This window comes from Aptenodytes patagonicus, chromosome 5 (genome assembly GCF_965638725.1).
Source record: "Aptenodytes patagonicus chromosome 5, bAptPat1.pri.cur, whole genome shotgun sequence".
NCBI classification, from domain to species: Eukaryota; Metazoa; Chordata; class Aves; order Sphenisciformes; family Spheniscidae; genus Aptenodytes; species Aptenodytes patagonicus.
In genome coordinates, this window is record NC_134953.1 from 68,943,455 (window position 1) to 69,177,105 (window position 233,651).

The 233,651-nt window shown below is 43.8% G+C and overlaps 2 protein-coding genes across 10 annotated transcripts; both read right to left on the reverse strand.

Annotated features, from left to right (window-relative positions):
- Window positions 1-4,613: 4,613 nt before the first annotated feature.
- Window positions 4,614-198,977, reverse strand: ST3GAL3 (ST3 beta-galactoside alpha-2,3-sialyltransferase 3). Of its 8 annotated transcripts, none has more exons than XM_076340374.1 (13): window positions 198,944-198,977; window positions 192,164-192,308; window positions 153,827-153,874; window positions 151,689-151,823; window positions 143,057-143,099; window positions 122,834-122,926; window positions 81,184-81,278; window positions 66,599-66,662; window positions 58,175-58,270; window positions 53,455-53,641; window positions 33,103-33,249; window positions 22,532-22,678; window positions 4,614-9,028 (listed from the first exon to the last, which is right to left on the reverse strand). In XM_076340374.1, exons 2-13 carry the CDS (start codon window positions 192,276-192,278, stop codon window positions 8,939-8,941), a joined length of 1,260 nt encoding a protein of 419 aa, XP_076196489.1. In that variant the 5' UTR covers window positions 192,279-192,308; window positions 198,944-198,977; the 3' UTR covers window positions 4,614-8,938. The 8 variants fall into 8 exon arrangements, with proteins under 8 accessions (XP_076196489.1, XP_076196488.1, XP_076196490.1 ...); XM_076340373.1 differs by lacking the exon at window positions 198,944-198,977 and adding an exon at window positions 197,387-197,819; XM_076340375.1 differs by lacking the exon at window positions 198,944-198,977 and adding an exon at window positions 194,169-194,183.
- Window positions 198,978-207,366: 8,389 nt separating this feature from the next.
- On the reverse strand, window positions 207,367-233,385 carry KDM4A (lysine demethylase 4A). Of its 2 annotated transcripts, none has more exons than XM_076340369.1 (22): window positions 233,288-233,385; window positions 232,819-232,971; window positions 232,367-232,542; window positions 231,133-231,247; window positions 230,089-230,282; window positions 228,578-228,627; window positions 227,940-228,043; window positions 226,742-226,879; window positions 225,570-225,820; window positions 224,605-224,795; window positions 222,949-223,310; window positions 221,031-221,151; window positions 220,215-220,393; window positions 217,714-217,918; window positions 217,344-217,420; window positions 216,565-216,620; window positions 215,496-215,604; window positions 214,317-214,505; window positions 213,415-213,585; window positions 212,800-212,919; window positions 212,119-212,211; window positions 207,367-211,057 (listed from the first exon to the last, which is right to left on the reverse strand). In XM_076340369.1, exons 2-22 carry the CDS (start codon window positions 232,954-232,956, stop codon window positions 210,917-210,919), a joined length of 3,180 nt encoding a protein of 1,059 aa, XP_076196484.1. In that variant the 5' UTR covers window positions 232,957-232,971; window positions 233,288-233,385; the 3' UTR covers window positions 207,367-210,916. The 2 variants fall into 2 exon arrangements, with proteins under 2 accessions (XP_076196484.1, XP_076196485.1); XM_076340370.1 differs by lacking the exon at window positions 233,288-233,385 and adding an exon at window positions 233,122-233,149.
- Between the last annotated feature and the right edge of the window lie 266 nt (window positions 233,386-233,651).

Consider the following 233,651-nt stretch of genomic DNA (forward strand, 5'->3'; position numbering starts at 1 on the left):
GGGCAGCCGGGGCACAGACCTGCCCGACGTGCCCAAAGGGCCGGGTCGGGAGCCCAGGTAAGAGGCGGGTGAGCCCATCCCCGTGCCCCCCGGCAACCGCAGCGGGGTCCCGCCTCTCCCCGCCCGGGCAGGGAACCCCGTCCCCGCCGCGGCCCCGAGCGCTTCCCGCCGCCGGGCCGGGCTCGGCACCCCGGGAGCCGCCCGGCGGGGACCTGCCCGGGGGCGGCCCGAGACCCCTCGCCGCCCCGCGGGTATTGCCGGGGGGGCGGGCGGCGAAGCGGCCCCCCCCCGTTTCCCCCGCAGCCCCGGTACGAGCCGCCGCCGAGGCCCGGCGCCGCCGGCAGGCTGGGGCGGACGCTGCCGCCCGCCGCCCCGGCCCGCACTCACCGTGCCCGCGGCGGGGACCATCCCCCAGGCCGCCGCCGCCCCGCATCGCCTCCGCTCCCCGCCGCCCCCCGCCTCCCGCCGCCGCCGCGCCGGGGCGGGGCGCGGGCGGGGGCCGGCGCTGCCCCGCCGGGCACCGGCAACGGCTCCCGCCGCTGCTCCCGGTGCCGCTCCCGGTGCCGCTGCCGGTGCAGCTCCCGCTGTGCCTCGGGGTGCGGGTCCCGGTCCCGCTGCGCCTCGGGGTGCGGTGCCGGTGCCGCCGGCGGCGGGCGGGCGCGCAGTGCGGGGCAGCGGCGGCTCCATCCCGCTCCCGCCGCCGCCGGCGGTGTCAAATTCCAGCCGTCGTCACCTGACCGGCGGGGCGGGCACCGGCACCGGGACCCCGACCCGCACCGGCACCAGGATCCCGACCGACACCGGCACCCCGATCCGCACCGGGACCCCGCACCGCAGCGGCACCGGGACTCCGACCCGCACCGGCGCCGGGACCGCCGCGGGACCAGGACGGCACCGGGATCCCGCCAGCAGCAGGAGCCGCAGCCCGACCCGCATCAGCACCGGCTCCGCGCCGGAACCCGCATAGCCGCCGAGCTCCCGCGGAGACTCGCACCCCGCCGGGAACGGCACCGGGCCCCCCGGCGGCACCCGACCCCCGCCACCACCACCTGCCTGCCGGCCGATCCCCGGGCCGGCGGACGGGCAGACAGACACGCTGCCCGGACGGACGGACGCCCCCTGAACGGGGCTCTCTTCCCCGACAGCCCGGTCCCAGCGCTGGCAGGACGGACACACGGACACTCCCGGGGACGAGTTCAGCCCTTCCCGGAGCGCTCCGGGAGCGGAGCCCCATGGGGACCCCACGCCCGGCGTCGGGGGGCAGAGCCCCACGGGGACCCCTTGCACACAAGCGGGCCACCCGGGCCCGTGGGGACCCGGCGGGGATGGGTTGGGGGGGCAGGGCGGGGGGCATCCTGGCAGCGCCTGGGCCGCGGCGGGGCTGGCCGGCGTCCCACGCACCCCGAGCCACCGCGGGCCACCGGTGTGCCTGGCGCTCACGTCCGGCCTCGCCGGAGGAGGAGTCCGGCCTCCCTGCCCTGCCTCCCAGCCCGCCCGCGCCCCGCGGCCACGGCCCACGGGCGCCCCGCGGCCAGGTCCACTCCGGCGGGGCCACCCGGCGCCGGGCTCCTTACCTCTGCCGCCTCCCTGCCTCCCTCCGCCGGGGCCGTCGCAGGCCCCGGGGACATGGGGGCCGGCTGGCGAGCCGAGCCGAGCCCGTGCGAGTCCTTACGTCACCGCCCAGGGCCCTCCACGTCCATCCCGGGGCTCTCGAGTGCTCCTTGCAAACGTGCCAAATCCCAGGGCCGCCTCCGCTCGGCCCCGCTTCACACGTGCTCCCCCGGCCGGAGCCGGCCGCCGGGGCACAGTCCAGACGGGGCAAGCCCCCCGGAGCCAACCGTCATAGCCCACCGGGCCCCCGGGCCCTGCCTGCGGCGGGGTCCGGAGGCGTCCGGGCGGGCTGCGCACCCCGGGATGCTGCCTGCCGTGTCATCTGCCCCGGCAGCACTCAACCGCCTCGGCGCAACCTCCCCGGGCTTATATAACTCCCTGGCTGGAGCGGGGCCAGCGGCTCGATCGCCGGCTGTGCCGCGGCTGCACGTTGGCCCCGGGTCGCCTGTGGGGTCTGCCCCGGCACCTGGGCCCCCGTGTGGCATTAACTGCTTCCCTGCCGCACGGCAGCCCGGACCCCATGGTGCTGTGGCAGGGAGGGCCGGCCAGCATGTGCGAGCCACCGGTGGAGCCAGCCGCCTCGTCTTGTCTCATCTCGTCGGATTATCCAGCATGGGGATGACAACTCCCGCGTCCCTCCTGCGGCATCACCTGCTGGGGAATGTGCTGACACAGGGGGCACCGGCTAAGCTGTCCCCGTCACTGCTAGCAGGGACGGTGGAGGTGGCTCGCAGCCCGCAGCTGCTGCCCCTGCCCTGGCGTGGCATCACGTGGCCCTGGTTCCCCCCTGCTCCCAGCACATGCAGCTTGGCCAAGCCTGTGGCCGTGGGTGGCTTCACGCCTGCTAGTGGGATGGCGTGGGGGGGTGGGCTCTGCCATGGGGCTGCACTGCCCCACGGCTGTGGCCTGAGGCTGCTCCCATCCATGATGCCCTCATGATAGCTGGCAGAGATGATACCCTGGATGCCTTGGCCCAGGAGCATCCCTGGGGTGGGGAATGAGCTGGGGGCAGGGGATGGGGGATGGGGAACAGGATCCTCTGCTTTGCAGGGCTGCAGACTAATGGGGCTGCCTGCTTGGAAAGTTTCTGTGTGAGTGGCATGTCCTGTTCCAGGTTGCCTGTCTGTCCCCATGGGGCTGGGACTGGTCACAGCCCTGCTCATGCAGTGGGAGCTGCCCAGGAGGGGCTGCCAACAGAGGGGCGGGCTGCTTCCTGCACGGACAGCCCTTGGGGCTTGGAGACAGCCCCAGGTGCTGGCTCACCCCAGGGGGTACCCCATCCCCTCCCACTTTCCCTCTGGGTTGGGCTGGTCCTCATGTCCCCAGGGCACAGCTGGGAGCTGCTGTGGGTGTGATGCAGGTGGTGGGCATGGCATGGGGATATCCAGGGGACCCCATACAGGTGGTATGGACACACCACGGTGTCCCCGGTCCTGTGAAAGGGGTGGCTGTGGAAAGCCTGGCCTCTGTCCTCTTCCAGGTGTGGCCGCTACCCCAGACACCTGGGGGCCCTAGCTCCCTCCTCTGCCCCTGGCCCTTGTCCTGGGAGACGTGACCCCACTGCTGCCGTCAGTTCTGCTGATGTCCTGCCAGCGGCACCTCCTCCCTGTCCCACCGAGAGCGTGGTGACAGGAGGCGGCACATCCCAATGCTGTGCCTGAATCTGGGCATTGCTTTCTCCCCTTGGCTTCCCACGAGTATCGGCTCTGCCCTGGGGAGTGCTGAGCGTGGGCCGGGCCCCACAGGGTGCTGGGGTGCAGGGCAGGGTCCCCGGCTCCACGGGTCTCCAAACAGATGGGTGACCTGCTCCCTGGCTGCTGCTGGTAGCGGCTGGCTTGGTGCCTCCCAAGGCACCGTCTGCATCAGCCTGTGCTCTTGCACCCCAGGGCTGGGGTGTCCCTGTGTCCCTTGTCTGGTCTGGAATGAGCCCTGTGGGGCCAGGGCCCGCTGTGACATCTGTCCCTGAAGGTGCCACCCTTGTGAGGTGGGATGGGGGTGATGCGGTCCAGCCAGATGGCAAGACTGAGCACGCCATGGCTGCTGCCGTGCCTATGCGATGCCATGGCTGGGTGTGACAAAATACATGTGGGAGAGAGCTGTGATGCACACAGACTGACCAGTTGCATCGTCCCCATCTCAGCAGTGATGTGGCTCCTTCGGGGACACCTGCTCCAGAACAAGTGTCCTTGTCTCTGTTGACCTGAACCTCCCATGGGCTGTCCCCATGTGCCCGGGTCCCAGGCTCTGCACTCTCCCCCTCCACAGCCCTCCCAAGGCCAGGACGGGGCACGGGCCACCCCTGGGGCTGGCCCAGCCCAATGGCAGCAGTGGCCCTGCTCTTTAAGGGCCGGGAAGAGAGGAGGGCAGGAAGGAGGGATTGAGCAGCTCCAGCATCTCCTTTCTGGGAGGGATCTGGAACTTGCAGCCACACACCAGGGAGGGTTGGGCAGTTGCCTCTGTGGTGTCCCATCGGTGCTGGCAGGAAGCCACTCCTTGCATTTAGGATCTGGCAGGTCTGTCAGACCGGTCACCCACCTGGAAACAGCCACCCCATTTCCCCAGGCGATGGGACTGTCCCTGACTCATCCCGTGGCTCCGGAAGCCCCGTGGCGTTGCTGGGGTTCGCCGCAGGGGTTATGCTCTTCCCGCTGGGACCTGGCAGGTGTCGGAGCTGGCAGGGAGCCCCTGAGAGAGCAGGCAGAGTCGCAGGCAGCCTGTCCTGGGCAGGACAAGCCCCCACCCCTCTGCTCCACGACATGACATGCACCCACCCTGCAAGCCCCTCTCCCACCCTCAGGTCACCAGCAAGGAGGAACGCAGCCCTCTCCTGTCCCCAGCGCCAGGCCAGTGGCATCGGCCAGCTGCAGCTCCTGGCAGCTGCCTCTGGGTTACTGTGCTGGAGGAGTCAGCAGTGAAACCAGGCTGGGGACAGCCTGAGCAGGGGAATCCCTCTGCCTCCCCTAAAAAAGGCCAAAGGCAGCAGAAGAAAGAGGCCAGCCAAGCTTGTTTGATAGCTTTATTGCTTCTGTGATATGACTGAATTGATGTGACATAAGCCGGCTTGGAGGAGTCTGCAAGACTCTTGCCCTCCCTGCCTAGAGGGGAAATTAAAAAAAAATCGCATAAACTAAAACTAATTTTAAAAACTCATTGAGTTCTTGCATCTCAGCTTGGTACAGTACCGGCGAGCGCACTGGCCTTTGGAGGGAGTCCTGTGCAGGCTGTGCAAGGAGCTGGTGCCTGGAGGGGCTGGGTAGTGGCCCGGGTCGCCTGCACCGAAGGACATGTCTCTAATACTGCGTGTGATGCACACTTGGGCCGATGGCACGCGCCGTGCTGGTGCCAGTGGAGCTCAGCATGGCAGCTGCCTCCTTGCCAGGCAGTCTGAAAGCCCTTGACTGTCCCCTGGTGCTGCCCATACGCAGCCTGCCTGCCCCTGTTTGACACAGACAGATAGCCCTGTCCTGACACCTTCCCCCTCTCCCAGCAGTGCCCGCACTGAGGGGTAAAGCAGGATGGCAGGGCAGGGCCTCCTTGCTGCTCCCTCCCAGGAAAAGGAGATGCTGGAAGTCCAGAGATGCTGGGCTGATGGATGCTGGGCCGCAGAGCATCCCGCTGCTGCCTCATGCTCCCTGGCTGCAGTGCCTCTGTTTGGCACGTGTGAGCTTGAGGCCACAGCATGGCCAGCCCTAACGGTGTGAGCTGGTGGAGGGAGCGCGACGCCAGGGTGGCGGGCACTGGGGAGGGCTGTACGCCACAAATGCAGCCTGTGCTTATGGTGTGGTCAGCGCAGCAGCAGCTCTCTGGCAGCCCCTCTCCCCCAGAGCAGCACATGCTGGCTGGCCTGCAGCTCCCCAGACCTGCTCTCTGCACCAGCTGGAGCAAAACCCTGCTGCAGGAGCTGGCTCCCCGACCTCCCTGCACTTCCCCGGCCTCTCTCTAGGCAGGTTCCCTGCCACCCGAGTGGCCTTTCTGCACCGCAGTGCGTCAGAGGTGCCAGGCAACTCCGCTCTATATTTAGGCTGTGGAGAATTCCCCTGGGCTCTCCCTTCCAAGCTGAAAAGGTGAGTCACTGTGAGGGAGAGGCCAAGACTCACATCTGTCCCACTGACCCTGCTCTGACCCGTGTGCACCGCTCCGAGCTGGCAGGACTGCAGCGTTTCAGAGGGCGGGAGGTGGCTGCAGGTGCACGTGGGGAGGCAGCCAAAGGAACAGCATCCAGGAGTGAAACCCAGCGCTGCACACTGCTTCCGGGGCTGGGGTGCACACCCCTATCACCCGGCCGTAGGGCTGCTCCGTGGGTGTGCTTGCCCCACCAATGTCAAATGGGACAGTGAGTTAGAGGGGAGCCTTTGGCCCCCAAACAACCCCCCACCCTCTCTTTCCTTCTACTTGCAGGTGGTCCTGACACACCACAGTCACCCTGGGCCATGCACTCATCTATTCAGCCTGGGCACTTCTGCCTGGAGACCCTCATGAAGGTCAAGGGAAGGGCTTGGAGTCACCTCCCTGGTCTGCAGGGATAGCTTCCCATCAGGACCTGTCCCTGGCCGTGGTGGGGAGCTAGGATGCCGGGGAAAGCAGAGCAGGGGTCATGCTCTCTCCTTGGACCTGGAGCCAGTGAGCTGGAAGATAAAGGTGCCCTGTAGCTTTGTAGTGCTCAATGAAACGGACTAAATCAAATTAATGCCATCACAAGCCTCCATGGGGGTGCTTCCCCCGGGGGGTGGAGAGAAGCCCAGCACGGACATGGAAGACTCTTCACCTCCCTCCTCCTCCTCCTGGGTGCAGCCACCTGCTCTCTGGCATCTCAGCTCACTGTAGCATACGGATGCAGCCCATCACCCTGTCACTGCCCCAGGGCTCCCACAGCAGCTGGTTAAAGACCCAGTTCAAGCTCTAAGGCAGAGGGCAGGTGCCCACTCTTCCCCAGCCACAACCTCGGCCAGGTCCCCCCCAGGCACCCCCACTGCCACCGTGGCAGGGACTCTTGGGACGATGGTCCCAGGTCCAGGCTGACTCAGGAACCGCAAAGGGAGTGTCGTCTGGCAAGAGCCATGGAAATCCAGTCCCTTGGGCTCCTTGAGCCGGAAAAACAAATTGGGAGAGAATATTCAAAGGAGTATCTGCCACAGCTTATGCTCAAAGACCTGCTGGAAACCCCAGCTCTCCATGCTGGAAACCTCACAGAGCATCCTGGTGGGAGGCATGTACCGGGGGGAGCAGGGACTGCCTGGCTGGGAGGCCAGAGGGACAAGGGAAGGGACATGGGAAGGGGAAAGGGAAGGGAGAGCCTCCCAGCATCTGTCTTCTGCAGCCTGGAAAAGGCAGGATCTTTGAGCTGCTCCCAGACTGCAAGGCAAGCAGCAGCCAGGACCAGAAGCTGGACAGGACTTGCCCCTGAGCAAGCTCCTTGGCTACGTGCACACCATGCAGGAGAGGCTCCTGAGGTGCACCTCCCATGCCCGTTTGTGGGCAGCACCCAGCACCATGTCCTGAGAGCTGCCTCTGCCTGCAGCCTGGTCTCAAACCATTCTGTTTGCTCCTCTGCCCCACACCTGGGTCACTGCCTGACCTTCCTGCACGTCCCCTCTGGGGGTCTCAGCCCCAGAGCCACAGCCCCCTGCAAGTCAGCAGGAGCAGAGGTGACCCAGGGGAACCATGCGAGCCCTGCTCTGAGCATCCCTTGTCCATGTCAGGGCCATGTTCTCCCTTCAGCTCAGAGCAAGGCAGTCTGCAATCCTTGGGCTACGTCAGATGTAGTGCCAAGACCATGAGCCCAGCCAGCATCCCTCCGGGATCCCCCCTCCACTGACCCCAGCACTGGCTGGCTGCACGTTGGTGCCTCGACACACAGGGACTCGGCTCGGGACAGTGCCCATGGGCGCAGTCCAGTCTGCTCCAGGCTAGGAGAGCGTGGGAGCTGATTTCCACCTGTAACCATTCCCTGGCAATCCCCCTTCTGCCCACGCTCTCCAGGTGGATGACACCACCCCGCTGTCCTTGCACTCGGCCACGTTGCTCAGTTTATTCCAGCTCCTCTGAAATACGTATACAAATCAAATGTGCAAATACTGCATCTCGGGATCAAGACGGCAAAGGAAGGAACGTGCTCCTGAGAGCGGGAGGAGCAGCAGTGCTAGAGCAGCACGGGAGGAGCTTGGAAATGAAGTGAGCAGGGGCCGAGCAGAGGGTGAGGGTTCCCAGCAGGCCCCCACCCATGCCAGCAGGCTCCATCATCACCGAGGTCACACGTCACTTAAATAGGAAACATGATCGAGTCTGGAACGTAAAACAAACATCTTCGGCAGCCTGCTCTCAAACTGTAAAGCTTCAGATCTCCGCGCAAGATCTGACCTCCTTCCAAAGAATAAATTACTCTCCCACACAAAAATAAAACGAGATGCTGTCCAGAAACGGTGACACCAATCTGCACGGACTCCACAGCGGCCCTGCACAGCAGGCACAAACCAAGAGGCCTGAAAGCCTTGAGCACAATGAGACAAGGTCCTCAGCGCCGTGACAGGCAGGAAGGTGGGGAGGATCTGCTGCAGGCAGAGAAAGCCATCGGCTCCCCGCTCCACCTTGGGGTCAGGGCAGAGGCAGAGCAGGGCAAACGGCTATGGAAAACGCAGCCAAGTAAGTGGCTGCTGCTGCTGCCTCTATGCGGGAAGCAAGGAAAAGTGTAGAAAAACAAACCCATGCTCATCTCCATCCAGAAGCTCCAAGTGGAGAAGGAGGGAAAGCCATTATTCTCCGTTCGAATTATAGCAGCACCAACGACACCGAAGTTTTGGACGGATTTGTTTTCCTGGGGAAAGGTCTGAGGCCGGTGACAACACAGATGGAGCATGGAGAGGCCAGGCTTTTCGCAGGGCTGTGCACAAGCAGACTTTGCCTCGCACCTTGGTATTTCTAGTATGATTCCAGCAGAGTTTCTTTTAAAAAATAATACTTTGTACATTCAGGCATTGCTGCCTCAGGGCAGCGTCACCTCCCATTTGGCACAAATCGTTTTATTCACAAACCTTTCTTCTCTCTCCTGAGTCTTTCCTGTTTAATTCAGGACACAGAAGATCCGTCTGCGATGCAGAGTTCAAAAACGGCCCACTCAGTCCCTTGCCCACCTCCTGCCAGCTCTAGGCCTGGAGGCAGCAGATGCAACCCTCATGCAGACTGGCAATGTGAGAGGGTCTTCCCAGAGCACCTGGGCATCTCTGTGTGTCTTCAGTGAGGTGGGATTCTTGCGGGGGGGCTGCCAGTGCCTGCTCCTGGAGCTGCAGCGTGCTTCTTTGTCTCCTCCCTTGGAGGCAGTGGCTGCAGCCACTCAAATCCCACTGGTTAGGTCAGTGATGACTCGGGCTTTCACCAGCTTCCGCAGGAACTCCTTCTCCCGCTGGATATTGTGCGTCCAGGACTGGAAGGAAATGGGAAAGACAGGAGGTCAGCAGCTACCATGGCCAAGCATGCTCCCATTCCCCACGTTGCGGGAGACTCCAGTTGGGGCAGGGCAGTGGCTTCTGCCAAGGAGACAGACCCTGCTGCAGACCAGAAAAGCCCTTGCAGACCACGGGCCATCTCTTATCCAAAGCCGATACAGCCCCCAGGGTCAGACCCGTGTACCTGAGGTAGGAGGTCTCCCCATGGGCCGGGTGAAGTTTTTTTGGCATGGGGAGATCTGGGCAACCCAGGTACCTTGGGCAGATGTAGCTGGTTGCAGTGCCCTCCCAAGCCACAGCACACAAGAGTGCAACAGCACATCATTAATGGTGATGTGTGCCGGGGAGCAGAGCTGGCAGAGAACATGGTGGCAAAACATGTCGTACCCACATACAGCTCCCTGCCAAGGGAGGTCTCTGGGGAATGCATGGGGGTGCATGCAGCTGAAAAGCCCCAAGACCAGCCCCATCAAGGCCGGCTCTTGCCTCCACTAGCCCTATCAAGAGGAAATCACACGCTAAAGTTTACGCTAATACAATGCGAAGGGTGAAATGGCCACATCTCCCAGCCAGGCCTGTCAGAGCAATCATTGCTATAGCTGGTGTCAGCCCACCCAGATGTGTTCCCTGCAGCAGGCTTTAGCCGCTATCAAGGCATCTGCCATCACCCCCCTGTGCTGGTACTATTAAAGCACTTAATGAAAGCAGTAAGTGGTTTGTCCCCTGGGGAGACCAAGGCAGAGCAGGGAAAAGCAACTTTCCCCAAAATCTCCCAACAGGACAAGAATCCCAGTAAATGAATCCAGGTCTCCAGCACAGTGCTCTGGCCAGCAGGTAATCTCAGCTCTAAAGATGAACTGGACCATGATAAAATCACTCTACCGGAGCCTCCCTGAAATGATCTCAACGAACAAAGCACCAGCCCAACGAGCCCTCTGAGGGTACTTTGTCATAGGTATCTAAACCCAGTTTACCCACTGCAAAACCGTGTGCACCTGCCTGCAAAGCACTGATTGCATCCATCACACACAATGTGCATGTGGCTCTCCTGTCATCTGTGGATGTCCTGTCCTGTCCAGAGCAAGCAGCTCTCAGCCACGACTGCTGACTGTGTGGGACAGACAGCCCCGGTCATGGTGTGGAGCCTTCTGCCAAGAGGTCCAAGGGACTGAAAGTCCCTCTCTAGATCTCCAGCACATTTTGGAAATACCTCTCTTGCTGCTACTGTGAGTTTACAAGCCACTTCCATCCCCTCAGTGCACAGGAATGATGACAGTTCAAGCTGCTAAGGAAAGTTCAGGCAGGTCTTATCTTGTAACCTGTGTTAGAAGTCTTTGACTTCCTCTGCTTCCAGTGACACTTTTACGTGAATGCTGCAAAGGGTGCACCAAGCACCAGGAACAACAGGGCCACACGTGGTAAACCGTGCTGGTGCTCTTTGGGACTCTGAAAACGCAGAAGACCTTGTCTCTAAACTGAAAAGATGCTGCCCAGAAACAACTCAGTGCTTGGCTTCTGCTAGCATAAAAGCAGAAATTGAAAACTGGCACTGGGAAGAAAGCTGGCTCGTAAAAGGAAAAAAGCATGAATTTCAGAAAGCAGCAGTGGGAGCAATGGTGGTGCAGAGCAGAGGGAGCTGGGAGAGCAGGGCTGCGTGTGCCTGTCACTTGGAGCCACAAAGCCAGGATCCCCCAATGTGCTGGAAACAGTCCCACATGTGGCATGTCAGTGGGGGGTCCTGGGCTTGGCCCCTGCCATGCAACAGCGTCTCTTCTGACAACACAGCCCCTTGCTAGGAACGCACAGCACCGGCAGAGGCAGCCAAGTGTGCGTGTGTGCTCCTGCCAACAGGCAGTGAGCAGCTGTCTGCTGGCACAGAGGCCATGCTGGGAACACCAGGTCTCGATGCATTCACTTACATCTGGCTGGGCTTGTTGTTCAAAGCCTATCTGGAGCACCAGGGAGCCTGATGTGCCTGACACATCACAGCACAAGCTGATCCCTCCTTCACATCTTTCAGCCTCATCAAACAGTATGAGAAAACAACTGGTTTCACCCAGTACAACCTGCTTGCATCCCTTGGTATGGACGGTAACTGGGGAAGCAGCCACTTCTAGGCAAACTCAAACCACCTAAAACCTCATCACAGGCCACATCCACGTGCCTTATCTGATGGCAAGGGGAAATCTGCTTCGTGAAAGGTACAAGTCGAGCATGATTTTAAGTACAGAAGGTGGATAATAAAATTTTGGGCGATACAATTGCAGTCTCTCACATTACAGCTAGGTCTGACTCCTGCACTGACTGCAAGGCTTCTGGCAAGACCTATAAACTTCTGGCTGTTCAGCATTCCAGGCTGTTCTATATCCTGGGCACTGCCACAAACTCCTCTTTCCAAGCAGAAAGCCACATGTAAGGGAATTCAGCCTCCCATTCGATCCATGAATCTTAGTGGTGTCCGCGGCAGCACTCTCAAGTGTTTTGTGGTTGAATGTAAGACCACAGAGGAAGAGGATTCCCCAGTGAGGACGGGCTTTCGTCCACCCCAAAGAGCACTAGCAGAGCGCTCGCTCGGTGTGGTGCTGCTCCCCCCGCGCCTGACAGCAACGCGGGCAGGAGGGATGAGGCATGTCTTCAACACCAGCTCCAGTTACTGATTACAGGAGAGGGACTCACCCCACTGACAGACAGAGCTAATCAGGCAAAGGAAGCTGCATTCCAGCCCCAGCGGCTGCAGTGGGGAGAAGAGCTGGAGCAGATTTCTCAAAACTCCCAGACAGAGGCAGGCGGGCTCTGTGAGCCGGCTGCAGGGTCTCACGAAAAGCCAGGCCTTGGCAGGCTCAGTTTGCTTTGGGGCCAGGACCATGTCATGGCTGTTGTAAGGGGAAGTTCTCTTTTGCCACCCCTCACTGGGTAAGCTGAGGTGCTCTGTGTAACCAAGCTCATAGGAAAGTTGTCCTGGAAATCTTTCAGCTGACTCAGCATCCTGAGCTGCAGCAGGATGGTAAGAAAGAGGCAATGCTTCGGCCACCTGCGTTCTCACAGACAGGGCTGTGCTGTCAGAGTGCTCATTTTGACATTTGAAGCAGAGCATTGTGAGCAGAATCCACACCTGGAGAAGGATTACATTAAGCAGCTGCAACACTGGTGGTTTATTCCTGCTACTACTGCAAAGAAGCCTCCTGCCCTCAGATGCTGGATGCACTTTGGCTGTGCTGGCAAGATGCTCACTGTCCCTTCTGACTGCTTTGACCCTCTCTTCCCGTCACACCGAGCCACTACTGCCTCATTTCCTACTCCTGTATGCCGGATTATCCACATTCACAAAGCTCCTGCCCTGAGTCCTGAAGCTACACCTCAGCATCACAAGCAGAAAACTCCAGCTCTTCTCTCATGAATCTGCACCTCCAGACAGCAACAGAGCAGCTCGGAGCATTCACTGCCACCTCCACCTTCTTGTCCCTACACATCACTACCACCACTGCTCCTGCAACCTGGCAGACTGGCTCTGCCCTCTCCCCCCTCTGCCGCTCGCATCAAGCAGGTGGCTGGTACAGCTTAGAATCATAGAATCATTTAGGTTGAGAAAGACCCTTAAGATCATTGAGTCTGACCGTTTGTTTCCACTTGTGCAAACAAATGGGCTGCTTGTCTGAGCCCACAGCTGGAGTAACGAACTCCTGGGAGCTCCACCAGGAACGTCCCAGGAGGCTCCAGAGCCCTTCTTGCTGTTTGGGGAGCAGGCTGGGATTTCCTTTGCTTCGGGTTTCTCTATGATTAGTAAATGTTTGCTCTTTTCAGTGGAGAGAGAAACAGCAGGAGGAGAGTCGCTCTGCAAGCAGATGCACTGTTATGGCTGTCCATCCCAGAGAGGTGGCAGTGGGTCTGATGTGTGATCGTTTGGTCACAGTTATTAGATCAAAATTTATCATCAGTTAAAGCCACCTTTCAGGGTTATGCAAATGCAGCAGCCCCAAACCACCCGTCCTTTTTTTCTTGACGACTCCACAAGGAAGCACAAAACATCCTCTGTCCCTTCAAGAGAAGCCAAGTAGAATATTTTAAGACTAAGAAAATGTTTCAGAGACCAACCCAGGAGGAGGGTAAGCTCCCCATCTGTAATCAATTACAATCGGGGAATGCCTCAGCTTCAGAGCACATTAGTCTTATCAAGTATATTGCAATATCTTAAAATACAGGAAGATTAAATCAGAGAGAGTGAAGCCAATGTGGAATGCATTCAAGAAAAACAGAGAGTTGTAAAGCAGGAGGTTTCTCAGTTCTGTAACATCCTCTGTATTTCTGCAAGTCAGCAGCACGTCTCCCCGAAAACCTGCACAGAAACCCCAGCAGCAGCAAGAAGTGCTACTTCACTGGTAACAGTCGGTTTCCAGTCTCCACTGGTGCTAATTTATCTCTACCTTTAACCTGTACTGCCTTGTCTCGAGAGCTGCTTATTTTTCATGATTCTGCCTTGCCCACGCCCTTGCTCTGGTCCTGGCATGGTGACCACACACAGTAGGTGTTTTATGGCTACCCCCGAGCCGCAGTTTCACCTCCCAATGCACCTCCCATGACACCAGTGCCCTGCCTTGTTCAGAACCCATTGCCCCCTCCTCTCTCAGTCCATTCGCCGGGACATGGCAGCACCGCAGACTGCCCCGTTCCACCTGCACCCCTTGGGAGTCACATGTACTGAAACAAAAGGGAGGGCTGGACACCCTCCTCTTTTCATGTTTGGGAAAGATTTACTCACAGCTCCTTTAAACCCAGTCATTCTTATACCAACTTGAAACTTTAAACAGCTCCTTTAGCTCCTGCTTATTCTTAATACATATAAAGAGGGCAATTGTATCTCTTCTCAGTCTTCATTTTACCAAGCTAAACAAGCCATATTTTCTTTTTCCTTCTACCAAAAGAAGCTGTTCATTTTCTCTATGAAAACTGGGAAATTTCCCATAAGCATCGTAGCTTCCTCTGTCCCTATTTACTCCAAATTTACTTCTCAGGAAGCAGAAAAAGGACTCACCATTGCCTCATGCAGAGGCAATTCTCTGTCTCTACAAGAAGTCCTTTCCTCAAGTCTTTCCAGAGCTGTACTTGCCTTTTTTTTCATAGTAACAGCCTGGCACCCTGAATCATCCTGCAATTTATTCATACCTATCCAAGCATTTTCCTCCTTTGCCATTGCCAAATAATGCTTTCCCAGCTTAGCGTCAAAATTTCTGTTATTGCCCCGAACAGCATGACCTTCCATTCACACTTTTAGGTTTCATGCCACCCAGTTTACTCCTGTTCTCAAGGTGCTCATGGTCTTCCTGGATGGTATTTTGATCCTCCTTTGTATTGACCACACCTGGTTTTCTATCATCAAATTCCACTTGCACACCATTGCCTTCTGTGCCAAAAATCATTAAAGCAAACACTAAACATGACCTCCTGCGGGGGAACTCCCAGCCATCCATTCAGTGCTGCTCTTTGTGTTCTCCTTTAGAGAGACTATTCACATACAGGTGTTGCACCAAACCGTAGCTTCTGAAGCTTAACTAATAATATCTCACATGGCACAGTATCGCACGCTTAACTGAACTTCAGACAGACTGCGCTACTACACTTCCTCTGTTCCCAGAATGATTTATTTTTTTTTTTTTTTACTCAAATGAAGATATTTAATTAGTTTTTGTAACCTGTCTTTGGTAAATCCATGTTGTGTTTTACTTTCAGGATTTAATTATTCTTTCATTTAAACTCTGCTCTGAAGTTCTGAATAGTACCTCTGAGGTCAGATTAAGAGGTCTGAATTTGACAGGATTATTTTCCTTGCCTCGCTCCCATCCCCCCAAAAAAGAAAGGAAAAAAGAGGTATTATGTCCACTACAATCTAATCCTGTGGAACCATGTGTAACCTGATAGATTTATTGAGGACCTTTTCCTCTGGACTTGCAGCTTAATTGGCTCAACAGCACAGCGGTTGGAACAGAGATCTCTCAGGCTCTCACACCTAGTGCATTAGCTTCAACAGCTTTTGCCTTTTGCTGCTGACCCAGTCATTTTCCATTTCTATGAACTTCTCACCGCAAGCCACCCTTTCACTCACGTTCATCATATCACCCTTATGGAGGTAATATATTCATTCACATGGTTCCCACTTCGGCTCTTTAATCCCTACACCTTCTGCTCCTTTCACCTCCCTGGATGCCACAGCCCTGGTAATTCTTTCCTTGTTTCCATATTATTTGTTTGGCAGGAGACTGTCCAGTGTTTGTTTATTTTCCTTCGCAAGATCTAATTCAGCTTGACTTTTACCAGTTTTCACTTTATCCTTGTCCCTTCCAACCGTCAGGGTGAAGTCTCCTCACTGCCTGATGCTCTCTCCCACTCCTGTTATTTCTCACATCACTGTGAAACGTTGTTATGAAGTTATGTCTACAGCCTTTTCCTGCCAGTTCCCCCCTTGCTGCAAACATGAATTGCAGATAATTTTTGCACTTTTGAAAAAAAAAAAAAAAAATCTCAAGCCTACAATGAGTCCACAAGCTCTTCAGTGCATCTGCTTTTGGTAGCTCCATTCTCCTAGGCTAGGCCTAAATTCAGAGAAGTCACAGTCTGCACACCATGTCCCAATTCCACTGAGTGCCCTGCCAGCACAGCTGAGTGCCCCCCCGCAGTCTAGATACAGCCCTGCTTATCAAGCTCCCTCCTTTTGGAAGCAAACTCTGAGTTATAACATCCCTTCCGTTGCCTTTCCATTTAATTTAACCATGAAGGCACTTGATCAAAGGCTATTTCCTAAAATGTCCCACTGCAAGCTCTTCATGCCTGCTAAAAACAGCTCTGAAAGGCCATTAGCTCTTTTTGTGCCCTCATGGTTAAGAGGAGCTGTGCTAGCTAATGCATCTCGCAATACCTGGGCTCTCCCCTTGACAGTAATACTGGCTGCTAACGTACATCCATGACAGCGCAATTTCTGGTAGTACCTAGCACCCCTACAGAGGTCTGTGTTCAATGTTGGGGTCAGCAGCTGGGCTCTAGCACACCCCTGTAGATCTTTTACTGTCTTTTCCTACAGAGATATTGTCCAAACCCTAATTCTGTTTTTGTCCATCCTACAGCCTTACCCTCCTTGCTGTTATTAGCGCACAGTGGTACCCCATGAGTGTTACCATACTTCTGTCCTACTGAACAAGGCAATACCTGTGCTCTGGTCATGACTGCTATTCCATCAATCTTTTCCAGATTTCTATTACATAGACACACAGTCCTTATGCACAGGAACAGCATGTGAGGCCTTCGTTCAGCCAAAACGTTGTCAAACAGGTGGCTTTTAAACAAAGACAAAAATGTATAAACCTCATCAGTCATCACCGCTGGCTCCCAGAAAAAGCACTGCCCTTTCAGAGGTCCCCCTGCCCCAGCCCCTAACCTCCCCCTCCAAAGCTGACCTCCATTTCAGTCTGCACCATTCCTTGTACTCCAATCGCAATTCATCAGCCAGGCTCGAATAGCTGTGTTTTCAGTCTATAAATCACCAGGCTAGACATCTGCCCGGCTTTCAAAGGAGTTTTGTTCTTCGTGTTGGCTACTGCGAACTTTAAGGTACTTGGAGGCCTGAAGCAGCCCAACCACCCCCTCCCAAGCAACTTGCGTTGATTTAAAATGCAAAAGACGGCTTCACAGAGAGAGCCCAGATGATGATAAAGCACTATTGTTTGTGCCTTTATGGGCCGAGACTCCAAACTTGATGTTTGTGGATTATTCTGAGAGGTAGCTGCTGGCGGGGAGAGACAGAGACAAAGCTGTGTGTCACTGCATGCTGCAGGCCACCTCCCCTGGACCTTGTGACAGCCCTTACACAGGCTGAATAAGAAGTGTTACAAGATGGTGTCCTCCAGCATCCCACAAAGACCTGTTGGGGAAGCGGAGCCAATGATCAGAAAGAAGCCATCAAAGGCAGTTGCACCACCTCCCCCTCAGGTCAGGCAGCGAGTCACTGAAGTGCTGGGCACAGCTGTATCAAAGGAGCTGACACCTCCAACAACATCGGCATTGGCGCTTGATCTGCTTCTACAGTGAAAAGGAGACCAGTCAGCAGCTCCACCGTGCGACACAAATGCTGCAGGTGGGCTCTGGATGGATAAGGGTGGCTTTTAACCACGCATTCTCCATTTTTACCAACCACAAAGTGCGTGAGGCAGTCTGCAGCCAGCTGCTGAGAAGACAGCTCGGGGTGCTCCCTGTGTTGCGCCCGAGGTGACTGCTTGTTCACATTCTTGCTCCTGCGAGAAATGACCAGGAGACTGAAGCTCACCTCTGGATCACAAGGCTGGGGAAGGCTGTGTGCTGCCAGGCTCAGGGCAGAGCACATGGAGGAGGGATGTGCTGGGAGCCAGTCTTGTGCTTCGTTCCCATGATTTAGCACAGCCTCCTGCTCTCTCAGTTTCATCAACACCTTATAGATATGTTTTTACTATTCTAAACACTGTCACTTTCCCATCCTGAAATAATTTCTGCCTGGAACACTAGCCTGTTTTGCCATTAGCAATGAAGGTCTATTGTAATCCTTATAGGCATGTTCATTCATTTTTTAATCTGGAAAAGCCTTCACTCTATTTTAAAATATTCCCTTTTTCCTCACCTCCATTTCCATGTTTCCTTCGCTATGTTCCCAGTGGATCTGACACTTCTACATTAATAGAAGACAGTGACAAAATAGAAGACCTGTGATAAAAATACACTTTTATGCAGTGCTTGGGCAGGAAGCATTACAGGACCTGAGCAAGAAATAAAAATACAATATACTATATCAAAATTCAGCTCCGATGGACTCATTGCCACGAAAACAGAAACAAGTGAGCAGACGCCTTGGCAAGGACTCAATCATTTTCTGTACAGCATTCATGGAAGCAGCCAAGGGTCAAAAGCTGTTGCAAAGTTATTTGGAATAGGGAAAACAGTAACTGAATGGAGATGACACACTTGGACATTCTGCATTTTGTAAGTTAAAACAAAGAGAGAGGATCAGAGCTGAAAAATCACCTGTGAGAATTTACACAACAGCACGGGGTCTACTGGGCAGCAGTCTCCCAGTAACAGACCAGGGAACAGCAGAGTGTCTTCATACCACCCAGAAAACCCTTGCTGAAGTGCAGGCCAGGGACTCTGTACCCCTGGCCACGATGGAGAGAAGAGGAGAGACAAGGGGGGAAGGTGCTGGGCAGCGAAGCTGGGATTGAGGGGCGGTTTTGCACTGCAAGCACTCATCTTCCAGCTCACAGCCTGAAACTCAAAGCGCTGCACCAGCGTGCTTCCAGCTCTCCGGAGCACGCTTATGAACAGAAAAGGGTTTTCTCCACCATGTCTGCCTGGATGTACTCTGGCTGGAGCACACCAAGCTACCCAGGAGAGAGGGTAAGGAAGCCATCCAGGACTAAACCAGAGAAATCTGCTCCCATGAGCACTCACAAGCACAGGAGAATCCATACGTGTTTTGCAGCCATACTGCTGACCAGGGTCCCAAAACTGTATACCTCCCCAAGACTGGTAACACCGATGAGGCTCCAAAGCATCTGCCTCCTCACAGAGCCTTTTCCTCCGGAGCAGGAAACGCCTGCCCAGCCCTCGGCAGTCTGAGATGCTGGAAGAGGCAGTGGAGGCAGCTGCCTCCTGCAGTAGCAATTGCAGCACGATCTTGGACCTTGAGGGCTTTAAGACTAAGCAAAACTATACACTTGGGCTGCCTGTTTCGCCTCTTGGAAATTCAGCTGCCAGTCCCACAGAGCAACAGGAAAAATCACATTCATTTCCACAGAGATTTTATCACCTCAGTCTTGGCACGGGAGAGGCATCTCCGCCCAGCTGTGAGCACGCGAGTGCATTTTGCTGGCTTTTTTTTATGTAATCAGAACAAATTCCTCAGAGATGAGTCACAGGGTTTCAAGGGTGTCCAGAGAGGCCTCAAGCAGGCCTCAAGTGTAAATCAGCAACACACCTTGCCAAGAGGATGCACACTCGCCAGCAGGCCCGTTCCCCCTGTGGACACCAGGCAAGGGAAGGGGCTCAATGAATGTTCCCAGGGAGGCTCCCACGAGCCACACACACGTGTGGCACCTCCAGACCCAGGACACTGCTGCTGTTTACATTTCGTCTGTTAAAGACAGTGATGGTTTCAGGGTGGAGCTGGAGTGCTTCCCTGCAGCTGCTCTCCAGGCTTAAACACTGAAGATTTTCGGTCCTCCAGGGCTGGAGGAGCCTGACAGGGAAAAGATTTGAACTTCAGAAATAGAGGTTCTGCCCCACCAAAGCCTGGTCAAACTGCAGGGGCTCCTGCCTGAGATGTTTGTTATGGTGGAACAGCTGCATCCCATGGCAATTGTTTTAGTGCTGTGATGTTGCTACATTAAGCAAACCTTTTCCGCTGCCCTACTCAGGAACGAGTACTCCAACCTGCATGGGTCTGCAGGCCAGACAGAAGACAAAGACGATACTTGCATAATTTCAAGGCAAAGCCTGCTTTAGTGGTTCCTTTAGAGGCTGAAATGTAGTGGAGGATCAGGAAGAACTAGACGTGGACACAATCCTGGAGGTCCAAAGTAACACTGAGGAAAATGCTGTGGATGCTCTTGGGTCTTTGGGCATCAGATCAGAAGAAACAGATAAAAACCTTGGTGGAGCTTGGCTCTAGGTCAATCTTCTTTCACTACTGCCAAGGGCAACGTTTGGCATAAGGTCCTAACGCAGGGCAGCCTCCCGATTTGCAAACCACATGCAGGTCTCTCTTCAAGCAGAGCGTGCAGGGCACTTCCAGTCTAGACTGGGGCAAATCTCTGTTTGTGTGTTCTGTGAGGCAACTGCAGAAGACACAACCCAACTATCACACCCTTCACCTTTCAACTTCACCCTCAGGTGACTAACAATTACCAGCTACCATTAATATTAAATGGGAAAGAAAGAAATGCAATCCTCTCTCTACTCTTCACATTCCACAATATCACAAACAATTTGTCATATTGGTAGGGGCAGAGGCAGGAGGAGCATTAATTATTGATACTTGGGAACAGATGGCTTTTCTTGTACCAGGGCAGCGAAATGTAAGAGGAGCCTGTGGGTGAGGATGCGAGGATTAGATGGGCAGATGCATATCAGATAACCAGCCTTCAAGTGGAACAGGAACCTTCCTCCTAGAACCAGCTCCGCTGGCCTGCAGAGCTCTCATCAACAGCCCCGGCTGCAGAAACAAATCCACTGACATCTGAATTAGTGAGGCTTCACCAGAACCTTTCAATGCTCCCTCACCTCCATACAGAACATCCTGGACATGATGACTGACAGATTCCAGACAGCAGAGGCCTGACAAACCAGGCACCAACTGGTCTCTCTAGGAGACCCTACTGGTTGCATTTCACATGTTCATCCTCATCTACTGCCCTGTGCCATGCAAGGTTTATTCCTGAGACCACATACGGTGTCCAAGAATGACTCCCTCCTGTCTTCCACTGGCTTCTGCATCCCACTCAGGGTGCTGGCCTCCAGAATCAAAGATCCAAGTGATCTGGACTGGCGACTTCAATCAGAGACTCTGTCATCCAACTCTTTTTGCCAACTTTTCCCATTGATCCATGTAAGGATCAAGAGCAAGAAGACTTCATTCTTGTCAGCTCCTGTGTAGGTGTCCTTGAGGTCAGAGACACCTACCAGGCTGCAAAACAGGCCTGGCACAGGACACCTGCTGTGAATGTCCCCATGTCCAAGAGCAGACCGTGGGACTGACATCCTTATGAGACAGGAGGAACAACTGGGCAAGAGTGATTGTCCACCAAAGGCAACCGATTCACCAGAGTGGACACAGTGGCATCACAGAGACAAAGGCTTTTCCTGAAACTTTCATGAACAGTCTCTGTACCCACTGCTGGAGCCAGGCATCTGCATCCATTTTCACTCTGGTGTAGTTGTGTCTTTGCTGGAAGACTAAGGAACCAGCTGTACTGACTCAGACCGGGGCCTGGGTAGCCCACGGTCCTGCCTCAGGCAGTGGTTATAAGCAGACGCCCACGGAAGGGTCAGAACGGGGCAGGCCAATGGTGATACCTCCTCTGCTACTGCAAGAATGATATTCCTCAGCTATTTTCCGCTCGGGGACTTCACAAGCCAGACACTACCTCTGTACGTAGTGACTCAATTCAGTTTTCCTTTCTGGAAGTACCCCTTAAATCCTGTAAATGGGCACTCACTTTCCCAGCCAGGACAGATTAAATCCATGGTTATTCCATTGAGCAAGGCAGACTTTCTTGTTACCTCCACAGGCCCAGAAGGTACCTCAGGACCACAATGTGCAGTCCCTTGATATATTGGGGACCTCCTCACAGTCTTTTCCTAAACTCAGTTTGTTCTCTTGGCCTCTGCTGAGAGGTTGTTCCAAAGCCTCATTACTCTGATAATTAGACACGCTCTTCTCATTTCTCAAGCTGACTAATCACTGATTTCTAATTCTTATCAGTCTGCCTAGGGTCATGCAGCCTGCGAGAGCCCTAAGACACGTACAATCTTGTGATTTGGAAAAACAACTTTCCAGCTTCCCTCCTGGCCTGGATCAATGGCAAAGTGCTCGAGGTGAACAAATGCCAAGTGCCAGGGAACAGCTACTGTTCCTGGAACAATACAACTTTTCACAACGTGGAGTAGGATGGAGAAAGTTTCCTCACCTAGGAGCCAGTGAAGAAAGGGAAGCAATCTCAGAAAGACCTGGGCCACATCTGTGCTGGGAAAGATTGAGCTCTACCAAAAAAGCAGCAAACCTTCCCACTATAGAAGCTTTGACCAGTGTCCAAGTTTGCTCTAGTTTGGTACAAGAAATGGACAGACCTGAAAGAGCGTCTATATACTGCTGCATTATACCAACACAAGAGCTTTTGTTCCTCTAAAAATGCTGTTCATCTCACTGTGATAGTACCAGAAAATGTTTCTAATGTAGATCTGGCTTTAAAGAGCAGTCTCCACAGAGCCATGATGTGTTTACACTAGCTAACTGCCGCTGAACAGTCAGCTGAGAGCTAACATGCACAGGCTAATCTCACCTCCCCCACATTTCACAGGGGCTGAGGAGGGGATCATCTAGCAAAAGAAGCCTATGGATTAGAGAGCAATACAATGGATCAAAAAGCAGGAGGAGGCCACATCTTTTCAACCCCAGAGCAGAATTGCTCCCTTTCACCCTATTCGAGTTAACATTTATGTGAATCTTTCCCCTGCTGCTTGAAGAAGGAATCACATTATATACACATTCCAGAGAACTTTTCCCAGCAAAAATAACAGTTTTTAACACACATTGCGCTTGGGAGAATGTCTAGAATTTTACAGGCAAATGCATGGGTGAAGCTGTGTTTTGACCCATACAGGAAAGCTGTAAGTTGACATCCCAGTCAGGCTCTGGAGTCGGGGCGGTCGGCAGGCTTGGGAGGAAGATGTGCTTGGCAGGAGCTCCCTACCTCTTTGATGGCAGACATCTTGATGTTCTCATAGTAGTGCAGCGGTGCATTGGGTGAACTCATGTCATAGCCAAACCCAGCTACCGCCACCTCATCACAGTTGTGGAGCGCCATGGTTATTGCTACGCTTCCCAAGGTGGGGATGTTCTGAGAGGAGAGAAAGCAGGAATGGAAGTCATTAGCAGGTTGCCATTTCTATAACCAAAGATTTCCTTTTACTGTCTCTGCTCACAGGGGCAGTGATGCTACTAAGCAGAAAATCAGGAAAAGGGTATTTGGCTATATCTGCACATCAGCTGCCCAATGCCAGCTTGTAGGGTCAATAGCCTCCCAACTTGTAAAGAAAATCATATGTCAGCCAGCTTCCTGCAAAGCATCTAGCACAAAAGCAGCGGCTCTTGTTTGAGGCTCTATGACCTGACTCTCCAGGGGAGTATTGCAGAGCAGAGGGATTAATACAAATGGTCAGGCTCCCCTTCCACAACTTTGCTATCCTGAGAACCGGGCAGCAGATGAGCTGGAGGATGAATCACAGTGGATATGTTAGTTTTCTGAAATTAAAACAGGTGCAGATACTGGATTACAATTCTGTGCACATTACTGGCTTCCAGCTAGACTAAGGAGGAATACTTATCCCAAATGGGCCACCACACAGGAGCAGAAGTGAGGAACAGTACAAACTCTTTATTTTACTGATGGCAAAAGCAATTTAAGGAGGCCGTTAAACAGCTCTGGGAGATGGAGAGGAGATCAGGCAGACCCAGTCAGCAGTGTGCACTGAGACCCCTTTCCTTTGCTCAGGGGCACCCCCACAGGCAAAGGGCACGCCGGCCTGTGCCATACCCTTCCTAGCCACAGCATACTGGGAAGACGAGGAGCAGTGGGAAGCCAGTCAAAGATAGGTGCTAGCACTCTGAGCAGGGACACCCTGACTGTCCTCTCCATCTGCTGACCTGCCATTTGCACCAAAGTCCAGCCTTAGCCCTTCCCATTTCATCTGGCTTCTGCTGAGGCCCTGTGACAGCAGGACAGGAGGCTGCAACTCCTCTTGTGCGTTCAGATGAACATGGCTGCTGTGATAGACGAGTGTTTCCAGTGTAAAACCCTAGCTCACAGACTTTTCTAGCTCCCCTTTAGCCAGATGAATCCAGAAGTAGCTTTACCCCACGGGCTAGGGAGAGGCTGAGAAATCCACCCACATATCTTATCTTCATTTGTAGAGCATCCAACACCAGCCGTATCAAAAGTATCATGAATTCGGAGGACATGCTCAGACAGTCACCAAGGGTGACAGCCTCTTAGCTGAGATGTAGAAACCAACTGCACGCTCATATTTTGCATTTAAAATGGTTTATCCTGAACCTGTGAGCAATGCTATTGCATTTCACCTGATGTTCATAACAGGCTGGGAACACAGTGTTTTGAGTTTCTGCCTCTCATTCAAAGGAACCGGCTTTTGGCAGCACACTACCTTGCTCACTTCTGATTGCCTGACCAGTCCCAAGAGCAACATTTTCCAAGCAAAGAATGCCACCCATACCCTAGCTGAGATGTGCAGAGCTGGGAGCGCAACCCATGTGCTATGGAGAACCCCACTACAGTGCACTGGAATTACAGTAATCTGACGACAAATGTGCAAAAACTGCTTATGGCTAAATCAGTAAGACATTAAATTCAAACATTTGCAGTGCAACTGTAACAGTGCACATCTGAAATGAAAAGACCTTACTACGTCCTCCTGTGCCAGCTCTAGATGTTCGGAAAAACAGCAGAGTAATTTTGTTCTCGCTGCTTAATTTCAATTGATACTCACCACAAATAATATTGGTTTTATTCTGGTTACTTTAGTTAATCGTTAATTCACTGGTAGCCATGAAACATCAAGGAGGGGTTTAAAAAAAAAATTGGAAAAAGTTTATTAGGCAAGGATAAGAAAATGCCCCCAAATTTCAAAATACGCAAGAACATCCTGTCTTCCCAGGCATGGCAGTTCAAATTCCGATATTCTCAGCTTTATGTTTTACATAGGAGATGACATTCGGATGTCACTGGAATTGCATCAGCTGGTAAGTGGACTTGCCACAAAACCCTTTCCCTCAGCTGAGCTGTAGTTACAGTGTCCAAAACACAGTGAGTAAATGGTTACGTCCTTGAGAATGTGTTGTCGTTGGGAATAAGATGGCGTTAACACCACCCACACTCGCACTGGGCCCATTCCCACAGTACAGCTCAAGGGAGACACAGGGTCTTTCCCTAGAGGGAATTTCACTGGCCAAGTTAACATTTAAAAGCTAACTTTCTAATGTGAGTCTTAGAAAAACCACAGAGAATTAATCATACTACCCAACCTTATGGGAGGACTGCCAAACTACCATAAATTTCTTTCAAGCATATTCTTATTTCTGTTTGGAGAATAACAGATTACAGAAATCAAAAGTGAACTTTCCTTTGGTCACCAAATATCTGCCTGACTTTTTTCTACGTATAATACCTCCAATGGCCTTTATAGAAAAATAGGAGATAATTCTCTCATCTGCTTCTGTTCTTCAGTAGTTCCTGACATGCCAGTATCTCAGTACTGCCTGCTCCTCTCTCAAAAATGATTAAAATACCAAAGACTACCAAAGACTTCCTAACCTCTCAGACTGTATCTGGTTTGGCCCCTACAACTATCAGAAAATCACATGGTGTCCTTAGCAAAACAGTTTTGTGTTGCCCTAAAATCACATTCAGAAACTGATGATCTGATGGCAGGTTTTAATTAAATTATGCCTTACTTAATTATTATGTTAGCACCCTCCAATACTACGGTAGCTACAGCCTAGTGCTGTAGCTTGACAGACAGAGATCTGCAGCCATGCACACCTTCACTGCTGAGATGCAGCCTCACGTCCCACTGCTGCAGTCAGAACCCTGTGGGCTAGAGAGTACGACCTAGAAAATACTGTAAAAACTATTATCCTTGCTATTCACTGAGGGCAGTAACTGCTAGGGCAGCATGGCGGTGCTTGCAGAGCCCGCCCTTAGTAAACAGTGTGGATAACAGCATCTGCTAAGAGAAGAACATGAGTACAAACTGTGTGTGCACCCACATGTGCGTGGATCAAATACACATAACTGGGCATTTGCTCCAAACTGCTTATGTTAAAGAAGAAGCAACCATCAGACAGATTAAATAGTAACTGGGGAATTAGACTTGAAAAAAAAGGAGCCAGCTTGAACAGAAATATAAAAGAAGCATGATTGCCAGTTAACTACATGTCATTAGTAAGTCAATATGGTGCTTTGGTCCTGATTTGGTTTAAACTACAGAAACTGAGCGGTTTTCTCCTGTGACAGCCTGCTGAGCTTCTGCTACTCCTTCTCTCTGTTGAAAATGAAGCACTGCCTCATGTCCAGCTTGCGGCACGGGAAAGAGAAGGCCCTGTAGGATCTAGGGATGTGTCCCAGGCTGTGCTGCAGAGAAGCCAACTCAGCAGTGTTCTCCAGGTCCAGGGGAAAGGGCTATCCTCTCCCCTCAGCAGAGAAGTGGCAAATGAGAGGGGACATGTATCAGAGAGAGGAAACGGTTATAATTATTCTTTGGCTGCATCTACACAGCTTCCAAGCTCTCCTGATTGTACACAGGCATATAAATTCGTTTGCTGCTAAGCTCTAATATGGACTTAATGAACCACGTACAACCTTCGGGGCAAGTTGGGGGACAGGTCACTCCAAAAGAAGTTAGGCATCACGGACGTGGCTGTGCCAAACCTGGCTCGCTATGCCCTGCACAATGTGTCAGTGCTATCTCACCACACACACCCTTTGTGCCGTGCCCCAAAGACATACCAAAGCAACCACCACACCTCTTGCGTTGAGTTGTGAAAATAAAACTCTCTCAAACAACTGAGCAGGCCTCTTGTTATTCTAGGCCATTGCTAAGCAAAAAACCCAAAATCCCAACATCCCGCCTCAGGAATAATGATCTAAGGTTGGACCAGCTCAGAGCCTGTCTTCCCGCTCATGGCGCTCTATGTGCCTGGGTATTCCTGTACCACCAAGCAATGCTGCTTTCAACCAAATGGTTGAAGAACAGCAGCCCAACAGTGGCCAGTGCCGAGCAGGAGCCTCCTGGAATGCCTCCCAGCTGCACAAAGACTGGCCAGTGCAGGCTAGGCCATGGCACGGGGCTGCCTGGAGTGGCCCAGCAGGACCGCTGCTCCAGATGTGGCCATGATGAGTTTCTGACCTGAACTGGTGCCCACCAATCAGGGAGAGCTGGGAATGGCAAGACCCCAGAAAGCACTGGCAGTCCTCTCCCCCTGCCAGTTCCCTGCCACAAGCCTTGAACCTGGCCTTGCAAGCTCTGTACCCCCTACTGTGTCTCATAGATTTCTGTCCCAGCTGGGGCCCATGGTGGGTACCAGGTTCAGCATCCCCTCTCCAGCACTGGTAAACAACTGCAAGGGCAACCTCCCTGGATAACGTGGCCTGAACTGAGAGTCCACATTTCCAAACCTGGCCTGCTTGTCTAAGCCCAAACATTTGGAGAATGTAATGTCTAACATGCTCCCCAGGGATCAGTCCTTTGCCTGGTCCCATCTGAGAGAACACAGCACACTGACAGACAAGCCAGAGATGACACCAAAAGGCCATCTGACAAACAGAAGCAGCAAACACAGCAGTGGTGAGCAACATGTCACCGCAGCAGTGCTGGGCAAAGGCTGCCTATGCATCCAGAGTGTGGCTCCTTCTAGGGGCCCGCTGGCACATGTCCTCCATGGGTGAGGTGAGCACATGAATCCTGGATGAGAAAAGCATAAAGACAAGAGAGGCAAAGATCTCTGGTCTTGTGCTGCGTCAGGGATCACTGCAAGCTCTGTGCGGAGCAAACACAGCCAGTGTGCACCACCAGGTCAGGGGACCAGAAATGCCTTTAGCAGTACAGACACACATAGGACAGGTTCTCCTAACTGCTCCTACACTGTTCTCTGCTGCAAGGGGAAAGATAAAAGGCTTCCCCTCAAGACATTACTTTTTCATCTTCTATTGGTCCCCCTGAAGAGGCTTTAAAGACTGACTTCTACTCACACAAGAAAAGAAGCCAGTCAGCAGAAATGAACACCAGCCCTCCTTTGGACTTAATGGAGGCTGAGCATCACCTCGTGGGCTTGCGGTGGAGATCCAGTGCTGGCAACTGAACCAGGGGACCGTAACTGCTCTTTGCTTGGTGCATGTGAAAAGCTCTCACTGCTTTTCATTCCATGCCTGGGTCATTCCTGTGTCACTGCCTGCTGGACTGGAAGGAAATGACTGCTGTAAATCTGTTTTTAGAAATATTTGACTCCCTTAATACGTTAAATGAATTCCAGTTATTTATGGGATTTTACTTAGGTCAGGGTAAGACATATTGGATTGTTCAGACTATTCCAATTGTTACCTTTTTCACTAAAAGGGTAAGCATTGCTAAAGAACAAATTCCCTAAAAACAATAAGCAACTAGATATTCAAATTAGTTTGACTACTGCATTAATTTGAGGGAAAACTTGAAAAATTGCTCACCTAGGAAAAATTGCTACCTTAGTTTTATCAGTTACATACCTGATCACCTAACAGCAATAAAGTCAAAACAAAAGAAATACAGAACAAAACTACAATAGCCATCACATGCTATACACAACAGTCACCATATTTTCTTTTTGTTCATTTATGTTTACATAGGAACAACCCCAAACCTACTCTTTGCTTCCCTTAGCTGGCAAGTTTGGAAATATGGCATAAAAAGCAATTTAGCATCACTTATTGTGAGCAGACAAGTACCTGCAGAGTGGTCCCTGTCATAGGAGCTTACATCCCATAGTGCTGCTGCCACAGCCACCTCCACCCATGAACAGAATCAGCTGCAGTACTGGGCTTCAAAAGACAAAGCAGAGCATCTCCAACACTATTCCTTCACCTCCCCTAGTTATCCCTTGCTGTAAGTGTGAGAGAGCCTCCAGAACTGGCACTTTGCAGCAGAGCAAAAGGGAAGGAACAGAGGCCTGTTGCTGGAGCGTGACAAGCTAGCTGCCCAGCAGGTTTCCTTTCTGCCATTTAACTGCTGAGCTCCTATCGACTTAGCCCAAATCAAATATCTTTGTCCACATCTAACCTGATGCACAAGCTCTGATTCACCATTTGCCGTAGAGCAGATTCCTGTGCAATGCAGGGAGTATTTCTTAAGGACCTACCAATTTAACAGAGGGCAAGCAAGGGCGTGACTTTACCACACGCTAGCTGCTCTGTGGTAATCACGTATATGCTTCACCCTATGCTAAATGCGAGTTCATGGCCTACTCTTTCATTGAAAAGTAAACTCCCTTCAGTTACTTTGCATCTATCATGTGCAGAAGCACGTGGTTGGGCATTTACCAAGAAGTGGCTGGTATGCACTTACCTGCTACCCTACAATGACTTGTCTGAGTGTCCATTCCCCAGCAGCTGATAGACTGATCACATTGCAGTGGTAATGGATTGAACAGTTCAGCCCATGAAGCAGATGTGCTGTCTTGCAAAACCAAAGCTTAACAATGACACTAAGTCTCTATATTTAACTGACTGCAGCTGCAGTGGCCCTTTACCTGTCCCTCTACCTGCCTTAGAAGATGCTGTCAGAGTGCAAAAAAAGGAGAAGCATACAACTGGAAAGGATGGAGTGACAGACTGCTCTGCTCCTGTCATCCCCCGCCTCTCTTCTGCTCCATAAAGACCCAACAGGTCCCAAGACATGGCTTTCACACGGTGACAGTCCAGCAAGAACAGCCCAGGAGACAAAGCTTGCTGACAACAGGGCAACCCAGTACTAATGAGAGAAAGGGTCACTATGACCAGCCAGGGGAGCTGAAAAACTGCCTAAGGAGCAAAGGGTCACCACTGGCATCTCCAGAAAGGCTGCCTGCCCACAGGCAAAACCACATAACAGCAAAGAGAAGCCCTGGGGCAGGACGTGATAACGCTCCAGCATCAGAGGTTAATCCCCAAGTGCATGGGGGCTGTCAGCACTCTGCAGAGGTGCTAATCCATGGCCAGGTCCCTGACCCAGCCTGGTAACACCTCCTGCACATAGCTCCTCCTTCACCAAGTTGATGCTGAGGCTGGGTGAAGTCCAGAGGAGGATGCTTTATCTCTTTAGTAAGAGGTCTATAAATTCAGCCATTTCCAGTACACAAACAAACCAAAGGCTTACAGTTTTGGGCAGCAGAGCTTAATCTCATAAGAAGTTAAATCATAAGCAGTTCCATGGACGCACAGCACCAGCAGAGAGAGAGAAACACACACCACAGTCTGCACTGGAGTCCTCAGAGTCCTGATAATTTGTGTGATCTGAAATGTTCTCCTGGCTGCCTCACGCCATGCTCAGGGCTCCCAGAGGAGCGAGAAAGCCACTGCTCCAATGGCTCTGAGCGCTACTGAGTGGATAGGGCTATTCACTACACAGCAAAAAGCACCATGGCAATTATCATCCCTAGTGTTGTACGTGCAACAGGCAACGACGCCTCTGAACTGATGTTCATGCTTGTCCCCCAGTAAGCTGTCTGCAGTGTAAGGTAGGTTACTGCATGCCTGAATTACCTGCTGCGATACCAGTGATGTCTGGTTTCAAGCCCAAAAGATCTGTATACACAGAACTTCCACCTAGACATAAATCACATACATATACCTTTGGCTAGCGAGACAGCCAAGCCTGCACCCCATTCCTTAAGAGGATTCTTTAATCAAAGAGAGGATCTTTACTAGCTTGTTTCTTTCATGCTAAACCATCTTCAGGCATTAACATTTAATTTTGCCCAGACATTGCTAGGATCCTAAACTAAAGTTTTTCTTTATTGTCAGCTTATCCCAAGAAAAGAGAAGTCTACATGTAGTAGGAAACAGCTCTCCCTCTTCTTAAGACTTCAGTAAATGGACTGAGGAAACTCCTAAAAAGCTTTATCGGTCCCAGAGAGAAGTCACTGTTCACTGTGGGTGTTTTGCTCCTTGCTCAGACTTTTGGCTACTAATGCCACAAGTGCAATCAAAATGCACATCTGAGTTGTACCCCCCTACTATCCTCCAGAACCATCTGGCCCAAATTATATTATCAAAGCAGAGGATGTTACTACATTCACCCTTTATTAAATCCTGGGAAAAACACTTTGAGATCAGCCCCAAACTATTTTAACTAGCTCTCCTCAACCTTGCTGAAAAAGCCCCCAAATTACGAAGTTAATTGGCAGCACATTGTTACCATATGTGGTGTGCAAGAGAAGCACTGAAGTTTATTTAGGCATTAGAACCAAAGAAGAGTGGAATATTACTGCTTTTTATGAGGATTTCATGTTGGCCTTGATTACTAAGGCATCCCCAGCCTTGATCCTCCTGTGTGTAGCCTGCCCAACATACCACAGCACACTGCAGCACAGGGGCACCAATCTGCCCCCATCCCGGTTCCCCAGGAGAAACTCAGGACGCATACTGTTCTCTGGGCTTTTGCTTACTAGACCTCAGCATTTTCCTTTTCCATGTTCATATGCTTCTTTCTTGAGTAAAGTTTTCCAGGCTGTCTCGCATCTCTAAAGCATGACCCTGAACCCAACCAGCTATGCTCTGCGGCTGCTGGGTCACACTGTCTCTCATGGAGCAATTCTCCTTGCTCTAGCTGCCTCACTCATCTTGCTGGATCTCTCTCAAATCTTTAATGAGAGTTGAATCCTTGGTCTACAGGCTCTGATTTCCACTCTTCCCATTTAAACTCCCAGTGAAAAAAGGTCTGCAGCAAATTTGTATCGCCAGGATCCTACTCAGACTCTTCTTCCCTCTTCACGCTGGCAGCAGTAGCTTCTGTTGGAGCCTTTGCACTGATGCAGCAGCATTCACTAAAGCGTGAAGTCCCAGCAGCTCCATCACAGCAGTCCATAGTTGATGTCTGAGGTAAAATTTGTACCTACAGGCTAGAAATATTCTCTCGCTGTTTTTAAACTCTGACAGAATCACTATATTAGAGTGTCCTTGCACAGACAGCACAGGACATACTAATGTCCCAGCCCCACAGATGCACCTGCAGAGCTCCTGTTGCCCTACCTGAAGGAATGAACTACAATTTACACAATCTAGCAGGGGTCATGGGCAAAGATTGCTTGCCTTAAAGCTCCATAAACTATTTTTAAGTGCTCAAATGGACTTTCATGAAGTGAAACATCAGGTTTCAATTAAGATGCCTTCATTTCCCAATCTGACGTGTGTTAAACAACCTATCAAAACCTCATAAACTTCAGTTCACAGCATTTTCATTTCCGGATTCTCTCTTCTCCTCTCAGCTTAAGTAATATCTTGTGTATTAAAATAACGTGTTTAAAAATAAAAACAAATCTGGAGAAAATAAAGGCAAAAGTCTGATGATTTCTGTCCTTTACTGGGGCAGAAGTCCTGATTTTCTGGAAGACAAATCAAGACCACATCATTCTAAGGGTAAGTTCTGGAGAATGCAGAGAGGTGAAGTAAGTTACTTCCTAGCTGATGGGAATATTTAGGATAAGATACCTTCAGTGCACGGAGCAAAAATCCAGTGCTTCCAGAACCCCATGACAGCTTCTGTACGCACATATGCAGCAATGCATTTCACAGAAGACCCATTCTATGTGGCTGAACCTGCCTGCACATCTTGCACATCGCATTTTAAGAAGTGAATTTCTTATCTCCAGGCACCCACCCCTCTGACCTGCACAAAACAAACGTCTCTAATATTTCTGAAGACTTCATGATATAATTAGAGCATGGAAAATGAAGCACTATTCTGTCTAGTCCAAATCCATGCTGCAGCATGGCAAATCTCCTGTACTGATAACAATGGAAGGACAATGCCAGGGGCAGAGCAAGCAGACCTTGTCCAGCAGAAGTGCTTCTCTCTGGGTTTGTCAGTTGTGCTAATCTGCCAAAAAATGTCACGTGGTCTCTATTAACAGCTATATCACGTATGTACATGAGTAATTTACCCACCCAAGTATTTCTTTCTCTAATGGTTGATATATTAGGTAGAGCAAATATAAATAGGTTCTGAGGACAGCGTTGCAGTGTGAGATAATCCAGAAAACCCAACTCATCACCTACTCCACACTAACACTCCAAAAAGCTGCACTGGGGGCGAGAGATACGACAATGACCATGAAGGTATTTTGTTAGTAAATATGACTAAAACTGTGGTTTGCATTGTTTTCTTCTGTAAGCTTCTACATCTAAAACTTGTTGCTGCAAGATCAGAATTTCTTACCAAAGGCCTCATAAAACAAACCTTTACCCTCTTTTACTATAAGCCTGGGATGCAACTTTACAGTTGCTTTCAAGGCACTGCTGAAATGTTGATGATCCCCCACAAAATCCTCAGTCTGTTCCAAGGAAGGATCTTGCCTTGGCCTGAAGGAGGCTGAGAGCTGCCACCGTAACAGAGCCAAAGTCCCTTCCCTTCAATGTCCGACAGGGGAGGCCCAAAGGAAAAGTAAGAACAGCGTAAGCCTACTCTGCTGCTTGGTCTCTCGTCCTTCCCTGTGGTTTTGCTTGCTTCACTTTATACCTACCCCTCTGCCCATCAGGCCGTTGTTGAAAGGCAGTCCGATGAAGCTGAAAGCTGCCTCCTGGATGAAGTAGGGATTCAGGATGCGTATCTCATGAGGTTCTCTCGGGACACGGGTTGCCACTGACTTCCAAAAGCCATCAGAGGCACTCTGGTAACAAAAGAAGAAAAAAAAGGAAAAATAAAATAACAAATACAATTATATACAAAAAATAGCAGATTGCTATTATTATTTAAAAAACCCCATGCTACTAGCAGCAGTTCCCACTGTCCTTGCTCACTGCAAGGAGCAAGGCACTAGTATGAGGTTGTAGTGGGAGGGTGCGTCCTGGAGGGGTGACACCAGCACATGCAGGTGCACTTGAGCTAGTCTGGATGACAAGTGTGAGGAAGACAGAGAGGCTTGGGCTTCAGCACGAATGACCCCCACCCTGGTGCCATCTTTACACTCTTATTAACACTTCAGCTAGTTTGATTAATGGCTTAAGCTTTCCAGCACGTACTGTGATCACTCCCACCTGCTTCCAAGGGGATGTACCCTTAGACAGCAAATGCTTTCAAGAACATTCAAAGAGCTAAAAATGACCGTACAGCTCTACTTTCAGTGTGAGCTACATGCTTCCCACTTTATCCTAGATTTATTCCCTTCTGTTAGGTTTTATGTGAATTAAGGCATAAGCTTATAAAGGTGCCATCTTGTTTTGTGAAGGGCCATGCATGTTCATCATACAAGGGAAAAAGCAACTATGTATGTCCTTTATGGTTTTCCAATAAATTGTTTTTTAATTAAAGTCTTCATCCTGCAAACGTGGGAGAACACCAGCCTTGAATACCACTACCCTGCTAGACAACCCTGCCTAGAGAGGGGCTCATGCCTCTCTGCCACATTACTTTATATCACTGCTCCTGCTGGTCCAGATGTTAGCGGGTATAGCATGTACTACCCTCAAAATAACCAGAGGCTCCTTGTTCACAGGACTTACAGAACAATTACGTTCTAACATTACACTTCTGTTCGGGTTAAAAATTCAGAGCAAAGCACAGGGAGGATGGCAGGAATTTTAATCTGCTAACCAACAGCTTTGGCAGGGTAATCTGATTGAATACCTCCTTCTCACAGCAATGAGCCATCTTCCCTGTGATGTCCATGACAAGTAACAGAGGCAGACATTACACTCTACATAAAATGCATGTGCTTTCAAAGTCATTATTTACACCAGTTTTGGGTTGCTTGCAGCTTAACAGTGACTTTACAGTTGCTTTCAAAGCACTGCCGAAAAATATTCGTGATCCCCTGCAAAATCCTCAGGAGCCTCCCCTGCCCAGTAGGGATTACCCCTGTAATTATTGACGGTAATTCTGCCACAGCCTATGCCTGCTGCATTTCACACACTACTCGTACTGCGCATGGCTCCTGTCAACTCTCATGCCCTGTGGTGCTAAACACCTTACAGAGGCTTCTTTATGGAACAATCCCATGGTTATCTTTAGCTGCTGAATTTCAGATCCTGAAGAATGAAACTTTGGTAGATGGCTCTTGCCTTATGAAAGGCATTAACACAGCAGACTCGACGAGGATGCATGTTATTATCCAAATCAACGGTCTAAGACAGCTAAATGCCATTGCTATCCTGTTTTGATCCCACGTCCCCCCTCAAAGCTGCCCAAACATAATACACTTTTGCTGACCAGGGCAAGGATCCTGTGAGTTTAAGTTCTCATTTTGACAATGGCTAAGTGCTCTCAGGACCCTAAATGGAAAAAAATCCTAATTAACACTCATGTTCTTTCATCATAGTTGAATTAGAAAGAATGCCTGGTGTCAAAGCAGTCTAACACTTTCCATTATAATACAACATTTTCAGCCACTGAGTGATCCCACCATTTAAAAAAAAATTAGAAAAAAAAAAATCAACTTTACAAATGTTAATAAAGTCCAACATCCATTTGACCAAGGGATTTGAGGGATTTGGTATGTCAGCTGAGTTTTGCCTCCTTGTGAAAATTCATTAAAAATTGGATAAATATGAAACCTTTGGAATTTCCTAAAGGCACATGCAAAGCAGAGGTCTTTCAGTTCCAGGGAAGGAGGGAATAAATAAATAAATAAACCCCACAGATTCCACTTGCATTAAGCATGCTCCAGGTCTCACAGAAATGAAGATGATAAACAAAAATCTTGAACAGCAACTCATTCAGCGAAACCACCTTATGGGTTTAAGCAGGCACACCCTGGAAAAACAGCATGTGACCCTGAAACTAAAATAAATTTATAAGTTGAATTACGATTTCATGTGCAACTCTAAATATGGCATTGCCTAAATTTTGCAAACAATTCAAACCAAAGCTCTGCAAGCTATTTAAAGTGGACAAAAGCCGCCGTTTGTTTGGACTCATACTCCGTATGAGATTCTACATAAGTTTTGGGATTTAAGTAGGTTTTACATGACTTTTACATTACACACAAAACATTAAAGAGAAAAGAAAAAGAAGAAAGATTACAAACATTTGTGACTTTTATTCTTTGCTGTTGCTTGAGCTGTTCAGAAAGAGATAACTACACATATCACAGCTGCCCATTTTCCCAGTGCTGTGTGAACCACTAGGACCGTACCTGGGCTCCTCTCAGCTAATTCAATGCCAATGCAAAACAAATGCGGACCCTATCCCTAGCTGGGAATACAACCTGTCTGCTTTGGTCCCTTCTGTGTGGCTGTTTCTCCTGTCATTCATCCAGACTATTTCCCTAAGCATTTTCCTCAGCTATCACATGGCTCTGAAATTGCTCTGTTTTCTCCCTTCTGTCTTATTTCTATTTGCTCTGTGTTCTTCCCTGTAACTTTTCTGAGCAGTTCCCCTGAGATTGAGGGACACCTGGGGTAATCTTTCATTTTGGTGTGTTTTCCCTCTGTAGTTTCTAAAACAATTGTAGGGAGAAATGTGGAGTCTCAGCAGACAGCTCTCATACTTCCACCTATACAGTAGGCAAAGCCCCGTATAGGGCTAAGAACTGAAAACTGTTTTCCTGGCTTATAATTACTGAAATTCTCAGCCTTGTGGTTTGGTTCTACAAACCCTGTCGTTCTGAGCTAGATCTCAAGACTCGTGGTTCTGTTCTGCAGCTCGTCACTGGCAAGCTACAAAACGCAGCACCACCACAACTGCAAGCCCGGGGAGGCTGCTCCCCTGACGCAACCCCCTCGGGAACTGTGGTGTCGGGAATGCAGCCCCTTCCAAGGCTCCGCGCTACTGCCGATGCTCGGCCACGGGCCGCCGCTACGCCTGGTGTGGATGTTCAGTCTGATTGGACACAGATGTTCAGCGAGGTTTCCAAAGCAATTACTTCCCATCGGGGAACGCTGTCCCTTTTTAGGCTAGGAGGAGACAGGCAGCCACCCGAGGAACAGCAGGCACTGGGAGGGAAGGCACGCTTTTTCAACCAGATTCGGAAGCTCAGACTCATGTTTGAGGTTGGGGGCACCCCCTGTTCTCTGCTACAGTGACTAAGCCTGCAGTGCTTAAGGGTAGGCCTCTGAAGATGCAATATCTCCCTTCCTGTTCATCATAAGTATCTCATCACCTCCTGGCATCGAGGTGGAAACCATAGGGTCCAGGCTGGAAATCAGGTTTCCCCGTGTTAAGTTCCCACCTTTATTATTCGTGGTATTACTGTGCACCTGGAGCCTCAGTCACAGATCAGCGTTCACAGTGCCAGGGGCTGCCAAAAAGAGCTTACAGTATAAGCATAAAGAAACTAGCAACACAGAGAGGCAGACAGGAAAACATGACTGAAGAGCAAGTCCCTGAGGGCCACAGCATTTTTAAGCAATCTTGGAGTATTTTCAAAATTGTATAATTGTAAAGGACATCACTAAAGGCTTTAGAGGAGACTATTTAAAAAGTAGAAGAATTTAGATGGGCCAAGGCTTTCAGGCCAGTCTCTTGTACAGCTTTCATCCAGGGAGAGAGGCAGAAATATCCCCTCTAGAGACACCACTCCAGGAATAAATGGCTATAGATGTGACAGACCAGAGATGGCAGGTTATGAGGAAGGGATAAAAAATGGCAGGGCTCACCTAATAGCTCCAGGAACAAGGCAATCCAGCTATAATTCCTCATTCTGCCCATTTGCAGAATACTGAAGGGTAATAGGGACAGCCGCTTGTAAGCTATTTTTGTCTCCATTCAGTTTTCCATCTCCTGTTCTCAGATTTACCAAGGCGAATCACAACATATGCTAAAATAAAATGTGGAAACTCAGAGCCTTAGCCAAGAAGCACACCTCAACAGAAGATACAAACAGCTAGAAGCAGGCTGAGTCTCCCAGAATAACAACATTTCTAATATACTAAGCAAAATGAGGGGTGATGCTATTGCATCCTGATGACAGGGATGCTGCCTCTTCTATACTTCTGTGAGACTGCTGGACTTAGAAGTACAAGCAGCGTTGCTCTGGAAGACTTCTAAGTCTGATGGGAAGGGGACAGGGAGATTGCAAAGGTCAGCTAAGCACAACACAAAGTTGAATAAAGTCTAGGTATGCAATACTCTGCTGCAAAGCAACAAGAAAGATGAAAAGACTGGAGAGAGAACCTGTGGTAAATGGAGATTATTGCTCTTTCAAACTCTGATAACACCAGAAATGGAGAGGAAGAAGGGCATGAGGGAAAGAAAAAGCCAGGCGATGACATACCAGTCACAAGACCTCACCGTGCCTGGGAGCACACAGTTCACCGGGATCTCTGCCCCCACCTAGGCTGGAATGTGGTTTATTCTATACCCGTCATCCACAAGCACTCACTGTCACACAAACACGGGGTACAGCAGGACGGCTGCAATCCATCTGCAGAGGCTTTTGAAAGGTTTCTGCTCAGGCATAACTGAATTAGATGTGGAAGGTGTGTTTCCGCTAGAAAATAACCATCTTATCAGCCAATGCTGCATTTCTCAGCGGTCAAGTAGACACGGAGGCCTAGAAAATGCTCTTCTACAAGTGGTAATATAAACGAAGTTGCATCATTTGCACCGATTATCAAAGCAACAAGGAATTTTTACCAACAAGAACAGAGGTGCTGAGAGCCTGCAGTCTGGGTTGATGGTCAACTGCCAGACCCAGTAGCCCACACTTCAAATATATTTACCCAACCTTCTCAAAGTGATGGAGAACCCCTCACCACCCTCTGTACACGGCTCCGATGGCCAGCACTTGTTCTGAATTTCCCTATCTTCGGTTTCTAGAGTCTAGAAATGTTCTAGAGTCTAGAACATTTTGTTCCATTCTTATCTGCCCCACTGAAATGCTCTTACTCTGCCTGAAGCAGGAACATTGCAGATAGTGCTCAAGCCTTTCCTTCATCTTCTCTTTGTCCCACTGCCAAAAGAGATGCAGCTCTTGGACTATCCCCCATCTCCCAACAGCCTCGCAGCACCCAAGAGAACTCCTGACAGGTTGTAAACCCCCCAAATTTAGCTTTTACTAATGTTTCTCAGTGTGAAACCCAAACACATTTTCTACCCAGTGTTTTTAGTGGCAAAGAGCAGCAAAGCATGCTGGAGACAAAAGCACCTCTTAATACATGGTACTACTAGAGCTTTTTTTTTTTAAAGCAAAACTCTAACTATGCTTCTTCATTGGTACAGTTGAGCTAATAATACTTCACTACATTGGCTAGAGATTAGTTTCCTTAGGCTTGATAACCAGGTTGAAAACCACAAGAGAAAGGAAACTTAATTCCAAGTAGTGGTTGCGGACTTTAAACTTTGCGCTAGACATATAAACTACATGGCACCCTGGCTACACAAGAAACTGGAAGCCGCCTTATCCACAGACACCAGCTCAGAAAGTAGCAACCTCAATGGTGACAAAAGCCATCTGGGACGTAAAGGTGGCACTGGTGCGTTACACACCAGGTCAATTTGCTAAAACATAGCAATATGCTCTTTCCCGTGGCCGTCAGTAGGAAGTTTTTGCCCTGTTTACCTGCAAGCATATGTTACGAATAAGCGGAAAAGCATATACCAATAGGCCTACTGAATTTCAAACTTCACTTGACCGAAGTAACTTTCAGTGCTACAGCTAACCTACAGACAGACATGGGCCGCCTGTGTTGCTGGTCTAATACCAACTGTCATCTTCCGATTCAGAGGACTAGGCAGCATGAGGCCACGACCAGCTCTAAAGAGTCAGGACAGCAAATTTATTTTTACACTGCGTTGTAAATGCAAAGGAATTCCTTTTTCTTAATGTACTGCTATGGTTTTATCTGTGTAACTGAGAGAAAAATTGACACGGTTCACAGTTGTAAGATAACAAAACGCCGTTGAAAAAGAGATTGTCCTGTGAAGAAAATGAAGCTTGGAACACGTCAGATGAGCTGCAGAAAAAAACTGAAGATTGTTCTGATGAATACTGTGTTTCACAAGTCAAAGCATAAATGATAGCTCACATACGGTGTGTCAGAAGATGTGTTTGTAGTATGCACAAACAGGGTGATGGATAGACTCTACTACAGACTCTTTTGTTCAAAATGTAAGCTGGATTTTGAGCCAAAATTTGAAGAAATATTCCTGTTTTGAAATATTTTAGGAAAGACGGAAGTTTTTAGTAAAAGGAATGGATTTAGACAATTTATGTTTCTGTTGTGGTTTTTTGTCTGTGAATAATAATAATCCTTCAATGAAAAAATACCTAAAGTAGTACAGTTTCAGAAAAATCCCAAAGAAGAACAGGCCCTATATCATCACCATTATTTACAGGGTATTTTATTCCCATAAGAGACCAGCCCCTTTATTTTGCTATTATTTTTATGACATAGTTTATGAAATGTCGTACTCGCATAACATCTATTAAAAGAATACCATGGCTGAAAGGCCAAATCCATGTGTTACTAAGTGCTGAAGTAGGACAACAGCCCTGCAACTTCAGAGCTTCAGCTCAGGATTTCTGTTGTGAACAGTGACTTTCTAATTTTCCCACAAGATTTTTCTTATATTGCCATATATCTAAGTGTTTTACAAACAATACTTTCATATTTAGAGCATCTCTGCAATATTTGGTATGTATTACACCATTTTACAGGGGAAAAAAACAGACAAAGATGAATGCCCACAGTTTCCATTGCCTCCTGATGCTCTACTTCAGACATCTTAAGCTGAATTTTCAGAACATTTGTTAAGCTCACAGTACAACTCCATTGACTTTGCTGCTGCTGAATACCCAGCTCTCCTGCATATCCGCCCCATGAGACTTAAATGTGTTTGGGGGAAATTCTGATCTAACTTGCCCAGCATCACATCAGTTAAAGGCCAAACCACCTCCTCAAGAGGAATCCTCAGTGTCTGTAATCAGGAGACCATTCTTTCTCCTCTCTTCTCTCTTATCCACAATATGTTCTACAGCTTCTGCAACTACTCATACCAAGGCTGAATGTCTTGCATTACAGAAATTAGCCTAAATCTCAGTCTTCCCTCTCCATTTGATAGACAGCTGCGTTCTGAAAGAGTGAGGATATAATTATGTAATTAAGGATAACATCTGCACAGGAGAACTGAATTAATGTTGAAAATGCAATGGTTTTTTCTTGCTTTTCCTAACTTCTGGCAGCTTGATTTTTATAACCATAAAGCTCTTTAAAAAGTCTTAAAGGGTAACTTAATATGTCAAAAAAAAAATCAACTCAAGAAAAAATCCACCAAAAAAAATCAACTCAAGAAAAACTCTACCAAATGGAGCAATTAAACTGAGGGCACAGTCCTCTAAGTGCAACTACAAGCTCCAGTAAGCTATTGTATTGAGATCAGCCGTTAGAGGAGAAAAAATGCACCCTCTTACAGGGTTCCTGAACTATTTACACCTAACAAACCTGCAAATGTTTGAGGAGTTCCCTGCTGGTTGCTCCCTTCCTTTCTCTGCTGTCCCCAGTACCCATCACCCTTCAATCTCCAATACTCCTGCTCTTGCCATGCACCAGACCAGGCTGCTGCTCCTTCACGTTGCCCAGGTGGCTGGCAGGAGGAGAGGGGGTTCCTGAGAGTCCAGGAGAGATTCCCTGCTCCCAGGTCTGTTGTCCATGCCCCAATCTCTTTGTGGAGAAGCAGCCGAAGGGAAAATCCTATTTGGTTCTTGCATCCCTGGCGATGCTGCACCCCGACTAACCGTACGGGGAGGGCACCTGACCAGCGCAGGCAGGGCAGGAGAGCGCTGGTAGGACAGACCGTGCCCAGCACACACAGCGCTGCGCCGCCAGCGTACAACAGCCCCCATGGAACATCAGACCGAGCCATGGGATTTCACAGAACAGCAGGAGCCACAGCAGGCTGCCATGGTAACACAGCCTCACTGATTCCCAACCACTGCCCTGAAGAACAAGAGAATCTCAGCAAAATAGGGTGGGAGACTATGGGGTTTTTTTTTAATTTTTTTAAAACGGGGATAAAACTGTGCATTTTCAGTAGCCTTATCCTGAGAGACAGCAAAGTTATTTTAGCTAAACTTTCCAGCTGTGCCAAACACGTGGCATGGAAAACATCAGCTCAAAGATGACTGTAATAAGATGATAGAGCATTTTCCCCATTGCTTATAACAGAAAACACAAGGTGATCCCAACTATAAGCACAGATACCTGCTCCACTTACAACAGTATGCCTGCACAAAAGAAAAAAAAATTAAAAAAAATTTTAAAAAAACGCTGTCTTTGCAGGCTTTGGTGACAAAGCATGAGGGCATCCCAGGGCATCTGAGGACACCCATCAGCAAAGTCTTTTTTAGGGAGCTGAACTGGTTCAAGAGTTTGAATACAAACAACAACTCATTAAACAACACATATTTAGACTAAACTCCTGGCACATTACAATAAAAAAAGCTAAAGGATCACCACAGGAAGAATTATGGCCTAGAAACCCTCATCGCTTTCCGAAGTTATCTTAAAGTGAGTCTCTAGGGAAATTTTTATACTGTTTTTACAGCAAGAGTACACAGAAAATCTGTCTTCTCCTATTTTGGCATCTTTGCTGAAACGAGAAGCCAAATAATTTGTATGTTCACTGAGTGTTCATATAGAACATATACAAATTATTCAGCATCCTTTAGGAGGAGAAAGCAGAAAGGTCAAAATAACAAGAGGCTGGGAAGATGCCAGGAAGCTCCTGCCCTACTTTATTTTCTAGACTTGCATTAATAATAGGTGTTTTATAAAAGAAGAGTTTTTTAAGTAACATTATTTAATATTCTTAAAAGATGAGAATTTAAATAAACTGTAATCCAAACAGAACATTTACATTTACGAGTTTTTTTCCAAATAGTCAAAGTGCTGATTGCCTGGGCCAGGCTCGGTATTTTCTGTACTTGTCAGTTGTGGGCAAAGTTCATTTCACGGAAAATGGCCAGAACACAACTGACCAGCTGAGAAAAACTTCCAAGTAGACCTATCAAAAGCCTTGTGCACCCAACAGCTTGGCCATTTTCCTTCAATTTTATGTCTCTGATTAAAAAAATAAATAATAAATAAGATACAAACACTTCTACAAACCTGGTCTTAACTAAGAAGAGAAGAAACACCCTTAGACACATCCCATAAATTTGCAACCGTAAGAATACAAATACCACAAAAAAAATGTGAGGTCTTCCCAGAATCTCTCTTGCTTACTACCTTCACATGGCTTGGTTTATTTTCACTTCTGTTGTCAGGACAAGTGTTCGCATTAAATAACTGCGAGCGTTGAGGTAGGAGAGAAGCTGAATTAGAGGGGGAGGAGGTCAGGGATTCGCACCCCGCGCACACAGGGACATCCTCCTCTCTTGCAGAAAGAAGCTGTCATTCTTGGGAAGAACCAGAAGCACCACACGCAGCTGAAGCACAGGGGGAGAGATAAATTTAGGAAGATAAAAGCACACGGGGAGTTTAGTTACCTCAGTGTTTATTATAGCAAACTGGAGATATAGGTCAACCCCCTGTCCTGGAGCCCTCGGTGCTTCGAGGCAGAGAAAATGTTACAAATTGCTCAGACAGCACTAACTATGCAAGTAATCCATGGAGCCCGCCAAGGAACACATGTGTTTCAGGCATAAATCGTCCAATCTATTCCTTTCTGAGTTAACATCTGTCATCATGACACCATTCAAAATCACTGAAGACTGGATCATATTAACAACCACACATCTTGGATAAATATTTACTGTTCAGACTTTTTTTTTTTCCCAGTTTCAAGAAAAAAAAGCAGACAGCAAAATTCCTGGAGCTGTGAAAGGGGAGTCTCTTTTCAGCCACTGATAGAAAGCATGTGATTTTATTTACAAAATCAAATCAGTGTTTTTCCCCTCCTCTGTGAGTCTTCACACGGCACATGGGTGAACTCACAGCATCCCGTGGTGTTGCAATGCTTTCTGAAGGGCTCTTCTGGGAAATTTTGTTATGCTGGAGATTGCTCACCTCAGAGACTCCACGAAGCCTTCTCCCTCGGGATGCAGAAACAGATCTGGCTAATTGTGCCCCAGGAAGAGGAAATTTTGCTGTGACCCTTGCAGACAACTGGATGAAGCAAATAACTTACTTTCATGAAAAGCTGTCAAGGGTATTACTGGCTTGCTATCCTGCTCCTCACAGTCAACAAACGGGTCATAGAGAGCGAGGACAGGGCTTCCCAGAGTCACAGAACAGGATGGCGAGAAGGCAACGCAAGAGTGCAGCCCTGTCCTGGGTACTCCCAGGAAACAGGATTCTCCCAGATGCTGGATTAAGTCTGTGTTTCAGAAAAACGTGTCAGCAGTCAGTGCTCACCTCTGCAAGTATGTCATTTGAGTATTATAAGCACAGATTTCTAGGAAATCACATCTGTCCAGGCTGATTTTATCTAGCTTCAGCTCCTAGCCACCACATTCTGCTATTTCTTATCAGCACTGCTCGAAAGGCCAAGAGAGATCCTGCCGACATCCTCCTGAGTGTCCTGCATAGCAGGGAGCCATGCTCCTTCCATCACCAACTTCTCCTTCCAGTCCTTTACTTTCACACTGCTTGAGCGGAACTTTACCAAGATATCCAGTCTTGATTTTAAGACTTCAAGAGCAAATTCATCAAGCCTGTAGGGCAGATGTAGCAAAAATAATTATACCGATATAAATGTGCTGCCTTTTTTGGTCGTTTGCCTAGCTTCAGATATACTTCTTCCTACTAAATTAAAAAGTCTTCTGAGAAAAAATGTTCCCTCTAGGTAGATAGAGAGAGACTACAAGTAAATCTCCCCAAAATCTCATGCATAGGCTAAATAAATTGAACCCAAATCTCTTAGACTAAAGGAGGCTTTGCAGACTTCAAATGGTTCTTGTAGTTCTTTACTGAAGTGTTAACACAGAACATCTTTAGTCTACTAACACTTGCATGAATAGCTGTTACCCTCTGGGCGACGTCTCAGTTTCACTGTTAATGATCTTCTCTGACTTTTTCCACGTGCTGGATTCACAAAGCACTGCTCCAGTATGGAGGAACATCTGCTGCACACGTGGGCAATGCAATATCCTCAGCAGGCATGGGCTGCACTGGTGGTAAAGCCTTGTACGTCTGGGTAGAAGACACCCCCACATGTCTGCATGTGAGGCCAGGTGGAGATGATGTCGTGCGAGCTCAGCACTTATCTGTTCATTTGGTCTGCCAGGTGCCCAATCACGTACATATGGGCCAGTGAACATGCATGTCTTGGCCAGCATACAAACACCAGGCAGTAGTGAGGGATAAAAAGGAGCACAGAGCATACTGGGTATTTATGAGGTGAGGGAAATCTGAGAGTATTGCGGTGCAAGAGGGAGGCATGAGGGAGCAGGACATAAATCCACAGGCAATCAGGCAATTTTGTTAGCTCTGCTGTTTAGGGAATTGAGTGTTTCATTAAGATCAGCATCAGATTTAGAATGAATTTCTTTACATTGCCTCAGATATTCCAAGCCTACCTTTGATCAATGCAGCTAACCAGTATAACCTGAGTTTACATGCAGTATGACCTTGTAATGCACCTACCAGGATTTGCATAACATTGATGTCTGAATATTGCCAGAGCCTGCCAAAGAGGGCGAGTGCAACATGAGCATCCTCCCGATGCTTTTTCAAGACAGCTGCACTAGGTCTTCAGTTGGCCCTTGCTCATGTTGGCTTTTGAAAAGAAGAGATGTGGAAAAACTGCAACTCTTTATCCATCTTTTTTGACTTTGGTTGAGTCATGGATGAAGAATAAAGGAGTGATCAAGTATCTAGGAAAGGACAGCAACTGTCACTTGGATGGCAGCAGACATCAGAAGAGATTAGAAGATGACAATTTTAGGAAGAAATTGTCTCAGGATAAAGCAGGATGGTGAGGCAATCCCAGAAAGGATGTCCTACTAGGGCAATGATTCAGTCTCTTCAGGGGGTAAATTCTGCTTGGGTCTCTTCATTGAAGAATGATGTGAAGGAAAAGGAACTAAAGAATAAAAATCTGACTGGAGCTCTCCGATTTTCATGTCACAGCTAGGATTACTGAGCCAGAAATGGAGATGATGTTGTCTTGGCAGATGTGGGATAAAGGTTCTTTAAGGAATACCGAAGCCTAGCATGAATAAATGCTTCTCATCTTTTAATAGGAAGTATAGTGCAAGGAAGACTGGAGTTAAGTAATAGCAAGCACAGCAAGGGACAAAAAAAAGGACAAAAATCATGCATGGTGTGGGAATGACTGGAAGGGCAGGCACACCAACAACTCTTATCTGAATTTTAAGGAGAAACTGTCTAAAATTGGGGTAATCAATGATGTTATTCCTACAAAAATAGATACTTCGCAAACTTTTGATACCTGGAATTTTTTCATCCAGAAAATAGTGTACTTGTGGCTATTTTTTATTTTCTTCATCTGCCCCAGAAGCTTAGGTGAATGTGGCTACATACTTGTGGATACTGATGACTATCCAATCCAGGTGGACAAGTTTTATTGTCCAGCGTGCATCCATCTGATAATATTAAATGCTATGAAGGCACACTGCAACGCCATCAGAGCAGCCCCTATCACCAGCTGATGCTTGACAGTGTACTTACAGACACACTAAGTATGCCTGGGTGGGAACAGCTCTCAGCTATGTAGTGACCTGCCTAATCTTATTACGCTGTTGCATGCAGGTATGTATGAAGGGCAAGCTCCAGCCTGCACTTTCCATACCAACAACCTTCCTTTGGGAATCTGGCCAGGAAGTCTTCCCCAAGGCCTGTGTTGCAAACTGGGTCATTTGTCTACTGAGGTTCCTGTATGGTTCTCACCACAGTGCTACCTGAAAGCTTGTTAAAAGCTATACAATACAGAACTAAGGTCTTCTCCCTCTTCTGGTCAGCAGGGACAAGATTTTATATAACATACCTGTATATTTTCCAGCCTCTCTTCTAACCATGACTGGAAAAAACCTGGCTCACCTTCTCTCATAGGGCACCAGTGTTCATACTTCTCCTTACGGCTTCTGGAAATGGCTCTGATCTCCTAGGCCAGTCACAGAGAAGGATATATTTTTTCATATGCAAGTCTTCCTTTGTTCCCTTGAGTCATTCCCACTAATGCACTGCAATGGGGGAGCAGGTCCTGACCATGGGAGCACAACCCCTCAGGGCAGTATGGACTAGTCTTCTGCACAGCCAGAGACAGATCAAAACCTAAAAATGAGTCAACGTTGTCCCAAGAATCATCCCAGAAAGACAAACTAACTCCCAGCTACTCTCTGTCAAAGGAATACGGAATATTCTCCACAGAATACATCACGCAGACTCTCCCACCTCTTCTTCTCAGTCAGAGACTTGGTAGGAGCCAGAAGAGTCTGCCTCATGTTTTCACTTTATTACAAAGCATTTTCTTTGCTTCAACATTTAGTAACGGTTCAGTTGCCTTGAGCATGGCACTGAACCATCCTGATGATGTGATAAGGTATTCTCTGCTATCAAGTCCTCCTAAAATCCATCCATGCTCTGTGAGTACAAATGGCCTTTTGCACTGTGTGCTAGGACCACAGGACAATCACCACTGAAAAGGCTTTCTTGCCTCTTCCCCAGTGCAAGCCTCATCATGTCGTTTATGCTCGTTGGCTGCCTTACTCACCAGCCATACCTTCCTATATTATACTTTGAAGGGATTAGTTATAAATGGCTATTTAGGCGAAAACTCAAATTTGTGAAAGAAATGGGACAACCCTTAAGCTGACTTCCCAATTCAAAAGCTTCTTCTCATTTATGATGGAGCAGCAAGTCCAGCTTCTGTCCCCTTCTACCCAAGTCCAAGGAGAGCAGGACACAAGGCAATGCCTAACCAGGCACATCTCTAAGCAGATGGGCTAGAGCGCTCTCTCAGCACAGGATCAGGCATCACAAATCTGTAACCAAGCTTTACATTCATAATGCAGTAAGACAACTAGTGGTGGATTTACAGCTCCACCAAAGCCAGATGAAGAGTCTTTCTCACAGTCCTTTAAAAACTGAAAAGACCAACTGTATACAAAATATTTTAAAGCAACAAGCCCCTGGAAGGAGGAAAGGGAAAGAAAAAATTTGCAATCCAGGAGCAGACTCTGGAGTGAAACTGGCAGTGGCCACTCCATTTGTCACCAAAGGCAAGTGACAGCATTGGAAAAAGCAAGTTCTCCCTCCCTAGCCGAGACCCAGAGAAACTGCCTGCTCAAGTGCTCAAGTTCCAAACAAGCTGGAAATACACGCATGTGGATGAAGCTTTACTTGAGGATGGACAGCAAGAACAGATTCGCAGCCTCACTATTTTCCTCAAGCCGATAGGAGGAGCATGGTGGTTCCTCAGTTTTTTTTCAGGGATGCAAAACAGCTCACAGGCAAGGCTGTTTCAGAATCCAAGGAATCCACAGTGTACTATGAGGCTGTGATGTTCACAGTCTGCCTTAGCAAACACATAGCATGACAAGGCCGTTAACTAATGGGAGAAGCTCTAAACAAAAGCTCAGCAGACAGTGAGGGATCTGGCAGCTGTCCGGCCTTGGCTCTAGCACAGTAACACAGGCTGATCAAGGCAGGAAGGTATCGTAACATACATTTTAGCAGGACTGGAAGTAACCTGTTGACTTAAAGCAGAAATGCAGTTCCCAAATAAAAGGTTAAAAAAAATCTCCACTGCTGCCACATCTACAAGATCTCCACAAGCAGCAGTGACATGCTGTGACAAAGGAGGAGGGGTTATGTTGTGCCCACTGCCGGAGTCTCAACATCCACTGAAGGATGACTGCTTTTCAGACGCCATCACTGCCGTGTGCAAGTTGTCAGAGGCATGCCCCTGCAAGGGACAGACAATCGAACTTGGCCTCGCTCGCAGGCAGGTGCTCACTCGCTCCTATAACTTTCACTATCAAAGAGAGCTTCAAGGTGCCGCAGGCATTTACTGCACAAGTGACTCCTCCTGGCAAAGGCTGCAGAGATTCCTGCTGGAAGCATCTGCAGGCTCATTACTACATGAGAATGAAGCTTGTGAGCTGCCAATTTCTAGTGAAACCTTTGCCCTCACTTGGCTGCTTTACCACCGTGTGCCAGATGTTCAGGGAAGTAAGCCCTAGCAAGCAAGAGAGCTCCTTCTGATTCACTAATGACGGGCAAAAAACCACCCTGGAATCAGCCTCAGCGCCAGGCTGTGATGGCTGGTTTGCATAACTGGCTCTTGTAAATTCCTCTGTTTGTTTCAGGAAGCATCTACTCTCCACGCAATAGAGCAACCTTCAGCTTTTGACCATTATTTTAATAGAGAAGAGCAGTATATGGCCAAACCTCCCTCCCCCTATAATTCCACTGGTACTTTGGGTATTCAGGAAGAGCTTCTGTCACTGAGAGACCCGGTGTGATGCAGGACAGTACAACAGTGGGAAGCAGGCAGGGTGGATCACAATATGTATAAGTAATGTCTCTTGGCAAAAAGAACAGTCCAGGAGAGAGCATAACTGTTCTGAGTGACTGTCCGTGAGTAATCCACCTCTGGGGATGCACTAGCAGCAGCCGTTTCATCAGAGGGGGGGTGCCTGGAAATGCCAGCAGGCTCTTGCAGCGACAACTGCAAGTCAGCACTGCCAGACCAGTCACCACAGACGCATGAACAACTCACATCTGTGACCCTTCTGCAATAATCACGGGTTCATGCGACTGCAGGCTGTGGGACTCCAACCCACTTCCTTTCCACTTGTACATTGACATATTAGGTCAGCATGGTCCAACACTCCTCTCTGCTTATCATGTCACCTTTCTCCATCCCACACTCCTTTTCCCCCCATTTACTTGCAACAAGTGCAATTATTTTCTCCTTCAGTTTATTCTAATGCTTGTCAAATGACTGAAATCAGATTACCAGGGTTTTAGTCGCTCAGATTCACCCACCTTTCCCCTTCTTAAAGACAGGGCTATACTCTCCAGTGATACACTACTGCCCTGACTTGCTCCAAGACTTGCAATTTTGAGTGTCAGCTCACCCAGAACTCTATGATGGAGACTACCTTTGTTTTGATGCTGATGTTGAATATTTAGCCAAACCTGTCCTTTTTCTAGATTAATCTTTTCTTTCAAGTTTTTATTTGCTTCCAGTTATTTCTGGTTTAGTGTGAAACAAAAAGCAGGTGAGCTTTTACTTTTTCTTTAGTCCATATTCCACTGCTCCTCTTTCTGGATATAGTGCCTCCCAGGGCACCGAGGCATCACGCAGATCTCCAGAAGGCTGTTGCACCAGACTGTATGTAACACATCAAATCCTCTGCCTCACCATTCTGCTGCTGCTTCTGCATCGCACCGATTCTTTTTCCTTATAACATCTCCTGAAAATCCTCCTCTCTACAAAGCACTTATCCCTTCCTCAGAATGCAAGTGCTGCCAAAAGACTAACATAACACAGAGCAAATCCCTCTCAGCTGCAGGGGGAATAAGCTTATCTGACCACTGACCCCAGCAATAAATAGCCATTCGCCTTTCATTTACTCTTTCTCAGATAAACTCCCTTTGATTTCACTTACTCGAGAGAGGACTAACCAAGGATCCTAGTACCTGGCCCAGAATCCCTGGTCAAGCAGGTCCAAGCAGCTCCAGGTCTGGTGTCTGAAGGAATTCAGAAAGTCTCATACCCCACCTGTGACTGTACCATGGACACATGCAGTTGCCATCAACATTCAGGGGCAAAGGAAACATCAGAGGGCAGAGTTCGGCCTATTTTTTTGAGGAATGTGTCCACTTCCCCAGCAGTCACATTCTTTAGTAGGACGCTTCCATTTCCCTTATCTCTGTCCCGAGGTCAGACTCCTGACTGTAACCACTGGTTTGCAGCAGGGATGAAGTCTTCCAGAGGGACAGGCCTAATGTCAGATAAGGAATAAGCAACAGTGGCATACAGAGCTCCTAGGTCAAGCAAGTGCCTCTAGATGAATCCAGGAAAGGAAGAAACTCCCTTTTCTCTGGAAAATCAGCTGAGAGAGAAACAGAAACTCTCCACAGAGAGCACTGGGCAGGCATTTGTCATTTTGAACTTACCACACACTGATAAAAATACTAACACTCACTACTAGAACAAACAGACGCCTACGACTTATTCCCATAGCACTGTTAGTTCTCCATCGGGTCATTTCTTCTAGCTAACAGACAGCATTTTTTGCATTGGTTTCCACTAGAAAAAGCAGCTGTGCTAGCCATCTGCTTGCAGCTAAAGCCAGTGACAGCAAGATCTCGGCCCCAAATAGAGAGAGATCAGACTAGAAAGGACAAGACAGATGTTTTCCAGTCACCTGGACTAAAGTATTCTATGAACTGGCTCAGCAGCCTCAAAACTCAGCAATGATTCCCTTTGGGAACTTGTGTAGAACAGGTAGGGTGTCAAAGGATTAAAAAATGGACAAAAGTAGTGCCTAGCCTTAAGAAGGCAAAAAAAGGGAAGAGAGTTGATTTATGATTTTGATTCTCAGAATAGCAAGATTAATTATTTGTAAGCACCTGAAAAAAATAACAAAGACTGAGTAGCAACCCTGGTGGATTTGTCAAGGGCGAATAATTATTGGGAAAAAACCCCAACAGTATTTCTTTATACAGGGGAAAAAAGTATCATAGGGGAGAAGCAAGACGTGAACTGGCATTCAGTAAGGTTTCTGACATATCACTTTCAAAAACATGCCAAAAAATATTATTAATGATACTACTATGATACAAGTTCAGAAGTGGCCAAAAAAACTATCCAGGAGGAGTTCTCAGTGGGGTCACTGTAGAAAGGGAAGGATGTTATTACTTTGGGGTCTGCCTAGGAACCAACTTTGTTTAGTGTTTTTTTCATTATCAACCTAGATGATGGAGGAAAAACTATGTTTATTAAATTGCAGAGGACATGAATCTGGAAAGAATGGCAGGTATGCTGGAGAGCTCTGCCAAAGGAACCTGGCAAGTTGGAGAAGTGTTCTGGAAGAAAGAATCGGCAGGGACAAATGCACGGTGCTGCTCTTTGGCAGGAAGAGCCAACGGCACAAGCACAGGGGAGGCAGTTCTGCTCTGTAGTTCTTCCTGAGACCTGGAGTCTCAGGGAACTGGACACTCACCTTCAGTGCCATGCCACTGTGGAAAAGGCAGTCAAAACAGTGGATGTATAAAGAATGAGAACTGCGAGGCTAGTGAAGTAGCTGTTTGCTCCTATTTGCTGTATTCTGTACATTTTTGGGCACTGCTCTTCAAGAAAAATATGAATCAACTGCAGGCGTTCGAAAGAGCAACAGGAATTAAGAGATCTGGAAAACATCACCTTCAAGAACTGAAAAAAATGGAGTGTTTATTCCAAAGAAATGAAGGATAAGGAGCCAACCACAAGAGCACTGAAGTAACATGCAATGTAAGAAACTCAAGTTCTTTCTGCTCTCTGCCAAGCTGGGCACTGAAGCACTCGGTTAAGATTACATTAGTTGCTCTCCCCAGTCTTCTAGCAAGTTTCAACAAACTATTCACTGCATCTTTCCAAGAGCAGGGGATACCACATTAGAACCTGGTGATGACCACATGACTGCAAGCATCAGGTGGAAATTCAATTTGTTTTGAAGTAAACCGATCCATCCTTTGAACTTCAAGCTAAACCCTAGGAGTCCCTACAACTGCATTCAGGTTGTAGGGCACTGACACTGCCAAGGCTTTCCCTTTCCCAGAATGAAGAACAAGAGCGTGACATGAACCAAAGAAAATTACTTTTGACTCAATTATTCATGTTACGAAAGCGCACTTGTGCTTGCCCAGAGGCTGACAGGTAACTTCATGCATCTGGTACCAGGAAAATAATTGCAAGTTGGTCCCAGTGTGAGACAAGAGCAAGGTATGAGCCCTTAAGGCCATCTATGTAACAACTGTATACAATTATATTCCCAGACTGTTTCATTCTGTGTATCATAAGCTGCCAACCTCCTCTCTTCGTCTCCAAACACACAATATAACATCCCATCCTCTGAACGTTAATCCATTTGTCTGGTTATTTGTTGAAAAATCATTAAAGAACACTTGAAAACAGAGATATAAGATTTGTAAAACAAGAACTATACCCAAATAGAGGCCATTTATTCTGGACTTCATGACAGCAGATAAAGATGAGCCATTTACTGAATGAGAAGTCAGTGATCACAACCTGATTCCGTTTAGGATGGGTGAATTACAGAGAACAACCCTGACTAGTAACAGGGCCATGGTACTTCAGAAGGGCACTAATGCAACTGACTGGGACAAAATATTTACATGGGGAAAGCGGTGGCTTCACCATTTCAATGGTTTTAAATTAGACTTGATACTGCTGTTCTGGATGATACTTTAGCCAAACACAGATCATGAATCTCAGTACAGCAATAACAGAGCAAAATATAATGGCTTGTGCCATTCAAGAGGTCATATTAAGTCTGTGGATTGTAGCCTTTTCAACAAGTTGTGCTGTTGCTGTGTCCTCCTCCCCTCCTGTGCCATCACATCCTTATCCCCAAACTCCCATTTCCTCTCCTTGCCATTTCTCTTTTCCTTCCTCTGCTCTTAAATCCTAAGAGTCCATAAAATCCATGCAAAGGTTGGTCCTTTTATATACGCTTTAAAATAAATAAAAATTAAATTCATTGTTCATAGCACACACTAACATAATCTTGAATAGAAAGCCTCATCTGTGATGCAAGGTCAGGTTACAGAGAGATGTCTTTGTAAAGCATATTTAATTAAAGCTGAAGTCCACGGAAGTAAAAAAGCCTTCACTTAAATGCAGCAGGACACACAGAGGAACTCTCTTCAGACCAAAGCGTGGCAAATATGACTGTGATATCATGTCTGCCCACTGTTTCTAATTAGGTGACCTTCACAATGCCAGCTGACAGCGTTCTTACCACTTTCTCCTTGTAAACAATGTATTTCAGCCACTTGAAATCCTGCCATTTGAATCCCGCCAGAACAAACAGGGAATCCTTCTCATACTGCTCCATTTTCTGGATTGCACCTTCAGGATATGTGATCCGGAGAGTTGTCTTGCCACCCACATCTTTTTCAAAGCCCTTCACTGGAGCCGAGTTCAGCCTGCAGGGCAACCAGAGAAGACACTGTCATGGATTCACACTTACACTTATGCATGTTGATGATACAGCAATCACTGTCGGGCAAGAGCTCCCTGTACGCAGCTGTTAGAGCAGCAAACGTTAACTCTTGCAGTTCTTCATCACAAACAATTATGAAGCTTTATACCAAGTGACAACAGTTTAATTAGAAGCTATTTAAATTATTTCTTTGAATGTAATGCAAACCACTTCTGCACATCCACTCCTGTGATTTAAATTGGGCTGGAAGCTTTGGAAAAGGAAACTGAAAAATATTGTCCTTGCAAATTTAGAGTTACAAACTAAGCATTAATATTTTAACACCCCATCGCTCCTGGGATATCTTACTTGGATTCTGCAGGACTGTGCTGAAACAGAGGATGCAGCTCCACGGCAGTTTAAGTGCACTGAAACTGGTCTCACGCTCCAACCCCAGTTCAGAGCTTACGCTGCTCATCTTACCGGCAGCGAGATTGTTTAGGGAACTAAGCCAGCTCATAATTTTGGGGAAAAAAAAAAAACAAAAACAACCAACAAAGGAACAATCTCCACCTGGTTTAATTCCCCAAACTGGCCCATCCAGAAGGCGAGCTGCCCTGCACTGCCAACGCAAAAGAAGAGGTTGGGCTGCGCAGCTGGGGTAAGGCTCAGCAGCACTGCGGTCTCACTGACTCGGAGGAGTTTCTGCTGTGGAAGTGCATCCCACTCTGAAAACACACAAGCAGACACACAGCTTTGCTCTTGGGCACACTGATTTCTAAGGGCATGCTATGTGTTTAGCTGTGCTTTTTTTAAAACACCCCTCAGGGACAAAGTTTTTTCCCTTCAAAAAACAAACTGCTCTGGCGTCAACAGCAACGATGACTTTCATGACACTGAAGTTATTCAGAACTTCTATTCAAAACTAGAAACCCAAAGCTGAGGAAATTTCAAGTAACTTGGAATACAAATCTTGCTGACATCAGACAGCAGCCCCTGATGAAACAGATTGCCTGCTTGAATTATTGCAGCTTTCTTGACTTGGGATAGTTCAATATAACGGAAAGTGCTTATGGACTGCAAATTTTGCCATGTAGGAATGTTAAGGAGGATCTGGATTTGTCTTTTTCAGCCTGGGTAAGCATTTTAGATGGGAAACCTTTTAGCAGAAGAAAATCCCTGTATGCAATCTGAAATTCTATTCAGAATTAAGGAGAATAAATTACTATGTATTTTTAGTAAAAATACTTTATCATTAGGAATAGGATATTAAAGGGAAAACAACTTAGGAATCGACACCACCGCAATTTATACAGGATGTGAAGCCTTTTTTTGTGGTTTATAGGCCCTTGCTTTGTACCCTGACCTTGAGGTATCTAGACCCGACTGCCTGCAAAAACAGTGCTCCCAGCCAGCCTGATCCCTTGCATTTTCCTCTGTTGCTGACGGTGCGTTCACACATAACTCACTTTTGCTATTGACATTATTTAAAATTCAAGGCGTTGTATCTCTTTGGGGTAGATGAGCCTACATAATGTAAAAGCACATGGCCCTAAAGGTAACAGAGATAAATACAATGAAGTACTATGTAAAGAGAGCTAGTTATACATATTTTCATCTGCCTTCTTGAAGTTGAGGGGAAAGTTAGCGTCTGCAGTTGTTTCAAATGTCAATGTGTAGCTCTTTGGCAGGGTTTTCCCCACTCCCAGCTGCTGGGTTTGCTCTTTTGCTGCTTACCTTGTTAAAGCTCCCAAAACTTGGGATCCCTACTTTGCATCTCGACAAGAAACAAAACAAACCATTTCCCCAAGTAAAATGATCTCAGGTCTCCAGCAAAAGGACAGAATGTGAGCTGCTGACGGAGTCATAGTGATGGAGTCCTGCTAGTGAGCCAGCACTGTCAGCCCCACGGTCAGTGCCCCAGGGGCAGCGCAGGCAATGGAGCAGGAAAAGTTCTGGCAGCCACAACCTGTGTTCATGAAGGTGCATACTACACAGTTTGAACCCTTTCTCAGGCAGGACACGCTGGTGGTTATAAACACAGCTAAATCTTAGAAAACCTCAGTTAGGATGCCAGGCCTCCTCGCACTGCCCACAGACATGCAGTTTTCTCCATAAGAAGTTTCAGAGTGTTTTTCTGTCTCTGTATCCACTGATGGCACAGGGAACTTAGAGACACTAACTCCTAACCTGGGCACCATGAAGACTGTCCCAAATATCACTAAAGTATCATCATCAGGTGAATCCCTATCTCATTCTAACCAGGAATTTCTGACACATACTTGTTTTTCCTGTCTGCAATCTATTCTAAGGAGGCATTTCAGACCACTGATGACTGACTGCTGCAAGAAGTTCCTGCCAGGTAAACAGTGTAACAGCTGGGAATAACATCTGCACTGAAATCTGATAATATCCATTAAAAAAAATCCAAAGAGTAACTAACTCACTCCAAGCTGTTTTAGAACTGTCAAAGCTGATCTGACTCTCTTCACCACAAGATCAAAATTTCTTGCTGCAATTAGCGATCCTCACACGGTAACACACGATGCATCAAAAAACTCCACATACTGCTGGATCACTCCTTTGTTCACAAATGTACCACATTTCTCCCCCTTAAAATTCATCTCCTAGGTCCCAAATCTGATCCTTCAAAGGAGTTTTGCAACCCATGAAAAAGGATGCTATACACAGGGACTTCCCCAGGAGTAAAGGAAGCAGTTGGATACATTTAAGAAGTCTGCTCTCACCTCCTCAGTCCCACATCCAAGCACCTGGCTTCATTTAACCTTCACAGTTGACTTTTCTCTCCTTTATCCATCCCACAAACAGCACAGGTACTTAGCTGCCCTCTTATCCTCTCAGCTTGCAAACTGACTTAGATTTACTGATGTGGAGAGAAAAGGATGAACTTCTCATTTGGAAATTAAATAGTGGACTTTCTGATGTAAATCTTAGTGGGTGGCTTAGTCCAGATGGATTGAAACTGTTCTCTTGCTACTTTTTGAACAGTCTGAGCCCAAGAAGAGGCTATAACTGAATTTTAATTCATCTCAAATAACTGCAGGTCACCAGACTATAACTAGCAGTAAGAGCTCTTTGCTAGCAACTGACAGTGGGACGAACTAGGAAAAGGGCTGTAAAAGTTTCGTCCTGTTCTGAACAGTCATCCCTGTGTCCAGAGCATTGTCGGGGAAGGAGGGAACCATTCACAGGAACAAAGGACTGAAAGGGATCTTCTTGGTCTTTTGTCCAGAGTTAGAGGGTATTTATTACTCTATGTATATTCTATTCTTTCCTCACGTACCCATTACTAGCGCATGGGAGAGAAAGGAGACCATGCTAAATGGTACCTTCTCTATGCCTTAAATTCTTTTCCTAATCCTTTTCTTTCTTCCACCTTAGCTAAGAATTTGCTATTTGCCACCATGTCTCATGGTTGACTAAAGTTCAGAGAGATAGTATCAGTTACATTCCCTTTAATATGAAATCAGCTATCTTACTAAGGAAAAAAATACCAGCTTAGACTACGTTAAACCAGTTTTTATAAACTTACACTGCAGTTTATCCCACTTTTCGTATTTACCATTGTAATATTTTGTTACTCATGATTCAGAACCTGCTATAAAGCTCTCCATTTTTTTCAAGTCAGACTAATGGGTCTGTAGCTCCCTAGAGCACATCCCCCCTCCCTCCTACACACACACTCTCTCTCACTCTCCATTAGTACAGGTATTATGTTTGTTAATCTCCAGTCACCCAGAACACCTCCCTGACTTGACAGATTTATTACTAAGAGTTATGACTAGACCTGTGATTTCACATATCGGCACGTTTTTCAAGCATTCTGAGATGGCGATGATCCAGGTCCTCAGTGAAAGCAAGAAGTCCTAACTTTGACTGTGGTTGTTTCCACTCCTATGCCACTCTGCTTCTACTCCCTTATTCAACATCATCATCTGCAGTGAAGCAGAGGCAAAATATTCACAGTTTCTAGGGCGCACCTACAGGTGTTTAATCATTACTGGGTCCTCACTCATGGAGGCTTACTGCTTCCTAAGACCCTTATGCTTCCTAAGACTCTATGCTGCACCATTCTCAGTTCTTCCCTTCCCAACTGTGAAGTGTAGGTCCCGGGGAATGCTACACATGTATGACCAATACTACTTCCCTGAGCTACCGAGGGGATATATCTGGGAGCAGATCTAACAGTAAGTTTTACTGCTTCACCTCCTAAGGGCATCACAAAAGCAGCAGCTTTTAGAAAGGAGCTATGAAGAGAAGGTTCAAGTGGGAGAGACCACATTCCCAAACAGCTGTGGAAAATTGAATGCTTGAGGAGTGCCTTTACCCTTTGATGTGATCACCATTTATAACAAACATTTATATGCTCTTGGGTTTTTTTTCCCCTCCCTATTAGTTAATGCTTCCATACAAATGGATATTATCACTAGTGTAGGTTTAACGTTTGCCAGCATAGCACGTGAACTGGTACAGAAACTGAATACATGACAAGAAAACTGTGATGTCAAAGACTCACCTGACAACAACATCATAGTCATCAATTTTTAACCCCAATGACTTATTTGCAAGTACTCCACCATTTCCCACAATAATACATCGCCGGCAGCTGAGACTGTGGAATAAACAGAGGAAAGAGGTGATTTTTGTAACATAACTTCAAACACATCAAGCTCCACATATTTAGTTTGAACCTATCTGAGAACTATAGGAAACCTTTTGGAATATTAAGAATTAAGGGGAGGACAGAGATACACTTGATCCCCAGCTCACCCCGTCATTACCAGGCATTACACATGATAAACTGCTTTCAACACCTCACACCACGTGTGGCCTAATGAGATGAGCTGTCAGGACAATCAGCTCCTCTCCCCCCACACCCCTGGTATGATGGGCTTGAATCAAACTCATCTGTTTACTTAAACCTTCTCATTAGTCATTTAGCACTGAAATAACAATAAACCAAAGGCTTAGTGAGGAAGTCCTCTCTCCAAGCAATTTTCTGAGTGCAGGCAGATCTTGCCAGGTTATCTGGGGTGTGCTCACCTTGCTGAGTGCAAAATTGCTGCAGTTATCATGAGACTTCAAGAGACAGAAAACCACTAAATGGATAGAAAAAGGATCCCCCCCCCCCCCCCCCCCCATCCAGTAGGAAACATATATGAAGACATAATGGGTGAGGAAGGGGAAGGAAAATAACCTTAATTAACAAAGAAACAGGAAAGAGAAGGAAGAGAATGGTTTCTCGTGGAACCGCGAGTCACAAGAACTCTCTGCAGCAGATGTTAAAAAGTGATTTCGTTTTGAAGACAGAGAGAGGACTTCTTTCCAGCCATCTAATCCCAAATGCAGCTGGCTCTTCTGGCAATGTGCCTACATCTCTGGTAGTTCACTGAAGGAATACGTGTCTGCAGAGCCTTTTTCGGAAAGGGTCCAAGGCAATCAGTTGTTTGGAGCAGACCTCTGGGCTAGGCGGCCTTCCTAGTCCCAGGCACAGTCGACTGGTCTCTTCTAGGCTGTCCTCGCTGTAATCAGTCTAAGGAGCCAGCGTGAGAAAAGCTCTACCTCTGTGGGGTCTGCCTTTGCAGAGCGGGGCTGGAGCACACTTAAAGACTCAGCTAAACCACTGAGGGTTACCCTGCTGACAGAGCCATTAGCTGGAGATATGCGCAGAATTAACAGAGCACCAAGAAATGCTCAGGAACAGCTTCCCCAGGCCAGATAAAGTTTCACTGCAGATCCCAGCCTTTCCAAAAGAAAAAAACTCCTCAAGAAGATGGACATATTAGCCCACTACTCATGTCCCTAAGGGCCGAAGAAATGTGGATGTTTGTGATAATCAAATCACAATAGAGAAAGAACTTCTTTTTTTTTTAATAGACAATGGCACAGAAAAAAAATACAGTTCTGGCGACAAGGAGAAAGCAGAGGCAAGATCTGGTTCAGGCAGTATATTGTGTCAGGGAGGGAAGGGAAAGAGTCAGCCCCAAGTACACCCAACCAAGTGACAAAGATGGTAACAGCTTTGTCAAAACCTTTAAGGAAAAGGTGCTGCAGGAGGGAAAAAAGACGTAGTTCAGTTCCGGCCAAGTGAAATTTCAGATGAAAATACGCTCTTTTGATGATTACGATAAGAAAGTTTGACCTCCTAAACAACAGACTGCTGGGTGAAATACTGTAATTTCTCTACCCAGTTGTCTCTAAGCCATGACTTTTCTTAATTTTACGTTTTGAAGAATACCACCATGCCGAAATCCAAAGGCTGCAAGCTATAGACACTCCCCCTCTATCCCTTTCCCACTTAGGGAAAGGATGCTTAGCTGTTAGGATGCTAGCTCTTACCAATTTTGAATACAGATGTGTTTGTTTCAGCCTCAAGCCACTTAATCGCATTCTTCCCTTTTCAGCTAAATTAAAGCACCATCTACTGTCAGCAGTCCCTTCCACATCTGCATGTGATCCACTTACTGACAAACCACTGTGTGTAAACATCTGCCTCGAGGTGGATAATCAGTCACGGGTCAGACTGGTGAGCGTGAGCCGCTACACATGAGAGAAAAGAACCAGTTCCACCAGCCAAAGCTGTTCCAGCAGCCTCTCTTCATGGCCCTGTTCCCACACAGTACTTGTAGACTGATCAAAGCCCATTCTTAATTTTCTCTTGACCATACAAACTGGAGCAAGCTCATCACATCTCTTACAGTATGGCAGATCTCCTAGATCTTGAGTCACATTTGCAGTACCTCTCTGAACTGTTTTCAACTTCTCCCCAGATCTCCGAAGCACTGACTCTGGAAGACCAGCATGCGGAGCTAATGCTGCTCAAAGCAGGGTCCCTTTTACACAGAGATTTTATGTACATCATTGCAATGTTCTTTTTATAGTCATTGGTTTGCAGAATATAATCCTCATCTTGTAAGCACGATCTGTGTTGTCACCTCTGAGACGCCTGACTTTTGATTTGGCTCCAGTAAAGGACTGTTCAGAGAAAGACCCTACGAAAAGGTCTAGACTGACCTGGCCCTCCTACTCCTTACTTCCCCAGTCTTTGGCTCTGGCAAATTTTCCTAGTGTAATTTTACATTTCCTCCAGATTGGTTTTAACCACTGCGAACACCTGCCACAGGGTTACACTAGAAGTGTCACTAAAGGATTAATTCTCAACCCTGACAGTAACTTTTTAAAGCTGTGTGACATATCCCATTCCTAAAAAGGATATGTCTACAACGGTGTTGTGTAGAATCAGAATATAATGGACTGAGACAAATAACTAATGCCTATCTTTAAAAGGTTACCCTTTATCAATCAAACTTCAAGTTCATCTAAAAAATATATCCTCTACATGACAAGATTTCACTTCCACAAAACCCAAGATAACTCATATCAATTATGCTGCTATCCTAGCTCTGTCCCAGATCTAACTTTCTAGGATTCTTCCTGCAAAACCGAGCTAATCAACTTACAGCCACCTCTTTGTCATCTCCCATATTTCTCCCAGAACGGCACAACATTTGCTGTTCTATCCAACATTCCAAGAAGGGTTAAAAAGCAAACAGTAATAACAAAAATAATTCTTTATTTAACTCTAATTTAAATACTTCAGTGCTTACTGATTTAAAAAGACATATAATTGTCATTTAACATCCTCACAGTTACTAATAAAAATACACAAAGTATTTCATTATTGCTGTAAAATGGGACAACATCATTCCATCTTTACCCCCAAAAATGAAATGAATACTTAACTGAATGGTTCTGCCTTTACTCATCATAACTGATAGGTTTATCACCTTTGCCCAGCTTCATGTCTGAACCACTCTTATACCCTTGTGGTCTTGACAAATTTAAATGCGTCCTCCTTTTTCATGAAGTCTGCAGATAAGATTTTTCATTAGTATCTTTTTGACGCTAAGGTCTAATCTTTGATCTTCTAGCAGCTTTTTCTTAAATTTCTTTCAAAAGTACTCTGCCCACTCTCATCGCAAAGCTGGAAGTCTCTGTTGCACGCTCAGAAGGCAGTACTCAGGTGCAGATTGCTTTCTTCAGGTGCACATGATGAAGATATGGTAAGTCTTGGACTTTGCCTGGGTTCTGCACATCAGGTGTGTACATCAAGTCTGGGGAGCCAGGACTGTTTTGATCAAGACAGGCAGAAAGGTGAGCTGGCTTGGTCTCACCAGATTTGGCAATCACACTGTGGGACATTGAGAAGATTGCAGGGCCACCCTGATGGCACTGTGAAAGGGAAGCATTCAGCAGGGACATCAGGCACCTGACCTCACATCCTGACCAGAAGTTTGGACACTTGGCACTAGTGTGGCTGAGCTCCTTCACAGCCAGCACTGACTGATGGTGCTTGAGTATGGGAAACCTGCAAAGTCAATGCTGGCTCCAGGCAAGTTTCTGCCTGAAGAAACACACCGTGCAAGCAGCATCAGTTACAGCTCAATTGTTTCTCCACAAAGAAGTGTGCAAACACCTTTTTGTTTGTTTACATAGTATGTCAAAGCTGTATTTCTGTTCCAGAAGAGCTCAAGAACTGAACACATCGAACACAGCCCAGGTTCCAGTTTGCTACCAGGGTGGTATGAAGGAGGGTCACGGACTTTCCACACCAGACAGACTTTCCCTAAAGCCCTAAGCTGGGAGCTGCAGCCAGATGTACAGCCTCTTGACACAGATGTTCAGAGGTTGAGTTCATCTACACCAAAACTGGGATTCACACAGATCATCTTGAACAATATAGCACTGTAAACACACATGTATGCGTTGTAGCAAGTGCTACTTCCTCTTCCTCTCTTATCAAAGCGCTTTAGGGATTTGTCAGGGGAGAAAAACCACAACGCCTTCCTTTACGCAACTTTGGAACTAAAGGCTTTGAGGAAAGATATAACAGAATAATTAAAAAATACATCTTTAGGGTAACTGGTGTTTAGGGAGGCTTAGCATATTCTGGTTTGATCTGGCTGCTGCTACTTAAACTGGTGCTATCAACCTGAGGCAGAGGGACACACACATCTCTCCTGCTCTATCAAATTCCTTCCTCACTTGTTAGTTTATATACTGCATTAGTAAAGACTGTGTTAGTTATAAGCTCAAAATCCCAGTTTTCCTTCATTACCACCTGGAGGCAATACAAAAGGGTCAGTCAGGTTTTTATATTTATGTCTTTTCATAGGAAATTTACAGGTCATCACCGCAGAGATTTAACCCAAAAATTCACTGAAGTCCAGCCAGCAGAAGAGCCATGGAACTAGAAACCAAGCCGTGACTGATTTCCAGAATGAGGGGCAGGCCACTGGAGGAGCCACTAAAGCAAGCAGTGAAAATGTCAGTGATATAAATGGGCCTGGAAAAGCCAACAGAGGGCAAGAGAACTCTGAAGTGCCAAAGACGAGGCCCGCCGACATCTGTGTTAGGGAGAAAGACATGCAAGCTCTGAAAGAGGAGGACACTGATTCTAGAGAAAGTCCCCTGGATCTCCAGTCTTTTCCAGAAAAGCTCAGAGCTGAGTTGCAACTACCCTCACAAACACAACTGCAGTTTTATCTACCTCCTGCCCTGGGGCTGAAGCAGGTTACTGTAAGCAGGTCAACACAAAGGTGCCACAATAAGGAGTCATGAAGAAAACTAAGAAAGCACGGCATCACTTACACTATGTTACAGGCGTGAACTACAGCATTTGTTCACATGCCCTCCAGCTGCTGCTAGTTATTAACACAACTCTACTCACAATGGAGGGATTAGTTGGAGTGTGTTGGCAAAGCCACTGTGGGATGATTAAAGGTGTACGCATACCCGGAAGGATCGAGTTTGCCTCATTTCAGCACCATGTCGGTACATTGTGTCAGGAAAGGTGCATCAGGATGCGCTTTTGGCACAGCGATAATCAAACAAGTTCATTTCCAGGGCTTATGGGAGGCAAGTGAAGGCACCATCTCAAGGGACAGCTTTGTGAAGGAGGACAGAAATGGAGAAGCTTGGGTGAGGACAAGACTAAAGGCTTGGTGTAGATCCCCCACCATACAACTCTAATTCCCTCTTTCCTTCCTATGCTCTCACGCGCTGCTCTGACCTCACCTCTCCTGCCTCTCCCACCCTTCCCCCGGGAAAGCTGCATTCAGCATGTGGTTACATGAACACTTGCTTCAATAGGCTCGGCAGCGCTCACCCTCCTCACCCATCCCCATCCCTCTGCCTCTCGTGCTGCTGTTGCAGCGCCGTGCCAGCGCAACTCTTCAGTGGGAGGGGAGCTCTGTAAATGAGGTCACTAGAATGACCCAGGTTAGGAGAAAAACTTTTAAACTGGAATCGTTTCAGTGACCCACTTTAAAGTCCCTCTTCAAACAGCAGCAGCAGCACAAGGAGAAGGTAGGGAGCTGAAGTCTGAGAGCAGGCAGCAGCAGCAAACATAGCTTCTTAGACTGGCTTTGCCAACAGAGAAAACGTTGGTGTAACTCCATCCTGAAGAGAAGGCAAACCTGAAACTTTTTCCCTACTGCTAGAATCAGCCCACTAGACTTCTGAGAGCCTACAAGTGGAAGGGTTCACAAGATCTCCTAAGTCTGACCTCTTGTACCTCACAGACTTTAGCCGTGTCTCTTATCTAACTCTTTCACAATAAGGCATTTTTTCAGCCCTTAATCATAGAATAGTTTGGCTTGGAAGGGACCTTTAAAAGGTCCCTTAAATCAGGCCCTCTCCAGTTGCTCCAAGGTGGTAAGCAAAGGGGAGAGGTCTGGGCTTTCTCCTTGACCAGTGAGCAGTAAGGGAGTGAGCCAAACCTTAAGGCCCCCCTCCCAGCACACTGGAGCTACCACGGAGAGGAACTGTTGGGCTCTGCTTTGAGCTTGAGACAAGATGAGAAAGTAGCTAACCTTCCCTCATCAGTCTGCTCCACCAGCTCTTCTGGAATCCAAAATGGCAGATACCCATTGCTGCCAGCACTGTAATTCATTGACGATCATGGCTGAAGAACATTTCTGGAAAGATACCCAAGTCTTCACCTATGCCCTACTCACCAAGCAGGTTTCCAAGAGGAGCACTGTGGTAGCCTTAACACCTCCTACAGTATCCAAGCTCTCTCTTGTAATAACCCCTCTGCTGCAACTCCATCCACCTACTGCTTTAGGCTCTCACTTTGCGGCTTGCTATCCCAAGCCTTTCTTGCCCCTTTCTCCCACATCAGCTTCAATTTTTGTCTTTCCTAAGACCTGCTCACTTGGAAGGGCTCTGGGAGGTATTTGACTGTGAGTCATATGTACTACACAACCTAACATCCACTGCTTTGCATTTATCACAAAAATTCCCAAGAAAACAGTACTTCCCCAAGATATCTGTGTGTTTACAAGCATACACACCACCAAACCTTGTTACTGCAATACTACAGAAATACATTTCTAGCCTGTTCCTTAGGTCTCGTTCATACTTGATATCTCAGGGACTTTGCATATGTTTCATGAAGGCTTGAGTGTTAGGTCTTTCCTATCTCTGCACCAAATCCTTTATAAAGAATGTAAAACCAAAGTGAGCAGCTCATGCTACAGTGGCTATGTTTCACAACCTCCTGAGAAATTACTTTTAAAAAAACCGAAACATTCCACTCCTCAAAAAACAGGTAAGCAGCAAGGGTCACAATTATATTAATCTTCACTGCAAGAATCTTCCACCTGACCTCTTTCATTAACACTAATTTCCCATGAGCAACCTTCTGAAAGAGTCTATATGTGGATTTTTCAAAGATTAAAATCTTAACTCTCCAACCAGAGCTGAGATAAACCCCAGATGGGTGAGATTCAGTTGTGTGCAAAATCTGTAAGAAGGTCATTTGTAAAATGATTTTGCCTTCTGCACATCATTTCTCAAATTAATCCAAACTCTGAAGGCTAACCCTATCCGGCACTGCTGTGAGGCAAGGCAAACTTCAAAGCAACCTAAATTAGCACACAGAATGCAAAAAACTAAGAATAAACTTTCACATAGAGAGTAAGTCCCAACTCTAACTGCAGTGGGCAAGCTCTACTCAACATGAGAGACGTGGAGACCTACGGAAAGGCTGGAAAAGGTTATGAACTTTGTCATGGAAAAGTGGGCAGAAGCGGAGCTGGGCCAGGAAATAAAACCAATGTGTTTAGAAAGCAGGAACTGTGTTGTTAGCCCGGGTTCAAGGAAGTACCACTGCTTGGAAAGAAGTAGCACCAGGACTTTGAAAAGAGATCATGTCCCAGCAAAAACCTCTGACAGCTTCTGAAAGAAATTACCTCAAATCTGGGAGGTGGCACTAAACCAAAACTGCAGGGCAAAGGGAAGGAATGACAGAAAAACAAGGATAGGAAAGACTAAAGGACTATCATTGGGAAGCTGATCGTAAACATGCCAGTGAGTTTCAGAAGCAACCTCTACAATAGGACTGAAGAATCAAAGGAGCTTCTTCTAAAGGCATCAATTCAAACACCACAGGACCCAGGAGACTGCTATCACATCCTGGCACAGGCTTGGCCAACACAATCACACATTCCTGCTTTAAGAGTGAGGTATTAGCGAAACATTGTTAAAACAAGCCAGTCCCTTCTTTCCCTCTAAGGGTTTCTTGTGATCCTGTTGCTTTGTCAGAAAGGCTGAAAAAGAATAACGTGTTTATTGAAAACCTGCTATTTACTTATTTGAAAAAGGGGCAAGAGGGTGTATTGTAACACCATATGAAACAAAAGATTAGGAAATAGTCAAAAGGTAAATGCTTTTTTCTACTCATGTTTGACTTAGAGGTCTCCAGAGTTTACAGATTTACTGGAAAGAGGACTCAGTTTCCAGCTCCTGATCTACCTCCAAAGCACAGCCAAATTTACTGGCAATAATTTCTGGCAAAAAAATCCAGCAAAATTTATTTAGGACATGTGGAAAATAATCACTTCTACTCCTTCTATTTTAAAAGGTCTCATCTTACCTGTCAAGAGCTGGAGTTAGACGGTAATCTTTGGTTGCTGACAGGATGGCTTTGATCAGATTATCTGGGGAGAAAGGAAGACGACATTAGGAACAAGCTCTCACTTCTAATGGAAATGAAAAACAAAGTGATGTAAAGCATCTGAAGCAGTTACTTGGAGGAACTGAAATAAGGTTCACATTAGGAATAAACACTAACTTGCATATTCCTATGTCCTCTGGACAATGACCTTTACACACTGGCTGCAAAGACATGTTGTGTGTCCAATTCTGATGCAGTGTGCAAATGCCTTGCACAGAGGGAGTGACAGGGAACATACACAGTACAGTTTAAGGCCGTGGTTTCATACCCACTTCCCTGAGACTGCAGATTCACAAACACTTCAGACATGCAAAAGCCCGTATCACTGTCAACTTGCTTTCAGTGTCACTTGCTTTCAGACAAGCTTTTATGCAGCTGAGCAGTGAACTGAATGCAGGAACAGAACCAGGTTAAAACTGATGCTTTTTATTTTCCCGGGTTACTTTTAGCTTAGGTTCAGTTCCTCAGTCTGGCTTTCTTCATGGCAGAATCCAATTAAACCATCATAGTTGCTTACATAAATGCCCACGGAACCACAACCTACACTGACACCCAGTGAACGCTGCAGCAGATGGTATAAGTTATGCAAGCGTAGACACACACACAAATGAAATGTATTAAATTGTAGAAGCACAATGATTACACAAATAAAAATTTCCATAGTTGATAGAATTGAGTCTGCTTCCTTCTAGATTTTGTCCTTTGTCCTTAATTTTTCCACCTCTCTCCCCCACAAAGGTCCAAACTCCTTTACCGTGACCTGTCCAGGGCCAAGAAGCAGCAATGCTTTAGCTAGCCTGGATTTACAAATGCACCAGTAACTTCAGAATGGCTGTACTGGGTCCGACAAAAAGTTCATCTCTCTCCAAATCCTGACTGACTGTGGCCTGAAGTTCTCTTCTACTGTTTAATTATTTTCAAATCAAGGATTTAACGTGTCAGGTATAGCTTCTATGTATCTGGCAACCCTCAGTGATTTCTCTTCCATGAGCTCAGAATCCTCCTGGATCCATATGGACTTTCAATCGCTTCCTTTTCCTGATTTTGAATATGGCTTCTCTGAGCTTCATTTATACTGGAAAAGATCGTGAACAATTGGTCCCCTTCCACTTTCCTTGGGAGACTCTAAATATCTATCATATCCTTCCCTTAAATATATCGGTCAACTAGTTCAAAAGTTCTTAGGAAACAACCAGTCAAAAGGAATAAATAAGTCTAATTTCTTTACAAAAGATTAAAAATGACACAGGAACATTAAGAAGACTGACATCAAGTGATTGTTTACAGTGAACTTAAATAGCTTTCCTGATAGACACTACTTTCTGCAATCAGCACAGAAAGGGGAGTCCCTTTCAAATAAAGAGCTCTGTTCTTACTCCCTCCCTCCGCAGAAACTACAGGATGAGGGTGTGGGATGAACACACAAGCTCGAGGCAGCCCATGTGCCAAACAGCTTTGAACCTGACAACAAGCTGGTAAGACACAGAAGGCAGACAAACAAAAGTGATAAACAGAAAACTCTGATTACTTTTAGATTTGGGGAAGTTTTTGACATGGCATTACTGACAGGCCCTGCCAACCATTACAAGCTGGGAACTGTGATTACTTTCAGATCATATTTTGGAGTGGAGTAAGGAAAGAGGCAATTTGTAGGGTAAAAGCAACTTACTTTGCTAACAAAACAGTGTTCTTGTTTAATTTTCCTTCATCTGAAGAATTTCTTTTGATGCATTGGCAGTGGGCTCCCTCTCCAACAGGAATGCTATTTCCCCAAGTCTGCTGCAACAGCAGTAGGTTGTTGTGACCTCTAATGGCACCATGCCACAGTCCTCTCCTTGGCCTGTCTCATACGTTGACTTTTACTGGACAGTATACGTAACTGTGGTTGTTTTCCCACACTCTCAGAAAAGAGATCAAAGGATTGCATGTCAAGGGCTGCAACCTCCCATCTACCAAGCTTTCCTTATGCCAGGTTTGCTCTGCCACCCACAAGTTAACACCCCGCACTACCTGGAGGCCGTCCGTTATACTATATTAAAAAGCCCATTAAAGGAATACAGTTGACTAATGCACTCAACTAATTCCATTTTTCTCATCTTGCCAGCTAATTTGTAATGCCTCCATAGCGAATGCTCAGGAATGAAATACGATTACTTTAGGAGTGGATACGGCAGCATTTGGGATGGCGATGGTCCCCATTCCCATCATCCAGAGAGAAAACACAAACAAACCAAACAACAATATAGGACATTCAGTATAGATTATGAATAGCCAAATGGGAGGTATCTCTTCAGCAGCCCCAACAGTCCAACAACACATGGCATCCAAGAGGTTTGGAAGTTGCACAAATCACAGTGGTGTTACTCAAAACTGCTGAATGAAGCTCAATAAAAGACAAAGTACTTCACTGTCAAGTGTTGACTCGCAGCAGGAATGAAGGTGGCAGGCACAGATGCCCTCAGTGCCAGTTTGTCTAGTCTAGCACCCTCATTGGAAGCCAGAAGCAGGAGCCACAAGCACCAACAGGAAAAGCTAATGACCTGGGCAGGGGAGAGGCACTAGATCTGTTTGATCAAGCTGGAACTCTACCAGAAGATGGACACCACGCTGCTGCTGAGGTGGGCACTTGCATTTGGCACCTTGCTCACTGGCACCAGGATGGAAGGACAAGACCTCCTTCAGAAGGAGCTTCTGTATCCTCTTGGGGCAAGGTTTGAAGGATCAGCAGATGCTGCTGTGGCTGATCTGCAACCTTCCACATGACAATGAAGATACCTACAATAGGGAACCACTGGCAGGATCTTTTACCGCAGCTGGGTCAAGGTGGAAGGTCACTTGAAATCACCACTGCAAAGACTACTATCACAGATAGCGACCTGCAGGACACAAAGCAGTGTTCATCTCCAGACTACAACTAAAGAAAATCAGGCACCAGGAAAGCAGCTGCATTATGTAAAGTTAATTGATGGAGCATGCTTTCTTCAGGGTAAGTGAGAAACTGAAAGGGTGATGAACATAGTTTGCCTTATATATCTATGTACTGAGTGATAATAATGGTACGTTACAAATGCTACAAAGAAAAATTCCTTCCTGTTTCAAGTAACAGGATTTGTGCACAGCCACTGGCTGAATACTGATCTGTCAAGGACTGAAAGCGAGTTTTGCAAGGATAAAAGAAAGGCCAAGTCTTCAAGACCCAATCCACCGAGACTGCGCCTCTGTATGCACAACGTGATCGGTATCCCCATGATCTAGGCAATAACTGACATGCTCTATCTTCATGCAGTAGCTTCTGGGCAGATTCAAAAAAACTGTTCTACAGAACAGTGCCAGAAAGGCTACCAAGCCAGTTTTGATGTTGTACACATTGATGCTAAACTTCTAAACAACTTGTACTAAACCATTACCTGATTTAGTAGCAAATCTGATCAGCAGCAGACCTGGTATGCTGCACCTCGGCCACAGAACCCCTCCATTGGGGTGGGACAGCAGTGGGAACAGCTGGCACCCAGGGCAGCGAGTTTCTCTGGGGTAGGCATATTCTTAAGGAAGAGGGATAGAGCTCGTGATTGGGACCTACTTGCATTGAACACAGCAAAAAACAAAGAACAGAGCAACCCAAGATCAGCATTTCAGGGGAGCTCGTGTTGTTCCTGATAACTGTCAGCTTTTCTCCATTCATCCATTGATTTTATTTTCTGTTTTTTTAAAAGGCACCAGCTGCCTACAGCCCTCGCTTTAACATGAACCCATGCTTAAAAGAAAGATTGTTTCATTAGGGCAACAGCTATGCAAACAATTTGTTTTGACACCCCCCCCCCCCGATGGTTTCTCAGGTTGTAAAGAAATCATGGCATGGATGCAGACACAATGCTAGCCCAGGCACAATTTCTCTCTTGCTCAGCAAGTGAGAACAACAGACATAGCGGGGGGTGTGCTCTGCCTTGTTATACCTCTGCACCAAGAGGGGCCAGGAGGGGCCTGAGTATACATGTTCTGAGTACTACAAAGGAAAAAATCCTTCCTGTTACAAGCAACAGGTATGTGTGCACTCACCTCTTGCTTCCAGGGCCCAGGCACACAGCCAGCTCAGGTGTAACGGAATTCATTAGCTCAGACACATCCCCATTCAAACAGGTCTCTCATTCTTTGAGGGCCATTTCCAGTCTGGAAAAGTTTCAGCTACTTTTGTTCAATGCAGAACCCTAGCAAATCACCCCAGTAGACATGTCTCAGCACCATATGCCCAGAAACATGAACCACGGAGAGCACGGTGCAGAGACCTGCAGGGTTCCACGGAAGGTCAGCTCAGACCAAGCAGAACTTACTACCTGCCATTCATTGCTGGGACAGAGGCGGCTCCCACAGATCCAGCAGCTCTATGTCACATTTACCCCAGACAAGGAGAGCTGGCAGTACTGTACCATGGCTACCTTGTACTCTCCATGGAATCCTTCAGACATACTAAGCAGGCAGGAACAGAACAGCTCCGGCAAAACCATGCACTTCTTCCCTGTACTCTGCTCCCCTAACCAGTATGGATAAAAGGTGAATTCATCTTTGAAAAGCATTTAGTCTTTGGCCTCTTCCCAGCTGCCAAACAGGCAGCCCAGCAGGTGCTAATTAGCTGCATGTTTTGTGAAATACAAACTTCCCACTGGAAACTGAACTCAAAGACCAAACTCATCTCGTGCAGATCATCCAACAGCCATCCAGTGGCCATAGTTTTGGTAACTGCTTGAAGGCTGAGGAAACCCAACAGCGATATCGCTTCCTGTGAACTGTTCCTCCTACTCATCCTCACAAGATTCAAGGCAGACGTTATCAATACTAAACCCAGTCTGTAGTCAAACACTGATGTTTAAATGGCAATGGCAGTGCCATCATCCTTAGGGCTACAGATGTTGCTGTCCTGGGAGTGGCACACATCTCAGCAGCAGCTCACCGACAGCCCATTTTTAATTTGTGTTAGCTCCAACAGTTCACATCAGAAAGAGCAAATTGTAATGCAGTGGTTCTGCTTACCCGAAACCATCTGTATGGTAGGCATAAGAACATAGTGTACATACATATGTTATATATAGGGAGGAACGTCCATGCTGTTTAATTCTAGTTGAAGTATTAGGCAAGTGAACTTATTCCAACAGTAAAAATATGTGGCTTTTACAGAGCTCCTTCAAGTCAAAGGCTGTAAGGTGATACATATACACGCATATGTAAACATACATGCATATTCCTGAATTCACCCTCTCAGGTCCTCCACCTGTTCTCCTCGTTTCTGAAAGCAGCAAATGTCTTTATACTCTGAGAGAATCAAACTTACTGAAGGTCACAAGGCAAGTGAGTAACGTAACTAGGAACAGAATGAGGCCTTTGACTCCTAGATAAGGAACCCTCTGCAAAGGCTTTCATCTTCAGATAGCCCTCTGGCTTACATGTTCTGCTACCATACTTTAATGATAAATTAATGGAAATGAAAACCAATATCCTGCATTTTCACCCTCACTTTCTCCCATTATTAAATAATGAACACATCACCAGGGCAAGCAAAGTTTTCTGAAGCCATAGTTTATTATATTTTTTTCTTGTCACGGAGAATTTAGATTATTGGGGAGAGCAGGAGATTATTTAACCCATTCATCTATCAACCACTATGCACACACTATTACTCTACAAACAAAGGAAGAAGCCTCTGTACATTTTCCTCCCATCTAAAGGAGGAGTTGACTTCATTTATCTAAGAATCCTGAGTTATCATGACATATTCTATCAGCTTTGCCTTATAACATCAGAAGATTCAAAAGCAGCTCAGGACTGCATGACTTCTCTGAACACAAGTATGTCTTGACTTCAGGTTGACCCTGAAATTTTCAGACATTTGGAAAAACTAAAAGTAAATAGTTAGAAATTAGGCGGGCAGTGACCACACAGTGAGAACCAGCCTAAGTCTCAACTCTAGCCTTTTTCTCTGTTATTTATGTGGAGGAGCAGAGACCTTCACTGTAAATGTCAACAACACTTAACATTGTTGTTTCTAATGCATAAGCTTCTCGCTTGTATCATTAAAAAAAGATGGGAGACCTTACCACTCCACAGGGATTACTGCAGGCATCTGACAGGGTCTACCTTCTGCCTGCCTTGAAAGTAGGCAAATTGGGCTGTTTGTGCACTCTCAAGTGGCCAAAAGAAGAGGCTGTAATTTTTCAAATTGTCCATACCAGCCATCGTCCTCAAAAATCATCAAGTCTACGTGCCCTTATTGCCAGCAGTAAGTATTTGAATACCATGCGTTAGGATCAGGGAACAGTGTACTGCTGCAGTTCTTCGTGTTTGCCCTGCGAGCCGTGGTCAGTGCCCACCTCCACAGCTGGTCACCCAGCTGCCACACCTCCAGCCAGCACTTCTGCAGGGCACTGGGCATCACCTTCAGCTTTTTGGAATACACTGACTAGAGTGAGGTTGATAGACATCCCTGAAGCATGCCAGTCTCCTCCACATATGGGTCCCTGTCCCACGATAACAGAATGCCACGTGTGTGTCAGCTTCATGGGGAGAGTAAGCTAAACACTATCAATGCTATGGATTAAACAAATCACAATATTTACAAACAAGCTGTAAGCACAAACCCAGTGCATACATTTCTTTTTTTACACTACCCGAAAGTTCAGCTCTGTATAAAGTTCCTTCTTCAGCATTTTTTTTCCTTAAGATCTCGCTCCATACAAGAGCTGAGGAGTGATCTTTTACAGAAGGATTTGCCACCCTGGTGCCCAGCACAAGGCCATGGACCCAAGTCCCACCACATATTCTGTCCTCCAGCTCTCTCCCAGAAACACCATGTCCGGCTGCAGACACACAATATTATCTGTATCTTAGTGAAGCTGGGAATCCAGTGAGCACAACAGGTATCAAGATGAGTCTGAAATTCCCTGCACAAACTTCTTTTTATTGTTGATCAGCTAACTTTATGAGGTCTACGCAGGAGAAAGCAGCTACAAAGACTTCCAGAACTTAGAAGCAAATTGCAAACACGTGAACTGGGTCTCAAAGACAGCTAACTACAAACTGCAGGAATCTGTCCCCAAATCACATCTTGTGCGTAAATACAAGAGAATGGTTTCTTGAGGTCATTAGCTGTACTAGATTTAGGTGGTTTACTTGAGATACACCTTACTAACAACAGGACTTAAAACCGCCACTACTTACAATATCCCAATACTTCCACCGACGATTTTTAATGGTATTAAGACAAGAGGTATATAGTGTTGCATAGGTACAAAACACAAAACAAAAGAAAAAAAAAAGGAAAGACTGAAGATGCATGGTACCTCCTAACAATTTTAGGAAAACCTGGCATGCGTTAAACGTAAGCTCCAAAAAGTCCTTAAGGCCTTTTTTTATAACAAGATATAAATAAAATACATAACATTTGGACTCTTCATTTACATCGTCGTTTTGGAGCCTTCAGGGATTTTTTTTTCAAGCTTTTCTTCACAACCAAGAGTTTGTTTTTTCAGAATACAAGCTTAGTTCCCAACATAATCCCAGGGCTTGGAAAGTTGGAACATTAATTTAAAAAACAGTTATGCCAAAAAATGGGCAACATTTTGCAATAACCATGCATTAACCATTTTGATCCAAACTCAAGTTTGATGCACAGGAAGCAATAAAGCCTGTAGAAACAGGTTAATTCACACCAAATGAAAACGGTCCTTGAAAGATTCACAATGTGCTGTCCAAAGACAAGTGGGAAAATAAATACAGTTGTTATAGAGGGCTATTCTTCCCTTTGTTGCTGCGTTTTTGATGCCCCTTCACAGGTGGCCAGGCAATGTCTTCAAGGCCAAAAAACTCTAACTACTACAGTGATTTCTAATTCTCCTGACGCTTGCAGAAGCATTAAGATGTGGCACTTCAAAACACAGCAGCCAGAGGAGACCTGCTCTCCCCTCCAGGAGGTAAAAGATAGGAATAATATCCATGTCTCAATTACACATCAACACTTCTGGGAAGAACTCCAGTATGGAGTCACCCAGTTAACTGCAAACTTGGGGTTTGAGATCTCCCTGGGGCACCTTTCCCTTCTCAGTGGGTTGGGAGAAAGACTATTCTTTAAGCACATTCAACTGCAAAGCATCAATTTTGATTGAAATAAGGGACTGCACTGGAGGGTTGTACTTTTCATCAAGAGAGCTCAAGAGTGAGAGTTGATTTAACTTCAAAATTCACAATATAACTTCCCTTTAGAGGCTTTATTCAGTAATGAAAAGCTGATCCTCTACCTCTTCTGAAACTTTTAATTTTTTTCCCTTCAAACCTCTCATTTAATTTCTTGAGGCTATAAAATCAGCTAGATTCCCTGGGGAAACAGCAGCATTTTTATAGCTATATTCCCATGCAATAATGGCAACTATTACCAATTTTGGTCAAATGTAAAATTCTAGTGGAAACTAGTTCAGAAATCTGCCTCAAACTCAAGGAGAAACAACAGTCTTGTGTCAATACGTACTCTGAACAGAACTAACGGCCATACATGCTAGTGCTCCTTGCTTATTTGTTAAAGGAAGAACACACAAAGAACAGAAAAAATGCTCACAGCAGAAAAATCATCTGTACAATAGAGTACAGCTAACAAAATAAGGACAAGGTTGGAGAATTAAAGCAGAAAAGAGACACCTCATTATCAAGCAGACCCAGTCAAATGTAGGGAAGGTGTCTGCATGTGGTACTCCAGCCTCTGCAAAGAACTGGAAAAGTACGTTGGAAAAGACCTACTTTTCTGACAGTTTTTCTTTGGGTCAGCTGTAAATTTCAATTGTGATATCCAAGTGAATATATTTTCTCGAAGATAAAGTATTGCTCACGCCACGAAAGTTGATGTGGAAGAAAAAGCTATGCAAGAAAAGAACATGCATGAAAAGAGAAGAGATTTTCTCCCGATAACATTTTGATATGCCAACTTTTGCATGCCTGAAAACTCAACATTTTCACTGAAGAGGAATGACCTCTCCCCATGAGACTAACAAAACCACTGCTAAGCAGCACTGAACCATGGTTCTTCCCAGAAGCACTAACACAAAAGAAAACATCCAAATAAAACCCAGTACAAGAACAATTAACCACTGCACAATACATCTATTAGCATTGGTGCTCTGGGCAAAGACTTGATTCCTTTGTCACTGAATGTGTCACCAATTCCAGATGCCCCTCTTCTGTCGGATGAAAATACTAAGTCTCCTGGCCAGTAGTACATACTCCATTTGATAAAATTGTAGCACTCCAAACATGTTCTTAATATTCTCTTATCACCCTGGGGGAGAAATTGCTTCCTAGATTCCTGGTTGGAAGCAAATTCTGAGATGGTGACAAGACAGTCACTCCCTAAGAAATAAATATCACCTTCAAAGACAAACTGATTTAGGACCAACAAAGCAGTGTCTCTGCCTAAAACAATCTAGCAGGAACAAAGGTAGAAGTGAAGAGCTATAATTACTGCTAAGCAATGACACAATTACTGACTAAATGCATGGAAATTACATGGATCATGTCTGTTTAGTCTTTTAGTGTATGCTGTGGCATATGTTTTCACTTAAGTTCAAAAAATACTGCAGGAACTCTCCCGTCCCTCATTACACAGAGAGGATGCCAGATACTAGCTACTCTTTCTTATGAAAGCCTTTTATATTCTTTAAGCCACATGTATTGAGAAATTCTATTAATAGTCAGGTATTTCTCCAGTCTTGTTTGTTGCCCTTCTCCAAATAACTCTTTCTTTTTCCTTTAGCTACAGAGGTAAATTTGGGGAGGAGGCCCTCTGGGATTAATAATTTCACTAACACTATAAACAATTTTTCCATTGCTTATTCATTGACGAATTTAACCCTGAAAGCAGTGCACATGCTAGAGGATCTCTGCAACAATATGGACAGCATGTGCATATTCATACCTCCATGAGTTACACTGATAGAGCACTGCTAGAAAAGGGTGCAAATACAAAAGACGACATTTCAATTTCCAATAAAAAAATCTCCATGTAACTTGTTTAAGAGCCTGAGATTGCTACAGTCTCCTTGGTCTTCACTGAAAAAGCTGCAAGAGCAGGCTTGGTGGGTGCTGGGAAAGAAGAATTCCTACAAGCAAATTAGACCCTCGCAAATGGTGAAACGTGGGAGGCACTCCAGCATCCCAGTTAATGCTGAAACAATAGCCAGGGACACAGGAGGGTGCTTGGCAGCCTGAGCTGTCCCCCACAGGCCATCTTGACATTTGTAGCTTTTAGAGTTCCAACTTCTTGTTACAGTTTGATCTTCCTGACAACTCTTGAAGTTGACTAATTTAATCATGTTCCGGAATGACATCCCTCGCTTTGGCTGTATACACACTAATAAACAAATCGGCAGCAGGGCACAGGCCCACAAGAGTCCATACTATTAAAGTGTTAGCGCAGTCCCTGATGGTTTTCACCAGGGCCAACAAATCTCCTCTATAATTCTCACGCATTCATAGGGTCACAGGCTAATACAGGACAGTGACCTTTCTTGATAGGAAGCCTGGATATGGCCACCCTCGGGGGGGGTGGGTGGGTGGGCAGGGAGTTAACCTGTTTGAACAATGAGCTCAACTGCCTTCAGGACCAGAAGACAACCATTTTATTTATTAATAGAGATGGAGTCATCATTTCCAAGTGCTCACAGTGGCACATCCCGTTTCTAGATTCTGTCAAGTCACATAGTAGGAGACAACAAGCTCAACGTGGCACTAATGGTCTCATTTTTTAAAATAAAATATGACACTGGCCTGTTTGACAACATGGTCATGCTTCATCATTTCGAAAATCTTGGTTCAGATTCTGAAAGATAACCTCATACATTCATAGCCAGCTGCAGAATGGGTGAAACCTAGAGCCACTGTTACACAAAAGGCCAAACTAGATACTTGTAGCGACCCTTTGTGGTGTCAAAACCTAATATACTCGCGCCTCTTCAGAAATATGACATATCCATTACTTTCCCTGTTCTCTGCACAGAGAGAAAGCAAGAGTTCCCACAAAGGGCTACAGACATCTGTGATGAATGCAATGACGCCTTCAATCTACTGTATCAGCTCCAACACTCCTGACAGTTCTCAGCTCCGCTTTTGTCCCAGGTCGCTGGGGACTGGGATCAAGTAATTAGGATCAATCCTTGGTCCCGATCTTTGGTGAACAGAGGCAGGATCAACACGTACAACATGTACTAAAACTCTCTGCCCATTTAAGACAGTTTAAGAAAAAGGTACAACCGCTCCTCAAACTCCTCTTCATCTATTTCTAATACCTTGTAGAGGATACTCAGAGGCCACTGTTCAAAAAGTTTGCATAAGACTTCCTACCACGTGCCTCATCTCAGAAAGTCCTGTTCATAAAGCAGTAGGGTCACCACCTGCTTATTCCTGTGCTGCTTTCATTTAGCAGACAAGTAATCACTAAGGTGGTTAACTAACGATAGCAGCGGTTGCCAATCTGACATGAGATGTGCATTATTCTTACTGCAATAGTCCGTTTCAGAACCAGCATCATTCGGGTGGAAAGTCTAAAAACTTTCATATTCAGAACCATATTCACCTTGAGGGCTTCTACACGCAAATGCTCTTGGAGAGAGCGGAGTACTCTGGTCATAAAAACCCCCTTGCATGGGCTAATGGCCAAATCAGAAAATGACCAATGGAGAAAAGGAGTAAGCATTCTTTCATGAAGAAACACTGTTAAGCTTTCTATGTTATACTGAGTACTTTTTAGCATCTGGAGATGGAAGAACTGTCTTTACAATCAGATTCTTTTTGAAGAAAATGAAGATCCCTGATGAACTGTGTCAAAATGATCAGCATACTGCCTTTGCCTTGATATGATCGCCTTTAAAGAGTGGTAGTCCTGCTCTGAAAATTTCTGAGCCATTTCTACTCTTTTACATGTAATTTATATAGACGTGTTACTCCAAATTAGTGCAGCTCAGTAGACAATGCTCCTCAAAAGCTGCTTTCCCCTAAAGATTGCAAGACTTGTTCTTGCAATCTTGGAATTGTTCTTTCTTGGACCAGTAAACACCAAGTGACGGATGAAAAAGGACTTCAGTTTTTTTTTTTTTCCAGAGACAAAGCAAAGAAAAACGTAACTAAAAGTCTGAAGAATAGAGAGAAACTTTAACAAGAGAAAGCAGAAATGGTGGATTAGCCTCCAAGCTGCTAAGAAGCTCTTGATTTCATAACTTTAGTACTTTCAAGCTGCCACAGATTAGTTTCTAGAAGTTTCTTGGAACATGCAGCATTACTGAAAGTAAGCTCATCCTGTAGCTATATTTCACACCAAAAAAAAGCCATTTTGCACTTGGACGAGATCACAGTGACCTGAAAACGCCAGGTGATATTCACCAAAGTTCTCAACAAAATCTTCCCTTTACCAACCCAGCTACAGTCAGCGTCTATAAACACCGACCGCCTTTCCCAGTGTGATGTACGTCGGAAATCCCAGCTGATGGTGTCACAGAGCTTCCTAACGCACAGAGCAAAACTCCTGCCCCATCTGTTTCAACACAGGCACATCTCTCTACACTTTCTCAGCCATGCCGACTACTCTTTTTCCCATGCACATCCCAGCTCTGATAGTCTTCACCTTGCACTAGCACGTGACTGAGCTCCACGCTGCCTGCCTGGGTCGGTTGTTTGGATATCATTAGATTGCCCTGACTGAAAGCCCTAATGAGGTGCTGATCCCATCATCCAATCACTCAGCTGAGCCAGAATGCATCCCGTGGGACGGCCAGAAAAGACTGATGCAAGAATTCCAAGTGATGTGTAACATGAAAGGGCGCCATTCGCATCGCTAGGACTCACAGCCTGTCAGCACGGCCATTAGAAATCCTGGGCTACAGAGATTTATAATTCAACCCTCCCACACACAGAACTTGCTCCAGACTGAAACTTGGCACAAAATTCAGTCCCAGGAGGGCATTAAAAAAATAACCCATTCAACGGTTTCCGTCCCATGGCTTCAGCTCACAGCCATTTAAATAATGGCAATTTCTCATTTCTCTTTTTAACTGAGGAAATCCAATATAAAACACCAGATTTACATAACATTGCAGTGGTGATACAAGCTGGCAACAAACCTAGGGAGAAGGCTGCCAGAGCCGTTCCGTCATCCCCTTTTGGTGAATTTCTCCATTTGGATTCAGTTTAACGGAATGATTTTTATTAGGTCTAGCCGACATCGTGTAATCTGCAAATCCCACCTCCATGTTGGTCAGGCAGCTTGCCCTAGCTTTGTACACCTTGTGTGCCTGTTAGAAGGGGACAAGCCCTTCCGTGATCAACGCAGCCTTCCACTTGTGCTGCCACTATTATTTCTTTGCTGCAAACTCTGCTGGTTGATTTAGAGGACAGTAATTAGTTGCCTACTGAGCTGCAAAAGACCGACTGGACAAGGAATGGACATATACAAAACAAAGAAGGGAACTGATGCAAGCCAAAAGAAATTTGTCAGTAGAGCCTTTGATTTGATCAGAGATTGTTCTAGCAACTACAACACCTGCTTCCACGGAGAGAGACAGACCCAAGCCTATTGTAGCTGTGGTCCTTTCTGCACCAGGTATTTCAATTTCTACGGGGGCCATCTGCAATCTTGAGTTTGTCAGGGTAAAAAAAAAAATCTTGGAAGTTGATGCAATGCCACAAACACTTCTTAATAAATACATCAGACTTCAGGAAGTCTGCACCAAATGACTGCTGTGAGCATAAGCCTTCTGCTCCACCACCACTCACCCAGAGAGGCCTTTGGTGGCACATGCGGGATAGCAAGGAGCTTGTGTCACCTGCAAAATATATCATCTGCTGGGTGGGCTACTGGCTCCCATCTTATCACCACCAGCACCGCTCTCGCTCTCCCACAGCATACCTGAGACACAGCCCCTGCTGCCACGCTCCAGCTGCAGGACAAGGCATATTACAAATCATCACTAAAGCATCTGACAGATTTTTCCTATTCGTTATCAAAGTCGACAAGTAGCACAACCATAAAATAATTATACAACCAAATGCTATGAAAAGAGAATGAAGATTTGTATCAGTGGTCAACCCCTAGGCTCCAAAACTCAGAAAGAGGAGTCTTTCCTGTTCTTTAGAGAATTACTGACTTAAAGGTACTTTAAATCAGTTTGGAGTCTCTCTGCTGCTGTCAGCAAAGATGCTACAAGCTATGGCAGTCAATGCTAAAATGTTTCTTCCAGAATGTGGTGATAGGTCTAAATTGCCATTGTGGCACTGACTCTCCCCATACTAAACCATCCTCCACGTTCCAGCTGTGAAAACCCTTTTGGGTTTCTGAGACCTACATGTACAATGCTTCTCTGGAACAGGAGAAGAAAGCTGAGCCCAAGGGACCACCTGAGCTTTCAAAACAGAAAAACAAGATGGGGCAAGCATATGCAGAACCACCTTCTTTTTCAATAGCTGTTGAAAAAGTTTTCTCCTACCTTGTCCTTTAATTCCAAAGGGGGGTACAAAGTCCCTGATACGCGCCCATTTCCTGAAGGAATCATCCAAGAACATTGGTGCCGGCTTCGAGAACCTGAGAAAACCAAAATGAGAGAGAAATTAACTCCTGAGCTAGGAAGGATAAATTTCTGTAGGGAGGTTGAGAGAATCCATACCTAAGTGCTGATTCTACATTCTCACCGGCAATACAGTAATGTGGAAGATTTTACTTTTACCCAAAGGCGCCTGCAGTGGAACAAATCTGTCAGACTCTGTGCCATGAGGACACCCAAAACACTGAAGTTGTAAGCCTGGCAATCACTTCCACTCAACAATTTAGAACTTCCACACTATTGTTTGGCTATTAATTTACCTACAATGAGTTGTAAATTGCAACCAGAGTTTAGGCAGTTTTACTTCCAGCTTTGTAAGCGCAAGCCAATTTATGTACTGTCTACGTGAGCGTGTGAGGAAGGTGTGCGGAGTTACCTTTATATTGTTCATTACATATACGTGTGCTGCTCTGTGCAGGTGTGGATGCACTGGGCAAATGCATGCGGAGAGCAAGGCTGGGGTTATCTGCTCTCATGGCTGCTTCTGCCTCACTCATAGGCACATACACAGCAGCTATCATAACACAGGCAAGAAAGGAAACGGTTCAGGAGATCATGAAGCAGCACTTAGTTACAGAGAATGGAAATTCAGTACAGATGTAGGTGTTTCCTTCTGCATTCATTAACATATAAATGATTCAAGAGAGGTCCTTGCCAAACCAAACAGTTGTGATCTATCCAAAATCACTTACAAAAGAGAGAACTAGTCCTTCTTAACCGTGTCATTATGTGAATACATTATCCTAATTACACCCTCAACAGACACAAACAGCAGCTACTAAAAATTTGTCTCTTCTAGAAACAATTAGTACAGTGGCCAGATAGAAGGAAACAATTAGCAAAAGAAACTACAGAAATATTAACGTGCATATGGGACCATTTCTGAGTGTATCAAGATCACTGCTAGAAAATACGCTAATACTATTTGAAATCTGTTCATTCAATCATATCAAAACAGTAGCAGGGATGTTCTGGATCAAAATCAATCACACTATGCTATAGAAATGAAGAAAGGAATGTACTGCATGTTCAGAGTCAGAGAGCACATCTCCACTGCAGCCATACTGCAAGTGCAACGTACACGTAGCTGAAATAGATACAGCCTGGCTAACCTAGGTAGCGGGACAGATGTAACACACCAGTTTAACCCTCCCTTCAGGCTGTTTTTGCACTCAGCATGCAACTCCATGCTACTGCAATCAGATAACTTTTGGACTTGAACTACCTGATTTAAGATAAACTCATCTACACTACACCACAGCCAGGTACAGAGCAACAATTTCAGACAGCAGCACAGTGAGAAAAGGATGGAATGAATTCTGAGTTATAAACTGCTCATCACAGATGCCCAGTAAATCAGAGGTTGCAGAAATCTCTGGGAAGGGGGAAGAGAGAGACCAAGAGCATTTAACAAAACAAGAACAGAAGACTCCAACTCACCCATGCATACCGCTTCACATCCACTCATGCAATCTTTAATAAGACCATCTATAACCATAAAAGCAGGATGCACAGATTACATGGCTGATCTAGAAGGAAAGGAATGTTTTTCCAGAGCTGAGGATATGAAAGGATCTATATAACTTTATATGGGAAAAGGTGGGGAAGATGTGTTAGATATATTAGAGCTTCTCAAGATCTTAAGTAAAAACCAAAAAAACCACGGGCCTATTAAAAAAAAAAAAAAGAAAAAGAACAGGATACAATAATACTCTGAAAATATCCTAAAAGCTTTAACCTGACAAATTAGTTCAATGTTTTTTCAAGCATCTTGGTGCACTGAAATGTAAGTATTATGTTACACTGGTGGGTCTCCAAGGAGTTATCTCCACCTCCTTCCAACATCAACATGAGGAATCTTTGCAGGATTCTCATACAATGTAAGAGCTTTTATAACCTGAATGGCTACAGCACAGATGTTCGCAGCTCCTCCTTTAGAGCGACCACTTGAACTAATAGCAGAAGTCAGGTCCCACAGAATGGTCCCCATTCTCCCCAAGCAGCAGCCGCAGCGAAGGATCACCAGCACCTTTGTTAGGTCACCGAGCTGCTCTGGTTGCCACTGTGACATGCAATCATCAGGAAAAACTTGGATGCTTCAGAAAACACATACATGAGCGGGTTTTATTCTCCTCTCAAGAATCAAGAGGATTCCCTACAATAATGCTACAAAGTAGTGCAGCGTAAATAAAAAACTTAGCCAGTTCAGTTCTCCTGTTCAAGAGCACTGCACGAAAAAGAAGGTACAGGCCTAACTCAGAAGTTGGTATTATTTATAGATGCCATTAACTGGTCTATTTGCAAGTCATACACCAGGAAAAGACAGTTTACAGTAGTCTGACGTGGAGTATTGAGTATCTCTCTCTAATGCAGATTGCCCCTAACAAGGTGCCTGGTAAAACCAGGAAGAAGGTCAGATCCTCCTGGGACTCGCTGGGCTCCGAGGGGAGTCCCCGAAAGCAGCTGAAGCACTAGCAGGACTGATCTGATGCTCTGTGGTGTCCCTTCTGCATGTGACCAAAGTGATGCCCAAAAAGAAGTGACCATTGGCCTTGTTATTGTATTTGCTACAAGTAAACTTCAGGATTTTTCTAGCAAAGAACACAATAGCCTTAGACCACCTACTATTATTTGGTAATATTTAACAATGTTGTGCACAGAGCCAGGGAAACTGACTTTTAATTCATACTTTTGCTTCATTTAAAGAGGAGGGAGGAACAGTTTTGGGGGAAATATTACATCCATATGGGGAAAAAAAGAACAAATTAGAGGATTTTTAGCTCCTATAAATCTTGAAGGTAATTCCGTTTTGGAAATATTAAGAAATCATGAATGCTGTAAGCTCATGATCTATGAAGAGTGCTTTGCCACCTCAATAAATTAGAGCAGGCCAGAACCGATGTCCAGCAGTGACAGGGAAATGCTGTCTGCCAGACCTCTCCAGGAGCATGGCTGTTCCGTCTCGGCTCTGAAGCACGTCTGGTGTATTCTAAGACCCTTCAGGAAATATCAGGATATGCCTCAAACAGGCCATGGGAATGCTCTCTGCAGAGCACCTAAAATACATTCCAAGGAATGCGTGGGAGTTTGTCAAACAGAAAAAGTAAATGTTTCTGATGATGGTAAATGTTGTATCTACTGAGCAGCTTACATAAGGGATGCAGCATTTTACCCACGTTGTCTGCTGCTGCTACCTAAAGGCAGGTGAGCTTCACCGACAACCACGGCTCCAGAACTGAAATAGGCTTGTGCTCTGTGGGCAAACAGCACGTAAAGCAAGAGTTCTGATTTTTCAAATTTGATTTTTAACCACTTCCTATCTACCCCACCCCAAATTCCAGAACAGACATAATGCAACCTTGTAGCACGTGACAGCCATGAAAAGGTGAGAAATTTGGGTGCCTGTGGCACACATTTACGACCTGCATGATTTGGAAGAGAATGCCAAGCATCTAAAATCACTAGTTTGAATGACATACCCCGATAAAGCAGCAAATGACATCTAAACAGATGAAATCTGGACTCAATGATCTTAAAGGTCTTTTCCAACCTAAATGATTCTATGAAACGCTGGATATGATAATTACGAGGTACAGTCCAAATCTCTCCCAGCTCTCAAGTATGCATTCCTTCTACAAAGACATCAGTAAAATCTCTAACGCAATTTGTCACTGCACACAGCGAAAGGAAGTGTACTGCCAGAAGACTATTTTTAAACAGGAATCTATATACATAAGAAAGTGTGATATATATATATTTGTGCCTAGGGGATTACAGCTTACGCGACAAAAAATTACATTTCCAGTTATTTTCTCCCTCACAAGTAAGAAGAGTTGTGACCCCAAAACATTTCTACCTGGAAGGCTGAACCAGCCTGCCAGAAGCTCCTCCAGCCAAGTTTTCCGACCATTTCCATTCTCTCCTCGACACACAGATCCATTCACAACCACTCCTCTTTGATGTGTGCTGAGGTATTCAACATCAGCAGAGCTAACTTCCCAAAGTATCGCCCAAATCCTAGACCAGCACCGCCTCTATCAAAGTAACTATTGAACAATTTCAGACATTTAATCTTGACTAGAATCTGCTCCCTACTCCTACCTGCTGCTTTTAAGGCAATTAATAAATAAATGTGTAGAAGGGAATAAGCTAGACCAGAGAGAAAGTAAAATAAATAAACCAATTGATAGTCTTTGGCTATAACAAGGAGGGAGGAAGACAAGGCCAAGTCCCTGAAAGAGTAGAGGAGAAGATGCCACCATGTTTCTAGAAGTCATGACACTAAGGAAAGGCAGACTGGCAGCCATTAAGCTCCACTGGGTGCTTATTTCTCAAATATTGCCTTCCTTTTTTTTTTCCCCCTCCTCCTTTAAGCCGTTCTGCCCTTTTGTTTCTTCTTTAGTTAGGGAGAATTAGCAGCAAAGAAAAACTGGAAGCTGAAGGAAAAAAAACAAACGGTGCTAGAACCTCATGTTGTACATAACCTGCACATTGCATTTGTAAAAGGGATTAATCAACCTTTGTTTTTTTGTCTTCCCCCAACACACAAAAGAATGACTTATTTGTTCCGGCATGACTTTTACCCTCTCTTTTGTTTGCTTATGCTCAAAAGCATCCATGGTTAGACAGAAGGCACAAAATCTACCAATTTTATTAATAAAATGGCTGAAATACAAACCAAAGCACTCTAGTACTGAATAATTAGCTCTGATAGAGGCATTTATAAAAGTATGGAGAGAAAATCTAAACTAACCTTTTCCTTTTTCCCTAGTGAGACCTAGATGTACGTTCTCTCCCTTGCCTCACTTCTCTGGGGAGCAGCATGGTGTGACAGCATAGGGAATGAGGCGGCTTGTGATGTCCTGATTTCACATTTCTTATTGACATTAATCCTCTGTCAAAAATCCAAGCAGCAAGATTCCTCAAGCAGCTGAAAAATTTAAGAAACCGCATTAATAAGGATTAACCCCATCCTACAACCGACATACTTATTTTCCTAAATCAGCAAATAAAAGCCAAAAAAATGGATGGCTGCAAGAAGAAAATCTTTAACAGTAGAGATCAGACCAAAAATTAAGTTGATCTTAACAAACTGCAGAAATGGTCTAGAAGAAAATCAGACAATACGGTAAAGACAACTTTGTACTGAAGAATGGCCACACTGGGTCAGCGCGCCCTACCACTGCCATTTGAGACCCCTCTTTTGGAAGAGACAGTGAGCCACTGATCCCTATCCATCTTCTCCCATGCTATTCGTGTCTACAGACCCTGAGTGTACCTACAGTTGTCCCTTTCAGGCTGAAAAGTCCTTAACTACTTGGCCATTCTCTATACAGATGCCACTGAATTATTCAGTGGTACAACACTGCTTTGCTTTGTTCTCTGCCCTTTCCTAACAGCTCTGCCATTTGGGTTTTGTCCATTACTGAACTGATGTAATCACTTGTTCTTTTGCAGCTCTGCAAGAAGGACCATGAGGTGTAAACCGCGGTCCTTCCTTCTGACAGGAAGGGGCAGTAAATGCCACAGCCACTCCAAAAAATGCCTTTGAACAGGCTTTATTCCATAAGCAAAGAGAAGGAAGGGGCAGGTAAAGCCCACTGAACAAAAACCCCTCCACTCACCCGCAGGCCATGTAGCAGGACTTTCTGTTATACCAGCCTCCCCCCCGGGAATGGTTGCTCTGTACCTTTGAGGCACTCTGGAGCATCATCAGCCTTCTTGCCCTCTTTGCTTTCCATCACCTAGTAGGTCGTTTAAACTCATTGGTGCAGGCATTTTCCCATTGCCTGCTCACTGCTCTATTTAGAGCCAGACCAGCTGCTCCAACGTAAGATCCCTTTAAGATAAAGGGCCTCCATACTCTCCGCTGTGGTTCATACACAGAACATTGTCATACTATTGCAGAAAAGATAAACATCCTATCATGACTGAAAAATGCAAGTATCACAGCTGTAAAACCTGTTAAGTACTCCACTTTATTCAGGATCAGAAAGCATCAGCTCAAGGACCATACCCAGTTCTGGGCCTCACACAAAAAACATGAACAAACTGGAAACAGGCCGTAGGAGAGCTGTGAAAAAGATCTAAGATCTAGAAAACATGATCTCTGAGGAAAGCTAGAAAGAAATGAATTTGTTTAGTCTAGAGAAGAGAAAATTGAAAGAGGACATGATAAGCCGTTAAATATTACGAGGCTGCTGCAAAAGGGAAAGGTATTATCTCCATATCCCTGATAAATAGAAGTAGTAGCCCTGGGCTTAAAATGCAGCAAAGGAAACTTAAAATAAACATTAGAAAAAGGTTTCTTATGCTTCGGATTATTACACATTGAAATCTATTGCCTGGACATGGGTTACAGAACCTGCATCAACTACATTAGTTTCTGATTTTATTGTATTATTTATAAGAACAACTTTGCATCTATTAAGCATGGGTTAGTCATAGCTGTGCTTACTTCTAAGAAGGAAAATTCAACAGATGATCTTCTGAAGCTTTGCACAGGTCTATTTCTTTTAAAACCATTTTCACACTGGGCTAATGTTGCTAGGAGGTGACCAAGTACTCAAGGTACAGTCTGCTGCAGTTGAGAATCAAGAGCTACCCCTCAGACTCCTCGGGATTCTGAAGTACTTACCTTCATATATGGTAATCAAATTTCAGTACAAACACAACTGTAGATAAGCAGCACATGGATTTTGCAAGCCTGTTGCCTGCCAAGACTGCTTTCTGTTTGTACCCTGTACCTTTGTGATAAACAGGAAGACACGTAAAGGTTAACCTTTCTGCAGTCATTAATATCTTGTGCTTACGCACCACCAAGGCACAAAACCAAAGACTGATTTAACACCAGCTCAGTCCCTCCTGCTAACTGTGTTCTGACATGCATGAGGTCTAACAAAGTGCCCTGAACAGCTTACCTAGAGTGTCTCTATATAATGCAAATAATCATTATGGGGACTGAAAAATTTTGAGAGAAACTGTAAATATTAAAGGCAAAAAGAAATCAGTTTGCCTGCTCTAACCAAATCCTCAGAGTTTCCAACTGATTCCCCAAACGATTCAGACAAAAAACATACATGCACACACAAAAATAACAAGAAGCTTGGTTTAAAGGTTGGCTTCCTTTTGGGGAAAAAAAGGCAAAAAAAAAAAAGCAGCTATAAAATTCAGACAAGGCAGAAACTTTGTCCTGACCTGCCTCATGGTGCAGCATATAAGACAACATGCTAAATTTGTCATTATTCACCGAACCCTCTAATACCAAAACACAATCGTGCAAGGGTGAAAAGCTGACTTCTAGACAGCATAGAATGTTAGTTTAAAAACCAGTCTCCTAACATCATTTCAATGTCATAGTTTGTTTTTCATGTGTTATTGTCAAAGATGCAAGATTAAATTACAGCTAGTTTTTCCTACCAAAAGCCAGGTGGGGTGTTCAAGGCCTCTGAGGGAGCACTGAGCCAAATAGATGAGATTACATGGTATTGGAAACATGATGAAGGTGAGCAAAAGCAGACTGTAATTACTGCCTGAGTTTTCAAAGCCTTCTGTGCAAATAAAAAAATGAGATGAGGAGGGAAGGAGAAAGGGTCCAATCCTCCCCCCTAGCAGAAAGAGTCAACCCACACGGAAGATGCCAGCCAGCAGCTCTGCCAGTTGGCCAGTTTAGCACAATTATGTTCCTCCTCACGTTCCACGGGGACAGGAAGGAGACTGCTGTTTCTCATGAAAAAGAATAGGACAGCAGTCACCTAGGCTAATTGCTGCTGTGCAACATTGCACTCCCAAAAGGCGGGGAATCTGATTTTTCTGGTGAAGATCTAACATACATTCCAGAAGACTGCAGATGATGGGCACAGTTTCCATCACTGACCTGTTGTCTTTCGTCATAGATACTAATTGAGCAGTCTGTTAAAACGCAGTGACTGAACTTTGCTTTTATGAAGTCATCTTACTGTTCTCTTTATTCTACTTGCAGAGAAAAGTTAATCCACAGCCATGCCATTGCCAGCAATCCTCCGCACCCACTGCTCATTCCTGCCACCATCAGCATGTTTGACTGTCCTGAGCTGCCGGCAATCTTATGGTAGAGCACATCAAATTGCACTTCACTGTTTCAAAAGCCTCTGATCTTGTTTCCTCCTACCACATTATTTAATGTATTTATCTATCTTGAGGTTATCCTACTGTATCAGAGCAATTTTCATAGTTGAAAGCATTGAAGGGAATAGTAAAATCTTTAGTGGCCTTCATAACAAGTAATAATGCCACTGCAGAAGGAGCCTGGAGTACTTAATTCTTCCATCAAGAACAAACAGCACATATAGTTTTTGTGCATGTACATCAAGAAAGCTGAAAAGAAACTGGTCCTAGAGAATAGGACAACGATGAAAAAGAGCCTTCAACCATCAGCTAAACTAAAAATGCACATATTGTTCAGCACAGCCAAGCACAAGCACAGAACAGATGCGACTGCTCTGCCTACGTACAGCACAGGGGATGCAGCATGGAAGGAAGAGAGCTATTGAAGCTGACGAACAAATAGGCACAAAAGACAAATGAGTATGACCTGATCATGATACAGCCAGCTGAAGATGAAAATAAGGTCACTAACGTTTACAATGGGTAAGCTCCAAAACAGCCTTGGGATGGAAACTGAGGAAGACAGGAAAGTGCAAAACAAATTACTTGAAGTGAAGCTTGGTCAGTTTATGAAAGGGGTTCTATAATTTGGTGTCTGCATAGGCAGGGGACTGGACTTCATAATTCATTTGGTTCCTGAATGCCTGATGTTCATTCACCTCTGGCACATTGCTCTTATCCAGGTCAAAAATCTGCTTGGAGCAAAAATTTCCTGCATAAGTCTTACTAGAGTGAGGATGCCGGCAGAAGAAATGTCAATGCTTCAAGCATCGTTACTTAAACAGGTGGGTTGTTCTGCGAGCGAATAGTCTTAATTTTTTCAAGGCTCATATTCTTCCAGAATGATCAATGCCATTTCAGAACCTAGACAAAAAATTCCTTTTAAGATGATATGGAAATTATTAAACTGTTGCGAAGTACACACCATGGCATTAAAAGAGGTATTGTCAGCTCTTCTGATTTTCTTACATGGAGTCCAATATTCCGAAAAGTTCTATGGGACCCAGTTCCTCATATCACACCCCTGGGAGAATCTCAGCTTTCACGTTAAAAAAAAACCAAAACAAATAAAAAATATTTTCCTAGCCTTATCGTTGGAAATGAGACCTCAATAACTAATAAAGGCTCAGAAACCTGAGGAAAAATAAAAAGAAACCATTATTTTCAAACCACGCATTTTCTGTCCTGACTCATTGTTACTGAATATTTGTAGGTTGCAATTCTCATCAGCGCAACTCCCAACAGTGACTTTAAGGTGTTCCAGAGAAAGCCTCCCCAATGAAAATGCAGGCAAAGGACAAGCCTGCTTTCAGACACAAACAGGAAATGAAAGCAAAACAGTAAAAGTGAGGGGGGAAAAAAGTCTGTAGAAGCTATTGCACCAATACTTGCCTACAGCACACAAGACAGGCAAATAATTAAATGCAAAGAAACACAGACAAGAAATAAATTGTTCAACTTCTTTGTACACTATATAAATTGATGCTCAAAGACAATCACATGGATAGTCCATTGTGATGTTTTTTAGAATTTTTCTGTCAGTTATTTTCAGAAGATTTCTTTTTAAGTCATCACAGTCTGGGTTTGACAAAAAACTGGCATAGCAATGACAATATGAAATCAAGTCTACAGTTTCGTTGAGAAAACAGGAAGATATGAACTAGAAACAAGAACGAACTCTGCAGTGCAAACAAGAAGGGACTGAAAGTATGGGAGATGCTGGGCAAGCAGAGTTCTCTCTTAACGTTTTGAAATTGGACAAGGCTTTTTGGTTGGAAGCCACGTCATAGTCTGCACCATTCAGAAGGTGGACATCCTAACTAAAAAACCAGTGAGGGTAGAAATGTTCTCCATTGCACAAATTCCTAATGCCTAAACAATTGACCTTGGCATGCTCCTTCTTGTAGGAAGTTGTTTCAGAAACAGTTGTGTGATTTTCAAGCTTGCCTAGTAGTCAAAGCAGTGTAATTCATCTGACCAGAGAATAAGCTTTTTTCCTTCTATTAAGTGAAACAGGATAATATAACTTTAGGTGCCATCTCCCAGGTACAGCCACCTGATATGCATTCGTACAATGTATTAAAAAAAACCCCCACTAATATTAGAATAATATCACTTACTGAGAAACAGTTACAAATAGATTACAAAGCTGCTATTAATGAGATTCATATCAATCCCAACAGGAAAAATTCCAGATGTGTTTCTGTTACTCTGCTGCACAACAGACTTCACATTGTAGTGCAGCCAGTTGTTACTATTGAAGGTTCAGACAGAGGCTTTTTCTTCCTTTAACCAGATGCAAAAACTTCCAAGGATTTTTGCATCTCACAGGCTCCGACTGGGAACCTAGGCAAAAAAAGGCCAAAACATGCATCCCAGGTGGAAAGAGTGTTTTCAGAGGGGGCTTTTCCCCCCAGGTGCCTGTGCCAGCAGGTCCCTCTGTAACGAGAGAATGATTGATATGGGAGACATGGACCCTGTGCCCAGTTTCATGTAATTCTCTGTCTCCTCTGTCACCTTATTAATTCCAGCCCTTAGCCTAAGAGTTATCTGTGAAGCAACATGCATTAAAATCGTCCAGATAGTATCAGCACTGTTTAATATAACTTTCTCTCCTTTGGTCCCATGGTTTTAAAAATAAACAAGTATTTTATCAAAACCAGGGTAAGACACTGAGCTTGTAAAACCTCTTTCTGGGTACTCTTTCCAGAGATAAGGCATCAGACCAGACCAGTGTAGGACCAGACACTGAATAAAGTTTCCATGTAAGAGGCCACCTGGCAAAACCAAAAGGATTTACTGACTCAAGGAACAAGAGGGTGCAGTGGAGAAAACTGCAAACAGTAGACAGCACAGACAGCTATATCGTTTCTTCATCATCCCACACAGAAAGCGTCTGGCTTGAGTTAGAGATTAGACAGGGAAGAAGCGACTGGAGGTGCCACTTGACTACTCTGACAAAGAAAAGAACCGTGAACCATGCTGACCTCTCCTGTCCTGCTTGCAACACAGATGCAAAAAATAAGAGCTATCCTTCCAGCCAGCACTGCCAGAAGGATACTGGCATCCTCCGACCTGGGTCCTGTGCTCGGTTGTGTCCCCAAGTCAAAGTTCAACATGCATCTGGCAACAGACTGTGCAGCAACAACGGCACCCACGGCAGTAACTTCAAAGGACTGATACCTGAAGCACAAAGGAAGTTCTTAAAAGCATCTTCTCCAAAACGCTATAAAACTTTTGGAGGAACTGATATCCCCCCTGATTCACTACTCAAAGCAGAGAGACCCTCCTAATTATTCTTATTGCACCACCTGAAGAATGGTACAACAGTCCTCCACATTCCAGGAATGGAGCTTTTCAATGAGATAGTTCATTTCAACAAGTTCCTGCAAGAAAAGCCAGTAGAAAAAAGGATGCTGCTGGTTTATGCATTTGAGATTTATGTAAGTCACTGAAATAAATACTAAATATTATTAGCTACGAAAGGAAATGGTTATGGTGAAAATGACGGGATAAAAAACCCACACAAACATGCCTTCTCTTTCAGTACCCTTGATAAAGCAAGCATTTTTCCTACAGCTGTGGGAAAGAAAACAAGACGTAACGGTGAAAGTTAAAGTTACACGTCTTTTGGCTGTTATCAAAGGGAGCTATAGCACACGGGCAAAATACAGCCTGAGTGATCCCAAATTCCAAACCAAAGAAATGCTGCAGGCATATTCATCATTGGCATTTGTATTCGCTCCTGAATATTACAAAGAGCAGTGAACATTGCTGATCCACTACTTTTGTCCCAGTAGCAACGTTTAATCACGCGAACTGCGTTCAGCCTTCATAGAAAGCATCAGTAAGTTAGCTCCTATCATTGATATTCTCCCGCTGACCCCCTCAGGCGGCCCAATATTAAGCAGTTTCAGTGTGCCGCACTGCTAGTTGACACAGAAATCCTGCCACACCCAGGACTTTTCCATACCCTTCGTGAGTGGGTGGAACACAGTACAGAGAGTGACCTTGTAACCCAGCATCTCCACGGATCCATCAGGGAGCTACAAAAGAACTTACTCTCCGCCTCAGCCTGGAATTCAGTCTGTTCACTGTATTTTCTTAGCATCATCCGGTTTTGGTTTATTTTCTCATCCTTTTGTTTGCCCACCTATATTTGCCTAACTACTTAGATGGCCTACACAACCATTACAGTATTCAAGCGCTCCACAAAAAATTACTTACAATTTACATCTGTCATAAAGAAGGTGTTCATGTTTTCATTCCACTTCTTGAAAGTTTTAAAACTAATTCCATGAAGGTATTAAACTTTTCACTCCAGACATTTTGGAAGCAGACATGCTTGGTGTGACGGTGCAAGAAATCTCTCCGCTACAATGACAAATTGCAGTCATTTTGTTCTCGTTTAATCTTACTTTTAACAAAACAATCACCTTGGTAAGAAAAACTGGAAAAAGTCATGAAAGCTCACAGCCTAAAAAGTGAAAGCTTTGGAATGTACTGGCAAAAGAAAACGAAGACCATAATACAAATAATGAGTAATCTTAATCACCAGCTATTTCTAATATCTTATCGTCTTAAGTACTTCTACCCTCCAATAAATCAACAAATACTTAGTCACTTCTTTGAACTTACTGAAGCACAACAGAAGAAATAACAAGAAAGCTATGGTTCAAGCTACCAAATAAAGTTCCTTAATAATAAGTATTATTATTATTATTATTTATTATTATTGAAAGCTGTAATAAAATCCCAGAAAACATTTTGATTGCCCTTCCAAATTTCCCCCCAATAGTTATTTTTCTAAAAACAGCTTCCCCATATTAGCTTAGAGTAGTTTACAGAAAGTTAAAGCCCACAACCCCATCTAATTCAGGATACTCTTAAATTTCCCTGTCTAAATAGAAAAGTTGAAGGACTACTTTAGCCGAGTATCCCTTGATCTCAATGACAAGAGAAGCAGCAGATTTTCATTAGCCAGCAAAACAGCAATGCTGTTGGCCGAAAGAAGAACTTCCCACAAGTATTTATGGGTGTTCTTTGGGCAAGCGTTCAAACAGACTCCAGACAGACAACCATGGAGCGAGAAAACAGTACAATATCATCCCACATTACTCTCTCTGCCTCTGTAACGCTCATGCTCAGCCCTCCTGAATTGTACCTTTCCTTTCCGTTGGACATTTTGTTTTTCCTGAGTTGCAGACTAAGTGTACTTGGCAGTGAAGTTCACAAGCAACACAATTGTAAAACCTGCAGATTCTCACGTCAATGCTGTGTAAACATCACTGTCTAAACTTAAGCCTACAAATTACTGAAGCTTCAGAGACTATCAGCACTTTGTTGGATTCAACAGAAACTGCATAGTAACCTGTCTTCTGAACAAATCAGGTCACTCGTTACCATACTTATCTTCTAGTAATTACTTCTGAATATTCCCAGTGCACATTTTTTCCACCGCAACAGCCTGATACATGCTCTGCAGCAATGGTTTTCACTTTAATATCTTGGCCAGTCACGAAGTGAATCAAATTGACAGCCCCTCTGGTGATACCAAGCTTCAGAGGCAACAAAACAGGTCCGCTCCTGTCAACTTTTAGCAGCTAACCTTTGAAAAATGGCATCCCTAGTTATAGGGATTAGTATCTCCCATACTGAGAATAGGAATTAGGAGTAAAAATACAAGAGCAGCTCTAGTAGAAATAAGAATAGGCTAATGTGCAGCAGTATCAACAAATTGCTTCCAAACCTGCCCGTGGCCAGCACAGCTTTGGAGAATCTGTAACAGTTAGTGTGAGCTTTCATTCCATGGCTACTTACTTCTTCTTTTGATATCAAGAGTGTGCTTAATGCTGCAAAGCACAAATCTGAACAAACTTTGCCTGCTTTGCTTACTGTTATCACCCACTGAAAGCTATCATGGGCATTTCTTGAAATGCATGTGAAGAGCCTGGACTCTGAGGGCAGCGATCTCGAGGCACTGAGCTGTGCAAGCATTAACCATCAACACTAACCCCAGAACAGAGATGTGTGTTTTCTTGGTAATTTCAGTTACTGCATCAGAATTGGTTGTCTCTGAGGGAGGAAAAAAAAGTGTTGCTTGATTTTTAGCTTGGGATTATTTTTTTAAGAATTCATCAGCTTGCTTGCCCAGCAGTAAGGAAAATCCTACCTAAGGATGTGAGTGAGACTGTGCTGGGTCAGATCAGAGTTCAAAATCTCTTTTCCAAAAATGGCAATAAACGGATGTCCAAGGTAAAGCAAGAACAAGGCAAAGAGATAAAATATTTCCTCCCTAACATTCACACAGCTTTCAAACATTTTCAGCTGAGTGGATTTCCTGAGCTTGATGTGGTGTGTCTAATCAGCAACCCCCCTTTCCCTCCCAGCAATGGATCTCTCCTCCAAATGTTTGTCCAGACTCCCCTAGAATTCATACAGACATTTTGCAGCCGTCACATACTTTGGCAAGGAGTTGCCCAGGTACATGACCTGATGCACGAAGAACTGAATCTTTTTTGTTCTGATGCATGGAAGTAGAAACACATTATGCAGAAAGACTGTATCAGTGTTTTTTCCCTTCTACCTCTCTTCCCTGTAGTAAAAGCCAAGGGAGAGTTCAGCGCAGCTCAGCCAGAAGACCCACCACAGAAGATCAGATCTCCCTTTGCTCTCTTGCTTCCTTCCCCTCAGACGCTAACAGGGACATATGTTTTTATCCCATTTGTTACACATCCAGCTGCCTCAGCAATCACATCACCTCCTACCTCTCAATTCCCCTCTGCCCTCAAGGTCTTCCCTTATTCTGCCTTTGGGATTTGATGTTACCAAGCTTCAAGAAGTTTTGTTTCATGCAGCTCTCATCTGGGAAGCACACTCTATCTCTGTGCAGTAGAAGCCTTTAAATCCATTTCTTATGTTCCTTACAAGTTCCTCAGACTGTATCTCCCAAAGCTCTCAACTGGCTTCCCTAGTGTCTACCTCAAGCCACTTGTTCTCACCTTCTAGGTGAGCAACTACCCCTCTTTGGCCTGGCAGACCACTTAACAACTTTTAAGATCGGAGAGTACTGCGGGCAGTAGTCCCTCTCCCACCACTTAAGGAGTCCAGCCTCCCCCTGGGTTCACACAGGACAGCTTTCCCTAAGATGTTTGGAAGCTGTAGATGGCTGGGAAGTTTCAGATTTATCGCATATGACTGAAAATCTCTCTCTGCACAATGTAGTTCCCAACAGGAGCACCAGAAATGAAGTACCTGTAAAGGACCTAAGGGCCATCCACATACAATGAGCCCCAGCTGCCTTCTGGGAAACAGTGCACAGGCACAGAAACGACGGCACGCTCAGGAAGTGGTCTGGGCTTCCAGCCGGCGAAGAACATGAAGTCACTATGTTCACAGACTGCACTGAACAAGAAGCAGCAGTTATGGCAGCTATCAACCGCTTCAAGGAGATCCTCTCTTGCTCTTTTGAGCTGGCCAATGTTCTTCAGCAGCTGCACACAAGGAATAAAACACTAGCTTTCAAAAAGACGTATTTCATAAGGAGATGAAGTCTGTCCAGACACAAATGACAAACAGCCATGTTACTCCTCTTTACCCACTAGCTAGCGTGGGAATAAAGCTCAGACACAAGAAAACTGCCTCTGTAGCAATGTTCTGCAGCTGTCAAAGAGTTGGCACGTAAACAAGTCAGGCACAGGAAGAAGAGAAGTGCTACTGCAACCCTGGCCAACTGCGCAATTTCAGAGTCTCAACATGACAGCACAAAAGTAGGTGACCATAGAGACACTCTCCCATTCCATTTTCTGCACAGCTATGCCTTGCACATTCCCATGTTGTCTCTACTAACCTGCGGGAAGTGCAGTAATATGCATGCTTTGATCCAACAATAATGACTTAAGACCCAGTCTTGTGTGGGAAGTGTTGACGAATTACCTCTGGTAGACACTGAAATCACTCAACCAATTAACTGAGATTAGATTAGCTGGTAAATTTGGAAAAATGCTATGAATAAGATGCGTGCAGCTGCACATGTTTTTACTCAATTACATGACAGTAGCACATGTATTACTTCAAGCATCAAGGCTACACCAAATCAGATAAGCAATCCCACCTAAAACAAAAAACAGCAACATACTTCCCACAAAAGTAAAATAACTTTGTACTAAGCCACAGTGGAATAAACTGACCAGAGATACAGTCTCTTCCCAACCCCCATCAGCTTCAAAATCAATGCATTAAACAGCAAGAATTCACATTCTTACATTTAAAAAAAATCTGCTGTTACTATAGCCATTTTATTACTTGTATTAGTATACGATGATGCATCTCTTATTCAGATCCTGTCTCAGTAAAGTCTATAAGGTTAGACCAGTTTGAAACGTGGTCTATTTCCATTTAATTGAGAGCCAAGAAGAGTTAATATTAATGCAATTTACTACTTTTCTGCCATTCACTAAGTTGCACACACCCATGGTATTTTCTCTGCAAACTAAACACATCACATTTTCGCTCATACAGAACCCATCCTTCCTAAAGAGACAAGCTACAATTTTTGTTTTGGAGTAGATTGGAAAGCAGGTCTGAAGTAGGCGTGCAGACACGCAGGTCTGCTCTACCACTACCTCTTCTTAGCAAGGAGTAAAAGAGGAAGAGCAGAGGACCAAGGCCTGAGCTCTGTGGGTCTCCTCCTAGAGGAAGCTTGATAGAGCTGGGCGTGAAAGAGCTTCTGAAGGACCTGTGAAGGAGTGTTGCAGTGAGAGAACAAGAGAGGAGACAAATAAGTAAGGGGAAAACAACATTTTGAGAAGAGCCAGCTTGACAGTGGTAAAGGCTGTTGGCTGGAACAACCTAAAAGACTATCAGTTTTAAGCAATCACTTGTCATAGTGCTTCTTCCACCCTCTCCTGTAAAGTTACATCACATCAGCTCATCTCCAGGAACGGCCTGAAACACTGCCTACACACCGCAATTCCTGCGGATCTGATGATATTCACTAAACTACTACTGCATTAGGGCAGTTCCTGCTGTACCACACCTCAGCAGCACTGAATGCCATGCCAGAATTTGCTCTTCCAGGTAAGGAAAAGGCAAGAGAAGGTTAAGAGACAGGGAACGAGGGCCACAGCTGGGAAAAGTGGAAGGTAGTGGAAAAGTGCAGTGGGGAAAACATGCTCATGGTGTTAAGGGGTGTGGGATCAGGATGCTGGTCTGTGCAGGTCACGGTATACAACAGGCGAGAATGGAGAGTTGCCAGAGTATGGTATAGTGACAAGGCAGGCTGGACACCGGTTTGTGATTTGAAGAACTAAGAAGATATAACAAGGGAAGCGGTAAACACAAGATTACATAGACCACGGGACAGGCGCTCTGGTGACTGGGACTAGAGAATTTACTTTTTAAAACCGTATTTCAGAGTTGCACCTCTAAATTCTGCTTGGAACCCATCTGAGACAGGCCTTGCAGCTTAGCAGTGAAGAAGTCAAAGACTGCCTACAAAGAAGCCACCAGAACCTCTGTCAAGAAGTTTCCAGGGGCCTTCAAAAGCTGAGGGCCTTCAAAGTGTAAGCTGTACTGGAAGCAATGTAGGATGGAACTGGAAGAGAGAAGCTCGAGGACATGAATGGAGTGTTATCCTTCAGCATAGAGATGAAGGGAGGAGGGCAATCACTAGTGCAACAGGATAAAAGACAAGTATTCTCTACGGTGGAGAGGTAAACTCTTCAGATGCCAAAGATCCCCTACAGATCCCCTGTAAGGGAGCAGGCAAGCAAGCAGAAGTGCAGAAACTTCAGGAAAAGACCTGACGAGGAATGAGAAAAAGTTTGTAGAAGAGGAAAAGAAAGCAAGTTAGGGGACGAGAAGGCAAAAACGTTGTGCTGAATATTGTCATTCTCTCTCTCATTTGGAGGGGAGAGCAGTGAGACTATGGGCAACAAATACTGAAGAGGGCTTGAGGGCAAGTCACACACAATAAAGCATTTATCTCTGTGGCCACGGTGGGTGGTTAGAGCAGTTTTGCTAGGAAGAGTACAAAAGTGAAGGAAGAGAGAATCCATTTATAACACAGGAGAGGTCAGACTGGTCCCAGATTTCTGGCAGGGTAAGAACAGCAGTACACTGTGGGGTGAGCCAGGGTAGACCTGGTGGAAGACAAGAGAGGCAAAGGAATAAGTGGCAAATAAAAAGAGGACAGGGAGAACACATCACCTGTCAATGGAGGAAAAGAAGCAGATATAAGGTAATATAAGGAAAGCAAATGAGTTGTCATAAGCAATACAACAGGTCACAGAAAAAAAAAAGGGCAATGAATTGTGAGATTTGAGCCACTACGTACATAGTAAAACTTCAAATAGGTTCACACTGCATGATTTTCAATTATAGGAGTTGCGCTGGTCTGTGTCATACCATGCTCATCTAAATGTTTAGAAGTCTATTTTTAATATTCCTTTTAAAGAGTTTTCCTGGTAAGCAAGTTTATTGTGTTGTGGTTTCTCAAGTCCCCTTGCAAGTTGAGGTAATATATTTGCTCCTTCTGTTCCTGCAGCTTGAAGTCTGATTTTAATGAGAGGCTGCACATTTTGGTTAGCAGCTCAATCATTACATTCTTAAGCCTCTTTAAAATTCCTAGATGTATACAGTGCAGGACGGGTGATTTAGCGCTCATTAGTTTAGCAGTGAGAGAGACCAGAGACACTGCTTCAGAGAGATTTTACTGTTCTGAAGTTGGCTCCTAAGTGTACGGGACTTGAAAGCAAAAAGATAGGAGGGCAGATTTACAAACCCACAACACGGAGGAGAGCTAAGGCTTGAATGGGATACAGTCTATCCCCCACCTCCTTCCTGTCTGTACAAATGAAAACAAAATGCCTCTATTTAAACTAACTTTCAAAAAATACTTGCTGATACTATGGGCAGAAGCATGAAGAAGAATAAGCCCTCCAACTAGTTTTAGTGATAGCTTCCATGGTACTCTACCTCTTAATCAGTGGGGTTCTTTTTAAATGATTAGCAAGGGTGTAATTAAGGAAACCGAAGGAAGAAAGATAACTCGAAGATGAATGAGGCCTTTATTCAAGGTATCGCTGAGAAGGAGCAGAGACTGTAAGACAAGCAAAGATGAGGGTCCTGGTGGACAAGTTGAACACGAGCCAGCATTGCGCCCTTGCAGCAAAGGCAGCCAACAGCATCCTGGGCTGCATTAGGCAGAGGGCTCGCAGCAGGGCGAAGGAGGGGATCCTTCCCCTCGACTCAGCACTGGTGAGGCACTGCTGGAGGGCTGGGTCCAGTGCTGGGCTCCCCACTACAAGAGAGACATGGACATGTTGGAGCAAGTCCAATGAGCTAAGATGATTAAGGAACTGGAGCATCTGCCATATGAGGGGAGGCTGGGAGAGCTGGGATTGTTTAGCCTTGAGCAGAGATGGCTCAGGGGGCTCTTATCAATGTGCATATACCTGATAGGGGCGGTCAAGAAGGCAGAGAAACTCTTCTCAGCGGTGCCCAATGTACTGGGCCATAGGAAAAAACTGAAATACAAGAAATTCCATTCAAAATAAGAAAAACAACTTACTGCAAGGGTGGTCAAACACAGGAACAGGTTGCCCAGAGAGGTTGTGGAGCCTCCATCTGTGGAGATATTCAAACCCAACTGAACATAGCCCTGAGCAACCTGTCCCAGGTGACCCTGCTTTGAGCAGTGGGGTTGGACTAGACCATCTCCAGAGGTCCCTGGCCACCCCACCTAGTCAGTGATTCTGCGATCCTTCTCCCCATGGGGCAAGGAACATTAAAGTTGCAAGAGCTCAATTCCTATCCAGGTCAAATCTCAGAAACAAGGGTCTGCTAAAACTCCATTTTATACAAATGCTGTAATCCTTTCTGACCTCAATCAGCCTAATCAAGTGATAAGATTACAAAATAGAAAAAAGGCATTTAATTTGGCCAATACCAATAGCTATTCCACTGACCTAATGCTTGGCCAGAAAGAGCTTGTGAAAACTGGATTAATGCATATGACTACAGGATTTCATCCTCCGTAAATCACAGCTTAAATTTGCCATTCAACAGAACCGTAAATCTGTAGCTTTCATGTTATCCCATTGCTAATGGGCATATTTACCTGGCATAAAACACCCAAGGATAATTTGACCCATCGAGGCATGTATTTAAGTGTAAATCCCTAGACTCTTACTCTGAACTGAGGCTGCCTGTACAAATTTGATGCCTCCTGCAGAACAGATATAAGGAAAGCATTCAGTTGATGCTGAAGAAGAGAAATTAATTAAGCAAAATGGGGAAGTGCGAGTCTCAATATTTGCAGTTTAATCAAAGGTCTCCTAAGTATGCAAATGCCCAATATCTACTCACACTATCTAACACCTTCGCAGTTTAAGTGAAGCGGTAGGACTGATAAATAAGTTAACATCAGAGCTCTGCGACACAATGGGGAACTGTATCGGGAGACTCAGGACTATCATACAGCCAGCAGTACTGCTGCAGGCAAGGACGAAAGGACAGTGACAGAGGAGAGATTAAAAGAACAAGAAAGCCCAGCATGTCCAGCAAGCGTGCACATTATGGCATTGCTGCAAAATGTTGTGTTGTAAAGGAAATGGATAGTAAAAGTGACAACTACTCCTCCCTAATGTTTTGATTTTTTTTTTTAGAGCAACTTTTCAGCACAGTCCTCTGACAAACTACGGAAACCGTGCAACTTATAAACTAATATAAACTTATAAACGTATAAAACTAATAAGTATAAATAGGAAAGCTGCTTCACGTTTGTTCTCAAGTCAAATTAACAATTCAACAATCTGTCAATTCCCCTATTAGTCATAGCTCTCAATAACCTTATGAAACATGTAGCGATTAGCAGAGAGGCCAGAAATTTGTAAATGATGCAGCTCAGACACATGATCTGGTTTCATAATTTGTAGCCATGAACCATCTTGGCCAGCACAAAGCAGGACGTTTCCTGAATCCAAACACACCATGGGAGCAATAGGGACTTTCATTTATGTGATCTGAGGTTTCATTTCTACATTATTTCAGCATCGAGCCCAGCTGATCTGGCAAAAGGTATTAAGCAAGAGACTGAAGAAAAGAAATAGCAGTCAGCACTTGGGTTACACTGGCAGCTAGATGGTAGGTTTTATTCTCCAGAAGTACTATCAAAGCCTGAGTCCAAAAAGGTCTTAGAGGCCAGAGCCTCCCAGGCATAAAAGAGCCTGTGAACATCCAAAAAGTGGGTAGCTCACTTAGGACTGTAACAATCCTGGGCAGAATCCTTCTGATGAAGCCAAGGTTCCTGACAACACAAACACCACGTTTCAGTGATTTAGCAAAGGCTGTCAAACCCACGAACCGCTGCTGCTTCTTTAATTCACAGGGCATGGAACTGCCCTTCATCCAGAGATTTGCCCCTCCTGCTTCCCAGCAGCCATCCTAGAGCAGGCCCTGTTATCTTCTTCTGGAAGTACCTTCATCTGCTCAGCCCTTACTTCATTATCCTTCCCTATCCGAATGAAGGAGGAAGAAAAGCTGAAGTTAATCCTTTGCCTGCTTGTGAAGTAGGCACCAAGTCTGTTACATTTATTCCTAAACCATCTGTAACTTTCTCGGACTATTTTCTCTTGAATAGTCCTACGACAAGACTGACTCAGAAACTGTTTTGAGATAAGTTTTATCAGAACAGTTCAGCCATTACCCCGCTACATCATTTGAAGGGACGGGCAGCATGAAGGATGCCTTTCCATCTCAGCGTGAAATTTTGTACGTTAGTAACTTTCAGTGATTGAGGTCAACATTTTCAAAATAGGATACCCAGAGTTCAGTTTTCTAAGTCGATTTAAGTAAAATAAGTCTAAAAAACTTTGGCCTAGATTTCAGAGGTATTGAATGCGTTCAGCTCTTACAGCTCTGTAGCATATATAGCTAAAAAATCAGACTTTAAGGTACATAAAACATGGATATAGACTAAACTTTGGAAATGTTGGTTTAAAGTCAAAGATTTGAAACTGATCACAAAAGAATCCAGAGTCAGCTTGTGAAAATATTTTCTATGCGTTTTTTCTTAGCACATTTATGCCACAGCACTATAAAGCTTCATGCACACAGCAAAGAATTATTGAGTTATGGCTTCATTGGGCACATTCTTCTCTCTCTTTTTAAATAATTTTTAAAAACTAACATTAATATTACATTGCAGTGGGGGATCCATGCCCACAAATGTCCCCTTTTTGAAGCATAATCCATAATGGATGCACTTATAAGCGCCTTAGATATTGCAGAAATGTCACCAGAAGTACTAATAGACTATTAGTCCGCTATGAAATATACTGACTGCTTCCACATAGCTGTGCTAATGCTTATTTTCGTACATAATTCCTAGTGCTTGCAAGAGTGACACACGCACTTTGAATATTGCTCTGGTACTTCAGCTAGCTTCCTTCCTTCTATAACTACTTTTTACAGCACTTGCAGGAGATGTACTCCTTTAGAAAGAAATGAAAAGAAATCTATACTTTTCTGTGGCACGGGTCCCAGCAGGCAGAGCTCTTATACTTGTAACTGAATTATTCTAGCTTCCCCTTCAGTCTTCCAGATACAGACATAACTACTGGGCTTTTTTTTTTTTTATTACCCCCTGGCAAACCAAGACAGTAAATTCAGAGATGCATCAATTAAATTCAGATGATACAAACAAGCACTGCAGAAAACACTGACAAACCACATTAAATTAGCACCTTACAAGAATTCCCATTATTAGTCTTTTCATTTTCCGCCTAGTTCCAAACTAGAGGACTAAAACACTATGCTTAACTGACACAGGCGAGAAGAAAACCTCTTCTCTTCCCCCGTGGTCAAAAGGCTTTGCCAGTTGTCTGCAAATTGAAAGACAACAAAGTAAGAGCTTCTCTTCCCTCCTCACCAGCATAATTCAGAGCATCTGTAAATGAAAACTGTGAGAAGAAATAGCAAAGACAGCAAAGGATTCGACATTTAGAAATTTCCCATGAGGCTGATCCTTAGCACTTATAGCCTCTGTTATATTAGTACCATGGTCACTTTACAAGGATTTCCATCATTGTTGTGCATTTCTGTTATTCGTTAATAAAATGTGGTTTTACTCTTCTGCAATGCACAGGGTTGTCCTTCAGGACGGTCACAATGCGTTAGATAGACTCCACCTCCCTCTGATTAATGAATGCAACTGATAAATACAACATGAAAACCAACGGATGCTCTAACCTACCTTGAGGTCAGAGACCTTACAGCACATCCACATTATGTAAGGCAACGTTGTGCAAGGACCTCAAGCTGCTGCCGAGACAACCTGGCACACACGCACAGCAGTGTGCCACGCTGAGGTAAGAGCTTGGTCCCAAAAGGAGTAGAGCCATGTCAGAGAGAATAAAGCTACCCACAAGGCCTACGAGCTCTGGCACAAGAGCCACAGAGGAGCTCCTCCTCCTTCCAAAGACAGGTTCATCTCCACCATTTCATGCCTAGTGTATGCACTACATAACATGCTGCTCAAACTTACCACATTCAAACTCGCATGGTAGTTTGCGGCAACATCTGGAAGACAAAGCGTATGCAATTCAAATAGAGTTTCTTTTCCTTCTGCCAGAAGAATGAGCTCTCTTCTGCCTCATCTTGTTTTCCTCCCTAGTCTCAGATACCCAGATACAAGGATTAAATAATTCTGGATATTTTACAGGAAAGTATAATCTAATAATTTATCTTTGCAATTAAATCTACTATAGGCTTGCAAACAGCTTGTATGAGCTGTCAGAATGTTCCCAGATTTGCTTGGAAAGACAAAAAGATTTTACGTTTAACTCAGCTAACAGTTAAGTGGTTGGCAGTAACTGTCCGCAGAGTCCTGCGGAGGCCAATAAGCCTGAATTTAATAGAGTGGAAAAGAGAGTTAGTGAAAGGAGGCAGATCTTGCCGCTGAAAGTATGACAAATGAGGAGGATGAACTTAACAGCAGTTTTACAAGAGACTAAAAGGGCAACACAAGTGTAAACATAAGGAGAAAGAAGCACATTACTGTAATAATACTAAAAAGAAAAAGTCCCAGCTCAGGGCTCAGCTATGTGAAGAGGAGGCAGCTTGATGTTTTTTGTAGATCAGTTTTGGAGCAGAATCCCATGGGTTATGCCTCTACATGGGTATACTATTTGGGTTACGTTTAGCAATCGGGTCTTGTTATTTAGCAACACAGATGCAGGACTTGCTGATTCATACAAGCCAACCCAGAACACAAAGTGTTTGGGTTCTCTTTTCCTGTTAAAGTCTTTGTTATTTACTGCCTGCAAGATTGCACTGACGTTCCAGCCAAAACTCATTTCTGCTCTTTCCAGTGTACATTCCAAACACAAAAAACATGGCACTACATCAAATGTTAAAGATCATTATCATCCGGCTGCCAAACAGCTCCTACAGGTTCAGAGGCAGAGAGTAACAGAAATCATGAACAGTGGTTCACCAGAATGAGCTGACAAGTGTTTTCACACTTGTAGTATCACACTATAGTATCACAGTATAGCGGGAGACATGGTGGTCTACAGGACAAATAGAAGATTTTACCATGGAAGGAAAAGGATACGGCAGTGGCTCATAACCCTGGGGCTACCCAGAGAGGACAGCATGCAGAACTGCAGAACAGGCAGAAAGACTCAGCACAGAAAGGGCAGAATTATCTTTTGCCAGCAGAATAATCCAGTAGCCTCCAGGAATGTTACGACGTTAATCACGGCAGAGCCTGAGGACCAAAGCTGAGGTCCTATTGTGCTATGCAGCATAAAACCACTGACCAGCCACTGCAAAAATGTCTGTCATTCATTTAGACAGACAAGGGAAAGGCAACATGAATCTCACAAGCAGAGGGAACTACACAATGGCAGTAGTTATTTTAGCTCCAGAATTTGAGAAACAGGTTTAGGTCAGAATGACATGACACAGTAAGAAGAAACTAAGGCAATAGTACAAGGATAATTTTAATGAAATGCTGTAATTTAAGAAAACCTGGAAAGTTCTAAGGCAGCTGTAGGCAATAAAGCCAGGCAGGCCTTAGAATACAGATGTAAATGAGTCAGTTCAGTAATTTGGCAAATTTAAGGAAGTTCAGACTGAAAAGCTGAAAAGAATTCCACAGTCCAACCACCTTCAGGATTTGTTTGAATTTCTTGTATCTATTTAGCTGTTGCAGCTCTTTAAACTTTCCTCAACCCAAGGTGACCTCTAAAAAAAAAACCCCCAAAAACAACCAAAAAAAAAAACCAACCACAACCTGAAAAATTTGCCAGCATATACAAACATATTCTAAAACATGCTGTCCGGAACAAACAGTCTTCAGAACAGGGCACCAAATAGTCTCTATAATAAACCACGTGCAATTAGTCTGATGGGAAACAAATTAGCTCATTTCATTTCAGCAGAGTAAAGGTAGCTGCCATGCTCCAGGGGCAATATGAACTGTGGGGTCTTTTCCTGAGCGACCCTTACTGGAAGCCCACCAGTTTGTATCTGCCAGAGGGAACTGAGAGAGTTTCCAGATCCTGGGAGGCAAAGCTTTGCACTGGCCCACTGCAAACCACAGAAGTACTCCCTCCCTAGCCCTCGTGCTCCCTTAAAATACCCCCGAAAGCCAGAACCATCTGGACCACCAGCACATGCTCTCTTAGCCTTATTTGCTGCCTCCAAGTCTGCTCGTTCCATCCCGTCCCTCCTTGCTTCCTAAAACTAGAGAATTTGTAAAGTGAAAATTGATCAAGCTTGATATAAAGTCAGGTTTTTAGATACAAAGGTAGAAATATAGAAATGCACACGTGAATAAACAAACATAAAATGTAACTCTAATCTATGCCTCACAACATAATCCTCTCCTGGCTCTTTTCACCACCACTCCTCTAAAATGCCTGTACTCAAATTTAAACGTGAAAGCCACATACCCACGATTCAGTTACTTCACCTTCTAATACACTTAGTCCTGCCATCTTCAACTTCCAGGGAGTTCAAGACTGGAAGTGACATTCAGCTTTTTTATGCCCTCTTACATTGTTTTCAATCTAAAGTTTGGGTGGGCATGTGCTATCTAGAACGAGCTGTTTCGAAATGGGATAGCTGGAGATCCAAAACTCCCCAAAAAAGCTGAGAAGAGAGACTTGTCTCAGGTTCTCATCTGTACCATTACTCTGCTTTGGGGAGCCTACAAACAGCTAGGAAGCAGTACGACTGGGACATATGCATACTAAACACGCTTCCTGATACAGGATTTATGAAGTGCTGTAGAAGACTTAAAAATGCTGTGAACAACTAAGGTTACTATTTCATTTATAAAAAATGTAAACAGAGATGTAGCCCAAGATGGGTAAAGGAGGGCCACATCCTACACAATCTGTGTGCTCCATCCACACAGAAAGGCAGATGGAGCCAGGAGGAGAGCTCTGAGGACAAACAGGGGAGAGGGAGGGAAGTGGTTGTCTTGCATAAGAGAGAAACCAGCCCAGTGCTGTGGACAGATCAAACCCTGGAAGGTGGAGACAGGGAACAAGTGTCTGCCTCCCTAGGACTGCTGTGGAAAGCAGCATTATGGAGTCAGAGTATCGCAGAGTTGACGCTTGGCTTCCACGGTCCAGACAAGCCTCCAAAATCTTCTAGCAGCTGATGAAATGAAGAGATCGATGCCAGGTATATTCAGAAGTTTGCATTTGGTTAATTTTATGCTTTTGTTCTATAGCTATTTCAAAGCTACTGATCAAGAATTTAAACTGTGATCTGCTAATTTTTTTTAAATTTTGTTTAGTGGTCTGACAAGCAGAAGGTGCACTGTAATCTAGAAAAAAACCCCTAAACCTAAATAAAATGTAGCAGACAAACCCTCTCAACCCCTGCAAACTGGGACAAGTTTGGAAACCTCCACTCCTGTATGTCTAACTTTTCAGATGGGCTGACATGCCAGGCCTTAGGTATTAGGAAGAAAACTCAGTAGCAGCTGAAAGCCAGTGCCATGCTAAAAAAATAACTTACAGAAGCAAGAGATTCCCCCAACTCTAGAAAAACCTTAAGTGCCCCAGTACTTAAGACTGATTTTCCAACTTTATTTTTTACCTCTTAACAGCTGCAGAGTGGTCATTGCGAACAAGCTGTTGAGGGCTCTTCCTAGGCCAGATGTCTTGGATACTTACAGGTCATCTCTCCTACCAAGGCAGAAGGTCTCATCAGTGATGGCTGCTTCACACTCTCCAGATACGGGCAACTCTGATCATTACTCAGTTTATCAACTGCAGGCAACAATGCCTTGTGCACTTCCAGAGAGGCCAGACAACTTTATTTAACAAAGTTAGATCTAGTAATCAATAATTCTGTCTCCAGGAACGTCTTCCTCTTCCATTTCCTCTCATGCTTCTCACCTCTCCTCTGCCTTTTATTGGGGTTCTTGCATCTTCAGAGAGCACAATTTCTTTAGATTAGCTAAAGACAGGATTATCTCAGAATAAACTGCCCTCCTGGTATCACTTTATTTGAATTACTGGATCTTCTAACTTTATCATAAAACAACATTCAAATATTTTGAGATCTTATCTGAATAAAGACAGTTCTGTCAGTGAAAATATTTACAGTAGCCTCACTAATTGAGACTGATTTCAGCTTCCTGAATCTCATTATGGTAAGCTGGGCACTGCTGTGAAAGGGAAACAAATAGGAGATGAATGAAAACAAACATGTAGAAACACAATCAACCGCTTAGAGTGACATTAATCATTACAAAAAATCTGTCAAAAACATCCCTCTGACTGGCAGCTATCAAAACATCTCAGCAGTTCATCATCGCACAGCCACTGTTCAGATGGAGACAGAATGTGCAACAGCCAGCTCCACAAATCTCACACAGCTCTGAATTTCTAAGTGAATTATTCTGTATCTTAGAGCACTCTAGACATGGCTTGTTTCACAGCATTTCTCTCCTCTTCCTCCCGGGCAGCCTGGGACCATCACTGTTCCCTCCTCCTCAGAGGGTGCAATGTCTGGCAGCTAATTATGCAGAATGAAGTGCTGCTTACCCTCTATGTTTTCTGTCCAACAACCCACAAGAGATGGTAACACACTGGAAATCAAGTCCTATTAATAAGAGGAGGAAAAAAAACCTCCACCCAAACTATTATCCCTATTTCCTCTCATTTCCTGTCTGGACATGGTTTAGGAGTCCCCCACTTATAGCAAATCCTAATAATACAGTACCGAAGAATGAAGAACCTGCTTCTCAGAGAGGAGACAGAGGAGATCGGCACTTCAAACCTTCCCCCCACAACTCCATGAGGAGCAGGTGCCAGCCCTGGGAGGAGTGAAGCAGAACAGTTCTTCCTTTCCTCTTAGAAAATGTGACACTACTTATTTCCTGCTAAAATACCTTCCTGACTGAGCACAGGTGGAAAATTTTGCTGGCTGAGCAGGACAGATCTTCTGCCAGGGCACCATGGCAGAGCAAGGCCAACTACTTCTTTACAGATGTGTCTACTCAGCCAAGTTTCTTTACCCTTGACAGATGAGGAAACCCCTATGTGAAAAGCACAGTCACAGAGCAGAAGTAAACAAGCCTAGCGTTTATAAACAGTGTGGTATCCTGTTGTTCCATAAATAGTTATTATTACCCAGGAAATCAGATCTGTCCAGAGGAAAAGAAATGCCTGATACATGTGCTGACTAAAATCCCCAACAAGGGAAAAAACCAGAGAAAGTTTGTGGGTTTCTTATTTTAGTTTTCTTTGCTTAAGCCAGGACCTGTAAGCATACTTTGCCTCCTTCAAATTCTGGACATCCCTTCTCAACTGTTCCAAGAGCTGTAGGAACAAGTCCAGCGAGGATGGACTGAGTGCTGGCCTGTTAAACAGAGCCTTGGGACCGCATCTTCCTCTGCAGATGCTTACATCGGGTGTTTAAGCTTGGAAGAATAACAAATTAGCATGGCAGATGCAATGATTTTCAGGCAAATCACAATGAAACACTTTGAAAACTGGACACAGTTTTTCTGGTTTACAAGCTGGACACTGGAGTAAGCTACAGCCCTGACTCGCACACAGAAAGTTCCTGTGCAAGTAAATCAATGACTCAAAGTGCTTCAGGAGAGAAAAAGACGTGATCATTCTTAAAGGTATGGCAGATTACGCAAAAAGGAAACAACACTTTTCAGAAATTTAGCAAAATAGAAGCAGAATTAAAAAGCATAGTGAGTAATACTAGTGAAATACGCCATCCCATTGCAGTCAGCTTCACTGCAGCATGTGGTAATGCTCTTGCCTTGGTTTCCAGCATTAAAAGTGATTTGGGTTGGGTTGAACCAGTGAGCAAGAGTCCTTGGGAAACTACAAGAGCTTCACCAAGCTACTGTGATCCCTGACACTATTACAACAGTTACAGCATTGCTTCTATAGTATTTAGCAATTAATTTATGGATTTTATTTTGCTGCATAGTTAGCTCAGAATTATAGTAAAAGGTACCAAGAAAATAATTGCCAAAGGAGCTTACACTGTTCATGCTGCATCAGAGTCAGAGCTTCTACAATATTACCTGAACAACATTCTCAAGTGACTTTTCACATTGCTACAAAGAGAATTTTTAATCTTTCCAGTTTTTACCTTCATTTGCCTAATGTAGAGTTGGAGGGTTCCCCAGACTGTTTCTAATTTGGCCTAATAATCTTGCATAAATTACCAGACTTGCTTCTCATCCATATTCTTAGCCAATGTACATTGGCTCGCTGACAGCATTTGCATGCACTGACACTCCTGAAATGTTTCAATAATAGAACAAAGTGTGACAGTAAGAGAGGAGGAGGGAAAGGTAGAAGAGGAAAATAAATTGCCTTGAAATCTAGGCAAAGATAGGAAACGATCAAAACCACCAGTAGGGAGTTCAGAAGGAACAATTATCCACTCCTGAACACAATTCAGAAAACTGAGGGAGGCTGCACACTCTTCTATGGCAAGAGGAAATCACTGGTGACAGACAGAGCCTCAGAGATACCAGGGAACTTCTTGGGGCTCTGGGGAGATGATGGGCTGGACCAATAAAGATGAACCTTCAGAGAGTCAAAGTCAGAGTTTTAATAAAAAGAGAGATACCCCAAAGCACTTTCTTAGGGGAATGTGAGGAAAAGAAAAGAAGGTAAGACATGCATATCAAAACCACAGTGATATTACATACACAGCTTAATTTTCATGCTTACTGATATTTTTCATTTGTTTCATTTCATGCTCACTGATATTTTCATTCACTCAAATGCATTTAGATCCTCAAGCAATCTTTGCTGCAAGATTTTTCCTGAAAGTTAAACATTCTTATTGGTATAGCTTTAAGAGCAGATGGGCTGCAGCAACAGAGCCCAAACACACATGCACAATAAAGTATGCTTACTTGGTGGCACGGATTAAGTTTATTGTTTCTATTACAATCATACATGCTCACGCAAATATGGTTAATTATTTGTACATTTGCAAAGCTGTCTTTTTTTTGGTTAAATTTCACAATTTAGAAATAACTGTAGTATTCTGGAAAACAATCAAATGCAAAACAAAACAAAAAACCCCGTCCTGTTCCCACCCTGGCATAAGATGCAGCGTACTCATACTGAAGCGAGAGCACATATGCTCTGCACCTTTTTCAAAGCCAGAAAGGCACATGCTCAGTAAGGTCCATGTGCCCGTATTCCAGCTTTCATCTAACAGTCTCACTTAATTCAGAAGTCATGAAAAGGAGTCTGAAGACAAACTTTTCAGGCACAAAGCCTGCACGTCACATGGATTAACTTTTTTTTTTTTTTAAACTGTTGAGAGAGGTTAAGCATGAAAGATTTCAGCTCCAAAAATGCATCTGACGTAGAATCTGCTGTCATGATCAGCACATGGGAATTGCATGTACTACTTTGCACATTTTCTAAGATGGAAAAAGTCAGCATGGGATAGAGAGAAGAACCTGCACGAACTGAAGGTGAAACCAGATACCTAATTCCTGACCAACAGCTCCCCATACCTCTGTCCTGGTGCCCGGGCTGGCTTACGGAGTTTTTGCAGTCCTATCACCTTAGCTCTTCATTCCCAAGCTGCACCCTTGGCGGGGTTGGTACAATGATTTGGTAATTCCATAAGCTGGATCAGTGAACTGATCTGGATTAAAAGTAATCTTGCACAAAACGAGTAGATGGATGGGGGAGAGAAAACTCATGTTTGGACATAAGGATTATTTTACTTATCCAGTTTATTGCACTGTCCGCAGGCAGTTGTGCTAGCTCAGGTAATGGAGCAGCACAAGGGGCAGCATGAACTCCCTTAAGCTAAGTGCCATGTAGAAAAGGGGATGCAGACACAGAACCCGAGCCTTTTTTTTTTTTTTTTTTAATCTATTCTAGCATTATGTCACATCTACTTCAACCTGACTGCAGCAGCATGCACATCTTCAGAGGCTGCCAGAAGTGAAGAAATGAGCTGTTGCCATTGAAGTTTGTTTTTAAGTACGAGCTCCAGCTGGTTAATCGGTGCTATGAATTTAAGAGCTAGCAGTGAAGTTCTGCGTACACCATTTCATCTGCTCATCTCTGGAATTATGTTCCCGATCACTGCTCTCTAAAAAAAAAAAAAAAATAAATAAACGCAGGGAATCTGTCACAGAGAAATTAGTTATTCGACCACACTTTACACGGAGCTTTGGTTACCACCATTTCGGTACCAGCGGTTTGCAACACTGAACGTGAGTTATCAAGTGTTGCCTCTTAATGCCAGCTTCCTCCTGCAGACAAGGCAGGTGGAAGGGACTGAAGCAGTCAGGGTGTTGTGAAGGGCAATCCAATTGCCCCAGTTATAAATAGCAACAACAGCTCAGACCACAATCCTAGTTTGAACATTAAAAGCAAATGTCTCCTAACAGACTGTGCTGTATGTTCACTAAAGCACAGGCAGCTGTGACAAAGTATTTTGTGAGATAAAATACTTTTCGCATTTAGGCAGAAGCATGAGAGCTTTAAGTCTCCCAAATGAGCACATGGCAATAAAAACAAACGTAGGAATTATCAAAGGAACATACAATGGGACCTGTTGCATACTCTGACCCAATTCTGTCATTCAAAATTGACATTAATACATACTTTCAAAAATCATCCTCTTTGTAAGTGCCTTCAAATTGTATAGAATACCCAACACACTAACTGCAGAGGTGAAAAAGTGAGAAAATCTTCACTGCAGAACCAAAATAAGGGAGAAAAAAGGCACTACTTCATAAAAATCACAAGGAAGGAAAGGTAGAGCAGTGCAAAATGCTCCCTTTGCCAGCAATGACAGTGGGTCAGCAGCTGCCCACATCGGCTGACATATTACTGGAAAAGCTGCAGAGCTCTGGGTGGGGAGGTGCTGCCCAGACATCAGAAGTGATTTGAGGAGCGTGCATGTTTTGGCTCGCATGTTTCTTTAGCCTGGGTTTTACAAAACACAGAGTAAGGAGATGACAGGAGGTAAACACGAGCAGTGGCATGCTCCGATGCCCCAGGCACGAGCCAGGCACTGAACAGCTCGGAGAAATGGGAAACATCAACCACTGAACTGATCGGGGCACCGTCAATTCCTCTTTCATCCCTCCTTTCCCCTCCTGCAAGTCCTGAACTCCTTTAGCCAGAGTTAACCAAGGAACTGAGGGAAGCTAGTGATGTTCAGCACTGCCCAGGAGAAAATACACCTGCATCAACCTGTCCCTGCAAATTCAAACCTCAATAATGCAACAACAAATATTTCCTTCCTCTTTGCAAGGTACAGGATCTGAGAGGAGTTGTGATAGACTCCAGGTCAGTGCTCCGGCACCTCCAAATACCCTTTTGGGCACTGGCACATACAAATTTCCTTACAGAGCTGTGTTACTGTGTTACATGCCAGCAGTTACTGGGATGCCAAATGTAACTTTGAGCTGTAAAACAATCTCCACCACCATGGCACACTGTTCCTGAATGCACAAGAACAGAGCAAGAGACTTAAAGAAGGGACAGGGGTTTGAGTACTCCCCGTTCCTAGAACAGGAGTAATCTCATTTTGAAGGAAAGCAGAAAGTCTTTCTCACAGCAGCGTCTGGGACACAGGGACCCCAACTTCAGTGGGAGCCTCTAGAAACGTCCACTCTTTCCTTGGACGCGAGCTGCTTTGACAGTTCAAATTAACAAAATGAACCACTACAGTGTATTTCAAAATGAGATGTACTTTATACATATAGTTAGAAGACCAAAAAAACCCCTACTATCAATAACTAATTCAGCACATATATACAATTTTATATATCTTAAAAAATTAAGAGAGACTACCCACTGCACCTGAAGAGACCGCAGAATATGCAGCAGATGGATCATGCTACAGTCAGGGAATAGTTTCAAATTCCCATAGCAATCCTCAGTGGCAAACTAATTATCCAGCCTATTTCTTCAGTAAGCTCTCACGAACCACGAGAAGCTGCCATCCTTTGGCTTCCTCTGGTCTCCTTAAATAGTTAATCACAAAGGAAGCAGCCCTCACCTGCACTGACAGTCTCTAAGCACTGAGCTCAGGCCCCGTCACTTCAATACAAGCCCATGCTGTGTATAGCAGTAATTCATGAGGCACCGAGACAGCCAGACATGAATAAATTCAGTTCTAAGCAGAGGGTTAAGAATTCTCTTTTTAAAATATTTTTTTCTGAATATCTAAGTAAGAAAGCAGGGAAGTGCAGAATGGAAAGATGCTCTTGTGTGCTTAGCATAAGAGGCACAGCTTCCTAGAAGGGGATGGAAACGAATGGGGAAGTATTTGGGATGCGGGGACCACATATTGAAATTATCTCGATCCCAGTTCCACCTGAAACCCCCATCTCCCATTTCCATGTAAGAATGCATGTAAGAATTTTTTTTGGCATGTAAGAATGCTTTTTTCCTAAAGTATAAAAGCTGCATAAACTAAACCTGCAAGACAGCAATGGCAAAGAAAATTTTGCCAAGCTCTGGTATCAAGGAGACAGGAGTCTACCCTGTACACTCTAGAGAAAGGCCTTCTGGAGCTGTCCTGTCCTAGCTACACATGACTGGCCTGTGGAAGGGGAGGAACGCACAGGAGTCTATGACCTACAATATCAAGGGGAAACTAAACATCAGAAAAACGCAGAAGGATGACTCTAGAGAAAGCCACTGAAATTCCTGTGCCCGGCATAAATCCGTGCCATGTATTCTCCACTGATAGGAAAGCTTTAAAAATGTTGAACTTTACGTACAAAGAAACAATTCAGCATGAAAATATAAATGCAGGGGAGTTTACAGGAGAGCTGGTTTTCCTCAGAATAGAGAGTGGGCTGCTATATTGAAAAATAACAAAAAAAAAAAATAGTGAAGAAAATGGCAATTGCTAATTGATAGAAAGTTTGCACCAGAATGATCAAACAAACCAAACTGATTTTGTTTCTGAACTGACCTAACAGAGAAGCTTGTGATTCATGTATATAAGACTATTTCTTAGCACCAATTCACTAGAAAGAGATGTTTATGATCATATCCCTGTGCTAAAAAATAGTCTTACATATCTGAACCACAAATGTTAAATTCACTGTTTTGGTCACAACACCTATAGATTTTGTTGTATGTTGAACTTCCCCTTTCCCCCTTATTCTGAAATCTTTTCAGATACTCTTTATCTTTCTTTAAATACTTCTTTCCCATGTTCTCTTACCAAACACAGATTCACAAGTCTGCAGGCTGCAGACGTTCCCTCTCTGTTTACCGCCTCCTCTAATTTCTAGTATTAGCTGCCAGCTTACTAGAGCTTGTGGTTGGAAAATTGTCAGTAGCTGAACTGTCCCGGGCTGGCATGTCAGCCGCAAACCGTGGGCAGAGGTCTCCTTTCTCATTTGATAAAGAATAGGGCATAGAAAAAGAAAGAGAACTGTACACAGGCAGCATCGTTTGCACAGTAAGGCCAGACATGCAGGAGACTGCAGCATTACCACTGCAAACACAAGTTAGTGCCTTCTACAAAAAGGTCAAGGCTCCAGACTTGTAGGTGACCTCAGACCTACTACAAATAGTCTAATTCACTGAACAAAGACCTACTGATGACATTTTACCAAAGACGCTTGTCATTTTCCTCGTATCATTCCGAAACCAGTAACCTTACTTCAGGCACTTTGAGTCATTATCTACTGCTGGGAGATTTGCAAGAGGCAGAATCGTATTGCCCTGGAAAGTGAAAAATTAGGTAACTCCTTCGGTTACAATGAGCAGCAGATGCAGCCCAGCTAGCCAGCTCCTACACTGAAGTGCAATACTGAGATCATGCATCCATTTCTCTTGGTGGGGAGCCACTGTCATGATTCAGATTACAGCATGTTTTTCTCAAGCTTTGCCAGTCTGCCTGTAAGGCATAATAATTAAAAAAAACAGAACCAAACAAAACAAAAAAAACAGGCATAGGCACAATGGATTAGACCAAATGTCCATTTAGCCTCATACTCAATGTCTGTGTCCATTGGCCAATATTTCAGTAAAAAGTCTACAAAACAGGGTATATGTAAAGCTACAATCTTCCCTCAACATCCAGGCTCTGTATCTTAGAGATTTCCTTGCCTGTTTCTGAATCCTTACAGTCAATAGAACCTGACTGTCAATCTTTTTTGGTTGGTTGGTTGGTGTCCTGGTTTCGGCAGGGATAGAGTTAATTTCCTTCCTAGTAGCTGGTACAGCACTGTGTTTTGGATTTAGTACCAGAATAATGTTGATAACACACCGATGTTTTAATTGTTGCTAGGTAGTGCTTACACTAGTCAAGGACTTTTCAGCTTCCCATGCTCTACCAACTGAGCAGGCTGGAGGTGCACAAGAAGCTGGGAGGGGGCACAGCTGGGACAGCTGACCCAAACTGGCCAAAGGGACATTCCATACCGTGTGACGACATGCTCAGCACAGAAACTGGGGAAAGCTGGCCGGGGGGGGCCACTGCTCGGGGACTGGCTGGGCATCGGTCGGCAGGTGGTGAGCAATTGCATCGTGCATCACTTGCTTTGTTTAGTAGTAGTAGTAGTATTTTATTTTATTTCAATTACTAAACTGTTTTTATCTCAACCCACGAGTTTTCTCACCTTTACTCTTCCGATTCTCTCCCCCATCCCACCGGGGGGGGCGGGGGGGGGGAGTGAGCGAGTGGCTGTGTGGTGCTCAGTTGCCGACTGAGGTTAAACTACGACAGTTGGTTGGGTTTTGTTTGGGTTTGGGTTTTTTTTTTTAAATCTTTTGCCCACTATGGAACTCATTCTCAGAATAACATAACTGGAAATAGCATGAAATAGCATTTCCCTTTATTTTAAACCTGGTGCACAATATTCCCATTTAATACCTCTGAATCTTGTTCTGAGAAGCAATCACCTAAACATCTTCTCTATGCCATTCACTATTTTACACATACTTGTGAATACCATTTGACCTCTGCTTGCTCTACCTCAAACTGGAAAGTCTAAGTCTATTCAATCTTTCTGAGCATGGAAATGGCTCAATGTTTTTGTTTACTCTTTATTACCACTATATATACCTAAGTCTTCTAGACCTGTTTCAAAATTAGTTAAAGAGAATTATGTGTTATTGAAGACAGAGGAGCAAGGGGTATTTATACAGTGGCATAACATATTCTTGGGTTTCCTGCATTTGTCTCCTAATATGTCCACGGTCTTTTAACCATTGCTGGTCAGTAAGTTGCAGAACCATGCAGAATAATTCCAAGATCTCTTTCCGGACTTCCAAGGCATAGCTAAGTCCATCATTAGGTGTGCGCTGCCAGATCAATCTTCTCAACAAACACTACCTTACATCTACCAGAACTGAATTTGGCCTGCTACTTTGTTGCCCCATCACTTAGTGCTGTGAGATCCCTCCCACATTCCTCACAGTCAGCTTTTGGTCTTGCTACCTGGAAAAATGTGTCAGCGCTTTATTATTCATCCTCTGTTCCAGATAGTTTATGAGCACTTGGAACAGCAGAGATCCCAGCACACGTTCTCCAGAGGGCTCCAAGGGTAACGTCCCTGTACTGTCCAATCTTCTTATTTTTTTCCATACAGTTTCCAATCTTTCCCTAGTCACTACCTAGCCACTACAGGATTACACCAGTTTAATTTCCCAAAAGTCTTTGAAATGCCAAGTGTTTGGTTGAGTTTTTTGATGGGTTTTGTGTTTGTTTGGGTTTTTTTTTTCCCAAGAAATCCAGACATATTGTATTAGTTAAATCACCTCTACCAAATGCTCATCCAGCCATTCAAACAACATGAGCAGATTTACAGGGTGGGACTTCCTGCTGCAAAAGACAACTTGACTCCTCTCTACCATCACCTTTATTCCTGTGAATGAACGCTAATTCTATTCCTTTTTTATAGTCTCTGCCGAGGTGCCTAATACAAAAACCAGGCTCGCTGTTAGTTTCCAGTTTCCCAAACGCTCCACGGACCCCTCTTGAAAAGCCTGACACGTTTACTGCTTTTCATTCTTCCATTCTAAGGCCAATTTAAGCAATGATTGTACACAACCGTGTGTAACTCGGCAACTTCACCACCGAGTTCTTCACAAAGTGAGAACTTTTCCTAGCAATTCATTGTGCCAATTTGCTCCAAAACGTCAACCTTCTGTCAGCTTCCCCCAGCCTGTCCCCCAGAAAGGAAGGCTCCACATGGGAACTGTTTTGCAGTGAATAGCAATGCAAATAACTTCTCTGCTATGGCTTTACCTTCCCTTAGCTCACATGTAATATTATGATCACCTATCAGCCCATCGGGATCTCTGGCAGGCTTTCTGCTTTTGACAGTTAGACAAAAAGCTTTTTTTTTTTTCTTAATGCCTTTATAAAGTTGTTCCTCAACATTTTTTTTGGCCTACCTCATTATGGTTTATATTTAACTTGCCAAAGTTAATGCTCTTTCCTATTCTCCTCATTTGGATACAACTTCTGCTTCAGAAAGATGACTTATTTCTAGGAGCCTTGTTTACTTTACTATTTAAGCCAGTCCTTGTTCATTTTTGTGGCTTTCCTTCAATCTCTTATTTCCCTTCCCTTCTCGGACTTTCACTATCAAAACTGGACACAGTATTCTAGAAGTCTTGGGTTGTAGGGTTTTTTTGGGGTTGGGTTTTTAATTTGAAATCAGTGCTACACACAAAATTTCTCAACTTACATGTGTACATATGAAACTGAAATAGCATTTCAGCTATGATATTTTGTTGAGATTACATGAAGCTTTCTCTGTGTCTGTTTCCAAGACAGAGTGTTTCTGTCTTGAAGGTATAATCTGCATTTGTTCCTCCCAGATGTCTTATTTCATATTGGATGTATTAACATATATTTTGTCAGGCTGTGGCCATTTACATCAGGCAATCCAGATTGTTCTCTAAAAGTAACCAATCCTTTATTTAGTACTCTCCAATAAGCGTATCATCTGCACACTTAACCTAGGATTTTTTCCAGCTAGGATTATTGATGAAGACATCAAGCATTGCTAGAATGAGAACTGATCGACTGAGGACCTCAAAATAAATAAAAAAAATAATAAAAATTAGTCTTTCCTTACTGGCAACCACATTTTGAGATTTCTCAGGGCATTGCTCTTTAATTGGTCTAGCGCTTGCTTATGCCTGGTAACATCTGAACTCACATTTTTACCATTAAAGAAGCACTTACCAAGAAGAGTTACATCCTCTAAAAATATTTATTCTATCTCAACTATTTCCATCGTATTTTGCCTATTTACACTTAAAATTGCACTAAAAAGTCAGGAACCTTTAGAATGGGAAAACATTTATTCATTTTATTCATGCTTGAAAACAGCCAAACCAACTTTATCCAAATAATAAAAAAACCCAACAAACCCACACATTTTATGACAAACACCAAGCCTGAAAAATGTCAGCCGCAGAGATGATGTTTTCCTAACGATACGAGAAACTGAAAACAAAAGCTAGAATAAAAGAAATCATGTAGCTCAAATTCTTAAATCAACAGGCAAGCTAATTTGGCTTTAAGAGTTCTAAATATATTACATTATGATACCTGGCTTGGTAATATTAACTTTGCATAGTTCTTTGAGTACAAGAGAAGTTTCAGAAGAGAAAGAAACTTAAGTGTAGCATGGAATTCTTTGCAGAACTGCTGGTCAGCCATCCTTACACCAATCCTACGTAAAATAATAAAATGTCCGACACGGAATTCAATTAATAAAGAATTAAAGGACATCCTGGAAAAAAAAGTCAACCTTAGTAAGGTTTAGGGTTCCTGTTAGAGAAGCAACTGAACATAAATCCCCAGCGAGATGCTGTCTTTAGAACTATGAATATGATTTTTCAACGTATGAACAAGACAACCACCACCTAGTTATACTAGAGACAAGTTACTACCTCTTTGCATGGTATTAGTTCAATGCAGTTAGCTACTGGGAGAAGGTGACTGAACAGCAATCTGTAAGTAGCTACTGAGGGAGAGAATAAATAACACTTCGGATTCTAGCAGGCAAAAAACCTCCTTCTTAGAATCATAGAATCATTTAGGTTGGAAAAGACCTTTAAGAACATCAAGTCTAAGCAGTAACCTAGCACTGCCAAGTCCACCAAAGCCAAAGTCTTAAATAAATTTAAAATTAAAATAAGATTAATATTTTTGCAATGATGAGTTTATCGATAGGAATAATGTAGCACATTATTACCAGATTCTCCATCCACTGAAATCTTTAAATCAAGCCAACTAGCCTATGATCCATGATGAATTTACTGGAAGAAAACATCATGTCCTGTGTCACGAAACAAATCAGAATAAGGGACCATTAACGGTATTTTTCTGGCCTTAATAACTATACTAAACAGTCTTCCTTCTTCAGTGTATATCATTTATCTCTGCAGAATCAATATGTAACAACAGCCATGCCTTGGAAAGGGCAGTTAGGTGCCAGCCGTATAAAGAAAGGAAGGCTTTAACTTCAGACATCTTATCACAGTTAAATTACCTTATATTCCTCTGCTATACTATTTGCATTTAATATGTACACAAACAGATTTAAAAGCACTCAAAGTTCTTAAAAGAAGAGGATGATAATGTATCTACCTTCAGTTCTAGTATTTATTTATATTCTAGCCAGAGTTCCAAAATTCACACAGAAGATAATACTGATAATTATTTGTTTTCACTGGTGATGGAGAACATAGTCTCAACACTTAGTGTTTTGTTTTGTTTTTAAGGCCTGGCTGTAGTATCTGCTGGTTACAAGGCAATGTCAGATTCTTATTTTTGATTTTTAAAGTTTGCAGATACCATGTTTGCCAATAAAAACAAAGAAAGAAGATACCACCAGTTTCAGGCTTGGCATATAACCTCTATATGTGCAAGTCATGGAAATTCCCTCCTCAAAAGAAATAAAATGTATCTTCTAGAAAACTGCCAGTTGTGTTAAAGAGTCCACAACCTCTTTTGCCAAAGAGGTCGCTGCACTAGAGGATCTTTTCCACATGCATTAGAAGCTTGTACAAAGGTCAAATAACGATTCGGTCAAATAACGATTCAGTCAAATTTTCCATTTGACAAACCAAACTGAGATCCTTGAGCCTCAACAGTATAATGTTCTTGCCAATCTATGTTCTGAACTGTATTCCAGCAATTCTACAAACTCCTTGAAATGCAGAAGCCACATGGTGCATTAGAGAAAGCCATAAGCCAAATTTAAAGCTAAGTTTTGGTGGATCTGTTATGATTACATTCCTCATTTGAGAGCTATCAAACGGTACTGCAACTTTCCACCCTTTCAGAAGGAAACAAATTCTGAAGAAACTAGTAACACTTCAGCTAACAATAACTTCTCAACACAGTAAGATGCACAACTTGTTAATAACAAGTCTTAGACTCTTTGGAAAACACTATTGCAAAGCCTCCAGGCACCTGAGGGAGGCTTTACCCTGTTCTCCCAAGTACAAAAAAAAAAAAAAAAAAAAAAAAAAAAGGACCACAAATTACTACTCCAGATACCTTAATCTGTCACTTCATGACTGACACTTCCTAAGGACTGCATCATCTGGTACCAGCAGTGAGCTTGACCACACAGCTGTATCATGCAATGACAATATAATTTGTTTTATTATTCAACACACAGAACTCTCTACTCTTTGAGCAAGCTCCTAGTCAGACTGAAATCAATTAAGCCATTGCCACTGACCACTCAAATAGCCCAGAATTTCAACACTAGTCTCCCCTTGAACCCATCAAGTGACAGATAATTATACTTTTCAAGACAATCTCTGCAGATCATCTACCTTGAAGGATGAGAAGTCATCGGGGAAGAAGGGAAAAAAACCCCAGTAAAGTAATTACTTACTTTGGGAAGATGACAGTCATGAGCGCTGATGCATAACCAGGCTTGCACGTTCCCTCAGAGAAATTTGCATACTTTGATGCCAATTCTGGAGGCCTGTGAAAAAAATAAGTAGAGAGTCAGGACTCTCCTGGCTATGAACTGGCTTTTGCAGTCATCCAAGTTATTTTTTTCCTTACAACTTTTCTGAAAAACAGCTGTGAGGAATAATAGTAGACACAGACAAATATTTATTTGTTGCAATATAGCATCACAGGAGAACAACAAACAAAGGATAGGATTAAAGATACCTGAAATACCACTAAGCCACTAGTTTTGCTGAAAGATTTTCATACCTAGGAAGGTAAAGCTCATGGAAGAAAAATATCAAGATATCATTTTAGACTTCAACCTTTCAAAAGGAAGACAACATAAACAGCACTTTGCTTTGGCTTTTTCTAAAGTATGATCAAAGTTAAAATTATAAAAAGTATTATTTAGAATATTATTTAGAAGATATCTTTCAAGCATTTGAAACAAACTGCCGAGCAGTTCTGACAGGCTATCATCAAGAGATGCATGTTTTCAGTATTTGGAACAGATGACATTGCTGCTGTTCTGTTGAGATGTGTCTTGATTCAGCTTGCCTAGTGATTTCGGGGTCAAATTCAGACTATTGGGGGTTTTTTCATTTAGTTTTTGTACAGAAACAAGATTATCAAGAAAAGATATTTAAGTCCAGTACATACTTCTACCATAGATCTACTGAGCGACCTGGAAAAAACATTTAATTTTATTTGTGTCCCTATTCACCACCTGCAAAATTTTTACATTCATCCATTTCATGAAAACATTACAAGGGTTAACTCACTTGTGCTTTCAAAGTAACATTAGATACCTTAATGTCAGTCACAGTATGAGAATTATTAATATACCTTCAGGAAAAAAAAAATGCATTTACAGTTACATGCTCAACATTCAGTGGAAGTTGCAAGTGTTAACTACCGCAAAAAGTCAATCGATAATACTGTATTTGCTACACCATTTTGTTAGCAGTAGGCAAGTAATGAAAGGTTCTTTCCTACAGGTCAACAGTAGGAGTCAAACGAAAATGACAGTACGGATCCGCAGAGTAGATCCACAAAAATAGTTTTGAAGAGCCCATTATTATCACAACCATGCTTTCTTTTCCAGGCATCACCAACATGTACGTCACCAATATCATTTAACTAGCAAACTACTGCTAAATGTAATGAGCATGGATTCAGAGAGTTTCAAGTGAGTGGACCCCTGAGCTGAAGACAAGGTCCCGGAGGGACTGTGAACAGTGGTGCAAACAGAACCCTGGCTGGCGAAATTACATACCTGAATGACAGTAACTCCATGCTGAACTGGTAGTAACTATCCTTGTACTGGTCCTGGGGTCACTTCCCAAGAGATCACTAGCCAGTTCCAACTGGGTGATCAATAGATGGACAGTTAATTTTACCATTAGCTGCATACAGTACAAAGCCTCCTAAATCTATAGTTCTTAAAGAATAAAATCTATTTCTGCTGAATAAAAATCTAAGCCTTCAACAGCTGGAAGAGGAAATAAACTGGAGAAAAAAAAAAATCACTGTAAGTATTTAATTTCTTAAGACCTTTGCAGATGAAAAGCACTGGAAGAAGCTTAAGAACATGGACCCAATTCTAATTCTGCCACAGATTTCCTGCATGGTTTTGGTCAAAACATGTAATATTTTACTATCACAATTCCTTATCTACAAGATGGCAGAACAACACATTTGACTATTTACACTGTCAATTATTTACAGCAAAGTTTAGATTTCTCTAAATATATTATATAGATATGGAGATAGATACAGGTGTAACGTTGTCTAGCACAACCCAAATCCACGAGTTTGGTTTCCATAGGTGATATTATAATACATATCTCTAAATGAGAGAGAGAAGAAAGCATCTAAGATGCGAGCATCTAGAAGTTTGAATCCTGAAGACTTGCACTGAATGATTTGTGTTCGGACTCCGGTCAGGATCTCTTTAGAAATAGGCACAGGAAGGAAAGGCCTGTTGCTGACAAAACAGAAGGTTTTAATGGTGCTAAAATATATCCCCTTCTGACACAGTCAAAAGGGACAGCAGGGTGTACAGATCACAGCTTGTTGCAGCATTTCACATATGAAGAAGTGTGGGAAATCTTAATCTTTTATCAAGCAAACTTAAGTGTTGCTGGATTTTTACTGTTTAAGCAACATACTGAAACCCCTAATACCAAAATCTTCAAAAACAAGTAGAAAGCAACTGGAATTTATCTGCAGCCACCACGGTAGTGAGTCATTGCTGGCAAACTTGTATAACTATTTCAACAGCAGGCCTTTCTCAAGTGACCTCAGTGATCACACGAAATATCTTGCGCCACAAACACAGGCATTTTTCTCTTTTCTGATTTAATGGCGCTTTCATTATCAAATTAAAATGTCACTCAGATGCCCATCATGGTGTTTCTGCAAAAGAATAGTAGGCTGAAACCCTCATGCATTTGAGTCGCACAGAATGCCAATCAGAGCCGCATACTGATGGTGGAGCTGTCAATTACAAAACCCACAAAGATACTCAGAGCTGCTAAAGCCTGAGGGGCCGAGCTGTTAACATTTCTTGGATGTGATGAAGTTCATGATCCAGAGTGCCAGAGGCAGAACAATTCTCGTAAGCCAATTGTAGCTGCCATCTCGTATCATTCAACATTTGCTCATCTCCTTTCTTCTAGCCACATATTGAGCCAGCAAGCTACAGAAAACTAGAAACGGGCACTCTACATTTTAAGTCCATCTAGGGACACATTTTATTTGTTCAATTTCTTCAGATTACACATTACACACTGTCATTGCCAGAATGCTCATAATGGTAAGCCTACATCAGGTGTAACTCAAAGGAAAACATTTAGAGTAAGGCTGGATACAGCCTTGCCGTCTACCATTCTGCTACCACATGAAGCTATCCAAGCTAACATAATTTTAGACAGATAAATTTGCTTTGCATTTTTTTTCTGCAAGATTCACAGGTCTCGCAGATTGCTCTTCCATAAATCGGACTGCAAAACATCCTGCATGAAGCATCCCATAGAGAACTATACATTTTTCAAACAAATCCAGCTTTGTAAAAATCACACTGCTGTTAGTAGGTACACAGTTCTGTAACAAAAACATATACAGAACTGAAGTGTATGAATAAGCATCTCCTTCATATCTGATGACAGTGTACTTATTACATTGCTGCATATATTGCTACTTCTTTGATTATGTTTCTTGTTTCCAAATGGAAGGAGCCCTATTACTGAAAGTACACTCTGCAAAGGCCACCCCGCAAATTACCAAAACATGGTGCACGGCATTCAAGAGCTTATGTTTGATTTTCGTTTTATAATCCTGAATGCTGCTTACAACAGATGGGTCAAGTAGTATGCACCAAACCAAACAATATTATTTTCTTAGTGCTTTACTAGTAAATAGGTTCATCTCACTAGCTCCATTACTGTGCCTGGAATCCAAGGCTATCCCGTTCACACAGAAAACTCTTGCGCTAAGCCAGCCAGGGCCATCATGACTGTTATGGCACAAAGGTGCAAATCTCCTCTACATCTTCCAGGTCCAAGCACATTATTCCAGCTCCTGATTCTCATGCTCTTAGTTCAAGTGAAAGCATCAGTTGGGTTGAGGTAGTTAAAGAGCTAGCGGAGACAGCAGAAAGGATATAATTAAATGACACTGCAAACCCTTAAATTTTGCTCAGATTTTGTGCAGGAAAAACCCAGTAAGATAATAAATTTACCCAGAATAAATGAGGGAAACAATTCATAGTCAGTAACTGTAAACATCTGCATTTTTTAATCAAGTGCCTGCATGAGGGTGAAGTCAAATAGAAGTAATTGGCTTATTCCACTAAAAAGAAAATGCACTCTTGCTTTTTTTCCTGACTTTTCTCCTATGAGACTAGCACACATCCTGAATTCTTTAGACTTTATGTGCTTCTCTACACTGTTATGTGGATATCAATCTTAACAAAATTTCACAATTTGGGTAAGTTAAAAATCCAGCTGCTTTCAGACGATTTAGAAAAAGTAACAAGATTTTTCCTTCTGCTTGCATTTGGCAGATGTGTGTCTTCTTTTAATCTCAGATATGAAAACGTCACCATGGTTAATTCCTTCATCATGTCTGATCAGGGACAGCATGTCATCCCATAGGATGGGATGGAATCTAAATCCATTTAAAAAAGAGAAATTACTAATACAAACTCAGTGTTTGGACTACTAAAAAAAAAAGTCCGCAACTGAGCTTATGTAATTGAATTTTACAAAATCTACTTTAAGAGACAGATTTTGCCTCTTTGCCTTCCACATGGAATTACATTGTGGATTGTAAAAATTGAAAAACCTTCATCTGCTTGAGATCATCTTGTTTGAGGACTGATTTCTCTTGCTGTTACTCTTGCACACAAAATATATGTACTGATACATTTCTGAAACAAAGAAAAGGAGTTCTTTGGCCTTGGGGTTTCTTTCTCTTCGGTCCAAAATAACCTGAGTCTTATACTTATACAGCAGCTCTACAAAACGTATGTCATGATACCTGAAGAATGAATAGGAGACGTGATGAGAACATGAAATGAAAGGCACGTAAAACACAGTGGTTATTATGAAGTAATAATGAAATAATATTAGCAAGTAATTTGGCAGATCAAAAAAGGGCAGATCGCTAAATCACAGCAGTTAATGCTGAGACCCCATATCTACACCACATGAGATTCCTCATCCCTGGAAACGTTCAAGGTCAGGGTGGACAGGGCTCAGAGCAACCTGGTCTAGTTGAAGATGTCCCTGCCCACAGCAGGGGGGGTTGGACTAGGTGATCTTTAAAGGTCCCTTCCAACCCAAACTATTCTATGATTCTGTGATTCAGGGCATTTTATTTTAGATAGGACTCCAGTCAGATTCCCTGGGCCAGATGTATCCATCACATACATACATGGCTCAATGTTGGCCAAAAGGCCAAGTTTTAGTTTGGACTCTTACATCCCCAATTAAATATTGTTGCATTTCGTAGACTCCTGGAATAAAGCTTTCAGTCTAGTTACTCCCAAATAAGCCCAGGGCTACATTTCAAAATGAGTTTGTGAACTCAGTCAGCATACAGTAAGAAACAATTATGGAATTTGCTTCAAAATTGCAGGACTGCTCCAAAAAGACACTAACGAAGACACAATCAGAGTGGCTAGGGTGTACATTTGTTTATATTTTAATTAATATCAGAGTCACAGATCTTTGAATTGTATTTGTTTTATACATCAGTTATAGTCTAATAAATAGACAGCTTCCAGTCCTCAGTATGCTTTTTCATAATATCTCATAAGCTTGTAAAGCAACAGATCTCATTTGAGGGGGAAAAACCCTGAAACAAAACCATAAACCAGCCCTCCCTTCCCAGCTGTCAAGGACTTGTATTAAAGGGACAGATGAGAAAGTAAGCGCCCCATCAACTCTCCCCTTTATTACAGACTGTCAGCCTCACTGCAAATACTACCAGTTCACTTAAAGGCATGGGAGGACACCTTTAGCAGGTCTGGTGATGCAGCTCTTTTACTTTCCTTCAGTTACTGCTATTCAGTCAGAGGAAGAGAAGCCATTAACTACAGAGGTCATTAACAACAACAGCAGCCTTCACCTATATAGTAGTCAATTCCCATACACCAGTAACAGCAAGGGACTGAAAAAAAATGTATTTGCACGTCTGCCTTTATAAGTACAGTCATGATCATCACGTCATTTTGACATGTGGAATCTCCTTGAGTGCAAGACACTATAGAAACAAGATGAGCTGATGAACCCTCCTCTTGGTATGTAGCTGGAGCTCCACGTTCAACAGAAGTGCAGTGTGGGTTAGGAAACACAACGAGAAGATTAAGGAACTCTGATTACAGCTCTGTTAGAAGTTTCCAAACTTTGGTTCAAAGAATTACATGGCCTGATCATGTGATATTTGCTATTTTTCTAGTTCCAGCTGAGGAAAAACTAAACAAACAAAAGAAAGGAATGAGGAGATAGAAAGAAGAGGAAAAACAGAATGCTTACACTGAAAGAGACAGGAAATGCATCTATCACACTATAGCCAGCTAAATAGATGTAAATATTTTCAAATGTTACTTCAGTATGTAAGCAAATTCCTCAAGGAGGTTGTATGACCGAATACGAGGAGATGGCCCAAATCCCTCGTTCTAAAAAGATATGATGCACACTAAAAAAAATGTCCTGTTCTGCTTCTCCACCAAGAATTGTGGCTTCTCATGAAATTAATTTAACAGTGAAGATAGTCAACACATACTTCTATTTATTTATTTGGACTACTTAAGAACACCAGCTGAAGAAGATTAGGTTACATTAAACTGGCCCAGAAAACAAAGTTTTAAAGACATTCCAGCAAAAACCATGACCCACCTCCATAGCCCTGAATGAAGACACGATGCGAAGTCAGTGCTACCCTTTGGGAAACGCACGCTAGGCAGAGGGGCACCAACAGCTGAAGACCACTAACACTGGCAATGCCATTCACCCTTTGTGAAATGTCGTCTTTGCACAGACACACGGAAGAGGTTTCCATCCACAAAAAAGGCACGAGGATCCTACTTCCTTACTAAATTCCATTCTTGGTCTTCGACATACTAGGAATTAGATCACTAGGCAGAAGAAGGAATTTCAGATTAGTCTCAGCAGTGCTAAATACATAAACATCTTAAGAAATACAGCTACAAGTGATTTCTCTGTCAGAAAGGACTATATCATTGGATTCTGTGAACTATAAGAGAAGGTTCAACAACCCTGCCTGGAGCTTCTCAATTAATAACCTTTTATCAACTCCTAAAAAAGTGTTGGGATCCTTGTGGACAAAAGAATCAGAAGTTTTCAAGCTGGAAAGTGTTTGTTTGTTTGTTTTAAATAAGTAAATAAAGAAACTAAATGCTGAGTTTATAAAACCAGATTCAAAGGATGCAGCTAGAAAATCCAAGAAAAGTCCATGGCACATTTTGTATGTGACCTCATGCTGCATACTCCTCCAAGAATTGAGTAATATCCCTGCTCTCCTGATCTCCTTGGGTTTTTATAAACTTCCCCCTTTTTTTTAAATTTCTATTTCTGTTGCATCTTACCTTTAAGACTAGTAGCACAGAGAAAAAGCAGAATTGTGTTCAAACAGACACAGATAAGGAGTATCTTATCTTTGTGTTAGATACTCAAATGAACTGAAAACAGTCCATTTGAGAGTTTGTTTGTGTTTTTAAAGAAACGTGGAAAGGAGAAAACAACTGGCTGAAATACCAACTGTTAGACTAAACAAAAAGCATGAAATACAGAAATTTTATTTTCACAGAAGGCAGCTGTTTACCAAAGGAAAAAAAAAAATTGAAGATGACTGCTCCCTGAGTTTGATTATTTATTAATCTTTGGACAAAGAAACTTGTAACTTAATGATGAAGTAACTTGCTGATAATCAGCATAATTCCTGAATGTATATTATTGGACTTTTAGCTATTCTAGTTTCCATAGACCCAAAATGACTGGTTTCCATCCTCAGTAATAATTATTAACATTCTGGTTTTACAGATAAGAGACAAGGATGACCTAATGGAGGATAGTAACTTTTTTGGAGCTGGGATGTGTTAGGACTCACTTAGTAGTCAATAAAAACTCTCTCAGCAGTCAACTGGGATTCCTACCTGAACTGCTTTCTGAAAGAACTGTCTGAAGAACATCTAAATAAACTCTATTTCCCCAAAGTCAGAAATGATAGTGCTCCCTAATATTAGAACATGTAATTCTCAAAACTTGCAAAAATTAAATGCTGCAATTCTCTATTTAAATACCTCTCAAAACTCACTGTTAGCACAATGGCCATAAAAAGTGAGCCAATTAAAAGTCTGATGGGAAATAAAATGCTCACCTATCACATCCATTTTTGGCCAAACGAAGGAATGCAAGACGATAAATTGAAATGTCATAATTTTGTTGCTGTAACCCTTAAGTCTTCATCACCAACCCTCATCTGTTACATCTACAAACGGGCAATGCTTTCTTTGGATCGGGAGCAGTGTTTTTCTATTTGTAGTGTAATGAATCCAGCAGTGTAGGTCCAGGAGAGACAAACAAGTGCTAAAGAGATGAGAATAAATAATTCAACCCAATTAGAATCCAGGAATCCCCTGCTCAGACTAGTAGGAATCAGTACATCTGAAAACAAAGATACTCCCTCAAAGCCTATAGATGTGGGGGAAAAAAGATCAACTAAGAATTCCTGAAGCATCATAGCCGAAACTACAGTTTTACCTCTGTGGATACTACAGTTCAGTAGATTTGAATGTCAAAATCCAGTACTTAGCAGTTTTAAATAGCAAATGAGAAAATCAGTTACACTAAGGTTCTAATCACCAAACCTTCCTTCTGAAAAATGTAGTTCGTTTCATTGCAGAACACAGCATTGTGTGGATATGGAACACTTCATTTCAGAGAAACTCACAGTGTTTAGCTAGGCATGAGAGCACACTGGCACAGTGGAATGCTATGGAAAAGATCAGTGATTTATTATTCGCTATTTCCCATATCATTGGAATACGAACTAAAATTATCGTAAAGACAGTAAAACACTGACAGAAGGAAGCAGTTCTTTCACATAATATGCAGTTAATCGGTAGATTTCTTTACATCAGTATGTTATAGAAGCCAGATGTATAGATAGGATCAAAAGCTATTAAGAGATTTAACAGCAATCCCCAACTTGGGAATACCAAAGCTTCCTCTCCTCAGAAGCTGGAGAGTGACACTGGAGCAAGGCTCGCTTCACACTGGTGTATTTTTCTCCTTCCCTAAACAATTCTAGGGAGCACTTTGAGACAAGACATTGGGGCAGGTGAATCTTTGGTCTGGCCATCTTCCCACAAAGGAAGTTCAACCCTTTCTACTGCAGTAGCAGATCTATTGCACAGGCAATTGGCAGAGACCAAACCTTAGGGGAATAAATCCCGCTTGGAAAAATCTCTCCCAGCCACCTGATAGCAAATCTTTAACAAGAACAGCTCACAACACCCTCCCTTTTCAGTTTCTTCAATAACTTTTCAGGGGTAAGGGTGATAAAGATTGCCCTTTAAACTTTTCTTTGGAAGATCTGGACAGCCTGGGAAGGAATAACAACTTAACTCCTCTTAATCAAAGAAAAAGTTGACTCTGGATATGGCAAGGGCTTTAATTTTTTTTTTTCTGGGCTGGACTGAAATTGAGAAGAAAAAAACCACTGGTCAGTGAATGAATTGCTTTAGATAGTACATAGAGGTGACCTCACAGTTGGGGAATGTGGTTTAACAGTAGTTTTACAAAATGCTGTATATGGTCATGAGGCTGTGAATTTTTCTCACTCTTCTTTCTGAAGTAGTAGTCCAAAAAAAGCTGTCTTCACTGACCTATATTAGAGACAGATGTCATGAATTCAAACAGACATCAATTAATCTAATAAGTACCACACTGAAGTCTTAAGAGGAAGGCTACATATTGGGAGGCAAATGTTTCCTCCAGAAACCTTGCTGTATATAAATACAGAACATAACCCTGACCTGGAGGAACCCTTGCAGATACTGTGACTAAATGTGCCCTCATGAAACTAACAAAAATCCAAACTGCTTTAGGGTAAATAATTAAGAATAGCCAGAACTCTTAACAGTAAGAACAGCTGCAGAGCCACCCAGATCAAAAAACTCTCCTGTTTACTCCATGCATTGTTCTAGTGAATGCTCTTCTGCTAAGATAACTTTTTTTTTTTCACTTCAAAGAGCAGCTGCTTGACTGAAAAGGCCATCCAACCAACATCCAAACTGCCATATGTAACCACGATGAGTCAGAGAACAGAATAAAGTTTGTCTCAAAGAACTGTGAACAGCCCAATTAATCAGACCTTCCTTCATCTTACATCACCCCTAACTTCACTGAACATCAGTCCTACATCAGAAGGAGGTTATTCGTGGCTCTCCAAAAGAGAGAAGTGGTTTTCTAAGATGGTTGGTGTACAGGCTAAAGGAGAACTCCAAGGCTGAGCATTGAAATAGGTTTCACTTTTCAACAGGACAGATCCTATCCTCTCCTCCTTGTTAGTTCATCAAAATAGCAACGCTTCACAAAATCACCTGAGCCTGAGTTCCATGATGATAAAACACAGCTTTGAATCCTGTACAGATCAGAGTCCCCGACTCAAACAGTCAAATGACACAACCACCTTTGGGGATTTCTGCCTTCAATGATGTAAAAAAGGGTCACTGAAAGAGGATGAAAAGGAGCAGGAGGAAGGCACTCAACATTTTGCAGCTGTATAGGACACTGCTCATATTTTTCAGGTCTTCAAGATTAACCCTTTTAAAGTGCCAGGGGGAAGATATTTTTAAGTAGGAATTAAAAGGTCTGAAATCAAACAGAAGCATCCAAACACATTCAATATGCAAATCAAAAACAGTTTGTTTGTTGGCTTTTCAGTTTATTCTTCTTTAACAACCTGGAACAGATTGCATAGCAGACAAGGAAGAAACAGCACATTATGTTCTGTCAGTTTTCTGTCCCTCCCTTTGTGGTCCTGATTCTCATTGCTGAGAGCAGGACTGGGACTGCAGCTAGTGTCAGGAGTAGCATTTCTGCCTGTTTTCATTTCTGCTGTGAGCTGAGAAAGAATCACATGGGCTTCTGTATAATGTAAGAGCACAAAGTATTACATAAGAATTAATTTAGTTGTTTGGTTTTCTCAAGAGCAAGTGGAGAAAACCTTATCTGAGCATCACAATTCAATTCAATTCAAACATTCATAACCTCAAAAACATCTTACAGCAACAACTGCTACACGACCCCCTCCCCGACATGGCACATCAGACGCAGCTCTAAGTAATCTTCCTGCGGCAAAGTAGCCTTCATCATGTTTTGTTCATTGCAATGCGCATCACACAACACCAGCCCTTGTCAGGTCTGGGGTCCTTTAGAGTACTTCTCCAGTGTAGATCTGTCAAGGGTGCTAGCAGCAACGTCATGCTTCCTCAAGGAAAAAGCATATTCTAAGTTTATCAACCTAATCAAAACTTACCTTGTCCTTCAGTCCTAGAACAACTTTAAACAGTAGAACGAAGAGATTTTTACTAAACAAGACTTACTGTCAGATTTCCAGTCATAAGACTGGGAACAGAACAAGTGAAATAAAATACACCTCTGGATTATATTTAACAGAGTTCCTTCAGTTTCTCACACCTAGAGTTCCTCTAGCCTATCATCTCTGTAGAAAGCTAAGAATCATGGTTTCACAGCATGTCACTGCCTGGCAGTGTCACCATCCTCTCTTCTGCTAGGCAATTCTTCTCAAGCACAGCAATAAGGCTTCCTGCTTTCTTTCAGCATAAATGAAATATTGTTTTCTTACCTAATAGATTATAATGACAGCTGTTAAAAGTATGTCTTGGTTTTACTGTCCTTCCCCAGCATGCAGGAAGGCTGCATGTGTTTGTTCCACCAAACTCTTCCCTGCCTTGATGACCTACTACATATTCTCAAAATTTATGTATAGCATTCTTAGCACATACCGATAGCAAAGCTTTGACATCTCTGGTCACGTTACAGCAATGCAGGAGATTAATTTAAAGGCAGACTAAGTAAGCTATCTCTTCCCATACACCCCATTTACAAAACCTCCTCACAGCCAGCTACAGAAAAATATAAATTAGGAGCTGACAACTAAGCTGTGTCTAGATACCATAGCAAGAGTGTTCTGCAGAGGAAGTGACATGCTTTAGAGGCAGGCTTGATAAACAGTATTTGCTGGAATACACTTGATTTTCATTCACCTGTCAGATGAGGATTCCCTAAAACATTTCCAAGGGGAAACAAAAGGGAAGTAGATTTCTCTTTGGAGATGGAACAGTGCTGGCCTGCAAGAAGGGATCTATGTCAAGCCAGGCAGGTGCAGAAGAGTTGATGCCTGGTGATCACATAGATGCCTTTGGGATTTCCAACAGAGGCAACACTTGCATCAGTTTAATGATAAGCTCACAACTGCTTTGATTCAGGACAGGCAGCAACAAATCATCTGTTTCCACAATGTGTGCTGGTACTTTGTTCATTATGACCAATATCAAGAACACAACTATGAACACCCGTGTTTTAACATAAATCTGTCTCAAGACCCATGATGTCACAGAACGTCTAGTCCTTGCAGTAAAGTGTATAGCCAATTAGAATTAGAATGAGACTAATTCCTTTAATGGTCTTAATGCAGTGTTTCTAACTTCTTTAACTGAAGTTTTGGGAATGATCAATGCTTAGATAGCCCAAGAAGGTCTTTGTAGGAGGATATTCAGTAACTAGAAACTTAACAAGCTTACCAGCGCAGAAGCTGGCCAAAACTAAAGTAATTTATCTCTGAATTTTAGAACAGTTTTCTGAAGGAAGAACATGAAGTGTGGCTTTTCATATGCTCTTCTCCCAAGAGGATAAAGTAACAGGAGGGACCCATGTAATTTATAAATTCATAGATAATCCCTGAATTGGGTTTTGCTACTAAAGTAAATTTAGCCTTCTGTGAATGCAACAACTGTAAAAATTTTTGCTCAAACAACAGTTAATAGAAACTTGTAAAGTTAACTAATTGTAACCATATCCACTCCAGAAAAACAAACAAGCAAACATACATACATTTAATTAGGTTAATGCTACTATGGTGAAGAACTACAAGCAAAGTAAGTGTTCCACCTTACAGATATGGAGGGGAAAAAAAGGAACTGAGCGTTTTCTTCATAGACTTCCCAGTTTTTATACAACTAGTCTGGCTGATTAAAAGAACAAAAAATGTGCAAACCCAGTCTAAGAGGAACATATCAAAAAAGAAATCAACTCATGCATACCAGGCACCTTCATGGACATTCACTTGAAGAACAAGCCCATCTAACAAAAAGTATTTCCTATTTAATATGCACACTAATTGGAACTGTATGTATTACAATTTTTTTTTTTTTTTGTGGAAACTCATATTGGCCATTATGTTATTGTGCTCAGAATCAAAAATGGCTTGAAAAGCTTATGAGTCATTCCTTTTAAAATATTTGTACATCAACTTTCTGCCAAGAATATGGAGAACGCCTAGTGTTTGAAGATTTATTAATAATCTCTAGCAGTCCAAAAAGTCCTCAGCTACTTCTTCAGAAATTCTTGCAAGAATGCTGTCCAGACATAACAATTATAAAGCACATAAACTTAGGTATCTGCTGCTTGAATTTTTGTTGTTGATATTAAGGAAAGCATTTTCTTTCCTCATCCAAACAGAACAAAACTCCATGTCTTTACTGCACACTTCTACCTTTCTATAAAAATATTATCACTGTTTTCCCTTATACTCTCAGTAAAACTGTTTTTCCATGAACATTTCTTTCTTATGAAACTGAACTTGTTGGGGCAAACAGTATAAAACTGCTCTAAACAATGCCCAGCCATTCATATTTTTTGCTTTACGTTCTTTTCCCACATGGTTTGGTTCATAATTACTTCCAGCTTCAGGAAACTGGCCCTTTTAAAAGCACCAAACGTAAGCTTTTGACTTTGTTTGCACTTAACAAATCAAGTAATGAATCAGTTCTAAGTAGCCAGTAATTCTGAGTTCTACAGTCTTCATCATCTTCATCGACCAAGGTTGTGTCTAACACAGGAATCCCAAAGTTAGATAACGGAGACTCACGTGAGAAATCCTTATAAGAATTCCAAAGGATCAAAATTGAAAAAAAACTGAAATGAGCGAAGAAGAGCAAAACAAAAAAACGGGGATGGCAGTTACATCCCACCCAAATGCGGGAGGTTTGATGGATGAACAACAAACAGCCCAGTAATTGAATCGCTGTGAATAGCTAGGGTTCATTTTCTTCAATAGTTGAAGTGCTCAAACAATTAGTACAGATTGGAAGGGATTAGGTAGAAGGACATGAATTAAAAGTCAAAGAAAAATCTGAAATGAAAGAGAAATAAATAACCAACCGCCACGAAAATACCAATGTCGTAAAGCATGCTAAGCCTTGAAATAATCTTTCAGAAAAAGCATCAGGACACTCTTGCTTGTGATGGTCAGAATCCCTCCATTTGGCCCGTGAGACACGCTCTTATCCCTGCCTAGGCAGGACGGGAGATCATTGGGACTTCTCACTTCTTTTCTTTTTCCCTGCTCAGGATCGCAGGAATACAAAAAGACAAATGGGAATGGAAACAGGGCACAAAGAAATCCCACAGCAGCAGGCAAGGGGAAAGTCCAGCATTCCAACACGTTTATTGCTTATTTTTACAGTGCTTAATGGTGAAGTACCACACATAGACACAAACAGTTTCAAAGCAACCTCCCACCCTAGAAACAAAATGAGGGGAAGGGGTTCTATTTCAGTTCTTCATTATTAAAGCTCTGAAGTAAAGGAATTTCAACAAACAGAAGTAACCCAGTCTGTGTGATTCCCTAGCTCAAACTCCCCCCATTTTTACGGTCTTTTCAAAGTCTAGATCAAGCTTCATTTGAGTTTGCAGGGTGAAGGTTGTTATTTCTGGCTTCCCCCCACCCCCCCCCACTCAATTTCTTTGTCTTTTCTTTTTAAAGCTAAGTTTGAAATTATCATGAATATTCAAAAAAAAAAAAAACCAACCAAACTTTGTTGCACCTCCCAAATCTTATCTAAAATACTGGAAAAACATGTAAATACACCGTATCACAAAATGTCTAGCAAAGCACGGAGCCCACTGGAAAAAATATTCTTCCTTTTAATTAAGTACTGCCTAAAAACTCCCAAAGTACACAGCATAAAATATATACCATATATCGTATAAATACAGTATATTAACTATATTAGTATTATGTTATTGTTTTGTATTATATCACACTGATCTCACAGTAATTTTTCTAATTTAGAAAGGTAGCAATTTTTTTTACCTGTTTCTACCTTTAAAAAAAAATTACTTTCTCTCTCAAGTTAACACATTGTAATACCCACTACCTTTTTGTTTAAGTGAAGAATGATTCCAGTAAGCTCAAATGCATCTTCTAATATCTGCAAAAGTTTATGAGGGAGTGGTTCTTCCCCAGTCAAAGTCAAACCCTGGGACACTTCCTCCATCATTCATCAGCCAAGATTTTAACATCCAAGGTTTCAAGCTGACTGTGGCAGCAGGTGAAAAGATCCACTGTCACCCAAGGGGGCTATTTTCTGGCTGCTGTTTAGAAGCATCAAATCGCCAATCTAATTGCTAAAGTACCTTTGAAAATAGCTTTTCAAGGATGAGTTTGAAATGAGGACAGAAGTAGCAGTCCCTAGCTTCCATCTCACCAAGCAAACGGCATGCTGGCAGAGTAAGGAAAGCTTGTATAGAAGCATGAGGGTGACCAACGCAAGGGAAGAGCCCCCTAATCACACGGATTATTACAAAAAAGGAGCTTTTCACATGTGCAAGATAAGTGAAACTACACTTGTAACATGCCAAGGCATACTCAAAGTAATCGTTAAGGTGACTAAACCAAGCATTCATAGAGTAGTAAGTGACAGAATAAAGAACAACCATGCAACCTTCAGCTAGGCCCACTAAATATGCATTAAGATACCACCTGTAATTAACTACATGATCATATGCTGATCCTCCTGCAGAATTCTCATTTAATTCAATGCAAACATAGGTTCTGCTCAGAGAATGATTCAGAATTTGTATTGAATGAGACTCTTGTTTCTAGGACCTGGCCAGCCTCAAAGAACTACTACAATATAAATATTCAATAATAATAATAGCATGCAACCCTTTGCCAAGCACAGATGTTAGAAAGCGACTGCAAATCTTGGCATTTGGTGGCACCTAGTAATCTACTGGCTGAGTCACTAATGTGATTGATGGCCTTAAGTTGTTCAGGAACTATTGGCCCCCCCAAGAATTAAGACCTGTGAATTGTATTGTATTTTTTGTATAAGTACTTTTCTCTACACAACCAGTAAATGCTGGATTTTATTCTTAAAGGTTTTAAAACGGTGTGTGGCTCTGCTGCTTGGGAATCCTCTTTACCTGGGAGAAACCGATGCAACTGGCCTGTTTCTGTACTTTGGGTATATTTTGGTTTAATATTCTAATTTTGGTAATGATGTTATGGTTAGTACAAGCATAACTAAAAGATAAACTCCTCTTGCAACAGATCTTTTTCACTTAATCTGGTCCTGAGGTGTCTTAGGTCTTGTTTTAACTAAGGAAACCACGAATTCATAAACTATGTTGCTTACAGATTTCCTCAGCTTCCCATTCATCTTGTATTTTCTTAATAATCCCTACCTAGATATCGTTCTGCTTTTTAAAAGCTAAAAGACTTTCCAAAGAAGAGTTAGCCTAAGCACAGACTGCAGAAAGGAAGCATTTTCTTTCTTGATAGTCTCCTTTCTGACAAGCTCAGAGCAACAAGATGTCTGGTCAGAACCAGTCATTTCCATGAAGCATCTGTACAGTATCTTTAAAACTGGCCATCCGCTTCCAGGTGAGATTCCTGGCCATACCAGCCTCCCTAATGCTATAGCATGGCATGCATCAGACATACAGTTCCCACAGAAGACACTTCTCAAATACTTCTGACAGATTTTCTTTCCAAAGTGAACAAATCTAGTTTCATTACCATTTTCATGAACTCAAAGAGAACCAGTGAACAGAATCATTACATTGCTGTAACCACAACAGAATGTATTATACCTGAATAACATGCCCTGGACATCTACAGGGTAGAGGACACTGAAGTAGTAATACATGAAAAAATGAAAGATGCAAAGGCAAATGGACACATTACTATTTATTCATGTCAAACACTTTCCTCTGTATAGTGTCATTTAAAATGCAAGTCAGAGCACTTAAGTTTTAATGCAGATCTACCTTTGTAGAATCACAGAATCATTAAGGTTGGAAAAGACCTCTAAGATCATCGAGTCCAACCATCGACCCAACACCACCATGCCCACTAAACCATGTCCCTAAGCGCCTCATCTACACGTCTTTTAAATAATTCCAGGGATGGGGACTCCACCACTTCCCTGGGCAGCCTGTTCCAATGTTTCACCACTCTTTCAGTAAAGAAATTTTTCCTTACATCCAATCTAAACCTCCCCTGCCGCAACTTGAGGCCATTTCCTCTTGTCCTATCGCTTGTTACTTCGGAGAAGAGACTGACACCCACCTCGCTACAACCTCCTTTCAGGTAGTTGTAGAGAGCGATGAGGTCTCCCCTCAGCCTCCTTTTCTCCAGGCTAAACAGTCCCAGTTCCCTCAGCCGCTCCTCATAAGACTTGTTCTCCAGACCCCTCACCAGCCTCGTTGCCCTTCTCTGGACACGCTCCAGCACCTCGACGTCCTTCTTGTAGTGAGGGGCCCAAAACTGAACACAGTATTCGAGGTGCAGCCTCACCTCAGTGTACTCAGTGCCGAGTACAGGGGCACGAAAAACGAAGTGTTAGAAAGTGTTAGTCCTCCAGCTCATTAGTTTAAATGACATCAACTAACACAGCCAGGAACAGATTTTGAACAAATGGAAGATTAAGGGAAAAAAGAGAGAAAACTAATTGTCGCACTAGACTCTCACACGCTGTCAATTAAGTGAACCCTATAAAGTTATGATCTATGGCAAAATTCCACCAGAATGATTATATCACAACAACAGACATAATTAAATTATTTCTGCCAATAAAGTCATCAGTGCAGAACATATCATCCCTTTCATCTCTAAACAATTTTTTTTTTTAACCAGAAAGCGCTTCTATGATGGTACCATCTTGATTGAGTTGCAGAAAGCATTGAATTCAGCGTGTACTTAGAAAACTTATTTGGTACCCTGACCACACATAGTGAACTTGTGGAACAGCAGCAAATTCCTCTAGGCTGTCACCCATTTTTCTTTCAAAATTTATTTAGTATATTTTTTGGTATTTTCAACTTTTTTCTGGCTCTCTTGCTATTGAGAAAAAAAAAATCACAGAATAATTCAGGCTGGAAGGGAACTCTGCAGGTCATCAGGTCCATTCTCAAAGCAGAGCCAGCTTCACTCCCACAGAAGAAACAAACAAACAAAAACAACAAAACAAAAAAAGGAAAAAAAAACACCACCTAAAACCAACAAAGGACAATTACAGTTTAAAAAAAAAGTTATTTCACCTATGTATAGTACTTGATTTCTTTGCTCCTTAACTTAACCTCATAGTATTTATTTTAATCATGCCAATTTTATTACAAGCCTTTCCAGAAGCTAACTTTATGGCTTTGAAAAGCAAACATGCACATTTAGGGTGCTATATAAATATCTTTTTTTTTAAGTAGTCAACAAAATTTTTCTTTAATCAAAAATAATGGAGAGTTTTTATCATGGGGAGGTTTTAATAAAAAAATTTAGAGTTTTGGAAGCCCTCCAGCAGGTAAAATCTTCACTTGGCCTCATGCTAAAGTTTAAGAAGTAGCAGGCCGTGTCTCAGAGAGCTGTAGATAAATCAGCAAAGAAGAGAAGAAAAAGGAGAAAAAAAAAAAAAAAAAAGGACGTAACAGAGGCTTGAGGGGAAGGAAGACTCAATAGGACTTGCTAAAAGCAACAAAGAAAAGGACAGTGAACACAGAAGGAGGAACAGGAAGAGCAAGACTGAAGCAGTGGTTTGGACACAGCACAGGCTGGTATCCAAAGCTGGTATGTCAAAAGTGTGTGGGCAGTCAATGGGCATGTTCAATAAATCAGACATTATAAAATGTGCAAAGTAGTCTGGAAAAAAACAAAAATCAGACTACTCAAAATCTTAAAAACCATTTTCCCCTCACCAACACCAAGATGTTCATTTAAAGGTTACCTACCCACTTCACAATTTTGGACTAATCTCTTTGCTTTGACTTCTACATATATAAACTGAAGATAATGTATCATCTCATCGCACAGTGTTGTAAGGGTACATACACTATTGTCTTTAAATCACAGGATGTCCCAATAAAGAAAATTGGTAACTGTGCAACGAGCATGGGTTCCAGACAGCATGCAACAAAAACCACACAGAACACGACATTAAATGAGACCAGAAAGAAACCTTGACCAGCTATTCATGCAGTAAACGCCATCCTTCCTGCACACTGAATGAGATACAGAGCCTTTGGGGGGGGGGGGGGGGGCGGAAATCAATATTCCTTCTTTCTCATACGTGTTCTTCTACAGCACCTTTTTGCCAGATAAATTACTATAGTTGAGTTTATGTACCAAGCTTCTTCTGTAAAAGAAGCTCTTACCTAGAGACCTAATTTCCTGCAAACAGCAGTTCCCAACACAGCTGCGAGGTTTTTATTTCATTATGGAAGCTCCCAAGCTGCTCAGCAAGACTAAACTCAAAACTTTAGTGTTACACCCTGAATGAATGAAACTTTCTAAACATTAAGAACAGTTTTTATATTAACCTGACACATTGTACAGGGGATGCATCCTCAAGTCATTCAAAGCCACTGGATTGCTTCAGTGCCTTTTACAGTAGCAGAGGCAGAAGGTTATTAGTAGTCTTTGTGCTCCCGATACCAAAATTTCTGCGAGGCTGTTGACCTCAGAAACAGAGTCGCTAGTGACCCCTAGTGTTAAGAAGTTCAGTCTCAATTTGACTGATTTATGGCAAAAAGCATGACGAGTATCATCCTTCAGCACTTTGTTGCTCTTCTGACATAGCAAATGGTCACTGCCTTGTGTTGAGGTTCTTTCCACTCCAGTTTACAAACAAAAATAGTAGTATCCCTTTTTAAAGAAACAAGTGGAAAGGAAATATAAACTTTGAAGCATCCCAGTAAACTGCAGATTGACATTCCTCCTGCTTTCAAATGTTTAATACATTTTTTCCTCATTTGGAAGATTACCAGTAGGATATCTAGAGCAGACTGACAGTCATGGCTTCAGGTGGACATTTATAGCCTCTTGATCAGTCATTAAGGAATTAATGACAGTGAACCACAATCCAAGCCGGCCAGCAAAGCCTAGTGTAAGGAAAGAAGAAGTAATTGCCAGGTTGCTGCAGGACTTGGCTGTCCCAGATAGAAGTATATAGTCCAGTGAGCCAACTGCCCAGGTGACATAAAAGTTGCTTACAACAGAAATCTGTAACTACAGAAACAAAGAAGAGTCCTACTGTTCTACTTACAATTTTGAGTCCAGGTTCAGGAGAAAGCCCAGTTTGTCATATTCTGGAAAAGAAAAGCAAGGGACACAATATCATAAAAACTGCAAGGATCTCTGCAAAAGGCACTAAAACCAAAAAGCAGCAAGTCCTTATAGAAAGGCAATAATTATTTCTAACTGAAATTACTATATCGTAATTTCCAGTTGCTAGCAGCTGTTATCACAGATTATTTTTACTTCAAGGCATTCCCAAATTAACATTTCTGAGTCTCCAGGAAATACTAAAGCAAGAGAATATGTGGATAACCATTAATTTAGAAATCACTAGAATCAACCAAGGTATCTGGTAGTCATAAAAACAAAGCGCTACTGAAACCACGCATGCAGTGATATACAAAACTTTCCTGCTTGCAGTAGAAATCATTTTGCCAGTAATTTATATGACAAACACTCCTCCTAGATCCTGACGTGGTAGAGCTTTGAAATTTTTCTTGATGCCTTGTCTATTCCAACCCACAACTTTGTAATCAAGCAGCCCTTCTTCAAGAGAGTCACTCACACTGGCAAAAATGTTTCAAGTTCAGGTGACGTTGTTCAATAGGAAACTGCAAAGTCATAGTTTATGCCACAAACAGGGAACAGCTACAAAACCAAAGTTATCACTCAACATCTGTAACCCCTGTATAAAGTAAGCTTTGCATTCAGCATCTTTGAATACATTGTGATCTTGTAAATCAAATACTTGATAGAAAAAATAAAACTATTAGAATTCGCATGTGACACGCAAGAAAAACTAAGAGGTGTAGTGTCCTTCTTGCGTTGGGTTAAGCTCAGGGGCCTCCTCACACTGAGGACCACTGGGTCTCACTACAATACAATTAAAAAAAAAAAAAAACAAACATACAAACAGAGAAGTAAAAGATAATCGCTCCAGAGCTTAAAGATCAGGATGTATTAAAAGAAACAAGAAGAAAAAAAAATTCTCATAGCCTTTCAGAAAGAGCTCAGTGGAAATACAGAAGTTTGCTTTCCTTATGAAACACCACCAGAATTTCTGCTGCAGTAGTTTACCCAAGAAGATCACAAGCTTTTTATGCTATCACTTACCGGCAGAACAGGAAAGCCTAAACATGTACCCAAGACAAAACGATTGCACCAGATAGGTCAGTGTAAACTGTGCCATTGATTTCAATCCCATTAAGATTTAATTCCTGAGCCAAGGGAAGAATTATGTTTGACATAACTTAGGTAACAGACGTTGCAGAACATTTGTGCACTTGATATTGGCACATCCTATCCGTTCTCTGCCAGTACCCACGTGCCACCCACCATCCCCGTTGTAGTTGATGTTAGAAATGCACCTGTGCATCTCTCCTCCACCTTCCACACACTGACAGTTGCGTTTCCCCCATGTGCCGCTTTCCTCATAACATTCTCCCAGTTTATTCCTCCTACAAGACATTATTTCCTGTCCAACCTTACCTCCTCCGCATGTAGGATCGTGCATAGGAAGGTATCCATTCTGGGAAAAAAAATATGCCTTCAATTTTTATTAACCCTTCCTCCTTCTAAAAACAACATCCATACTGAGCAAACAGCAATGGAGGTTTTGTTTGGTTTTTTTTTTTTTTTTTAAACATCTACAGCCACTGACCAACCTGTCATCAGTCTTAACCCACTCGAGCTAACATTCCCTTCTTCCCAACAGGAAATACAAGAAGAGGAAATGCAGTAAGAGATACATCACCTCATAACTACAACAACATCCTGGGCTTTCTACTAACTCAGCACTTTCTGGTGCTTTGGTTGCAAAGCTCATAAAACACACACATACTAAATGCTAAGTGCCACAGATGACATACCTCCATTGCAACGTTTCCATAAGATTGACCTTCTGTTTGTCACATGCATTTCACCTTCCCTAGGTTTAAAGTGGTTACTTTTGATGTTCACTGATGATTACTAACAGAGCTATAAAGTAATCTTGTAAAATTATATATGTCAGCTATCTCGCAACAGGCACTTTCCAAAAAATGTATGAAGTATAACAAAACAAAATAACATTTCTGGTTTCGAACTAGAAGCACAGGTGTGTTCTTGATTTTCAGTAGGGTGTAAATTATCCTTTCAGGCTGTAACATCAAACCAGAAGCATCTATGCTCCTTCCTCTCGCTGGCTGGTGAAACGTGCAGACTACTGCAGGCAGAGAAACACTGCCCTCACCACGGGCCATCTCATACTCACTGGGACTTCTGGAAGTCACAGCGTTACTATTGGCTTGGAAATGAATCTCTATCACATGTTGCTCCCCCAGGAAAGACACTAGGAGCCTCTAAATTACAGATTCAAAAGTTAGCTTCCTTTTTAGCAAGAATCAGTCTTGCTACAGACTTCCAATGTCATTTAGCTGTATCACTACGAATACAGGGGCCAAAAGTCACTGCGACACACAACAATGCAGCCCACAAGCTGGCTGGAAGCAGTCTGGATTCACAAAAGACAGATAAAACCTCAAATACCTGGAGAAAGCCAAACACACATAGCCCAGCTGCAGGAAAAGGCAATCCTTGTCTGGAGTTACGTATTTAATTTAAAACAGAATAAAACACAGACCCACTAAATCAAAGACAAGTACAACTGAATCTAAAATACAGTACGGTCAGGGTCTGATGATTACTGGAGATGGACTGAGCTGATCACACAGCTCACTGCTAGAGAAAGGGGCAATTGCTCTCCTACCCTCTCCTCCCTTGAAAATACTGGCTGCAAGAGCCTGCCTTGGCACTCATGTAACCTCTCCGTGCCCTAACCAGTACAAGTTGCTTTCATCTCCCATCACCTTAGTTTAAAGCCTTACTCACCAAGTTAACCAGCTGATACACAAAAACATTTCTCCTCTTTTTCATGCAGTGGGATAAAGAAGTGCTAGAATATTAGAGAAAACAGAACAAAACAGCTAGAGAGAACAAGGTAGAAATACTCCAGCATCTCCACCAAGGACCAGCTTGGACCAGCTGGCCGTGTTAACTGTGGTTTGATGTTGGCCTCTGCCAACATCATCATGATGACTCCCCATTAGGTGGTCTCTGCACTGAAGCACAATGCAGAGCTACCAATGGGTGTGGTTCTGGAGAACTCCCTTCAGAGCTAACCAGGTTGGTAGGTCTGATCCAGCTCAGGCCATGTCTGACCCACCGGTCTCCAGACAAGGCATTTATATGGCTGTGTGGAAAAGGATTTATTTTTTTTTAAGCCAAAAATTAGTAAAGGTAATAAAGAACTTACTTTGCATCCACCAGAAGAACATCATGGAAGAATCTGAACAGGGCTTTACGTTCTCAGCCCATAAGAGACTGAAAGGCCCATGAGGGATAAAAGCAACAGTATTAAAAGAGAGCAAGGCAATCTAAGGGCCACACTCACTTGTGCTAGGAAGCTACAGATCTCAGCTGACAAAGTGGTACAGTAGTGCACAGAAGCACAGAAATGAACGAACATGGGAAATGAAGTGTTGCCATGCCCCATAAGAACAAGAGGTCTTCTTAGGTCAGAAATAAAATGCATTTCTACATTTCCAGGAAGATCGGAATTGAATAAGAATGTAATAACTGACAACGATTTCATAATAAAGCATGTAATTAGGATTATATGAACAGAAATACAGCCAACCACAGCAATTTCTATAAATGATGCAAATCCTGTGCCAAATTCAATGCTGGCATTAGCATGGAAATTTCTCCCAAGTATCCAACAAATCCAGCTACCAGGCAGCAAGTGAAAAATGCATTGTCTAATGTCTGTAAACTCCATACAGACCACCCAAAAAGCCATAAAGCACAGCATATAATATGTATCAAGTTTTCAGATTGCATTTTGCATCTGTAGCCAATATAGCTATATACAAGCAAAATGGGCAAAATTTCCCCCTTATGCTACTAATCTGAAATCAACAATCCAGGAATTAACTTGGCTTACTGGTTTTATCCTTCTAAACTACCCATAACTGATTTCACCAATGACTTTGAGTACTAATCATTTAGCAGCTAGCTACTTAGAAGCACAGTACAAATAACTTTGCCCACAGAAATATAAAATTAATTTAAATTTTTTTTAAAAGATGGGCTATACGCGGTTCTAGTTCTCTCTGTGTTCAACTGGTAATTGCAAGTACAGGAGGGAAGGCAGACAGTTCAGTTTTAGCTATTTTATTCAAAATGTTTGTGTTTGTCAAAGAAATCAGTATGACACTCAAGAGACGGCAGTCCTATCAAGAACAGCTCAGACCACCCTGATATATTTCATCCTGTCCAGTGCAGTTTAGTCTCTGCGGAACTGAGGGTCCAACTGAGCTAAGCCTTGGTCACTGTCCACATGCAACTTCTACATCTGTGGCAAAGGCCAGGTAAAATGACTTACTCTGCAATGAAAAAGGTCAAACATCTCACATTCACCTTGGACTAAGAAAACACATATGGACAGTTATAAAAGTTCAGCTGATGCAAAGTAATTCTGCTAGAACTCGAGAGACAAGAAAGAATTAATGAAAAAAGTCATATGCAATGGATCAACTGAAAAGGACAAAAGAAAGGTTTTCTTCCAGGGTTAAAAAAAAAAATACTGCTCAGGATTACTGAGCAACAATTAAAGTACTGGACAAACAAGGACTTAATGTTGCATCCTTTCCTTAGGATTTTCACTTTAACCTCTTCAGTGATGGAACTTACTGATGAAAGCATTATTTTCTGCTATTTAAATAACTGAGGAAAAAAAAAGATTGCAAAGCCAAGTTCAGAAGGGGTAGAGCTGAGGCTACCTGGGCTCCTCAGCACTGTCCTGCACAGACTGCATGCATGTCTATGTTCCTCACCCCCATTTACTCTTTTGCATACAAGTTTAACAGCCTTTTTCTCCAGGTTGTCCAAGTGACATCAGGGAGAACCCCATGTATACCGGTAAGACAGCCCAGTCCTTGGTACCTTTCCCTGCTCTGTAAAAATACACAGAAGAAGCAGAACTGACATCTGTAAAGATAACTGCTTAGCCCTTGCAGCCCAGTATTAGAAGCATGCCTCACCAATCTATGTCTGCATAGAACTATCTGCCCATTTGACGTTTCCACAACGTGTATAAAAAAAAAAAATTCAACAACTTTTAATGTAGCCTCACTTAGGCTTCCTTTTTTTTCCGGGGAGCGAAAGAACTTCCTTAACAATACTAGTCCTTCAGCAAAACTTGGAATTTCACATCTATTAAAAATGTTCATAGACTGTGCAAACTGATCTAAAGACACCAATCCTGCTGCACCCAGGTCAATATTCATTTTCCAGATACTGCACCCGATGAAGACAGCCATATTTGATGGAAATGGATACACTGAGCCCTATCAGCACAATTGAAATACAAACCTGTGAGTTCAAGCGGGGAAGGGAGAAATCTGTCTCCAGTCACAAAACCCTGCATGCCCTGGTGACACCTAAAATCAGGAGGATACTACTTATTGTTTCAGATTTAGCAGCAAAAGGAAGTAATTTCCAGCTCTATACTGTCAAGGTGTTTTTTTAATCCCTGTAATTCCTGATTGGGGCCCCCAAAGACATCTGGCCCAGCTTTACAGCCTGAGGAAAGCAATACACCAGAGGGGTCTCCTTCATTAGACACTGCAACTACATTATTCATCCCCCAGACACAGAAAGAGCAAATAAGCAATCGCTTGCTGATAGTGCTGTATGGGTCATCCATCAGGAAGGTCTTTTGCCTGCTTGTCTTACCTCCAAAATAGGCATAGTAAAACAAAAAAGAGGTCATTCGAGCATATTACATTTTAAAAGGCTCTGGTTACCTTAACATGGACTATATAACTCCTTACAATTTTTTTTCCTAATAAAACTATAGCAACCTCCAACGGTAGAAAAGCAACTGACTGCTTTAAGCTGAGTTTATGAAAGACTCCAGTAGGAAGATGAAAAATTTCCTCCTATGAACTGCACATGTCCTTTTTCTTTTCCCAGGGAGTCATCTGTTTAAAGCCACACTGCAACTTTTGCTAAATAAACAGTTGTTTCATTTACTACCACGTATCTACTTGGCTCATGGAGTTAATGCTGGCCTAGTGAATCTTCCAACATATTCTTTATTTTAGTAATTGTATCGTATTTCCTAATAAAAGTCAAGAACAATATTAACAAAACAGTAATCAATATTGGCTTTTAGTGACTTACAAGATGTACTGACTTGATGCAGAGAGATGCCACATGATAGAGAAAAATCCCATTAAAATACTTTTATTCTGAGGTATTCTTTGAGCATTGGCATTTGCACCTCAACTCATTCATAGCTGTATTTTCAATTGGAGGAACAGAGCATTAATAAGAAGACAGATGATGATACTGAACATGCTGGCAAAGTCACCTAAGGACTACGCAACCGATACATAACAGCCATTGGCAAAGATTCAAGCAGCTCCCACAGTCTACAGCTCAAAGAAATAAAGAATGAAGTAGAACTTCATTAATCAAAAATGAAAGGGAAAAGCATTTTTGCAGAATAAAGCCACTAAAGCCAGCAGAAAAAAAAAATATAATCTTTCCCATTTATTTTCTACTTTACAGGAACGCAGAAAAATGCAGCATAATAAGTTCACCTCTCCTTTCCCATCACTTCCACGCAGCGTTAAGACAGTCAGAAATGCAATTTGGGGGGGAAAAACAACACAAAAAACCCAACACACTAGAACCACATCAGCATAAACGTAAATTAAAATTGTTTTCCTCAAACCAAGAACATCTACCAGAGCCTCACAAATTCTATTAATTAACATACTATTGAAATTCATTACCGCTAACCTAAAAATCTGGAAAAGATCAGAGTTTGTAATTGTAGCCACCTATACTACCAGATTCTCATCGAGAAAGCCGAAGAACAGCAAGTAATCTTCTGCAAGTCACCAATGTTTTTCTCTCATGCTAGGAATCTGTCACTATTCTACCATTTTGATACCCGATGATTTCAGTTGTATGCCTATTCCTGGCCTCCATCCATACCACTCTCCATCCAAAACGTAGGAAAGTAGTCACCAAATTCACTCTGGAGTTTTATTTAGGAGGACAGACACAGGGTGGTTCTCATCCTTCACAAAATGGTTATCTGAGCATCTTCAGCAGCTGAAGGAAACAGAGGAAGTTTCCTTCATAGTTCTCACAGCTTCTCCCAAGACAGTTAAGGACTTTAGCATCAGGAATTACTAACAGCAAACTCCTAAATAAGCACAGATTTAACCTCTCTGATGATTACTCCACTATCATTGTGAACTCAGCATCTGGAAACATTGTCTTGCATGTGGGCTTTCACAAGCACATGAGCCGCAGCAGATATGCTACTCTAAACCAAATTTTAAAAGCTCCATTTTCTTTGCATAAGTCAGCCAAACATTTGATAAGGGTTAAAAGTTAATTTGAAAAGAAAAAAGCAACAACAACAAAGTTAAAATATTCAGTTTGAGCAAGACCTAGATAACACTTGGTTGCTTGAGATGTTAGAACTATTGCATTTTAAGCCTGCAATGAGAACAACTGCTACACAACTGGTGGCCAGTACTACAAACAAAACATGTCTAACAGCAGTGTAAGCCTACAGCCATAAGGTATTTAGAACCTCAACGTTTCCAACAAGCACATTAGCAGATGGGGAAGTTGCACGTTCAATGCACTCCTATCCTAAGGAGGCCTAGAGAAAAAAAAATTAACTTGCTTGCTCTCAGACACAGGAGGTAGAAAAAGTCTTGAACAAAAATAGCGGGTGTATAAATCAGACTTTCAAGGTCCAATGTTTGATTTGCTAGCAACAAAGTAAAACACAGCAACTAAAGAGGGAAGGAAAAAAAAAATTAGGAGTACTAGCCGTCTATGGCAAGCAAACGAAATCTAGGTCTCCTCAAACACCCTGCGGCCTGCTTAATGTTTCCCAAGTTCAGGGCATGACACTCCCCTTTCTGAAATGGTTTCAGCTGAAACACTGGCCTAGACATCATCAAACATTTATCTTTGCTGCTCAAACTTTATCTTTCAAGGGAAGGGGCAGTCATGAAGAGAATCACAAAAACATCTGGACTTGTGAAGGCTAGACCACAGCATGAACCTCAGACAGTTCAGTCTCGCTCCAAGCATATTTGATTCTCATGTCCTCTAAGCTAATAATCTCCTATGAAGCAGTACTTTAAGGCTCCATAGCCAGATGATCTTCTGAACAATCAGTTCAGAAAGTTTATCCAGAATAACCTAGAGAGTGTTACTAATCTGAGATGCATAAGGACAGATTTCCAGTCTCCCTGAAAACAGATTTGCATGTGGGACAAAGAGTTAAGGGGAAAACCAAGATAAGGACAAACAGTCAATTCAAATAAAATACAGAAGCTGCAAACAAGACATTGCCCTTCACATGGCACAATTAACAATTACAAAAGAGCAATTCTAAGCAGCTGTGTAATATGCAAATGTAAGTCAATGAGTACTAGTTTTATGCAGCATGAAATCTTAACAGGGAGACTATTATTCACAGCTATTTAATTCTGACTAATACAGAAAAAGGTCTATGTATTTTTATGTTTCAGAGTATGTAACTTTAGTCCCTTCTTACCCCAACCTGAAACATCACCTACTAGGAATGGCTGGGCCTGGAGCTGCCATTGTTTCTTTGGGTTCTTTCTGGGCTCTGTCTTTTCCTGGGTCTGCAGCAAGGTGAGATGGGATGGACAGCGGAAGCACAATAGCCACAGTTTTTCTCTCTCTCCTTCCTGTTCAACAAGGAAAGCTATCCCTCAGTTGGATAGACATCACACATCTTGACATCTTATTACACATATCAGTTCAGAGCAAGTTGAAGTTTGCAGCACAGCAAATGCAAAGTACTAAATATGAAAGCAATAAACATACGGTTCTCTTGGACATTTCTGAGCCTCCCTTCTCAAATATATGAGTTTTCTTCATATTTCTTTAATGAAGAAATTCAATCTTGTTGCAGTGGAAGCATTTACAAAAGATCGAATTTTACTGTCTTACTCCTAACCAATCCAAGCTTGAGTTGCAATATATAAGCAGAACAAAGACCAGTGCTTTTAAAACAGACCCAGACAGTCCGTTGGCTGACATTAGCTTGTCTCCCACCCTCCATATGAAGAGAACTCCAAAAGACACAGAGCAGTTGGAACTATTTTTCATAACTGAGTTTACCACCCTATTGGTAGTATCATAACTCAACATTTATGACTAACTCCACAGATACCCTGCACTGGAAGCTATCCACAGGGTTAACTGTTTTCACATCAGTTAGAAGCCAAAATAGTATTAGGGAAAAAAAAGTCTGTAGTAGGTAATATTTAAAAGTTTTACTCCAGGACAAATACTGGTCTTAGCTGTACCAACATCAATCCAGCATAACTCCAGTGTAGGTATGCTGATTCAGACATACTCAGCTGTAATCAAAATATTTCCCTGAATTTTACTCACAGATTTCATATCTCAAACCTATGCAACTTCTTCCCTGCTTCTGCAACTAAAGAAACCATCACCCAATATAGAAGGAAGCAGGCAACAACAGGCTTCAGTTATGACTGATATTAATTAGTAGAAGGGAGTTAATAGAGGGTCTCTTCCTCCTTAAACACAACAACATATCCACTCTGCACTCAGCACTCTAGAGATACTCCCGTATCAGGCCATGCACCACAGTAGATCCATTTAAAGTTTTAGAGAAGATGCAAAGAGAGCAGAAAGCATTTGGGGTGTTGTAAACAAAGCAAGTTACTAATGCTAGCTTGGTGGTTAGTAAATCGGAAATCTGTGTTCAAGCTTTGCTGTTAGTGTCAGGCAGCAGGCTCTCTTTCAAACTGTGCAGGCAGAAGACAGGTGCTATGTTGGAAGGCAGCACATCACCCCTGTCAACCTAAGAGGAAAGGCTAGTAAGCAAGATAAAATACAAAACCTTCACTTGGATTATTTTTTCTTTTCTGCAAGACAGTAAATACACCTATCTTTTAAGTGTTAAGGGGTTTTAAGTTAAGAGTAATTCTTAGCCTTTCCCTTGCATATATCATTATACATACACTGTAAACTGAATTTCATCAAGTATCGTGCTCACTATGGTGTGCCTTGGCTACAGCTTGCTTATTACACACAGCCAAATGGACAGTTACTGGTTTCATGAAGTGCCCCCAACAAAAGAATTTTTGACTTCTGGTTCAGTTTAATTGAAGGCTGTGCTCAGGTTCCAAAGGAAATTAGATTGGGCAGGATTTGCCCTGGGATTTGATAATGCTGGTCAATCTCCACCAAAAAAAAAGTTTCCAGGCCTATTTGTTTAGCTATGACTCTTTCACCTTCTCCTTCCTGGAAGCATTCCTGATGTCTTTCCCCAAATAACTCAACTGTTTGTTTAGCTAAGAAACTCTCCTAGTAGCATGGAACAGTTTTCCTTCAGCTGGTGGGTGACATCATCTTAATGCCTTTCACATGAGAAAAGAAGCACAAACCGCACCACTAACGCATAACGCATGTAACGTGTCCAGGTCATCTGCCTTGCTGGGTAATGGAAGGGGTCCCACATGTTAATCCTCATGTCGCACTAAGACCCTTAATACTTCCACTACACTTAGGAAAGGAGCTATTTACCCACTTTGGCTAGATGGTTGATTCCCACAAAAGTCTGACTCAGTGACCTGCCTCCCAACATGGCTACCATGTCCAATTAAGTAGAAGCCTTGTCATGAGGTAGGAGATAGAGAAGAAGGCAATGTTGTACCTGAGCCTATTGTATGTCCAACGGAGTCAAAGGAAAGAACCACTGAATCTGTAACACAAGAGTACAAGTTCATTTTCCCCTTTTTCTTAGCACCATTTCTTGCCATAACATTATCTTGTTATTTTGCTTAAATAGCTCCTTACCCTCCCTTCCACCAGGAAGCAGAAGAACTTCTTCACCAGCCAGACAAAACAACAGACATCTAGCAAAGGCAGAATGCTGGAGTATGCAACAAATCATGATGTCATTACCCAATGAAGTAGCTACAATTTATTGAAAACAATTTCATTTTATGCCCAATAAGCTTGGTTGACCTTACCAACACTGAATCATAATGTGCTTGTGACTGCTAGACTGCAGAGCTTTTTCTTCTCAAATGTATTATCAATATTTTGTGCCCACTTAGGGGAGTCGCCTGTTATGATCAGCTCTTCCCTGACACTGTTTGCTAAGCCAAGTATTTTGTGCTCCTTGCAGTTCTCACCATGTTTTCCACATCTTTACTCACACTAGTGGCTCCCCAGCTGGATGCATTTCAATTTATCAATATCCTTCACCTTTGTACTGTATGCAGCACACGTGCCAAGTAACAAAGCAAATATAAGCTCTCTACTTGATATCCTTTTATTTTGACATCTGGGGATCACAATAGCGCTTTTACCCATGATCGCAATGACAACTCTTGCTCACCAGTTAATGCCAGATACTTTTAGTCACTGTTTCATATGATGGGGCACACTTTTCTTCAATTGTGGTTTACAGTTCCTAGTTTTTATACATGCAACTTGATATTTGGGAACATAGAAACCCTTATTGCCTGCTTGCACTTAGCTCACCCCATGATCCAGACCCCTTTACTAGTCATTCGTTTTCCTCATACACCACTCTCCCAGCCTAGAAGCTGTTTGCAAAAATTTATCAGTAATAATTTGACATTCTGTTCCAAGTGGAATTGCAATATGGTACCATGCTCAATGGCGGGGGGAGGGTCCAGCTTTATTCTTACTTGAGACAAATCAACACTTATTTTGGTAGTAAGCCTCCTGGTTTGCCATCCATTTTGATGCCAATCCCAACTGAAGGATAAAATCTACTGAATTCTACTCCACCACCAGTGGAGCAGAACTGGGCCCAGAACTTAAAGACAACTTGTCAATGGGTAAAACACAGCAAAGAACAAACCACCAATGATAGGATTAATAATTTTATTAATGCCTCAGTGCAAGGCAAAAAGCCCAAGCACAATCAGATTTAGTGTGCTGAAAAGAAGTTAAGCTCCCACTGCATCACCTTACATTTGGGCAGGCTACAATTGCAGACATTGACAGTTACCATGCTTCAGCTAACAATAACTTGACATAGGACCGAGCCCTTGGCTTTTCTATACTGTACATCATCCTCGTGCTTATTTTCCAATTCTTACAAATTCAAAAAGAAAGTGCTAATTTTCAAAATAAACATAGTAAAACTGTTCATTTAACTGGATTTAGAACAAATTAAAAAAAGCAGGTCTGTGCTGTCCCAGATCCAACACTATGGTAGTAACATTAAAAATATATATATTACTAGTCTCAAAACTTATGCCAATAAAAATAAAAATCCATCTGGACTTAACAACTGTATTTCCTCTTTTGGGAATAAAATTCAGACATCTTTATATTATTCTAAATAGCAAGGGGTTTAATTCATTTTAACTGCGTTAAATTCATCTGCCATCAATTAATTCTGAAGTATCTCTGTGGGGTTCTACTTTTAAAAAACTGTTGAGATTTTTATCAACATAAAGTATTGCTTTGTAGTTAATGCCAAATTTAAATGTTGTTCATTTTCCTGCAATATATTTTGCATTCAAACACTGCGCATGAAATATTAGGACTTATCTAAGAATGGCTGAAAAGCATTGCAAGCACCAAATTAATACCATTATAGCAGCCCACAAAAACAGTATAATGTTTCATTCCCTTAACTGAGAACATTATCTTCCTCATATAAACAAAAAAAATTACAAGAAGAGTAAGCATGGGAACTCCCTTTTCCAGTCCAGTCCTCCATGTGACTATTAGTTTCACAGTTTCAACATCATATTCACTGTGAATAACCTGTATGACAGTCAATTCCCCCTCCACCCCCTCAAATAATTTCACAAACCATGGATCTTTATTAAAACACTGTGTTTATTTCTGGCATTAACACTTCAAAAGGGAAGAAGCTATAAACTTGAAAAAGGCTGAGAAGATAATCACGTGTCACCTTTCTTCCACCCAGACAGCTATTCTCATTCAGCCAAATTCAGAGCTACAGGTTATTTTTGTCAGAAGCTGATGGAGATAAGCATTTCTTTGAGACAAGCCAGATATATTTGCAAATACACCGAGTCCTGCTTCCACTAACATAAGAAAAGTTTCTTTGCTTCCAGCTTCAAATCTCTTCCAGTCATCGCTCAGTTCAAAATCCTCCCAGCTTTCTAGACTTTTTTTTTGCAGAGACAAAGTGGCTGCTCAGTCTGTGCCCAGTGCCTTCCCGTAAGCCCCTGAGTCTGCTCTACCTTTCAAAGGCAATCTTCAAAGGCTCTATCTTTCAAAACTTAATAAGACACAATGTGAAACACACCCACTTATATGCGCCCTTGCTTTAGGTGCCAAGAAGCATTTCTGTCCGAACAAGCAGTCCCTAACCTTTCAGCTACCGACTTCCATATAGCAGTTTAAATCTTTTTTCTCCTGCCTTCTTAACGGACGAGCAGCCTTTATGCCCAAATCATGAAATCTGACACCCAATAACTTGCCAATACGCACAGCCTAAGGCTGCACACACCACAATGCCAGCCTTTTACATCTGTTTTCATGTTAGCTACAGTAATTTTTTCAGTGGCTACAGCAGTTTAAAAAAGACAAGGAAAAAAAAAAAACAAACACAAAAACAAGATACAGCAAAATCCAAATGCAATTCTGGATCTGATCCAACCCATCAGAAGCAAAGACAGCAGAAACACTCACTTATTTAGAAGGCACTCAGTACCAGGAATAACAATGGTTAAGACCTCACCAGCCAGACTGCAAAGTTGCTTTGGGTCACTTTGTGTCAACTTTGGGTCAAAGTTGCATTGGGACCTGTGCTCTGGGTCACTTTCCCCTCCCACCCACCATCCAGCTAGAGCATCAAAAATTGGATCAACACATGAATCTGCTCCATCATCCCCCCAAAAACAGTGCTGTGCAGGGCTACCTGAATATGCTCCATCACAGCCCTTTTGAAGTGTGGAGGAGTGCCATATGAGATCCCTCTTCCAGAAGAGCTCACTGCTATGGAACAAACACAAGGATCCCGTTTGGTTCAGGAACCAGGAGCTCCAAGACAGACTGTGCAGAGAGGCTCAATGCTGCTCTGGGAAGAAGTTTAAACTCTGTTCCAACAATGCTCTATACTGGACGTAGAGCTGAACCTGCCTTTGAAGGAACGCAACTGGATTTGCAGTTCTGTCCTGAAGTAAAAAAATCCTGCAAATCTGAGGTGGCTACATTTGTTGCTGCACTTACATCACAGTCCAGATAAGCCACCCAGGTACGAGGATTGATTGTATTTCAAGGCAAGGGATGCACTTCAAGTGTCGCTGACCCCTTATCTCTTCACACGCACACACCCCCTTCCATTCCAGTGTCCCTCATCTTAGGACTCCTGCAAATCCTTCCTCCTGTTTGTTTTGTTAACCACGAGCTTTCTCAGGGCCTCGATAACTCTGCACCACACTCCACTGTCCCCACCACAGGCAAATTAAATTACTCATCTTGCTGCATATATTGTGCACCTTACATCTAGGCATTTCTGGACACTAGATAACTATTTAGCTGCTATTCCTTACAGATTGCCATATCTTTTCCACTACTCTAGTCTCTGAACTGAAAAATAAATGAAGATTTGGGTCTTCATAAAGGATCGATGATCCTGACCAAAATGCAGATTTGTAGGAGGCAGAGAGAAACAAGGCCATGTTGGAAAACACCTTGAGTTTCATACTCCAAGAAAGAGATATGGACACCATAGGATAAACATTTAATATCATGCATGGGTACTGCACTTGAGAGATGTGTGGAAATAGCTCTTAAAGCCCAGTTGTGTCAAGTTCCTGAAATCCCGTAAGAGCAAATACATGGACCAACTTCCAATGTAAATACTGTCCTTGCTTTGATTTCATCATTGATGAAAATGCAATATACAAACTGAAAACAAGCAGTGGCAACACAGAATGAGAACAGCAAATATAATCCACATTTAATCAACAACTGTAAATAACCTGTATGTTTACCTAAGTGCTGTTTCAGAATTTCAGTTAAGACTTTTACAGTAAGTCCCTCTGAGAAGCCACTAACTTTTTTGGCTTTTTACAGATTCTCCCTGCAAGGATTTGTCGGCATTTGTCTCATCCTATTGGAAACCAAAGAAGCTGAACCAATAACTTGTCTTACCCTTTTTCTCATCTTTTTTTTTTTTTTTTTTTTTAAAAAAACCAAAGCAAAACCAGACTTTAGCAATAAACCAACTTCCCCGGGGGGCGGTGGGGGGGGGGGGGGGGGGGGGGGGGGAATCAGTAAAAAAAAAAAATGATTGCATGCTGCTTTGGAAGTCGTCCTGAGAAACCACAAACCATCAGTCCCACAGGAGTTATAAGAGTTTAATAATAAAAGCTTAACACAGCCTCGATACCACATACCATTACAGTAATACGCTCCACAGACCAAGCCAAACAGGAAATACAATAATACATCGCAACAGAAAGCTGTGATTTGGCACATCCTCATACAGACTCAAGCTCTGAGGTCTGCATTGCTTTCTTGTATGCATGATCGCTGTTAAGTTTCTCATTTCATACCCCTGCTCTCCAGATACTCCAATGGACTCCTACAGAACTGCAACCTATATTTAACAACATTTAATGTAATTTCTACCTCCGGAGCTTGATCAGAGACCAGATATCCTGCAGAGCTCCATCACCTGGACTGGGGATGGCAACTGCAGTAACAACATTAAAGAATAAAATTTTGATTCAGAGTCAGAATGAAAAGAAAGATTTTAGGTGCTGCTTTTTTACCGCAGAATTAGAAGACCATCCATAAAGAAATGGGTCTGTCATTCAGCTGTCTCCCTTTTTCAGCTGAGTACTGAAAAGGATAGGATCAAACATCCCAATAGCCATCAAAATTTATTTTCTATTTGAGATCAATATTCTATAACATGACATATACCAGAGAAGGAACACTTAATGCACAAAACTCTTCATAACTTAGTGACAAAAAGGCCAGTAATAACAAAAAACTATCCTTATGTTTCATCTAGTCAGAAAATGAAGCTTACAAAAGCAGTGCCACTCTCAGAAAATATGCTACTGTCGGGATTCATTTGGCAAGATCGGTCTCAGAACATCCCCTGCCCCAAAGGAAAAATATTTAGGAAAAAAACCCACTCTTATCATGACTACGCAACATTCTGGATAATTCTTATATCCAAGGAATTGAAGGGTACTAAATCATTTCAGTTCTATTCCACAGAGATCTCACTTAGATACCTAAAGCATGAACATCCTTCCTCAGATTTGGTAAAAGACAAGAACAACTGCCTGCACTTATAAATTACTTGACAGGGCATCCTTCACTTCCTAATACTTTGTTTTACTTGCTGAAGACAGATTTAGGGAAGAGCTAAGTAATTTATTCAGTCTAATGATAAAAGCCATCCTACTAATTTATTAAGTATCCTACTTTTGCATTAATGTTGCATTCCCCCCCAGGGCTTGGTGTATTCCATTTTACTAAGCTCTTTCTTCTATAGTGCAACTGATTTTCCTACTTCTCCACCTTTTTCTTAACACAGTAAGATGGCTCTGTGTTAAGAGCACTGGTCACTACAAGAACATCTTCTGTACCATGGCCTCAAGGATGCTCTGAGTTACTCATATTCTTTATTCAAAACTCAAGGCACTAATTATGACATCCCCTATGCACCACTTCACAAAGCACCAGTGAAGGTCAAAGGAAACATATAAAAGACCACTCTTACTAGTAATCTCAGCTCCTACATACGTACTCCGTGAAGAACAATCAGTAGTGTTCCCATGCTTAGACACCACAAGAAGTTACCATCTCAAATGTATTGTTTGAGCAGCGTTATTCTAACATTTTCAGTATCTAAGATGAGGAATATATAAAGACGACACACACACAGCACAGGGACACTTCCTAATCACAGATGTGCAAGCTAAGAGCAGTAAATACAGGGACTGCAAGTTTTGGCAAGCAAACCATATGAAGAGTTTCAGTCCAGTGCTGTCTGCAACTGATAGGAGACCCAGGTTCAAAGTTCAAACTTATTTCCTTTATGGGAAGGGAGAAGTCACTTAGCAACAGGACACATCTGAATGTAAAGAACGCTTCCAATAAACTCTGGATTTTCTACTTTAATAAATTGTCTTAAAACAAGGCTGCACTACAGCATTTCTGTTGCACTAAATTTGAATGCCTGTCCTGTGTGCCACCTGGCTATATTTCTATTGGTACAGAGATGAGGGAACTGGCTGGTGCTTGTTTCAATATAACGTACTGTGGGGAAGATGCACCCTCATTTGAGAATGCGTATCATTGTGAAATATCGTAAGAATGGAAAAATTTCATTCTGATCTAAATATTAATTCACTCATGCACTGTACAAAGTTGAAAAGTTTCTGCATTGTTGCTCTAGCCAGCACCTCTTTAAATAGTACCCTCATTTATATAGTACTAACTTTTTAAGCGTACAGTACTAAAGTAGGCCATGCAAGTTTTCTCTCCATTTCTGTGGTTGACCCAACAACACGCCCTTTTTATTGACAGATGACTTCACAGCCAAGCTTAGAGTTGAACCCAAATTCCTTGGCCATCCACTCTGCCCAGACATCAGATCCCTTTTTTGTTTCAGCCTGGAGCCAGCCAGTTTCCACACTGAGAAACCGGACACAGAGCGATGAGGCTCATGTACAAGCTCTGCCCCAGGGAGCACAGACAGCTGGTTCAGAGCTCATCTCTGCAAACTCATGGCCAAACTAAAGCACAGCCAACATGCGTAATCTTGCTATAACCTGTGCAACCCTGAACAAGTCCTTTGATGAAATTAAGTGTTTCTCATTTGTAAAAATAAACAGTCTACTTTTTTCCAAAGACCCTTGGAAAAAAAGGCTTGAGAGCTAAGAATGGATATAGCGAAGTATTGTCACTTGTCTCAGTAAGTTTATGTGGCATCAAGATCTACTGGTTACATTGTAAACCACAAAGTAATTCTCTATCAGCTCTCAATTTCCTGTCATTAAATTGAAACTACAACTCTCTTAGTGATACAGAACTTGAAAGATATAGTAATATTTCTTTAACGAATTTTTATGAATTTCATGGAACCTAACCAACTTTTACACTTGCTGTTGTGCGCACTGCTCCTTTTCCATCAGGATGTCCGTAATGAAGTGGCAAATTAACTAAGCAAGAAACAACAATCATGTTCCGAACAGATGTATTTTTAAAATGTTCTGAGCATGCCAGTTTTCTTTATTCTGCAGTGAGTGAACTGAATAAAAAGATGTGGTATCCTGCACCAGCTGGCAAATGCTTCAAAAGGATATTACATTGCTATTGTCTTCAGCAGTGCCCAAATAACCATTTGGTAGCAGGAAGGGCTGGTATGTTTTGCTTGTAAGATCAGTATTTATTTGGATCTGCTACATAACTTCGCAGTGCCAACAAAACTCGGCACAAGGACAACACGGTGCTTCACTCCGAGCATCTGGTATGTGTAGCTCCTCGGTTTCCATCACAGCTCCCCATTCCAGGGGAAGGCCAACAGCACCGACCTCGTAGATTGCTCTTTCCAGAAGAGACGGACAAACAATCCCCAAATGCAAAGGAGAAGGAGAGATCCAGGTCCTGCAGAAGTTCAATGAAAAAATACTTGGCTTTGAGGAACACGACTGTAGAGAAGGTACAGATTTACCATAAAGTCACAAAAACAAACAGGGCAAACTGTACCAATAAAGCTGGTATCTGAGAGGTTTTTCTCTTGACAGAGAGAAATCCTTTAATTAATCCCAAGCAGATTCTCAGTATTTTAAGGAGCTCATGTCCTCCTAAGCCAAGTCTCATATTTTGGTTTCAATTATTATTGTAGCACTAAGTCAGTCACACACCCAAATTCCATAGCGGAACATGCAATAAATTACAAAACAGTAAAACTTCTCTCTTCTAAGCTTACAATCCATGTGGCAAGACAGAAAATGGATATTGGCAGCTGGGGAATTACACAGGAACAAATGTGAAAACGTGGGTCAGTAAGATAGTACCAGCTCAGTTCAAGAACATTTTCTTGAGCATCAGTGGTAGTACCAGTCTTAAAGCAATATGAAGTGAAACTGTATTTTGTTTCTGAATAAAAGATTCATCTTTTCATCAAGAAATACAGTATTTGTGCACTCAAATGTAAAGCACTTGCTTTAGGTTCAGAATATGTATCTTCTTCTGAATGTGTATCTCCAGCTAATACTTCAAAATTATGAATCTTTAACACATTTATTTTAAAAGGGTCACTACTAGTGTTTCCTAGATAATCTCAGTAACAAAACAACACTGCAGCTGTCTGTAATTAAAATTAACAGCAAACTTGTACATTGGATATATCAGGGGGCACACTGGATATATCAGGGGGCACAAGGGAAATTGTGTTTAGATTTACCTGTGTATGACTGTTGGATCTATTAGGAATATTTAGAGGATAGACCAATTTAACCACTGACATGACTTAAGACAGAAAACTACTGAATCAACGGTAAATCTTGTTATTCTGTGTGGAATGTGTCTAATAATCATTAGTATAGCTATTATTTAGTTCAAACAAGAATACTGGACAGGAGGGTTACAGATCACAACTAATTTTTTTTTAAATTTTTTTTTTTTTTAATTAAATCATCTAACAACACTCATTTGGACATAAGCCTTTGAAAATACTCCAATACGTCATTTGCAAACTAAGGGCCAGACTCAACAGAATATTTTGGTGATGCAAAACAGATGTAAACAAAAATTAATTGGCCAATGCTCTCTGGTTGCTTTCAATCAGACTTCAAAAGGTGCAAATTGTTCTTAAAGTATTTTGTAAAGTAATTTTAACCTAATAATACTTATTTATTTCAATCATTAGAAAAATGTAAATAGCATGCTCCCTTCAGTTTTCTTGGTTAGTGCTCACACATGTAATTTCCACATACCTTTTGGAATAGCAAGCAATTTCCATATCAAAACCCCCTCAAAACTTCCAAACATTATTACTTTTTACTACATACTAGCAGCTTGAAACTACGAAGAAAGCAAAATGAATGCAAAATACCCTTAAATTTTCCTTAAAAAAAGTTCAGTTTCAAACTAAAGACAAATATGTTAAAATTTCTTGATTGGGTTATTGCACAGCACTGGCACAAGGAAAATGAATTCTGTATTTTCATAGTACAAACAAAATATATATTGTTACCTTAGAAATTATAAAATACAAAGCATTAATAATTAGAAATAAATTGCTTTACTCTTGTAGTATTTTTATTGAATATGGACATGGGCTTTTGACCTTAACAAAGCACAGGCTAAGAACTGTATTAGTGACAGTGTCTTAAACTTACATACACTCACACAACTGTCAGAGAGCTCTGGACGGCTGCTGCACATTATCTTTGTTTTACATAAAGATACCTACATGCAATTAATGGCAATTAGGACAACTATCTTAATAGCCTGGTCTTGTTTTTATGCCTACTGGAGCCATTCAATCTTTTTTTTCTCCCTCTCCCTGGTATGGAAAAAACTTTTTCCGTGTGTTGGTTTTTCCAAGCTAGCTCTCCGAAACCTCTCCTTCCTCAAAAGCAGAAATAAAAATACTTCCATCAGGAAACTCACATTCTTGAGTTTGTTTGAAAATTATCTACTACTTATGATATTAAGCCAGTGTTCAAAAGCCTCCCAAAACCTTAAAGCACACAATGTCTGGCCCAGCTGCCAGACTAACTGCCAACAAGTTCGTACGTACAGCTTTATAGTGACACTTCTCATCTCTCCTGTGTCTGTGCAGGACACAAACAAAGAACAGGAAGGAGTAAGGTACAAGAAAAGTGTATGAGCGTAAACCATCTCCTGAATACAAGTGCTTTATAGGCATCTTCTCTAGAAAATGGCAATGTTCTACTTTCTTTTGCATTACAAGGACCCAGACCATTTATTAACATGAAAGGTGATACTGAACAGAAAGTCTGTTGGATCCATTTTTCACTCATGTTTTTTGCAGTTTGGGGCCAAGGGGAAGTTTGGGGATTTTTGTTTGGTTTTTAACAGCATTGCCACAACTGATTCCAAAATCCGAAGAGGTTTCTGGCCCATCAAATCCTAAAACTCATTAAGTTTCCAAAACATGCACTAAAATTTGGATTTGAGAGGCCCTACACAGTACATGATTTTATAGGTAGTAGATATATACAGAGAGACCAAGCGTATGTTCTTTCAAAGCCAAATATCTTGAAGAGCAGCTTGTGTGCCTTCAGCTAGTCTTCACCTTCCAGCCACACTAACTGGTCTACAAAGGGCATTACGTCTACACAAAAGCCTTGCATTGTCCTAAACCAAACAAACATTGACACATGCAAATCTGAAATAAAGATGTTCCAGAAGTCATCTGTGCATCCTAGAAGGATGCCAAAACCAAATGCTATTCTGTTCCCAGAGGATCTGCTTGACTATGAAAGCTCCCATATTCAGAGGAAAAAAAAACAAAAAACCAAACAAAATCCCCCAAAACAAAAAACCAAAACCACAGTAACTTTGAACAGTGAATATATAGAGTCTCGTTTCCTATTATTTTCTTTTACAGAAGTGTTTGATTTGAAGAAAAATAATTGGTTCATCAAAACATCCAGGGATGGACTACATACTGTCAGTAGCACCTCATTTCCATGTGCAGAAATTGCAGGACAATGAAAAATTTATTCAAAGAGCAGCTGAAGCGGAAGTTGATCATCATACCACCCAGCCCCTGGACAAATACAGCTGGAGATGATCTAAACAAAAAGTGTTCCTCCTATCACACCACATACAAAAATACAATGAATCCCTTTAAATTAGCACTTGGCAGAGAAACAAGCCAGTGAGAAAACAAGCTTCAAGGCACCCAGAAGGTTAAATACTAAGAAACATTGGTTCCAGTCTAGGATCAATGGAATTAAACTGCTGAGCGCCTAACTAAATTGCTTCACCAAGCAAGCCTTCTTTAAAAAAATAACTCATACTGTAGTTTCCAAGTCAGCAGTGGCTAAAAGCACAACCAAGCTGCCACTCCCCCAAGGAGAGAAAGGACTAAAAAAAGAGGCCAGTCTCACCTCCAGCTACAACATTTACTGTTGAAGGATAAATTGTGTTGAAAAGATCTGTCAGAAATGAAGCTTACAGTGATACAAAGCTCGTGTGCAAAACTTAAATAGGCAGTAAATTACCAGAGAACTGCATGCAGATGAGGGGTGTGACCAGGCTCATCTGCTATACTGCATCCGAAAATCTTGGGTGACCCTAGTTGGGAAAGCCACAAAGTCTCTTGCATGTTTGCAACAAGCAAACATAATAGATAACATTATTATTTATATTATATGGTGGAACAATATTGAAGGAAAGAAACTAAAATTTTACAAGTTCAGTAGAAAGGTAATTACAGATGCCATTCCTTTTGTTTGGTCACATATATTCACACACATTTTTCTCAGATCTGCCACAATGCAATGTGCGATGATCTTATGTTGTTCAGTTATGCCTCTGAAACACCCATATTAACTTTGCTCTTTCAAGTGGCCACGTAGATTTTCAGGACTTGCAGGGCCCCTGGAAAAAAAAACAAACCAAAACAACCCACCCCAAAAACTGAAAGCAAAAAACAACCGAGATCAATGGACTACTGTAATCAAACTATCAAGACAAGGGAACAGCTTGCTTATAAACAGTAATCCAGCATCCAGCAGTACCAGCATCACTGAAACATCAAGTGGGTTTGAAGAAGATCATGTGAAACTGCCAACTCTACTTCACCAAAAGCTGGAACTTCAGAAATTGAGAGCTGCCAAGAGCAACTCCCATTCTTAAATTAATTCAATTTCCACAAAGAAATCCCACTGTAATCTCAGAATGACCAGCATTCCACGACAAACCCCATTCCTTATTAGCATTTCCAGCCACGTGCTGAAGTATGCTCCCAGCCAGGATTTCACAGGCTCACTGGGATTCACAAATTTTAGAGTTTTGCCATTTCTGGATTACTCCACTAGCAGAACTCCTTATAAAAGGCAACAGTCATTTTATTAACCTTATTCTAAAACAGCTGCCTCATCTAACACAACTTCATTTGACTGGCAAAAAAACCCAACAGCTTGATGTTGGCAGGTCTGGGATCAATTCAGAAATGGAAAATGGCCTCCTCTTGGTTTGTGACAAGCCATCAATGTAGGCAACTTTTTGGCCGTAAGTTTGACTGTGAAATTGCCTGCACAACTCAACAGATGATAGGGAAAGAGAGGAGAGGATTATGTGAAGGGAGACAGCGATGAGTAGGGCATTCTACGAATAAAGAACATTGCAGAAGCCTAAGACAACAGTTCACAAAACACAAAAGACTGCTAGTCATTCAGAGAAAGCAAACTGTATGTTTCTAAATGGCTTAAGCTGTTGGTTTTTAAAGTCAGGGTTTGGTTGTGGGGGAAGGGGTTCTTTTGGTTTTGTGAAGTTTTTAAACTTTAATAAGAGAGCATCTTTCTCAGGCTGGATAACCTTGACATTCTTTCTAAACCATACTAAAACAAACATGCCCACTAATTTTCCCAAACCAAATCAAGTAATGGCAACACTAACCATAATAGATGCTATTCAACGCAATACACAAACCTGAGCATCTCAAGGCCAAGGACTCCATATGGAGAAATGCAAGCCAAAAGCAGGATTTAGGGCCAACTTCAAAATTGCACATATGGAAGAGAACTACAACCACCTTAAGATCCTTACTGCATTCAAGCAGGCAGTTATCACCAGCTCCAGGCCCACAGACACTTGAGAGAAGGAAATGAGATTTATCAGTTGCAGCAGACCACTTTCCCACAGCTGGTTTTAATTAAGCTAATTTAGTGGTATGACTAACAGCAAGCAGAGCCTTCTCAAATCATTCGGCAAGTATTTTTGCCAGCACTTCACCATCTGTGCTGACCAGGAATACTGGATACTAACTAAGATGTTATTCTGCAGTTCTGTCTGAGGTACCGCATTTAAGAGTGGTATATCCACTCCCCTTAAATATCAGCTGGTACAGCCACTGCTCACAGGTAACCGGAGCCACCACTTACAGGTAACCAGGTATGGGGAGAAGATGCAGAACTTGAAGAAAGGTACCGGACAAACTCCACTGAGAAAACCACTCCTGAAAAGGCAGCTGGATCACTTGCCAGAATCCCATTATACCTTGGCCATACCCATGCTACGTGAAACTTATTAATGACCATGTGGATATTGAACAGATTTTGGAGCTGTAAGAAACATAACAGCCTATATAATTCCTAGGCTAGTTGTGCAGTCAGCTCCTCTAGGCCAGTTTTTCTTTTGTGGATACATACAGGATAGGATAGCTTTACCATGAAGAAATGCTTTGGATTACACCATGATCTCAGAACAATCCAGGGCACGGCTAGACTGTGCAAATTTAAGCCCCATTTCCAGGCACATGCAAGGGGATGGAAATGGGTCTAGCAAGAGGAGTCATTTTAGTGACATCTAACTAGATGGAAGTGTTTCGAAGGTAAATCTGTGTCCAGCAATTGGAATCAGAGAGACTAATGGCATCAGTACATCAGACGACACGCATAAGGAACTGATGTATCAGTAAATATAAGTTAAGAACATGCCAAAAGAAAGTATAGCCTTCTGCAGGAACATTTAGCACTTATGCAGACCTGGCCTGTCTGGTTCACTCAAGGTATGAATTTCAGATACAAAAATCTCTCGTTCAGATTAAAACATGTGACCTAGCCTGCTCACCACAAATGCAGGCTGAGGTATTAGTGCTACTGATGCTCGAGCCAGGGAAATCACAGAACCAAGCCTTAAGTCACAACCAAGGCAAAGGAAACAAGGCAAATTGCAGGATCATAAGTCTGGGCTTCAGGAGACCAGAATTCCGCCTATTCAGGGACCTGCTTCAGAGAAACCCATAGGATATGGGACTGGAGAGAAGACAGGTGCAGCAGAGTTGGTTGACTTTGAAGGATGACCTCCTCCAAGCTCAAGAATCATCCAGCCCAATGTGCAGGAAATCAAGCAAAGGCACCAGGAGACCTGCATGGATGAGCAAGGAGCTTCTGACAAAACTTACACATAAAAAGAATGCATACAAGAGGTGGGAGCGGGGTCAGGTGAGCTAGGATGAATATAGAGACGCTGGCCTAGTATGCAAAGACAGGCTTAGGTTAAAGCCTGCCTGGACTTGAAAATGGCGAGGGACATGAAGGGCAAGAAGAAGCGCTTCTACAGGTAATTTAGCAGCAAAAGTAAGACTAGGGAAAATGTGGGCCTCCTGCTGACAGAAAATATGGAAAAGGCCTGGAGAAATGGGCACAGAGATCCCATGAAGTTCAGCAAAGGGAAATACAAAGTCCTGCTCCTGGGAAGGAATAACTCTATACCATACAGGCTGGGTGCCAACCTATTGGAAAACAGCTTTGCAGAGGTGGACCTGGGAGTCCTGGTGGAGCAGCTGAACTGAGCCAGCAACGTGCCCTGGTGCCAAAGGTGGCCAACAGCATCCCAGGCTGCATTAGGCAGAGGGCTCCCAGCAGGGCGAGGGAGGGGATCCTTCACCTCTGCCGAGCATTGGGGGGACACAGCTGGAGGGCTGGGTCCGGTGCTGGGCTCCCCACTACAAGAGAGACTTGTTGGAGCAAGTCCAGTGAACTAAGATGATTAAAGGATTGGAGCATCTGCCATATGAGAGGCTGAGAGAGCTGGGATTGTTTAGCCTTGAGCAGAGAAGGCTCAGGAGGATCTTAGTAATGTAACCTGATGGGAAGGAATAAAGAAGGCAGAGACGGACTCTTCTCAGAGGTGCCCAATGAAAGGACAAGAGGCAATGGGAACAAACTGAAAAGCAGGGAATTCTATTTAAACATAAGAAGAAAAAAAAAACAATTGTACTATGAGGGTGAAGATCTCCAGAGGTGCCTTCTAGTCTCAACTATTTTGTGATTCTGTGAAACACCCTTGTTCTAAATCAGCATTGCTCTGAGGGTTTTAGTGCAAGTACTTCCCCTCATGTTAGACTGATTCAGAATAAATGAAACACAGGGGAGTCAACTGCAAAAAAGACAAACCTTCCAGTCTGCCAGTAATGCTATGCCAGGCAAGAAGTCTTAAAAACGCATTTCAAAGTGAGAAATTAATTTATCCCGAGTTGAGCACAGGATAAATCTAATAACTATAAGGTTAGGGTTCACTTACAAAGAATTTCCTTCCCAGGATAATAAAATGTATTGTTACGGCTACTATTTGAGTCCAGGAGTGAAAATCCAAGAATGATCCTGTTGAGGTCATGACTATTACCCATAATAAACTGTTCTTTACTACTGGCTCTCACAAGAGGAGCAGCCACTTAATTACAACAGTGAGCAAACTGGAGTGTTCTGGCCAGGAATTACCCAAATTAGCTCGCAGGATCCAGGCAGTTTCTCTGCAGTTGTTCAATATACTCAGCGTGACTGAAGTGTCCTGCACTGACAATTTCCCCCATCAAATTTTACCCATCAGAAGATTTCAAGCAGATGGATTATTAATGTCCCACATTCTGCTAGTGAAAATTTAAACAGTGATGCCACAGAAGGCACAGCTTCACAATGCAGCCCCAAACAGCCCCTGAACCCATTCCCCCATGTCCCTTCCTTTGAGCCATCACAAAGACTCCCCTGGTTGAAAGGTCAAACTGACAAAACACCTTTCCCTTTTGGTTTTCTGCTGTTTTAGAGTAGGCTGGCATTGCTTGCCAAGCAATCAGTTGAACAGAAAAAACTGGCTCAAGGTAAGCAGTAGAAACAAGGGGTAGGGTTGAAGCAAAGAACAAGTGATGTTTCAAAACACGTTTATAACCAGTGCTAGCAGTGTTTCCTGTAGCCAAAGCCCAAAAGCACACCAATACCTTTCTATCTACTCCTTCTCCATCTTGGCTCAACCCCTACCAGACATCTCTCTTCTGTTTCCTGCTCCTAACTGACTCCATCACTAAAAGCTACCCTACCATCCCAGAAACATGCAGAAGAATGAAGACAGATTGGGAAAACAGTTATCAGGGACCTACGAATAAATTTCTTTCAAGCTTGTCTACATAAGGTCTTCTCCCAGTGAAATCACACTGTAGTACCAGTAAAATTATCCATGTGGACAAGCCATAATGAAAGGTAGACCCAGCTGCTGAAGAACTTGGGGCTTCAATGAGTTTGCTACTGTATCTACTATATCTTGTACTTACAAGGGGTCTTTTCTGACATATGGCTTAAATCAGTTTGCCAAGTGGAAAACTTTACTCACAAAGTAGTACTTTTTGCCAGCATAATATCAAATAAGCCCATATTAAGATTTCCAACAGCGTAAGTATGTTACAGTACAGTTAGAATACGGCAGCGACCAAACTGAAGGTATCTCACTCCCATCGGGATTACCAATTCCAACCCCAAATTAACACCAACCTCAAGGTGTACTTACACAGTACTTTGGCAGCAAAGCAAAATTAAGGAAATTTTCACACGCTGTGCGGCCCAGGACATCACTGCACTCCCCCCAGCATAGCTGTGCCAAGACAACTGCTCACAGGGTGTGTGGAGGTTGTAAACCAGATCACTGAAAAAGTATGGGACAAAAACCGCCAAAAATACTCCTTAAAAATGCTACTATGCAGTTACTTACAGCAGATTTGCCACCAAAATCAACATACCATGTAACTATACCCTCAGAAACTTAGATTTGGAAAGCTCAGGTCCTTTCCACAGAACTGAAATGATCCCTGGCAAAGCGGTAACATTCCTTAAAAGCAGGTCTTAAATAACTGCACACCTGTTGACATTCAAATAAAACACAACTTTGTGGTGAACAGCGGCCAGAGACTATGTAAGAATGTGGTAAATAAAACAGAGGAGAAGAGATTGTTGTAAGGCTGTCCAACAAAAGAGATGGAATAATTGCAACTTTGTCCCCAAACCATTACTGTTCTTTTTTATACTTTATCTCCAGAAGAAAAACTCTCTGCAAAGCTGTCCAGCATAATCAACGCCTCAATCTAGAACAAAGAAGGAACAGTCTTTCCACAACACTGAAGGAAAAACAAGCTATATCAGAAGACACATCTTTGAAGCACTTTTTGTGACAGCAAAAATAATGAGAAAACATTCATACTTAATTAGGGGATTGTCCACAAAACTACTTAGTAAATCCATAAATGGATGGGATGAAAATGAGGCGGTGACCCAAAGATGACTATGTAATAACATGTCAACAGTTCCAATGACCAATATATTAGGAGGGGGGAAAAAAAAAAAAAAAAACAAGCTCCATGTGAAAAAAATCGTTTTTTATCTTACACCAACAGTACCCTCTACTGTTACAAAGCAGCATAGCATAAGATGAAGCCCAGCCCTGACCATTAAGAACACCAGATGCATCAAGAACACCTACCTTGCTTTATTCATTAACTACCTAGTATCCTGTAAAGATGTTCGAAGTTTGTCGTTTCTTCCCACTACAGAGCCAGGTTTTGGGTTGGGAAAAGAAATAGATTAACATTGTAACCAAGACCTTTTTCTGTGTTTGGAAAATGACAGATAGTTTTAGCCTTAAAAATAATTTTAAAATTTAAAAAAAAATTAAAAAAATTTTGAAGACTATTCTCTAAGGAAGACCAGAGCCAGTCAACAGCACAGTAATATTTTCTGGATCATTTCTGTAAAGCCAAAAGTGGCTTTTAGATTTTAAAATCAGTGCATCATCCAAGAGCCACACATCATAGAGAAATCCAAATATTCTATCAGAAGGTTCTTCAAAAAGCAACTTGAAGGCTACATCCCATCTGCAAATAGCCCCAGGGGTAACAACACAGGCAGACTCCTCTACTTCTGATATCCTATGACCACCCACCATCCCCACGCTGGAAGAAGGACCATGACATTGCAGATTCAGCACAGCAAGACCAGAAATGGTGAGGTCAGGCAGAGAGTCCCTTAGCTTCTCCTTGGGATGAAGTTTCCAGACCCATTCATAGAGGGTCACTGTGAAGCTTCAGCACAAGCCATGAACTTCAGGAAACACCACCCTCACAGTGTCTAGCTGATGATCTTTATCAGCAGAGAAATTCAGAAACTGGGTGTACATACTGTTCTTCTCACATCGTGTGGAAAGCAAGGGGAGGAAGGATAAACACAGACTATATGAGCACTATAGGGCAAAAAATGCTCCTAAGCTTGATTTGAAGCACAAGCATATTCATCACAGAATGCCTGTATGAACAAGCAGCAAGGAGGAAAAGACATACAAGAGCAAGGAATGCTCTAACTAGATCATGTGGTTAAGATTACTATCCCAAAATTGAACTGTGAACGAATACACTGAAGTATAATCCAAAACTACACACCACCTGTCTTCAGAAAAAAATAAAAATAGAAAATAAAAATCCTTCAGTACAGAGAAGAGAAGAAACAAATTTGTACAACTTGCAGTAGAAAAGAACCCTATACTGCCTGATCTAGAAAGCATATCAGGGCAGGGATACACATGACAGAAAACGTCTACAGAGCTTGAAACTGAAAGAAACCCAACAAAACATGTTGTCCATAATGATATTGCTAACAAGACACTTCCACCTAGTTCAGTGTCTTTTTCTGAAGAGATGGGAGACAGCAGTCAATTGCCTTTGACCAAAGGACACAACTTTTAAGCTTCAAAGATGGTTTCATGTCTTTCCATCAGAGCAAACTCAGAACCACATTTTTATACATTCCATAGCAACAGCAACAAGACATCCAAGTATACAGCAAGTATACAAATATTTGAATCTTGGCAAGGGAACACAGTACTTCCAAGCAGACAAATGGTGTTATAATGAGTTATAGTGAGCGGCAAGCTGATCTAAATCAGCACCACGATACTGAAACCCCAAGGTCTTTGCGCCGAAAAGCATGAACTAGAGCAAAACTGCAAGCCACATTTTTCTACTCCACTCATACAGATAGAGCCTCCAAAGAAATATATTCTGGAGTACCACACTCCAAGAAACATATGCACAAGTTGTAGAGTTTTTAGAAGTAAGAATTACTAGATTCCAAAAAATTTTCTCCACTAGAAAGATTAAAAATCCCAAATGTGAAGAAAATAAGACTGAAAGAAGCCTGTCAACTAACCTAAAATACATAAACACCTATTGGGGGGGGGGGCAGGGGGGAAGAAAGTGAGGATCAGAAAAGCTTGCAATTGACTTGATTGTAGCCAAAGTGGTTTAGAGTAGACATCAGCAAAAATCTGTCTACAGGGAAAAATAATTAAGTACTGGGATAGATTGTCCAAGTTTCCATCATTAGATTTTATAGACTACTTCTGACAGATGTTGGCATAAAATGATGTTAAAAATATTGTTTCTAAAGGCCCGGAGAAAGACCTCCTGCAGTTCCTTCCAAGGTTATTTTCTACAATTTCCTATGAAGGAAAACATTTTGAGTGGCCATTGTTAAAAAATACAGCTTCTAAAATGAGTAGCAATATTTAAGATCAGATAATCAAGAAAATAAACAGTATATCAATCTACACTAAAAAAAAAATAGGACAATCAGTTTACAAATTAAATATTTACTCAAGTATCTTAGAAAGTAACTAAAGAGTTATACAACAGGAAACGAAACTGCCTTGCAGTTCCAGCTCATTCCCAGTTGTTTTTTAATGCCAGTGCGGTAGCTGGGCTAAAAGACAGAGTGCCAGGAGTACAAAAATGCTAGATAATGGCACTGAGATACATAATATAAATATGAAAATAAGTGAAATTTTAGGGGTTAAAAATAAAAACTAATTATTTTTTTAAAACTTAAATACATTTTTGGAACACCATCTCTTCCTTACCTACAGATTGACTGTTCAGGACTGCTATTCTCACATCTTTCTGCTGTTAGTGCTTTTTTAAAAAAAAAAAAGTTTCACCCATTTTTAATATCAGGACAGCAATAAGGAGGCTTCTGCCTTATGGCAGAAGACATGTTATTTTCCAATACAGCCCAAGTCCCAAGATGGTTACAATCACAGCAACATAACTTCTTTCTCAGGACAATTGCCCAGCATTCATCTAGAAATTTGAGACAATTTCAAGCCTGTCCTTTAAGAGAAGCCAAAAGCATTTGCCTTGGAGAAACAACATGGGGGAAATGAGAAATTAAAAGCATTAACTTGGATTTGCTCCTATCTTCAAGATGAAACTTCTAATATACAAGCGACTCCACGAGTTTATAATCCTGTCTGGGAGTACAGCATCCAATGTGCAATTGCAGGGGATTTATACCCCACGTGATAGCACATAACCACATTTCCCCAAACATTTTATGGGACCAGACAGACATTCCAGAGATGAGGCTTCACACTGTACAGGATGTAGGAAGGGAACCACCCAGCAATCAATGCAAAATGAAGCCTTCTGGAAATATTCATCCCAATAGTTCCCACTGGACATGGACAAATACCACAAATAATGTTTTTTAATTAATTTTTTTTATAAACTGCACACTGGCACATGCTAGGAGGAACTGATAAAAGTTATTTTAAGAGAAAATAGCTTAGAAGAGGAATATACTCACTTCTCAACCCTTACTGAAAGAAAAGAGATTATGGTATTTGTCATTGATTATTAGCTTGCACGCTTTGGAAATCTCACCTTTGAAGGACAAGTGGAGCTGCTATGAAAAAGAGACAACCATACTGTTGGTGTAGTCACTGCAGACAGAAAGACAGACAATCGCGTGCAGTGGCTAAAAGGACTCAAAAGGTAGATGAATCGGCAACATACTAGACTGTGGTCACCACCAGCCCACATCTTATTGCACAACTAAGGGAATACCTCAAGTGTTCCTATACCACAGAGTTTTGAATCAATGAAGCAATCCATGGGAGAAATTTAAACAGCTTAGTGTGGATGCCTGACTAAAAAAATAAACTACCTCAAACATAGTTTGGAAAATAACGTCTGCGCTATACCAGAAACTGCAGAACTAGCAGGAGTTGAAGAAAGAAGTCCAGAAAGTTGAAACATGACAGAATAAGCAATACAAATGCTCAAAAGGATTAGAAAAAAACCAAACACAAGTACACGAGGGAGACATTAAGGGCACTGGTCCTTTTGGATGCAACACGCTGCAGTTGCCCAACTCCCCTTGAAACTGGTTGCAAACCCAAATTTGTAGTCACTTCAGTGAAGATCAAACCTGTGTTCAACACTCCAAACATCTCCACATTTTTAGTCACAACACAGACATGCCTATCATGAATAGCTGGCAGCAGCAGCAGCAGTTCAAACGCAGCAGTGTTCACACCCAATCCAGCTATTTTCAGCAGCACTGTCTTCTCCAGAGGGAACCAATTACCACATGCATGGCCTCCCGTGCAACCACCATCTTCACAGCAGTCCTTGATGTCTGATTACACAGCAGTCTGTAATAGCCATCCTCTTCCAAATAGTTCTTTGTTATGCTGAGCTTACTGAATAGCTGAGTGCCAAGTACTCAGAGCCTAAATTAGTAGTATTGCACAAACAGCCACTGCCTTTCCTCACTGACTTTCTCATCTGTTGAGCTCTGGAATTTCAAGAGAGAGCTCTAAGTATCTTGGAATACTCCACTTCTCACACTGCCTTCAGGACTTTACTTTCTACCTACAATTACATTTATAGAAAAAAAAGTAGACATATGGAAAACATACTCAATGCCCATATCATTCTGCGAGTCCTTCAGGGGAAGGAAGTGACAATGGCCACAAGTTACAAATTAGGAGGTTCAGACTGGACGTTAGGAAAAATTTCTCTACTAGAACACCATGGAACAGGTTGCCTAGAGAGGGTGTCTGTTGCCTGAAGTCTGTTTTTCTACTCATCCCTCTGATCTATACTCCCTTAACAGTGACTACTTTTGGACTGAGCCTCTTGAGAAGCAAAAGGCCTTTGTGGTAGCAACAGCATTACCTATATCGTTATTGTATATTCAATAACATTGAATGTATGATATTGAATGTAAGTGCCCCTTCATTGATCTGGCATTTCTTCAGCAAGCTCCAATACAGGCACCATGCACCTCCAGTGCAACAAATGCACAATAAAGAGATGTTTGAAACAGAAGGTGAAATACCAGAAAGTATATGGAACAATTTAACTGACATGAAACAGTAAGAAGTTCGGGGCGGGGAGGAACCAACAAAAACACAAACCCCTCCAAATGACAATGAGCCCTCTGTCTTAATGCATCATGCCTGGTCTCTACGGAGGGCTACAGACAAACAAGGGATTGTGCAGATGATCAAATACCAGGGCACTAACACAAGACCTATGAGGAGAGACTGAGGGAACGAGGCTTGTTTAGCCGGCAGAAGACAAAGCTTTGGGGAGACAAAAGGGCAGCAGCTCTCCAGCACCTGCAGGAAGATTACCAAGAAAACAGTGCCTGGTTCCTGAAGTGTCACATGGTGGGACGATGAGGGGCAGCAGGCATAAATTGAAACAAGAGAGAGAAAAGTCTGTTCACCATGAAGACAGTGAAGCATTGGAAAAGGTTGTACAGAGAGGTTGTGCAGTCTCCATTCTTGGAGGTTTTCAAAACCTGACTGATAAAGAGCTGGTCTCACCTAATAACTGATGTTATTTTGACCAGGAGGTTGGACTAGAGACCTCCTTACGTTCCTTCCAACTGTGTTATCCTATAATTTTGCAAAGTCTTGCTCTGTTCTTAAAAACACTGAATTTTTTTGAAAGGTATTTTAAACTAGAAAGAATTGGACAGTAAGGGGCACATTAAGACTAATAAATGTAGGTGTATTTTCTCTAGATTTCTGTATTTGGACACATAATACAAGATGAAAACTGTTTTTTCCCACTTTTCACATGGTACACGTGTGTGCATACAAATGTGAGAGTATACTGCAGCTACATTTAGTAAAAGCTCTTTTTACTACTAAGCCTGCAACGATAATGGCTAAATGGGCCCAGAAAAAAATATATGAATATAAACTCAGGTGAGAGAGAAGAGAAAAGGATTCTGTTTTAAATGACAGAATAAAGAGACAGAGATTCTGCTCCAGAAAAACACTGCTTTCTTAATTTGCTACAAAAGCAAATCAGGAAGGGATTGATTGATTGATTGGTCACTCCAAATAAGCCTTAATTTACTTCTCAGAAACAACCTGAGCCAGAAGACAGTATTATTAAGCTTTTCTGAGTTTCAAAACAATGATATAAGAAAGTAACAAAGAGACCAGCATCAACCACAGACTAATTCTGAATATTTCCCAAGCCTAATTCCAAATTTAACCCTGCTTTGCTAGAATAAATCTACTTTCATCTTCAAGTTGATCTCGTATCAATAGTTACCACATGTGAACCTAACAAGTACAAAGATTAGTTGTTTTCAAAGAAATAATGTAATACATGCACTTAATCTTTCAGGTGCTTACAACATAGAAAACATTTGGAAAAGCGCAGCAATTTGGAATAGGTTTCCTAAAAGGGTAGATCTGGAACCCAAAATCATCAGATGTCAATACACAGGAATCCCTCTGTCGAGAGCATCCGCTACAAGATTAGGGCAAAAATTCACAGGAAAGGAATACGCCTCTATTTAATCATGTCTGAGGCATCCTTAAAAGAAACCTTCAATCAGAATATTTTTTTTTTCTTAGTAAGTTCACATAAAGAAGTTTAATACCTTGAAGTAAGATTCATTTTCCTTCCAAATCTGGCTTTCTAAAATCTTGGTTAGTCAGACATTCTTATTTTTTCCAACCTCTATACAGATACTAAATTCTTTTCTGAACCCAGATAAATTCTTAGACTCTCATCGTAATTTCTCCTCAGAGTTAAACATTCACAACACTATCTTCTTAATCACTTTTTAAAAAAACCAAACAAACAGAAAACTTTGCCATTCATTTAGGGCAATTTTACCAAATGTTTCTAGAAAAACTGAATTATTTCCCCATCTTCTTAACTCATTTATGTTTTAACTATGCTTTAGGGGTGCTTTTTCACACAACACCATTAGTTTGGGAAGCTCAATACCATGGGAAGATGGTACGAGAAGCTTATATATAGGTTTGAAAAGTAGTCAGACAAGTTTATGTCAGAAAATCTTAGCAGGCACTATTACATGAAAAGACAACACATCTATCTCAGGAAATCAAAGATCACACATTGCAGGAAGATAGGAAAGTGGGATGGGAGAAACAACAGTAAATGCTAATCCCACTGACAGTTTTCTAAGACACCACGCTATGTGGACCTCTGGTCTGACCAGACACAGCTGTTCTTACATGAGACTGTTACCCGTGACAGAGGGGCAGAACTTACCCATACAGATTTTGCCATGAAACATTAAAGAGAGATACAACAGATGTGCTTCTTAACACAAACTTGTCTCCCCAAAATTTTATTTTGCTTCTCTCTTTAAAGTACGTGAAATTAACAGCAGTAGTTGTTTTAAAAATTATAAACATGTCATCATCACTTGGCAGAGGACTTCAGCATTTTTTGGTCTTCAGTTCTCATATAAATTCTACCTGATGAAAAGCAGTTCAAATTATCAAATGTGTCTTTCATCCTTTATTCTCCTTCTCTGCTTCAACGTCTGCAAGAAGGATCTCAGAATTAGAAGCATCCAGATTTTCACCACAGCACCAACCCATGAGATAAGATTACATAGTTAAAACTTTTCTTCTTTCTCCTCAACTAGCAAAAGTCCTTTAAATAAAATGAGCTGTTCTGTAAATAATTGAAGTAATGAAGCCTGGTTTCCTAAGAATTTTAGATTTGTCTAGATGTTCTTCCCTCTGCAATAACACAAGCATGGTACTCAAAACCTTACATCCCTGTGTAATGTCTCCCACTCTCCTCAGATTCTTTGGGCATACGCATAATTTCAACCGAATTTAAAAAAAAAAAAAATTCCCGCTATTAGGATAAGGCACTAAAAGACCTCCTGAATAGGAGTGTCAGGAGGCAAAACCAGAAACTTGTCACAAGATAGGACTTGATCAGATTATGAAAATAGCTATTGGCAACAGTAGTGGACTGGATATGAATAGCAAGGTTCCTCCAAATTAAGTTACTCTAAAACCAAATGACTTGGTTTTTTTAATGTAGTATTTACTGAAGTTCACCCAGGGAATGGCAGCTGCCACTTTGTAACTGCAAAGGAAAGAAGAATACTGTGCTTTCTGGTTTGTTTGGGGGTTTCGTTTGTGGGTTGTTTTTTTAAAAATAATATTTATTCAACTTGCAATAGGTTTTGACGTGGCACGGGAGTGCTGGTGGGGGGGTGAAGCAGAAGACATCTGCTGCCCTCACGTGGTACCTGCAATAACCACACGCTTCAACAAGCCACAGCCTTTCAAGCTTGACCCTTCACCTGCGTGGCTGCAAGAATATTTTAACAAAAATACTGGTTTAAGCATGTCAGCCTGCCTGGTATGGATTAAAAATAACACTTCCTAAAAAGCTGGAGGGAGAGGGACGAGAAGGCCTCTATTTTCATACTATATCAGTTTCCTGGTCCAATTCGCTATACAAACAAGTTTTCCAGCATATCTGAATGCAAGCCAGAGGAGCAGAAGCTGCTTAGCCATGGGCTCAGCAGAAATTTTTCCAGTACAGCAAGTCCAGAATTCATTTCACATTACCTACCCTATCATGTTATTTAGTCTTTACAAAGCTTAAAGCATTTAACCAAAAAAAATTAGATCAGAGAACCAAGCAAAAAACTTAATTCCTCAGGAAAAAAAAAAAAAAAAAAAAAAAAAATCACAATATCCCATGCAACTTTCACTTCAAGCATGAGACACAGTGTGCCTTCTAAAAAAAAAAAAATCGTTGCTTATAGAAACAGGCAAGCACAAAACAAGAAAGAAAAAAAAAAACTGCTCACGCAGGAAGAGGTAATAGGGATACCGTAGCAGACAGTTCCAGGTACATTATATAGACCTCTCAGGGAGAAGAGATTTGACAGTAAATATCACACGTCTACTAAACACTTTCACACAAGCGTGAACAACTCTTCAAATCCAGCTGGTCTACAACACAAGCAGCAAAGCGGGCTGCGGAGTAAATTGTCCTACAGGTTTTGTCGAGCTCTTCCAGGCAAACAATGGAAAAATTCAAAATTAATCATACAGCTATCTCAAAGATTTTTATAAACAGGTCCTTGAAGAAAGAAACCATCACAAGATTAGTTAACACCGTGAACAGGGACAAGGATAAGGAAAGCTACTTATGGGGTAATTCCATCCCTGCAAAAGCACAAACACATGACTGCTGAGCAAAGTATACTTATACTAGCATAGCATTATGTCAAAACCAGCAATTAATACACAACAACCAAGAGGGATTTTTTAAACCTTCTGGCTACACTGTTAAGTCTTAAATAAAATCAAAGCAGCCCTCACTTCCTGAAATTACATTGAAGTCTGCAGAAAAATTTCTTATCTTAGTTCTTTTTTATGCTACAAAGTTTGCTAGAAATGAGTGAACTTCCCAATACCAAGTTTTTTGTTCTTCACCTGATCATTCCTCTCGCTTCTCAATTGCCATTTTCTGAAGCCATACTTACAGTTAATCACAAGAAGAAATTCTGCATCTGCATCAAGGCTGTATCAGAAAAGCAGCAAATCACTAGACAACAGCAGATTTCTCTAGTCCTTCATCCATCTATCCTTTGAAGCAGGAAGTGTAATTTGCATAGGAGAGTACATGATAAAGAGTACTTAGCCCTAGTTTATGAGCTGTTTTTAATTCTTCTTAAAAAAAGAAAAGTTTTAGTAACTACATCAAGAAACTTAAAGCATTCAAAGGTCAGGAAACACCAACCTAAAGGCAGTCCCTTCATAAAACGGCACGGTCTCTATTCACAGAAGCACAAATTATTTCTCAAATAATACAATATGCTGTAATTCTAAAACTAACTTTGTGGGAAACAAAATATGCAGCAAGCAGAAGTAATACATTATTATACAGTACTGAAGCTTTCGTATTTTTGTAATGCAACTAAGGCCTATTTTTCAATGTGCAAACTTGTATTTCAGAAGTTTAGAAATATTCAAACTACATCTGAAGCATCCTTAAATATGAAGCCAATTTAGAAAGTTCAATCAGAATTAACACATTTTTTCACTAGAATTCAGTTTGCAGTCTTTACATTGTATTAACTCGGGCGTCTGCTTCTAATGAAGTACTGGACCCAAACACAAAAGCTCTGAACTCAAATATATAGAAATAAATGTTATAATGAATCATATTTAAAAATAATAAAAGCCTTTCCAATGTTCAGATAAAGCACTTCTAAACAGAGGTTACAGCAACAGTGCTATACAGAAAAAAGCAGCATTACTAATTTCCTAGCAGTATGATGGAGAACCACCTATGCTCTATTTGGAAACTGATAGAATTGTGCGGGGCAAGTCTCAAAAGGCAGAAAAGTCTTAGCAACTAAATTCACAGTAATTAGATTTCTAATTATACCTAGAGCATTAGTGATTGCTACGGTTAAAACTGCCTGAACTGTTCCATTATTCCCCTCTTTTCAAAAGCTGAGTTTTTCATCCTTTGAGCAGAAATTCTAGAAGCTTAGTCTGCACCTGAGCATAATTTTTTTTTTTAAAGTTTAAATAGCAGAAAAGAGAGTTCTGTGTTTGAGTATGGAGAGCAAAATTAAACTTTTCCATTATAAAAAAATATACTACCTTCAAAAAGAAAAAGGCAGTTGCAGTATTAATGCAGCTGGCAAGCATGCAGTACGGTGCCTTTGATGTGGTGAATCTGAACGTTGAAAAACCCCAAACCAGCATCCACAACTGTTCAGGTTGTACGCTTAATTCTTAAGGCACTTCCACAGTTGCATCTTAGGCAGCTTCTAGCAGCAACTTACACTAGCCACATCATACCCTAATTACAGTACCTACATCAAGCCACCAGCACTGCCCATGCACACCATCACCAGTTTTGTTATTATCAATACAGTACTTTGAAAGACTGTTGTGTTTTTACAAATATCAGCAGACGATCTCTGCCCCAAGCAAGCAACTTCAGCATATTACTGCTCTCCTGAACTACACAGATGTAGAATGCTTAACTACAGGAGAGCAAGCCTCATTTGGCCAGCTGGACGCTAGATCGAGAACCTTGAGACCTTTATTCTATTCACAGCTCTGCCCTTGAGCTGCTGTGTGACACAGAATAATTTCACTTTCCTGTGCCTCAGCTTCCTCTGCCTTCCTGAGTCAAGTCTATTTAAGTTATGACCCTTCATCCCAAGAAATGTGTCTCAGCACATTTTTTTTTATTAGGGTCTCTAGACACAATCACAGCTGAAAAGCAATACTTACATATTATTAAAGCCATTCTGAGATTGACTAATTTCTGACAAAGATAAAAAGATGCAATTGCACTTATAAAGTATTAACTTTGTCAACATTTCTTTAGAGTAAGCCTTCATATGTAGGAAGCCATCAGCTACTTACCTGTTGGGAAAACTCAACTTCTATTGATTTCTGTGCCATCCCATTTTCACTACTTCTTTTAAAGCATACATGCATCTGTGCATAATGTTTTGAACAAACAGAACATGCACACTCACTGTAGCTAGAAAAGACACGGGTTAAACTTTTCTGTAGTTACACTGTGTTAACTTTTTTTGTTCCAGGAGCTATTAAGAGGCATACTTACTGCACTGTTGCAGCTCAGATGAACCTCACATTTAATCAGTGTCCCTAACACTGAAATCCACAGCTGCGAAAAAAATGACATGCTGTAACAGGGACTGAGTTAAAGTAGGGGAGATCCTAGCATCATCTGAAAAAAGTTAAAAGACAAGCAACATATACGTTTATAAGCTCTTAAAAATGGAATTAGCTAATTTTAACAGATTCTGATTTTTCTTTTTTGGAACAGAGCAAGAAATGCTAAATTCTGACCCTCGGAGATATATATATCTTGGATTGTCTAGGCATTTGGTTATTCAAAATACCAAGAACTGGTTAAGAAACATTCTGTAGTTTCTGTACCTGACTAGAATTTTGGCACTATCCTCACACGCTATTACTTCCTCAAGAAAGAGCAATATAATCATGTGGTGCCATGAAGGAGTAACCACTTGAAATCAGCTATCTCGGGTTCAAACATCAATTCAGCATATGCATACACAGTACAAATTACTTTTTGCTTGATGCCTGGGTGCACAATTACATTTCTCCTGAAGTGCAGAAGAGATACATAATTCATACGGAGCTACACCTCGTGACCCAATTGTACTTGTCCTTGCAAGTCATACCCAGGCTTGGCTGTTTTCTTGCCTCAGCCTGACACTGTGATGTAAAGCCAGACTGTAATGAGAAAAAATGAGATGTTATAGTGACAAGAGCACCAAAAAGGTTGGCAGAAGATAACAAACTAGGAAAAATTTCCTCTGCAAAACATCCCTAAGTGTGATAGACATGGTCAGAATCAGTACTAAGGCCACGGTCAGAAGATCACAGCAGCAACAGCTGTCCAACTCGAGACAAATCACCTATTAACTCCTTTGTGCCAGAAGTTATTGCCCCAACAACGTCAGCAGAACTGACGTGAAGCAGAACTGAAATGGGCACAAAAGGTGCCCAAAGCCAGCCTGCCTGTATTAAAGCCGATGGAGAAAGTCTGCGTGATCTATTCTATCAAATGAGTGATAGGGTGGAGCTGCCATTAAGGCTGGTAGTATCTTAAGGCACAATAGCCATTGCTGCAATGGCTACTGGTCAGAGGTGCACACTTTGTGCACCACGGGGATGTACAGTGACAAGATGGAGGGAAGGCAAAGAACCACTCACTAACGCAGATGAGACAGTCCTCACAGGGAGGTATTGTTTCCAGCTGAACTCATTGCTAAGGGGTTCACAGTCAGCTGAGATGAGTAAGTCCTTTCACCCCTGAAAGCACTCAGCTGCAGAGCAATTGCTAAGAGAGGTAAAGTGCTTTCACTGCATTGTACCTTCCAGAATACGGAAAGCTGCTGACTTTGACCTCTGAAAAACTGTATCGGAGGACGCAGCATCGGCTGCATGTAAGACACTGAATGCTGCCCCTTACGAACACTATCCCAGTCCGCCTATCAAAAGTCGCAGGAACATACCCTTCCCAAACTTGGTGGGGCCAGGGAGAAAATGCACAAGAGTCAAGCAAGTGAAGCAAGTGAAACACTAAGTCAGGTTAAGGTCAACTGAGCGAAACAAATAAAACCATGCTCTGTTTTAAACCGGGCAAGTTCCTCAACTGCACCTATCAGCTAGCCACACAAATGGAGAGAGGGGGAATATAAAGGCTTGAACAGGGACTCAAACAGCAACAAGACTGCTGTTGTCAAGAGAAGCAAGAGCACCTTACTATTTTAGGATGCAAAACTAAGGCCCAGCTGTGTGTAGGGGGATGGAGAAATATTCTTGCACTTTGCTTTTCTATCTTGCTAAAAAGTCAATATTAGCTCAGAACTAAAACAGTAACCCAGGGCTGAAAAAGCTAAAATGAAGACAGAATAAAGATGAGTACAAATACAGCATTACAGCCACTCCTCGATCCACAAAGTGCTTAGGGTGCTATGCTCTTAATGCCCTTCACCAAACCTGCCTCTATAGGTTCCTAAAGCCTGAAGAGTGTTCGGGGAGTTTTCTTCCTCTGGAGAAATCCCAAGGACGAAGCAACATTATGCTTGCTCCCTCCCCTCAACAGCTCTGTCACGCATCATTTCTCATTGCTCCAGCAGAGTTTTGTCCTGCACTGTTAACATTACAGCAGCACTAGAAATTCCTGGAGAGACAGCAGGGTCCCTAGAACAGCAAGGTTGTAAAGTAATGTTGGGTATTTCACTAAATACGCAGTAACAGGTCAGAAAAAGATGAAGCATTTCATTCCCCTATTTCTTTGGCCTACCTTGTGAAGCACTGCCTTCTAAAAGACAGAGAGGCACTCGTGATTTTTTTTTTTTTAATTTCGTTTTTAACTCTTTTATAGACCTTAAAAGTTCTGATTCATATTCGCTGACTAGACTGTCTCTTCTGTCCTGGTGGCAGGCAGGCAGCTGCCTCTGGTGGAAAGGGCAGGTAGTTCTGTGTGGTTGCATCAAAAAGCCAGAGCAAGAGGAATCAGGAACGTACACATCTGTCTCCAGCCAAGGGAAAAGTGGCTGGCACAGTTACAGCTGTGGAAGATACTACCACAACTGAATGTCCTGAGTTGCAGGAGTTTAAATTTAGCCATGCTCCTTATTCTGGCAGGTTAACCCAGAGCACAAAGTAACTTGAACAGCAGTAACAATTTCTGTGCACTAAATCCATTTTTCTGTGCTCTGCACAGATAAGAGAATCATCCACCATAGTTAGTACACTAAAGTTTTCAGTTTCAAGCTGAACACAAGTGGAACAGTTCAGCCCAAAAGGAGAATTCTTAGAAAAGTTAAGCTACTTTAACAGACAACTGTTGTTTTAACTCCTATTTTTGCATCTTTGTTTCTAATATTCATTGCTGCCTCAATAACATTACTTCCTATTTGGAAGTTATTTCAAAAAGTATCATTGTGATCCTCAAATCCCTGAAGCATCTGAAAAGTAGCAAAGAGAGTCCTTGAATCTGTAGCTGGATCCACGTTATGAGAACTTTCTAAACATTTGTTCTCAATTTTGGTGCAATAAGTACAGCACTAACACAGACTACAGAACAGCTGAGTAGATGAAACAAACCTTGAAGTTATTAGTAACTCAAATATTAGTGAATTCACAATAATCAATCTCAATGCCATTCCCAGTCTCTTCCTGCAAAGCAAAAAAGCAACGGTTTCAGGAAACTTATACTGCTGCGTAATACTGTCCAAAACAGTTTTTTAAAGAAGCTAACGCACACAAGGTTAAAGTCTCTCAGGCTTTTCAGCCCAGAGAGCAGCAGCAACAGCAATAAAGTCTACCGTAAAGAACACCTCCCCCCCCCCCCCCCCCCCAAGGCTAAGGCCATAGACAGACACAGAGCAACTTAAATGGTTACCATCACCATTTGCTTGCCACCCCTCACAACAGGGGTATGAGTGCCTTGTAATTCTACAGTAAAAAAGGATACACTCCCTCACCCACCTAACCATAAATTCAGCCAGCTTAGCTCAAACCACTTTCATCAGAGATTTATGCTCCCAATGCCAAGTTGAGCTGGCCCAGAGATGTTATGTTTTATAGGAGCACTCCTGCATTTCCTTCTTCTGGCAAAGGCAAGTAGGACAGTAACTCCCAGAGATGAGGGTCTGAACACGAAACTATTACATGCCTCTCTCCACAAAGGGGACAAGTTTGTCTCCGTTGCCTAGGTGCTCACACACCGACTGAATGTTTTTTTCATTTGTTTTTCATTAAACAACAGAATGGAAAGTAGTCAGATGTCAGTGTATGCAAGATCCACTCCCTTAACGTAGAACAAACGACACTCCCAGTAACTCAAGATACAACAGTTGTACCCACACTACATACCATCACACATACCATGAGGCTTTAGCCACATGACAAAGAGCATGCACGTTCCAAACCCTTGTTAAAAGATCCATTTCTTCAGTTCATTTTTAGTCCCTAATACAAGAATTGACAAAAATACCATTTAACTTTGAAAGAGAGAAATCAGTATTTATATTAAAGATAAAGGTTTGATTGCTTTTGATTAATTTAGCCTTTTTTGCTGCAAGACTGGTTTCCATGGAAATGCAGGCAGGCTAAAAACCTGCAACCAGAAGTGAGTCAGTTTTGCCTGTTTATGTCTCCTCAGTTTCCATGGAAACAGACATTAAAAAAAATAAAAAGAATAAAAAGGATAAGGATCCTGAAATACCTTCAGAAAATCTCTTCCCAGAGCTTTATCTCTTTGGCTGCCTTTCCAGAATTAGAGTTGAAAATAACACGGAGCAACAGATGAGAGAGTAGTGACTTGATTTCTTTATGAAGACATTAACAGAAGATACCTGGAGATGTTTCAAAAGCCACATTCAAACTGACAAGCGCAAAATCTATAGCTACAAATTGTATTAACTTAGGTCTTGGCAAAAGTACCTAGAGTAGAGTCTATATTTCTTTAAATTAATTCAATGCTAATGTAGATAGAAATACAATAGAGAACAGGAAAATGGCATCACACTGTCCTTGTCCCAAGTATATTTCAATACTTTGAGGGGGGGGGGGGGGGGGAAGCACTGCCTTGGGGAATGAGTCCGATATTTCCATAGCCAGGACATTTTTTAATGGAATCATTCCTTCCTTACAACACATTCATTTTTAAGTTGCAAAATCAGCTATACACATACCAGGTTAAGTAACAAACATCAGTATTAAATTGTAACATGACTATATTCTGTCCTTCAGTTATGGGTAAAAATGCATGCCTCCGAGCCGATAAAGCAAATCTAAGAGGCACCGTCAGCAAGACTCCTTCTCCCATCATACTTTTCAAAGATAATGGGGCACGTTTCCCTGTGCCGTCTTCTTCACACTCGTACAGATAACATCTTCCTTCCTCCTCTGAGCCAAATGCATCAGGGAAGGTGGAAGGGATAGGACAGGGAGTTGTTAGGAAAGAGGCTGCAGTGCACGTCTCAGACCTTCAAAACCTGCTCCTATCACTACCATTACTATGTAAGAATTCCCTGACAACTCAGCGTCCAGAAACACAATGAACAGAGTTATGATTATCTGCTGCTGCAAGGTCCTTCTAGAATGTACAGGACAGCTAAACTTGATACCAAACTTATTTCCTTTTTTGTCTCCCACATCACATTATCAGTTCTACGTGCTTAGCACACCTCCATGCAACTCAACACTCTTAATCAGAGGGCTGCGGCATCTGTCATTATTGCCCGTCTGCGAAGAATGTGCAAGGACGGCGTACATCTCTTGCCACTATTGTCAGAGACTGAAGCTGCATTACAGAAATCAGGAAAGAAAGCAGAAAAAGGAAAGGTTACCTCTGTCCTAAACACTGCTCATATACTCCCAACGATCACCAGAACTCAAAGGCCCTCCTGCATTCACACAGTTTCACACCCCACTTTTTTTGCACTTTGCTACTGCTCTGAGCACTAACAATATATTGCCACCGACATGAAACAAGGCTAGGGGAAGAGTAGCCAGCCATGATATTCACTAAAAGGATGAGAGGAGGGTAGCAGTCACTGGAGGTTTGTCTTGAATGGAAGAAGCAGTTGAACGTAATTCAACCTTAATTAGTTCACATTAGCCAAATTCAATCTATTCTTGTCACAGGAAAGATAAGCCTTAGAAAATTAATTCTTTCCTATTCTCCTTTGTATTTTGGCAAGCTGTAGAGTCACACGGTAAGGAGAACAATCTCTCAGAACTCACTAAGGCATCACTCAAGGAGGACAGATTTAAAGTTAAATGGAGATGGTAAGAGAAACATTGACGTGCATCTTTCAGTCTATTCAGAAGTTTAGCCTCCTTTCTTGGAGATGTCAGAAGTACAAATAAACACATTACTTTGACTATTCATTTACTTTAGCAGCTAAATACACAAACATTGAAGTCTCAGCATGACTAGATTCCTTACAGAGTTAGCATTCAAATTCATCCGTAACAACGACGTACACAGGCATTTTCTAAAACATGAAGTGAACAAACCACACAAGCAGGAAGTAAGCAGATCAAACACTTTTCACCATACTCTATGGCAAATTTGTTTGTGTCTGATATTAAATACAGGTGTCAAGTTTACTAAAACCAGTCTCTGAAGAGATTGCAAGGGTGTCGGATGTCAGGATCAGCTTAGTTTCATGCCTCCTCTACCACAAAGAACAGAACAGAGAAAAGATGAATGTGACTACTGAAGCTAGGGAGTCACTATTATAGAATCATTGAATCATAGAATCATTGAGGTTGGAAAAGACCTCTAAGATCATCGAGTCCAACCGTCAACCCAACACCACCATGCCCACTAAACCATGTCCCTAAGTGCCTCATCTACACGTCTTTTAAATACCTCCAGGGATGGGGACTCCACCACTTCCCTGGGCAGCCTGTTCCAATGTTTAACCACTCTTTCAGTAAAGAAATTTTTCCTTACATCCAATCTAAACCTCCCCTGCCGCAACTTGAGGCCATTTCCTCTCGTCCTATTGCTTGTTACTTGGGAGAAGAGACCGACACCCACCTCGCTACAACCTCCTTTCAGGTAGTTGTAGAGAGCGATGAGGTCTCCCCTCAGCCTCCTTTTCTCCAGGCTAAACAACCCCAGTTCCCTCAGCCGCTCCTCATAAGACTTGTTACACAGAATTACTTATTACACAGAATTACTTATTACACAGAATAAAGACACTGGTCACAAGAAAAGAGAAAATAATTTAATAAGAAGATTAACTTACACATAAAATCAATAATCTTAGATTATCAGGCACCCCAAAACTAACACATCTAACTTAGTTTTGCCTTTGGGGACATCAGCATTATCGTATCAATCTTAAGGAAATTTACAAGGTCACACACTGAATTGTAATTCAGGAAATAAAACCACAAACAGCTATCAAGCACCACCTGTCTTGTGCAATGAACTAAGCAAGGCTCCCCTTCAGAAAATAGAAAGTATAATTGCACCATTATACACTGTATCATATTACACATGCTCAAGGAAGCCTAATCATGGTTAAATGAGCAACTTTAATTCTGTCATTTGTTAACTTCCACAAGCTTATTTATAGAAGCTTAACATTAACTCTTCATATCAAGTTTCCCAATGTGGGCTTTTAAATTTGCATTTTAAATCTGCATAAGTTCCTCCTGTGTAAAATTACATGATAAATAAAACATTTTTTGATACATACAAAACTCTGAAGATCAACTGAAAACTGGTACCACCTTAACTGTTTTCAAAAGTAATCACATAAAATTTTGCCCTTTTACACTAGACTGCTGTTTACACTAATATTTCAAGGAGCTTCATCTGGTGTTTAAGACACAATCCATAAAAGTGTCTAGAAGAAAAGGAACAATGGTACAGCCTACATCAATTGTGACAACTGATTAAGATCAGTAAGCTAAATCTTCAAACTAGCATCATTGCTTTGTACATGTTGAAGAAGCTTAACGCAAGCACTGCAACTTCCAAGAATAAACGAAGAACACATTTTACACACGATTAGAAAAAAGGAGACACAGACCTAACAAAAAGTCTGTGACATCACCTCACAGTGCTCCTAATCAGAACGTCCTGGGTACCCAAAAGCAGCCAGTACTCTCAACAGAAATTACTCTAACTAGGTTGCAACTTAAAGTCATCTTTCCAGGTGAAAGTGTTCCATTTATAGAAATCCACAATGTTTGCATACAGATTTGTAACACTGCATCGCAAGGCACAGTTACCACAAAACTCCCCAGGGACTGACATGGCATAAGATAACAAGTAGCACACAAAACTAAGGCACAAAATCCAAAGAGGTAAAACCTGAAGAAATTTAGAACCCACCCAGCACCTTCGTATATGGCACATAAACACAAAGCTTCTCTTCCACATTTAACAAAGTTCACATACAAGTTGTGGCCTGAAGGGTTTCTTTGCAGGCCTTGGAAAGTCCCAACACAATTGCTGGTGGTATGGAGGAAGTAAAGGATGGCAGGTGGTATAGTTTCGTAACAGATCATCATGTAGTAGCAGATACGGCAAAACTATTCTTTTAACTACATTCTGTACTTATTTTCATGCAGGAAGGATTTTCTATACCTCATTGACAAAAGTGCTAGTTTTCAGGTCACAATCAAGATTTTTGACTCCCTCTCTGAGGCACAAACCTGAAGAAACAATCCCTGCTCAGAAAGACACTGTGCATCTCCTTTTACAAATTCAGTCTTCCAATACCTGTTCTAGTACAAGATACCTTAGCAGTCTTCCTGTCAAAATCACTGCATCAGTGCAAATATTATATCCAAGTCATCATTTGTCATCACGCAAAACTTCTTAGAGTGTGTAACAACAGATACGGAGCATGTAGAGATAGAAAAATATTAAGTTTAATAAGCATTGCAGTAGAAACCTCCAGTGGCATGCACAGAAACGCAGTACAGCAAAGATGGAATTTGACCGATGGCTTTGGTCAGACAGAAAAAGAATCCTTCTGGATCAGTGTTTCTCAGCTGCTGATCCAGGGAGCAACGGTCGGCTGTAAGACATCTGAAACAGCCCGTGGAACAGCTGCAAAGAAGGCTGGCTTGTGTTTTGGGCGGGAGGGGGAGAAGAGGGAATTGTTTTCTTGTTTTTATATTTTCAATAAACAATTCTCACATGCAAGCAAGAAAGCAATCAACAGAAGCAAAAATAAGAGCAGTAACTGGGCAAACAAACCTCAGCCTAATTTGTATCTCACTGCAACTAAAACCTCCTATGGCATTACCACACAGTACAATCCTCAGATTGTATTCAATGAGGTCAGATGTCTCTTTCAACTTAAAAAGGTTGAGAGACATCATTTTAGATGACAGATAGTTGGCAGATAATAACATGGAAGATAAATGGAAGATGAGGATTTCTGAAGGACAAAGTAAGATGATGAGATAACCAGCATATATGATTATAGAAAGAAATCAAAATCAACCAGAGAGGAAAAAAACCCCTTGTCTTACATATTTTAAAATATACGGAAAGATCCAGGGAACAAAAGCCTCAGCATACAAACTCTGTATTTTGACAATTAGGCATCATAAACACAGAATATTCTAAGACCTGAAGTCTCTCATACTAGTGTGAACCTGCTTTTGTACCCAGTAATAAAAGTAAAGCCATAAAGAGCATTAGGTAATCACAAATTCAACCCCTTAAGTATACTAAAAGCTCCAGCATTTGATTGGGCTTAATCACATCCCCCTAATACTACTAAATCAGAACCACCTCAGTACTATTGCAACTATTTAACAGACATTTTAGGGAGCCCAGAAACAGTTACACGGTGGTCATACTTACTTGAATCCTCCCATCTGAGAAGGTGCAACTTCCAAGCAGAATAGTACAGAAATCCCAGTACCAGAAAGAGGCAAAGAGCTAGCAGCAGGTTACGCATAAACACCAACAGTCCCATCTTCACATTAAATCTGCTCTTCTACATGACCTGAGAAAGAAAAACAGGTTGAGGTTGGAGCCACCTTCTCCAACAGTCATCCTTCCAAAACACGCAATGCCATACCCACAATAACACACAGACCCCAAACCGTGCTCTCCACAAGGTAAAACACACCAGTTACCCAAACCACATGAGTGAAATAAGAACTACCACCCTAAGTAGCTGCCTTTGCTTTGTCACAAGGGTAAATGCCGTTCCGGAGAGGCAGGAGGGCACCGCAACGCTACGAAAGGTCAGCAGCCCAACTCCTTGCTTGCACTTATGCCCCAGCCCACTTCAGATAATCACTCCCAGAACCGCCACAGCCGAGGAGGCCTGGCGAGCACCGCGGTCCTCCCGAACACGGGAAAGCCCAGACGCGCCAGAAAGCAAACCCACAGCGCCCAGGGGCTCCCTGGGGGCGTCCCACGGACAGCGGGGCCCGCGGGAGCCCGCCAGCCGGCCGGGAGCAGCGCAGGTCCCCGCTGGAGCCCGGCGGGAGCCCCGGGCACGCCGCGGTGAGGAGGCGCGCTGCCCTGAAGCAGCGTCCCCGGACGGCGCCGGGGGAGCGGGGCCCACCCGGCCCGAGGAGGACTGCAGCTCGCCGCCGGCTGACAGCTGCCAACGGCCGGCTGGAATCTGAATTTGAACGGGCGGCGGCACCGCCGGGCTGACGGCAGGGCGCGGGCCAGGCACCCCGCCGCCTGCCCCCGCCTTGCCGGGTTCCGCTCCCCGCTCCCCTCTCCGCGCCCCGCCGGGCCCCGCTCGCCGAAACGGCAGCAGCCGCTGGGGCGGGGTCGGTCCTGCCCGATTCCCCCTCCCCCTCCGCCCCTCCTCACCCGGCCGCCGCCGGCTCTGGGCGCTCGGCCACCGGCTGCGGCCCCCGGGCACGGGGCTGCGGGCGCCGCCATGCCGGGCGCGGCGCAGCGGGACCGGCCACCGCCGCCGCGGCGCTGAGGGGCACAGCGGCCGCCAATGGGGCGCCGGGGCGGGTCGCCGCGCCGCCAACCCGCCCGCATAGCGGCCGCCGCCGGCCAATGGGGCGGCGCGGGGGGCCGCGCCCGCAGCCTATCGCGGGCGGCAGGCCAATGGCGGGCGGGCGGCAGGGGGTCGCCGCCGGAGGGGCGCTGCGGCAGGGCGGCGGCGCGCATGCGCGGACCCCCCTCGCCCGCCCGCGTCCCCCCCCCCCCCCATCCCAATCACTGCACGGCGCTGCTCCCGCCGCTGCACCCCCTCACCTGTCACTGCACCACTCTGATCCCCCCTTCCATCACTGCACCACACTGCCCTCTTCCATCACTGCCCTGCGCCCCCACTTCCAGGGGCTGCACAGCACGGCTCCACGCTTCCCCAGTCACCGCCCGGCATTGCTCCTCCTTCAGATCGCCACACCGCTTCCCAGTCGCTCAGCGGCACCTCCAAAGCACTCCGCTACGCCATTCCTGCCTCCAGGCACGGCACTGCAGGACCCCTTCAGGCACTGCGCCGCCCGTCAAGCTCCGTGTCATCTCATTGCTCCAGGCACTGCTCTGCACTGCGCGACACTGGACTTTCCTCCGGCTGAGACACCTCCAAATCTTGCGGTCACTCCCTCCGATCCAGCTGCTGCATCCCAACTCCGCATTGCCTAGCCTCTAGTCACTGCATCTCCCTTCAATTGCTGCACTGCCCAACCTTCAAACGCTGCTCAGAACAGCCTCTAACCACTGCACTGCTCTGCCCAGCCTAACCTACAGCCACTGCGCAGAGCAGCCCAACCCTGTCTTGCTTCCAGTCACTGCACCTAGCCGTGCTGCAGTCCTGTTTAGCACCCGGTCACTGCCTTCACACTATCCTCCAACTTCTCCAGATCCTCACACCACTGCATACCCGATAAGGTCCAGCCCAGCCACTGCACGGCACTGAGCCACCTCCCTGGGCTTCCCAGTGTTGCACAGCCTCCACCACTGGACAACGCCAGGCTGCAGGGACCGCGCTGGGCTGCACGGACCGCATCAGCTGCCCTCCCACAGCACAGCGCGGCTCACACCACACAGCCGGTGCCGCACAGCCAGTGCCACACAGCCGGCACCGCTCCCACGCAGTTCCCGTTACGGTCTCCACCTTCTCACTGCATGGCTGCCTCGTGAGCACTGCAGCGACAGGGCCAGCCTGCACCTCACCCTTCCCACGGCATCACCCTCCTTGCCACTGGCGCCACAACCTCGCTGGGTATCCCTAATGCTCGTTACGCACAGGGCAAGCAAGAAACACAAGTATAAGGCAGCACAGGGAGAGAAAGATAAATAGTTAGGGAAATTATTAGGCGGGGGGGGGGGGGGGGGAAGTCATCTGAAAGGAAAGAGACCGTAAGGAATAAACCTGCATCTTCAGAACAGTAAAGAAGCCCGGTGATTTCCTGTTTCCACCCTCCATGAATCACTGATAATATAAGGAAAACAAAAAGCCACGTGAGCTTAAGTGAAACTAAGTAGGAGCGTGTCCAGCGTGGTGGCGGCTCTCACCACAGGAAAGCTCAGGTGCCGCGGCAGACACTATCTCGGATGGCGCAGGGCTGGCTGAGCGCCCAAGCCCGCTCCCCGGTGTTCGGTGAGAGGCAGAGCCCACACAGGTCGCAGGGAGAGCTGGCAGGGGCTCATGCAGCCCCACTTTCACAGTCAGAAACTCCACTTTGTGTTCAGCATGAGTGAAGTCAGTGCAAGCTGGCTGCAAGTGTGGCACCCACACAGCCAGGCTCACAGATCCACCATGCTCCTCCACAGAGACACGAGGGAGATGTGCTGAGCTGCATCCAGTTGGGATTTTTTGATTCCAATTACAACTTCTAGACACAGTGCAGGAGCTGAACAGACTCATGCCAACACCCAGGTATCACTGGCACCGATACCCCACCGAGGAGGTGCATGGAGAGGGGCCACAACTGCATCCATGCAGCCCCATCCATCTGCAGGTCTCCCCCCCCCGCTGCCCACACCGACCCCCAGTTCCCCAGGGCTGACCCACTCAGGACACTGGTTGCTCTCACCCAGCCAAGGCAGCTCCCTTCCCTCTGGCTTCACGGTGAGCCAGCAGCTGGGGCTGGACTCGGCAGCCTCCTCTGCCAGCCCCGGCTCAGCTGCTGGGCTCATTTCCTCCAATAACCTCACCAACTCCTGCGCTGCGTTGCATCTGGCCGGAGCCTGGCTTTGCTTTACAAACACTTGCTTTATGCCTGGTCCTCTCTTCTCCTCTTCATCCCTCTGGCTGCATAAGCTGGGTCTCTTCTCCCTGCCTCAACCCCTCATGCCCCAGCAACACAGAGCTGCCTGCAACGCCTGCTGCCACCGTGCCACATCTGCTCTGACCGTCCTCAAACCTGACCTAAACCGCCCCGACTCTACCGCTTGCATGCTCAGAGTTTAAACCCTGCGGTCTACAGGCACAGCGGGTGATCTGATTTTGATGATGAGATAAGCAGGGACCTACAGCACGAAGCCAGATAGCGACAAGGCTGGGGCTTGCTCCTGAGCCCGCGTTTGTCACTCGGGAAACTCTATCCCCCGTTATCAGGTGTCAGCACACTGGAAAGGGCCCAGGATGAAGTCACACTTCTTGCCAGCCCGGAAAAAAAATCGGGAGGCAAGTGCCATGCATCTATGGAAATCAGGTACCAGCTCCCCACAGCTGTCTAAAACGGCCACGAGATGAATTAAGGTAATGATTAGTGGAGTGATTTGGTTCGAGTAGCAGGGCTTTAGTCTGAACATGTTCCTACTTAGCTTACACGTTTCATTTGCAGGCAGATGTCAAGCTGGATGTTGCTAGGAGATCGACAGCAGGGGAATAATTAAGTCTGATTAAATCCTATCATATTGCTGTGCCGCTTTCCAGAATGCTCTGGAGCTTTTCAAAGCCAAACTGACCAAATGAAAGGGCAAGAGCTGCAGCCCATCCTGCTCAGCAAAACCCACTTGCGGTTGACCCGCTGCGCACGTGTCTGCAGAGCATTTCCTGCAGCAACGCTGGCCACAAGCTGGGGAAAAAAAAAGGCTCTGGCAGAGGGCATGGCTAGTGGCGGCGTTAGCAGGTAACACAGGACAGTCGGGACCGGCCACTGCCTGAAGCAGGCAGTGAGGGGTCCTATACCCCATGTCCCTGCATCAACCCTGCACGCTGCTTGGGGCGCTCACGTTGGACTAGACATAAACCAGTGCCCTCGGCACATATAGCATGCCTGGGTCAAAGCTGTACAAGGGGCGAGGCGCTGGTTCAGCCGCTCACATGCCTGGCAGGGCTTGGGCACGTCAGGGTGATCATCAGCAAAGCTTCCTCCTTCCCTTCCTCTGGAAGGAGCCCGCCTGGGGCATGCCAAAATTGCTCTGCAAACACACGTCATGCGTGGTGCTGAGCGCCACAGGGCGTTCCCACTGAAGTGACGCCTGCTTCCTTTTTTCTTTCATGGTGGCTGAGCCGCACATTATACGGGGTGACACATAAAGGTAAATAACAGCTACAGGTTCTTTTCCCATCAGTAAATAAAGTTATGCTGTAACTATTTGCATCAGTTGCCAAACACACACACGTCAGCCTCCGGGCTCGCTCCATAGCGGGACTGCTAATCTCATTTTGACTCTCTGCCCTATAAAAATTCTCATTCTAATACTCACACTGTAATCCTTTTCCCCAAATTACATGTCATCAAATCAGACATGATACTAATTAATGCGATATATTATTATTAATTAAATACCACTAAATACCACAGCAAAGATCTCTTTCCAGTAATGGCTAGATAGAGATTACCTCTGCTGATGAACAGGCTCAGGGAATGCAATCTGGGCTGTAACACACTCGTATTTTGTCTTTATCTCTCTGGTCAAACTTGTTTCATCTCACACACTCATTACACATTATTCTTAGACACAGGCTCTGAGTGCAATCAGTCTGTGGAGAGCATTTTACATTTCTGGTGCTGTGGCTACTCTAAGAACAGAAATATCAAACAGCATCAGCAGCAGGCCCACACAAAACAAGCTAAAACAAGCTGAACTTGGCTGAAAAATTCTGCCACCCTCCAGATGTTTTCAACAGCAAAGAGCCACACTTACCACTATGGGCACAGGTAAACACCCAGAGCCTGCCTGAACGGCTCCCCGAGCGCTCTGCCTGACGGGACCAGGTTTCCCAGGGTCTTCCTCAGATGAAATGATCCAATGGTCCTGCCTGACACGCGGCTGTGCCAGTGTGAGCAGCCGGCCAGCACGCCACTCAGCAGTTCATCTCCTTGCATTAATTCCAATACACTGTTTGGTTCACACATATTTTCCAAGAAAGGAGGTAGGCTTGATTTGAAGACAAGCATTGGAGACCCCCACCTCTCTGGGTCTGTTTCAGGAGTCCCTCACCCTCACGTTCAGAAGAGCATCCCACATCCCTGCGTCTGGCTTCAGCTTGCAGACATACCATTTTCTTCTGCCTTCCGCTTGATTAAAGAGCCTTTCAGAGCCTGGCATTTTCTCTTTGTGACACTACACATATGCTGCAAGCAAACCCCCTCTCATCCATCTTTCTGATAAGCTAAATATACTGAGTCGCTTAATTCTCTTACTGCCAGGCTTTTCCTCCCACCCTCAAACCATTCTACACAGCCTCTCTGATTTTCCCGAGTCCTTTTCAAGATGCAGAATCCCATGAGCCTCCCTAATGCTTTGGCACAGGGATTAAACCTGCCTTTTCCTATTCTCTGTCTCAAGGGTCTGCGTTGGTCCTTTCTGCCATAGCATCAGACTAAGCATTCAGGCAGGATTGTCCCAAATCTTTTCCAGACCTGCCACTGGCAGGTTAGAGCCACCTGGGCTGGCCAGCGCATGTCTCATCTGCACATCCAGGACCCTGATGCATGGAGTTGGGTGGCGGAGGACACCTCCACTCCCACACACCTCCCTCGCCCGCCTCCTGTCCTGGGGTCATGGATGTCGTGGCTGCCTTTCCAGCAGCGTCCCAGAGCAGTCTGCAAAGGTGGGTTTGCACGCACAGCGAGCACAACGCAGGGCGCCATGCCTGCAGGTCCTCGGGGGGCCGAGAGGCCGTCTGCAGGCAGAGTCCAGGGGGATTTCCCTCCGGCCAGCGGTTGTTTTACCCGGGCAGCCAGCACCTCCTCTTCCCAGCATGCTGCTGCAGGTGCACATCACCTGTCCAGGGCCAGACACAGACCCCACCACAGGGGAAAGGGGTACCACATCTGCGGGGGCTTAGGGAGCTGACCCTGGCAGGCAGGAGCAAGGTTTGCTGAGCCCCAGCGAGCTCTCCAGGAGCAGACGTCCCGGCTCTCAGTAGGTTACTGTGCCGTGAAATAGAGGAGAGCACAGAACCAAGTGGTGCCTGCTGGCATCCAGGCTGGTTTGAGTGTGATGTCAGGGAAGTATTTCACAATGCCTCTTAACATTTTACCCAACCTGCTCTCAGTGACAGCAGTCACTGAGGAATCTGATGCACTGCCTAGTTACTGAGCTGCACACTGTGAAAACTTCCTCTCAAAAATAATAAACTGGGTGGAGTTTCCATCTTTAATTCTGCCCCTTAAAGAAACCAGCTCAAATAGTCTTTGTATATTTGCCATTTGAAGGGTTTTCTTTCTCCCCAGCAGCCCCCTCAGTGAAGCCTACCTGAGACCTGGGAGTGAAATGGGGAATCTTTCCCAGCCCACGTGCCACCATCGGATATCACAGTGTGTGCTTCCTCACGCCGGTGCTGCGGGAACCTGGAAGGAGCCCAGCTCTGGCTGTGCCCGCGCTGCCTCTCTGGAGCCAGGAGCACACAACCGGATTGCTGCCCTTGAGTTTCTGAGACGATTGCTGAATAAACCTGGATTTCAGAGATGGTTAGAGCTGTGATGGCCATGAACGCCGATGGGCTCATCCCGAGCCCTCCAGCCAGGCATTGCCCCGTCCCCTTTCATGCTGTAAAAATAGCTGAAAGAGGCAGGCAGGTACTGTCCAGCCACTGCCTCCTCTCAAATGGGAATGGCAGGAGTGACCCCATCTCACGTGCTGTGGCAGAGGGGAGGGAATTTGGCACAGCAGCGGCACAAGGAGAGGCTGCATTCCCCAAACCAGCCACGTTCATGCCACAGGCCCAGGTATTTCACAAACAACATTTTGATGACATAATCATGGGCTCTCCTAAACACACACGTTAATTTTTAGCAAATACTCGGCTGGCGGAAGGCCAGCGTAATTCAAAGAGCCAAAGCAATGGGCAGAGAAATGGCAGAGAGACACAGACTGCCGCTGGGGAGGTGAAAGCACAGCTAAGGACATCCTGAGCGCTGTGTTACACAGCACGGACCTTGCAGGGAAACTCCTCCCTGGGCAAAAGGAAAGGTTTGGCTGGTGAGAGCAGGAGCATCTGTAGAGCACACTTTGCCTTCTCTACTGCCATCAACAATGACGTAGGATTTTAATTAAAAGTATGTATTACAAAGAATTAATAAGGCTCACAATAGATTAACAACTATGTGCATTAACAGCTACGTTTTGAGTTCTGTCAGTGAGCCAAGTCTTAATGGGGAGACATCAACAACGGGGAACATACCTAGACCCCCAGTGACCATTTCCTGGTCCAGTGCCATTTAATAGTTTTTAAAATCAAATTGTCTAGATGACAAGATGAAGGCTTACATTTGTGGCTGATAAAATACCGAACAGGCTGCTTGCTGCTACAGCACGAGCTGAATGGCCTGATAAAATGATCACAAACCCATGGCACAGTAATAGGCTGCAAAGGAAGGTTCTTGGGAATGGAGAAGACAGGCTGTACCGTAGGGTGAAGGATCTCCCAGAAAGCTAAGGGGGCCAGAATTAAGGGAAAAAAAAAAAAGCCAAAAAAGAGAGCTGTCCCCACACACGACTGCTGCTATGAGCCTGCATCGCGGCACCTTGGCTCCGAGAGCAGTGAGCCAGAGGCGAGCGGAGGGGATTTCCGAGCAGACGCATGGCATTGCTCATGCCTCTACAGCTTTGGCAAAGCCAACTTGATGTCTGGTCCAGCTCTCCAAACTTCAAAACGGATACAGAAATCCTGAGGAGCAGCAACACCACCGTAAAAAAGGAGCTAAGGCTCAGAAATGTGGCAAATAAGGCTGTGCAAGATGTGAGGAATGTGGGCTACTCCACTGCCCCATGAGGTCTCCTTGCTGACGGGGTGGGGGGGAGCAAAAGCTACAGGCAGCGTGTCAGCCTGGCAGAGGGAAGTGCGGGGTCCAAAGGTGAGGAGTTGAAGATGGAAAAACTCAAGCTTGAAATTAAGTACATTTCTTTGCAGCATGGTCACTGAAGGCTGCAGGGGTGGCCATCCCCACTGCGCAGCAGCTTGCAAATAAGATTAGATGGTCTCGACTGTTAATTTAATTTTTTGATATCTGTGGCTCAGGCATGAAGAAGGGCTGCTGCATAGTCGTGCTTGCTGTTTCGCCCTGATCTGTATGCATCCTCGGGTTCACCCCTCCTGATCTCTTGTCCAAACAGCTCCAGCAGCAAAGAGGAAGCCAGGACTGATTCCCGCGTGCCGGAGAAGGCAGTGGGGAGGGTGCAGAGGGGCTCAGCCTCAGGACAGCCTTCTTCACCTGCTCTTCCAGCTCATGCACATCCACTGCTGGGAGCGTTGGGCTCTTCCCCCCTCTGCCAGCAGCCAGGACACAGCCATGGCTTGGCATGTCACCGCCCAGCGGTGATGTGTCACTGCGTGTGCCCAGAGCATCAGGCACCCGCTTCATGCCAGGCGTCCCCAGCAGTGCTGGGGGACCAGCTGCAGACAAGCCTGGCCAAGGGGGACAGCCTCCTGCCACGGACCTCCCGTCCTCCAGCATCTCGCCCCAGATTCACCTCTGACCACTCTTTCCTCTCTGCCAGCTGCGTCCCCACCCAGGGCTCTGCCCAAAAGGGGAGTTTTTATCCCTTCCTCCATAATGCTTTCCTGAGCCGCGGGCCCCGCAGAAAAGAAAAACTCCTCAGCTGAAGGGGCTCCCCATTTCTGCAGCAGCAAGTGACCACGTGCAAGCATGTCGCTGCCCACGCTTCAGTCCCACAGCATCGTCTGCTCAGATACCCCCCTCCTTTTCCTTCACAAGCCAGGGCACACTCTCGAGCTCAAGAGCCAGTGAGATCTGGGGGATTCATTAACCTGCTCTCTCAAGAGCAGTGAAGCTGTGTGAGTCCAGAAAAAGGATGGAGGTATCCACCACCAGTAGCTGCTCCCAGCAAGCCCACAGCCACAGCACACAGGCAGTGCTGCCTTTCCTGGGGAAGGGTTGTGGCTCCAGCCCCTGGCACACTGCGGCCCTGAGCAGCCTTGCTGGACGCCCACGCTCCTCCCATCACACCAGGCGGCTGCAGCTGGGAGAGGCATCTCGTGGTCTGGATGCGGAGCGAGCCTGTCATCTCTCCCTCATCAGCACAGCCAGGCCTAAAAATAACCCGGGAGTGGGCCGATGGCAGTTGTGCTACAGTCTCCGTTACGCAGATGGAAACGGCTGGTCCTTGCCAGAGTGCCCAGGGCAGCACCAGCTCCTCCGCCCTGCACCAGCACAGAGTGTTGGGGTTCTGTGCTGTGCCTTGGTGATCCCTGTAGTGGAGGCATGCCAGGGACAGTGCTTGGCGCAGAGCATCCTGGCCAGGCACAGCATTATGGCTAGGGCTGTACTGGCCAGGCGAGACAGGCAGCTCCACAGGGATCGTCCCTCCTGGGTGCACAGGACCAAGCCGGGGGGGGAAGAGGGGAACAGGGGGTTTCACAACCCTCTGCCATGAACTCCTAACAGTGATGAAACAGGGTGCTGCCCAGACACCCCGTGACAAGTCGAAAGTGCACCCAGGCAGCCAAACTGACAGCACTGTGGGTGCAAGCGCAGCAGGACAGGGAGCTGGAGGGCAAGTTGGCAAAGCAACAGCAGCAGGAAGGCAGGCTCAGCCCTCGGGAAAAGCCAGAGAAGCAGAAGAGCATGGCTGAGTTTGCAGCCTGTCCGGGAAGAGGGCTGGCCTTGTGCCCTGCAACACGCAGACAAGGGGCAAAGCTGTCAGCTCCTCCCCTCTCATCCTTGCATGTCCTAAATCCACAGTGCCTGACAGCAAGCAGGGCTGCTGATGCTGAGCCTCGGGCAATCGTCCGCCCGATAAACCCAACTGAGTGGGAAAAGGAGCAGAGACACTGCTGGAGGAGCCGGGAGGGATGCGCCAGCTCTTGTAGGAATGGCTTACAGGATAAGAGCACAAATCCAGCCCCAAGCAGAGACTCTGGCTCTGACACAGACTCATGGCCAGCAGGCAGAGCCTGTGCCTTGCCCTGGAGATGCTAGTGGGTCAGGGCAGGAGGGAGGGCTGCTTTGGAAAGGCAAGCACAGCCCTCTGAGAGCTGCCCGACACGTGGGGGCAGGTTCACCAACCCATCCCCAGGCTGGCCCCCTACCACCCCAGCATTCCCAGGAGAGCTGCCGCCCAGAAGGAGCCCATGCTCTGGGCAGAGCACACCGTGGCAGGGTAAACGCCAGCCCTGCAGCACTGCCTTTGCAACAGGCAAACAGGCTTCTTCAGGGTTCAGCCCTACGTGTGGACTAGGAGCCCAGGATCACACAGGGGCTGACAAACTCCCGCCTGAGCTGTCCTTGCACCCCAATCTCACCAGCAGCTGTGCCATCCCTCTGTAGCCATCTCCTCTCTCTCGCTCCAGACCTGGTCAGCAGAATACCCGTCCACCCTCTTCCCAAACCAACAGCACATGGGACACAAGATCTTAACTGCCCAGCTCACAGCCCTCTCAAGTGCATGAGCCGCTACTCACTTGCCTTCAGGATGCATTTCACATGCTTTCAGCCACTAGACCTGAAGGACCCTCTGCGTTCGCCGCTGCTGTGCATGACTCTGCTGGGGTGCATGGAGCACATCAGCACCCACGTGGGCCCTCCGCCAGCTCACAAGTGGCTGCAGGGACTGTGGAAGCAGAGGGCTCAGGGCAGCCCTACCCTCTGCTGCAGCATCCCTCCTGCCAGCATGCAAACACATCTCCAGCAAGCTCCTCTGGCCTCCAGGATACCAGCCCAAGGGCCCATTGCAGCCACCACCACCATCACCACTGCTGGCCAGGCACTGGGAGACTCACACCTGCATCCAGCCCAGCCCATGGGCAGAGTGACTGCTCCCTGCCCTAAGCCACAAGCCCCGTTCCCTCCATCAGATGTTCCCTGGTGCTGTGCTGTCCGAGAGGAACCACCTGCTGCTCCAGTCCACAGCCAACCCACACTGACTTCATCCCAGCCCAGCTGGTGTCCCCAGGATGTCACAAGCATCTTGACCCTAAACCTAAAGTGCCACCCACTCATCCCTACCCTGTGCTGCGCTTTCGTCACAGCCCAGGCCAGCAGGACAACCCTCCCAGCACAGCCAAACCTCTCCTGGGCTGGTGACCCAGGGCCAAGGCTATGCTGCCTGGGAGGCATCTCCCAGAGGGACACACTCCAGGCACAGACCTGTCTCTCCACTCCCCGCACCAGAACCCTTGGTAGCTCCCAGAGCCCCGCACAGAGCCATCCCCAGGGAGCAGAGCCCTGAGCAATCTCACCTGCTTCTTCTAGGGCTGCGGTACAGGTTGTGCTGGGAGAGGGGCGAGACCAAAGACACCTCTGAGGCACTGGGCAGGGCCCAGCTGTAGCCAGGCATCTGTTTGCTGGGAAGGGGAAAGTCTCCCCCAGCAGGTACCAGGCACCTCCCCAAAAAGACTGCACAAGGGCTCTTCTGTCCAGCAGCTCCTGGAGGAAGGATTGAGGTGCCCCAGCTTGCCTGGAGAAGGGGTGGGGATCTGCTGTGGGAGGCGAGGACAGCCCAGCCCCCAGGGATTGCCCCTACAGCCTGGCCCTGCACCTCTTGCTGGGAACCATCCGTGCAGCCTCAGCTCGGCCAGTCCAGGACTGGAGGCTGCTTGTTTGCAGAGTCTGCGCAGCTGGGCAAGGGACTGATCCAGGTCCCCCAGGGCTGCCCGCACAAATTGACGGAGGGCGGGGGACACAGGCAGGTAGGAGGGACCCCGGACAGCTGCCTCAGGCAGCATGGTCCAGGGCAGCAGTGCAGGAGCCAGGCTCCTGGGGAAAGACCCCCCCAGCACACTGGTGCCAAAGCAATGCCCCACACAGCGAGAGCCCAGCCCAGAAAAGGCAGGGCAGTGGGGCAGGAAAGACCTCACTACACTGGGACCCCTTAAGTACAGCTTGTCTGGAGAAGCCCTGGGCTCAGCTGGAGAAGGCGAGGAGCGAGAAGCCCTTCCTTGAGCTGGCCCATCAGGTGCTGACGTGCCTGGCTCCCAGCCCAGCAGCTCAGAGCTGCGCAGCTCCCATGAACGCTGTCTTTCTTCTCCCTGCCGCACAGCCCTTGGCAGCCCCTCAGCTGCTCCGGCTGGGGAGGGAGAAGAGCCAAGGTCTGTTTTTCTGTCCCTTTCCCCTCGCCAGGCTCTGCACAGCGCTGAGGGCCCAAGCTGGGGCCTCCCCGCTGGGGACAGTGCTGCAGACCCCTGGTCCCACAGGGATCCAAGAGGAGCCTTCACCTCCAACCAGTGAGAAAGAGCAGGGCTGGCACCAGCCCCACTGCAAGGATGGCCGAGGGTCCAAGTAGGACACCCCGTGTTACCTCCCCGCATGCAAGGGAGAAAGGCAGAATAAGAGTCTTAACTCCCCTGCCAGTCCCTGTGGACACCAGCTGTTAAATGGTGTTTGGAAACATCTATCCAGCTGGCAATGGGAAAGCCAGAGAGGACTTGGGACAGACCCTTCTCTGGCTGCCAACACAATTGCTCCCTTCATCCTGCCCTGGCTCTGCTAGGCCTGGACAAGCAAAAGCTGCGTCCCTGCTACGGAGCGAAGCAGCCTGGGCAGCTATCCACTGCAGGCAACGGCAGCTCCAACCAGACAGGCTGCTAAGCCCTTCAGTGTACTTGCTCCTCATTGCCAATTTCCTTGCTCTCAGCAGAACGGTCCTGTACCTCCAGCAGCAACAGCACACCAGCACCACGCTCCACAGAACTGGCTGCAAGTTAATAGCTCTTCTGCACGTGCAATCTGCAGCTGGTCAGCACCCACCACCCACAGTAAAGGCACCCATGTCCTGCACCCAGGATACTGAGTCTTTTTTGTTTTAACTGCTTGTGGCTATCAGTAATGAAGTTTGAGTTAATCCCTGTTGTGAGGATAGGCATGAAAATTAACCCAAAAGATGCAGAGATAGTGCATTCAAGACAAGCAGCAGCACTTGAGGAAATGAAAGTCCAAGCATATTAACTAACATCAACTCACATTCACGACCATCTGGTCCCCATGTCTGAAGCTTCTCTGGAGGTCTGTGGGTACAACACACCCCCTGCCTCCCTAAATTCAGCAAGACTGTGGACTTGATTCATTATAGTCCTTGAAGTAGTTTGCTTTGGTCTATAGCATACTTGGTATGTAATGTATCACAGTGCAGGCACAGGTACTGCTTGGACATGAGACTGGCTGGTACAAATTCTTGAGCTGCAAAGACAGGTTTCTCCTAATTCTATGTGGAGGACTTCAGCCTGGGTATGTAAACATCCCAGCACACCAGCCAGCCACCTTGCCTACAGCCTGTGAGGAGGCAGCTCTTCCTTCAGCCAGCAGTGTGGATAAAGATGAGAGCATCCCAATTCCTGGGGTGTTGGGTCCTCTCGCAGCATGAGGGGCCCACACTGGATACGCCAGGCAGCAACTCATGCAGGACTAACTCCCCCAGCTAAGGTGGAAGAGCCCAGACAGGAGGCCTGTTTCATTGCTCTCTTGCATTGTGTACTGAAGGTGTTCACAGCCCACTAGAACCATTCATAAAAGTGAGAACTTTTCTTAAATGCAGAATTACAGGCCAAGGACACCTCTTTTCAGGCTCTCCTACCTTCACTCAGTTTTGTCTAGAAATTACACACATACTCTACCATTTTCATCTTTTTCCAGTACCATCCCACACATTTCCCTCATTCGCTAGGTGCCGTCAGAACAGTTTTGACTTCAGCATTGTCACATTACTCATGCTGCAGCAAGGAGGCTGTGGCAATGTTTCTGCGTAGAGCTGCCACAGGTTCCTCAAAAGATAGGAATCAGGTGAATGTTTCCCATTCCTCTGTAGACCACTCCGGTGAGGTCAAAGGAAACTACTGACACACACCCTCAGCTGTGCTCGTTGCTTGGTTCCAGTAATAACACACTCACCCCACCTGAAGTGTTGCACTCTTCACTCATCCGAGGGAGAAATCTAAAGCTGCCGAACAGGTCTAACAGCAATGCAAAGAAATGAAGAATGATTATGGGAAAAGAGGAAAAAGGCTTATTTTGACTTCTAGCAATACCCCATGTTGTTCATGTTGAACCTAAAATACTACACACTTTACACTAACCTAAGTGCACACACTTAAAGGTTCCGTGCAATGTCTACAAATTTGTCAGGGAAAAGGAGATGTTAACATTTTCCCAAACTACAAAAGCTGGCTCCAGGAATACCTGGCACTTTAGGCTCCAAAAATATGGGCTGAAATAATACTACAACGAATAAGCAATTTACTCAAGGTCACTCGGTGTATCGGTAACAAAAATCCCTGAGCTAAGGTAAAAGAATCTCCTTTCCCCGACTGCCAGTTCAGCAAGTCTTAACCAGCACTGTGAAATTCAAGAGTCAACACCGAAGTAAAGAGCAGAGCTGTTGGACTCTGCACCCAGGTAAGATTTTCTTATGAAGCCTCTTCTGGCACTGCCACTCTCAGCTACAGAGGGAACTTAAGGCAACTCAGCTCTTACTGCAGATGTCTCAGGTCTGTACTTCAATGGGGAGAGATGACTCTGTGGCTCTGTCCCTGTTCTAGCTGAACAGCCACGCTGGACTGAGTCCTTAAATAGCAGAACTCCACTTAGCATCTCTGAAAGACATCCGAGAACTCACTGCATAAGCATTAAGGAGGTATTAGAAAGGAATAATGCTAATAGAAAAAAGTAGAAGCATGATGAGAATTTCCAAATTACATTGCTTTAGTTCTTAAATTAGTCTACAGATTGTCCATTTTGAAATTAGATTTATTACTTGATCAAATTGAAAACAACATACAGGCTACCAGAGTCTTGATTTCATCCCATGTTTGCATTAAAAAAAACAAGCACAACTGCAGACATGTCAGACAACAGGAGCCCAGTTAGAGAATGGAAGAACAGAGATGCATTGGAAGCCTTGGGATATGTGGCTACGCTCCTCAAACAGTGCAGAATCAACTCAACCCAGCTCAAAACACCGGGAAGAGAGAGAAGGAGCAAGGAGAATGGGTCCTACTACTGGCGGTACTGTCTCTGGTCATCTGAGGGGTCTGCTGATGGAGAAAGAGGTCTCCTAGAAGTCCAGCCACAGGCAGAAACGTTACTGCAATCAGGCGCTTTACAAAGAATGCAGTCACCTTTTTAAACCTTATAAAAAGTAATCACTGGCTTGCCAAGCTCATCCTGAATTAAGGGCAAGCCACTATTTGTTTATAATAAAAATGCTTTTTATGGGTCCAACCTGAACCAGTCACAGATGGAAGCTTCATGAAAAGTGAAGTGAGGTCTACTGCCTGCAGCATCACGTGCAATGGACCTAAGGAAGGGCCATCAAAGCTCCTGTGGGGCATACGGAGTGTGATTTCCTACTGAACACATTCAAGAAGCACCTGCCTAGCCGATACTCTGGCAGCACCTTGCCCTCACTGGAATGATGCTGTAACAGGGATAAATACACTTCCAAAAACAAACCACTGGAGAAAATTATCAGTCAAGATCAAAGTACAGGTAACGGAAAGCATATGTACCTTTGAGACAGCCGCTCTGTAAAGAGCTTTTATTGCTACCTGTTATACTTCAAGCCAGAAAACCAATTGTTTTTGCCAAGTCAAATAATATAGACCCCTCAAACATCAGGGTCACCAATTTTAAGTTCACGGAGAGAAGCCAAAATGCAGTTCAATCACTGCAGTAGGTAAAGTATGCTCACATTTTAACGATGCAGCACAAGAACTGACAGCAAAGTTGGGAAGGCCCTTTGTCTCAGCGTGCAGGATGGCAGCGGTTTCCAACACAGTGCAGCCAACTGACAAGAGCAAATCTGGAGCCCGCAGAAAACGCAGCATAACAAAGCTCCTCTTCCAGAACAAATACTAGGCATAGGAGCTCTTGAAAGTCACTCAATACTGTTACAGGTGGGTGGCAAAACCTGCTGCAGTTGAACAACAGCACTCCAAACAAATCCAGCTGTTTCGTACTAGGACATCATTTTAGGATGAAGCTGTTGAGCCAGGTGTTTGCAGCACAGGTAGCACGTGGCACCTAAAAGGTGCATTTAAGTTATATGGCAGTTTGGGAAGAAAGCCTGAACACAGGCACCTTTTCTCTGGAGGGAGAATGGCAGATGATACAAAGAGTATGTTTTTCAGTAATATACAGGTAGTGTTCAGCCTACAAGAAGTTAAGACCAAATCCTAAGATACGCTGACAGAACAGAGGCAAGTTTGTTAAGGCCCTGCCAGCTCTTCTCCACGTTTGCTCACAGCACATCACTTCAGAGAGGCTTACATACAAGCTAAGACGTCAAAGTGCAATTTCGTTCCTATTGCCTAGACCAGAGTAACTGCAGCTACTGGACTCCGGTCTTAACACATCCTAGTTTTATCAAGCCAACTATCCCATTCATCAGAAAGCGATTTAATACCCTGAGACCAGGAGTTTTGGACATGGGAAAAAGAAAAAACCCACAAAAGGAAAACCACATCTCCTTTCAGAATCTGTTTAAGCCCTCCAATACTGATGAACGAGGTATTCCACCACAAAAATGGGACAGAATACCTCTATGCAAAACAGTGGTTGTGCAAATCTTTGCTACTCCTATCAGCCTCCTGACCCTATAAAAATGTAGGGATAAGTAAGATTTTTCTTTATAAAAGTTGTAGTTTATTTCTTTTCTGATCGAGAGTTGTATCACTACACAATACTACATTTTATTGCTAATCACAAATCGATGCACCGGGGTTTCAGAAGAGTTTGGTTTATAGCGTTCCTATGTAACAAAAGGAAAAAAGTTACAAATCCAGACTTTGCAGACACATTGCCATGTCCCTATAGAAGCAGGGATGCATTAGGTCTGTTTCACTAGAAAATTCTCCTCTTGAACTGTTTCCGGAGAACATGTAACCATAATTTTCTCCAGCAGGAAAAGTCACCCCATCATTCCATGCAAAAAGAAGGTGGCCAATCTGCTCCACAGCCTAAAATCCCTTTCCTACAGAATGGGAAAGGAACATGTATTTACACGGCTCCTACTATGGTGTGTTAATGCTTAAATTAGTAGGAGCAAGTTGGCACATCTTCTACACCTACTACCCAGCTTAACTCAGCTTCCTATTGCTGGGGTAGCCAGTTCTCTCCAACATAACTGAGATGTGCCCTACTAATAATCTATAAAAATGCTGCGGTAACCTTTGCCAGACAGCAACACAGCAGCACTCCTGCTTCAGAAGAGCATTGCACAGCCTTTCAGTAATACATACAGTTCAGTGCATGCTTTATCTGTCTCAGACCCAGTACTAGCTGTTGTAAGCAAAAGCCTGCGGCCACACGACAGACAGCGCTGCCACAGAAGAGGCACTGCACTGCTTCAGATACCGCTGCCCTGTCATCCCCAAATACTGCGATGCTTGGATTTCAAGAAGGGAGAGTTAGGACTCTGTCCCTTTGGTCATTATTGCCTTAGAGAGGGTGGGGAGAAACTCAGAAGAAACTCTTTGGGAGCTGAATGTCTATTGGGAGCTGAATGCCTATTCTTGTTAGAAGGCTGCACTGCGCAGGGCTCCAGACAGATTTCATTGATTCTGAGGCACATACTATTACAGTTAAACTTATGATTAAGTAAGTCAAAACAAGTATCAGAACAAAAATATTAAATGGAGGGTTAAATAATTTGTCCTATAGGATTCAATTTCACATTTCACCTGTTCACACAAGCACCTCCTGTCTGCTTGGATCTGAACAGCCTACAGCTCAACCCTCAGAAAGGAGGTGCTGAGAAACAAGAGACTGAAGCTGCTTGTGACAAAAAGATGGATATAAATATAAAAAGAGGTTCAATTTCAAGCACCAGTAATACTGCCTGCTCAAGCCCAGGTGTGGTCACCAGGGAGACTCCCAAAATCAGGAACATTATTCAATTAAAACAATAGACCGTACTATTCTGCAGCTGCCAAGATTCCTGGCTACAACTCCCAAAAGAGTTTGCCACCTGTCAAAATTGTCTCTAATAAAAAAAGCAAGACTGCTCGACGAGATGAAGACAACACCCCCAAGCTGGCTTATTCAGTAAGGACCCAACTTCAGACCAAGAGTCTGCAGGCATCAGCTTCAGCAAATGGGATCTGTTTCACTATCCAACAGCTGCCTTTCAGCTACTGCAGAGCATCAGCTTTTTAGCTTCCTTAAAAAACAAAACAAAAAAACCCTGGATTCGAAGCATCCAAATATGGCCTGTTGTACTGGAGCGTTTAAATCCTTGGGGGAGCTGGGCATCTTCTTCCTCTGCCACAGGCAGCGCTTACTCCATGATGGCCCGGTACAACGCAGGTTCAATGTAATCTTCACGGTAGCGTGAATTGATCACTCTCTGTCTCTTCCTCTCTTGTCTGACCTCCTTCTCTGCAAAGATCTCCGTGAAGCGCATATCTGAAGCTATTGACTAAGGGAAAAACCAGAATTAGTCACTAGAACACAGATCAAATCCCTGCCTCCACATCCTCCTACTGCATGTAAGAAAGAAACAAGTCAGGACGCTTGGGAACATTCACAGCCTTCTTCAAAAACTGACCAAACACAAGAATAAAAATATTTAAGAAACTGGATTTAAAAGTCTGGGTACAAGTTTAAGTGAACTGTAATCAGAGATCTAAAGAACCACTGGTTTCAAATTTAACCGAGTAGCTAATTTAAGTTCACAATCACTTTCTTAAAGGAATAAACACACTCATCTGTTCCAACTTTCAAGCAGTCTAGTACATTTTGTGCCTTATGGAGCAGGCATCTTTAAACACCTGGTCACAGGATTCAGCTATGATACGTTCTTTCTTAAACCTCTAACGTCCTCTGTGCCTGCCAACAGGTTCTGCATCAGGGTGTGCACGATCATGCTGTAAAGCCAGATACCCTAGCATGCTGTCCCTAGTTACGTTTTTTATAACGGGAAGCATACAGCAACAGAACAGGGACCCAAAGGGCCTATGGGATCTCCGTCCTTGGAGATAATCAAAACTTGACTGGAGAGAGCCCTGAGCAACCCTGTCTGACTTCAAAGTTACCCCTGCTTGGAACAGGTGTCTGGAGCAGAGACCTGCAGAGGTCCCTTCCCACCTGAATTATTTTACGATTTTAAAAAATGGCCAGCTCTCTTGACGCCACCCTACTAAGAGCTTTTCAGAACAAAGGGTAAATGAAGGAACTTGGCCATTCTTTGCAATGGGAATAGACAATGAAACTTATGAATACAGGCACAAAAGGGTATTAATGTGCTGCCCCAAACAGTGACTCTATGCTATAAACTTCTGTCTCTGCAGAAGGAGAATTAAAGTCTCTCCAGAGCAAGACAGAACTTCGCTTTTGTAGCCTGATCTACTACCAAGCTTCGCAACAACTGAGGAGAGCATCAGATTGTGATCTTTGGCTGCCATGCACTCAGCTTGCTTTTCAAGGACAAATTAAGTTAAACAAGCTTCTTCAGTAGACGTTTGCACCCCGTTTACCTACCAGCCTTGACTTCACTCTCTTAGGAAGCTCCTCTTCAAGAGTATACACATCATCCCTTTTCACCATCAGCTGTGACCCATCTTCAAATTCCACCTAGAAGAAAACCAGAAGTTGTTCTGCCAGAAGTCTCAGAAGTTAGAACCCTCCCACAGCTACCCAGAACTTGCCTTCTCCTCCACACAGAGGCCTCTCTTGAAATAATCTTCTACCACTTGGATTTTATAAGATACATATGCAGGTATGCACACTGCAACAGACTTTAACCAAAACCTCACCAATCCCATGACAGTAAGGCTGGTCACTTTAATACGGCCTGACCATTCATCCTTTTGGAAGTGTGTAAGGCATGATGCCCTCCTACTAAACAGAGAAAAGCAAAACCAAACTTATTTGAAGTAGTTTAAGCTACAGGAACAGAGTCTGCTGAAGAACTGCAGACCAGCAATTTTTCAGAAGCTGACACTTTCAAGTAGGTAGCCAGATATAAGTAGAGCTGCAAGCAACCACTTTGCTCTTAACTCCAGCAACCGTTACCAGCATCTGGCATTGCTGACAACACTGAGTAACTTTCCCTGAAGCGTTTAAGCATGACTCCCCTATAGCTCTGCTGGCTCTAAGAACAGCTCTGTTAACATGATCAGGTTGTTACGAATGATGAATTTTCAGACAACAATTCTGTACCTGGTACATCTGGATGGCATGTGATGCGACAAACTTGGCTCCATAAACTTGTCCATCTGTCCATCTCACCTGCACAACTTCCCCTTCAGCAGGGGGACCTAACTGAAGACAGTCTCGACTCTACAGCATAAAGGAAGAAGGTGGGAGAGACAAGGAGAAGGGTAAGCAGATTCTTTATGTGAAGATTCAGCAAGCCACCAGGGAGTCCATCCCAGTCACACTGCACACCACGCCAACAATTACTCCATTTTAGGGATGGAGAACTAGGCTGAGAGACATCTATCTATCATCTGTATTTAAATCCCAACAGTGGGCCCAACTTCAAAGTACTTCATGCAGGAATGGTATGCAAGTATCAGCAAGTTTTCCTTCAGACCTACCACTGCTAAGCAGACAAAGATTAGCTGCACTCCCTGTTACACCTGTTCCTATGTGCCCTCAGTTAAGTCAGTCTCATGTAACACCCTTAAGGCCCCCTTGCAGCACATCTCAGCCACAACACGACCTAGGGTGGGAACAATTACCAAATCCCCTGGTGTGTCTGCTCTGCAACAGCAGGAATTGATGCGCATCATGTGCCCTCTACCGGAGCCAGGCTCCCACTGCATAACATACCACAATGTCCTCTGGATACAGGTTATCACTGAAGGAACCATCATCGAAATTGACCTCGTAGAAAGTCTCCTTTGCAAGGCTGACCACTTCACATTGATAGAAGCGACCATTCTTGTGCTTGCTGATGACTATCTGTCCAGGTGACAGATCCTGGAGTGCAGCCTTAGCTCGCTGAGAAGAGAAAAATCACTTCTTATACAATGACTCAATAAAGAATGTGTTGAGGACCATACCTCCAATGCTGGCAGACAAGGAAGCAAAATGAGGTGAGTAACTCTACTCAAGACACCATCAGGAGCATCTTTAGAAAAGTTCTGCCTCTGGTATTTCAAATGCTTAAGCCTAATCTGTTAGTTGCAGCTTTTGTTAATTTACTTAGTAAATTAAGTTCTCATTCTTCACAGCAATGCAAGGCCTTTTCAGTAAATATTGTCTAATAAACTGTTGTAGTTTTGATGGCTAAAAGGGCTACATGGGAACTTTATAAACTAATCAATCCTGGAGTTTAAGTAAATACAGTTCTGTTGAAGTTTGCCATATAAACCACAATAAATAGCCTCTGAGAACTAGCAGTAATCTTCCTTCCTACTGCTAGTAACAGGAGTCATGCAGCCTGCTGGAGTCCCAGCACTAACTCCTGCATATTAAATATCACAGCATAAACCCCACTATTATTCCTCATTACAACAGCCACAGGAGGGATGTAACGCTTTCAGTCCTTCTGGGCTGCAAACCAAAATACAATGAAGGACCTGACTAAGATCACTCAGAGCAGCAGCAAGGTTGAGATCAGAATCCAAGACCAACACGGTTAGATTATACTGAACATTCTGAAAGGGCCAAACTTTTCAGTCCCTCCAAGATACTGCAGTTCAAATCCTGGGAGTCACACACCTACTCACCTCTGCCTGAGATGGAATCTTATGCCTGAAGCAGGTAATGAAGACAACAAATGGCCAGTCATCAGGCTGCATCATGACTCCTGCTGCTTGGGCACAGCTGACATGAAAGGATGTGGGACACCGACCATGTGAGCACTGTACACAGCAACCTGCAATTCTCTTTCTTCTTTTCTTGCAGAAGATGCATTTCTGTGGACAGGAAACTAGAGGTTATTGGTTGGCACTAGCTTTTACCCCACACAAAGGGCTAGTTGGTCTAAGTGTCTGATACTGTGCCATTTACTCTCTGTGAGAGCATTGCTACTTTCCCATTAAAAAGAAGCAGAAGGCTACCAGTTCTAGTTTATGACAAGGCAATAATTCATAAATTTAAAGTAACCCCATAGATGAAAAACATACATTAAGTATCTACCAGCTCAACAAGCACAAAGCATGCGACCCAAGGATGCTAGCAACAGCATTTGCTGGATTAAATCAGTCTACAATGCTCCAAAGCCAACGGGGCCTTTCTGCACTTGGTTATTAAGTCACACAGAGAAGAGCCACAAGATTAGAATAATGAGCAAAGACCAGACACAACCCTCCCCTGACCCCCAAACCCCAGAAGTAACAGTTAAAATTCTATCACTACTACCAGTGACCGAATTACACTTGGGTGAGGCCTGATGGCCTGTTGTAGAAGAATATTATCTGTAATGCATCAGCATTTGCAAAGCAGTTAAAATCATTTTCCCCTCAACACTGAGCTGTTAGAAGAGTTAAGTACAGTTGCTTTCTTCCTGAAGACATTCACTCATTATACAAATGCCTCACATATCCTGAAGCATCTCAGTGCTCAACAGCAGTTAATAAAGCAAGTCAAATACTAGGGATTAGAAAATAACAAACAAAACAAATATCACCATTACACCACTGTATAAATGTCATTTGCTACATATGGAAAACTGTGCCCCCTTGCTCGGTCCTCATCTGAATAAGCATATACTAGAACACGGGAAAGGTTCAAAAAATAGCAACAGGGACAATTGCCATTTCCCATACAAAGAACAGAGCAGATTAAATTCTTCAGTCTGGAGAGGAGATGACTTGGGGTTGGAGGGATAAGCAAAGTCTCACAGATTCTGAACAGACTGGAGAGACACTTTAAAGCCTCAGCAGTGATGCACAGGTGATCCTTACCAGTCTGAAACGTTGCAGGGGGATTTTGCCAACATCTACAGGACTCCGCTCTGCAATATTCACAAATTTTGCCTCCAGTACAGCTACAGCACACATCACATGAACCCACCTGTCAGGACAGAAGAGGGGAAAAAGAAATGAACATGCATTAGGCTGACAGAGGACACTTTGGAGTTTAAGTAAATACAGTTCTGTTGAAGTTTGCCATATAAACCACAATAAATAGCCTCTGAGAACTAGCAGTAATCTTCCTTCCTACTGCTAGTAACAGGGCACACGTGGGGCAAAACCAAGACTTCTTCATGCTTCCCATCTACTACTAACAGGCTTAACAGGACAGCAATTTAGTGTGGCTTGTGCTGGTTGCATACCTGCATTACAAAAGCCTGCCTGATACATTTATTCCTTCACAGACCTGTCTCATAGCAACTGCTCAGTCACTACTGAATTACTTTTGAGACCGTGATCAAGAGGCTGAGGCTCCATATGACATCCACAAAATCTTTGGAGGCCAAGTTTCAGTCACTCCACGGTGCTACAAGTCTGTCCCCCTGCTATTTTGCACCAAATAACTTCAGACGATCCACCACACCAAAGGACACAGGACGGGCAGTTCTATGCAGTATACTTGCTGCAGAGGTACTCTGAATTTCAATATGTTGTACTACTTAAAGCTATGGTTATCCTTTGTCTCCATCGCCACCACACATTACATGGAGAAATCAAAAATCCTCTGTGAGAAGGTATTGAGAGATGTTACCTCATCAGGAATCTTATTTTTATGTGGTACATTATAACCTCTGCACACTACACCTCTGCACTATAAAATGCAAAGCAATTAACAGCTGCTGTCAACAGAGTGAGAGTGAGGCATTACCTGAAGAGGTGATGATTGCTGCATATGAACACAATGAACACACTTTACCATAGCCCCCCCAGTAACACAAAGTGTGAAAGGTGTTGTTGGTCACTCCGTTACACTAAATGCAGACATTGGCTTTACTAGCTTACCCTCAGGTACTTAGGAATTGAGCTTCTCCCTTAAGATCAAAAAAGCTGGAACACTCACTTGTCATCATTGGCTCTCTGCAGTGCTCCTCCTCGTAATGAACACAAACAGCAGTCCTGGCACAAGGAAGAAAGCAGTAGCTGAAAAAGTGAGGTCCAGAGCGGTACATTTGCTTCAGAACTTCCTCCTCAAAATGCACATCCAGAGGAAGAACATGGTTTCACTGTCAGAAGCGAGCTAACTAGCTTGTACAGATCAGCGCTTTAGCTCTCAAAAGCTGCTACCCTTAGGGCAACAAATATAGACTCCAAGTTTGTCAAAGGCAAGCAGACCTACCACTTGTTTGTTATGGGTTCCTTTTACAACTGCAATACCCTATATTCTTTGAGGATGTGTAAGAGGATCTGGAACAAACATGAGCAAATACAATTCAAAAGGTTGACCCCTTCTGCTGATCTAGAGCCTATATAGCTTTTTGAGGGAATCCCATTCTTCTTGCCTTCTTCACATGTGCACACCTCCCTAGTTATTACCTGAAGTTAATTTATGGTAGCTACTATTTCTAAAACAGAAAGTAAGACAGACAATGGAGCTGTTCCCACATTCATGCAGAACATCTTCTCTATGACTCAAGTGAACTCAGCAGCTTTGCACTAGTTAAAAGGATTATATTGCTATGCCTTAAAAAGCGCCAAAATACAACAGACTGGCTCCTAAACATTCTCTAAATTGCCTTCTTTTCACAGGAGGGAATAAAAAAATAACACTATGGAAATGAACTTTGTAGCAAGTGCCCAGATGTACCAGACTCCATCTGAAAATCTTACGAGAAACTTTACCTCCTCTAAGGCATTTTCTGTACACCTAGAGCACATCCAGTCTTCAGTGGCCTTGTCAGGGGATACACCGTAACAACCTAGAACAGACACATCTCACTTAAGAGCTTACCTAAACTCAGACCCACTCCCCTAGGGCCCACAAGTAAAGCAGGAATTAAAATCAATGAGCCTAAGGATGATGCTGTATATTTCAAGTTATCCATGCAGCCAACTCCATATTTCAATATATATTTCACTCAAATATATACCATCCAGATAAGGGCTGAACTTGGTCTATTTGTACATTAAACAGACTGGTAGAGGCTTTCTATGATGTACAGACTTACTACAGAGAACACCAGAGTTTAGGGTTAAGTCTAGATGCACTCACTTGCATGAACACAGACATGGCAGTTCTTGCAGGTGATGAGTACGCTGGTTCCATCTTCCTCTAAGTAGGGGGTTGAAAGATTGAGGTCAGTGCTGCAGCCAGTTGTAGTAAAGCACATTTCAGGAATCAGGGGTTTGGTTCGGATCTTCCCATCCACAGCAGCTGGAGTTACTCCAGAGTTTTGACTGTTGCCTCCACACTCTGCCTGTAAGGGATGGACAGGATATTTAAGTTTTACAAGTAAAACTGTCTCACATAATCTTTGCTCACCCATTATTCCATACATAAATCCAGTTTAAAGAAAGAATGAAGGTGCTGAAAGATTTTTAAAGAGTTAGTAGGTTAGGTGAAAATATAGTTTGTTTATAAAATCCTCAGTTACTGCAGCTTCAGAATGGAATTATTTTCTACCCAAATGGCTAAATGTAAGGTCTGAACCGCATCCCTCTAATAAGCAACAAGATACACATCAAACTGCATCTCTTCCGACAGAAGAGATGGAATCACCAAGCCCACCTCATGCTCTGTGGGCAACACCTCTGTTGCATCCCCTTACCCTCTAATACAGAGGATCATAACACTGCTATCCAACGCTGTACATTTATCTTACCTCAATATGGGAGGATTATGATCACACAAATAGATACCTACTGCAATCCCCATTATTTTTTCTTAGTGTAGTTCTGAACAAGTCTAATGGGCTTTGAAATTAATTTGTTCCTGGGAAATAAGCAGACTAACAATACAGTTTCCCAGTTAAAGTTGAGGAGACTTTCAGGCTAATCTTTTATTATTTATTCATCTAAACCAATGTCAAATCAAACAGCAATTACATGTAAAGTTTACAGAGATATGCTTTCATTCAAGTTACCCTTCTTAACAGCTAAATAGAAATGAATCTTTCTCTTTGAGGAAATGTTTCAAACCATCTTTTGTACCTCATAGGCCACCACCAAAGTAGCTTGCCTAATCTTTTAAAAATATTATTAGCAGAAATTGCAGTAGCAGAATGAAGCTGCACTGTCCCTCCTACAGTCCATCAAAAGGTAGGGAAAAAAAAAGTCCAGGTAAGGATCACAGTTGGAAGGGAACTGATGTGTTTTCAACAAGCCTTGTTTATTCAGATTCTGTAAAACTTACTGATTTACACTGCACATTGCATGTCAAGCAAAAGACTAAATGACTGAGGGAAATCTGTAACAAAGTTGAAGAAAATTCAACTTCTTTTTCCAAGCAGCTAGATACTTTTCCTCTTCACAAAGGAAAAGTGACTATTTGTCTGGCATTTTGTGCCAATTTTTTATTTGAATGGATAACTGAAGTGAGTTCCCAGACTTGCTATAGACCTTCTGAAGTTGGAACAAAGACCCTAACCACAGCTCAAATCCTCGAAGAGTTTCTGCTTCACTGCCTGGTGTAGACAGACGTTTGAAAACCTGCAGCTAGAGTTTTCTGCTTAATAGCATTTAGAACTCAAAAAAAAGAAGCTAACAGAACTTAAACTGTCCTCAAATTGTTAACTTTATACACTGTCAGCACCAGTGAAATCCATGTACTATGCAGCTTCTATGTAGAATTTCCAGTCCTAACAAGAACCTACTCTCAGACAGAAATAGCAAGATCGAATAGAAACTATGGTCTATGGTTTTCATGGAAATTAGGAACTACACGCAATATAAACCCTCAACAAAAATTTGAGGTCTTTATTTCCAAAACTGTGGTGAACATGTTTCTAGTGCCACGATAATCATACAGTGATCTCAAATTAATCAACTACGCTTAGCATATGGGAAGGGACAAACTATCTCTAAGTTGCAGGTGGAACATGCAATCAGACAACTCTTCAAGCTACCTTAAAATTACTTAGCTTAGGCACAGAAAAAAATTCAGTGTGGGATTCCTACCTAAGCATTTAGTCAACATGACAAAGGGGTTCTGCAACCCATCCCAAACTATGCATTGCTACAACCGCACTTTGTTAAAGCACATTTTCACATGCCATAGCTACTGTCAATATGGATATACCCCAAGAAAAGACAGCTTTCTATCTATGCCATCCACAAACACAACCCTAAGTCCTTTTAAGTAAAAAGTCTTCTTCCTTGCCAGCTCCCCAAAGACCATGTGCTATGAGTAGACTTGAAGTGTTTTTTAAAAAAGAGTAGGAGTGAAGGTGTCAGTCTGGAAAAGAGAAATGGGATCTTATAGTCAGCTCCAGCAACATTCAAGCTCCATTCTGTGGTTCGAGCAAAAGCCACAGAACACAAAAGCATCTGCTCAACAGCAGAGCGAGCCCCTGGGAACCCACAGGCAATCCATCACAGGTGTGGTGAGGTTCACCCAATTGTGCTCTCCTGGAACAATTCCTTGGGAAGACTGCAACACTGATACAGCTGTTGTTAACTGGCAATATGTAAAACGACATCTTTAAAACTATGCATCACAGCAGCAACCTATTCAGTTATATCTATGATTAACATTAACAGACATGGTCTACATACCTGATACGTCTGGAAGAGCATACAAACAGCACAGTAAGGAGACTGCTGAGCCATGGTCCGATTGTATTCTTTTTCAGCCTCAAAATTTGGTGGCCGATTCTGCCACAGCTGGCTAAGTGGCTTGGCCCATGCTTCTGTCTCCTCAGCCTCTTCTTCAGGAGTTAGTTGCTCTGATGCCTCTGTGATAAGAGATCATTAACTCAGTGATTATGTGTCCTTTTACAGATACCCTTATTGTAAATGAAACTAAATACGGCAAGAAGTTACGAATAGAGATGACACAAAGACTGCCAGAAATCAAATTGACAGAAGAGTGATGGGAGCCAGTAGCTCGGTCTCCTCTTTATGAGGCTTCTACTAATCAAGCAACCATGCAGACACAAGATAGGCTTATTGGGTGAGAACAGCACCAGCTCCAAATTACATCAAGACTGTCAGCCAAAAAATCTGGTGTTGGTTGGTTGTTTTTTTTAAATCATGAATATTTACATCAATTACTGGAACACTCTGAGGCAGAAGCAATTATGCAACAGTCTCTTGGTACTCATTTAATTTTCCTTTCAGAGTTGTGACTTTCCAGAGAATGCAACAGGAAAGAAAGAAGACACCATTTGAGAGAAGAGTTTAATGACGCAAGCACCAAGAAAAAAAAAAAAAAAGCCAAAAACCAGAAAACAGAGAGACAAGCACCTTGTCTAGGATGCAGAGGCGTCCCTTGCTGACTCCTGTTTATCGCCAGTTAATGGAATACCCCACACCGTCCACAGAAGCTGAGACCCTCTCTACAGTTTCCCAAAGAGCACAAGGCTTACTTACCATCATCACTAATGCAGTCTTTAACCAAGAGTGGGTGATGGCGTGGGAGCTTGCTCAACGGCTGGCGACGACCCTTGGACTTCTTACTCTCCTTCATTGATCTTATGTACTCCTTTGCTACCTGGACAAGGAAAAGCAATTCAGCAGTCAGTTAGCACGTGTCCTTCTGACATTATTTTTAAAGGAATTCATTATGAACTTAAAGAAACCACCACAAAATGCACACATGCTTCCATGATTTTATTTCTAACAAACTAATTTAGCTCTAAACTAGCTAAGTTTTTGAAAGAACTGCTTGCAGCACTTTTGCTAGGGAAAACCAGATAGAGCTGTATTAGCTCTGTTGAGCCATTACAATAGAGACTTTTCACAGGTCCCAGCATAGCTTTTCAAAAACGCAAGTCTGTTTATATAAGAATCGTGTAAAAGACAGAAAAAAAGACAGACTAGTTGAATGGTTCAACTTAGAAAAGCCATGATAAGAAGTCTCACGCATTCTGGAGAAATCCTCAGTTCGTATGTCAACATAAAAATTCCAAATTTAAAATTAAAAAATAATAAAATTTTTAAAAATTACAGAGTTCATTAGTATCTCAAGCTAACAGGCTTATTTTAAATGAAATTTCACCCTCTGCTTATTACTTGCATTGATGTCTTTCCAGACAGACTGGAAGAAGGAGACTACAACAATAGTTATTTCCTCTTCCCTTAGCCTCATGTAAAAACAAGTGACACACTGACAAAGTTACCACTAACCTGACAAGCAAGGCAGTAAAAGCAATGATTTTAACAGCCCAGGAAGTCTCTCAGTAGATAAAAAAAAAAGGGGGGGAGGGCGTTTCTTAATCTGTTATTCCTCTGAGAGCTGAAGCAAGTCTTCGATTAAATGCATCTTACATTTTTTAAATCTCTTCATAAAGAAGCCAGAAGAGAGCATAACAATCATTATCTCTGACCTGCTACATAGAGTTAGATACAAAACTTCTAAGAAACAGAAATGCTTTTATTGAAATGGAAATTAGCATTCCCAGTTACTATCTGATGGAAAATTTGTTTCAAAATACACCATACTGGGGAAAACGATCTACACCTATTCAAAATTTCACCTTTTCCCTGTATGGACTATGCAATGGAGATATCAGTACCAGCAAGAGAATTTCTTTAGTTTAAAATATCCATGAGAACTCTTTCTCAGTTTCAGCTTAATTATCAACAGATTTGCCCATTTGCTGCTCTGTTTCTGTAATTCCTGAATTTTGAAGACATAATCATTATTGGCCTCCCACTCTCTAAACACAGATTTAAAGAGGGAAACAAAATAATTTGAAAAGACACCACCAGGTAAGATTTTAACTATTACAGCCTTCTCTTGGGTTTTCTACTAAAACATTCATTGGCAGTTCTTAAGCACTCAGATTTACATTCTCCCAACCAATAATTTTTGTTCCATCATTTCTTTTTTTTAAAGGGACACACTGATGTACACATGTATGCGATTTTGTATTAAAAAACCCCTCAAACATTAACGCGCTCATAATAAAGGCTGGATTGAACTAGTTTCATTTTAGGTACAAATAGGTGTCTATTACTATAAAAGGACCTGAATCAGCCTGTAACACTACCATATCAAAACCACCAAGCTACCCTTTCCCTTAGAGCACTTAAATAATTTAGAGACGTTCTCAAAACAAGGGATCTATTTGTTTTCTAGAAGAGGTAAGAGTATAAGACTTTCATCTTAATTCTTGTTTGTCTAGCAAACCCATAGGTATTAAAAAACACATTAACAGCTAAGCAACCTGCTATGCAAACACCAATGGAACAAAAACGTAATCTGCACAGATAGGAGGTTTTGTCACAGCAAATCTGTGAGCATGTAATACAGCCCTTAAGCTTTCAGTACTCCTGCCATTCATACCTCTGCCAGTTCTTGCTCATTCACACTGGTGGTGGCACTGGCTTTCTTTCCTGAAGTCTGTTCATTGTCAGATCCGCTGGCATCCCCTCTAGCATAGCTATGGACTGTAAGCACCCCAGCTGGCCCAGGGAGAGTTTGTTTTGCCAACAGATCAGTCGATTCAGAATCAGAAGAACCAGAATACGCAGGCGAGCTGGGCTGAACACTGGAAGTTGTGCTCTGCTTTGAAGTCATCAATACTGAAGTGGAATTTGAAGCATGTGAAATGGAGAGATCCAATGCAGCTGCTTCTTGCTCTTCCTCTTCTTCCTCCTCAAGCTTCACTGTTTCCAGTTCTTCAAATTTCGTGGAGTCCACATGATCTAGAAGAAAAAGATATACTGACGTTTTCTAATGTCTGGGTTGCACAAATGTTCTCTCTGCTGCCATTTGCACAAAGCCAAACAGGAAAGCAAACTACTACACACAAAAAAAAGTGACATTAAAGTCATGTAAAGAGCAGATCATTAATTCAAATACCTATAAAATCATGGTTGGCTTAGAGAGAGACAGAATAAAAGCGTCTGCTCGTTGCCTCTTCCAGTACAAGAACTAGGGTATATCAAACAAAATGAGCAGAGCGCGAGTTAAACAACAAACGGAGATGATCCTTTATACAGCGTAGCTAAACAGCCCAACTCCTGGCCACATAATGCTGTGGGTAAGAGGTTACAAGGGTTCATGGGAGACTTAATAGAAGAAAAATAAAAACACACAAACCAATAGAAGATTATTAAATACAAGCTGCAAAAGGCTGGAAAACAGAATACTAGAGGGAGGCATTACATATGTTTGCCATGTTCTTATATTGTTCCATAGGCCCCTTGCTCCTTCCTTAAGAGCAAGGATAACTGACCCATTACAAGCCACGTTAATTTTCCTCCAGCCTACTGATTACAAAATTACAAATAAAACATCTATACAGCATACCAGACCCACGCTACCAGGAAGTGTGCGTATGTTTTACTAAGCAATTTCTATAAACAGGTCACATTACACAAGAGGGATATAGAGGACCTTAGACTACTGAGGCATCCAATACATTTCTGTATGCAGGCAGGCAGAAAAAAAAAAAAAGAGCAAAAATCGAAAGCTAGAAACACCGATTTCTTAAGCAAGTCTCATGCAATACTTCCTGTTCCTTTTAATTCAGCTGAAATGCAACATCCCCGTGACCTACCTGGTCAGTCATTGAAGCAGCTACAGGATGGCTGCCTACACCTTTGCTCTCCCCCAACATTTTTTTAAATAATTCTCACTGGGGAGTTATCCACAGAAAGGCCACAAAAGCTAACAATTTAAGCTGTCGTTATTTCATTTACTCAAACCAGTGGCAGAAGTGTCAGACATTTAACTAAAGGGCACAACCTAAAATTTTTCTAGATGCACTCTCTGGTCTTGAAAAATCAAATGGTAATATCTCAAGTCTCATGACAGTAAGTTTCTGAAGTGCTTGCCATGGCTCTGACTAACTAGTGTCTGCTTTTTTGGACATGACAACATCCTACTGACTAGCATCATATGAAAGAGTGCCCTAGATTCAGCTCTAGCAGCTTCTCTCCCTGAAGAATAATATCCTGGCCCCCCGTACCAGGATAAAGCTTGAAACACAGTTACCTGGAAGCTTGAGCCCTTGTTCACCTTGCTGCACAAGTTCACTTGTAGGTCTCTCACGAGGCTCTGCCACGTCCGCTTCATACTGTGTGGAGCTCAGCTCCTCCTTGGGGAAGGCCTCGCTCTCACTCACCTCCTGAGGCACTTCCAGGCAGACCCTGTGCCTTTTTGTTCCTATGCGATGCTTGGGGATGCTACAGAAGACAAATCCATGTGTCAGGTTACCAAACACGTAAGCTTGTCGAATTTGTGCCTGGATGCACAACATACAGCCTAGTTTGGATCAGTGTTTTATGAGACAGCATCTGGCAAGTCACATAGTTTCCAAATTATTCTGAAGTGTTTTCTTTGCCTTTACAGAAGCAGAGTCAGTAATCCTTAGGGATGACTCCTCAGCATCTGTTAATCATGTATTAGGCAGCTACGTTCTAGCCAGGCATTCTTTACCTTTAACAAACAAAAAAATCCCAAACAAAAAACAAAGCAAACCAAAACAACAACAAAAAACCCCCACCAAAGACAGCTTTAGGAATAGTAGCTGACACTGGCTGAAAGAGATTTAACTGCAAAATGTAAGATGATTAGCCTGTCTACCTTCAGCAACGAGGAACTGCACACTGATGTTGCAGCGCTGGTAGTACTGGAATTTGCTAGCAAGTACTGTCCCATGATCCCAATACACCTCCTTTTTCGTCTGGCCTCCCAGTGTACGGTGCACACTTCCAATCCAGGCTTTGGATGTCTGCCCAAAGTTGAAGAACTACCTTCCAAGCTGATGCGTTTCCTGTCTACCACAGACCATCATCAATGTGGACTCAAACAGTAGAAACAATTAAGAGTAAACACTATTCCCAAGAAAACAGACTACTGCTAACTCTGACTGCTATCAGAATGGCAAACGTTCAATTGCAGCTGGGTCCAATTTCTAATAATCCAATAGAAAAGCAGAGGACTACATAAAGCACTACCTTTTTGTCTCATCCCCGTCCACCTCCTCTTTACATGTCTCTCCTGTTTGCATTTCCTCAGCACACTGTTTCCCATTCTTGACTTTTTGCATGAGATCCCCTTTAAGGAACTCTGCCGCCTCTGGGGTTGGAAGAGCGTGGTCAATGACAGTCACATCCTTCCCGGCTTTCCAAAGCTTGTAACGATCTGGCTGGTACTTCCTCACAAACACATCCATGGAGATCTTCACCATGTCCTTCCGACATGAGCACTGAAGTCACAAAAAATATTCAAGTAAGGCCACATACTCAGCAATTCTACTCTGCCTTCCTGTATCACTTTGCTTTCAGGAGCTTAACTGAAGAAAAAATTCCCACAGTTACACGTAATTGAGCCTTAGAACTCTCAAGACTCTTTCCCAGGAAGTCAAAAGGGCATATATTAAGTTACTAAAAACTGGGCAGAAAAGCCAGCAAAAACGACGAAACAGAAAACCAGATGTTATCACAATAACTAAGAAAGCAAGCTCACCAGCTTATTTACAGAGTTGCTGGTAGAAGCTGACTGTTTTAAAATGAGCTCATACAAAAACAGCCAGCAAAACCAGAGACTATAATGAGGAAGTCGGAGCCATACAATCTCTGGGCCTACCCAGAGCAGCAGAGGTTCCCCTCGTCTGGGCATGGTTACAACTAGTGCTTCAAAGCGTTCACTTCAACGTAACTTTTGAAAACGTAATCCATGTTTGTAAGGCACCTCTACAGGGATGTTACACTATCCAGTCTAAAGGTTCCGCCAAGATACTTATTTTGATAAGTGACTTAAGTTACCAAAGTCATACTTCCAGGCTAAACAGTCAATAAATAATGGTTAAAGTATCAGACAAAATACTGACGAGTCCTGACCACCAAGCACACCCTTTCATCTTTGGACAGACCACCAGTTCCCTGCTTTTCTTTGAAGCCTCACTTGATCTACACAAAGCTAAAAAACATGTTATATGCTATCCATAGTTGAAACAAGGACATGAAACAGGAGGCTGACTGGACATTGTTACCGTATCGGAAAGCAAACATCACATCTTAAATGGACAAAGCACTGAATTCACTCCCTTAGAACAAACATTGGGGGCTTAATGAGCAGCAGAGCACTAGGTTATCTGTACGCAATAGGATGGCAACAGACCACTTACCAGTACAGACTGCTTCCCGTACTCGATCCACCGAAGAGTAGCGAAGTTGGTAGATTCAGCACAGTTAAAGCCATGATTAAAGCCAGCATGATAGCTATAAGGAAAGGTTATCATGAACTCTCCAGCCTCCTGCGTCACCTAGAAGACAATTGAGACACTGGATTGTTATTCACAACTTAAGAGTCTACTTGGCGGGTCTGAATAAAAGGAGCTCCCGTACCCTTCATGCAGTGTATCTGAACCCCCCACCCGCAGATGGTGGCTGGAGTTACTTGCTTCAATGGATAGACTTGATACCTTCACTATTCTCCTACTTAAGTATCTGTTTACTGGAAAGCAACACTCAAGAGGTTTTTACTAAAACACAACACAACTGGTCAAAATAGCACAGAAGTGGTTATACATATGAAATACTCTGTGACAAGCTATCTGAAGGTCATAAAGGTACTTATCTGCATCAGCTACAGGTTTGGCTGAACAGTATCTAAGGCCAAGTAGAATTTCTGTCAACACACAACTTGGAAATTTACTACCGTTTTCTTTTGCTGCTCATATTCAAGTACAACTCTCAGACAGCCTTCCACTGCTGCTCTTCAACATTTCCCCACTGTCTAACAAAGGTTCATGACAACAAAACCCTTCAGCTGCCCACGCAGATGTGACAGTACTTCTGAATAAAGACTCAAAGACTAGATCTTCAATGTGTGTGTGTGTGGGGGGGGGGGGTGGCAGGTTATCACCTGAGAAAGTAAGGACGCCTATAAAGTTATTAATGTAATGAAAAAAAATTAACAGGGAACAAGCTGTATTTTCTATTGAGGAAGCAGATCACAACAAACGAAATTAGCAGGGGACAAGTCTGAAACAAAAAAAGAACAATCTCTCTTCACTGAACACACAGCTAAGCAGTGAAGTTAATCTAACACAGGATGTTGTATATAGTTTTAAGTTAAAAAAAAAAAAACCCTCACAGAAGACAGAGCCTTTGTTTTTAATAGTCCTTGACAGATTTTTCTGTCTCAAACTCTTTCAGGCCCCAACTGCCGGATAAATGGAGGTACAGTGGGAAAGGATTGCCTTAAACCCTCCCTGTTCCTATTTTCCTCTCTAAGCATCTGCTATTGGCTACTGTTAGAGATGAGACAGAGCTGCATGAACTCTTGACTGAGCTAGTATAACCGCGATTGCTTTTCTACACCTTATCAAATGGGATGCCGTATTTCTTCAGAATTGATGGAGAGATGAGGGTCATCTTGTGACGGAGAAACGCTTCACAGCTTTGGGCACTTCCTGGAAAGAAACCTGTTTAAAATAAAGGCAAGGAGAGATGTTACCGTTCTGCTGTGAACTAAATAAATTTTTCAGTAATTTTTAGGAAAAGTTACTGTCTAAACAGCGTTTCTCCCTAGGCCTACAAGTACAGACCGCCTTATTTGAAGTGTGCTAGCTTGCCTTCTGAAGAAAAAGGACAACTCCTGGAGATTTATCTTTAACAAATGCTAGCCTGAAAGAGCATAAGAAAGACTGCACATAGAAGGATCTTCCCTTGGCTGCAACCTTCCAGTTCTAATAATAAACAGCTAAGGATTTTCTCATTAAAGGTTAGACAGACCACAATTGCATTATTTGTAACGTGACATTTCTCTTGTGTGTATACTATAAACAAACACTCAGAAGTAATATAATCTATATTCTAAAAGGCAAATTATCATTTCAGTCATGCCAGCCTGTGCTCTTATAAATGTTACAGGCATGTTGTACTCCAAAAGAGCTGAAACCTGTTGCAGCTGTCCATCCCACCTTCCACAAAAGGCAGGACATGAATTGCCTGATTACCTTTTGCAAGTCTCTCCAGTCGCTTCCCATGCTCTGGAGGGATAGAGTACCTGCAGTCATAAGAACAAGTCTGTTAAGTTCAAGTGACATGACAAAATCTCAAAGTCTGACTAGAAATCATAAACAGGCATCAAGGCATGAATTACTTAAAAAAAAAAAAAAAAAATATCCCCCATCTCTACACTATCTCTCTCAAAGTTTGATGATACAAAGCTAAAAATCTTTATCAAGGACTTTTATCTCTCTATCCCAAGAAAAATCAAAAGCCAAAAGCTGACCAGCTCATCCACTGACGTTTGCTTAAGCAGTCAAGGAACTAAAAAGTCTGATGCATTTAATTAGCAGATCTGTGCAGCAAAACATGAATTGTGAGAAGAAAGGGAAGAGCGCTTCCCAACCAGTTTCAGTTCACAGCTGTGCAATCGCTAGTATACTCAGTGCAAGGAGGAACACAGACCAAGAGAGAAAATGGAATCAACTCTTTCAGTGGCTCAGACCAAGATGGGACTCAGTCAGACGCAATGCCACATCCTTAACACGTGCACAACTTGCCGCATGCTCTTTAGGGCTATGTCTCTCTCTCTCTCTGTATGCACCTTTTTATGGGCACCACAAAACTCCTAGTTGGTTTGACTACAGTAAATAAAATGACCTACTTAGCTTGCTTTCACTCTGGAATAGAGTGCTATATTCTTGATGGAGTTTCGTGTTAAATAAATCAGACTAAGGTATCAGCAAAGTTAACTTCTTCCACATACTACTGTAAAAGAAGCAATGGCCAAAAGGTTTATCTGACTGAACTATTCTGTTTCGTGTTCCCATGCTATTGCCGCTGCATGGGGTTGTTCACTGGTCACATGGCGCTGGCTATTATTTTTTACTTCAAAGTTGTATTAAAAGGCAGCCAAAAATACTAGTTTCCAACAAAACTGCCATGGAAACAATTGTTGAAGTTTCTTGAGAAATTTATTTGTGAACAGAAGGGAATGATTCACTCTTAAAATGCAACCCATGCTACAGAAAAATTCGGGAGCCTCCCCTAAAAACAATCATGAAAGCTCAGACACTGGACAAACCACTCAGCAAGATCACTAGCCTGCTTTTAGATCTATGATAAATAGCCACATTTCAAAGTCTGTTAAAAATTGCCTGTTCCCGTAGTGCCTGCACGACAACAGACATATTACCTTTGTATGGTCATTTTAGAGCCTCGGGAAATCATAAGCAAGTTTCCAAGGTCTGGCCCTATCGCAGCAGAGAGTGTCCACCTTACATTATAATTCTGAAGAACTCTTTACATCAGGACAACAAATGGACTTTCTAGAAGGTAACCAAACAAATGCTACTGAGTTCCTTACAGGGTTCTAGTGTTCCTGTCATCAGATACTACTGCAGTGCAAGATTGGAGGGGTGGTAATTCCTTTAGTCAACTCTCATAACTTCACAACTTTGACTCCAATATTTTATGGTATTGTTTTGCTACATCTAGAAGCTTCCCTAGAAAATCTTACCATGACTTGGGTTCCCCAAAATGCAAATAATTAATACTGTAGAGATCCATGTCCTCGGTATGCCAAGCAAAGGAAGTTTTCCACATGCCAAAATATAGGTAAGGAGTATTCACTCCTTCAATGGTTATGCCACTTTCATTCTCCACAATATCCAGGATTGTGTTCAGTCTGCCAATATTCCACGCATCTACATGCTGCAAAACACAAGCCTCATGTTAAACAAGCATTAGGAAGAACAGAACCACACAACTAAGACAACAGTTGCAAAAGCTATCAGACACTTGTGAAACAGCACACCAAGACAAATCATCTACTGGCACAGCTCAAACCATTAGCTAGTTCACCTAAAACAGAAGTTTCTCATGGTGTTAGCTTACATACTGATTGTTTACTAGCCACCTTTACTGAGGAAAAAAAAAGTTATCAGCCAACATAATGATTAGGAAGGAGAAATAATCATGAAGCCACAGACTTTACAGAGCAGAGAACAACAGTGCGAGCTTGAGCTGATGTCTGAACCCTCTTGAACAGAAACACTTTTCATTCCAAACATCTTTTAAAAGAGTAAACCATCATAATTTAGGAGACTAGCAAGTAGAATGCATACCCTTTTCTAATGTTTATCATCTTAACACATAATGGCTACAGAGCTGTCCCACAAAAACACATGCACTAGCGGATACCAAAGCAGTGCACATTCACTCATCAACACCTCCAACTCTCATACGCTTTTCAGGACAAAGCAGTATAAAAGCAACACTTACGCAACAGCGGTTTTTGCTTTCTTGAACTAAACTGTATTACACTGAAGCGCTAACAGAGGTCCCTTAGAACGTTACCTCTATTAGCCTTCTTTAACCATCTGGGTTAAATGGAGAGTATGTTATAAACAAATGGTTTATTGCGTTCCTGCCTACTCCAGAAGCTGGAACTCTGCTAGACTATCATTAACTCTGAAAGTGAAAAGTCAAATGCTACATTAGTAGTTATGGAATGCAATATACAGAGATAACCGTTACTTGAAAACCAAAACAGTTTTCTTACCTTGTCATAAAGTGTGCCATTAACATCAGCACCATAGATAGGGGCATTGAACGTAAGGTTCTTCCAGTATTTTCGTTCAAGGTCTTCAAAGTCCGTGTAGCGGGGTGTGCAGTACCTGAAAAAACAACAAAGATACTAAAGACTTTGTAGTTTGATACTTGACGAGTCTAAACCAACGTTCTCCACCGCTGAAAGAATCGAAAGGTACAATAAAAACACTTAATGCATGTTATCAGCCAGATCCCTACCTCCCAGAACAGCAATGAGAGCAGCCACAGCTCTGTTCCTGTGAGACTTAGGAACAAAGCATCAGGAAGAAAACTACCTTCCCCATTTCTCAGTTTACTTTCATTTCTGCTTTGTGCACTTCTCTTGGGTCAGAACAATTTCACTTTCTAGTTGTTGCTACTCAGCAAGGAAGGATGCAGTCAAAACCAGAAATGATACGAAGAACAACTTGAAAAAAAAAAAAACCAAAACCAAAGTTTTCTGCCACTGTAAAAGTAACAAACATTTCCAGACTCACCTGCTAGTAAACTGGTCAAGCACACTCAGTTTACCAACAAAATATCTGCTCTTGATGTCCATTCCCTGCTAACTATATACTGGCCTCTTTGTGCAGCACTGAGGGGTTAAATTTACACTCTAACACCTATTTAACATGTGTGTGTGTATATATATATATTCCAGATATATATATTCCAATTACGTATATAGCATTAAAGAGTAATTTTCAGTAAATTATTATATTTGAGAAACAGAACCCTAAGATATTTGATGTGTACTGCTCTTGCTAGACAAAATAAACTTTAGTGGGCAGAGTGCAGCTGGCAATTCCAATGCCATTTCTGAATAGTGATTTCTAAGGCTGTTTTGCTTAAACTCCTTTTAAAGTGATTTTTTCTCTGTGTCCTTTTTCATGTCAAGAACATTCCTTTCTCTACTACTCTACTCAGTAAATGTTTTGATGGTCTAGCTGCTAGGGACAAACAGACAGGAGTCCACAGCAGAAATAAAAAGTTCTGCCGGCATTACATATCCTCTTGCCAAATGACACAAGCGACAAACGTCCCCATCCACACAGCCAGTTTCACAAGCACACCTCATCTGCCCAGGGCGCTACGTTCACGCCTGTGACCAGCACCAGTCCGTAGCGAGGACCTGGTCCCGGGGAATTTGGGCAACAGGAACTCCCGCAGTAGCTATCTGCACGGAGACGCAGGCACGGACGTACTTGTCGCTGTTGGCGATTCTCCTGAACTCCCGGACCGTCATGGCCTTCTTCTGGATGTTGTACTGCGTGAAGAGGCCGGACTGCCCCGTCACCACCTGCTGGATGGGCGCTGGGATGACGAGCTCGTCGATGTCATCGTAGCACCGCCGCGGCTTCCACTCCTTCGGAGGAACTATCTGCAGGAAGGAAAACACACCCGTTAACCGCCGAGCACACCGGCCCGGCCGCTGCCAGGGAAAGCATCAAACTTGGGGAAGTCGGACTGAACACCCCCGGCCGGGGCACGCCCGCCCCACCGGCGCCGCGGGGTAAACAAAGAGCGGAGGCGGCCCGGCCCCGCTGGGCGGACGAGGGCCGGGCCCGGTGCGCGGCCCGGGGCCGGGCGGCGCGGCCTCCGCCCGGGAGGGGTGGTGGGGGGAGGGGTGGTGGTGGTGGGGGGGGGGGTGTCGCACCTTGGCCAGCCCGGCGCGGTGGGCGCCCTGCGACTCCACGTAGGCGATGTACCGGCTGAAGTCCCGGAACTGCTCCATGGTGGGGCGGAAGGTCATGATCCGCGCGCTGGGGTTGAGGCTCTCCAGCTCCGAGGCCATGTTGCCGGGCCGGCCCTGCACGGAGGAGGGGGGGTATGGGGGGGGGGGGGGGGAGGGTCACCCCGCGCACCCCTCCCCCACCGCGCCCCGCCCCGCCGCTCCGGGCGGGCCCCGCCGCGCGCCCCGCCCTCTCCGCCCGCCGGCCAATCTCCGCGGTGTCCGCACCAGCCCTGCCTCCCCATTGGTGGAGGGCGCCTGCCCGTCAGGACCACGGCTCTCTTTCCTCCTCACGGCGGAGAACGCCACCGATTCACGCCCCTCCCCCCCCTCCCCGGCCGGGGCGAGCCCGTTCCGACGCGGAGGGGTCCGAGTCCCCGCCCGGCGTGCTCACGTCAGCAGGGCGTCCCTCTTCTTTGCCGCCTCCGCCCTCCCCTCGGTTCGCCGCCCCGCCGCCGTATCCCTCCGCACCACGCGCCCAATGAGTCCGGCAGGCCGCCGACGCCACCGCGGCCGTTCCCCACCGCCCGAGCCCCTCCCTGCCGCCCCGGCCCGCCCCCTTCCCCTCCGCCGCCCGCCCCGCCCCCGCCGTCGCAGCCAATCGCTGCCCGCTCCCGCCTCACAGCCAATAGGAATTCGATGGCCGGCCGGGGCGGGCCAGCGAATCAGGAGGCCGGGAGCGGGGCGGTTGCTAGGCGGACGGGCGGAGGGCCGGGCCGGGCCGGCGGGCTGTCGCTAGGGGGCGGTTGCTAGGGAGG

Coding starts and splice junctions, on each gene's coding strand:
- KDM4A (XM_076340369.1), bottom strand. CDS start 232,956: ATGGCCTCGGAGCTGGAGAGCCTCAACCCCAGCGCGCGGATCATGACC. Junction 231,248..232,366: donor AGAATCGCCAACAGCGACAA/GTACGTCCGTGC, acceptor TTGTTTTTTCAG/GTACTGCACACCCCGCTACA. Junction 214,506..215,495: donor CCCTGCAACGTTTCAGACTG/GTAAGGATCACC, acceptor TCCTGTCCACAG/AAATGCATCTTCTGCAAGAA.
- ST3GAL3 (XM_076340374.1), bottom strand. CDS start 192,278: ATGGGACTGTTGGTGTTTATGCGTAACCTGCTGCTAGCTCTTTGCCTC. Junction 122,927..143,056: donor CTGAACCTGGACTCAAAATT/GTAAGTAGAACA, acceptor TTTTTTTCACAG/GCCTCCAGAATTGGCATCAA. Junction 66,663..81,183: donor CTTTGGAATTAAAGGACAAG/GTAGGAGAAAAC, acceptor CTTTCTCCCCAG/ATAATCTGATCAAAGCCATC.